This window comes from Pseudopipra pipra, chromosome 19 (assembly GCF_036250125.1).
Source record: "Pseudopipra pipra isolate bDixPip1 chromosome 19, bDixPip1.hap1, whole genome shotgun sequence".
Lineage (NCBI taxonomy): Eukaryota > Metazoa > Chordata > Aves > Passeriformes > Pipridae > Pseudopipra > Pseudopipra pipra.
The window spans coordinates 6,446,709-6,723,173 of record NC_087567.1 but is presented as its reverse complement, the minus strand read 5'-3'; the positions used below and the strand labels follow the sequence as shown (position 1 = coordinate 6,723,173).

The 276,465-nt window shown below is 52.9% G+C and overlaps 13 protein-coding genes and 1 long non-coding RNA gene across 47 annotated transcripts in view; 4 read left to right on the top strand and 10 right to left on the bottom strand.

The window, feature by feature from the left end:
* CACNA1G (calcium voltage-gated channel subunit alpha1 G) overlaps window positions 1–111,239 on the bottom strand; it is a 142,761-nt gene extending 31,522 nt beyond the window's left edge. For 10 of the 20 annotated variants that reach the window (XR_010435271.1, XM_064675950.1, XM_064675964.1 and 7 more), the window contains exons 1-26: window positions 110,998–111,239; window positions 66,523–66,634; window positions 65,886–66,019; window positions 56,480–56,577; window positions 54,298–54,457; window positions 52,186–52,477; window positions 51,602–51,694; window positions 49,183–49,993; window positions 49,050–49,094; window positions 47,150–47,514; window positions 32,598–32,749; window positions 31,876–32,061; window positions 30,621–30,735; window positions 29,757–29,912; window positions 25,481–25,549; window positions 24,557–24,583; window positions 22,599–22,692; window positions 21,822–22,006; window positions 21,242–21,688; window positions 15,541–15,641; window positions 14,265–14,388; window positions 11,296–11,364; window positions 10,233–10,417; window positions 3,902–4,028; window positions 1,066–1,191; window positions 364–453 (exon numbers count right to left, since the gene is read on the bottom strand). Coding sequence is in view for 19 of the 20 variants with exons in the window: in XM_064675950.1 (XP_064532020.1) it covers window positions 364–453; window positions 1,066–1,191; window positions 3,902–4,028; window positions 10,233–10,417; window positions 11,296–11,364; window positions 14,265–14,388; window positions 15,541–15,641; window positions 21,242–21,688; window positions 21,822–22,006; window positions 22,599–22,692; window positions 24,557–24,583; window positions 25,481–25,549; window positions 29,757–29,912; window positions 30,621–30,735; window positions 31,876–32,061; window positions 32,598–32,749; window positions 47,150–47,514; window positions 49,050–49,094; window positions 49,183–49,993; window positions 51,602–51,694; window positions 52,186–52,477; window positions 54,298–54,457; window positions 56,480–56,577; window positions 65,886–66,019; window positions 66,523–66,634; window positions 110,998–111,239 (4,605 nt within the window). In the remaining variant the exon portion in view is untranslated. The remainder of the gene's footprint in view (window positions 1–363; window positions 454–1,065; window positions 1,192–3,901; window positions 4,029–10,232; window positions 10,418–11,295; window positions 11,365–14,264; window positions 14,389–15,540; window positions 15,642–21,241; window positions 21,689–21,821; window positions 22,007–22,598; window positions 22,693–24,556; window positions 24,584–25,480; window positions 25,550–29,756; window positions 29,913–30,620; window positions 30,736–31,875; window positions 32,062–32,597; window positions 32,750–47,149; window positions 47,515–49,049; window positions 49,095–49,182; window positions 49,994–51,601; window positions 51,695–52,185; window positions 52,478–54,297; window positions 54,458–56,479; window positions 56,578–65,885; window positions 66,020–66,522; window positions 66,635–110,997) is intronic. The other 10 variants (XM_064675952.1, XM_064675958.1, XM_064675953.1 and 7 more) reach the window with 3 other exon arrangements.
* A 17,166-nt stretch (window positions 111,240–128,405) lies between these two features.
* On the bottom strand, window positions 128,406–140,266 carry SPATA20 (spermatogenesis associated 20). 4 transcript variants are annotated; one of them, XR_010435267.1, is made up of 17 exons: window positions 140,179–140,266; window positions 139,013–139,150; window positions 138,729–138,793; window positions 138,170–138,324; window positions 137,790–137,933; window positions 137,323–137,524; window positions 137,107–137,237; window positions 136,922–137,026; window positions 136,349–136,423; window positions 135,924–136,136; window positions 135,577–135,769; window positions 134,636–134,804; window positions 134,006–134,214; window positions 133,667–133,866; window positions 133,466–133,546; window positions 131,049–131,153; window positions 129,790–129,901 (listed from the first exon to the last, which is right to left on the bottom strand). XR_010435267.1 is itself a non-coding variant. In XM_064675937.1 (16 exons), the coding sequence occupies exons 1-16, from the start codon at window positions 140,208–140,210 to the stop codon at window positions 129,731–129,733; spliced, it is 2,283 nt and encodes a 760-aa protein (XP_064532007.1). In that variant the 5' UTR covers window positions 140,211–140,266; the 3' UTR covers window positions 128,406–129,730. The 4 variants fall into 4 exon arrangements, 3 of the variants coding, with proteins under 3 accessions (XP_064532007.1, XP_064532008.1, XP_064532009.1); XM_064675937.1 differs by lacking the exon at window positions 131,049–131,153 and having other exon boundaries at window positions 128,406–129,901; XM_064675938.1 differs by lacking the exons at window positions 131,049–131,153; window positions 140,179–140,266 and adding an exon at window positions 139,448–139,573 and having other exon boundaries at window positions 128,406–129,901.
* A 244-nt stretch (window positions 140,267–140,510) lies between these two features.
* EPN3 (epsin 3) lies at window positions 140,511–150,136 on the bottom strand. Of its 3 annotated transcripts, XM_064675940.1 has the most exons (10): window positions 149,649–150,130; window positions 146,390–147,045; window positions 145,906–146,024; window positions 144,266–144,346; window positions 143,873–143,980; window positions 143,680–143,764; window positions 143,135–143,446; window positions 142,172–142,273; window positions 141,598–141,819; window positions 140,511–141,470 (listed from the first exon to the last, which is right to left on the bottom strand). In XM_064675940.1, exons 2-10 carry the CDS (start codon window positions 146,958–146,960, stop codon window positions 141,151–141,153), a joined length of 1,920 nt encoding a protein of 639 aa, XP_064532010.1. In that variant the 5' UTR covers window positions 146,961–147,045; window positions 149,649–150,130; the 3' UTR covers window positions 140,511–141,150. The 3 variants fall into 3 exon arrangements, with proteins under 3 accessions (XP_064532010.1, XP_064532012.1, XP_064532011.1); XM_064675942.1 differs by lacking the exon at window positions 142,172–142,273 and having other exon boundaries at window positions 149,649–150,136; XM_064675941.1 differs by lacking the exon at window positions 144,266–144,346 and having other exon boundaries at window positions 149,649–150,122.
* Window positions 150,137–153,528: 3,392 nt separating this feature from the next.
* Window positions 153,529–165,062, bottom strand: MYCBPAP (MYCBP associated protein). Its single transcript, XM_064675936.1, has 19 exons — window positions 164,908–165,062; window positions 164,115–164,263; window positions 163,067–163,214; window positions 162,866–162,969; window positions 162,201–162,375; window positions 161,765–161,880; window positions 160,939–161,089; window positions 160,638–160,753; window positions 159,827–159,936; window positions 159,401–159,500; window positions 158,873–159,062; window positions 158,188–158,375; window positions 157,484–157,624; window positions 157,025–157,312; window positions 156,091–156,212; window positions 155,233–155,348; window positions 154,606–154,727; window positions 154,179–154,415; window positions 153,529–153,677 (listed from the first exon to the last, which is right to left on the bottom strand). The coding sequence occupies exons 1-19, from the start codon at window positions 164,951–164,953 to the stop codon at window positions 153,612–153,614; spliced, it is 2,685 nt and encodes an 894-aa protein (XP_064532006.1). The 5' UTR covers window positions 164,954–165,062; the 3' UTR covers window positions 153,529–153,611.
* A 432-nt stretch (window positions 165,063–165,494) lies between these two features.
* RSAD1 (radical S-adenosyl methionine domain containing 1) lies at window positions 165,495–168,474 on the bottom strand. 2 transcript variants are annotated; one of them, XM_064675944.1, is made up of 9 exons: window positions 168,276–168,474; window positions 167,542–167,675; window positions 167,259–167,463; window positions 166,824–167,189; window positions 166,667–166,730; window positions 166,436–166,583; window positions 166,312–166,366; window positions 165,769–165,872; window positions 165,495–165,693 (listed from the first exon to the last, which is right to left on the bottom strand). In XM_064675944.1, exons 1-9 carry the CDS (start codon window positions 168,444–168,446, stop codon window positions 165,513–165,515), a joined length of 1,428 nt encoding a protein of 475 aa, XP_064532014.1. In that variant the 5' UTR covers window positions 168,447–168,474; the 3' UTR covers window positions 165,495–165,512. The 2 variants fall into 2 exon arrangements, with proteins under 2 accessions (XP_064532014.1, XP_064532013.1); XM_064675943.1 differs by having other exon boundaries at window positions 167,259–167,675.
* Window positions 168,475–168,874: 400 nt separating this feature from the next.
* On the top strand, window positions 168,875–170,379 carry LOC135424580 (uncharacterized). The gene is made up of 2 exons (XR_010435270.1): window positions 168,875–169,182; window positions 169,917–170,379. It is a non-coding gene; the product is annotated as an uncharacterized LOC135424580 (long non-coding RNA).
* Window positions 170,380–170,792: 413 nt separating this feature from the next.
* ACSF2 (acyl-CoA synthetase family member 2) lies at window positions 170,793–221,251 on the bottom strand. Of its 4 annotated transcripts, XM_064675932.1 has the most exons (22): window positions 220,590–221,251; window positions 220,378–220,505; window positions 220,117–220,203; window positions 219,559–219,680; window positions 219,225–219,357; window positions 218,737–218,852; window positions 201,726–201,921; window positions 199,783–199,911; window positions 198,740–198,793; window positions 196,006–196,124; window positions 195,620–195,782; window positions 195,108–195,203; window positions 194,037–194,185; window positions 193,342–193,433; window positions 192,135–192,211; window positions 183,142–183,210; window positions 173,570–173,677; window positions 173,298–173,449; window positions 172,719–172,860; window positions 171,341–171,451; window positions 171,099–171,167; window positions 170,793–171,004 (listed from the first exon to the last, which is right to left on the bottom strand). In XM_064675932.1, exons 1-22 carry the CDS (start codon window positions 221,209–221,211, stop codon window positions 170,954–170,956), a joined length of 2,985 nt encoding a protein of 994 aa, XP_064532002.1. In that variant the 5' UTR covers window positions 221,212–221,251; the 3' UTR covers window positions 170,793–170,953. The 4 variants fall into 4 exon arrangements, with proteins under 4 accessions (XP_064532002.1, XP_064532004.1, XP_064532003.1 ...); XM_064675934.1 differs by lacking the exon at window positions 220,117–220,203; XM_064675933.1 differs by lacking the exon at window positions 183,142–183,210 and having other exon boundaries at window positions 220,590–221,250.
* LRRC59 (leucine rich repeat containing 59) lies at window positions 210,867–215,242 on the top strand. The gene is made up of 7 exons (XM_064675945.1): window positions 210,867–211,123; window positions 211,474–211,533; window positions 212,032–212,190; window positions 212,496–212,600; window positions 213,200–213,272; window positions 213,738–213,911; window positions 214,445–215,242. Exons 1-7 carry the CDS (start codon window positions 211,019–211,021, stop codon window positions 214,687–214,689), a joined length of 921 nt encoding a protein of 306 aa, XP_064532015.1. The 5' UTR covers window positions 210,867–211,018; the 3' UTR covers window positions 214,690–215,242.
* An 82-nt stretch (window positions 221,252–221,333) lies between the features above and the next one.
* Window positions 221,334–224,607, top strand: MRPL27 (mitochondrial ribosomal protein L27). Its single transcript, XM_064675949.1, has 4 exons — window positions 221,334–221,431; window positions 222,776–222,898; window positions 223,639–223,706; window positions 224,179–224,607. The coding sequence occupies exons 1-4, from the start codon at window positions 221,410–221,412 to the stop codon at window positions 224,383–224,385; spliced, it is 420 nt and encodes a 139-aa protein (XP_064532019.1). The 5' UTR covers window positions 221,334–221,409; the 3' UTR covers window positions 224,386–224,607.
* On the bottom strand, window positions 224,025–230,901 carry LOC135424578 (uncharacterized). 3 transcript variants are annotated; one of them, XM_064675947.1, is made up of 5 exons: window positions 230,744–230,901; window positions 230,003–230,124; window positions 228,080–228,178; window positions 227,482–227,646; window positions 224,025–226,093 (listed from the first exon to the last, which is right to left on the bottom strand). In XM_064675947.1, the coding sequence occupies exons 1-5, from the start codon at window positions 230,829–230,831 to the stop codon at window positions 225,947–225,949; spliced, it is 621 nt and encodes a 206-aa protein (XP_064532017.1). In that variant the 5' UTR covers window positions 230,832–230,901; the 3' UTR covers window positions 224,025–225,946. The 3 variants fall into 3 exon arrangements, 2 of the variants coding, with proteins under 2 accessions (XP_064532017.1, XP_064532016.1); XR_010435269.1 differs by lacking the exon at window positions 230,744–230,901 and adding an exon at window positions 226,561–226,672 and having other exon boundaries at window positions 225,984–226,093; window positions 230,007–230,737; XM_064675946.1 differs by lacking the exon at window positions 230,744–230,901 and having other exon boundaries at window positions 230,007–230,502.
* A 2,378-nt stretch (window positions 230,902–233,279) lies between these two features.
* XYLT2 (xylosyltransferase 2) lies at window positions 233,280–244,097 on the bottom strand. Its single transcript, XM_064675931.1, has 11 exons — window positions 243,928–244,097; window positions 238,787–239,258; window positions 238,155–238,330; window positions 237,656–237,858; window positions 237,202–237,282; window positions 236,836–237,052; window positions 236,268–236,444; window positions 235,132–235,394; window positions 234,824–235,019; window positions 234,064–234,397; window positions 233,280–233,726 (listed from the first exon to the last, which is right to left on the bottom strand). The coding sequence occupies exons 1-11, from the start codon at window positions 244,078–244,080 to the stop codon at window positions 233,404–233,406; spliced, it is 2,595 nt and encodes an 864-aa protein (XP_064532001.1). The 5' UTR covers window positions 244,081–244,097; the 3' UTR covers window positions 233,280–233,403.
* Window positions 244,098–245,548: 1,451 nt separating this feature from the next.
* On the bottom strand, window positions 245,549–251,107 carry LOC135424569 (CMRF35-like molecule 8). Its single transcript, XM_064675930.1, has 7 exons — window positions 250,469–251,107; window positions 250,018–250,356; window positions 249,187–249,313; window positions 248,075–248,181; window positions 247,463–247,515; window positions 246,757–246,894; window positions 245,549–246,475 (listed from the first exon to the last, which is right to left on the bottom strand). Exons 1-7 carry the CDS (start codon window positions 250,998–251,000, stop codon window positions 246,341–246,343), a joined length of 1,431 nt encoding a protein of 476 aa, XP_064532000.1. The 5' UTR covers window positions 251,001–251,107; the 3' UTR covers window positions 245,549–246,340.
* A 1,398-nt stretch (window positions 251,108–252,505) lies between these two features.
* LOC135424829 (uncharacterized) lies at window positions 252,506–254,382 on the bottom strand. The gene is given in 6 exon segments (XM_064676446.1): window positions 252,506–252,964; window positions 253,129–253,192; window positions 253,280–253,731; window positions 254,116–254,146; window positions 254,148–254,183; window positions 254,320–254,382. Coding segments are annotated over 6 exon segments (1,017 nt in total). The 3' UTR covers window positions 252,506–252,593.
* Window positions 254,383–259,356: 4,974 nt separating this feature from the next.
* RAB37 (RAB37, member RAS oncogene family) lies at window positions 259,357–275,277 on the top strand. 4 transcript variants are annotated; one of them, XM_064675924.1, is made up of 10 exons: window positions 259,357–259,779; window positions 265,024–265,134; window positions 269,326–269,436; window positions 271,483–271,524; window positions 271,681–271,747; window positions 271,833–271,885; window positions 272,399–272,464; window positions 273,230–273,286; window positions 273,542–273,618; window positions 273,732–275,277. In XM_064675924.1, exons 1-10 carry the CDS (start codon window positions 259,720–259,722, stop codon window positions 273,835–273,837), a joined length of 750 nt encoding a protein of 249 aa, XP_064531994.1. In that variant the 5' UTR covers window positions 259,357–259,719; the 3' UTR covers window positions 273,838–275,277. The 4 variants fall into 4 exon arrangements, with proteins under 4 accessions (XP_064531994.1, XP_064531996.1, XP_064531995.1 ...); XM_064675926.1 differs by lacking the exon at window positions 269,326–269,436 and having other exon boundaries at window positions 259,367–259,779; XM_064675925.1 differs by lacking the exons at window positions 259,357–259,779; window positions 265,024–265,134 and adding an exon at window positions 267,187–267,373.
* The last annotated feature ends 1,188 nt before the right edge of the window (window positions 275,278–276,465 follow it).

The following is a 276,465-nucleotide window of genomic DNA, read 5'->3' as shown; positions in this document are numbered from 1 at the left end:
GCACCACCTCTGTTCTGCAGCATCCTTTGCAGCTACTGTAAGTCCCTCACTGAAAGCCTGTACCTACACAAAGCATTTATTTTCTCCGGAAATGACGAAATTGCTTAAAAAGTCAAACCACTCTTTGATAAGTGCAGTTCTCCTAACCAGTTGTGTTGCAAAATCTGTAGGGGAAAGGTTGAGTACAAATCCAGACTTTTCACTGGACTCCTTGTCACGTCCCAGAACTTGGATTAAACACCTTCCTCGATCCTACCCCCATAACCCCACTTGACTGTGGAAGCCAACAGTACTTGGCAAAACAAGAGTTGAAATGTGTGACCTTTGACAACTCATTTCTTCCAGCTCTGCTAGAGCCCATACCTGCTGGTCGACTCCCACAGCATCCAAGCCATCGTACATGATATCCACCCACCCGTCCTTGGAGGCCAGAACAAAGAGAGACATCAGGGCCTAGAAACGCACAGAAAAAAAAGTTAGGGACAGTTGCAGTAAAGCTCTATTACTTGTAACATCTTACTTCTCTTTGCCCTTTCCTGCCTAAGATTGTCATTACCTGTCTGATAATGGGACACTTTGATGACCAAGATTTCTCTTGGCAGCAAAAACCTATCAATGCCAGCAGCTAGTTCAGCAACGAGCAGTAATTCGGAAACCACAGTGCTGAAGACAAAAGCAGCTTCATTTCCACCCTCCAGGTCTCTACTGATCCTGACTAATTAGTCCTTACCATGCTGCTAAAATAAGGCTGCGTTGCAGAGATGGTTGAAAATGTCCAGCTCTATTAGACAAGCCCTTCTGCAAGATATATTTGGTTTGTTATGTAGCAGTGAAGCAATTAAGTACTCCACGAAGCCACATGTGCTTGTTCTGTTCCGAAAAGAAGTGTATGCCTGCTTGGAAACACTGCCTTTGGGATTTACGGGGACAGAATGCTGTGTATGTGAACTGAATATTTACTGCGACTGGCAGTGCCCTGTAAGAAAATCCCATGGGATAATAATGCACAGGTTTAAAGTCAAGGAGGTAAAGGAGCAAAGAAGCAGATTACCGTTCTATTAATACCTGGCCGAGATTATCAAAATTATACTTGTGCCGGACCCATTTGTAGCTTGCTTCTGTACAATCCGATTTATTTGTGATGTTTCTGGTGTCCTCCCCCTGGCAGACAAAAAACTTGCCTTTGAAAAGCTGGAAAACACACAAAGAAGAGAGGAAATGTCAGGGTTCAGTCCACAGGATTTCTCCACAGATGATGGGCATTTCTCTGGGGTTCTCCACACAGCCCATGCCAACCAGAGCTGTTAAGGGAACTGGCCTCATTCATGCAGGTTATTAAGAATGAGCAGCCTGTATAATATGCACCTAATGAGCAAATGCATGATTTCACAGCGTTTAGGACACCCACCTCATGCATTAGGTTGTCTGGTTCAGTGATCTGAGACTGGCCTAAAGGCCTTTGCTTCTGGGTCGCCAGCTCAAGTGTAGCCCCAACTAATAGCCCAGAGCAGCTAATGGCTTGTTACCACCCGTGGAACAATTCCGGTGACGCTCAGCTCAGCTAATGACAAATGAAGTGTAACAGGGGCCCTGTGCCAGCAGAGCAAAAGTGGCACTGAAGAGGCCCAGCGAGGAACTAAGCTGTGCTCTTAGAGGTCACCAGGGAACACTTCAGAGAGAAGATGAGCCCCTGAGGGTGACGTCGGGCTCTTGTTGAATCAAGACTGCTGCCAGTCCTGCTCCACTCTCTGATCCTGGATGCTGTGCTCCAGCTGTCATAAGGCTCTGCCATCCATGCAGGGGTCCCTGAAAATATTCCTTGTGCAGAGCTTAAGGAGCCAAGCCCAACCCGTGCTGGGTACCTGATCCTGAGCTTATTTCCTTTGGTTTAAGCCAGGAAAGACACAACTCCTGGGGAGTCAGCTCCTGATTTATATCTGAACAAGGAACAGGAGCCTCCACATGCCTAGACCTGGTGCTTCCTGTGCTCAGAACAGAGAGTGGCAGGGGATGATTACTGCTTCAGACAGGGTGATTGATGCTAGCAGGATAGATGGTATCAAAGCCCAGGAGACAGCCAACAAATCTAGTTTTATTTGCTGACAGAAGCTATTGACATTACTGTTGGGGGGTGGAGGGGAAATGGCAACCTGCTCTCCAGGCTCCTTAAAACACCACCTGGGTATACAGAGAAGAGACACTGATGGGTTTTGATCTGTTTTTCTAGACAAATATCAGTAGAAATAATAGCGAACAAGATAAACCCACACATTACTCCATGGGTTTCCTTCTGAAATCAACAGCAGAAGGATGGTCTCTAGGCATGCAAAATTAATCACCGCTCAACGCAATCATAAAACCTCTGGATGCAAGAAGAGAAGTATTCCCTGATCTTTCCATGGAGAAACACTATCCGTGGTAAGGCAGACTGGGGAGATATAGTCTTCACAGAGAAAAGTTTTAATTAGGCAGAAAGGTAAACAACTGTTTTTAATATAGTATCTGTAAATGTAACTTCTCCAGGAGCTGGGCTGCAATGCCACTCAGATGGGAGCAGTAACAGGGCTACTGACAGGGTTTGAAAATACAAAGCACAGCATGAAAAAATGCTGATCCCCGTCAGTGCTTCACAATTAAGCACTTCCAAAAGGAAAAGACCCAGTGTTTCCTACTGGACTTGTTTTATTCACCTATTTCTTGTGTCTGATTAATGACTATTCACTTGTGGGCAGCTCTACAACCAAAACAGTCTTGCTAAGAGGACACACTGTTATAAACACTTATGTCTGTATTTTAATAGCATTAAAAACCTCTAGTTTGATTCCCCAGCTTATATATAAATGGAAAAACTATCTGTAACTTTGAGAGATCATCTTTTTATAGAAAACAGCTACGGCCTCATCTTACACCTAATTAGACATAAATATTAACTGCAAATTTTGCATCCTGAATACAGGATCAGTCTTGCTTGTATCTACCACCGAAGCACATCAATAGTCATGACAATTTAACGTAAGACTGCAAGTCACCAGGGAAAGCACTGCAATTAGCAGGGAGGAAATTCAAAGAGCATACTGCAAGTTTTGTTGTTTGGCATAAATTTTCCCATGTCTGAGTCTTATATTGTTTTACGGGATATGCTTAGTTTTATGAATCTGTTTAGTAAAATGGATGGATGCTGTTACACTGTGCCAAGCCAATCTAGCTGCTGAGGTGGTTATGGATGGCATGATTTTCTTCTCTGTTTATTTTCAATGCTGTATTTATTATTTAAACAGTATATTAGTGTAAAATATTATATAAGACACCTTTCCAAAACAAAGCCAAACAGAGTTGCTTTCCAAAGCTGGCTGTGACAGATCAGTCAGAAACTTCAGAAAGAAGTAAGTGTTATGTCAGAATATTTATATGAAGCAATCTCTTCTTCCCAGGTAATGAGAAACCAATTGCACTGGAAACTGCCACTTTTCCCCCGGGGTTCCTGCACTCCTGGGACTGAGGATATTGCCAGCAGAGCAGGCAGGAAACAGGTTCAGAAATCTCTATCTCTGCAAGCTTTCAGTTAGACAAACTGTCAGAATCTGAATGAATCTTCAAGTCAAGGTCTCTCTGGAGTTTCCAAGCCAATAGTTTCAGCTTTGAGTTTGTATTTCCCCATTGGTTCATAACTAGAAGAAAAGTGGAGGGGAAATTGTAGAATCATAGAATGGGTTGGGTTGGAAGGGGTCTATAAAGGTCATCTAGTCCAGCCCTCTGCAATGAGCAGCAACACTCAGTCCAACTGACCTCAGTTTCAGTTCAGAAAGGCTTATACTGTGCCCACTGGTACAGATATCCAGATGTGGGGGCATCTGGGGTTGTTATGCTTTCCCTTGGGTGCTGAGGCTTACAGGGGACTCACCTGGACTCCCAGGATCCCAAAGATTATGAAAAAGGCACAGCAGATGACCACAATGTTCCCAATGGGCTTCAAGGACGACATGAGAGTCTCCACCACCAGCTTCAGTCCTTGGGCTCGACTAATGACTCTGTAGGGGCAAGTAAGCACAAAAGCTGTTAGTCCTGTTCCTGCCCAGTTCTGCCTCCTATCAAGCTAGAATAGGGAGAACACAGCACTATGAATTTTTTTTTTTAGAATGACAAATAACTCAAAAATCATGATGGAAACGGCAGTTCTGGAAGACTGACCTGTGATATTATGGAAGTGTTGGAGGGAAAAGGTCTCTGCCTATACACACACAGTTTTGTATAAATGAAGAGCAGAAGGAGGAGAACACGTATAAGGAGTCAGGCCAGAAAATTCAGCTCTTTTGTTTGGGCCATCCACAGACACAGACTTTTATGCTTGTAGCCTGTCCAAGACTGCAAAGAGAGGGCCTCCTAGTGTCCCTTTCTGTATAGATTTAGGCAAGGCTCTTGATTTCCCTGTCTCAGTCTATGAAATGGAGCAGCCACTCTTATGCATCTGCTTGCACATCTGTAGTGATTACAGAATCATAGAATGGTTTGGGCTAAAAGTGACCTTTAAAGGCCATCTAGTCCAACCCCCTGCAATAAGCAGGGACACCTTCCACTACATCAGGTTGCTCAGAGCCCTGTCCAGCCTGACCTTGAGTATTTCCAGAAATGGGGCATCTACCACATCTCTGGGGGATGCTCTGCCAGTGTTCCACCACCCTCATCTTAAAAAAACCAACCTGTACATGTCCTTACAGTGCTGCTGTGTACAGAGACCTGAGCTATGCCCCAGACCATCACAGTCTCTGCCTTATACCAACTCTACAGCCTCAGCTATGAACCAGAGCTGTCCTCAAGGTGAAACTTCACTGACAGGACCACAAGCATCTAACCTAATTTCTGTAGCTCCTCTCTGTCTGGTGTCACACAGAATTTCATAACAGAAGATTAGATCATATTAGAAGGTTGGGGAAGAATAATGTGGACTTCATGACTGAAGCAGGTGGAGAAAGAAAAAAGCAGAAACTGTACTATACTCTCAAGGACAATGTTGCAATGAAAGGACAAGTCTTGTGTGATTTAGAGAAGCCATCTCACCATGCTGGGAAAGATGAATGAGGTATTCAGACTAACCAACCTGAAGGTGGGGACCGAGAAAGGCACCTGAAGAGGTTACATGCCTCCTTCCTCTTGATGCCAACTGGAATTAAGCATTTCAATAGCGCTGTAAATCAATTTGTACTGATGCCATAGAAACTGTGCTTTCCCGAGGCAGAAGTGGCTGTTTACTGTGGAAGTCAGGGGAGGGAAGTGGCTGTGTGCTTTTGGGTGCTGGCTGGTGACTCCTTTGAACACCTGGCACTCAAACGTGCCACAAACTCCCTCACCTTCTTGTTTCTGCCTGGGTCTCACTTGCCATGGGAATCCTCTCACCACTTCTCCCGTTTCTCCCCAAGTCTGGCTCCATCACCTGAAGCACAGTTGGAGTTTTGTTGCCTGGACAGGATTCAAGTGCTCCTTCTCTCCCCACTTCCTGGGCATAGTGCTCCCAGCAGAGGTCCCCATGGACACATCCACATGGCCAGCATGGGTGACCTCAGCTGGGACCACAGCCAACCTGCATCAGCCCTCTCTTGCCCCAGAGCCTGCAGGTTGAGCAAACTGCAACGCTCAGTGCACAGGCACCAGCTCTTACCAAAACTGTTGGCTTTAAATGGTATTCTGAAAAGCTAAAACTTATTTTTCTTTTTTTCTGGTTAAATATTTACTCAAAATGTCAAGGGTAACTCATCAGTTACCACTTTAAGAAAGAAACAGATGGTGGTATTTTTATCCACTTCCTCACCAGCAAAACACAAAGAGCAGATGCTGCTATTCCTCATGCTGGGCATCTCTGCCAGGTAAGTGCTGTGGCTCTCTATTTTGGACAACCTCAGCTTTCCTGATGCTCAGATCTGGATGTTTTAGAGAATGAGATGGAGGGTGGGGTGGTTGTTGCTGCCACATTGTACCTGCACCAGGGCTGAGAGCTGAGGTGAGAGCAACAAGCAGAGCAGCAGGTCAGTGTGCTCGACTCAATGAGCTGGTTAGTGCAGCCCAAGGGGCCGTGTCTGAGTGCACACAGCAAGCCTTGGGCTGCACAGACTGAGGCTGAACCTCAGATGGACTAAAGACCTCGCCACCCCTCACATAGTCCTGGGTGAAATACTACAATTGCCAAACTACAGATGGGAAAATGAGGGGGAGGACTGCAGGACTTGTTCTCAGGGGTACACAACCGAATTCCAATGATTTCAATGGGAATTAGGTACTTCAGAGCCTTCAGTGATGCTGGCTTATGTATTCTGTCCACTGTCACATAGGATGGAACAGAGGCTGAGTTCTCTAAACTGAAGGTCTATGTCTAAACTACCGCAGCATCCTTAAATTTTGGGGAACAAGGAAGAAATTTAGCCTCCGGAGTTTAAAGTTGATAATTTTCTCTACCACTTATTAAGAAATGCTGTTCTAGAAATAATAAAGTGATTTCCCCTGTGAGATACTATTTGGTATCCAGCTGAGAGAGAGAAAATAGCAGGTTACTTGTCTGACTTTGCAAAGTCGTGTGTGTTGAGAAAAAAAGGGCTGAAAAACTGCAGCTTTTGGCTTCTTTCAGTGTTTTGATCAACCAGGGAATTCCTCAAATGAGAATCCATTAGGGTAAAAGCTGCCACCAGTTTAGCTCCATGCCAGTGCTGTTTTCAGCCCTTCAGGGAGAGAACACTTTGAAAAGACTTTGAAAAATAATAGTTCTTACTAATGGAAACCTTCAGACCTTGGAGAGACTAAGAGCCTGATCCAACATCAGGGCAAGTCTGTGCAAAGACTCCTGCCACTCTCCTGAGAGTCTGATAACTCCCTAAGAGGTGCCAATGAAATTCTCAGTTTTTTCCAGATGATTGGCACCACATCCAATATGTCAGCACACAGCATCCCCACACCTCATCAGTTCTGCCCAAGGTCCTGCTGATATCAGGCCTGTAAACTCCTATTATCTGAACCCCACTCCTGCAATTGATCGCCGAAGGATGCGGCTGATTCGGAGCCCTCTGGTTGTGCCAGAGCCGTGGCCTGCTGAGGTTCCACCCAGCACAGTTCCAGTCTGCATCAGGCACATGACAAATGGGGAAATTAAAATGACACCTTTTTTTTTCCTTTTCGGTGTGAAGAAATGTTAATCCCCAGAGTTCCCCCTGGTTTTGCTGGCCTCAGCATTCCCAGTGCTGTTAAACCTCTGGTGTGAGACGCTCCAAACCCACCACCAGCCTCATCCCAGCTAGATCCATTACCAAAGTTAAGCCTGCTAGCCTGATCAGAGCACTCAGAAGAAGCAGTAGCACTTAAATGAAGTAACAGATCGATGTTAATGAAGACCTCCCTCCACAGATAAAAAAAATTAGCAAAGGTTATAATATGATGGATAGAAGAGAGTCTATGAAATGACTATTTGATACCATGATGGTATGAAAAGTGAATAATTTATCTCTGTGCTTTGGGAGTCAAAGCCCAGGCTCTGTAGAGAGTAAACCAGCACTGACATCCACCCACATTAAATCTGAATACATTTTCAATTTTGATTTCTCTTGTATCTTAAGCTACAACACTTGATCCCAACAACAGCAGGTTGAATGCATTAGGAAGGAATGTTATTGTATAAGCAATCCCTTTATTGGCTGAAACATCAGAGGGTCATGGAAACATCTTTAAATGTCACTCCTTTGTGAATTTATTTTTGGAATTCTGGTCATAAAGCTGAGCTTGAATCCTCATGGATTCAATTTGGAGGCTGATAATCAATCATGCAATCAAAACCCCGTGATTGGCACACAGGCCAGTTTTTTTAATGCCTGGGATTGTGTGCTGTGTAAAGCAATGGGTTTTTTTCCATGCGAAAAAATCAGAGACAGAATGAGAGAGGTCTTTTGGAAGAATCCCCCTTCCAGACCATGAAGTGGGAAAGCCAACGCAGAGACGACGAGGGCTGTCCCTGCTCTCCAGTTGAGTGTGACACACAGCTGTGGCTTAGCTTCTCACCAAAGGTGTCCTCACTGCAGCCCTGTCCCTGAGTGCCCCCAGAAAGGGAGGACAGAAGGAGCGGGGTTTGCTCCTCTGTGGTGAGAGTGGAGCACTGGCTTTGGTCTTTACCCTGCGTCTTCTCGGAAAAGAAAAACATTGGCTTGGCCTCCACCCAGACACGGGGACTGGAGCCACGGTGTGCAGAGACCTCAGGTCACCTGTCCCAGCTGTCATCCCGTGTTGATGCAGCTGCACATCCCAGGCAGTGATGGTGAGATCCCCGAGCCACTTGCTGCAGCCTGCGGCAAAGGCAGAGCGGGCAGCCGTGGGCAGAGGCGGGCTCAGGGCAGCCCAGATGTGCAGCACGCAGGCAGATGGGTTTCCACATGAGGAGATTTATGACTTACTGAAAAGCCCCCAGTTTGATGGCTGCTTTTTCATTTCCTACAAATCTAATTACAGGGAGACAGAACTGATTCTGAACATATTTAGGGAATGGGCTTGTTGCTGTCTTTTTTACGTTTCCTTTGTAGTAGAAAGCAGCGTGTTGGCTGAAAACATTCACATACTCTCTTGAGAAAACATATCAAATGCCAACAGGAATGGAATAGCAATGGGAGAGCCTAATCCTGAACACGCTCCAGATGGCAGGTCTTCCTCCTGCCTGCAGTTACTGAGTGGATTATTCACCATAACTGCAGATTTTTCACGCACATAGGTGCCTACAGAGAAAGGCTCCAGCTAAAAAAGGCCCAAGTCCTGGCCAGGCAGACCTATAGATCTATAAAGAAGCATACAAGGCTTTTACCAGGTCAGATAGGTCAGACTACAACAGGGCTCAGCACAACCCAAATGTCTTCCTCTAGATCCGATTTAACCAGGGAACATCAAGAGAGGCTTGCATTCCACAGTTCGGACATGGGAAATCAATCCTTCTTTTACCCAGAGCTAAACAGATTATTTTATAGGTTTTCTAAATGAAGGTCAAAAAGCAGCCAAAGCAGAAGAGTCAAACAGAGCACATCTACTCAACCATATCTACTCAACTGGGCAGAAACTACCCCAGAAACAGCAGCTGACTTGAGATACCGGGGGACACATGAAGAGAGAAAAGTCAGAATTGGAGTCACATAAGAAGACAGTCTACTCACATGGTGAGGGAGCTGAATCACCTCAATGGTGCTAGATAAAAATGATTAAAAACATCTCACGCCCTCAAACTCACCAAGCACAACACACACAGACCAACTGAACAGAATGTCTTTTATAGCTGTCGAGAACATTTGAAAGATATACATATAGGCAAGGCCATTGTTATTTAGACTTATTATTCACATGAGAATAGTAAAAACAACATCTTCTACCTGAAGCAGGCTCCTATTTTTCTGTCCTGAAAGAGGAAATCCTGACTGAAAGCGAACCTTTTATGAAGGAAGCAGCAGTAAGATATGACAGGCACACAAAGATGCTTTGAGCAGGAAGGTTTATTAGCTGCTGCATAACAAGAGCAGCAACAATGGTATTAAAGAGGGACTGCATTTAGCATGGAGAGAAACCTTCATGCCTTGGGGTACAGGTCACAAACAGATGCCTGTTTGGAAGAGGCTGGTCCTTGGGCAGATTCTTATCAGAGGGGAGCTTGCCCCTGGAGCGTGGAATACTGCCTGCTAGATGAGATGGGGGACCAACTTAGCAGGACAATGGCTTTCATCCTGTCTGGGCCATTTTCAAAATAAATGTCTCTGTAAAATTAATGGGGAGCTGGGGAAAAAAGCCTTCTTTGCATTCTAGGTTAAGCAACAGTTGAGTCTCTGCTTCCTTAAAAATGATCTGCCACCTGCTACTAATTTCCTTCTTTGTTACAAAAGGCATTGACTGCCTGAAGGAAAGGGGGAGAAGAAGCTGTTAAGCTGCACTTTACACAGAGCAAATGAGAACGCAAATAGCAGGGGATGTGTGTTTTAATGAGCAAAAGAGGCATTGATCAGTTTACTATTGCACTTGGGGCTGGTCCCAACACACAGCAAGACCCGGAGCTCCTTGAGGCTCCACAGGACCTGCGGGCGTTCATTGTCTGCGGAGCCGCAGGAGGCTGGAATAACACCAGTGACAGACGCAGTGCCCTTGTCTCTCCTGCCCCTTCCCTTGCACAAATGCTCAGCCCCTTATTTGGCACACACATCCTACACTCTCTGAGCTCTTCCTCAGCCTCTACTCACCTTAGGGGCCGCAGTGTCCTCAGCAGTCTCAGCACCCGCAGCATCCCCAGGATTTTCGTGCCGCTGTCTGACACCATCGAGACCAGGATGTCGATGACGGAGATGAGAACCAGCACCCCATCCAGCACGTTCCAGCTGCTCTTCAAGTAGGCTTTCTCCCCAAAACACAAGCCTAGTGCCACCACCTGCCCGGACACCAAGTTGCAACAAATTATGAGTATCACACGCAATATGTTTGTTCCACTTAGCAACCTGCTGAGAACGCGTTATTTACAGATACAAGTCTGTGAGTCCATTTGCTTCCCAGTACAGAAGCCTAATTAGCCAAACCAGCAAAGTGTTCTATTGAAAGAATTATGAAAATACCGCTGCAGAAACATCCCAGGTTGTCCCTTAGAGCTGATGTACTTTTAATGTAGATAAACGTACCTGCACAAAACTGTTCTTAAAACGTTCAGCTCTGGCACAAAAAAAATTTGATCTCATTTTATTCCTATAGACTGCAGGGGAGAAGGTTCAGAGTGGCTGACCCGAAGCAATCATGTACAAGCTTTGCAAATAAAGAAACTAGAGAAACTTTCCAAAGAAAGAGCAATTGTTCAGCGAGATGATTATGAATTACACAGGAGAGATTTACAGCAATGGGTTTCTGAGCCTCCTGCCTCAAATCCAGCAAAGTGTTTCAACGTGCTTAAGTCTCTCCCTCCTCAGGAAAGCACACAGAGGCTTAGGTTGTTGAGGACAACTGGTTGTTGAAGACAATGGGACTTACATGCATGGTTGAAGTTAAGTGTGTGCTCCAAGAGCTTTGCTGAATAGGGAAGGATTGCTGAATTGAAGGATCCCATTGCTCATATAATGGTGTAAATCAAGAGGAACTTCAGTGAAATTGTTCTGATGTAAAACGTGCTCAGAATAAGGCATGTGGTGGGTATTTGAATATGATTCAGATGAGGAAAATATACACCTCACTCACAGCTGGTAGACCTAGGGGTTTTGTGAGTCCACCGTAATAAAAGATCACTAATATAATGCAGGCACACTTATCTCCAAATTCATTTACCTTAACTGTCATCTCAGTCAGGAAGATGACTGTAAAGATGTAGTTGGAGAGTGTTAGGAAAATCCGTTCCTACAAAAAAGAAAATGAGAGACAGTATTTTATAGCCTGCTCTCTGCAGCTGTACATCTCCCCATGCATATTTAGGCAGTTGATAACTGTTCTCCAGCTTCTGTGCTGAAACAAGCCTTGGACTGTTTGCTCGCAAAGAGATAAAAATCCAAATATTTAGACAATAACACTTCTCATGGTTCAGCCCTGCCAATACCCAGCTCTGTGTCAGCACCATGGACAGGGGCAGCCGCCAGCATCTGCCTCCAAAATCCCCCTATTTGCCCCCAGTTCCAACCTCCCCTGCAGTAACAGGGAGATATTTCCCCCTTGAAACATGCTTGACAAATCTCTACCTGCCCCTCACCTGCAGACGTCACCGCACAGTGTAAATATCACTGAGCTCCCAATTCTCCCAGAAATTAAGTCAATATTAGAGTGGCTGAGCTGTGAGGCAGCAGGACCCGTGGGATGCTGAAGTGCAGCTGGCATGAGTTGTCACAGCTCCAGTGAAGCCAGAAAAGCTCTGGGGTTTTATGCCAGCTGAGATCTGCCCCCAAAAGGTTGATTCTCTTGCCCAAAGTCACGGGTTAGACCTGGCGTGAGGCCCAACAGCCACATCTCCCAGTCCCCTGTGCTATCCACCAGACCATGCCATCCTCACTGCCACTGCTCTGCAATTGCAGCTAGTGATTACAGATGAGACCATGGACTGGTTCCCTATCTGTAGTTAGCAGAAACCTATCTTTTTAATGATGATCATTAAATAAATTACACTTTTCCCTAATCCCTGAACCACCTCTGATTGCCTGTACTGAGAAATGGACAGCAGAAGATGGAGGCTGGAGGAAAGATGATGTGTGTGCATGTATGCATGTGTGCATACAACTCAACTGGCCCCAGTTCTGATAATAACAATTTTGGATTTATTTCTGCCGCTCCCTACAGAGCGGTCCCATAAGAGATGCAGATCTCTCGCTCAAAATGAGATGCAATTTAACCAAGACAAAACACCTTGGCAACTCTCTCTCTTGCCATATCATGATTTACTGAAAGTGACTCAGGAACCACACAGCAGCTTGTTTCCATAGCAGGTCCATAATTAATTAGGTCCTAGACCTGCACTGTGATTGTATGAGCTGTGATAGGAAACATCTCTGGCCGTTAGCTGACTGCCACACAAAAGACTGCTATGGAGGGGCAGGCAGTGGGCAGGAGGGAGAGAGGAGGGACCTGCTTGTGGAGCTGGAGATAAAACAGCAATAGCGTGGAGGAGAGACTGAGGATATTGCATCCCTCCCTGGCAAGCGCGTGGCTGTTTCGAAGGATAATCTCCCCGGCCCATGTCGTGCACTCTGCAGTGGGGAGCGCGTGCTGGGTAGCAACAGAATCCCCTGCTCTGATAAGCCAGCTGAAACTGGGACAGGGAAAGAGAACTCGCTTGAAGCAGTTAGAAAATCCACAGCTCAGGGAAGCAAAGAATAATTATTTTAAACAACTCAACCTAAACTAACTCTCTCGGTTTCCAGATGAGAGCTCCATCAGCACAGGCAGGGCCCGTGCACTCCTCCTGGCTCCTCTGCCCCACCGCTCAGCATCCCTCTTCTCCTCTGCTGCTCCCAGACCATGGTCCAGCTCGGTCCAGCCCTGGATCCATTCTGGTTCTCTTGGTTATAACCTGATGGTGATTAAGCTCACACCAGTCCCTGTCTCCTTTCCTCTCTGCACTCTCTCAATGCCAGGGGACGCCACAGCTCCTGCTCCTCTCCTGTATGAAGTATTGGGTTTGGGTGCTACAGCTCTTTGCTGTGGACTCCCCTGACTTACACGTGTCACCCCATTCCCTTCATCCTTGTGTAACTACAGCTCCTTTCAGAGCCAGCCTTGGTGACTTGTGACTCTCGGAGGTCACAGCAAGGGGCTCCAAAGAAACATTTGAGATTTAAAGGGACATTCTCAGGGTTGCCCATTTGAGGAGCAGCAGGGTGACTTCCCCTGCTAGATTGGCTGGCAGGGAGCCCTGCCCTCTTCCTGCAGCTGTGAGTTGATGCACCATGACTGCATGGTAACTGAAAGAAAAAATGGATTTAGGGGAGGGACTGCTGGGCAAACTGTTACAGTAAGGAGGACTACTAGGGAATGTTTAAAATAGGCACAGAGCAGCCAAGACTCCAGTTTTGAGGTCTTAGTTGAAGATCCACAAAAATGAACAGCCTGACACGCCTACATCAACAAACCAGGATTCTTTACAATTGTGATATGAGCAGTCTTGTGCGATACACCAGCAAGAGCCCAGCGCATCTCAGCCCCAATCTATGCTAAAATAAAAGAGCAATAGGATGATTCTGCCCCTCTGATTGATGGATGTTGGTGCTGTGAGGGTCTGGTTTCAGGGATCCTTACATAGCATACTAAAACAAAGCGGTTCAGGGAACTGGCATTACAGTGCCTGTATCAATTCAGTTTTTCTGGTGTCACAACAAAGCTGATACACAAAGGGGAGAGAGGAGTATGAAATGAACAGTTTCCCCCATTCCCTTCGCACCACACATACGTGCCCGTGGGGAACAGATGGAAGAAGCGAACATTGTGTTGAGAGAGGAAAAGTGTTTGAAGGTTTCTCAGAGAAGGAAACTGAGACAGATGTCATGCTATGTCATGTGTTAAAACCTTGATCATAATTCCAGAAATGGGATATTGGATACACTGCAGGCCATAAGCTCTGCTCTTGTGCTTTGAAATGAGGCTAGGTAGGCACCAGTACAGTTGCTGTAACTAATTCAAAGGATACACAGGAGGTGTTGGAAGCTTCCCATTTTAAAAAGAAGAAGAAAGTGAGACCGAGTGCACACCAGTGGGGTCCAAACCATGGGTGTTTGCTCCACAAGGAGCACAGGAAAACCTTAACCTCAGAAACTCACAGCACTGTGAGGCTCAATTTTGGGCCGTTCCATGGCAATGGTAATGCAGTTCAGGAAAATGATCACCAAGACGACATGATCAAACATCTTGTGAGTGATGATTTTATTGCACATCAGACGGAATCTGCCGAGAAAGAAAAGAAAAAAGAAGAGTAGACACAGAGTAGCTATTAATGCTCGACTGGCTGGGGAGACACGCAGCAGCTCGATGCACGGCAGGGGAATCGGGTGCTCCGTTTGCAAAGCAGATGAGCTCCAATCTCCCAATCCCCTCCCTGGCAGAGCCGCATGCTGCGGGCAGATAGGGGTGGGAACAGAAAAGGATCCGAGCTGCAGAACTGGGCCACAAGTTTCAAGCCCTGGTAATGTTCATAGAGGAGTCTGGCTCACTTGGAATGGAGCAGCTGCTTCCACAACTCGGACACACGGCCAGGTTTGGATTCGGCCCCCTACCTGGGCTCCTAGTGCTCAGGTTTAGCTTAAATAAAGGAAGAAATACTCCCAGTGAGCCCGTGAGGGTTGAGCGCACACAGAACAAAGGGACAGAAGCTATTTATTGTGACAGATGGCTGTACACTGACCCAGGATTTATAATACCGTATTACATTTCCCAAAGTCTGTTTCTGAAAATCTCTCTAATCTTTGTATGAATGAACCTGAACACCGTCCAGGGCCCTCTGGCTCGAGCATGGGGAACCCTCGCTGCGTGTGGGTGCGTGTCCGTGGGGGAGCACGGAGCACAGATGGCCCTGGCATGGCCAGGCTTTGGGAAAGGCAGAACCAGGAGCCTGCAGGCAAGGAGAGGGGCTTCTCTGGGAGAGGGAGGAAGGGAAGTGGGAGGACAGAGAATTCCAGCTGAGAAGCATGTTGGGGAGGTCAAGGACTGCCCCTTGCTGTGGTATGGGGTTGTGTGGCGGGGGCAAATTCAGATATTTCTGCTTAATGCAGCACCTCTCCCCTCTGCTGCAAACTCCCCGCGCTCTGTCAAGTGACAAACTTGCAGAATGCTGGCATCACTGCCAAAGCAAAGGATGAACCTGATGAAGCTGCAGCCATGCCCTGGGCTATGGGTTTCAACTGGATGCTCCTATGCCAAGGCTCTCTGCAGCCAGTAGCTGGTTGTTGTCTCACCCTAACCTCGTGCTGGGCCAGGGAAGGGCTGGAAGTTTTGTGGACTGACATATAGAGACCCATCTGGGATAGATGGGCAGATGAGCCACTGTAAAAAGAGCATCCGTGCCCAGCACACCACCACTGCCCAAGAGCCCTGCCTTACCTGGAGTGAGGGGCGAAGATGTAGATGGACCAGGAGTCTCTCTCTTTGCAGCAGGTGGGGAGCCGTGCCCGTATCCAGGCCTTCATACGGTCCCTTTTGCTCTAGGGGGAAAACATACATACCAGGAGGAAAACACAGAACTGTTAAAACAATAAACCTCCAAAACTTCCAAGTGAAGGACTCGGGGCAGTTTTTCACTAAACACATATCTCCAAGTGCTCAGTAAAGCTGAAATAAAATGATCCCCCCAGAAAAGGGGAAGGGGAAGGAGCTCTTGCAGCCGGGTGAGGGCTGTGCCAGCCCCGCGAGCTCACAGGGTTCGGTCTTGCTTCTTCCTTCACACACAGTAACTGTGTCTGGCACATGGTTATCCAAGAGGACAAACATGATAAATAAAACCCTTGCCCAAAGGACTGATAACCCGCTCTGATCAGCCTCAGTCCCTCCAGATACTCATCAGATGCTTGCCTAAATCTTCTAAAGTTTTTTTGTGGTATTTTTGTGTGGTTTTTTATTTGTTTGGGTTTTTTAAAAGAATATAGCCTGCTTAAGTCAGAGGTTATAAGAGGAGCAAGGGATGGATTCCTGCTGCTGGCTGGGGCAAGCCCTGTGTCCGTGCACTTCTGGAAAGCTAAAGAAATCATTTGAGACCCGAGTTTTGGTCCAGGAACACAATGGCAAGCATCTGCCTCTCATTCAGCATGAACAGATTAGATGGGAGATTATAAAGCCAGAAGGGAACATCGTGGCCAGCCTGACCTGCATGAACATGGGCCATCCAATTCCCACAAATTAATTCCTACTTGAAACCACGGCACATCCTCAGCCACGCATACTTATGCTATAGACTGTCCGCAAGGTCGTTTCAGGTCAGGAGGGCAGACTGCAAAAGCCTTAGCCAAAAAGTCAAATGAAAACATCAAAAAGTGGACGCTGAGGGAAGGACTCATCTCAGCTGCAACAGCCTCTGACTTGGGTTTATCACCTTCTCATTCACAGGTCTCTGAGGGAAAGTCAGGATCTTTAATCCCACTGACATTGCAGCATTAGCACCCTGTGCATGGACAACACCTAAAAGCCAAGCCAACATCCTTCCCACCACACCAGGGCTTTCCCAGCCCTTCCACATGGAAGCACCAGAAGACAAATGCACAGATTGGTGTGTGCAATGTCACCTCAGCGCTCTGCATTTGCAGATAAATAAAAACCAATCCTTGCTCTTTCATTACCCGCATTTCTCTGCTACCACCTGGGCTTGGATGGGCAGACCTGGCAATGTGCCTGCATGGGCTCTTTGAAGCTTCTTCTATGGATGTTCAGGGCCATGAGGATGTAGAGGGGTGTGAAGGACAGTGCAGGAATCACCACTTACACCCCAGGACCACCCACACTCCGGGACTGAGGCACTTTCATTTATTTCATCTTGGAAAAACAGGGAGGGGGGATTAGTTTGGAGTCAAACTGTTCACACTTGGAGGAGTCTGGATTGTAAAAATGGGATTTGTTAGGGTAATTGAGTGGAGTGGAGCAAGCACTTTCTGTTCCTATAGGCAACCAGCCAAGGGTCTCATTAGTGATGAGGAGTAACTATTGTGGTGTCTGTTTTAATGAAAGCCCTCAGTGACAACCTGAACCCTTCAAAAAACCAAAAATCATCTTGGGAAAATAAGAAGAAAAGTTTGAATAACAAACAAACAAAAAAAGCAAAATCTTTTTACCCTGTTCCTCCAGCCATCCATCCTTCCCTCCACTTCTACACACACACAGACCACACCACCACACACCAGTGGGGTTTTGGTTGTCTTGGATGTTCTCACATCCCTTTTCCAGCTGCAGGCAAGGAGTCAGAACTGCTCCCTTCTCTCTAAACTGTATTTAATAGAGCATGCATCCTTGGGGTTGTGTTATCCCTTCAAGCAGCCTAGTTAGTTTAATTATCCATAGATTTAACAAAGGTAAATAAATGGATAAAAATTGGGTGTCTGCTCAAAGTTGTGGTGAGAACAGTGACTGCTACTCCAGCCTCTGGACAGGGAGTAATAGATGCAACTTGGTCCAGTTCATTTTGTGAGCTGGAAGGTTTCCAGAAGTATCTCTTATTCAAAGCAGTTCTGGTATTTATCAAGGGGATTTGTAGTGAATGGTAATGCGTCAGCAGCACAGAATGCTTCTTTATATTCCTTTTGTCCAATTTTAATGCCAAAGATATTTTGGGGTTTGGCTAATTGTTGCAGCTCGCAGTTCATGGGCTAAATCAGATAACAAAGGCAAAAAGTGATCTTCCATCATGTCTCTCTATTCAGTGGGTTAGATTAAGGGCAAGCACTGGGGCTCGGCCGGGGCTGCAGCCCGGCTGCTCTGTGCGGGGCCAAGTACATCCCCAGAAATCTAAACTCCAAGGAATTACTCCAGATTTCCACTAGTGGAACAGCACAGTTCAGTTAATTTGAGCCAAATGTAAGATATTTGTGAAATAAACCCTGAGTGTTTCTAGCCTAAGCCCCATCCAATGCTTTCCCAGCAAGGTCCGGGCAGGCTCCGAGTGCTGACAATCGGGCTGATTGCTGTTTAAGCCTGCATTATGTTCAAAGTGATATATCAATTATGTGGCTCAAATCATATCTATTTGTTCATAAAACACACCTGGACGGGATGAATAAAGACGTGGGGGGAGAAGAAAACTACTCTTTAATTCAGTTGCCAGTGACATAGAAAAAAAATCTCCCTGGGTAAGGCCCCCCAAACCCCCCACCACGGGGGCCAGGACATGGGGAGGTTCTGGGTGCTAACAGGCAGCAGCGGGAATGGAGCCACTCAATCCTACAGCAACAAGAGCTGCTGATAAATAGCTGCTTTTTTTTTAAGGAATTTCAGATAGTAATGCACTTCTGAGGGCAGGATGAAAGGCAGTTGGCATTAAAAGATGACTGATGCGCTCCTCAGAGTAAGGGAGAGGCTTAGATTTATAAAAGATTTATTATAAGGATGGGGGAACTGCTGGAAAACGCTCTGTGAGCAGCAGTGGACCTCCAGGCAAGCTGGAAGCTGCACGGAGGCACTCGGGACCTGATTATTTAATTTTAATATGCAGCAGGGACAGGCTGAGAGAGTTTGGGAGTGGCTGGACCGCACACCACAGAGAAAAAGTGGAATAGGCAAAGGGAAAGGAGCTGCAATCACAAAATGTAATGAGGTTTTGGAGAGCAGGGGACACATTTGGTTGCATATTCAATATTTCCCTCACTTTCAGCTCTGAGCACACAGCAATTTGGGTGGAAAGCACCCAAAACCATCCAAAATCCAGCAGTCAGAAACAACAAAGACCTGGCAGCAGATCCCTGATCCTGGTCACAGCCACATGAACCCAAGCAGGCAGCGGATTGCTCTCTCTGTGACATTTCTCCTTGTCTGCAGTGATTCCATACTTCTGGGGAGCAGAGCTGTCAGGGGCCTGATTCTGGCCCCTCAGAGAGATGGAAATTCAGAATAAAGTCATTGAAGGCAGTGGAGCAGCACTAATATAGTGGGAGCCTGGGAAATCCAGACGAAGCATTTGCACTTCCTTTAATTTCTGCACAGAGGCAATCAAAACCAGGCAGCAAGGAGGGATGTGAAGCTTTGATGCAGAAGGGCATATTTAGGATTACTTTGATCTGAGTAACAGTTGAGCTCTTCTCTTCTTTTGTTGCTGGGGAGTTTTGTATCTCATTTTTTCCATTTATAACGCCATTTTTTTTCCCCTGACTTTGTCAAGGCTGATTTAGGGGCAAAGTATCCTCCCTAAATGTCAGGAGGGAATCCCAAAGGGAAGGTCCACAACCCAGGGGCTCATTTTGCTAATCTGAGCAATATTTTCTAATCCATCTGGTTTAGTGATTTGCAGTGAAGACATATTTTGTAGCGTGGGGAAAGGCACCAGCCAGCTGCTGGTGTCCCAGCTGTGGCCATACCATGGGCTGGGGCACAATTCACTTACCCTATTTTGTCTATTCTTTGCCTGGGCATTTCCTTCTGACCACTGCATGGGAGGGGACTGAGGGATCTTTGGTCTAACCCTCTGTGGCCAGACCTCGGTACACAGAGGATGACATTTGGTTTATACTAAAAGCAGTTGCTGTAATAAAGATTAAAAATCTTATTCAACAGATTATTGTCAGCAGTGGCTGGGGACTGGGTGGGATGGGAGAGGAGGGACAAGTCCCACCACACCACATTCACCACAAGGGGGGCTGCTGGCTCGTGATGCTGTGGGCAGAAAGGAAGGGACCAGTGGGATGTTTGGACCAGGTGAGCTGTAAAAAGCAGCAGATGTTGGAGCACGAAAAAAAAAAAATAAAATCCCTAGCTAGCAATAAAATGCATGGTCTCTTGATCACTTTTAATGGTGTTTTTTCCAAAAATAATTGCTGCTCCTTTTCTTAAAAATTTAATTTATTCTATGGAAGGTAAAAACCAGGTTAAGACAATCAGTAAAAATCCCAGGCTGAGGATCCATTCTGGAGATGTAATGGGATAATGGCTTTTTTTAAAGGGTGTTCATGGCTGAGTGACTCCATTCTGCCAGCGCTAACTCCCTTTCTCCTCCCATAAGGAATAGAAGGACTCTGGAGTAAATGCTGCTTTTGCATCCCTTCACATGATCCCAATTCCATTTTCATTCAATAAACTCAGTGAAATACAGTAAAATCATGTCCACAAGCTGCCGCTTTCCTGTTCTCAGAACAGCCCCTGTTACCATCACGTGGCTCTACCCAAAACCCACGTGCTCCACCAGCAGAAACAGTTACCCCCTGGCGATGACACATCAGACCATCACGTTTTTAAGCCTGAGAACAAGGTATAATCAAACAAAGAGGTAACCTTGGAAGAGCAGGGAACACTCCAAAACTGGCCCAGGGACATCCCTACACACACCTGACAGCCAGGACTGTGACACCCTGCTGCCCAACTCAAGCCCCATCATGCCAGACATGCAAACAACTTTGGAAAAGCAGCCAGATTCCTTTTATCTCCTTAAGACACAAACATTCGTGTGAAAAAAGAAAAAAAAATAACCAGGAACCCTCGTTCCTTCCCCGTGCTTACAGCCTTTTTAGCTAATATTTCCTAAATGGCTCTTTTCAGGCCCATGAAAGAGATGCTCACTGGCAAAATGCCTCTTCAGATGGAAATTAATGCAAAGCCTCTGAAATTACCACAATCTCCACAGGCCTAACACTGCCATGGGAATGGAGGGCCAAGCCCTGCCCTTTCCTTGCCTGTTGATGTCAATAGAAATTGTCTGCTGCTGCTGTGGGGGCAAAAAACTGAATAATAGTTGGAAAGCAGGGAAAGTTACTTGCTTTGTTTTGGGGCTTTTTTGAAAAACAGTGAAAAAATAAACCCAGAAAAGCATATATTTCCAATAGATAGCCTTCACTTTGTAATTTTTAGTGGAACCTAGGGAGTTTTGCCCTAATTTCTCCATCATGAGCTATCTGATACTACACTGAAATACTTGATATGATCCCAACCCCATTTCTGATGTCATCCACTGCCCAGAGACCTCCTGGGTGACTCTCAGTCTGGTCTGGTGGTGATGGCGAGACCTAATCCCTGCAACAGGCCATTGCTTTGCACCCACTTGTGCGCTCCCAAGAGAGGGATAAGGATTGTTTTGACAAGGAAAAAAGCCCGAAACGAACACGTGGCATTTCCTTACCATGTTGCCTTCATCATCACCGTCATCACCATCCTGGTGGGGGTCATCCAGGTGGAGCTGGTGCAGCAGCAGACCCGGAGAGGTCTTCCCATTGCAGTCCTGGTGCTCGGAGGCAGTGGTTCGTGTGCTGTGCATGCTGCTGGTCCGGTACAGGGAAGGCACCTGCAGGGTATCCTGGAGGTCGAAGGACCCTTTCGTTTCCAGCGACTCCATGCGCTGAGGCAAAGAGCCATTGACGCTGCCGGCCCGGCTGGAGTGCTCCTCATCCGAGCTCTCCCCTTCCTCCGAGCTCTCCTTGCCCTCCCCGGAGAGGAGGGACCTGCGCTCGCCGCTCTGCCCCCGGCGTTTGAGGCTGGGGGCCCGGCCGATGCTGTTCCAGCTGGAGCGGCGGCTGTTCCAGCTGCTGCTGGCACGCCAGGGACTGTGCGGGGAGCTGCGGGCGCTGGGCTGCGGGAAGGACAGGGACAGGGAAGAGCGTCAGCCCCGTGCCACCCGCCCCATGCCAGGCTGCTGGGGCGGATGGGTGAAGGACAGCCCCACGGACGCACTGAACATCCGCAGGAGGAGGTGACGCGAGTACCGAGGACTTGAGCTCGTAGAGGGCGGGGTCCACGGAGACGCCGCTGGCCCGGCGGGACTCGTAGCCCTGCGCCGCGTCCCCAAACACGGCACTCTTGGGCATGGGCATCGGCGTGGCAGCAGTGTGGATGATGAGCGGAGGGGTCAGGCTCTTCTTCAGCTCCGGGTGGTCGCTCAGGGCCATCACTGGAAGACACAAGAGGGTTTTAGGTGTCACACCTCAAGGGGCACATCTACAACCCGCTCTCGGGCAGGCAAAGAGGCTGAGTGGGGATGGCTCTGCTCCGAGCACCAGGGGGATGTGGGCCAGAAAGCCCGTCTGGAGAGCTGGGAGTCCGTCCTTCAGCCTGGCAGGGGAATGTCAAACAGTAATGGGATCGGGTACCAATGGGATCATGTGTCAATGACAGAGGAGAGCAGATGCAGAATGCCATCTGTGGCCCCTCAAACCTCAAACCAACACCCACCAGCTCCAGCTCTAGAAACCTTTCCCATGCCCACTCCCTCCATCCTCCTTCCCCATGTTCATCCTGCAATGACAGCCCAAAAGCCCAGACCTCAGGCTTGGTGGGGAAATTACAGCTCAAATGCAATCATGCCTCTCCCTGTCTGCATCCCAAAATCCCACCCCAACCCACAAGCCTGCTGCAATGTCAAGCAAACCACAACTGCTATTACAGCATTCCCTCTAGGAGAGCTTTTTCCTTTCGGACACATTGTTTTCACAGCAAAGTGAGGTTTCTGTGGAAGGGCCCATCCTCCTGGGATTATTACTCACAGGCTGGATTTGACAAGTTTTTCTTAAGTCCTCCCTCCTCTTCCAGGCTGCGGGGAAAGAGATCCCCCTCGGAATCGGACTTGGAAGCGTCACCCTGGAGCAAAACAAAGGGCTTCAGCAAAGAGGGTTATGGGCCACAGTGCATGGACACCCCTCTGCAAAAATGGATTCCCATCTCCAACACCACACCTACGGATCCACTGAACTTTGTACCACAATGCAACACCACCTTTCACAAAATGATGCATGCACAGGTTTATACCACAGACTAATTAACCTCCTACCAGGAAGATGGATTGCCTCTGGCTCCAAACACGGTCCCAGAAAGGGATCAGAAAAAACCAAACCATTGCTTAATTTTTGCTGCTGGAATTGCATATGGGGCAGATGTTAGGAAAGGACAGATATCCGATGAGCAATTTGTGGACAAAAGATGGCCCTATTAATCTCTCTTAATTTATACACCATGTCTTAAAACTCCCTGTGTGTGGCTCTTTCTAGTGATGGAGCAATCCAGGGTTCAGAAAGGGCACAACAGACCCCAAATTTCCTATGTGACTCATGTGCATGTGTCGATGGACGCCCCATCAGCACAGAGAGGATCCAGGTGGCAGAACCCAAGTGCTGTAAGCAGCCATTCCCCTCCCAGCTGCCACACACAACAGGAGCAGAAGTTTTGGGGATTTACACTGTATCGTTTGAGGAGTTTAAATTCTGCCTTATCATTTCAAACCTCGGGGGTTGAGCGAGAGCTGCCTGCTCTGACAGGTGCCCATCCTCGGGCAGAGAGAGATGATGTTTACCAGTGCTCACAGCGTGGTGCCCAGGCTCTCACTCGGTCTTGCTGCACAGACCCGATTAGGGATGTCCCTGTGTGTCACTCTGATTCTGTCCATTGGCACTGCAGAAAGGCACTTAGGGTGTGGTATAGTCAGGATACACCCAACGGGCAGTGGTGCTCGCCAGAACGATCGATACCCATCCAAAAAGAGGAGGATTCACAGCTGAAACCACTGCTCTGGCAAAGGGCACCAAGCCCTGTCACAATGGAGGAGAGGTGGGAAGAGAGGGAAGATGCTGGGATGGGAGAAGCCAAGCAGACCCTCACTTTAGCTGTGAGAGCCCAGGAGCCCCAGGAAACCCCACCAAGGCTAAGCTGCGTCCCCAGGAGCCCTGGCCAGCGCTGCTGAGGTTTGGTGCTCGGGTACCTGTTGACTGAAAAATCCCAGAAGGACCCCAGCGTGGGACAGGAGGAAGAGATGGATCCAACACAAGTCAGTGCCCTGCACCTCATTGTTAGGCAAAACCCCAGAAGGCTGAACCCCAGTACTGCCCCCCTATTTAGCAGGGCACTAAACTGTTAAAGATATTTTTTCCAGGCAGACTGGACACTCAGACACATTTTCAAGGCAAAAGAGAGTGTGACGTGAAGTGTTGGCTCAAAACTTCCCCTCCTACAATCCAGAACTTCTGTACTATTCAGGGAAGCTCATCCTGCAAGATGCAGTCTGAGAAGGTCAGGAATGCACCTTGCAAGGGGGAGCAGTAAAGCCAGGTTGGCCCGAGCTTTGCTGGAGTCAGACCCGTGTCTGTATGAACAGGGGCTCCAGTTGGCTCTAGGTATGTTCCCCCGGAGGCTCCCTGCTCAGCCTGTCAGCGGGCCTGCCAGGAATTACTCATTCTCCCTAATGGGTTATTAAAAAGAAATAAATAATGGGAAGAATTTTACGTGATTTGTATTCCTGGAGTGCTCTTTAAGAGCCTGAAGGAAAGTTTTAAGGGGGCACAATGAGATGTGTGCTGAGATGGAAAAGCAGAGCTACATGGGGACTTCCCACCCCCTTCCCCAGCACCAAACCCCATGTCTGGAGGACAGTGAACATCCCCTCCCAAACACCACGTGCCAGACTCAGTATGGTGCAGGCAAACATCTTGCAGCCGTGGCTGCTGCCCGTTACCTGTTCTTGCACTCCCAGTTTGCCTTTCTGGATAGAAAAGGGGTTAGGAGAGAACAGGGAGTTAAAATCCTTTTGGGAAACGAGGGAACGTCAAGGTGGACCAGGCGGTACCACAGCTAAAGCAGCCTGTACCGAAGGGATTGATACACTGGGATACAAGGGAAAAGGGCTTCTGGGCTGAGGGAAAAGTCAGGCTTCTTGGAAAGGACAGAAAGGGAAGGGAGTGGTTAAGAGAAAGAGGAGGGTGGCAGAAGGGTAAGGTTTGGGGTGTGTTGCACTTTGGAGATCCATAGCTTCCTCAGACCTGGACGGGACCATTTCACATCCTGGCTGGGCTGTAACGTGGCATCTCGTCGGCAATCCCAGCATTCCAACCAGCCTTTCTGGACACACCACGGCGCAGCTGCTGCCGTCCTACCCTGTCCTGCAGAGCACAGGGCTCCCACACACACGTGTCCACAAACAGGCTTGATTCCAGGTCCCTTCACACCTGGCCATCCTCCTCCACCTGCGTGAGGGAGCCTCGGCAGGCACACTCAGCAATCAGCATCACCATCCACACCCCTAGGGAGGTCCCCAGGATGTGACTGTGCCATGGAGAGGTTGTCACAGCCTCGTGGGGAGCCTTTCCCAGGGCAGGCATCTAGAAAGGGGTCAGCAAGAGCTGTGGCTGGAGCCACATCAGCCACTCCAAAGCACCCACCTTAATTTACCTGGGTCCCTCAGAGAAGGAAGGGACTTAAAATCAGGGCTGACTTGACAATGAGAGTGACAAAAAAAGGAAAGAAAAAGAAAAAACACTCCCAAAACACCCAAATAAACCCCAAAAGGATGACAGCTACTACAATGAGAACAGCACCACGGTGTGTGACCAGGCACCACGAGAGAGACAACCACAGTGGTGGTGGGATGTGCTGTACATACCCCCGACGAGTCGACAGGCAGCTGAATACAGCTTAACTGCCCACTCGCATCTTCTCGCTTGGAGATCTCCTGAAGGAGAAACGGGGGGAGGGAGGGGGAGGAAGGGGAAGGCGGGGTTCAATTTTCACAGTTTCAACAGCAGGACTGAATGGGGAATCAAAAAACACACAAGAAGAGGCAGGGAAGGAGAGGGGAAGGGGGAGAAGGGCAGTGTGTGGCCACGATGGAGTGCCAGGCTGGGACACCTGCCCCGTTCCACTCAGCACAGGGAAGGAGGGGAAGATCTAAGGTGAAGCAAAGCCCTTTGTAGGGACCAGCCTTACCTTTAAATTAAGTGTTTCGATCAGAGCTTGCTTCAGCTCCTAAGTGATAATTGTGCTAATGAAACACCAGCTAATTATTGAAAACATGATTATTTTTTTTTTGCAGCTCTATAATAGCATCTTTATTTATTACGCCTTCATTAAGCAGCAACGGAGGCTTTTAATGAATGTTTGATTAACACAATATCAGTGCTCTTGCAGCCAGGTGAAATACCTAATTTAAGGAGAGACACACAATCTGCTGTGAGTTCAGATCCCTCCTCAGCCCTGTTAGTGGAGACACCCATTTAAATCAGCAGTTTAAACCAGGGGTCTGCAGGCAGGGCGGCACAGCCCCGTCCTGGGGAGCTTTGCCACACCGGTGGCCCCAACATCATTTCACAGCGCCAAAAGTCAGCCTTTCCCTGCCCACTTGGAAAGCACACACCATTTTCCACATTGCTGTGTTTCCCCTTCCTCAGGGGCAGCTCTCCCACCATTCCTCACTTTCCAGCAGTTCATCTGTGCCTGGTCCCATCCTACAGGGCCAGAGGAGGTCACATTCTGCAGCAGGAGGGCACAGATTGTCCTACCAGCTTAATTTCTTGCCTCCATGGCAGTGGATCTTTCCTCTGGTTGCTAAATGGTTACAAAACTCATCCCAGCCTAGGTTGGGATGAAGATTTTAAGAAGGACTTGCCAGCAGAGCGATGGACACTTAAAGTCTTCGCTTGTAACAGAGAGAGACATGGAAAAGCCATTGAAAGAGAAAAGATGGAAACACTTTTCCTTTCACAAGGAAAATCCCACTAAAACCGATAGGAATGCAATAGGCAAGGGATGCAAGAAAAGCACCATCCAAAATCTCTACTGCAGGAGAAGGGACTGTTCCCTCTGGTGGAAGCCCAGAAGAAGTCAACATCCATATTTCTCCAAGGATGCTACCTCTAGAATGCAGGTAAATGTCCTGCAGGGAAAAGGAGAGGCTGGAGGACCTGGGGTGCCAGGGAGGGAGGGAGGCAAAAAGAAGGGGAAAGAACAAACCCATGAGTGAAAACAGACAGGGATATTGGGACACAAACTGGGAGGATTACCAATGGAAGAATACGCTTTGGAGATAATACTATTAGGAAGCCCCTTGGGAGAGGAGCTTATGCCCAACTAAGAGAAGTCACTCCTTGCCTCAGAGAGAAGTCTCTGAGAGGTGCCTGAGAGGTCAGGCAGCAATTTCCAGTTAGCAGCTTGATCAAACAGAGTCCCCTGCTCACCTTCCCTGCACCAACATCAGGTTCCAGTTAAATCAGGAAATGTGTGGTCAAAAACAGCGACGTGGCATAAAGTCCTGCATGTGCCTCTTGCAGGAGAGAAGCAGGTTACCAAATTAAAGGAAAAGAGGGGGGAGGGGGGAAAGGAACTCAACCCTGCAAAATATATTGTTCCATATTTAAAGTTTGGAACAGGTCCTTTTAGTTTCTCAACTGCTTATATACATCTGCTGCCTGGCAACTGGGGCTGCAAAGCCATGCACTAAAATTAACGAGGTGCTTGCGGATTGAGGAAAGGCACTCAAGGACCAGGGAGATAAAGGCAGCAGCCCTAGGATTGTGTTTCAGCCCAGAAATCTGAAGGAGAATGGAAAAATAAAAAAAAAAAAAACACCACCCAAACCCAACACAGAAGAAGAGTCAAGTACAATCACGGGAGGGAGACGCCAGGGTTTGTTTACAGCGAGAGATGATCTCTCTATTAATTCTGCTTAGGAGAGGATCCTGTGTGTGCTGGCTTGCAAAAACCAGAACGTGATCTGTTCGCAAAGCTACACACCAGCAAAGCTGAACAAACATAAACCAGCAAGGCCAGAGCTGGCTCCTGACCTCCAGAGACATTTGCTCCCCGCCTGCTGCAGGAAACTTGGGTTGAGCTGAGGGACCTCTTGGTCCCATCACATTCTACTGGAAGAATGTGGAGAACTCAGAATAACGAGGATGTGGAAGGAAGATTATTATTATTAAAAAGCCATCATCAAAGCCTGAGATTTAAAATAGCAATGTAATCAGAGTCACAAATTAGAGAAATAAGGTGCAAGTTAGTTAAAATTGCCATGGCTAGGCAGGACTGGCAGAGACAGTTGGGTCTTTGGAGGCTGTGCTGGATCCTGGTCCCTGTGGTCACCTCAATACTGGTGTAAGTGTCACCGCCTTCGGGCTGTCTCAGTGCCTTCCCAAATTAGAAGTTCCTCCCTGATTTACACAGCACTTAAAGCACATTTGCAGCTTACACAGATATTGGGGAGCTGGTTTGGACCAGCCCGGCACTGCGCTGGCAGAGGAGCCGCAGGGGCAGGTGATGGGGCAGCCCTGCTGCAGAAAACGGCCAAAAGCAAATCTGGGGAGTGCTGCAGGCGGTTCCCTGGCTCCAAGGTAGACACAGCCTCAAGGGCACGGTTAGTGGAATAAAACCACAGCACATTAAAGCCAGTCCCTGAATTTAGAGGGAGTTGCACTGTGGCACAGCTGGTCACAGAGCGAGCGCGGGATAAACTGCTGCCCAGGGAAGAGGCACGTGGCAGAGGCGGAGCACAGGAATGCTCTAGCGTGGAAAACCAGGCTGAGCCAAGGAGCAGAGGTCTCAGCCTCCCTGGAGGGCCAGGGGCTGGTAAAAGAGCTGCTGTGTTTAAAGGCTGAGTCCCTTCCTCTGCACAGCGGGTGCAGCAGGTGATGTCCAGCTTTGGTGACCTTCAGAGAATCAATTTGCCAGACAGAAATAAGGTTGGGTTTCAAAGCTGTCACCACGAGCAGACAAGGAGCTTTGTACCTCTTCTCACTCAGGCAAGGGAACATTTTGCCGTTTGGGAGACCCTGGCAGTGATCTTCCCTTTGGCTGAGTGGTGGTAGGGGATTTACAGACAGAAACAGCTACAACAATAACAGTTAAAAAAAGAAAAGCACCAACATGGAGAGACACGATACAAAAAAAAAAAAATATTTCTTCTTGCTATCTCCTGGGATGACTCCATTAATTTAACTTCAAACTCTGCTCCAAAAATAGTAATGATAATAAAAACAGTTCTGTTCATAGGGTAGTAGGATATTATAATATACATGCAACAAATCTTAAATAATATTTAGTCACCCCAGAATGCTAATAAAAATCAGAGTGTGTAGAAGGCACAGCCTATATGAGCAGAACCCAGTGAGGAGTCTTAGCTTATAATTTACCTCTCCAACCAACCCCCTGGGCAGGGTGTAAGGGTCCCCTTCCCTTAAGGATGTTCTTGAACAGTCAGACAATTTTTGCAGGGAGCAGGTGGGCACTGCAGGTCTCCCACTCTGAGGGGGACTAGGTGACATGCTCACTCACTCCATTGGACAGCTGGATCAGCAGTAGGGTGAAAAAGAGGTTGAGTTCAAACCTAAGTGTTCCCCAAAGCCTCCAGCAATCCAGGATGTCTCATGGAAGCTCCCAGCCCAAGGCAGCGGATGGCAGAGACAAGAAATCATGTACTTTAAAATATGCAGAGCATTGCAGGGCTGGAAACGGGAAGAGCTCCATGAATGCATACCATGAAAAAAGATAATCGTGTCACTAATCTCTTACCAGCCTGCGTAAGTTTTCAGGAGGGGCCTTTAATCTGGCTGACAAACGTGGTGAAAACTGTTTCAAAGAGACTGTCATAGCAGCGATCCCATCCGCAGTGCCTGACTCACTGCTCAATTCCCACTCCTGCATTAATGCTAACAATGCTTTTCATTTAAGCCCTTCATTTAGAGGGTTTGCTGTATTAAATTGCACCGTGGCTACAGAAAAGGAAAAGAATTTAAAAAAACAGAAAGAAGACCTAATATTTTACCCCACTTTTTTTCCCCCGTACCACTCTTTTCAAGGTATTGCTGTCCATCTCAGAAATCAAATTCCAGGATCTGGAGGCCCTGAAACTTTGGAAGAAAGCAAAGGCACGAGCATGAGGACATTACCTCTGTCTGGAACCCCTCTACCAGGATGGCCACCAGCAGATTAAAGAGAACATAATTCCCAAACGTCATGAGAGCGATGAAGTAGAGAGCAGCCCAGGACGAGGTGGATGCCATGCCATTGTAAAGGACTTTGTTCCAGTCTTCCTGGGTCAAAATCTGCAGAGGAAGTGTGTCAGAAATATGGAGATGCTGGAATTTGGCATGCTGGATATCCATGCTCTGGACAGGTCAGACAAGCACCCCATTTCTGGGGTATCCACTGTAGCTGTAATTAACCACAGGAATATAAATCCAGCCCAAGTCATCTTGTGAGCCAGAGAAGAAACAGGACCAAGAGACTGTGATTCCCAGGCTACTGGTTAGGACTCTGTGCAAACTGCCCCGACTCGTCCCCGCACCCAGGCACAGGCCCAGCCATGAGAGAGTGCAACATTGCATTGGTCAGACCTTTCCTTTGGTCAGCCAAAACAACTCAAAGTCCTTCACAGATCCCAGGGTTACAGAGCCCAGAGCTGCACATATCAACCAAAAAACTGCACATATCAACTACAGGCTTAAAAAAGATTCCATTATTTGTTAAAATATCACTGCAAATGGTCCTGATCTCCCCCTCTCCATCCTCACCCGCTACACTTACTTTCACCCACCCAGCCCACACCCTGCAAATGCAAGACCCTCCTGCCTCAGCAGCCCCTCCTCACCAACTTTCAGATTTAGTCAGAAAAACAGTCCGAAAGCCCCCCGTGTGTTTCTCTTGTGGCTTTGGGTCGCCCCCTTTCCATGGCAAGGAGCTTCACTAAGCTCTGCCCAGCCTCTTTGCAATCCCAAAAATGCCCATCAGCCGTGGGATTTCCCATTTTGTACCTGGAAAACAGTGACGATGGCCCAGAGCAAGGAGTCGAAGTTCTTCCTGTCGGGCAGTGTGTCACCATCCCGCTCCGACGCGAACTTACAGCCAAAGAGGTGCATCCCCAGGATGCTGCACAAGATGGGAAGCAGGGACTCAACAAAGGCTTGACACAAACCACTAAGGATACAGCAGGGCTGACTGTCTCCTGATTTCACCTGGGCAACTCTTTTTTTTTTTTGTTTTTGTTTTTAAAAAGATGAATCCTTTGTTCACTGAAAAACATGCCTTGAGATCACGCAAACCAGTTGTGAATTTAGGTCAAATCTGTCAAGGAGTTTCAACCAAAAAGTATGTCTGTTCCTTCTTCTTCTGCTTCGTTTTTTTTTTTTTAAGTCAAAACATTGCCTTTCAACATTTTCTAAACAAAATGTTTTGACTTTCTGTTTTGCAATGACACATTTTCAGCAAAATATGCTTCAATTGAATTAGGAAGACAAAAAGGGTTTCTGTGAAATGCCTGAATAAGACATATCAGGGGACTTGAAGCAGCTTTTTCGATTTTGACAAGAGAACAGAATACCCTTCATTATAGATAGATACTAAAAGAATAATCTGCTTTTCCCTGCTCTCTGCTAGTAACCTGAATAATCAAATTATTTACAGCTCCACTGAGCACCACAGCTGCAAATGGCAGCTTTGGAGTGAAAAGTCTCGCTGGAAGAAGGGACATTATTTCATGGAAGAGACTGGCGTTCTTCAGCCTTCCCAGGGCTGGGATTGCTGGAACACCATAGCTGGCTGTAGAAGGAGATGGGCTCTTCTCAAGATTTAGACCAAAATCCAAAAATACAAGGCTATGCCAAACCTATTTCTAACAATTCCACTTCTCAGAAGAAGAGGCCATGCAAGAGCACAAGCACCACCACATCTGACTTCTTTATAGGAACATCACCCTCACCTTGGCAATATTTTTAGCACCTGGTTAGTCAGAAAGTAAAGGGACAGCTGTCTTGGGATGATGTCAAGGAATGGTCCAGCCTGAAAGACTTTCCTCGTAAATCATCTTGCAAAGACAAATGTCTCATTTGGCCAACTATGATAATTTGGTCAGGGCAGCAAGCCACCGCCAGTGTTGGCCAGCAGTGCTGTTCCTGGGACTGCTCAGCTCAGCCCTGTCTGGGTACGGATTCTGTCATCTCCTCATCCCACCACGGGATCCCACCTAAAATTCCAAAGCAACCCTCATGACGGGGAATGGGAGGCGCTCACCTGAAGATGAAGATGAAGAGCATCAGCAACATGCAGAACGTGGCCACGTTGTCCATGGTCTTCATGAGGACGACGAGCTGGCGCTGCAGGGCTGGCATGAAGCGGACCAGCTTCAGCACGCGCATGAGCCGAAAGGTGCGCAGGACCGAGAGCCCTCCACCTTGCTGGCCCACTATCTCCCACACGCTGAGGAAGACAAAAAAGGGTCAATGCAGGATGGCAGGACAAAGCCCAGTGCAAAGGCACGGAGGGCAGGAAGCAAAGGGAGGGTGAAATTCAGAGAGAAGAGGGGTGGAAAGTGGGCAGAGATGTGCTGCCAGTACCCACGGCGATCTGGACTCTGTCCAGGCTTGCAAAGAGCAGAGCCGTACTTGAGTGTCAAAAATACGCCTGCAAATCAGTGGCTGCAGCTGCAGGGGCAATTACAGCCTTTGCACATGCCAAAAAACCAGAGAGATACTTAATTGGGCACTGGTTGTGCCATTTGGAGCTCAGACCTTCCCAGGACATCAGGACTGATAGCTTTCTGCCCGGGCCTCTTTCTAAAATGACCATAAAATAATCCCAAGGTGTGTATTAGGAACCGTGTCTAAGTGCATTAATTTACAGAGAGAAGTGTAAAGTGTCACAGGAAGGTATTTATGCCTAGTCTCCATTACTTTCTGTTTAATTAAACAGCCAAATGAGGAGAAACACACATAAAGAAAGCTCAAGGTTTGTACCTAATCACCACGATGATCCCATCAAAGATGTTGTATGGATTCTTAATGTAGCCAAAAGGACCATAAACAAGGACTTTCAATAGCATCTCCAGAGCAAAGAGGCTTGTGAAGACGATGTTGCTGATCTCCAGGGCATTGGTAAGTTCCTCCGGCTGGGGAAGGAAGAGGAGGAAAGGGAGAAAGTAAACAGCACAGCCTGATATCCAAAATCACATGTGGAAACACAACAAGCTGCAATACTGCAAGTGTGAGAATACTGATGCTAATGGTGTGGTGAGAGAATGGCAATAGCTCACTCAAAGCCCAGGAGACAGAAGAAAAATACTAGCAGAGTATTTAAGGTTTAGAAACCTGTTGTAAATTCAGCAGGTAAATCCAGACATGGACTTCACATTAATCAGAGCTTTAGTACCACCTCAGGAGGTTTATGCAGAAGTGGCATGTACTGAGGCTTAATGCTCTGACATCCCCCAAGCTGATTCTCCTTATGCAGAAGGGAAAAGTTGGACCGTTTTCTCACATAAATATCCCTTTAGGGCCTGTTTTTTTATTTAGTAGCTCATCAAAAGATTTAGGCTAGGATTTTTCAAAAGCAGAGATCTGAGGTGATATAGCTGGAATGGTTCAGAAAAATCTTGTTACCAGGAGGCCCCAAATCTGCTAGTGAGGAAGGGCCCGATACTGGCATTCCAGAGTGGTAATTTAAAAACAGAGGTATGAAAAAACCTTAACGAACAGACTCCCAGTAGTCTTAGACCTAAATTAATACCTTTCATGTTTTTGTAGCATGTTTCACAGAGGGTTCCCAACAATGCCTGCAGATGCCCAGCGCTGCGCTTTCCCCGATGGGTGGGCGGGCATTATCGGAAAACATACGGTAGAAGACAAAAACCGGTGGTGTAGTCTGTTTAGGATCAGTCAGTGGCAAAGACAGGAACAGAATCCTCAGTATCAGATCCCTTCTCCCCATATAACCCCGACACACGGCCGCAACTGCATGTTTCTACTTAAGGGCTTCATCAAAATCAGGAGCCGACGTCCCGCTGGCAGATGGCCGAGCGGTCACATCAGCAACACTGAGGTGGCACAGGGCAGTGGGCTGGCACAGCTCACAAAACACCTCACACACAGCGGGTGCTGGACTCCTCTTGGGTAGTTTGGCATTTAACTCACTCAGATACTGTTCTAAACCCCCACATGTAACCACCCGTGTGCCTTTAGATGCCTGCACACCATGGTGGGTTATGGCCAGATGTGCACATTCACAGCAGCCATGCCATGACAGAACACAATGTGCAGCAAATGCAATTGGCTGCACCCACCAGCTACATGAAACACCTTCATGACTGACCAAAAACTTCCTACGACAGAGCAGGAGCTGTCACACCACAGCACAAGCTGTAGGGTTTGACATGAAGTGACCCAACCCCAACACCACGGCAACCATGAGAGGGGAGGACTCAGGGGCAGGGTCAACACTTGTCAGCTGTGTTTCGGAGCCCCAAAAAACCACAGCAACCAAAGGCTTCACAGACACACACTGGCAAATAACAGATAAATTCATGCATTCAACTCTCTCTTTCCCAGGGTTAAAGTGTCCAGGCTCAGCCTTTGAAGCTCAAGTTCCTCCAACCCAGTGTGAGGTTAGATGGGGACCCAAATTGGCCTGATGTTATCTCAGCGTGGTAGTGTAACCCCTGCAGACTTGCACTGATATTGGTGGGAGTTTGTGATGACACAGTATAGTGAAGGGGGAAACAGCAGCACTTAGAAGAAAATGTAATAAAAAAGCAAAAACAGAGTGTTGAACACATCTTTTACCTCACACATCCTCGCTGAGGAACAGATCCCTTGGCTAGAGTTTGCCAAACACACCATACACGCAGCCCAAATCACCTGCTCACTGATCTACAGCTAAAATACAGCTCCAGCTCCCAATATTAATCGCAGCCCTGGTTTAAAGCCATGTACCTATGGGAACACTCAGACACAAAGTAATAAATAGGCCAAGAACTTATATGTCAAGCTGCACCTCAGGACAATTTCAAATAGCTGAAAGTCTACATTAGTCACAAAAAAATGCCAACTCATTTATGAGTGCCCCAGCGCCGAGGCAGGCTGTGATCAGTACCGCAGTGATCCTGCTGGAAAGAAGACGTGTTCCTGGAAGCTTTCCTTTTCATCCATCAGCACCACTATCCTGGGCCCTGAAGGCTGATTTTCACCCTCTGTTCCCTCTTTGTGGTGGCACTGCCAAGTCAAACTGGCCTTGCAGGCACAACCCAGTTAAACCCCTCAACGCGTGAGCGGCGCCCAACATCTCAGGCAGCCACAACAATCCCTTCCTCATGGAGGCTGACATGGAAAATCCAGCAGCCTTGGAAGGGAGGACATGTTAATAGCACAGAGTAATGAAACTTTGCACTTCACGAGCACCTTCTGGTTGGAGATGTTGTTGGGGTGTGAAAATCCAGATGGGAGGCACTGGTAGGGCACAGCTGGGTGATGTGGGGAGCCAGAGGGGGAGTAGCACCTACTCTGCAACTCTCCCAGGACCTTCAGCACCCACGGGAAGGGCTGTGGCTCCCCTAGCCCATGAAATATCCCTCCCAGACCACCCAGCTCAGGAGAGCCCCAAATACCCCTGGCACTGGCATGGGAGGGCTATGGATCAGCCTGTGCAGCAAGGTGATGTTAAGCACCCACAGCAGCACCAAATCCACCCATCTACCCCTGCTTCACCCTAAAAAAGCCACCTGGCCTCCCATTCCTCCTCTCCACACACTCTTTTCCACTTCCCTTACAGGAAACCCTTTTTAATATCTGAGATACTGGGCAGATATAATAAAAATGAAGAGTGGGATCTCATGAGCCAGAGGTGAGAATTAATATCCAAAAATCTAAGATTAATGGCCAAAATGGGTTGAAAGAGAAAGTGAAAACTTCCCTTTCACCCATCTAGGAACAGAGAATGGTCTCCAGAGCAGCCTGGAGCTCTGCTGGGGAGGGTGAGCTGATCCTCCACTGGAAGCACACCCCAACCAGACCCAGCTGAAATCGGCTGAGTTATTTTGCTCCTGGAAACAACACATCCCTAAACAGTTGAGATGGGACGATGCAAATTACTCAGAGGATTTCACAGCCAGCTGTGGAGCACTCTCCCCTAAGACCCTCAGTCCCTTTTGAGGATCCCCAGGGCAGCTCATGAGCCCCCTGCAACAGCTCAACATCCCTTTCAAGGGACACATTGGCACAGCCAGTCCATGGGGCACCCACATGGACCCCTGCCATGAGCACCACCGGGATTTATTTATATAAACAGAGGTGGGCTGTGATCATGAGCCTGCCCAGGGGGAACCCAGCCAGGCAGTGGGGACTCAGACCCTTCTGAGAATGCCATCTATGGGATTTTCATGAAGCCACAGATGTATACAGAAAATAAGACTGGTTATAAGATGCTTCTGCTCTAGAGAAATCACAAACATGTCTGAGACATTTTTCCTGAGACATCATTACAATACAAGCAGGAACGTGGCTTTTTCTGTCCTATTGAAATTGAAATTGTCATTCCGTCCCAAGCAGGAATGCAGAGTGTCAGACTTGGCAAAATTAAACACTGTGCACAAAATCTTGGAAGTACTTCTCTCCATTTCAGTCCCCATTCCTTTATCCCTTTGCTCTGTACTGTAAATCAACCAAAATTAAAAAACATAAATAAAAGTCAGCTTGAAGAAGAACATGGAACTTTTTGTTCCCCAACTGTTCAAATGGACATTTCAAATATCTCAGACAATATATTCCAATAAAGTTGGAATTTTTTTTTAGGCCAGTTCACTGAAAATGCTCCTCTCCCACGGACAGCTTCAAATGTGATAAACTGCCATTTTCTGACAATAACTGTCTAATCAAAACACTATCGACCAGCTCTAGACATGATGTACCTGAGAAGAGTCACTGACTCCTGGCACACAACCAGCTCTGTGTGTCCTCGCTGGGCTGGGAGGAAAAGAGACGGTAAAATCACTCAGCCTTCCCCTCTGAGGGCCAGAACACAGCAGCTGGGGGAGGTAACATCCTTCCTTTGACTAAATGATATATTGTGTGGAAAAAAACAACCCTCCAGGTCCACCCTAAAAAGGGTATTCTGCAGGAAGCAGAGCCTGAGGTGCACAGCCTGGGGTTTCTATGCAGCACAAAGCCTCTGCCCACCACTCCCATTACAGCACAGCTGCCACAGCCTCAGCTTCTCCATTAAAAGAAGAGTCTGCTAATTCTCTCATCAGTAGCAGCAGTGACTAATTAAAAGGAAAGCATCCTATGATTAAACAAGCAACACCCAGAAAGAGTGAGATCCAAGCACGATTTCAGCTGTGGCACGAAACACCAGCTCTTCCAATGAGTCCTCGGTAAACACTGAATTTTGTTTCCAGGACATCTCGCCTTGCTGGACACACAGACGTGTTGTCCTGGATAAATCATTCCCTGTTAGCTTTCCGTTTGTGTAGTGTCGATTTGTTGATGTACCAAACAGCACATTGACAAGCTCTGGCAGCACATGAAATACGAGCAGACAGGGCAGCATCGCTCAGAAACACCACACGGCATCGCAGGCGGCGGGAGGAGGTGAGCCCCGGGCACACACCCAGCCCTAACCCTGCCTGGCAGGGTGCAACTGGAGGCAGCGAGGAGGGAATGCTCTCTCTGCACCCTGCCTGGAGGATTCAGGCAGGGCTGTCTGGCACCAAGCAGGGCACTGCAGGGGTGAACAGGAGGAGGCAAGAGATGTCCCCAGGGTGCCTCGGGAGGTATCTCAAAGCTGCACCAGTACCTTGGCCTTTCTCAGCATTCAGAAATAGGCTGTAAGACATTTCTTTCCTTTTTTTCCTCTTTTTAAAACTGAGTAGAAGCTCATGAGTGAGTTTTCTGAAGGCAGAAGAGATGTGGTCCATTTCCATCTGGGGACATGCTATTCCTTCCCGTGCACAGGACTCCGAGGTGCCTGCTGAGCAAGTGAGGCTGCAGGCACAAAGTTGGGAAAAAGGTGAGGACGGGACTGGGGCCATGAAAAGTGCAAGCCCTGAGGGCTGTGTTCCCCAGTTCCTGAAAAACAAATCCTGCCGCAGGATGAAGTGCAACCAAGTGTCCTGAGAGACAGTGCACAGAGCTTACAAGGCTTCTAACTCCTGCCCTCCTCCAGCAGTGACCCATATAGGGCACAGGCTCTTCATCATCATCAGACCTGCACCCAGTGCCAAAGGCATGGCTGGCACAGATCCATCCATCCCACAGCCCCCCTGCCCACACAGTGAGCTCCAGGCTGCAGCCAAGCCTGGTCTTGCCCAGCCTCTGCCCCTGGGATGCCAGCACAAAAGAGCAAAAGCACCCCAGGGTCTTTCCTCTCTATCTTGCTAACAATAAAATGAAAGAGAAAAAACCACTCTGTCTCAACACAGAGGGAGGGATGGGGCGACCAGCCAGGAGGCAGATCCCTCCTGATCCCGAGGGATATCTTTATGATATCACTCTGCTTCTGTGAGTGGATCCAGAAGACCGTGAAAACTTCTAAACCATTCAAACGGCTGCAGAATAAAACCTTTCTGAAATCATTACCATGGCAACTAAGGAAAAATAACACAGAAAGAAAATAGCGACCTCAGCTATTTCACAGGAAACACCAACAACGTTTTACTGACTCATCACTTGCAGATTTTTAATATATATACATACGAAAAAAAATCAAATGGGTCACACAAAGATGGGGATTTTCAACCTGACACTGCTCTGTTAAGATCCCCTCCACCCTCCACGTGGGTGGAGGCATGCACTGGGTCCACCTCGAAACGGGAGCCAGACTACAAGTCCTGGGGCAAAATGCAAGAAACTGTGATGAACAGAAGCAGTTCTTAATTAACAAAATGAGGTGCCCTTTCTTTGCCCTTTCCCACGCTCGATTCCCCATCACTGATAGCTCATGGTTCTGTCCTCAGTCAACCCATGAGCCTTCTCCATGCACTGCCCTCATCACATCCATGTTATTCCCCCTGCCTCGGTGCACCCACCGAGCCACAGCCATCCAAAACACCACTTTGGTGCAGTAAATACAGCTCCTGTTGGCTCCAGAGCCGCTTGTGACTTTATAAATAGAAACTCAATCCACGCATATTTTCAGCAATGACATTCATTGTCTTTGGGGCTCCTTAAAAGGTATCAGGCTCTAACTATTGTCCTGGGTCTAGCAGTGTGAACCTGAGCCGTGCTTCATCAGAGCCCCACAAACTGATAGGCTTCCTCTACTCATCTTTTGCCAAATTGGTTAAAGAAAACAATTCAGCAAGTAGCAGTTTTTGCTCTGCTCCTCCTGGGGCTGGAGACACAGAAAGGGCAGCGTGCTCACTGCTCGGCGGGCGGGAGGAGGACTGCTGGGATGTTCAGGATTTATAAGCATTTATTAAAAGGAAATGACTTTGACAGACAAGCGAACAAGTCCAGTTTCATCCCTTCACCGCATGGGAAAGGAGGATTTTCTTACGGGCTGAATGAAGGCTGAATATTTCATGCCATGGCAAGTAATGCTTTAAGAAAGGGAGGAAAGCAGCTTTCATTTCGGAGAAATCAGAGCCATTTGCACAGGAGGGACTCCCCTTCCACCACTGCCACTAATCTCCTCGCCTTCCACCCAGTCTTCCCCATTCCAGCCAAATGTCCCTTCCCACCCCACATGTGCAGAGAGAAGGAGCTGAGTTTTGTGGGCATGGCACCTTCTGGTGCAAGGCCTTCCTATACAGCACATCCCTACTGAGAAGCTGTGGCCAACAACCAAATTCCCTGGCCCTGACTGCCCATATGTTCCTATGCACCTCCTGTCTAACTTGAGACTGGGGTGCAAATGAGGGGATGAGCCCCAAGCTTGACAGAGAACCACATCAACCCACCCTGAAGGGACTGCCATAAACCATCACTGCCCAGGACCATAAACAAGATGCACAGACCATGTTCTCCTCCACCAAGCTCTGGGGCTGGGCTCTCCTAACCACTCTCAGGAGGCACAGCAGATATTCTTCCCTGAACTCCTTATCTCTCTCAGCTTGAGATTTCTGGATGAATATTATCCCAGAAAATGCAAGAAAAACATGTACTAGCTCATCCCTCTGCCCAGGTTTCGAAGGAGCTTAAGCCGAACAAAAGCTGCATTTCCACTTGGTCACACCTTGTAAGTACTTGAGATTTAAAGCCCTCTATTTCTGGTTAATCTAAACCAAGTTTGAAACTTATCTCCCCATTAGTACTTGAGAAGGGACCAGGGGGAGGGAGGAAATAAAAAAAGAGAAAGTAAAAGGCTGTCACTGTAGGGCTCCTGCACAGTTCTGCTGAACCCAGGTTTCTGATGCTGGTAACACTATCTCTAATGCTGACAGACGTCCATGGGGGAAAAGCCGGTCGTTTCCTAACATCAGCAAAAAAACAATTGCAACAAAGTGCTGAAATCCAGCAGAGACAAGGGAAAAAGTGCTCAGCTCCTGTCCCTGCTCCCACTGGGGGCTGAGCAGGGTGGGCTCTGTGAGGACATGAGGGGCAGCAGCAGGGCAGAGTCATGGGTGGCAACAGGGACCAACCTCTGCCAGGAGAATTGGGGACAAAAATGGGCTGATCCCTGGGAAATCACCAACAATCAGCAACCAGAAGCGCTTATAGATAAAAGCATTTGCTGGTGCAAGCTGAGGGTGCTCCAGATGCTCTAGCTGAATTTCCTGGCTCCCACCCAAGGGGAACAACCACAATAATCAAAGGAGGAGCAGAGAGAAGCGCCTGGCTATCTGCAGAGAGCAGCGATTTTTCATCCATACAGGGATGAAGTGAGTTTTGAAAGCACACATCATTTTCCCATTTCACTGAGCTGGAGTCTCTTCTCAACGCTGCCTGGGCAGAGATAACACGAGGGTATGGATGGCAGCTGAAACAACAGCTGTAATGATAGGATCTAAGGCAGCCCGAGTATTTCCAGCCTCTGAAATAAATTAACAGGAAAGGATTGACACTTATGCCTTCCCAACCAGGGAGCTGAAGAAAACTTTAGCAGGTGTCAAGGAATCCACACAGTCTCATTGCTAAAGCATGCAGAGAACTGAATGATCTGATAAAAAAAATACCCTTTCCAGTTTCATGAAATCTCATTTAAATTTTCAAATCATTCAGTCTCCAGAACCAGAATAAAGTCTGCTTTATACGCACAGACCATTTTTTAATGACTAAGAGGGCCATGGCATCCCTGTATTTTTTTACCCCTTGGAGGAGATTCATGAGTGAGTCAATTAAAACACGCGAGTTCCTACAAGATCTTCAAATCCTTCAAATCCCCGAGAAGCAGGAGAACCCCCCCAAGGTCCATAAAAAGAATTACCCCCAATAACAAACAGAGAGCTGGTTTTGAAGTCAGCTATCCTAGTGATTAACAGCTCTGACTTCCATTAGTGTTGACTTGACTCCTCCAGTCTCCAACAACAACAACAAGCCGTTAATAAGAGTAATTTCTGCACAAGCGGGAGCTAATTGAATACAGCACGTGCGAATCTATAGGGCACCTCATTTTCCTGCCTTGGGAGTGCCCTGTGCAGTTGGAGTGCTGAGAAATTAAGTTGCAGGTAGCTCCAAGCCCTGCGCCGGGCAAAGCCAGCAGGCGCCGAGGGAGGGAAAGCCTCGCTGCGCTGCCAAGGCTTTGATCGCTTGGCTGAGACCAGCTGGCATGGGGCTGGAGAGATGTGTAATGGAGTTAAATAGAGACATGGGATGTGCACCCGAGTGGAAGTGCAGATTCCTCTAGGAAGAGAAGACAGTGCATGAACGCGAGACCTGGTGAGCTCCCGGGAAGAGCCCGGGGCAGAAGGAGGTTGTCCAGGGAAAGGCTGTCTCCTTGATTTAGGGATGCACACACCTGCCTAAGCGCCCTTCTGAAACAGAGCCCGATGAATCAGATTCATACAGGGAATTCATCAAATTAGAAATTACACCACAGAGAAAAGCTGGGCTGTACTATTAAGGCCCCAGTTGCAGTAAGGCAGCCAGGGTGCAGGGTTAAGGGATACAGCACTGGTTTGCACTGGTGTGTGATGCAGAGAGCCCCTAGTGCAGCACCAGGTGCTGTGTGGATGCAGGACAGATCTTTGAGTCCCCGCACTCTTGGGAAACAACTCAAAAGAGGTGCAAGAGATACAAAAAATATTTTAAAAAATAAAGGATTCCCTTTCATCCTGACCTGAAGACCTGACACAAATGCGGACCAAAGAAGCCAAAGTTCAGATATCCTGGATTGACCAGGCATGGAGGCTGGAGGGGACACAGTGTTTCCCATTAGTGCCCTATGCAGCCAGACAAGAGTGACCTGCAGCTGATCCCTGGATCCTTCACAGCCTTCTGGGGAGGTGAATGAGCACTTGGCAAGATCTCATTTTGGCACATAGATGTCACAGGAGCAGTCTCCATGTGCCTGACAAATCTACATCTGTCTTCCACCAGCAGCAAAACATTCAACTGGACTTGAAACTGGTGGAAATTGGGATGCTCTTGACCACCAAGTCCTAGAAGCTTCTGTTCCCAAAGATGCCTTTATCTTCTGAGGCAGTGCTCATACAGGTAATCCAGACCGCTGCCTTCCAGCCTGTCCAGAACTTTGGGCACTCAAGCACCCCAAGACGTGGGGCACCAGCCTGTCAAATTCCCACTGCCCAGCTCCCTTACACCACTCCTCCATGGAAAAATCCACTTTCCCTCCCACAAAGAGAAATCAATCAGTGGGTGTCATGACAGCTAATAATTTTCAGTTACCTTCTTTCCTGCACATTGAATTCAGGCAGAAGTACCTAAATACCATCTGGGTGACTATTATTAATGCTTGAACTTGCAGCCTAACGGTTGCTCCACACTGGCAAGTTTTCTAACCCTTCACCTCCCCTCTCCATCATCCTGGTTACCTGAAAATTTCATGTTCTCTGACACTGATTAAGATTACTCCCATTTTCTCCATCCTCGACTGTTTACACAAATAGACATTTTAATGCATTATGCCAGCAAGGTTTCCTTTGACTCCTTGGCACAGATGGTTGATATTTCCGTGTTGCAGCAGCTATTAGATCGTAATGTTACCAGTGACAACTCTATATCATCTGTACTCTGCACACTCCCCTGCAGCAGGATGCACCAGGAATTCAGCCTGAGATATTGCCACGGTCTTAAGCTGCTCCTGTCTCCTGTAGAAGGAGTTTACACACCTTGGCTTGGGGCACTGTGGCGTTGTAGATCCCTACAACACCTTGCTGTAGCTGGGGGTACTCCACCGGCTGTACTCATGCTGGGGGGATGTCAGGCATTGCCTCATCCCACTTCCTTGAAGAATTGTCTCCCATGGATGATGAGCGTTTCTCCTTGGGTGCTGTCCCACAGAGTCATTCACCCTTGTCACCTCTCCAATTTGCTCTTAAGAATTAACAAAAGGTTCCCCACAGGTCTGAACCAATTTCTTCTTCCTTCCTTCAGAGACACCAGGGTGTCGGATCAATCCAGATCCAACTCCACACAAGCTCCAGCCAGGGATTTGAACCAACTGCAGCTTTGGGGAGGCCGGTGCAGGACTCTCCAGTCTCTTTCTTGTTAACAATGGCAAAACACCGCAGAGACGGCGGCTGAAATTCAAGTGCTATTTAAACAAATGAATATGTAGGGTATAGTTCATACAATGCGAGTTCAGACAAGGAAACTCGGAACAGCCAGGCAGCTCAATATGAACCAGATTTTAAAAACAAAAACAAAACCCCAAAGCCCTTCCTCAAGGAAGCCCTTGCCGAATTCTTTCCCCTGCTGAGGAGTCCAACATCACGCCTTGTACTAAAGCCTTTGCATTTCACTCCAAGAAAGGACTTGGAGGAAAAAAAGGAAAATAAAAGCAGCACATTATGGAACAGAGCCTGGCTTACAGCCAGGGCTGGGGGGAAAGCAGCAAAGAAACCCTCTGGTTTAGCAGCACATTTTACTCCTGCTCTATGGCAGAACAGACTTTTGCAAAGCCCCAGCCGTTTGAACCTGCAGTGCTGCAGAGGCTCAGCTTCCCTAAGGCGAATCAGTCAATTGGTTCAACAGTGTATTTAAAATCCCCTGGAGTCTACCTTTAAATCACCTTTATATTCCTCTACCCAAAGCTAAGAGTTTCTACCTGCATTTTGCTTCATCTCTGTAGAAAAACAAGCTATTTAGCAGCCACATTAATAATCCGTGGCAATCTGGTTGTCATTCCCCTGATGGAAAATTTCACACTGCTGCCCAGCAGGCACAACGTGGCGAGTGCTGAGCACCTCACACCATTCTGCCTCCTTCCCACCAGCTCAGCCACCAGGAGAACAGCAGGAGCTGGAGCTGGATGGGTGGGGTGGGGAGGATGGGCAGGAAACGCAGAGTTATGCCCAGTCAGGTGTATCTGTGGCTCACACACGTGCAGGAACCACGTGGAAACAACCTGGTGGTGAGTGAGAAAGTGTCGCCAACGCACCACCACGGAAAGTCAGTGAGCTCATGTCAGAAAGAACTTAAGAGGAAACCCAGCTCCTGAAGCCTCAGCCATACGAGGGTAAAACATGTGTTGACAATGACTTTACTGTGGAAGGTGGTCTGTGGAGAGGAGCTCTGGGGTACATGAACTGCCTTTGGTATGAGCACCCAGCACCCCTGGCCATGGGTGCTCAGTCTGGCCAGGTTGACTGTCAGGTAAACACAAATAGACAGCAAGACGTGGGAGCCAGTCTTTTCAACACACTCACAGTTGCCACTCACTTTTATGTGCCTTCAGAGAACCACTCTTGTCCTACATATCCCAACCTGGCCTTCTCTGGTTGCTGAGTCTGTTAAGCAAGTGACTGAAAGACTGTTTCAGTCTTCCAGGTATCTTCCTTGGAGAAAAGTAGGTCCCTCCAAGCTGCTTGTCCCAAGGTGAGACGTCAAACCTCCAGAGGAGCCAACTTTTCTCCCAGGCTATAATGACAGTCTCAGCTCACCAGCTCCTGTCTTGAAGTTCAGGATGCTCTGGTGGTCCCAGAGCTGCTGAATCCCACTCAGTATTGCTGGGGACAGATGGGGAGGGCAGAAGCCTCTTCCTTCTTGAGCAACCTCCAGCCTATTCTTCCTCTCACAGAGTAGCTGCTAGTGTGTCCTCTCCCCTGTACCAAAGGACTGCTAAACAACACAAGGTTTTTGGCACCCTAAAACATGTCCTCAAAATATTTACCCTAATATAGCCTGGTGGGGCCACAGTGGCATGTGGAAAGCCCAAGAGGTAAATATTCTTTAAATAAGCAGAGAGCTTAATATAGAAAGTCATAGAGTCAAGTACTCTTCAAGACCCCTCACGTCTTTGCAAACATCAGCCAGTAAAGATAAATTTGACACGGTTGATCACTTGCACTTTTAGGAAAGGCTCTTCTAAAAGAAAAAAATTCACGTTTTGGTGTTTATAATCTCCACAGAAAGGCCTGGTTCAGCATTTCACCCCTCTAATTCCTGTTCTCGTAACTGTCAGATTATGAAATTGCCGACCATAAGCCTCCCGAGTTTACAAAAAAACACCTCTCTGTTCTCTGCCGCCACTTCAAGCAGATGAACTAATAAAAACAAGCTCCGCTATTCCCTCCAAATGCCTGGGAGAAAGGAATCTGGAACACTAGTAGCTTGAAAATACTGTTAAAGAAAGCAACCACCCACAGCGTCTGGAGTCCCCCCACGTTTATCAGCTCCCTTCACCCTTGTTACCCGAAAACCACCACAAAAAATCTTCATCTTCGCATCCAGCTGTTTTCTGGGACTCACCACTGGCCTGGGCAGAAGCCCACACCCCCCTGTCCTATTTCTCCCAAGCCAAAGAATTAAGGAGCTGTGTAGCCTTTAGGGTGTTTGATGATGGGAGCTTGCTCAGCCTCCCGTCCCCGGTGGGATGGTCCCCCTGGTACACGCACAGTGGGAGCCCACACCAGCATCTCCCAAAGGTGCTCCTGGTAAAGGGAAACAAGCCTTGACAATCCATCCCTTGGACAGCCACAGCAAACCTAAGGCAGATCTGCTTTCACCTTTCAGCCAAAGGAGCAATATAATTGTTTATTCATTTCTGCGAGCCACCTCCCCCCAGCGCCTTCAGAGATGATCTTCCTGAGATTATTAAATAAAGGTGGAATCACTCAAGCTTCCCCGCAGAGCTCCCACCAAGGGCAGCAGATGAAGGTGAAACCTGCAGGACTTTGGAGTGTGTTGCTGTTTAATGTGTACTGAAAACAACAGTTAGACAGCCAGACTGCATCAGGGCATCGGGGGAAGCTGCTGGCTCAAAGGAACACATTTAGCACAGCCACATCTCCCCAGTGTTCAGTCACTGAGGCATTAATGCCACAGGAGGACAGGGGAACTTGGAGCTGATCTGCAGTCACCACTGCTGTCACTGGGAGCTGTGGGAGCAACACCTCTGTGCACAACAAGTTTGCTGAGCAACTCAGCAAACGTGAAACATCCCAGGAAGGGACAAAAGTGAACAGCCACGACTTGAAATGCAATGACTTCCCAGCCAAGACTGGTGCTGGGACTGCAGGAGCTGTGTCTATCTAGGAGTGGAGAGCTCTGGTGCCCCAGGAGAAGCACCATGCTGGGAGCCCTCAAATATCAGAGGGGTCTGTAACAAGGTTTTGCAGCATTTCAGCATCTCCACTAATAAACTTTACCCCACACAAAGTGTGCACCTGCAGCCCCAAAACATGTCATGCCTGAGGCAGGACAAGGGCACCGTGCCAGGTGAGCCCCAGCAGCAGTCACAAAACCCACGTGAGGCCAGAGTATGCAAAGCCTCTCTCAAAGCAGAGCTCTTGTCATCCTTATGGAGCCATTTCAAGAGGTACGTGGCAACTCCTTTTTCTTAATGACTATATATAGGGAAAGCTCTTCTAGGTGACAAGCGTGCGAGAGGCTGGAGCAGAGGCAGCCTCTTGCCTGCAAAGACTCAGATAATCGAGCGGAGGAATAGCCAGTGATGAGTCTATTTTGGACTCGGCATGCTGCTGCTGGAGCGTTCACCGAGGAGGCAAAGCCATTTGTTACCTCCTCTCCAGGGAGTGCAAATTCAATAGACTTCCCTGCCTAGAGCTGCAGCAACCCCGGAGTCCACAGCCACTGGCAAAGCACTACTGGGCTGGCACTGACCCGGTGGCAAACGGCTGCTCCCTCTCCTTGCTCCCCTCACCACAGAACCCGGCTACACCTGGTGCTGCCCAGGTGATGGGTGCCCTTGGCCACAGTGCTGAGCATCCCTGGCAGGGTTGGGATGCAGGAGCTCACATAGCCAGGTACTGGTCAAGGTGATTGCTGCAAGCTGGAAGCAGGCTCAGAGGGGAAAAAGCCTGCTTTGCTCTATCCTGGGAGCCTTCCCAGGGCATTCCAATGCCTCTCACCCCAAAACATCCCACCAGCAGCCAGATTCTGATCTGTTAAACCGCCCACATCCCCACAGCACCAGGAGCTGCCCGGGCAGCACTCACCTGCTCGTGGTACTCGATCCCCATGCTGAGCGTGTTGATGAGAATGGCCACCATGATCCCACGGCCGAAATATTTGCTGTCCACGATCTTGCGGAAGGTCTCGCACACCACGTGCCAGAAGGCCAGCACCCGGCTGGCCCTCCTGGCCCGGGCCCTGCCCCGCTGTGGGTCCCGCTGGTCGCTGTAGTGGGCATCCTGCGTGAACTCATAGACCCCCTCGCTGTCCGAGTCGGCCGTCTCGTTGTCCGACAGCTCGGCCTCGCCTGCCAGCGCTGTGAGGCAGTAAGGGCAGCTCTCAGGGTTGCAGGAGCCACCATCCAGCTTGGTGCAGGGGCTGGAGATCTTGCAGGAGCTTTGGCAGGGACCTGAAGTGCCAACAGGGAAAGGGCAGCCCATCAGCCGGGACAGACGACTGTGGGTAGCCACAGGAGCAACCACCAGTCCCTGTTAGCACCAAGCTGTCGCCCTTGACATGACAGACATTTCCTAACAGGAAAAGGGCTCCTGCTGGGTTAAAACCTGGGCTCCACAATGCCTTTTCCCCAGTTATGAAGCCCTCTTTGTTGCCACCAGGCAGACACCACTCCAGCCCAGGACCCCTAGCCCACCTCATTATACCTCTGGCCATTATGGGTAGGAGGAAGCAATGGGCTTCCCTGGCCCTGGCAGGCTCCAGACTGGAATTACTGGCAGAGCTGCTGCCAGCAGATTCCTTTCCTGCTCCCACTCTTTGCTGATGCTCCGAAATCACCAGCTTCCCTCTCTACACCCTGTCCACAATGGCAGCTGCCAGGTGTCTCCTGGGTGAAAATACCAGCAGGATATTCCCCAAAATTTCCACCAGCTGGCTGTGAAGAGAGAGGCTATCTGCTGCACGGCAGCACACAGCAGTGCAAATGCAAATACAGTGCTAAACCAACTCAGAGCCCAGCTCTGTGTGTTTAGTCTCTGCACAGAGCTGGGCTGGGGGCAGAACTTGGTCTCTTCCCTGCACAGATCTGGGCTCGAAAGGTCAGTGCCACAGCAGTGGGGCTGCCTCAGAAACACTTCTTAGAGGCTGAAAGTGTTTGGACTACACTGGCTCAAACTCCCAAACCTCAGGATGTGGAGGGGGAAAGAACATCTTGTGGTGAAGGTATGAAATCCATGATCCAGGAAAGCTGCATTTGGTGTCTGATTCTTATGGGTTTCCTGAGCAGATTTTAATACTCTGTATCTGCAACTGCCCTTGAGCACTCATGCAAAGCAGACACTCGATCTCTCTGAGCCTTGTGTCCCACAGGAGCAGAGCTATGCAGTGCTCAGGGATGTGTTAGGGCTCAGATCTGGAAGGTGTCCATCCTCAACCTCTGGCTGATTTTGGAAGTGCAAAGATTTGGGGAGCATTCCCTGTAATTGCAGAATAAATTGGTTGGGGGGAGCATAGAGATTATAGAATCACAGAATGGTTTGGGTTGGAAGGGACCTTAAAGATCATCTCATTCCAACCCCTTGCCATGGGCAGGGACACCTTCCACTGGACCAGGTTGCTCCAAGCCCTGTTCAACTTGGCTGTGAACACTTCCAGGGACAGGGCAGCCACAGCTTCTCTGGGCAACCTGTGTCAGGGCCTCACCACCCTGACATGGAAGAATTTCATCCTAACATCTAATCCAAACCCACCCTCTGTCAGTTTAAAGCCATTCCCCTTTGTCCTATCACTACATGCCCTTGTCAGAAGTCCCTCTATAGCTCTCTTGTGAGTCCCCTACAAGATAGGGATTGGAATGAAAATGGATTCACTGAAAACATTCATTTCCCTTGGATTCTTGCAAGTTTGAAGTCTGGGAGGTTGAAACCTCTCTCCTGGATTTGATTATAAGAGGTATTAGGTAGCTCAGAGGACCCCTGTTTGCCTCACCTGGAAAGCCATCGCCTTTCTCCGTAACGTGGACTGAAAAGAACCCTGCAAAAATCCAGAGAGAGAAAGAAATTAGGTCACAGCTTGTATTTCTGCAAGGCAACCCCAGACTGACATCCAGCCCCCAGCTCACCCGTGCTCTGTGTCTCCAGCAGCTTGTGCATGGTGCTGTAGGGCCCAGGCGGGATGTTGAGGCTCGTCAAGGTGCTGCTCCCGGCACCCACCGCCGCCTCCCCCAGGTTCTTCTCTTTCAGCATCTCATGGGAGGTACTGGAGTGCACCGTGGGGTACACCTTGCTGCCCACGATGTTCTTGGGGATCCCCTCTGGGCTCGGCAATCCGAGGCTTGGCTGCGTGAGGGATGACCGGCAGCGCACCGGCTCGAAGTGGCAGTCGGCGTGGTAGATGCTGTGGACGGACTCGGTGTTGCTGGGAGAGGCACTGGGGGCCCCAAGGGAGTTTGGTGCGGAGGGGGGGAGCATGAGCCGGTTGGTGCCGTTGTGGAGCGAGCTGGTCTCCACATCGCTGATCTCGGGGCTGGCACGGGGTGCCCGCAGGTTCCCGTTGCCCAGGTGATAGTGGTGGTGGTGGTGGTGATGGTGGTGGATGAGGTGGTGCACGGAAGACCTCTTCCTGCTCCGGCGCTTCCTGGCATGCCGGTCGGCCCCCGCCTTGCTCTCGGGGCTGGTGAGGAAGCCCATCCTCACGCCTGCCGCCCGGTAGGCCTTCACGAGCTGCTTGCTGCCTTTTCGGGCAATGTAAACCAGGTACTTGAGGAGCTCGTCGTAGCAGCTGCCCGGCTCCGAAAAGCTGGCGAGGGTGCTGGCGTTGGACAGGTAGCGCACCCGCTGCTCCTTCATCAGCTGGCTCTCGCGCTGCTTCGTCTCGGAGAACTGCGTCGCTATCACCACCAGGCACAGGTTGATCATGAAGAAGGAGCCCACCTAAGGGGACAGGAGCCATCAGCCACTTTGGAGCAGCCACGCCTACCCTATAGCCCTGCAGGGCCTAAGGATCTGGGGGCAAACCCCAGCCAGCCCCAACCCCTATGTCACCCAGCGGGGACCACCAGGCCGTGGGGGGCTGACTCACCCCCCGAGCTCCCGCCCCAGGGACTCCCACGCCAGCCCTCCACAGAGGACGACAGAGATCAAAGACGGGAGAAGATTATTTTGACAAAAAGCTCTTGCTCTTTTAAGATGGTGTTTTTCTCTCTCCGCAGACAGCGGTTGTAATTATCACAATTAGTGGCATTACGATGAATGCACTGAGCCTTCCTGATAGGAGCTTTTTTTTTTTCTGGCAGTGTGTGGGCAGCTTGCGAGCAGATCCCTTTCCCCTGCTAACGGGATTTGCGGGTGACTGTTACGCAAGGGCATCAGCAGTCTGTACCCACAGCTTGGAGATTTTCTTTCCAACCAGGTTTTCATGAGGTTCTGCCTTCTGCAGAGCCCAGCCTGGATCACAGGGAATTACTGACGTGCTAACGGGCTATCACACTCTGCTAACATTACTCGCACGGCATCTGGAAAAGTACTGCTTGCTCTTCCTCCCCGTCATTTCAGGGATGCTGAGAGCAGGGGTTTGCTTCTCTTTTGGGGAAGCTAACAGATGAACTAGAAAAAGCATCATGGACTAAATGACCATTTACTTTGTCATCAGGGTTTGAGTCCTGGTTTGATGAGGAGCAGAAATCCCCACAATGACCTAATGGACAATGTGCAGCTATTTTGCTGGACTTAGTCCAATTACATGGCAAGAAAAGGACTCATCTCACTTATCTCAGCTACATCTGAGTGAGGCACCTAATGATCCTTTAGAGTCAAGAGAGAAATAGGCGCATCAAGTCTGCAATGCATCTAATTTATTCTGGATGTCTACCTTCGGAGGAGATGAATCACCCCCTTAAAGCACCTATTTTTCTCCCTTGACGATAAAGGGAGTCTAGACAACGAGCTCAACCAGTCACTGTAGACAATTCTGATTGCACAGATGAAGCCCAACATGGAGCCCACCCCACAGAAACTCTTTGTTGGCTCCTTTGTGGGTGGTCTCAGATGATGCTGAGAAGTGTGGGTGGGCTGTGGGCAGTAATCTCTTCCCTCTTTTCTTAATGTGCTCTCTGAAGTTTGGGACTGTTTCCCCATTGCATCAAGGACCCACCCAGACGGGTTCATCAATATGGGGGAATTTTCGGGCAGCCTCTTCCTCTTCCAGCACTCAAAAGCTGACCAGGTGAAATTCGCCTAATTTTAAACTTAAATTCAAGGTGGCAAGTAAGAGAGAAAACCTTGAAGCACAAGCAGAGAAATAGTAGAAGCATCAGCAATTGTATCTACCACAGCTTGAGCACATCCTTCTTTCCCTTCCTCATGTTTGCAGCAAAATGCAGCTGCAGCACAATGCCCCAGGGAAGCTGTGTGTCTCCCAGCAGGCTGGTTGCTATCTCAGCTTTTATATTCACTGTATTCTCTGCCCTGTTCCCGTGGGTCACTCCACTCTGCTCTCTCCAAACGCCAGGAGGACCCCACTGTTCCCCTGAGGCCACTCACAATGATCAGGAGGATGAAGTAGATGAAGTTGTAGAAGGAGTGTGCATCCATGACAAAGTACATGATGTCCACCCAGCCTTCCAGCGTGATGACCTGGTGGAAACAAGAAGGGAAAGCAAACCTGTCAAAGCACCAAGTGCACAAGCAATGTTTTCTTCTGGCTGGGTCATTTCTGTCAGCCCATAGTTGGTCTTGGTGCAGTACAAGACACCGAGGAGCCAAATCCTGCTCCTGCCAATGCCAGCAGCCACATTACCAGTTGCCCAGGCTGAATCCAGCCCCTTCCCAGCTGGACTTAAGGGCTACTACTGCATTTTGCAGAGAAGAGCAGTCTCTAGGCTCTGCCTCACATCAGCATAGTCTTATTGCATGCACAGAGGGTTTTGTCCACGCAGGCAAGGTGGAGACGCTTTCAAATCAGGCATCAAACTGTATCCGTAACACTTTGAGCACCTGGGCGCTACTATGTAAGTGCTCCCTGGAGCAAATAGCCCTCAGGAGTGCAATTACAAGCCCTTGGGAATGTGCTGGGGGGCAGGACCGCCTGTTTGCCCACCTTGTGACAGTCTGCAGACAGGGCTCACCTGAAATATCGCGATCCAGGCGTAGCCAATGTTATCGAAGTTGATGGCTCCCTTGAAGGGGTTGTGCTCCCCGGCAGAGCAGTTGGTGTAATACTGGTTCCAATTGACACAGGATGTGTTGGTGGTGTCGTTGTAGGAATAATAATCCAGGGTGCACTCCAGACCCTCTTCCCTCCGCGTTGGGATGCTCCGGCAGTAGCGCATCCCGTTCTCCCGGGGCTGGGAGCAGATGAAAGGGTTTTCATCTTCGTTCTCTGTCTGGTAGTACCGCTCCAAATCCACTGTGTAGGGGCTGAAAGAGTCCAGACAGGGCTGGGGTTTGCACACCAATCGTGGGCAATCTGGCAAGGAAACAACTGTAACAGCACAGCCTGATATTCTGGATCTTAAAGCTTTTTTTTAAAAAAAGGAATCCTCTTGGATTTTCTGCAGCCCCATAGGGTGAGTTGATGTCCCTAAATGGGTTTTAGGAAGCTGAGGCAGTGCACTTGACCATTCAGCAACCCCTCTGATAGCATTATGAAGAGTCACTCCATCTGGAAGCACTCTGGCTTTGACTTTAGGAGGCTAAGAACAGGATTCAGCCTGACAGGGCTTCTCTGAAATGTCTTTGCTGCAGTAAGATGGATATCAGTCAGTTTAAGCTCCTGTATCTCCTGTCCTCCTGGAGATGCTAAGAATTGTTTGGGGAGACTCTATGTACAAGGACCTCCCAGGACTCCTGAAAACCAGAGACGGGGCCTTCATGTGCATTTCACAGTGTCAGTTCAGCCCATAGATAAGCTCTAAATTCCCTCTGAGGGTGGCCTTACCACAGCACACCAGGCACAAATGCTCTTCAGGGAGATGAAACAACCCATGGCCAGCCAGAAACTGGCTTCTTGCTCTGCACACACTATCTCCTTAATGCTGCCAGGACTCCCACTAAAGCTTGCAAAGATATTTTTAAGCCTAGTTCAGCCCAGTTAATTCCTGTAGAATTGCCTGTAATACCCTTCAAAGCCTATCTAAACCCCTGGAATTCTGGCTCAATTAAACAGCACCCAAACCTGTGGCTCTATTGGATTTACTCGGTGGTGAAGTCCCCCTGTTCTGCTGCCATTTACTTAACATTGCCCTGGTAATGACTCTCCCAGCCGCCCCTCAAGGGCATGACCTACAAGAGGGGTGGAAGTTGAGTAGGGGATGCCTGGGAGAGGACAGAAGGTGCCTCATGCCAGCTCCAGACCCGAGCCAACCTGACTATAGCAGCAGCAGCATGACCCTGCTGTGCGGCAAGAAAGAGGCCGTGGGCTTGCAGGATTCCTCCATCCAGGTGTGAATCCAGCCAGATCGACTCTGGAGAGTCAACAATCCACTGAAAGGTGATGGAGGTGCCAGAGCTTGGCAGAGCCATCAAAGGTTTGCAGTCACCTGCCCTTTTCAAAGCATTAGAAGGGAGGAAGGTGCTGGGAAAAAAAAGCAGGAAGGTATGAGAACAGGTATGGAAATCCTGGTCTGAAAGAGGCTGTTGGCTACGAGATACTTCAACAACTGTTCAAACATTCCTACATCTGGCAAGTTGGCTGGCCAGGACACTGGGTGCCCATTTGATCACAACAGTCATTTTGGCCTTAACATCCAGGGATCTGTGAAAATTAACAGTTCAAACTGGGGACTATCTCTTGCTCTGTGACTGAAAAGCATGTAGCATCACAAAATGCATGGCAGCTCCATCCGCTTTCCCTGGGGTTCAGGTGGGACTACAAATACTGTGCCAATAAACTCAACAGCTGCCGAATGGGATTCAGACCTGAACGTCTCCACACAGAAAAGGTCACACATTAATGATATGCTGAATTTAGAAAGCCTGAACTCCCATTCTCAGGGGGTTATCTGGAGGCTTTTATCAATCAGGAGTAGCTGAGGGTTAAGGACAGCCTGCAAATGCAAATGGCAAATTGTCACAGCTCGCTCTGCTCCGGCTGTGTGTGCCCAAGCAGGAGCTGTGCTGGCATTTAGGAGCAGGGAGCATTTACAGAAGGGAAGGGCTTTCTACCGGAGATCCTTGTCTCCTGGAGGGACAGACTCACTCAGGCTGGGGAGACACTTGTGCTGCCCACCCGGACTCACATGCTGAAGTTTTCAGGGAGGAAGCAGCGGTTCCTGAGCAAACCTGCCCACAGCTGGACTCCCACGATACCAAAGATGAAGAAGACGAAGAAGCAGAGGAGGAGGACGTTCCCCAGCATGGGCAGCGTGTCCAAGAGAAGCGTCACCAGGATGCGCATACCTGAGGCAAAGGGGAAAAGTTCACACTGAATTTTCTTATTCCAGCCGTGTCCTCCTGACCTTTTCCTTTCCAGCGATACTTTTCCTTCCACTGAGAGCTGCTGCTTTGCCACCGCTGTCCTCAGCACTCGCAGATGGCTTGTGAACACCCACAGCTCCCCCCAGCCCCCTTTGGTTTCCCCACAAAGCCCCTGGGATACCACCCCTTAATCCATGCCCTGCTCCTGGTCACATGACCTACCTTCCCTGCTCAAGTCCTCTTCCCCTCCAAGGTTTTCTAGTAATTGTATGTCTCCTTTCTTCCTTGAAACCAAACTCTGACATTCTCCTTTTCTCAATTGAAGTTTCTTTCTCCACTCAGTATATATCAAAATTCCCTTCCCTTCCTAATTCCCCTCATCTACCCTAAATGCTCCCTCTTCTTTAAAATACAGGAACTCTGTATTAACTCTCTCTGGCAGTTAATTCTCACAAGTTCAGGAACAGCCAGTTCTGTAACAAAGGCAAATTGATGGTGACTGCAACTTGACATTTACACACAAAAAAACTGATTTCATCTGACATCTCTGTAATATTCTGCTCATCTCTCACTCTCCTTCTTTCCTCATGTTCTGCATTCTCTCACTTGCTTATATTGACTTTTATTTAAAGAAAGATTTACTGTTGCACCCTTTGCTTTGATACTTCATGAAGACTTTTTTTCTCTCATCCCCATGCTGTCATCTCCTCTATCAGGGTTTTTCTTCTACTCCTTTACTGGGGCACAACCACCTTGCATCAACTCCTAATTAACTGAAATTACTTTCTGTGGTTACTGCATTGATCATCATACAAAGCTCCTTTTTCATTTTTCCCACCTTACATTTCTGTCCCACTGTAACTACACTGCAGAGAAGCCAAGATAAATTACCTAGGATTTCAAAATACATTAAGTGAATTACATCCCCAGTTAGACAGTGGTAGATAAATTCAGCCATCCACCAGTTCAGCAGTGGGGATAAAAAAAAAAAAACATTGCAAACAGGATTCTGAAGCTTCTGTAATGATTGAAACAGCAGCAGCAAAGCCAGATTAAGTTCAAGAGTCAGCAGCAAAATAAATAGATCCCAGGCACTTCCACCATCAGCAGACAGAACTGAAGCTGATCAGTTCTCATCAAGGCATTGGGCTAGTTCAGATAGGGGAGTGCAGACTGGGATTTAACTTGGCTAAAACAATACTGGGTTTGATGACCAGAACTGTAAGACCAGGAAAGCAGTTGTAGTTACACTCAACATAGCTGGTCTGCACAGCACCCGAGAGGGAAGCAGCTCTGTGCCTCTCATGGCACACTGGGATTTGCCCAGCACAGGGCAGCGGGAATGGGGCAGTTGGGCTGGGACTGGTTTGTGATGGTCAGTGCCTCTCCGAGCATGGGGCTGGGCTGCCATGCAGGAGCAGGCAATGCCACCCACTGCTGTTTAAAAGGGGCTGAGATCCTCATTCATGAGCTGATAAACCAGGACTGAAGAGCCACTGCCCATCCCACCCAGGCTTGCTTTGTAGATGTTGGGAGTTTGGGCTGTATGGACCAGCTGTGGGGTCCCCAGCACCACCCAGGGGGCTTTGTCCAGGCACAACAAGAATTCTTCACCCCAATTTCTCCAGAAAATGATGGGGTAGCCCAGAGAGGGTGGGAGCAGCATGGCTCAGACCCCTCTGCCTGTACTGCCTGGCAAAGGCTGCTGGCTCAGTCAACCCCTATCACCTGCATCCCTTCACCTTACCAGCATCCTCAGACTCTCTTCAGACGAGAAAGGAAGGTGTCTGACGACAGTCCTGGATACCTCATTGAGTCATCTCCGATGCCATAGATGTCAAAAGCAGTATTATTTAAAGCAGGAGAGTGACAGGCACTGGAATTCAGGCACTGCCAGGCTTGGGTGAATGTTTGAGCTGAGATGCAAGATCAAAGCATCCGTGTTTGCCCTCCCGTCTCTGGGGCACAGATGCAGAGAAGGGAAGGAACGAGGATCTGACTTACTGGGGACCCTGTTGATGGCCCTGAGCGGCCGCAGGACGCGGACGGTGCGGACGGCGGAGAAGCTGACATTCTGCAGGTCCAGGGAATACTCCAGCATCCTGTAAAAGACACAGACACAAGGATCTTGTGGAGAAATGTTGGATTATCAAACATTATAAAGCAAACAGTAAATGCCAACCGCTCACAGAGGGACTTGTTACCGCATCTCTCCCATCAGGAAAGTTTGCCAGAGGAATTAATTAAGGGTTGTTTGCGTATCAGAATAAAGTCAAATGAGGGAGAATGTGATACACCAGCTCACACAGCCACAGATCTCTCTCTCATCTGGTTTGGTTACTGTTTTTTTGCACAGGGCCAGGCAGAAGCTTCTGAAAATCCCTGCATGCTCCAGAGGAGCAATTTCCAGACAGCCTTGTTTTTAACAACAATTTTACAGATACCTTAACAAATCTGAGTTTGTTGTGCTGACTCAGAAAAGAAGAGGTGCATCCCCTGCTGTGCTTGAGCAAAGGTGCCATGGGACATAGGAGATGAGCAGCACAGGACATTGAGCTCTGCTACCTCTGCCCAGCATTGGGCAGGTAGGACCAAAACTGATGACACTTGTAGATAACAAAGGGGGCAAACGTGGACCAAGGAACCTTCCAGTGCTCCTATATGGTGTCTGAGGGGATTATTTCACAGCTCAGGACATGGAGGTCCAACCTTCAAAGGACTTAGGATGCACCTGGACTGCTGCAAGTCCCTGGGGTGTCCCAGCACCATCTCACTTCTCATGGCACCTTTGCTCAAGCACAGCAGGGCCATCAGTCACTTTTGTTTCTGGCTGTGGGAAGACCCAAGAGCTCTGCCCAAAAGCATTCTTGAAGAGGCAGAGCCAGGCAAAGGCAAGGAAGAGGACCACAAGGCTCCCTGCACAGCCAGGCTCCTGCTGCCACAGACAACCACAGGATACTAATCTCTTCCAAAAATTATTAAGTTCCATCTCAAAACTAGCTGGGTCGGTCCCTCCCTTCGACTCCGATGGTTTAAAGACTAACTTGAAGCCTGAATTTATTCAGGACAAGCTCATATCCATTCATTTTTATGGCAGTGCTGTCTTTTAAGTAGCTTCTCTAGCTGTTATTTGTCCCTAATGTTTACCCACCCATGTATTTACAGAAGACAAATCACATCTCCTCTCAGCCTCGATTTTGAAAAGCCAAACAAACCAAGATCTTCCAGACCCATCTTGCAGACAGGCTCTCTGCTTCCCAGTCACAACCTTTCTCCACACTTGCCCTGGCCTGAATTAGTCTCACCTGATTACGCATCAAGCCTCTGGAGGAGGCTGTGCTGGCACCTTGCACAAAGGCATCAGTGCTGCCCCCTCCCTCCCTGCTGGGAATCCTGCAGGATCTGTCAGTGCTGTGGTGGGTTCAACAGTAACATCAACATGTTCCTCTCTATTCAGCTGACACCCACAGCCATTGGACAGTCCCAGAAGATGGATGTTGGACAGGCACATATGGATGGTAGGAATCTGTTCTCAGCCCCTGGCCAGAGAGGAAGGCAGCATGTCCACAAAATCCCACCTGGTCCAAGTGAACACAACCAGCCCCTTCCTTGCTGCACAGGACTCACCACTTCAGGCCAGCTTTGGCTAAGCTAAGGAGAAGGGCAGTGATTTTCCTGGCTTTAATGGCTCTCCAGTTTCCCTCACTGTTTGAAAGGAAGATTTCTGTATGGTCAGCAGTATTCAGGTAAAAAGCCCATATCAAACATACAGCTTTTCTTTCATCCATTATTAAAACAGATGCTGCCACAAAAATTCAGAGCAGCACATGGTTATTTCCACCAAGACAAATCATTTTCTGATTAATGACAGCTCCAGACTCACTTCTAGAGATACGTGTGCATGTAATCTGCAAAGGACGTACTGTAAAATGCATTTTGATTTAACATATTACAGAATTACTATAATGCCAAATTTAAAGAAACAAGCCAAACAACAACCAAGAGGCTTAAGCAAATGCTTGAACACCAAGACCAAGAGCAAGCAGGTGTTCTCCTGCTTCTGTCTCCAAACACTGCTGGTGTTATAGCACCACAAGTTCAGCCCCAGACACAGACTACAGGATCCACAACTTGCTGGTAACCAACAGCTCCAGTTCTCTGAGAGAACCCAGTATTGGAGAAAAAAATGTCAGTAGAACTCAGTCACCAAGAACTAAGTCCAGTGAGATCACCAGTCCCCAGCTCTAAGGTCATTTCCCAAGGCAACCGGATGCATGGGAGGAATCAATCCACATCCCTGGCAAGGGAAGATACCCAGGGAGAGCAAATGTCAGGATGTCACCAGCTGGTGAGGTGACAGGTACATTTAGCAGCATATATAGCATTGGAGATCTGCAGTGTAAAAGGCTCCTGATGAAGCTTCAATTCAAATGTCATCTCTGTTCAGAGGGGAAAGCGCGATGCCTGTCAGCGCCGCTGCCACCGGCTTGGTGCCCAGCCAAGTTAAAGGCTCAGAAAGATACTCAGCATTAAATAGGATGGATTCACAGCAAATGCTGAGGCTCGTCAGAGTGATCAGCAACCCCCGATCGCTGGAGTTATTCAGAAGGAAAGCGGAAATATTTAGGACTTTCTAAGAATAAAAGTGGAGCATCTGCAAAGCCAGACGTACAACGGGCTGGTGGTGGGATGCAGAGAGGGAGCTGATGCAAACCTTTGGCAAACGCTTCTCCAAGCAGGAAAACTCCCAGGACTCAGCAGACAGGTACAAGAGATGGCTCAGGATGGACCAGGCAGCTGAAATTCATTCCTGTTCTGCCTGGAGACAGAGAGACTAGGAGCACAATGGCGTTTCTTTCATATAAAACCCAAAGCATCAGGAAGGATCTACTGTGCACAGTGCCAGGCAGCACCCCTGTCCGAGGAGAAGGGCTCACAGAAGTGATGCTCAGGGCATCACAGGAGAGGCAAGGGGCTCTGCTTACCCAGAGAGCCTCTAACAGGGCACAGAAATTCCAGCAAGTCCTTCCCACACCTAGCCAGCATCACTTCTCCAACTCACCCTGCTCTCAGCCCTGACTCTGCCACCATCCCCCAGATCACTCCCGCTCAGGAATCCAAAGATGGTGTGAAGACCCAGCAGAGTCATGCAGGGAGCTTGTGCTGAGGGAGCTTTCTGAGGAAAACTTGAACTCTCCACGACTGGGTGCTGGGGATGCTGTACAGCCAGGGGATGTGACCAAGGTCACATGAGGAACCTGGGGCAAAGCAGCAATGGCTGCAGAGAGGGCCACCCCCAGAACTGCCCACCCTCTGCCCACACAGAGCTGCCACGCTGCCGGCCAGAGATAGGCTCAGATTTATTCGGCGTTAAAAAGCTTCCAAAACTGGGCATATAGACACCCTTTATCTACAAAGCGCAGCCACTGGTGGGTGATATTAAGCCATCGGTGCTGGAAAACACAAGGGGAAATTATTTAGGCAGCGTTGTACCTTCAGAAAGCTGGAATGAAACTTCCTCCTGGCTCTCGCCAGCTTGGCTGCGCTCTGCTTTCACTCAGGGGCTGCTTTTTGAGCCTCGCGAGTTTCATCGCGTTCGTGGGTGTTGCTTAACTTTAAAAATACTCATTTTAATCAAGCTGAACAGAAGAAAAAGAATAGCACTGGAGGGAGCACGAACCCCGTAGCCTGCTGGGTCTGGCCGCGCTGTGTGTCCCAACCAGGACACTTGACTAACGAGGCTTTTGGATTAGCAGCAAGTTCAGCCAAATAACTGAAAGAAACTAAAGAATACCTTTAAAAAAGTCCTGAAACTTAAAAAAAGCAAGGCTTTTCACAGGTGGGTTTGAGTCAGCTCAGCCGTGAGGGAGGCTGCTGAGGGGTTTCTTTTACCCAGCAGGTTCCTGTGAGTCAGGGACGCAGCTTGCTCGGGATGCTCTGCTCCGAAGGCTGCGGGAAGGCGGCACGGAGCTGGAAGAACCTGCAGCCGTGGGCTTCATCAGTCACCAGGTCTTGAACGCTCTTCATCCTCCCAAAAGCAACTTTAAGCATTAAATTGCAAAGCTCAACCCCAGATATTGACTTCCTGGAGGTTTGTGATTACAAGTATTGCCCTGATGTTTTTCTGGCACTTCAGAGCAAGAAAAAGCACCTAATTTGGGATTAGTCAGGACACAGTGGGGCCTGGAAAGAGGCTTCCAGCTTCCAGGACACTCGCATTCACCCTGGAAAGCCCAGGAGAGGGGCAGCAGGTTCGGTGCAGCTTTTCTTGTGGCTCAAAGGAGCTGTGGCTGTTGCTGCACATCGGGTAATTGCGTGTGCAAATCGGCTGCTTACACGGGCAATTACCCCCTGGTGCTCAGAGCGCCCGGGCAGAGCAGAGGGCACCCTGCTGCCACGTCCCGAGGTGCTGGTCCTCGTGTGACAGGGATCAATACAGGCAGAAGGGATGAAAAAGCAACATTTATCCTACCTCTCTGTTAGTTTTGTACGTTTTTAAGGGATGAAGGGACTAATACACAGGGAAAGAACAGCCTCTGCCTGCAGTGCAGCGGGAGGCTGCAGCAGGGGCTCCTGTAGGCACTCCCACACCAGCACTTTTTTTCCCACGTTTAACAGCCCCTTGATCAGCCTCATACAGCTGAAGTGCCCTTCAGAGGAGCCCTGCCTGCCTCTGGAGTGATCCAGTGCTGTGGGGTGAAGGCCACATGCTGGAAGCTTCACCCAGAGCACCCAGCAGGAATCTTGTTCTGGCTGCTGCAGCCATGGGATCACAGATCCCTGCAGAGACCCATCTGGCACCACAGACCTCATTCTGATTTCTGAGCTAAAGAGATTTTCAAACCCCACATCCAGGTTTAGATGGAGCAGGGATGGAGTGGGGGACTGCGGCATCCCCTTCTCTCCCGTCACCTGTGAACACAGCAGGCTTTCTGCAGCCTATTTCATCCTTGAAATTCAGCACTCAAAACCAAGAGGGAGCAAGATGTTCTTAAGGGTTGTTTATGAAAGATTCAGAGGAGCTCATTGTTTAATACAATCTTCAACAGAGGGAGAGAAATCACAACAAACATAAGAAGTGTTCAGGAAGCAAAAAGGAGTAGTGTCTGTTCCTGAGTAAAGCAGCCTGCCAACCACCTCCAACCCCAGCTCCTCTCCAATCGTAAGCAAAATATTCCAGAAGCCTTTAACTTTCCTACAAAGTCTTTGAAGAGGCTTGTTACTGTTACAATGAGCAAAGCATAAACAAGACTCTGCAGCCTTGGCCAAACAACTGACTGAGACAGGAATAACCACAGACCTGCACAGTCAAACAGGGGACGATGCACAGCCCTGCTCAGGGTGGGGGGGAGCAGGAACGTGGGCATGTTATCCCCTGGTGTAAAGCTCTCTCCAGGGAAAACAATTAACCACTGGAGATTTTTGTTATTTTGGGGTTAGAATCACAGAACAGAATCACAAAATCTCCTGAGCTGGAAGGGAACCACAAGGATCAGAGTCCAGCTACTGGCCCTGCACAGGATAACCCCAAAATCACACCATGGTTTTTTTTTTTTAATGAGAATGGCTTAAAGTCCAATTCAATCCACAGGGATGCAGAGGTTTGGGAAAGTCCTTATCTCACTAAAGCCAAAACAAGCTCATGTCCTGCTAGCTGGTGGGACTGCAGCAAAGTGTGGGGCTGGGGCTGGCTCCAGCTGAGCAGCAGGGAGATCCCAGTCTGTGGCTATCCTCTTCCATAGACCAAGCAGAGAAGAGGTCCCTGCACCCTGCCTGGAGGAGAGTGGATACTGGGTCCCATTGTGGCCAGGGAGATGCCAAATCAGGTTCACCAGCCCGAGCCTGTCAGCACTAAACTGAAAACACTTCTGCATCTTTCTGGATGTATTCAAGCATATTGAATCATCTTTAGAGGGCAAGAGCTGCTCGCAATGCCTGTTAACCTTCAAAGTGTTCTCTTGCAAGCAAACTTCCCCCCTGCCTCCAAATCCTCTCCTTTAAAAATAATGCAACACAATTATGCCATTCATCACTTTTTTTTCTCCCCTTTTCCCCACGCAACTCCATAACCTACAGCCAAAGGCGCGTTTCACTAAGCACAGTTTTGATAATACAGCACTATTCTCATCTCCAGCAAGTTCTACTGTAATTACAGAGATGTGTTGCAGACATTACACACTCTACAATTAGCACTAATTGCATTACATTGTCACAAAGAAGTCATTTACTCTCCATGAGCTCATGAGATTGGTCTGGACAGTTTAACAGAGCTGAGAAGTACTTAATGGCATCCCGTGGAAGTGGCCAACAGCAGGAGCGAGCACAGCACCCGAACCACTCTCCCAAGAGGCAGATTTGGGGCAAAGATGCACCAAAAAGCTTTATCCGCAATGATAGCCTCTGTCAGGTCTAGAAAGTTCTCAAAGAATGGGAAGGATGAAATACTAGAACTTTTTGGGGGATGTTTTGAAGCCTATCCTAGACTGGCGGTGGTTGGGAAGGATTTCTGTGGATGCTGTGCCCACGGGAATGTACAGCCCCAGCACGTAGCATGTCCCACGTGCCCCCTGGCACAACATGCTTTTCACACCTGATGCCCCACAGGCACGGTTTGCTGCTTCTCCTCTCCCCCTGACATCACTTTCTGCAGCCCATGGGTAGGGAAGTGGCAGGGAAAGCAAGAGAACAGGAACCCAGAGTCCTGCTGGGCACTGGGGAGCCCACGCTGTACTGCTGCTCCCCTTCTTGTGTGTCTAGCATGTAAAGGGCAGAGAAAAAATGTGAAGGCAGAAACAGAGTTGCTTCATTATCACCAGGACTACATTGAAACCTCAGCCTCTTCCCTTGGCATTTCACTGGGGAACCTGGTTGAAGCCCTTACGAAACCTACATAAAAACGTGACTCACTTTATCTGGTATCTAAGCAAACACAGATGGGTTTTGAGGATTGCCCTGGCACACACTCTCCAGGGCCCCAGGTTGGCTCTGGCCCCTTTCCTGACACCACACAATTGCTAAGAAGCAGGATGCCTACACATCAAGCTCGGCTTATCCCTTACTCCCATGCTCTGCTGTGAGCACTATGGGCTGGGTGCTCGTTAGGGCAATTTGCCCTGTACAGGAACCACAAAGCTGCATGAAGGGCTACCTGAGTAATTTCCCTCCATCTGGTTGGGATTTGACCCTGGAGCACTTTTATCTGTTATTCCTTGCAGTGTTTTTTACCTATGTCTTAAGCCTAGTAATGGGCTTGAGTCCCTTATTTTTTTCTCTGCTACAACAGTGGTCCACTCCTGCAGCCTCTTTGGCTTTTCCTGGCACTCAATGGACCCACTAGGACTGCAGCAGTTCCCTGAGCAGGAAGCATCGCTCCCAGATGTACAGGCTAAGATTGGAGGAGAGAGCCAGTGCACAAAAGGGAGCACAGAAAGCAAGGACTAGGGGAGGAGAGGCTCCGCTTCGTATTTAAATCCAGTTCGATCCTTTGCCAGCCGAATCGGTTTTGACAGGACCCAGATGGGAGCAGTTCATGCACATGAAGGAGAGAGCCATCACTCAGCGAGAGGCAAAGCCGACCTGGCAGGAGGCACGAGAGCAGTCAGGCTGCCCGGCTGCAAAACCTCTGCAGCAAACAAACGCCTCCAACGCGCCGGGGACGCGGGGGCGGCTGCTGCGGAGGCGAGGTCAGTGCCATTAACCGGCTCTGCCCGGGAATGACGTGCCTCTCACGCACCCAAACGCCCAGCCAGGTGCAGCAGATGGGCAGGAGGTTTGTTGCTTGCTTAGGCAAGGAGCAGTGATATTTCGGCATAGGAATTAGGATGGTCTCTGCTGATGTCACTCTAGAGTGAGGTCGCATCACAGTGGGGTCTCCACAGAAGCACATCAGGGATAACTATCTTCAGAGGTTTTGCAAGCTCAACAGGCAAAGCCAGGACCAGGCTGAGAGGGGAAGGCAGCAGCACCCCAGGGCAGTGGAGCTGGGAGCAGCCCAGCAACCATGACCATGCCTCCCCCAAGGCTCCCTAAGTGGGATGTCTGGCCTTGCTTAGGTCGGGCTCTTCACCACGCTTAATTCCACTATAAGACATAATAAACCAGGAGAAACAAAGAATACACAGGGTGTCTTAGCAGGCTCCAGCCCTTGGTTGTGCTGCTGGTGTCTACAGCCCTAACAGAGCCAGCTGGACCCGAGATCCCATCTTGTCCAACGTCCCATCACTGCAGTCCCTAATATTGCTGAGACACATCAGGAACAAACATTGAGCCTCCTCCTAAACTGAAGAGCCAGAGGCTGGTGGACCTGGAAAGCAGGAGCTTGTGACCTCCTGCAGAAGATGGGTTTACAGGGACACTTACAGCTCCTGGTCTTTCTGCCCTCCATCAGTCTGAGTCTGAGCCTTGCTGCATCTTTTGACCTCTTCGGCAATGAATTTTTCAGGCCAAGGATGTGCTGAGGGACCTGGCACCTCCTTGTAGGTTTTTCTGGACCACTGTTTTGCTTCTCCCAGCTGTCTGGCAGAGCATGTGCCATGTCCTCATGGGGCCAGTGATAGACCATAAGCAAAACTCACCAAGGTGTTTCCCCCTCTTGGGGCACACCAAACCCACGCCAGGCAAACAAGCTGGGAAGGGCCCCTGCTCCTTTCCAGGAAAATCCAGTAAATTCGATCTCTAGTTCTATCAAAAGAGGAAAAAAACCTCACTGTTTTCCCAAAAGTCTTGGGGCTCCTGAGGCAGGGAGAGGAGGTAAGGGCCAGCAAAAGATTCATATGTCAAAGAAACTCAGCTCTCTGGCCAGTGGCCAAGGACTTTTCATGTGGATTTCCAGCCTCCGCCAGGAGACTCTCGGGTGCTGGAAGAGCCTTTAATTCAAACCAGGTGCCTCTAAAAGGAAAACACTCCAAAAGGCAAACTTGGTCGCTTTCCCTCAAACTAAAAAAAAAAAAAAAAAAGGTATAAAATAATGAGGGCAATCATGCACGTTTCAGTGAACGATCCTTCCTGGCACAGCACTCCGTGCTTCCAACCGCCCACTCCAACGATGGAAACCAAAACCACGAGTGGGCTGGAGGGAGAAGAGCCAAGCACAGTGCCCAGCACCCAGTGAGGTGCCCGAGTGCATGGGCTGCCAAAATCCACCACAAACAGCTTTTGTCACCCTGCTCTGCTCCCTCCATGAGCTGACCATCAGCTCTACCTCAAGCCACAGAGAAGACCAGAGGGGTGGCTGCAGCCCAGGAGGTGATCCCTGCTGGGGAGCTGAGATGGACAACACCAGCAGCACCAACACCCAGACAGCCCCCAGCCTTCAAACCTGCTGCTCGCCCAAATCCAGTGCTTGCCAAGCTATGCCATAAACAGCAACAGAGAGGCACAGGAAGAGGGGGAGCTGCCATGCTGGACTTACCCTGCAATGACAATGAAGAAGTCCAGGCGGTTCCACGTGTCTCCCAGGTAGCACTTCTTCCCAAAAATGCCCAGTGCAATCATTTTGACGATCATTTCCACAGCAAAGAAGGCAAAGATGAAATCGTCGAAGCTCTGCAAAAGAAAGGAAGGGAGGAGATATGCTCCTGAATGCTTGCACCAGAGGGAAGGAATTAAGAGACCTGAGTCCAACAAGGTCTCCTTGTGCACCACCAAGAGCCAAATCCCTGGGCAGAGGCTGTGCTGAGAGCAGCTTTGTGTCCTCTCCCAACCCAAGCACCCCAACAGCACCCACAGTGCCAGGATAAAGGGGCAAGCATATTTTGGACTCTGCTTTCACTGTACACTACACACATGTACACTGTACACGTGGTTAACCCTTCCCAAGCACTCCAGTCAAGGCTTGGCTATGCTGGGGCTGGCACAGCCTCACAGGGGCTTTGCCTGATGACACCGTGTGTTCACATCCGAACACCAAAATCGGCATTTTTGAAGTGAAGTTGGGACAGCCAGCACAGGGCCATCCTGGGACACAAGTCCACCTCTTCAGCTTGGTCCTTCCCACCCCACATGAACCCAAGGCTGATGTTAAGCTCCCAGCGGTGTCGAGGCCATACCTGGAGGATCCTGCAGCGCGGCGAGTCGCAGGCGATGTCCTCGCAGGGGTGGAACATGCCCAGCGTCACACAGTTGAGCAGGATCACCAGCATGCTGACCCTCTCGAACCACCTGCACAGCATCCGTCAAGGAGGCAACAGACCCAGAGGAGCATCCACGAGCAGCCACCGCTGAATCAGAAAGCTTATCCTGATTTTTAAGGCCAGGAGCATGCCAGCTTCACTAGGCTAGGCTTTACCTGGTTCTGCACGTTTAGATACCTGCACGGCAAAGCAACAGTGTGTTCTCCCCACACTGACATCGGTGGCTACAGCTAATGGGAAAACCACTATAAAGTGCAAGTTGCACGGCAAGAGTGCCGAGTGCTGCCGTGATGGATTAAAAAATTAAATTAAATGAACGATATCAACTTTTAGAAGAAACTAAAAAACCCCACGCCGTTAATTTCCTCTCCTGGCATTTTACGAAAAAGCACTTTAACAACATTACAATTTCTATTAACCATGTCACAGCTTACCCCAGGGGCATTTCCCTAAAGCCACTGCTTGAACTTTCATTCCCAGTCCAAATTAAGACTGCCAAAACCATTAATGAACTGCCTAAAAGCCTTAAAGTCTGTGAGGGCCAGCAGAGCCCATTCCCTACCCTGTCTGCTGCCTCTTGGAGCAATTTTAAAGAGCTGAGCTGCTGGGACAGATGTTAGATGCTGTTACTTTTGGGGCAGAATAAGGTGCTGCGACACATCCCCATAGGGATGGTTCAAACCTGGTACCCAATTCCTGCATCCTTCTAGGGGGCATTTCCAGACGGCTCCCGGCTGCCTGGGACACAGAGATGGAAAATCCAGGAGCTGGTTCAACGTGGTGCTGGGGTTATCTTCCAGTCTAGCATGGAAAACACCCCATCAACTGCCAGAACCCACAGGCAGCAGGGCCATGTTCCTTCCTGGGTGCCAGCAGCAGCTTCCAGGCTTTAGGAAAATAAGCCTGGCCCTTGTCAGACAAGAGTTTTCACTGCAACACGGTAGCGGGTGGTGTTTGGGAGCCCGTGCTGTAGCGTTATCCCACTGGGGAAGAAGAAGGTGAGGATGAATCAGCAGGTGCCTCCTCACTGGGCACAGGGGGCTGGAGCTGGCAGCTCCTGCCACCACCCATCCTGGGCGGATTCCTGGGAAATCACATGGGTCTGAGTCACGGTTTGGTCCTTGGCAATCTGGATCTTTTAATCAGAAGGAATGTTTACAAGATATCAGGATAGACATTCCAACTGTCAGGTTGGGGCTATGGGCTGGAATACTTAGCCCAAATATAGTCCTGTGGGGGCAGGCATGGAGGGCAGTCTGAGAAGGGGGCAGCAGCTGTGGGGGATTCACGGGGTTCCCCAGCCTGGGGGACTGGGAAGAACCCCTCAGCAGGACCAGCCACCTCCAGGGCTCTGCCAGCAATGATCTGCAAAGCCCTTGAGAACATAAAGAATTAAAAATCACCCTGTCAGACCCCAAATGGGTGGCAAAAGGAGCATGTTCCTGCATGGGCTGTGTGATACACGCAGCAGGGAAGCAAGGAGGCTCAGGAGTAGCCAGGTTGGTTGGCTTAAAACCTGCAGAGATAGATAGATGCTTCCCCAGATAGGCAAAGCTTCATGTAAATTCTTTTGTGACAGTGGACAAGACCCTGAACTGGGCCTGGCTCTTCCCCATGTGCTCCACCCCTGCCCACCCACCAGCTGCTGGTGCTGCTTCTGGACTGCAAGCTCCTGAGTGAGCTGAGATAGGCAAACAACCATGATGGGCATCAGCTTGGAGTGATTCTGATCTCATCTCCTCACTCTCCAAGACCCAGCACAGCCCTAACACCCACCCAAGGCAGCCAAGCTCTCCACAGCCCCGTATCTGGTGCAGAGGGCTGGGCAGGGGCTGAAATGGTAGGAGGAGCACAGGATGGCAGCCTCCCTGTCCTACTCTGGCATGGCACAGTCTGCAAAGCCTTGGGTGCCCCTTGATGCTCATTAGCGTGCTGGCACTGGCACCATCACTGACTGCAAACAGAGGGGAGTCAGGAAAGCACAGGCCCCCGAGACACAACAACCTGAGACACAACTACCTGCCACACACAGGGCTCCAGGTGCAGCCAGGAGGGAGATGTGGGGACCAACGCCAGATCTGTACCCCAAGAGGGTCCCCATGGTGCAGGCAGGCGGCCAGCAGACCCCACCTGTACAAACACACACTGCCCCAGGCCAGCACCCCCACCCTGGCACAGGCATGGACCCCCCGACTGCTGCCAACCCTGGCAATGGTGAAGGTCACCCCAACCCAACCTATCCCATCCCATCTCCCCCCATCCAGCTCTGTCTGTGCCCCCATCTCAGGGCTGGTCCCTGCCCTCCCCACACCCCAACACCCCTTAAAGGAATAAACATCTCCAGGCAGGAAAACAGCCTGGGGAAGGAGGGGGACCGAGGGAGTGGGAGAGGGGCGGTTATTTGCTGATGGCAGGTTTTTTTCCCCAGCTTTAACCACAGACCCACTTATCAGCATATCACTCCCTCAAGCACATACATTTCAGTCCAATATAACACTTCACCCTGATTAAATATTCCCGGGACAAGGGACCCCGGCGGTGCCGAGGGCAGTATGTTAATGTGCAGCTGATAGATCAGAAGGTTGGGGAGTGTTATTTTATTTTTTTTTGCCCTCTCTTTTTTTTTTTTTCCAGCTGAATGAAACTTCAAGCTCTTTCTTCTGCTAATGGGATTTTCAGAGGCACACAAAGTGCTGCTGGCTATGGCTTTGTACCGACCCTCCTTTGAGCTGAGAGGCTGACAAAGGGAAACTCTTCAATTAGCAAAAGCAGAAGGTGCTTTTTTGAACGCCTCTCGCTGCTGCGGTGCGGGCAGGGAAGGGGCAAAGGCGCTTTGGGAAGCACCAGAGACAGTGCTGGTCCCTGGCCAGCAGCTCAGGTGAGCAGGAGGAGGCAAATGCTCGAGGAGAGGGGCAGTGGTGGCACTGCCACCACCCAGATGCTGAGCTGAGTCCACAGCCCTCGATGTATGAGATAAATATTTGCTAGGAGCTCTCTCCTCACACCAAGCAGGGCTGATGTCTAAAAGAAATTAATAATGGGGTTCATGCACATACATCAGGTGATCACCCCATCCACTCCATCCAGAGTGGATGGGCACCAAAGAGTCCCTGCTTTTCCAGGTCACCTGCTCACCCCGGCACATTCTTAAAAATCCACATTTTTTTACCATCAACTCGGTCAAGGCAGGCAGCCAAAATGCTCACAGATTCTTTTCAACTAAAAGAATCTGTTTCTGCCACACAGAAATACACAGTAACACTTCTGTTTTAACCTGACTCTTAAAATTCATAAGATAAAGAGCACACACACACACACAAAAGTTAAAATCTCCAGAAGTCACTCACTTATTACAAACAGGAGCCCTTGCACAGAGCAAGAGCCCTCAGCCCCTTCTGACCACCAGCAATCCCTGTGCCACCTGCCTGCACTCCTCAGCACCTGACCTTCCATAATTAAGAGGCAAGAGCTCCAAATTCAATTAGCCAGCACTACCCAGCCTAACATAATTAAAAGACAGAGCTATTGCATTACACTCACTATGATTTGGTTGCAGAAGTTTGGATCAAATTTACCAGCAAGTGAATTAAATCGAGAGCTGTTGCTCGAGGGCAGCGGTAACCAAGAGGGCAGCGGGTGTGATGCTCTGTCCATCCACACCCCAGAGTCTCTCTGACAAACACACACACTGCTCCTGGTGGGATGGGGAGAGCAGGCACTCATGCACTGCAGCATCACCTGACCCCAGAGATGGGGGTCCCTTCCCCTGGGGGGCTGGGCACCCACCCCAGTGACAGAGCCAGGTACGGAGGGGAGCGTTAGGTGATGTTCTACAGGGATACACACTCTTCCACAGGATTAATATTTACTTCTTCCCTTGGTGCTCTGCTAGTCCCAGGCAGCTCCCACCATTCCCCCTGTCCTCCTTCCCTGCATCCCTCCCTCTCCTTCCCTGACCTCTCTTCCCACTCTCTCTACACAGCTCCAGCACAGCAGTGCCTCCAAGGCAATGTGCCACCCTCCTGCCTGGGAGATTGGGTGGGGCTCCCCCAAAAGCAGAGCCAGCATGATGAGAGCAGGGCTCTGCAGGCAAGGGGGGACAGCCCTGCAGCACCAGGGGCCACAGCCAATGAAACTCAACCAAAGGAATGCATCAAACTGCCGGGATCTGGCCAGGTGACACTGGGCTCTGCTATGCTGCATGTTTTTTAGGGCAAGGAGTGGTTGTTCATACCCCAGGAATCATGGATGTAGCCAGGACCAAGTCCCCCATCACCACCCACAGCCATCACTTTTGTACCAGCGAAGCCTTCGCTCGCTGGGACAGCGGCTGGGATTTGACAAATGTGTGGAAAGCGCTGGCAAGGCCTGGAAATTTTTGTGCAAATGTGATGTGAAAATTGGGTTGAAATGACAGCCTTCCCCTGCAGTGTCACCAAGTCCCACCAGCTTAGGAGTGACACCGGGATAAGCTGCAGACGTTAATGAGAGCGGAGTTTTAGGCTTCATTCATATCATCAATTCCAGAAATAGCCCCTTTGACAGGAGCATAATGGCACTTCCAGGGTCTGGCCTTTGGGAGGGGTGGGAGGAGGCAGGGACTAAAATCCTAAAACATTAATTTAGGCCGTTTGCAAGGGAAGTTAAAAGTCCTTAGAATTAATCTGCCTCACAGATGGAAATAATAACCCCTTCCCAGCTTCATCTCTGACTCCACCAGGCCAACAGGAAAAGGCTCTTCATGTCATGCCCAGTTAAAGGTTATAGGATTCCCATCACAGTCCTGGACATTAAATTGGATTTTTATTTTTCCTACCATATTCCTTCAAAAGCTAGACCAGCCCCTGTTCTTTGCTTTTAGTATTTGCAGGAAGCATTTGCATCTCCGCGGATGCAGCATGCCCGAGGTGCTCTCAGAGCATCTCTACCAAGTAGAATCCACCACCCTCGCTTGCAGCTGAGTGCTGGCAGGGATCTGCCCCCACTGTCACTCTGACACGGCCTCTACCTCATGGCTTTGCCCTTCCAGATGCTTTTTCAAGCCTGGTACCTCCCCTCCCTCCAGGGAACACAAATGCAGGGAAGATGCGGCAGGTAAACAGCTTTTCCTGCAGCATCCCGGCGCCACACCAGCAGGAGAACTGCTTTTTCCTGGCAGGATGGATAACTGGCTCGCGGGCACGGCAACCCCGGCACGCTCATCCCACACGTGTGATGGAGCGCACGCCTCCTGCCCCGCGGTCCACAGGGATTTGTGCCAGGCGAGTCCCATCGCCAGGGCATTCCTGGAAAGCAAAGCCGGGAGAGGTTCCTCCAGTGGGGCTGCACAAAGGGGTTTAAAAATTCGAGCACTGCTCAGACAGCATTTCCACCGCGTGCCCAACGCCTGCCCCATCCCAGGTCACCGCAGCTGGCAGCCTGAGGACACGCTGCCAGGAGCTGGCATGACCCCACTGCACCTGGCACATCCCCATCCGCAGGCTCTGAGCCGGGAAAAAGCCAGGCAGGAGCATCCCTGGCTTGTCACTGCTCTGCAGCTCTTCAAAACCGCTTCCCTCCCTGCACAGACAGACCCAGGAGGTTATTTTAATTCATGCAGCTTCACAATTAAACCTGGGGAACCAAAACAGGGCGATTATTCATGGCAGTGTTTTTGGAAATGTCATCTCTAATTCATTTTGTCTTGCAGATGTTCAAGGGGATGCACGGGCGGCTGCTTCCCTCTGCCATGAAACGCAGCACTCTGCTCCCATCCCAGCGGGACTGCAGGGTCCCCAACGGGTCCTTAAAGCATAATGGTGACTGTAAAGCCCAGAATTCGAGGAAAAAGGGGATTTCAGGGTGTAATCATCTTATCATTCTTCTACCAAAGACTTAAAAACCGCACTGTCAGCTGCAGGCAGAGATGCTCTTCTCTGCCTCTGAGATGCAGTTGCCTCCGAGATGCAGTTGCCTCCTAAGGGAGAGGTAGGATTTGCTCGGCAGTGCAGAGGAGCCCTGCTCATCCACCCAGGTGATGAAGCAAAGAATGATGCCATAATTAGAGGGGATGAAGAATGATAAAAAAGTTTTTTTTGTCAAAAAAAACCCCAACCAAAACCCTACACCAAAACCTGACGAGGTTCTTATTTGCCTTACAGTTTTGGAATTGTTTCCTCGCAACCTTTTAGATTTCTACTTAAAGGGTTTTTTCCAGTAACCAAAAGGGTTTAAAATCTTATTGCTTAAGAGAGAAAAAAATGAAGATAAAAAAAAATCCTGCAAGCTGAGTGACTTGCATAATCTCCAAACTTCAGGAGCTGGAGCTTTTAAGAAAAGCCCTACATATCACTTGCAATTAACTCCTGAGCTGGGAGGGCTCAGCTGCTGGCAGCCCAGCCCTGGGACTAGCATCTGCAAGGATGGGTGCTTTAATAAAATAAAATAGAATGAAACATAAAAAAACCTCAAAATAAAATAATAAAATGTCAAAAAAGAGCACTTCAGGCTGAATTTATTCCAGCTTCTCATCCCAGTCCTTCCCTCTTCCTCACGCCTGTTGTGGCACCAAAAGAACAGCCCAAAATGGGCTGGTGAAAAGGATCAGTGCATGGCCTCAGTCCTGGGCCAGCAGGATGTGTCAGGTGGAAGCCCCAGGGGTCTGGAGCTCACCAGCTACGTAAGCAGCTGGTGAAATATGTCCACGTGCTGGGACCCCAACTCTCACTGCCCTGCATTTTTAGCAGGGAAGAGCAGAGGAGAAGCGGGTGAAGCCTCGCTCACCAAGCCCTGCAGAAGCTCCAACTCCCCTGAACTCCCTTTCCAACAGTTTAGCACCTTCTGCTGCCATTTGGATGCTCAGGGGTGGCCTCTCCTCCCGCTCACCCCACCAGAGAGGGGCTGCAGAGGCGGGAGCATGTCCCCATCCTCCTCCTGGACCTGTCCTTCCCAGCTCGACCTCTGCACCAGCCATCATCTCCCGTGACAGAGGCAGGGGATGGGCTCCCTCCTAGCAGCCCACACATGGCATTAACAAAGACATCATGAGCAGTAAAATCCTTCCTAATGGCCAACTCCTCCACAGGGGGACTAGGGTTACCAGTTAAAACACTCTCAGTACACCAAAGCTGTTGCTGGGGCTTGATAACTTATTTAAGACGTTTTATCCCACCATGCCTTACAAGTGCACAGTGGATAGACACTTAACCCCCAAATATATATATTTTTTAAAATCACTCACTGTAAATTGTCCCTTAATAGCACCTGCCCTTAAAGCTCAGCAGTGCCAGCTGCTCATCAGGACGTATCCAGAACGCCCAGCAGTGTCACCCTCTCATGCTGCACAATCCCAGCCATGCTCCACGACAGAGGAAGACCCACAGAAACCCAGGAAAATACTGCAACACAGGCAGATGCATCTTCCCCTGCTGCTCACACAGAACGGCACCTCGTGCAGAGCTGCCACAGACACCTCTCCCTCACTAAGACACTTGGGATACTATTAAGTTTCTACTGTACCTGACTTGCCTGCTGCAATACTCAAGACAAAAACTGTTATGCAAGGCTGCCTAAACAAGTTGCAGTGAAATCTTTGTAACATCCTACACCGACACATAGTTGGGATATGTCACATATTTGTCTTATTTTGTTCCTTCTTTGTCCTTTTTTTAGTCTCCTTCTACTTTTTCCCCCTTGGAAGTACGCTGGTTCCCATGGAAACAGTGATGTTATGGGTATGGACAGAGCTCCAGTGACGTCCACAAGTTCAGTATAAAAGCGGATTTATGTAACAGTTGGTGAAATGAAGGAATTGAAGGGATGGCTCTACATGGCCACACATGTGGCACTGGGGCTGCCGTGCCAAGGATGTTGTGCTGGTCAGGCGAGCTCACACTGGATTGGGAGAGAATGACAGGGCAGAGAGGAGGAGTTCCCAGACTTATAGGAAGATGGATCAGGATAAAATTTGCCCTAAGCATACATATATATATATATTTTAATCTATGTTTATTTATTTATATTTTTATAGTAATATATTTCCTTGGAGAACATCTCTTACCCTCTGCTGCTGGAGCAGAGGCTAGATGGGGTCCAGGGCACCAACCCTGGAAATAGAAACCCTTCTCCCTGAACTCACTGGGAGCTGCAGGAGCATGGCCTGGTCCTCACTGCTGCCCCAACCCCAGAAGACAGCCAGGATGGAGGCACTGGCAAGACAGTGCCTGGCTCCATGGCCAGGAAAGGAGATCCCCTTTGAGCCAAATCTCCCCAAAGGGGGAAGGGGAATATCTGCAGGAGGCTCCTGCAGGCTTCAAAGCCTGAGCAAAGCAGGCACATTTCCTCTTTTTTGCAAACCTGTGATTTAAATCCCTTCCTAGGGCAGCGCACAGATGGAGGGGATGTCTCTCCTCCTCCTCCTCCTCCTCCGCCATCAGTCCCCAAGGAAGAAACCCGAACAGCTTCCAAAATGAGGCACTGCCATGCCCAGAGACGTGCCACCTTGAATCCCCAAGCTTCCCACAGAGGCTTGGCTGGCAGGCACCACGCTGCATGGAGCCAAAACCCCCAAAAATCAATGTATTAATAAAGCTGGGAAGCGACAGGCTGATTACAGCCCCGCTGCATCCCAGGGACGTGCTGGGGAGAACAAGCCTGTGCTAATTATCCTGGCAGCTCCTCCGCTTCCCTTACGACGCCTGACAAGCTCACTCTTTGCTCCCACCGCTGCTGGGTTAACCCTCCTTGGCCAGGAAAACTCTATGCCCATCCCTGCAGAGCCAAAATATTCTTTGTGGAGCCAAAATATTCCCTGTGAGGATCAGCACCCTGCCTGGCACAGGTAAAATGGGCTCTTTGCCCCCCTCCAAAGCACTCTCCCCTGGGGACCACTCTCTCCCCTCAGCCACATCCCACTGGATGCAGCCCCTCAAGTCCCATAAACTCCTGCCTAAGCTCAAACCCAATCCCAGCCTATTAAAAATACATGAAGTGAGTGCATGAAAGATTCATCCAGGGCAGGGGATGTCAGCAGAGGTAGCAGGAGTGCAGGAGACAGGATAGCAGGGTCAACCATCACTGCTGATGACTAATCCAGTGCATCCCTAATCACCTGGATGAGCAGGTACAGGATGACACCAAGTGAGGACCACAAAACCTGGTGAACACGGGGAGAGATGACAATTACAGCCTGTCTGCATGTTCCCTACAGCAATCCCAGCTGGAGCTCAGGCAAAGGGAGAGGGAATTCCCTCTGCTGACTGAGGGCCAGGGGAAACCTCGGAGGAAGAGCTGTTGTTGAGGAGCTGGGCTGAGAGCAAGCTAAACAAACAGCTCCATCTCCATCCCAGGTGCACGACCTGTTTCTACCCCCCTGCCCTCCACTCAGCACGTTCCCATCCATCTGCAGACACTGGGCAAGGGATGATCACAGGAGGGATTTGACAGACAGGGAAATCAGGGCATGGAGAGATGCACTGGAGGGAACTCTGTGGCATGGCACAGCCCTCACCAGCAGACTCCACACTGCCAGACCCACAGAGTCATTACCAAGACCTCCCGAAAGGCAAGCAGGCGTGAGGGCATTCCAAAGCACCCTTTCATTCACCCTCTTCCACCAAGCAGGAAAATATCTACCACATCAAGGCAAACACCTTCCAAGGCCTCCAGAGAAGCTCAGACTCTGGGTTTTGCCCATGCTCACTCTCCAAATGGGCAGCATGGGGCTTGGGGGAGTCTCCACATGGGGGAGATGCCAGTGTAAGTCCTGGCTGCGCCGGCTCCAAGATGAGCTGAAAGCACTCGGCTTCCAGCCACATCTGCTGCAGCTGTGCCCTTCGTGTTCCCAGCCCAGTGTTTTGATTGCAGAAGGGTACAAGCTCAAAGTCCCTAAGGAAACCTGGCCAAGTCTTGCAAAAAAGCTCAGAGGACAAATCCAAGGACAAACCCTGCATCATTTTAACCCTATGGAACAAGCCAGGATAGAAGGGCTGGAGGAACTGGGATCGCTGCTTTGTAAGGGTCCAAATGGCTTAACACCAGTTAAAACAGAGCTGGGGGACAGACCCCATGTCCCCACACCTTCTCCCTTCCCTTCAGTGCTGCCTGACCTGGGGACAACAGCCAGGGGCATTCCCAGGACTTTCTCAGGATAATGTCTGTGCTGCTGTGATAGAGAGGGTAACTGAGGTGATAGTCTCCTTCAAGGAAACCCTTCCCCAGCATCCGTTCCTGATCACCAGAAAACTGAGCCCTTTCCACTTAATGGCTTGCATTAGCAAACACTGGGTATAATTTTCCATTCAAAGCTTTGCTGGAGAAATACATCTTTGGGGCAACTCAAACTACCCACCAATTTTTGCGTATGTTTTCTTACCTGGCTTCAAGCTGAGTGAAAAAAGTATTAAAGAAATTATGTTTACAAAGTCTGAATATGATGGTGATTTTCCACCTGGCCTGCTAAACCATTTCACTTAGAAACTGAGCCAATGTTTTTTCTTTCTTTAAAAAAAAAAAAAAAATCAATGTAAAATACAATATTTTGTTGCAGGTTAAGTACTAATTAGACTGGACCCATCTTACACACTTTGGATTTTGAAGTCTACGATCAATAAAAATAAGAAAAATAGTGGTTTTCAGTGAAGTCAACGCAGAGCCTTCACAGCGGGGATGAGTGGCAAGAAGGTCATTCTGCAGGTGGGGAAATGGGGGTCAAGATCACCTCAACCTGCTGCCTTTTTCCCTGTATGGAGGAGGCTGCAGCCAGTTCGTGACTGCATCGGGGAGATGCTGGTGAGCCTGACTCAGTTCTCGAGGTGTCTACAAGGAACGTTCGCCTGCATGAACAGAAACATCCTGACGCCACGTCAAAATACCGCAGTGACTAAAATCCATCCCAGGCACGGGGTTTATGCTGAATGACTGGGTGCAGCAAGCTGCTCTCCCCAGGGCTGAGCCGGCGTGGGCACAGGGAGATGGAGCAGGTTGGGGGGCTCAGCAGGGCTTGCTCCCAGTGCCTGCCTATGGCACTTGTATGGACGCAGTAGGAGATGCCACCAAAATACCTCCCAGTCTCACACACAGCTGCAGCCCAGCCCAAAACAAGGCAAGACTAGCTTAAAAGCAGGACTTGCCCCACGTGCCCCAGCCCAAACCCTGCTCTGCACTCAGACGTGATGCCCTACACAGACCACATCCCACTGTCTGCTGCCACTGCAAAGGCAGACATGGAGGTCAAGTGTACAGACCCAAGAAGCAGGCAAGAGCTCCACAGTGGGGTTTGCATGATGGAAGCTAGATGAAATATCTCAAGTCCTAAAAAAGATGACAGAAAAAAGGGCTTTCTTGTAAAACTTAAGGTGCATCCTACGGAATCTGTTTGCAGGGATGGCAAACACCCTGGTTTTCCTTCCCCAGATGAGTGCAAGAGGAAGTGAAGGTGAGGATGGTGGTGCCACCTCAGGAATGCCAGGGGACCTGCACCCCACTGTGCCAGCCACTCAACCAGAGAGGGACACAACCATATCCTCTACCCTTGTAATGCCCTTCTGCCTATCTGGGCACCCTGTTTGCTGCTGGAGGTAACCCAGGTTTGTGCTCCACGTGATCCTGGCATTCCCAGGGGAAACAGACCAGTCCAGCCTTCCCTCCAGGAGAGGAAAGCCAAAGAGAAAAGAAGGTATGGCTGGCAGCAAGGGCAGCTTCCCACACTCCCAGCAGGCAGGATGCAGGCAGTGATCCAGGGCTTCCCGGGGGTTTGGGGCATCACACCGGTTTGGTGCTTTCAGCTTCGTGACAGAGTGTTGACATCTCCTTGCAAAGATGGGAAGTGGGAGCAGACAGGGAGTGGGGTGAGCACAGGGCTGGCTGCCTGGGATGGCAGGAAAGGGGACAAGAGGGGACACGGCACTGGGGATGCTCATTCTGCTCCCAGCATTTGAAGATCCTTCTGTGTATCCCAAGGCGCAGCTAACCCAGCAAGAGGGCTTTTCTTCCCAAGGATCAGGTAGACAAGCTTGACAGGGTGCAGGGTATGAACTCACGTGGGGTAGCCTCTATAGGGCGGGAGACTCTCAGGGGGAACCACCCACAGTGCCACTGGCAGGGATTGGGCCAGTGCCCTCCCGCCGGCATGACTCAAGTGGGAATTTATTAAACACAAAACACCCCGTTTAACTGAAGCATCAGGCTTCAACAGCAGCTGACAATAGCCAGGAAGCTCAGAAAGCAGATGGCACATCATCCGTGATGCCTCGGAGAGACTCCGACAACAACAAGGGACTGACTCTGACCCCTGTGGCTCCTCCTGTGCTGGCAGCACCGACAGTGTGGTGTCACCAAGCCAAACCTCTGTGAAGGGAGACAGGGACTCAGCCACTGCTGTCTTCTAGAACCTGTCACCTGTGTCATAACCTGGCATTTAAAATGCATTTATTGCATTCATTCATTCAATCCTGCAGAATAAGCCCTGGAGGGTGCTGGGCACCCGCTGTCCCAGGAGTTGCTGGTCAGAGAGAAATAAGGCAAAGAGACCTCAGCAGCCGCAGAGGCTCCATTTCCCCATCCCTTTCTCATCTCCTCTTTGCTGAGATTGCTGGGGATGAGGTTGGTTTGAGCACAGTTGGGCAGAAATTGTCACTCTGGGGGCCTGTGTCCTGCTGCGAGCCCTGCCAAGGAATGGACACCTTTGGTGCAGATGATCTGACCCTCACCATCAGTGACTGCTGGGCTGGGACAGAGGTGGGAAACATTCTTGCCACTCAGCCCCCTATAAGAAGCAATCCATCCTTTCCTCTCCAAAATCTTTACTAGACTCTGCTCCTGCAGCTGGATCTGACCCCACACACCGCTGTGTCCTGGCACAGCCCCAGGCTGCTCTGGAAAAGCCTCACTCAGGGCATTTGGCCACTTCAGGAGCCTTAAACCAAATGATTTCTGACGCTTCTGATCTCCCCAAAAGCTTCATGAAAAATGCACCAAACTCCCCAGGTTCCCAACCTCCTGCACATCACCCAAGCCTCGCTCACTTCAGTTTAGGAAAAGCAACAAGGACAACCTTTGGTATTCCAAAACACCCTTGGAGCTGTTCAGTGCCAGCGCATTCAATTGCCTCCTCACTCAGAGCCCAAGGCCAGCACTGCTTGCTGTGGAGCTCAGTGGGGACCAACCCACAAACCAACTTAAAAGTCACAGACAGTCCTGATATTCAGCCACCCCCACCCCAGCATATAATTATGGGATAAAGGTGCAAAATTCCGCTCCAACCACCCTCAAGGCTTAGCAGGCAGGAGAGAGGGCACAGTACAAAGCCAGCCCTTTGGTTTGGCACGCCAGCAACACAATGGGCATTCCAAACTCCAGGTCTGGACTGAAATCTTGGATTTTTTATACCTTTTTTTTTTTTTTTTTAATTTTTGCCCCCTTCTCTGCATGTGACTCATCCTTAGGCGGCATCTTCAGCCAGCATGCTCCTGACGAGCTGCTATTGATTTACTCCATGTGCAGACAAGCTTTATTGGGGAATAAGGGTGCCTTGTTCCTGTTCCAGGACCCGCGTGTCTCCGCACATGGAGTTAATTAAGAAAGAGCTCCGGGTGTAGGCAAGCCCTCACCAAGCCCCAGCACCTACCAAAGGCACGCAGACCACCACAGCCCACCCCCAGCACCTTCCACGGCCCCCACCCCGACTCTGAGTGATGCTCAGTGGGTGCAACCCGAGTGTTGGGGTTGGGCTGCCAGCCCCAGGAAAAGACCCTGAACCCCTGCACTGCTCCCCCAGCCTGGACACAAACATGGGCCCTCCCAAAACCTTTCAAAGGGCAGCTCCTCCCAGCCAGCACCGCGCTCCAGCAGGAGGCTGTAATGGGAGCAAAGCGCTTTAAAATTTAATGTGGAACAAAAGAATTTCCACAAAATAAAAATTGCAGTTTCTTTTCCATTAATAAGATATTACAAGCCTCGCTAAAGAGGCTGCAGGCTCCAGCTCCTGCCCTTCACTGTCCTGTCTCCCTCTCCATCACAGCCTCACCATCCCCTCCTGCTCCCTGTGCACTTCTCACTCCTGCTCTCTGTGGTGAAAACTCTCCAAAATGGCTGAGAAAGCTCAAACTTCCCCATCTCAGCCCATCGCTGGTACCTCTCTCTGATCCCGTGTGATTTCATCATTTGCCCTCTAATGCAAAATGGATGTTCTAATTCTAACTAATAAAGTGAAAAGCAACAAGGAAGCCGAAAATAAAGCCATCAAGCACGGGACCGATGTGTGTTTGTCTCCTTTCTAATTCCATTATTGCTCTGAAACGAGCTCTAGATATTACTGCTCCCTCATTAACAGCTGCTCCGGTTTCCCTCTGAACCCCGGAGACTGGACCCTAATGAATTTTGCAGCTAGAAGAAGGGTTTTTTAACCACAACAACAGCAACACGGACAGAAACTTGGCTTAGAGCATCTCACGGTGCTAATATTTATCTTTTCTCTGAGCCTGCAGGGAGACAAGACATTTTGGCCGAGGAGAGGAGGTGCAGAGGCATGTGCATGCATGGAGCCGAGCGGGACATGGATGCTTTCAGGCACTCACCATCCATTTACACCTCATAAAATTCTCATTGCCTTCGCCTGGAACAAGAGCAGTGACCGCACCAACCCATACTAAAAATGCCAGAATATTCCACAGCGGGCGCCGGAGTGCCGCTGCCCCAGCACAGCACGGGTCCAGGGATGCTTGGGAGGGAAGCACGTCCTTGCAGCCAGGAGTATCAAATGCTTCATTTTATGGTGTAGGAGATTTGGGGGAGATTTTGATCTCCTCTGCAACACTGCAAGGTACAACCAAATCGATTCCCTCAGGACTCTGTCCTTCCTTGTGTCCCTGTACCGGGCAGCGCTCTCAGATGTCCCTACTCTTCTTACTGAGTGCTGAGCTGAAGAGAAACAGCCCTGGCTGTTCAGGGAATATTTTCAAGCAGGACAGCCTGGGGAAACCTCCCCAGCACCCAGTCCCTTTCCTCAGCAGAAACACCCTGTGGGCGCTGAGGGAAACACAGAGCCCTTGCAGTCAGGGGCTGCAAGGTTTCCCTGCTGCATCTCCATCTCTGCCAGCCAAGGAGGGGAACACAGCACTTCCTTTCTCCACAAGCACCCTGTACTGAGGGGCTGGGGGCTCCCATCACCCCCCCAGCTATTCCCAGTCCCGTGCCTGCTCCGACATTCCTGTCTTTGGCTGCGAACAGTTGCTCCAACCGCGCTCAAAATGCTTCGGGGACAGCGAGCGCTGCCAGCAAATACATTAGCGAGAGCAAAGCAGCTGGGGGGGAAGGAGATCGGCTTTGTGCATCTTGCCAGGCTGCTTTTCTCCTGCCTTCCCTCTCAGCAACTGTAAATAAGGAGAACTGAGCCGGATTAGAGGTTACTGTCCCGATCAAGGGTACTTCTGTGTGTCCTAATTCATTTTCCCCTGATCTGGTCTTTCCCAACCCATCTGTGCCACAGTCACAGTTCCTACTGCCCTTAGTGCCAGCGGGCCAGGAGGTGCACTTCAGACACTCTGAGGAGGAGACATCTCTAAATGATGAGAGAGCAAAAGCAGGTGGGTTTCCCATGAGAGCAGCCACCCATGAGCAATTCCCCACTGAGCATCAAGAGGGCCAGGCAGCCCAGCTGGCAATTCCCACTGTCCTGCAGCACGAAGGATCATGTCCAGACTGAACAAAATGGGGAGGAAACAAAAAATCAGGCACGGGGCCATTGGGCAGTAAGCGGAAAGCAAAATGCCAAAGCCTGGGTGCCTTGTCCCTGCTGGTGCTGCTGGGTACCCAGCACCCTGCTCCTGCTGGGGGCAAATATTGCCCCTGCCTCATGGGTCCCCTGGCTCTGCCAGTGCCAGGTGCAATCAGGAAGGAATCTGCGTGCTGCCAGCACCAGCAGCAACCAGAGGAGCTGGATTTGTGCTTCACCCATCCATCACCCTGTGAGCTCCATCCCAAAACAATGCAGATTTGGGATAGAGAAGTCTCAGGGGCACCTTCTGGAAACGCCCAACCCAGCCATCCCTCTTCAGAGGGAGGTGATTTTGCAGGAGGACAAGCCAGGCACAAAACCAAAATAAAGCAAGCAGTGGCATGCAAATGAGAAGATGGAAGTGCCAGGGCTAGGACCAGCCCTTGGTCACAGGAATTAATTGCAATTCTCACTCATCAGATAGACCCTGATCACAAAAGGTTGGTGTTACAGACATATAATTAAATTATAATTTGTTCTTGCACAGAGAGAGGTGCACAAGTGATCTCAGACCTTTTCAAGGATGCAAAACACAAAGACAGGTATTTTGTCCTCTCCTCACATGGTCACCTTGCCAGCATCTCCCCACAGATCCTCCCTGCCCCTGCAACACAAGCTGTGGGGCTCAGGGAAGCATCTTCCCAGCCTGGGCAGGCATTTTGGAAACAGGTCACACTTCCTGGCACAACCCACCAGCCCCCATATGTCCTCAGGTTCACCTTGTTCAGCTTTAGGATCCCAGCTAAGCCCACCTAATTCAAAGCTCCACTTCTGCAAGCATTTCACCGCTCATTCCTGGTGAGATTGACCCTGGAGACCCGGCAGACTGCTCGGCTGAGCAAGAGAGATAGCATTTTCCTTTCAAGGGATTTGGGTTTATATTTGGGCAGCAGGAGCAGCCTGGGGCAGCAGCAGGATGGGAGCTGAGGGGAGCAGCCTCAGCCTCACCATCACTGCAGAGGAGGGAGATGGTCCTGTGCGATTCCTCACCCGAGGAGCTGTACACAGGTGCTTCACTTAGCTCATTTTCCTCTTTTCCTTCACCACCTGCACTATTTATTACGAAACAAATTTCAGAGACTGAGGTGTGACAACAGAGCTGAAAAGCCTGGATCTGCTTTTGCTTCCCAGACTGAGAGGGATCCAGCCCCTGTCCTCCCCAGCACCACTGAGGGCACTGAACTCACCTGGCCACAACACGGCTGCCCCAAACAGAAACTCCTTATTTTTCCTCTTAAGTTCAAAGAAATTCAGACGAATTCCTTCTCATTAGCTTCATCAGGTCCTAGATCTGAGCAAGGTTCACAGAGGCAGTGCCAAATTAAGGGAAGAAGGCTCCCTCTCCAGACCCAGGCCACCTTTGCAGACCTACAGAGCCTGACTTGTTCCAGGTTTTACCCCCGAGACTTGACCAGCAGTCTATTAAAATCAGGTCATTTATTTAGGTACTTAGATCTGGACTTCAAATAGCTAAAATTAGCCAGGAAAGTTGCACTTTTCTGGCTTTCTCATCCCATGCCTCAGTTTCTAAAACCAGGGAAGAGAAGAACAATTATTTCTCTCCAACCCTTTTGAAAGCACTTGGAGATCTTCGGATGACAGTGCGATTTGGTGCAGACGTATTCATTATTCTTCCCCTCCATGGAGCAGTGTTAAATCTTTCTCCATATAAAGTCATTTTCTAAATTAGGTAAAGACGGTGAGTTTTGCGCTGGGCACATGTGGATATTTTTATAAAATGTTTAAAACTTCTTGTCTGACTTTTCCTTCCCTTGAAGGACAACGTACCAAATTAAACCCTTCTATGACCCCGTTTCATTTCACCCTCCAGGAGTTCTCAGCAAGACTTTGCCAAAAAGTAACATTAGCAAGTTCTCTTCATCACAGATCACGATGGCAAAGTTTGGGCTCACGTGTTGCTTGGGCTTAGTGGGAAGAGAGAGGCCAGGGATTCTCTGGGACAGCCCCCAGAAGGTTTAACACATCGCTTTTGCTACCAGAACCAGACAGGCGAGTCCACACGAATCCCACAGGAACCACTGTCACAGACAGAGCCTCCAGCTCATCTCCAATTTCCATCCCTGCCTCGTTTCACTCAGCTAGAAATGCTGCCACAGTGCCTGTGTGGCCACCAGCTCCACTCCCCAAAATGTGCAACCATGGTGGAATAACCGGTGGTAGGTCCCAGGCTGCTCCCCAGGTCAGAGGGAGGATACTCTCCTCCCTCAGGTGGGCAGGACTGGGTTCCCCCACACCTCCCCTGGGGCTCAGGCACCCTCCCACAGAGGATGTGATCCCAAGGTTAACCCTTGAAGTTCCCTCCTAAAGAGGGGATGTTTTTCCTGTGAAAAGGGGGTTATATTGCTGGTAGTGATGCAGAGATTGGATAGATCAGCCTTTCCCATCTAGTCCTCCACTGGGAAATGCAATCCCTGTGGGGAGCCTAGACTGGCTACATGCTTCCCAGCTCTGAGGCATATGTGCAAGGGGAGACTGGCTCCCTACACGGCTCTGCATCAGGAAAACAAGACCCAGTTGGGTTCAAGGAGATGGGCCAAAAGCCAGAGGGACAGAAATGAGAAGGGGGAAGCGGCACCGGACTGACCAGGGAGATATTCCTGCCAGGTGCTCACCACCACCCACTGGCTTCACCGGAGCTGCAGAGCCACAGCCCGACACACAGATGGGTCCCAAGCCCAGACAGCAAACACAGGAAAGGTCACCCCTGCTCAGCCCAGCAAGCTCAAGCAAAACAGCCACTGTGTCAACAGGGAAAAGGTTTGAGGAAGGTCTGGTGTTCCGGCTATAATGGGCTGGAAGGGGGGTCACAGGGGACACTGTGTCACCAAACAGCTCTGGGTTTTGGATGGCAAACTATCCCTTTGGCTCTCCTTGCACAAGGATGCTGTGCCAGGAACACGCAGGACAGAGCCCAGGGGAGCATCCAACTCCCACCCCCCATCCCGCCTGTGAGTCGGAGCAAGAGGAGCTGGGAACGGCACAGAAAACCCCCAGGGAGGTTTGAAGGAGCTCTGGCTGCTGGGAGCAGGGCAGCCATCGGCTCAAGATGTGCCTGGCTGGTAACACAGATGCCAAGGACCAAGGGGTGGGAATGCCTCTGACCCCTGGCAGGGGAACAAACAGCTGCAATAACAATAAAAGTGATCGGGTGCGATGCACAGGAGCTGTGACCACACACTCCCCCCGCCCTGCAGCCACCAGGACCCCTGAGCAGAGCTCCACTCTGCCTCGCTCCGCTCACCCCTGCACCACCACTTGGCACAGCACAGTTTTTAGGGCTTCCCACGGTGCCCCTACTCCCTCTGGGAATAGAGACAATTCCTGCAGACACAAAACAGAACTCAGCACACTGGGAGGAAGAGACTGCAGACCCCCAAGGGACACAGTATGGGACATAAGATGGCCAGCACTGGCCCTGGCATCCAAATACCAAAGTAAAAGTTTCTTATCCTCCAAAACAACTTCCTGAGCTTAAGTTTCTGCTATTTTTAACCTCACTGCTGCATTATAAATATCCATTGGGTCCGGTGATTGCCTCCCAAGCCAGACGCTGCGGGTTCCTGCTCCAGCTGGGGCAAACTTTATGGTTTTACTTTTCCAAGAGCTGATCCAGAAACTTGGAAGAGAGCTAGAGAAAGGCCTGACCTGCAGGGAGAGGCCGAGGGAACCAGAGCTGCCCTGTGGAGCTGTGGGGTCAGGAGGTGCTGAGACCATCCCTAGCAGGAGGGGAAGGGGTCACTGGGAATTGTCTGTGTGTGGGTGGGAGAGCGGGGATATTTCCCAGGAAAAAGCTGGGTTTCCCAAGTGGAGGGCATCCCAAAAAACATCCCAGTGTGCTCATGTGCACGACTTGGCTTTCCTCACCCAAATTTACCACCATTTCAGGTGCCAGGTTGCCAGCATCCCGTCAGCCACCCAGCTCCCTGGGGATAGAGCTGACACGCAGCAGAGCGGGTGCAGCCGGGCTCTGGACTTTTGTGGGTCTCCATGTCACTGTCACAGCCTCCAGCAGGGCTCCTCGGGGTCAGCACGGCACAGGGGGAAAACTCAGGGGCTGGGCACCAGTCCACTGAGCAGGGGGAATGTGGTGAACATGACCCACCCACTCCAGGGGACATGCAAAGAGACAGCATCTTCCCCGGCTCCTGCTAGCAGGGAGGCACAGGCAAGGGCTGCTCAGCCCTTTGCTACAGCCTCTCCCCCTCCAGTGCCCACAACTGGGGGCAAGTAGAGCACCCTAGGGGACAGGCAGGCCAGGCACTGCAGGGCACTGGCTCCCACTGCCATCTTCCTATTCCCTATTTGTGCAGCAAAGGTCCTTCCAGCATCCTGGGCAGTTGTTCTCACAGTCTGCAAGAAGGAGATTAAAACCTCCCTGTTTGGCAGACATGAGCAGCAAAGAAATAATAAAAAAAAAAAAAAGGAGAAAAAACAAAAACAAGGGAAAAAAAAAAATTCCAGCTGCTCCAAGGCATGAAGTCAGTCCAGCTCCCAGCACATCCCCACGGCACTGCAGTTGCATCCCTCCCAGTCCAGGGGGTCCCCACACAGGCAGGCTAGAGAGGCAGACTTTTTGTTAGCAGCTCAGAAACTTTTCTAGTGAAAGGTTCCCCGAAGTGCCGGGAATTTCAGCCCCAAGCTGTTTACTTTTTGTATTTTTGCAGATTTCACTTGTGGTTCAGAGGAATTCAGTCACAATTAGAACCACCACCACTCACTCGCCCGAGCCCAGCGTGGCAACCAGGACCCACTGCTCAGGGAAAACACCTGCCCTAAAACCCAGCAAGGATAAAGGGCTCCGCCCTGCACCTCTTCCTCACACAAGGTGATGGCCAAGTCCAAGAGCTGCCAAGGAAATGCTTGGGGGAAACAGATTCCCAACTGCCAATCCAGGATATGCATCTCTCAGATCCATCCTGGCAGAGGGAACAACCTCCACTCTTTCCAGACGCTTCCTTGCAGTGGGAAGATGTGGGTCAGAAAAGGTGCTGTTGAACAACCACCCCCCTCCACATCCCATCCTCCTCCAGCTCTTCCTTCTCTGACACAAGGTCATTGTCCCCCATGCCAGGGAAGCAGCTCAGCTGCTTCACTCCCTATTTTCATGGGATTTTCCCCTCTTCTGACACCTTTCCTTCCACACTCCCTGTCCCAGGGATGTCTTTGGAGGTGACAAGACAGCTTGCTCTTCCCACAGGACAGGGGAGGTTGCTTTTCCCTACAGAAACCTGTGCTTTCAGCAGGGATTTTTAAGGACAGACTCCTACCTGAGGACTGGGATGCAGCATCCTCCTGGGTTATTGCTTCTGCTGGACCCCCTGCTCAGCCTGCAGCCCCTACCTGCACACCCAGACCGTGATGTGACTGTGCCCTGCAATGCAGCCCAAAATAACTCAGGGGACAAGTTCCGAAACCCTGCACTGCCAAGGAATTACACCCAAACGGGGCCAGCGGAACAAAGCCCCAGCCGGCCATGGTTTTGCTCCAGGAAGTCTCATGTGCAAATCAATCCCACAGGCACTGGAGAGGATGGGTCCAAACCTAAGTCCTGAAAAAGGCATAAAGAGTGGGGAGCCTGGGGACGTTTGCACCCCAACATGGCACAGTCAGACTGAGGGGCAGGTTTAGAGAGCACTCGCTCTGGAGAAGAGAGGCTCCAGCCATTGCCTGCCCCATCCCACAGCACTGGGAATGGGAGAGCAGCAACCACTACCAAAACCAGTCAGGGAGAGCCAGAGAGAAGCATGCACTTCACTTTGTCCCCTCTGCCTGCTTTCCCCTTGCTTCCCACGGGATCCTCTTGGTTGCGGGGACAGCAGCGGTGAGAAAAATCAGTGATCGGCGGCGGAAAACAAATCATGAATTTGAAAAAAACGCAGCTGCTCGTGGCAAAGCCCCTGTTCTCAGAGCAGCATCCCACCCCCTCGGGGGTCAGCCACCCCCAGAGCAAGCTACGTGCCCAAATCAAAGGCAGGCGCAATCAGAGGGATCCAAGTAACACACGCAAAACAGGCGATTTGCAAATAAACAGAGCGAGCCAGCGGAAACGGCAGGGGAAGGAATGCTCTCCGCTTTCAGAAGGTTGGGATGTGCTGGTGGGCAGCCCGGGGAAGGAATGCAGTGACGTCCGTTCAGCTAATAAATTAGCGAGATGAATAATTCAGGGTGAATTATTCGCCCGGTTTTTCATGCCCGTGAGGAGGTGCTGAGCGTGCAGCCCAGTGAGACACGGACCGGGCGGGACACAGGGACCCCAGCGGGAGACAGGGACCCAGGTGAGGCGTTTGCTGACAATGCTTCCAGGCAGAGCTTATATTTGGGCACTTTTCACTCTGGTGATGGAGTGAATGGAGCAACAATGGATGGGGATGTCACGGCAGGAGATGTGCCGAGTGCCAGGGACCACACACGTGTTCTCATGATGGGTGACAGCTGAGGACACAGCTCGTTTGGGTCACTGATGGTGCAATGTCAGAGCAGGGATGGCCAGCGTGGGCAGAGCACTCTGCCTCTCCACTAGCCCCCTGGAGCCATACCTGCTCTCCCACTGCCTGGTTCTGCTTCCCCAAAAGTGAAGTCGATCACAATGGTGACACACAGGCACTTGGAATCAGATTCACTGTGCATCCTCCAAGGCACCCTGCAGACCTTAACTCCAGGCCTTGCATGTCCATGGGAGGGAGCAGGGAATCAGGGTCTCACACACCCCATCAGCTCACAGTCTGCCCTCTCCTAAGGCAACCTATCACCCTGCAGCTCATTGCTTTCTGTGCTCCCTCAAACCAGAGCCACCCCACCTGGGAACAAACAACAAAGCCCGAGACTGCAGATACAGAAGCAGGATTGTTGTGCTCCACGTGCAGTGAAATTCCCCTGAAACACCACGGTCCCACACCTGAATTGGGGAAGACCTCGAGCATGTGTTGAGAGCTGTGGGGAACATGCAGGAAGCACATCCACCACCAGCCTTCCCGCGCCCCCACTCCCGGTCCAGCGCCAGCCCGGCCCCCTCGCGTTTCTTTCCCTCTTTAACAAGCTGTCGCTCCCAGGGAGTGGTTTCCTAGGCAGTGACATGACCTTGGCTCCCCTGAGAGGCAGGGCCAGTGCTAGGATTCATTCTCAGGGTTATAAAACCTCACAGCTGCCCCCAGGCTGGGTTTTCCCTCCATGGGGCCATGCTGGGAATCCGGGAGTGAAGGGCAGGAGCTCCCTCCGTCAGGGCCCAGCATCCCCATGATCCTTTCACCCCAGTGCTGATGGAGAGGAAGAAGGAGAGGGGGATGTCCCATGCCTCCACTAAAGCTGCCAAGGGACAAGTGATCACGGCAGAGGCTGCCCCAGCTCCATGGGTGCTGGCAGGAGGAGGAGAGTCCCAAAGCCACTGCAAAATGCAGAGAGGGGATGGCATGGGGACAAGCTGCAAAGTCCCCAGCAAGGGTGCAAATGCCACACAATGCCTTTGCCTCACCATTACTGAAACCCAGAGTGGTGCCCTTGTCCAGTCATGGACAGACCACAAGTCCACTCTCTGGTTCTTTCTGTTAGAAGCCAGCAAGACATTAAAATCCAAACCCAAAGCAGCAGCTCCATGCTCAGGGACACGCTGGGTGGGGCAGGGATGCTCCAAGACTGAGCCAGGACCAGCTCTGGCCTCCACCTACAAACAACTCAACCACCACAAAGAGCCTGCAGCAAACCCTGCGTGGGGACCAGGGCAAGGTGACCCCTGAGGAGCCCGTCCCTCTGCAGCGGGATCCAGCCAGGAAGATGCTCAGAGGAGGAGAGTGGGGGGCCAGCAGGCAACGCTGCCACACAGTGCCGTAAACAACCCGGCTTTACGAGGCCCCAGGGAGGCTGTTACGTTACCAAAGCCCCATTCGTCCAGGGAAACAGCAGGTGCTGAGGAACGGTGGCTGCCAAGATACAGTATTTATATACGTATATTTGTATTTTAAGAAGCAAGATACAAAAATTGTCTGCGTGAGCAGGAGGGAGGTCGTGAGCGGTGGGAGAGAAGCCAGAGAGTTGCCATTTCCCAAATACTCATTTCACATCAGTGGTTCGGGGTGCCACTCTCCCTGCAATTCCACCATATTGCTGATGGGGACACTGAAGCAGGACAGACTTTGGGATTTCCCGAGCCCCCTGTGACCCCAAGTCCCCAGGAGCTGCCACTGCAAAGCTGGATCCTGTGAGATCCCAATCCCTGGCATGCAGGGAGGCATTCCGGCTGGACTGAAACAGAGGGACAAGCCAACAGAGCCAGCCCCCTCATCTGCTTTCATGGGGCTCCCCCAGCTGAGCTACAAGAACTTTGAAGGGACCATAGCAGCAGGACACAGAGCCAACACCCACACCATGGGAGCAGGATCACAGGGCTGCCTCAATCCCAAAGGAACCACCCCAGAGATGTCCCCCTCTCCCTGCCACCATCCCCCAGCCAGGAGCAAGCACCCCATGGGGCTCAGCACTGCCCCTCTGCACCCCCTGGGAGCTGCACAGAAGCAAAGTGGGACCAGCAGCCTCCCATTTGGGGGTTTCCATTGCACATCCTCCCCTCCCTGGGTGGGAAAGGGCTCGTGGGGCACATCCTCCCTGGGGCTGGCATCCAGGAGCAGCTTCCAGCGCCAGCTGCTCCCCTAGAGAGGAAGAGGAGAGCTGGGGCCAGGGAAAGAGAAGGGCATGCATGGAGGGAACAGCATGAGAAAGCCAACCCGCTGCCAATTGCGCCAAGTTGTGCAATACTTGAAATGTCACCGCAGGTTCCTCTTTTGTTCCCTCCACCCCAAGTGGGGAAGCAAGGCCAGACCCCCCCGCCGACGAGGCCCCCCTGCCCTCTCCTCATTTCATTTCCAGCAAAGCCAAAGCCTCTCGGGTTTCCCCACAGCATCCTCGGCTCAGCCGGCTGCTGCCAATGGTGCGTGTCAGCAAGGGCGAGCTCGGGCCAAGGGGACCGTGCCCGGCCCTCGGGGTCACCGCAGAAAGGAGCCAACCCCTCCGGCTGCTGCCGAGCGCCGGCACGCTGCAGTCCCTCCCTGCCCTCCCGTCCGGGTTCCCTCCTCTCTCCAAGAAAAATATTTCAGCTTTTTCCTCCTTCCAGGCAGCAGCGCTCAGTGACTCTGCGTATTTCCAGCGGGTGAGCAGCAGCTCGGGCCGGCAACGCTGGAGCAGCAGCCGCCTCATTCCGCACCCACCCAGGGCAGCGGCGACGCTCGTGGTGCCCCGGCGCACTCCCACATGCACAAGGCACTACCCTGTCCCTGATCTCAACCCCACCACTGACCCAGCACTGAAAAAACACTCAAAACCAGGGCAGGCGAGGCGGGGCACAGTAGCCCCTGTTACCCGCTCAGCAGCCCTCCTTGGAAAGCAAACTCAGTGGGAATCGTGAGCCAACTTAATTAGACGGGGGAGAGAGGCAAGTGGCTGTAAAACCGGAGAGGAGCCTCGTTAGAGGTTACGCAACAATTTTGTTAATCAATGGAGGCTGCTCCGCAGAGCCGCTCGGGTTTGGCCGGCGCCCGCCCGGACTCAGGTTGCCGGCAGGGTGGGTACAGGCAGCATCGCCAGCGCCTGTGTGACGGCGACGGGGGACGTAATGCAAAATGACAGTGTTTACTGGCCACAAACTCGCACGCGGCGGGTCCCCACAGCCCACCCAGCGCCAGCTGATCCGACCCCACACTGGAGCCCCTCTATCCGCGAGAGATGCTGTGCCATAAGCCTCTCTCCGGCAGCGCTGCCGAGGAAGCGGGGCACACAGCACCCTGTGAGCGATTTCGCCAGCAGGGAACCAGCCTCGGTAATTTTAGAACATGCCAGCTTGCTAAAGCACCCTCCGCACCTCCAGCACCAGCCTGCAAGCTCCGCGTTCTCCCCAGCTTTTATTTGGGCAGGCGTGGGCCAGCCGGGAGGAGCGAGGAGTGCCCGGCGCTGCCAGCTCGCCCAGCCAGCTGCTTCCCCGGCTGTCCCGGCAGCTGGAGTCGTGGGAACACACCAGAAATCACTAGAAAAGCATGAAAACATAAATCACACTTCTCATCCGCAGCTCAGGATGGGGCTGGAGGCAAAGGAAGTCGCCAGTTTTGCACCGATTCTAAACTTTGTTTGTGTCGGTGTTGGGTTCACTGAGTCTCTACCAGCTCCAAGGGAAGTGACAGCAAAGGACAGGGGCTGACACGCCGAGACCGCGGGCACCTCTGGGAGCTGTGCTTGACTCCCAGGGACGCAGCTGGAGCACAGTTAAACCGGCACTCAAGCCCTGACACCCATCCAGCACCCCAGCCTGCCCGTGCTGCTGCACCCAGAGTGGTGCAGGGGGACACATCCTTCACCTGCCCGGATACCCGATGGCCTCCCAACCTGCAGCATCCTCGGCCTCGTGCTGGTCACAAGGCACCACAGGTGGCGAGGGAGGAGGAGGAAGAGGGGAGGAAGCTCCCATTGACACTCTTGGCCAGCAAACAGCTTTTTTTCTACCTTTTCATAAGCAAAATAAAACCCACCTATTTAAGGTGATGCGGTATTTCAAGCCACGGTCGTCAGCGCCTGCTGCGAGCGTCTCCGAAAGCACCGCTCATTCATCCCGTCTGCCCACGCGTCCTCGGCAGCGACAGGGGAGGGGCTGGGGGCGGGGGGTCCCCAGGATCTGTGTCACCCTGCAGGGAGCTGGCACGGGGATACTGACACCAACCTCCTGGCCCTTATGCTCCTCCACCCAGGCCAGGTGAGATGCCACGTGAGACCTACTGGCTCAGCACCTGTAGAGACTTGACATACTCATCGCCCCCATTGCCCAAGCAGGGCAGGATCAGGCCCCGTGGGAGCTGCCAAAGGCATTTTCCCTTTCCCCCTCCTCCAGCCCAGCTGCAGTGAGGGGCCGTGGGAGGTGGGAACGAGGCAGCGAAAGGCATCAAACGTGGCACCAAACCCGGCCATAAATAATCTCCTCAGCACAGCCAGGTTTTACAGCCTTTCCCCCACCTTCCTCCGGCAAACCTGAGAGCGTCCTGGATTCCTAACCTGGAAACGGTGGAAATAGCAGCGACTTTCTCCCCTCCTCTGAAAGGATGGGGTTGAAAAAGCAGCACCATTGGGACAAACTGCAGCCTCACCCAGCTCCACAGTGCAGGGACAGCGTGACCCAAGAGGACCCAAACCACAGCCCCTCCACCCACTTCCCATCCCAGAAAAATTTCATCTCACGTTTAAGACACAGGATTGCCAAAAAGATCCTGCCTCGCATCGCTTTTCCTGTATGCCTGGAGGCAAATCATCTCATCTGCCATATGCATCAGTTCAGTGTATAAAATTCGTGGAATAATAACAACAAGGATTCTTTTTCCTCCTCCCTGCTGTGCTCTTGTGTCTGCTGGGAGTGCAGACTCACCAGGATGGCATCAACTGCCTGCACGCTGCAGTGCCCAGCGCGGCTGCACCCATGGGTGCCACATTACAGAAGCACGTGCTGCTGCTCTGGCCAGCTGTCCTTGGGAGATAGACTAGGAAAAACAACTCAGCTGCCCTCCCCACCTTCCCCCGGGGGTATTTAACACTAACGTGATAATCTCCTCTCCCCATGCACACACATGTTTTCTTGGAAGAGCAATAAAGGAGAATAAAAATGTGAGTCTGGGAATGCTGGACATTTGCTAAGCCACCTCCCTGGAAAGGCTTGGATGGCCAAAAGTCAAGCAGAGGGGTGTCTGCGGCTCAGGTCCATCCCGATGAGGACCTGGGGGGGAAGCACTGCTCAGCACTTTGGCTGCATCCCACTTCTGCACCACCAGTGCATCCCAGCTAGGGAACCTCCCCCCCCCCAGTTTACTCCACTTCGACCTGAAGAACTGGGTGGTGGAAATGCAGTGGGTAGGGACCACAGTTTGGGGGTGTAAGTGGATTTTCACAGGTTCCTGCAAGGCTGGAGGCAGGAGGAGCTGCCCACCAGTGCCCTCACCAACCAACCGTCAGTTTCAGCCCACAGTATCCTCCAGGGCTGCCAACAGTCAAACCTCTGCCAACACCAAAACCTCTGTCAACAGTGAAATCTCTGCCAAGACTGAAACCTCCGCTGCAGCAACGGCTCACCCCAGGCCAGCTCTCAGCCTGTACCAGCCCTCAGTGGGGATGTGTTAGTTCAGTCACGCAGACCTATTGATTCAGAAGCATTAATTGGTCTTTACTGTTCAAATACTGACCTCAATTAGAGTCACTTTTCCTTTTTTCCTCTTTTTTTCCCCCCCTCCTTTGCTGGCTCCTTCCCCTTGGCTCTGCTAGTTTAAATACCAAAATACCTACACTGGCCTTGGGGAGACACGGCGTTAACTGTACATTTGTATCTCATTTATAGTCAGGCTCCTTGCAGCCTTAATAAGCACATCCCTAAAAAAAGGGGGGGGGGGGGGGGGAGGCACCCACTGGAGGGGATGTTTGCTCGGAGCCGCTCAGTCATTACGGGGGATTTGGAGATGGCACTGCCAACTCCGAGCTCTGGGTCTGAACAAATCCCCGATTTGGATGATGCTCAGCTGGAGCGATGGCACAGTCTTTCCCCAGGAGTGATCTCAAAGGAGTAGCACAGCTCTGTCCCACTGCAGCCCACCCAGCCTCTAGCCCCCTGCTCGCTGAGAATGCAACAGCCCTTGAAGTTGCTCTAATTCTCATTATTTCCTTCCACTGATTCCCTACCCGTGGCATCCCAAAGCCAAAGCCCAGGAGAAAACAGCCAGGATTTCAGATTTAATTAAACCTCGTTGAGCAGGCTGCAGCCTTCCTCAGAGCTGTTCTCCCTGAGCCTCCTGCACGCAGTGGGATAAGCCCAGGTCAGCACCAGGGAGCCAGAGAGGGCAACTCCTGCCCAATGCTGGCAAGGGGGGGTACCTGCTGAACCCAGGGCTTGAGGCTAACTCCCATTTCAGAAGCACAACACACTTGCTGGGGTAAGAAGCCCAGTAGTTGGAAATTGTATCCCAATTCCCTATCTATTTATTTATTTAACCACCTTGCTGCTGGTTGAATGGAGCCCCAAGATCATCAACACATCACAACCACAGAGGTGGGTCTTTGCTGCCAGCCCTGACAGACAGAAAAGCTTCAGCACAGATTTTCCACAGTTTTAATGGAAAATTTTCCACAGTTTATCCAGCATGGCACTGATTTTATGTCTCACCAGGATGGACCCACAACCCAAAACTGTCCCACAGGAAATACCTTTCCCACAGCACCAGCCCCGCTCTTGACCCACATTCATTTTCCCACAACAAATAAAAGACAGGTAAAACTCCAAAAGTTTCCAAGTCGCCCAGTCCCACCTAAAAAGCACTTGAGCAAAGTCAGAGCTCCAGTCCCCCAAAAAGCCAGTGGGATTTGGGCACTGCTGAAGGAGTCACCTAATGGTGTCCCCCAGTCCCCTGCAGACCAAGCACCAGCTGTGAGGAGAAAAACAAGCAATAAAAGGTTGGCCTGAATGTTCACCAAGAAAAAACAAACAAAAAAATTTACTAGCTCATATTAACTAGCTCAGCTCACAACCTCTAAAAAACCCAAACCTGTAAACCTTCCCAAAGCCACCTCATTTATTTGCAGGGGTGTTTACAGAAACCAGGGATACTCCTAAGTGTCCATGCAGCCTTCCCATTAAAAACACATTGCGACAACGGGGGAAGAAAGGGCTGAAACGCATTTGCAAGAAACGCTTCAACAGCTCCAAATAAATGAGTTCCTAAAAATTTTCAGCCTCTTAGTGGATAAATTCGAGGAAGGGCTGTGTTTGCTGAAGCGACTCAGAGCGAACGCTGCACCCAGCACGTGTGTGCATCTTGACATCCGCAGTGTTTTACATGAGCTGGGGCTGCTCTGAACCTCCCATGGTGTGACCCCAGCAGACGCCTCACACTCACCAGCTACAAATCCTAATTAACCTGTAGCACCTCAGGCTGGTTAATGAGGTGCTGAGCAAGCCATGGTACAGGCTGCACGGAGAGATGGTGCGTGTCCTGCTGCCTCCCCCTTTCCCGGATACTGCCCATCAAGGAGCAGCATTCTCGGCCTCTAAACCCATTTTGGTGGCTGGGAAAACCCCAGCTTGAGGATGAGGTGACCCCAGCCACCACAAAGAAAACTCGCCTACAAACGCCTTACTGTGGCTCTGTTCTGCCTGTGGCGAGGTGGTTTCCAGCCCTCCAGCTCTGAGCATCTCTTATTTTTCTCTCCCTTCAGCAACCCAAAACCCATCAGATGATTAAATCATTTTGCTCCCCTCCAAGGCCTGTTGCCGTCATGAGGAAGACAAAAACTGGACAGCAAGCACCTTTCTTCTACATCTTCATCAGCCTGGGAACATCCCACTGGACTGTGCCCCTGGGACACTTTACAAAGCCAATTCCTCCAAAGCCCCTGAGCCCTTCCCCAGTTTCACTCAAGCCCCCACTCCCCACAGCGGTGGGTTCACCCTGGGATAAACCCCACCACCACCTCCCAGAGCAGAGATTTAACAGAGGATGCTAAAAAGCTACCGGCCCGTTTCCATGGGTACATGAGGCACATGTTGCTATGTGATGCTCGGTCCGTTTCCATGGAGACAGCAGGGCTGTCACCACGCAGGGCTTATTAGTTGCCATGGCTATTAAAAGGCGCTTGTCCTCTAGGGACCTGGAAGGACCAAGGCCACCACCTTCCCCTGCTTCTCTCTGGGATGGTACCAGCTACCTGGGAGCCCGGTGGGGACCTGGCCATGCAGGTCCCTGAAGCCACAGTGATGGGCACCTCCAAGCTAAGGTGAAGAGGAACCTCTGTCCCACATTTTCCCACAGAGAGTCACATGTACCCCAGCCCTTGGGGTGCTGCATCTCAGCAACGGGGATTTACAGCTGACGCAGACCCCGCCCTAACCCCCACAAAGCAGGGTGAGCACACAGAAGGGCCCAGTTGCCATCTCCCCACTGGACTCTGTCACACCTCCCCATCAGCCCAGCGCAGAGAATACATCTTTGCCTCACGTTGAACACGATGGTATGGCCAAATCCACGTGTCACCAGGCAACGCCACAACGGAACTCAGCCCTTACAGACAAGGCAGTGCTGCAAAATACATGCAAGAGCATCGTCCACCCTGCAGTGGACCACCCTCCTGCCCTCCTCAGCCTGCTGCAAACAGCCACATTGCATGCTACACCCCCTGCCTGCTATTTCCAGAGGCCATTTCTCTGAGCAAGGAGAGCTCCTTGCTCCCTTCTCCAGTCCCTGCAGACACCTGGGCTACCAGCCCCCAGCACAGGATTTGGCCCCCAGCCTCACCCCACTCCAGCAGCTCATACCACAGCCCTGCACCCACCACTCCATCTTCTCTCCAACCACATTCCAGGAGGGGAAATAGAGATGCAAGAAAGTCCTGGCTTTTATTTATTTTTAATTTTTCCCCATTTAGACACTCCCAGGCCCCCACTTCAGAGCCCCCACACTGCTGGGCCAGGACAGCATCTGAACTCATCTCCATCCTATCTCAAATCACCTCCCCAACAGGCCCTAACTGGGTTTTTATGCAGCCACATAAACCCCTATGGAAAATACTTACATGCTCTATTAAATAAATTAAGGGTATTGTTTTCTCATCATTTTGTTAGATTTTCTAGGAAGGATATAATTTTTCATTTAACACTATTGGATGAAAAAAAAAAAACCCACAACCAAAAACCTATAGAAAGGTATATTACCCTGTACTGGAAAATTAGATTCCTCCTACACAATACTATAGGATGATTTAAATATAACATATAGGAATATAACATGTTATTAAATTGTATAGTATCTTTCTAGAAAGACCTACAGTATAGAATTCTAAAAATTACTCCCAAAACTTATTATGCTTCAATCTAGCCCAGCTGGTTTCCTTTCTATTACATGCTGCAACTTTTCCTAAAAGGTTCAGGTTTTAATTGTGTCTTGAAATGCTGCTGCAATCACACTCCAAGAATGGCTCCAAACTCCTCTGGAAATGACAAACCCAAGTGGGAAACTCCTGGCCTTGGGGTGGGATGGATGCAGGGATGGATGGGACGCTGCACTCTCCCACAGTCAAAAAATACTTTAATTGGCAGAGGGGAGAGGGGTCCAGCCCCTTGGCCTCATAGGCACAAAGCAATTCTGTATTTCAGTTCCAACAGTCCCAGCCCTCTCCCAGCACTCACTACCCCAAATATTCAGGGGATTCAAATGGATTCAAACAGTTACTGATGCCCCAGCATCAGCACCCATCCTCTTCCCCCCTCTGCCAAAAAAAAAAAAAAAAAAAAAAAAAAGGGTTAGGGATAAAAGTTGCCTTTAGCTGTTGCCATAGAGACTCTCCAGCTCGGCACAGAAACCCCAAATCTTGTAAAAAAATGGAAGAATTTAGGATTTTAATCAGTGAGAACACACGGGAGGCCAGGAGCATCAACACACATCCTTGCCTTAACAGGGAGATGTGTTCACCCCTTGTTTAACAGCCTAAGAGCCAGCTGAGAGCGGGGACACAGAGAGCGAGAGGAATGAAAGCAATGAAAACCCCGTCCGCTTTCGAGTATTTTCTGTCCCCAGCGCAGCAGCCGCTCGCTGCCCAGGCTGATTCTGGACCAACACCCCACCGGCCAAGCTGTTTGTGTTCCTTTTTCCTTCATCTGCTGCCAGAAAAAGAGAAAATAAAATTCAACAACACAAGCTAGGCAAAATATTTCCCAGAACCGCGCTATTCCTCCCATAAACTTCACCTCGCAGCCAGCGCGGCCAGCAGCGGGGGAGGAAAAACAAAGGAGAAAACCCCGACTTCTGACACCACGAGATGTTTTCGCGACTGTCTCGAAATCGCTCTTTTTCTGCCGCATCCTCCACATTCGCTCCTGACCCGACTTCCACCGTGACCACAAATCAAACACCGTGGGATAAAACTCACTGCTCTGGCATTTTCACTGCTTGGCAGAGCCGCTGGCTTCAGCCGTGGCCCCTGGCTAAGACAAACACTGCCGGGAGCACGCTCCGGTGGCTGCCTCTCCGCCAGAGGCACGCTGCGGCGTGCCGAGGTGGCCAAAGGATCCTATTTTACCACCATTTAAGACTTGTGGTGAGTTTGGGAGGGCATGGCACCCACCAACAGCTCAGGGATGGGACAGCGGTTTCACCTGGCAGCAGGATGCTAGGGGTAACCAAAGCCACAGCATCAGGGAAAAGCCTCCAGCGCCAAGGGGTGTCGTGTTTCGTGCCTGAGGATACGAAAGTTTGAGGAATACCAAAACAAGGAACTTCAAAAAGGAGCGGTGTTGGCCCAGGGAATATTGTTGTATGAGCTCAGCCGCTTTGGAGCGATGGAAAAAATCACGCGCTGACCCGAAGGGGTGGTGGGAGGACTCGGTGTGCAGGGACTGAGCTACAGACATGCCACCAGCAACCACCCAAGAGGCCCAGGGGGAGCTGGGAGGGGGTGCAGGTACCTGTGGCAACACCCCAGCACCCCAAGCCGCTCCACAGCCCCAGACCTGGGGAAGGACCCAGATTCGGGGCTTCAGGCAAGTGACTCCACATTGCCCCTGGCACGCTGACATAGAGGCAAAGCTTACTGTCTGCTCACGGCCCAGGGAGGCTGAGGGGTCTTTCCAAAACCTTCCACCACCACCAAGTTCCTACTTGCTCAGCTTGTCATCCAGCCCCTCACCTTTACCCACTGCTGCACATCCAGATGCCCACTGGGATGGAGGTTCATTTGCTTTCCACTAACCCCATCCCTGACAACACAGGGAGATGCAGGATGCATCCACCCCATCACCAGCTCCTCCAGAAACCAAGAACTGGAGTCAGGGCCCAGCTGGCAAGGAAGGTACTAGAGGGAGACAGTGTGGATGGGGAGTTACAGGCTAAAGAAGCCACTATCTCATCTTTGGAAAAAAGATTATTTGGGCCTGAAGGCCACAGGGAGAAGAGTTTTGTGACTCCTTTCTGTGCCTTTGCTCTTCTTCCATTGCAAAAGCAGATCCCACCACACACTGCCATGCCCTGACATTGCTCAGCCTGTGGTGGGGACGTGTGTGTACACACACACTGTGCAACCCCAAAACTGCCCTGGAGTCCCCTGGATGCTCTTGGAGTCACTGCCAGGCTCAGCACAAGGGCTCTCCTCAAGGACTCTCATTCCTCCCCTCCTCTCTTTGCTCTGGACTAAAGCAGCCAGGTACCCACGGGTGCAGCCAAGCACTTGCATGGCCTTGAGACACAGGGTTGAGGCAGAGGCACCTCCTGCCCTCAGATAAAGGCAACGGACCACTCCAAATCAGCTTTGCCAAAGGCCCCCAGCCCTCCCCGTGCAGCCCCATCCCCCTTGAGCAGCTCCCTCCCCTGCGCTCTCTCTTGCTGTGCCTGTGTGTGGGTGTATTTGGAAACGAGATCTTTCCAGCTGAACTGCAAAATGAAATGCAGAGATCACAACTCCTCGAATAGCTTCATCGCACACACATCCCCCCCAACCTCCATCCTGCCCCCGATGAAAAACCCAGGCAATAGTAAAAAAAAAAAAAAAAAAAAAAAAAAAAAAAAAAAAAAATCAAGGTGTTCAGCAGATGAAAGGGGGAGATTCAGAGGAGGGGGAGGCACAGCAAAGCACTTTCAGTGCATCCTTTTGTCCCCCAGTTCACCACCAGATTTGTAGCTTGACCCCCACTTGCCCAACCCTCTGAGCTCCCAGAGCTGAGACAATCCAGCTTCATGGGGCTACAAGAAAAGAGAAAACAAAACCCAGCAAAAAGCCAAGCCCAAAACCCAGCTGAGATGTGAACATCCGCTGCTGGAGGAGCCAGAGCCCATTTACTGAGATGAAGGCAGAAGCGTCTCCACCCTCGCTGCGGGTACCCCATGCTGGCCATGGGCTGCTCTGCTGTTTCCCAGCCTGGAAAAAGGCAGGATTCCCCTGTGCTGCTGCCATGAGCAGTTTCTGAAGAAGAAGGGGCTGTGATTTGCCCACAGTGGGGGAAATTGCTCCCACAGGAACAGCATGTTGGTGTCTGGAGGGGAGAGGCAGGGCCTGGGAAAGGGGCTGCTGGGGGGACAGGATGTGTTCCATCCCAGGGGAAGCCTCCTAACAAATACCCTCACCAAAGCAATGCCTCACCCAGGATGCAGCAGGGCCTGAAGAGATGGAGCATGGGAGGGTTGGGGGTAAGAGCACTGCTCACCTGGCCCAGGGACTTTTCCAACTAACATGAGCTGTGCCAGAGACCAGGCTCAACACACACTTCCATAAGGAGAGTCACGGAGGCAGTAAGATATCCCCTACACAAAACACAGCCCAAGGGGTGGGAAGAGAATGTCCACCTTAGCTAAAGAAAGACTGGCATAGCTCAGGTCCTCTCCCCTGGCTCATGGATACCCAAACCCCTCGGGCAGGGTTGTTCAGGGGCACACTGAGAACTCCCAGCTTATTGCACCAAGCCATCCTCAACCTCCAAACTGCCCTTTAAGGGGCACAAAATTCCAGGCACAGGGAAAAAGGGAGTGGACAAGAGTACGAGGCTCCAGCTATGATCCATTCCAACTCCAGAGCCAAGAAGCTTCACCTGGACCCCTCCCCCAAGTCAAATTGGGCTCTACACCCTCCAGCACTGAGCCAGCCACAGATCACAAACAGTAAAGCAATTTATACAAGGCAGAGACCTTTAAGATTTATGCTGTATGCTTGCCATGAAGTGCAAACACATTCCCCTCCACACGTGGCTGAATCCTTTGTCAGAGGAATTTTGGGTTTTGACCCTAGAAGTCAGAATGAGTCTCTGAAGGAACATCAGAGACAGACCTGCACTGTGACCCGGAGCAGATTACAGACTCAGGGGTATATCCTGAGACATATTTATGGCCCTCCAAAGCAAGATAAGTCAATAACCACATACAGTAGCAGTTACAAGTCAGATATTAATTTAATTCCTTTCCTCCCTATCTGCCCAAATAAGCATTAATTCAATGGAGCATCAGAGGGCTCCATTATTTATAATTCTTACTGGAGTTTCTGTTTTCTCCCATTAAGGTAGAATTGCTATAGCCAGGCTATCTAGACATGATGGTTCCCAAATCAAAGACATTTTGCATCCAACACAGGCATGGGGACCGCCAGCCCAGACCTGGGATTCACCGCTATTAGCAGCTAACGCCGATGCGGAGGAGGCTGGTTAAAGTGCAGCCCATCAAACGTACTTAAAAGCCTTATTCAACCCACAGCAGAAGGAACATTTTATTTCTACAGACCCTGGGGCTGAGCAGGAGCCGAGACGTTTGTTCCCTTCCGCGGGATCCGGCCAACCTGGCCCTGGGGGTTGCGAACCCACCGCGGCAGAGCTCCCACCACCTTCCCCCCTCCCCGGAGCCGGGTTCTTCCCAAGTCTAGTCTCAACCCAGAGCTAAAAATGAACCTTATTCATGATTAACATCTCTATTTGCATAGCGTGGCTGGCAGCTTAACACCAAATAAATGTTTTGGCAGCAGGAGTCGCAGGCATGGGGGCGAGCCCTGCCCTCCAGAAGGGAGCTTCAGCCTCGCCACGGGTTAACGAGCACTTTCTAATTGAATTAGCAAATCATTAACAAGCCCTGTTCGCCATCTGGGCAGGGGAAGGCTCTGCCTTGGGCTGCTCTGGCCACCAGCATCTCAGGAGAGAACACAGAGGCGGTCAATAACATCAGAGGAGGAGGGAGTGCTAAACCTGACCTGATTAAGTTATGAATCACAGGAAATCCTGGAGGCATAAACCTCCCCAGGGCGGTTGGGCGGCCAAGGTGGGTGAATCCCTGTGAATCCCCTAGCCCAGCTCCCTCCCCTGCCACCAGCTGTGGGTTTGCCTTCAGCCCCTAGGGTTAGGGAGATCTCAAAGCCGGTTTGGTGGATGCACTGGGGGAAACCTCTTGGAAGAGAAACAAATTAGAGATAAATGTAAGGATGCTTTGCACCAGGAACCCTCTAAGTGTGGGGCTAGCACCTGGATTACAGTAAATAAATCCCCTTTTCTTTATAAGCTCATCTGTGCCAAGCTCCCAGCTCTCACTCATCACCTGCTTTAGCATTTTGTTCCCATTTTCAGCGCTCTCCTGCCCTCACCCCTGGATTTCCCATCCCAGCAGAGGGAGAGAAAAAGCCAGGAGGACATGGGTGACAAAAAAAAACAACAAAAAAAAAGCCCCAACACCAAACAGCCACCAGTCCCTTTTGCCTAGGAAACACGCTGAAAATCCCAACCAAAACAACATTTCAGGCACAGAAGCCAAACCAATAGACAATTTCCATCTACTTGTGACTAACCAGTGAACTTCTGAGGGCTGAGTCACGGGCACGTCCTGGTCCCACGCACGTGTGCGCGGCCGCGGCTCGTGCCAGGACCTGCCCGGCCGTGCCACGCCTCGGGCACATGGTGCTGCTCCTGGCACCCCCACAGCCCCTTTCCCGTAAGGCAGTAACCAGCACCACCGCAGCCAGCGCGGAGAGCGAGCCTCAGAGCTTCCCTCAGCAAATATTCGGGCTGAAAAATGTGTTTTTTCCATCTGCTCGAAGCTTCTTTGCCGGGGCTTTGGTAGGAAGCAGATGTGAGAGCATCCCAAAGCACGGCCGGTCGTTACTCACTCTGTTATATAAAACCATGAGAATTTCCTCCCCCTTTTTTTTTTTTTTGTTTTATTTCTTAGCACCAAGCCAGATTCCTGGGTGAGAGGCCAAGGCTGGCGAAAGCCGAAGCCAGACGAACCCAGGTTGGGGGAAACCTCCATGTGCATCACCATCCAAAGGGAACATTTCACTTCTAGGTCGCTCAGCGGAGAGCCAAGGCGCCGGGGAAGGGAAAGCCACGGTCTGGCCTTATAACAAACCCAGAAACACTTAGGCCTCCTAATTAAATAGGAAATTCAACCCCCTCCAAACCACAATGAAGCTTCAAAGCCCTCCCAACCTGACTCCGGATGCTCCTTCCCCTGCTCCCCAAGGACAGCCCCGCTCCCTCAGACCCTTCTTCCAGCCAGCAAAGCTGCCAGGGGCAAAGGCTCCCCACGGGTCCTCTGCCAAGGGAAAATGATTTCATGATCCAAGTGAAAAAGCCATCAGGGAGGTTCATTTTAGCCAAAGGTTTTGCTCCCTTCCAGCAAAACAGTAGGAAATAAAAAGGAGAACTGAGAGAGACCTGGGCAGGGAACTTGAGGCAATCCAAAACTTGGGGCTATCCAAAACTTGGTCTTTTCTGCATGGGGAAAAAAAAAAAGTGAAACAGAGTTTAAAGTAAAAATGAGAAAGCAGCATTTTTCAGCATGACGCCAAAACTTCTGCAGGGGGTGCTGGGGGAGAAGAAAGCAGAAAATTTTCTATGCATCATAAAATCGTGGACATTTCCAGACTGGCTCCAACACCCCGTGCTACTGAACAGGGGAGAGAATACAAAAGCCAATCAAGTCGAGAGCAGGGAGTCTGATGGGAGACACACTGGCCCCAGGGATGAGTGGTGGTGGCTGGGGTAGTTCAGCCTCATCCCAAATCACCACCCACCTGAGCCTCCCAGTCTTGGGCATGAGGGGCTGGGGGAGAGTCGAGATCCCCTCCCAGCCACCCTGCCCCAGCTCCTGGCCCCAGATGAAAAACGGCCCCGTAGGGGCCATTCACTTAAGAGCTGGACTCGCTGATCCTTGAGGGTCCCTTCCAGCTCTGTGATATTCTGTGAACTGATACCAAGCAGGTCTCCAGAGACAGCCCCCCCCACCCAGCATGGGAGCCCTTGTTCCGGATTTCCTACAAGGAGCCAAAGCAGAGCTGTCCCCGAGCAGCGCGGGGTCCCCGGGCAGGACGGGGCCACCCCTCCCGGCCGGGGCTCCCCGCGCCGGGATGACATAACCACGAGCTGCATGAGGCCGAGCCTTTTGTCTGCGCGCCGGGAGAGAGGGAGGGAAAGCAAGAAAGGAAGAAAGAAAGAAAACTTCTGGAAGTCATTACAATTCCTCTGCTCCAGTCTCCTTTTTGGCAGACAGCTTCCCTCCCTCCCCCCCCCCCACTTCAAAATGCCAGCCTATGATTTTTAAATGAGAAAAAGCTGCGCTGTACTCCAGTGCTTGGATAAACTCCTACACAAACTTCCAGATGTGACACAACAGCCTGGAAGAGGGAATTCGCAGAAGAATCTCCTTAAAAAACACACACACACACACGCAGGGAGCAAAGGAAGCGCCTGGCTGCCAGCAGAGACAGGCAACGGATGGGTCCAGAGGTCCCTGGTGAGGTGTGATGTGTTACCTAGGTTAGGATCGAGCGGCTCCTGGCTCTGCTGGCGACGCAGGGATGAGAGGGATGCTGGCCACTGTGCCCAGCTCTGGGAGGTGGGCACCACCCGCTGCTCCTGCTAAGTCCCAAAGGCTTTGCAAACCACAGGGAAGAGGATTTGCAGTTATTTGTCCCCTGGGAGGAGGGAAATAACCACTGCACCCCTGTGCAGCCTTTGCTAAAAGGTGACGGGCCCTGTTTCTCCCCGAGGTCCTCACACAGGAGCTGGTGTGAGCCCAGGGATGTATCAGCAGCAGGATGCTCTGTCCCAGACAGGAGGGCCAGGGGCTGCAGGAGTCCCCTCCACCAGGGATCAGCCAGACAAGTCGTGTTTCATTTCTCCCCAGAAGCCAAGGAAGGGGCACAGAGGCTCAGCTGGAGCAGGAGCGTTTCCATCTGTCTGGGGAGGGGCGGGAGGCACCGGACGTCGAACTGGGTCACAGGAGAGAAACAAGCTCAGGTGCCCTGGGATGGATCAGACACAGGTGAAGCAAATGGATTCTGGCTCTTTTGTGGGGTTTTTAAATCGAAACAAGATCCATTTCAGGTCTGACCTGTCAAATCAAAGCTTTTTGCTTTGTTAAACTCCAAAGTGAGGCTGGAACAAATGTACCGAAGTGTAAAGGACACCACGCACACTCTCCCCTCACAACACACCCTTTTGATAACAAAAAAGTGTTATTTTTAACCCTGCACTACATTGAACCCTACAAACAGCAGCACAAGAAGTGCTGGGCTACCCCCATGAGTTGGCAGAGCCAAAAAGGGAGTGAGGACCCCGAGTTCCCATGAGGTGATGGGGGTTTTGCTCACCCCCTGCCCTCATCACATCTCCACAGGAGGGAGAGCTGCAGGGGACACCACCAGGGCTGGGGAGCCCAAACCACAACACAACTCAGCAGGTTCAGTTCTAATCCCCACCAGGCAGGAGGGTCCTGGTTCCAGTGCAGTTGGACACACAGACGTGCCCCTCCAGAAGAGCTGGATCCAGCCAGGCCAATGTAGAGTGGGGCTGACACACAGACCACCAGTGCTCAGGGTGATCTCAGCAGGCAAGGTCTGACCATCCCCTCAGCAGGGCCAGCGCTGCCTTCCGGGATGCACCAAGCTCCGACACAGAGGCTCCAGCCACCCCATGAGCCACCCTGGCACAGACCTCATATAAACCTTGGCATGAGGCCATAAGAGCTCTGGACCCACTCCTGGAGGTGACTGGGTATCTGCAGCTCTGCTGACTTCACGAGAGCTGGGGGCACTCAGCACCTCCCCAGGACTGAGCTTTGACCTCTCCCTGCTGGGGAGTGAATGGGGCCATGTGAGGTAGCTGCTGGAAGAGTTCTCTGCATTTTATTGCAGACAGAAAGCAGGGCTGGCTTCCATGACCAGATCAAGATATGTTTCTTTGCTAAAGCCATTCTCAAACCCCAAATCCCAGGGACTGTGCTGCAGAGCAGCCAGGCAGGATGGGAGCACTCCTCCCAGAGCCACCCAAACCTCCCCTCCCCAGCGAGGGAATTTACAGAGTTGCCCTTCACCCTCCAAACCAGGAGGAAAAGATGGGATTTCAACCAGTTTGGGGGCGTCTCCCCAGAAGAGCACCTTCCAGAAGGTTTTGCAGCCCCCCATTGCCGTGTGCTGCTCTCCAGGCAGCAGCGCTCTGCAGGCAAGCACAGCGCGGGGGACGAGGCAGTTCTCAGTACTACAATAGATATCACAGGCCCTTTCAGTTGCACTGTTATTTTTCTATTCAGAGCTCTTAACGCCAAGCAGTAGCATCCTCCCCACTTTCTCCATCCCCGCTCTTCAATCACTCCTCAACTCTCAAGAAATAGCCTCGTTTCTTGTCTCTGATCAGAGCAGTAGCCTGGCACAGACCCTGCTACAGCCTTTCATCCTCCCAGCCTTCATGGTGCTTTTATTTTAGAACTGAAAGTCAAGTAACCAGCTTGCCTCCTCTTTTCTCCCCCCCCAGAGACTCTTGCTTCTCCTCTCACAGCCTCTCCAGCACGCACATTAGGACACCCTGCATGTGCCACAGTCCTTCCCATCTTGCTGAGCCTGTAAGTCCAGCACTGTGATCATTAAACATGTCCCTGCTCCTTCCCTTTTGACTCAGGCAGTTCTCACTCAGCGCAGAACCTTCCATCCCAGAGCCATTGGGAATATGCAGGTGGGCAACCAGGCTCATCCTCCCAGTTCCTCACAGCACCCAAAGAGGTTTTTGCTCAAAGACCAGGATGGAGTGGAGAGGGAGAACAGCTTGACAGGATGATACATGTTTAGAGTTAAAAACCCCAAGATTTCAGGCTCTGGAGAATTCCTGGATTAGGACAAACTTCATGACCTCTTTCTAGCCCTAAGGGAGAGGAGGAGCAGGAGAGCAGCACAGTACCCCCCCCATCTCCACACCAGATAGCAAGAGAAGAAGCTCCCTGATCCAGGTAGAGGATACTCTGAACTGAAACATGGCAGAAGAGCTCAACAAACCACTTTGACAGAACTTTGCATCCTTGCTGGATACTCAGCACCTCAACCATCACCCTTCCCTAACCCCACCTCAGCCTCAACTGCCGCACCTACACAAACAACCTGGACAGGGATGGAGAGCAGCATCCCAGGTGCTCCAGATGCACCCTGGGGGCACAAGCTGTTCTTCCCGGGGCAAGAGTGAGTCCTGCACCTCCTCCCAATGCCCCATCAACAGTGAAGTTGGTTTATCAGCCAGATCAGAGCAGCACAAACCCACCTGGCCAAGCCCCAAGCTGCGCATCGCCACAGGCACAGCTCAAACCAGAGCCCTCCCATCCAGTTTCTGCATGAGCAGGTGCAGAAAGGTAAAAACCACCCATGAGAGTGGCAGAAGCCAGTGAAAGCTCCAAACCCCCCAGAGCTGGGGCAGGATTCACCAGCCATGTGAGCCAAAGCGCTGCCACTCCTCTCCAGGGCAGCTGGTGGCAACAAAGACTTTCCAGCAACGTGATTTTAGCACTGGGGCTCAATTCCTAGAAGATTACAGCCTGAGAAGGGCCACTCTGTTGCCCCACCACACTAAAGGAAAACAATAAAAGTAACAAATATAAACAAAGAACAGGCTCAGCTCCAGCCCTGGGGCTGCAGAGAGCCGAAGGGATGAGAGAGATGATGCTCTGCCGAACAGCCCAGTGAGTGACAGGACACAGTGTGGGTGCCAAGCCAACCACTGCCTCTCTCTCATCTGTAGGCTGAAGTGACTTTTTCTGGTGTTGTTTTTAAATAAAACTCCCCCAATTCTGGGTCAGTGACCCTGAAAACAAACAGCTGCATGCAGCCACACGACTCGGAGACCCACAGCACCATCCCCGCTGGCCCCAGGGCTCCTGGCAAGCGCCTTTCTCTGTCGGTAACAAGCAAGGAACTGGTGACTAGAAAAATCCCAGCTTGCAGGGCTGCACCTAATGCTCATCCCCTGCTTGCGGTGGTGCTTGCAGGTGCCCACAATACCACTAATTTTCCAAGGACAAAAGTTAATCAGCTTGTATTTGCAACCACAGAGGAGAAAACACATCTCAAGCCGTTATTGGAGTGGGAAATTTTACCAAAAACACTAAAACCATGCAGGTGTTAACACCAGATTCAAAACCTCATTACAAAGATTAAAAATGAAAGAAAAAAAAAAAAGAACAGAGAGACTTGGAAACATATTTAAACCAGCATTCATAAATAATATTAGTCATAGTAGGCAACAAGAACACACTGACTTGCAGCCTGTCGTCTGTCGTTAATATTTCTTTCCAAAACAGAAGGCTTCACAAAGTTGCAAGATTTCTAAGATGTTTAAATAAACGCAGCTTTGAAGTGCTTAGCTAGTGTGAAAGAGATTTGGGGGGAAACTGCTGGGAGTATTCATGACTGGGAAGAGAAATCTTAGGTTTTTTCCCTCCTGGGGGACATTTTAGGAAAGAAGGCAGCCTGTTTACCAGTGAAATCATTGCTGAAGCTCAAATAAAACAATATCCACAACTCCAGCAGACCCTCGCTGCTCTTCCCAGGCACACCAACCTCAGCGGAGATGTAATTCCTAACAGTTCCCGAACACCAGGAGTGGGGGAGGACTCGCACAGGCTATTCTGGCCCTCCATACCATGTAACATGTCCTCCCCGCTACTGCACAGCCTCTCCCCCTCCAGATGTGGGGTTGCTGCCCAGACCTGCTCGCCTGCCTTTCGCGCCGGCAGCGCAGCACGGACCCGGTAACTTCCTGGGCAGCGCTGCCTCTCCCGCACCAGCCCCTGCTGGAAGCCACAGCGCTGCGCTTTATTTCATTCCGTTCCATAATGGAACTGGAGTTTGGGGATGGTAGAATACTTGGAATGCTACAAACTGTGTGCTGGTTGCAACTCAACTCCAAGGGAGGCTTTCAAGAGTGTGGCAAGAAGAAATTTTTCTATTGTCTCCTCTGTTTCTTTTAATTTTTATCCCCCTTCTTTTGAAAGCTTCAACTTGACTAAAGCGGCTCAGACTCAGAGCCTGTGCTGGAGCAGATAGGGAGTTTAGAAGGAGACCAGAAGCTTTTGGGGAGGCACAGCTCACCCCAGGACCTGACAAACAGTTGCCCTTGGCCCACACACACCCAGGGACCGTGATCCCCAGCTTGCCCCGACCCCTTCAAGCAAGGAGCATCCCCCGGGGGACTGCAGAGCCCCTTCGAGCAGCCTTGAACACCCTGAATTATTTAGGGACCCTGGAGCTGGGCAGCAACCCAATGCCACACACATCTCCACCTCTCTTCAGATTGCACCCCCCCTCCCCTCCAAACCCTCGAGGAAGGGACCGGAGACTGGAGAGAAACGGGGTCAGGGAGGAAGGACGGGTCTGCAAGGGGGGGTGCTCGATGTTAGGGTCGCTCGGTGTGTCAGGGGAGCAGGACCAGAGGCTGCCGATCCCCGGGGAAGGATGGGCCGCCCGCAGCTCCTGCTCCGACTCCCCGTGGAGCGGAGCGACGGAGCCAGCGGGAACGGCGGCATCGCGGCGGGGCGGCCAGGGGAGGGGAGCTCTGCAAGAGGGGAGCCGTGCACAGCCCCCTCTTCAGCTCCGCACCCAGACAGGGACCGCCGAGCCACTGCAACAGCCCGGAAAAACTTCCCGGGAGAGCACGGGGGAGGGGACGAGCGCCGCCGGGTGCCCCCCGCTCTCCCGGGGACGGCGGGTGACGGGTCCTCCTAAACCCCCGTTCCTTCCCCATCACCCGGCGGGCTCCAGACTGGAGGTGCCCCCCGCCCTGCCCGGCGCTCCGAGGGTGGGGGGGCCCCGCGGGGCTTACCTCGCCGCCGAACACCTGCAAAGGATACGGGTTACAGACCAGCCGGAGGCACCAGCTCCGCGGCCGGCTCTCCTGGCTCAGGTAGAAGAAGACGACGGGGGCCAGCGCCGGGTAGGGCAGCGCCTCCGCCTCTGAGTCGCCGCTGCCCGCCTCCCTGTCCCCCGGCCCCGGGCGGCCCCCGGCCCCGGACAGGTCATTAAGGCGGATGAAAGTCTTGGCTCTGCCCGGCTCCGGATCCTCCTCGGCCGCTCGCGGTCCATCCTCGTCCATCCTCCGGCCGGCGGCCCCGGGGGAGCCGGGGCGACGCGGGGCGAGCCGGTGGGACGCCTAGAGGGGCGCGGCCATGGCGGGGCCGGGGGGCTGGGGGCTGCGGCGGGGCGGCTTCAGCGCCGGGGTGGCATGGCCGGGCGAGCCGCTGCCTCGCCCCCCGCCGGGGCCGGGGCCGGGCCGCCCCCCTCGCCCTGCTCTGCCGTCTGCGGGCTCCGTAGCTCCTCCTCGCCGTGCCTCCGGGGGCCCGAGCCGGGCGAGCCGCGGGCAGGGAGGCGGCGGCGGGGCGGCCCCCGCTGCCGGCTGCTGGCCCCCACCCGCGGGGCGGGCCGCCTTAGCGGCTCTGCCTGCCCCCTCCGCGCCCCAGCATCTGCCCGGGAGCGGGGGATGCTGCCCGGCGCCGCGGGGACGGGCGGAGGATGCTCCCGCGGCAGCCGCGCCGATCCGAGCGCTCCCGCACAGCTGGATCCCTCACTCCAACTTCAAGTCCCGGCTCCTCCTCCCCCCGCCGCCAATGGGGGCTCCCCCCCGGCCCCTCCGCTCCTCCCCATTGGCTGCCGGGGGTGTCCGTCCCGGCGGCACAGCTGGACGGGCAGGACGGTCCCCGGCGGGGATGGACGGGGCGCACCCGGCGGGGGTCGGGCCCGGGCACCCCCTGCCCTGGGGGGAAATCCGGGGGGAGAACGGGGACCTGCAGCGCCGGGGGCGGGGAGGAGGGGGAAAGCCCCGCGCCGCGTTAGGCGGAGGCAGCCCCCGGTGGGACACTGCAGCACCGGGAGAGGGGGAAGCCGGTGAGACGCAAGGAAGAAGAGATGGGGCGGGAGACGAAGAGATGGGGAAGAAAAAGCCGCAGGCGAGCGAGGCCCGCCAGGGCCAAGGTGCCGAGGGCAGCAGAAGCCGGTACAGAGCCCTCCCGTGTGCCGCCCAAACACTGCCTAAGACCCTCTCCCTGCTGCCCCCCGCCCCGTCCCCCACCGCTCGCGAGCGGAGACCTTGCTGTTGGGCTCGGCGCATGTGGGTCACCTCTCCGTGCCACCCAACCCCCAGCCCCTTGCGAGGGGCCACCCCGTCTGGAGCCGGTCGTCCCTACGCTGCGTGGGGACACGATCCTGGCCAGCAGCTCGCAGGGGGACCCGGCCCCGAGCAGGCGAGGGGAACCCGCCATCCCCCAACCGCGGGAGCAGCGGGTCCCCCCGGTTCCCCCTGCTCGGAGGACGCGGCCGGAGCTCCCTCTGCCGGTGCGAGTCCCGGCCGCGGCGGGAGCCGGCCCCGACGGCGGGGACCGTGCCGCCAGCATCCCCGGGGAGGGGGGGGACACACGGCCCGAGCAGGGGGAACGGCACGCCGAGCCAGAGACCTTCCTCCAGCGGGACCAGAGTAACAGATTTTCTGCCGGCGATCCTCATTTTGAGTGCAGACGTCCCCAGGCTGAGCCAGAACCCTGCTTCTAAATGCTTAAGATTTTTTGCCACCTTAGAAACAGCTTTCTCACCCTTCCCCGGTAGCTCCCTGCATCATATTTACATCTGTTATGCCAAGAGCTCCAGCTAGTCCAAACCACCTGCAAGAACAACAGGCAGATGCTCCTGTCTGACCCAAAAGGCCTTCTCTTGGCCAAATGCTGCTGGCCTGGGAGCACACTCGATCTTGGATTCACAGCTTGTGCTGTCCAGCCCGAGACAAATCACATGGCTATTGGCAAAACTTCAAGGCCAGCCGAGCTCTGCTGCAGAGCTGACAGATGGTGTCCAGGCAGACGAGACGCAATCCCCACAGCCCCCCCAGGGCCAGGAGACCCTCCTGCAAGCCCAGGGGGACACAAGTGTGACAGCACATGGCACGTGTGACACCAAGCAAGTGGAGGGCCCGTGACACGGGTGCTAAGAACAGGGACTCCCATTTCTTTCACAGGTTTCTGAGCAATCCCCCCCCCCGGATGCATTGTGTGCACCCATGGAAAGGGCAGGCTCAGCTGGTCCTTGGCCTCTCTCTGCTCCAGCCAAAGCAAGCGGACACACCAAGACACCCAGAGCTCCCTCATTCCCCAGCCAACCCTCCTGTGGTGGGGCACACACCAGCCTTTGCCCCCTGGCACAGCACAGCCCGACAGCTCAGCTGTAGTACAAATACAATTCCCAGGAAGGTCCACAAACACATTTGCATGTACAAGGTGCAGTCTTAGATCAAGCAATTTCCTCGCTACATATGTACAGCCTGGTCACAGCTGCTTTTGATCCGATTCTCTTTGTATCCTGATAATGTACAGAGAGCCTTTGTGTGCTGGTCTGTTTATTTAAATGGATTTGGAGCAAACATTTTTTTAAAAGCTGAAGCTTTGAGCCTCTAAGTGGGTTACCAGATTATATGCTGTCTCCATTTTAATTACATTTGGCTCGTTTTGTTTATTGCATACATTTTCAAGAATTATGCTCGTTGTGAGAATTGAAAGCATTTTGCTTTAGAAGATACCTGCCCTATAAAGGGATCCAACATCACACAGGAGAGACAATGCAAACCTTCCCATCTCCAACAGCATTCTCCCTCCAACTAGGACAGAAAAAGAAGAAAGGCTTGACAGAGCCATATATCCTCTAAGTTTCAAGTGAAGCACCCAGACATCAGGAGGATCAAGCCAGTACCACCAGTCTAACAGGATTTTGGCATCAGCAAACACTGAACTAAAAAGATACTCTTGCTAGGGAAGAGTGATCTTGGTTGTGGATCTCAGAGGGGTGAGAGTCCAGAGCCCATCACAGCCCAGCTAGGGTGTTTGTCATCCCCCATCTCACTTGGGTGGGCAGAGGAGATAAACCAGAAGCCCCCTCCCAGCACTGCCTCAGACCAGGGCATCTCCCCAGGGAGCCCTTCCCACCTGCCCAGGTTAGACCAGGAATTTGTCTTCCTCAAACAAGGGAGCTTGTTTGAGGGGGGTTCGTTCAGCTTCCAGACAGAAGTGGAGCAATCTGTTGAGAAGAGGGAACACAGCTCCAGCCTGGAGCCTTGGTGAGAAGGATGGAAAGCAGCTAAAAGTGACCCTGGAGACCAGGGCTGCACATTTAGGGATTTGGGATGCAAATGAGTAGAAATTTCAATACAGCATAAGAAACTAATGAGGTCACAGTCACCTCACATGCACAGTCCTGGCCTCCTAATTATACCAAAGATAGCACAGGAGAGAGGAATGGGGGTGAGCCAGGGACAGGTTGGGTGGTAGCAGGAATTTTAGGGCTGTGGTGGTTTTGGAGGGGCAAGAGGAAAGGGACTCATGCACTGCATCATCAGTTATGCCCTCAACAGCAGATGCAACGCACAGCAAATTACTCAGCAGACTCCTGGCAGGGACACCTGAGGAGGAGGAGGAGGAGGCAGCCCTGCTTTCATCCCAGCATAGCCCTCTTGATCTCCTCTCCCCACCCCGTTCAGGGCATCTTTTGGGGTAGCACAGCCCTGCACTCTCCTCCTTAGCAGTACTTCTAGGAAAAGCACTGTGAGCAATATTTCACATCAGGGGGAGCTTTAGCGGAGCTGATGCTCAACAAAGACGGCTCCGGCGTGGTAATGGGATTTGGAATCGGCCGTACAGGAGCTGCTCGGAGCTGCAACGGGAAAAGCCTACATCTGTAACCACTTTGGCAGGAGGAGGATGGAAGACAGCCTCAGCAGAGAGGCTCCAACCCGATGGGAACCAGTTGCTATTTGTTTTGCTGTTGACATACAGCTGCAGTAGCTGTGGGTGATTTTAATAAGGCAGGATAATATTTCTATCAGTTCTGGGAGCCGTAGATGGAACCCATATAGGCATCTGGCTCGGGGCTGAGTGATAAATCGCAACAAGATCCAAAGCTCTTCTCATGCCTTGGAACCAGAGAGAAAAACGCACATTTCGTTTCGGATGTCACAGTTTGGGGGCAGAACAGGCCTCCCACGACCAATTCACAGACTCAAGTGCTGTTGATGAGCATTTTGACAGCAGCGAGTCCTCTCTGTCCCTGCTCCCCCACCCCACCAGTGACAGTGAGTGCTGTGGGATCAGAGCCCTTACTGTGCATGGGGGCTCCTGGCTGCCCTATCAGTGAATTAACACCCTGAGAAACACCATCTATGCTATTTCAGCTGACACAGCTACAGCAGAGACACCCACCAAACCCAGGCCCATGCAGCCCCTGCTCCCCTGGTGCCCTGGCTGCTTCTCACGACCCCAGCCCTGACACAGTCCTGCTGGGACGCTCCCATCCTCAGTGCTCACAGCTGAAAGAACACTTTCCCCTCTTTGAACAGCAGTGGAGGATCTGGGAGGAGCAGGAGACCAGCCTGACGTTCCACACAGCACAAAATAGTATCTTAACCCTGCATAACCCCATCCAAACAGCTGCTTTTCCCCCCAAGAGCTCATTTTGCTAATTCCCTTTTTCATCACCCAGACACTTTCTTGCCCTTCCTAGTTACCCCATTGATTCTGTGGCCTTCAGCCAAGCATCCCAGGGCTTCCCAGCCCTGTGCTGCATCCCCAAAACCCAGGGCTGGGTACCAGCACCAGGAACCACCCAGGGAGGGTTTGGGAGAAGCAATTGCTTAATGAAACCAACTGCTAGAGGCTACAAGCAGGGCTTCATCTTTTATTTTTTTCCTCTTTAATGAATGTTTTTATTGTCTCTCTCAATCTTTATTAAGCGAAGAGCCAGACAAGTTGTTGGAGGGAAAATATACTACGGCACGAAGCGCAACCGCTGCGCAAGGGGACGTACACGACCAGCGCGATCCGCTTGGCGTGCATAAAGGAATTAATAATTTAGGCTGGGGAATGCTTATTGTTGGCTGATGACCAGCACTTTTCTGCATGATCAATGTTTGCACCTTGACTTTTTGGTACACAATCAATCCATGCCTGAGCACGGCCCGAGTTTTGGGAACTGCTACGTCTGCAAGGGCTGAGTCGCTCGCGGCTGTAGCACCGGTGCGGCTCATTCTCCTGACGTTGCAAGAGCTGAGCTGAACCCAGGGTTTCAGCTCTGGGGCTCAGAATGTAATTTGTAGTAAAAACATAATTTATAATAAAAATCTGACTGCCCCACCGTCTTTAAAAAATTTGCATTTTCCTTTACAACCTCTATTACCTCCAGAGAACACGGGGAGAGGAGGGGAGCGTCCTTTCAAGAATATCCTGGTTGGGCAGTTTGGGTGTTTTAGTGTCCACATCCTGTCTCTGACCCTCAAAAGGCACAAAGATCCATCAGCCCCACAAAGGCAGCCCCCACCCCCAGACAGCACACAAGGACCCAGCACCATCCTGTTCCATACCCTCTTGCATTTATCACAGCTCCCTTCCTCAGAGGAAATAAATCCAACTGAAATCCAGCCAAGGTCAAGGCAAGTCCCTGTCCAATGCACTGGGGAGGCTCTGCCTTGTTCTCCCATTGGACATCAAGCCTCAACCCAGCTCTCAGCTTGCTCTTGTTGCTGGTCTGGAGACCCAGCTCTGCAGGATGAGGTTTTGGGTGAGCAAGTCCTGCCCTGACACCCAGACTCACTCCACCGAGCAGGTCTCCCTCATCTCAGCCTGGTGCCGCCCTCAGACCCCTCTCCTGAGCAGGCACCACTCTTGCAGCACAGGGGGCTGGAGCATATCCCTGAGCCTCCAACCACAGAATCGTAGGACAGTTTAAGTTGAAAAAAATCTCCAAGATCATCGAGTCCAGCTGTTAACCCAGCACTGCCAAGGCCACTGCTAAACCATGTCCCTAAGCATCACATCCACACATCTATTAAATCCCTCCAGGGATGGTGACTCCACCACTTCTCTGAGTAGCCTGTTCCAATGCTTGACTACTCTTTCAGTGAAGAAATTTTTCCTAATATCCAATCTAATCTTCCCCTGGCAGAACTCAAGGCTGTTTCCTCTTGTCCTGTTGCTTTTTACTTAGGAGAAGAGACCAACCCCCACCTGGCTACAACCTCCTTTCAGTCGTAGCAAGTGATGAACCTTCCCTGAACCTCCTGCCTGAACCTCCTTTTTTTCCAGGATAAAACACCCCCAAGCTCTCTCAGCTGCTCCTCATAAAACTTATGCTCTAAACCATCCCTCGACTCCCTCAAATCTGCATTTCTTGCCTTTTTTTTTTTTCCCTCCCAGGCTCTTTGCCATCCCTTTTCAATACCCTCCTTTCCCCCCCACCCCCCTCTCCTTGCATTGCTTTTGGCTTTCATCGGGTTCCCAAGCAGCCCGAGCGCGGGGCGCGAGCAGCACGCCAGCCCCGCCGCTATCAGCGCTCCCACTCTAATTGAATCTTCAAATCTTGTCTGACAGGAAGAGACAAGAGGGAAATGAGATGCTTGTTGCCGGGCCCCGAGTCCCCGAGCGCTGCTGCCGCCAGCTCCGCCGAGCATCGGGATGCCGGCGAGCACCACGTGCTGCTCCCGAGCGCGCCCATCTCGGCCCCAGCACCGCAAAAAGCACTTCCAGCACCCCAGGAAGGCATTGTCAGAGATCAGGGTAGTCTCAAGAAAGGTACAAGGTGCCAAAAAGGCGTCAGAGACGAGACTCAAGCAAGGGGAAGGGCAGAGCCAGGGGAATGCCTGAGGACGGGCTGTGGAGTTCAGTCCTGAGCTCGGCAGGGATCAGGACTCCAAGATCTCCCTCAGCACCTTCAGGTTTGCCAGAAAAAACCTTCCAAACAAAAGCAGCACACCCACAAATCGCCCCTCTGCCCTCACAGTGACTCCAGGCTCGGGAAAAGCAGCCCCCTTTTCTCCATCCAGGATCCCACTACAGCCAGAGGCACTCGAACGGATCACCACCCCCTCCCCGGCACAAAAGCACAACACCAAGAGGTCTCATCACGACAATTCCGCCCAGGGCCTTACCTGAGTCTTCTGGAGCTCCAGCCAAAGGACACCTTCACCCCAGAGCTGTACCAGCACCTCCAAACACCCTCCTCCCCCGGGGCTGGTGAGGGGAAGGCAGGAACTCGAGCTCTGATTGGCACCTGCTGAGCAATTGAGCAAATTGCTAATTGAGAAAAGGTGGACATGGGAGGGGGAGAGGTCAGGGAGAGGTCAGCAGCTCCTGGTGTTGGTGGCCAGGCATGAGCAAAACAGATCTTGGCCTGTATTTTAAAAAATAAACCACAATTTGCCCTAGTAAAGTTTTTTTCCAGAGAGCTCTCCCAGCACACATCAGCTGAGCCCATGTCGTGAAGGTCAAACTCATTAAACCCCCCTGCAAGGGCTGTGCTGCTGTGGGGAGGGGGTTCACAGTCCCACCCCAAAGAGGCCAACGCTGTCCCCAAATTCCCAGCCCTGGATGGGAGGTCAGGAGAGCACCACACCATCCACACCCCTGCTCCTGTCCTAAAACAGCAGCTTCCCCATCCAGCTGGGGAGAAAATGACCCAAATGGCTTTAAAATAAATGAATATTAAACGAGCACATGGCACTGATAGCAGGGACCGACTGACATGGCACAAATGTCTCCTGTTCTCCAAGGAACAGTGAATAGCAGCAAGGGCAGGGGGATGGAGAAACATGTCCCTCAGGGGACTGGGAGGAGAGGGGTCAGGACAGGAGGGAGAGTGGGGCTTTAACCCGGGGTCTGCAGAGGCCAAGGGCCAAGTATCCCGGGGCCAAGATAGCAGGATGCTGCGTCATGAGCAAGAGCTTGTGCCCTGCATCCCACCGAGCATCCCACCCCAGTGAGTGAGGCCCTGAGCTGGCACCTGCAGGCTGGGACAAATGGGACATCTGGGATGGCTGAGGTGGCTGGGATAGCTGCCCTTGCTCCAGGGAGGGAGCTCTGCACTCACAAACGATCTCAGCCATGACCTGGGAGCACAGCTGAGCGCCGCTGGCCCTTCTGCACGCCACACTTTGCTCCTTTGCTGCTTAACCCTTTTGAATATTATTCATATTCCAGCTCACCCATAACAACCCTTGGTGTGGAAACGGTTTTCTTTTTTTACCCCTTTCCTTCTTATTTTTTTTTCATATAAGGCCTCTGCTGGGAAATCTTTGTAATTAATAGCCCTTTAAAGTAAAATATAATTAAAAATAATGTGGAGCACGCTGAAGCCCGCTGGCAGCTTGTGATGAGGGTGGCTGATGGGGAGCAGGGCAGTCGGGCGGCTGCAGGTGCTGCAGACAGGGGGGTGGGTACAACCCTGCAGGCTGGGGGGTGGGTACCCACTGCAGTATCCTGGGGTGGGCTCATCCTGGCCTCCTTTCATCCTAAAGCAATTTCTAAATCACCAAGAGCACCTGGACTTCTTTGTCCCAGCTGTGGGGACACTGAGGTGCATCTCATCATCCTCCCATGGGAGATGGGACATGGGTGGCTCTGCTGGGATGAGATGCTGAAAAAAGCACTGGGGCAAGGGGAGATCCAATCCCACCTGGCTGCTCTTGGGGCCATGATGTGTCCATACACACCCAGGGAGCCTCGTTGGATAGAGAAGTCCAATTTTGACCCTTTTAGAAAGGTAGGGAGGGAGAAGGGCTTGTCGAGCCCCCGTCAAAGCCTATGCTCCCCAGTCACCCTCTTGCAGAAGCCGAGCACTGCAGAAGTGTGGAAATGAGGACTGGCTCATTTAAATTTAATGCTGATGAGGAGATCTTCCTCCTCTTTCCAGCAGAGAGCAGATGTTCTCGTTTCACATAAGCAAGGCGTCTCTAAATCACTTCCCCAGCAGCGAGGTGGACGGTGATGTCATTGTTTATAGGTTATTAGTTATTATTTCATGGGCAAACCTGACATTTTTCCCTTTTAAACATACACTGAGAGGGATTCTGGGTTTCTGCCGTTGAAAATATCCTGGCGGTCCCTCCGTTAGCCTCCTTCCAAGATCGAGGCTGCTCTCCTCATGGCACATAATTAAAACAGCACTTTGAATTTTCAGCAGCTCACAACATCTCCGTGATGCGAGGGAACCCAGGCAACAGCTCCCTGCCGAGCCCGGCCCCTCCCGAGGCAGCGCCCAGCAGCTGTGCCTGCACGGGCTGTGCGTCTGTGGGTGTGCAAGGAGCCAGCGAGGAGAGGTGGCAGAGCAGCGCGGTGACCCTGGGTGGTAGGTGACCCTGGGTGGAAGGTGACCCTGGGTGTGAGCCACGGGCCAGCCGCTCCGTGTGGTCCCCTCCCCTGCGCCGGCTCCTGCCGCTCCTCGCTGTGCCGCTGTGGAGGTGGTGGTGGCACCCGGGATGCTTTTAGCCAGTTCAACACGTTTTAGCTGGATCACGCAGCCTTGTCTGTGGCCTTCGTCTGGCATGAATTGTAATTACCTTAACGAATCTACGGGCAACGTGAGCAGCTTGCTGCTGGGGTTTTAACCCGCCCCGTGGCACTGTGGGCTGTCAGGGTCACCGCTTGGCTGGGGGCTGCCCAGCCCTTCATGAGCACACACAGCCAGAGCCAACAGGGCCAAGAAAAGATTCAGGAGGTGCCAGATCTGGCAGGTCAGGGCTGTCAGCACGGGATAAGGGCAGAGCCCTCAGGGATCTGCCCTATGGGGTGCAGGGAGCCAGGGGATGAGTGAGTGTGGTACTGCAAAGCCCCATAACACCAGGGCAGCCCAGTGCTAGCCCCATGCCACTTCTCATGCTCTGCGCACTGGCACCAGCCCAGTATGTCCCCCTGACCCCCCTTTTCTCGGGATACTGAGTTTGATGGTTGCAAAGCAGCCTTTAAACAGTTTGTGACTCCAGCCTTCCCCATGGGAGCTCTCTGAGCAGCAGCCCAAGTCCTCAGATCACAGGAGGATGAGGCAAAGGACTGGCAGGTGCTCCACACCAGCCTCCCAGCAGCCCCACAGCAAGGCATAAGGCACCAACAGGATCAAGGCCTGTTCCTGCCTCCACTTTGCCCCTATGCCAGAGCTCAAGAAGCCTGGATCTACCTTAAAAAATGGTACAAAAGGCAGCATGGGAGTTGTTGCATGGGAAAGCCTGAACCTGGCTGTGTCCCAAATGGCTTCATCTCCCCCAGAACAGGCCTGGGCAAGCCCCAGCACACCAGACCTGGACATGGCACTTGGTCACCCTCAGCACAGTGAGTCCTGAGTCCTGCCCCTAAAGCCACTCTCCCACAGTGCCCAGGTCCTTCTAATGTGGGACTGACCCAGCTCATCCTCATGGGTACCAGCCACCACCCAAAAATCACCCAGGGCTTCCTCCCACCATGACCCTGTCCCATTTCACCACCTGAGTGCCTGGCTGTGACTGCCCTGACCTGGCCCTGGCATGGGCCAGTCATGCTTTAGTCTGTGTCCAACACCACATGTATTCCCACTCGAGCAGCAACACAGCAAGGGCACAATCCCAGCTTTACTTCAGCCCAAACCAGGCTCCATTCAGTCTTTGCCCTCCAAGAGTCGAGTCTCAGATGCTTCCCATCCTGGATCTACCCCTGCCCTTCTCCTGCCCCGATTCCTGCCCATACTGGTGTGACTGGGGCAGCTCCCACCCACAGTTCAGAGCGGGCACAAGGCACTTGCACGCACAGAGGAGCCAGCAATGAAACAGAATATATTAGTGCCCCCCTAACCAACAGAGGGGAGTTAATGGCATCAAACTGGTTTGTTGTTGTTGGTTTTGATTATAATTTTTTTTAAGCTCTGGCTTCTATCTGTCATTACTGTTATATTGCATAACCAGGGAGAAATCTGAATGAAGTTAATACCTGTGGAGCGTGGTGCGGAATATTCATGTACTGGGAACCAGAACGAGGCAAATGTGAATCTTTATTACCAGTGGAGGTTGTTAAATATTTTATTTTCTGTTTGAGACGTGCTGTGACACATGAAACTCAATTAGAGTATAACTAACCCCCACTCTAAATTATACATAAATGACAACAAATGAAGGGGAGCAGCCTGAGCTCCCCTGTGCACAGCCTTGGGGAACAAGGGGGATAACTTTGAGAGAAGAGGGCAGCCCCACCAAGACACCTCTATCCCAGCCAGCGAGCACTGGCACAGCACTGCATTTCCTTTGCAGGGCTGCTTTTTGCCCTGAGACATCCCAGAGGAGACCCTCAGGGAAGCAGGATGGATCCCGTTCCCCTGCAAACCAGCCCATGCCTTCACCCCAATCAGCCCCAGACATCCCATCCCACCCCGTTGGTCTCAATGCACCACGGGGACCTCCCAGCCCTCTACTCCTGAGCTGTGTTTACTTAAATCTGAACGTGTCTGGTAATAAAAACCGCAGTGAAAAGGAAAGACAGATGTTAAAGAGAAATATATATCAAGGGCCAAATGCTGCACTGGTGCCGTGCTATGGAAATGCTGGAGTTCTCTATCCCTTGGCACACCAAAGCCAAGCTAAGAACACAGTCAGGGATGGAAAATTAGGGGCTGAAAGGACTGTGGAGTTAATTCTGTAATTGTTTGCTCTGGAAGATGCTCATCATCACCAGTGAGGCCACACGGATGTGGGCCATAAGTGGCTGCTGCTGGGGCCAAGATTAAGCAGCACCACTGCACAATATCCACAGGGATATTGCTGTGGGTGGACAGACAGACAGACAGTCAAGCAGACAGACAGTCAGGCAGACAGCCGTGCTCCCAGCCCAGACAGGCGTTTTCTCCCTGACCCTGCTCAATGCAAAGTTCCCAGGTTGCCAGAATTCCCCTCGATGGCCTTGCAAGAACACCCAGCAGGAGCACCCAGCAGGAGCATCCTGCAGTGTTGCCATGGACAAGTGGTTCAGAGGGAGCCTGGGTGCTGTACCCCTCTGGGGGTGCTGTAGGACCCCCACTCCACTGCAGCCCTTGTGAGATAAAAGGGATTTGGGGACTTCAATCGTGCCACAAGGATCTCAGCCAGAGACAAGTGTAGGATCTGTGCTGATGATCAGAGCTGCGGTCCTTCATTAGTGTTGGACCATCATTAGCCCGTGATGAGGAGACCAGAGCAGCAGGGCAGACAGGCAGGCAGATGGGGAAGTGGTGTGGACACTGAACAGCACCTTCCTGGAGGGGTTTTTTCCTGTACTTCTCAGCCTTGCAAGCCTCAAAGGATCCAAGTCCCCGCTGTCCCCGCCATCTCTCTCCCTTTTGGGAGCTCTATCAAAGCACTGCAGTCACAGGGACTGGGGCACTGAACCTCTGCCCTGCCCTGGCCTGGGTTAACCCAGCCATGCTCAGTGCTTTCCCTCCCTGGGGCATGTTTCCAGCCTGATTACCTCTTGATTTTGTCTCCTACCTCCTTTTGCTCTGCGTCACTGCCCCTGCCTGCCCCCAGCACAGGATCCTCCTCGTCCCTGTCCCTCCTCACAGGCTGTGCCCTCCCTGAGCCCTAACCAGCACTGGCCACAAAAAGCAAAGCCAGAGACCTTTCCCTGCCAGAGTTTAGTCCCTTGCCCAGCCTCCCCATGGGCTGAAGGGTTCCCAAACACCATGGGGACACCCACTCTTGCCTCCACCTCAGGCCAAGCTGCCAGGGCACAGGCAGCCTCCGTGGATTTGCTCCATCAACACTCAGGCTGCAGCTTCACACTACAACCAGGACCCCTCCAGCACTTCTGTCTTTGTAGACTCTTTCTAAATGAGATTCTTCTCTTTACTCTGTTATCCCTGCCAACCCCTTAGGACCTGGGAAATAGCTTTGTCTCTGTCTTCTCCCTCTTTAATTTCCAGTTTTTCACTAAAACACGGATTCCCTTTCTTGTCTGCTTTTCTGGGAGATAAACACATCTGTGCTGGCTGTGCTCTGCACATCCCAGAGGCAGCGGGCATCCCCAGCACGTGGCAGGGATAGCAGCTCCCACAACCCTTAGCAGCTGATGGAGACTCCAGTCACAGCCACAGAAACATGAGTTCTAAAGCATGAGATGGTGAGGAAGATGAGCCAAGAGGTCTAGAAAGCTGGGAACTGCCTGCACCCTGAGCAGGCTCCTAGAAGGGGCGAGGGGGTCGTATGTGTGAGCAGGGGCTGGTCCAAAGGCAGGACCTGAGAGCTGCTCATGCAGCCCCAGACGGATGGGGACCACCTGCTCCATCACATCCCAGCTGTGGGGCCACACCAGCACGATCCCACCACAAAGCCAGGGGTGATATCAGTGCCACCATACCCAGTGCCCTGGCTCTGTCCAGGGCTCTGTGACTAATTTGGTATGCAGTGGACAGTTTTAATATGCTGCTATAAATATTCATGGGCTGTCAGCTATGAAAAAGGACCCTGCCTCCCTCCCTGCTGCCCTGCCAGGAGGCAGCACTAGGGAGACAGACCAAGCCCTTGCTGGCGGCCACAGGGGCGCAGAAACCCTGGGGGCCACTGGGACATCCCCAGTTTACACCACTGTGAGAGTGCTTGGTTGATGTACACCTTGAGGACGGCCGGAGCCAGCTTGTACCCAAATTGTGGTTGAACATCAGAGCAGTTTCCTCACAGCCATGACGTCCCCGGCAAAGCGCGGGGGCGAACGCACCGGCACGGGCGGGGGCCGGCTGTCAAACCCGTGCCTCCGATCCCGCAGAGCCGCAGCTCGCGCCTGTCACGGCAGCCTCCAGTCTGCTGAGCTGCAAAAACCCGATGAAAGCCTTGTGCTGAGTTGCAGTTCTGCCGTGCATCGCCCGGGGGATCGCCTGCCACCCGGCTCCCACGTCCCCACCTCTCCCTGCCAGCCCCGCATCGCTCAGGCATCGCCACTGCCCCGGCCCCAAAAGCATCATCCCTTAGGGACGTGCAGCCCGATTTCTGCATTTCTGAATACCTATTGATTCCTCTTTTACACTCCTCACCCCAACATATCGATCCAATTTAGCCTCTGTGACTCAAACTAAATTAGCTGCCGTTAATCCATGGATAATTGCAGTGAGCCTGGCTCTGCCTGTCCCAGATTCATGGGTGTCAGGGACGGGGAGGAGAGTTCTGGGTCACTCAGGGACATTCAGGTTCCTCCTCTGTGGGTAAAGCCCCCACACATACATCAGCCCAAAGGCAATGGGGAAGTTGCCTCAGGACATCCATCCTGCAGCCAGAAATCCAGCTCCTATAGATCAGGACACATCCTGCAGGAGATTTGGCCCCAAAGCCTGGGCACTGCCTCTCAATTCCAACTTTCCTCAAGCCCTGGGGTTCCTGATGTGGGTTTCTGCCTCAGCTTATACCATAAAGTATTGCTAGATGCTTCTTCCAGGCTGCAGCACAAAAGGGGTTAACCCCAAAATCCCCCCCCCAGCCACAGAGAGAGCAGCAGCCTCAACCCTCGCTGGAGCCTTGGATGAAACCCCAGATGGAAAGCAGAGACTGTTCCCCTTTGATTAGCAGCCCAGGCTCCCTGGGAGCCCTCAGCATCTCTCGCCTCTAATTTAGCAGCTCACAAAGTGCCAAAGGCAGTGGAGATGCCACACTGTCACCTCACCTGGACTGACAGCCTGGCACAGCACCTGGGGACATCCCCACACTGATGACAGGGCCATCCCTCCACTGGGGTCCTGATTGCTGTGTGCACCCCAAAACTCTCCTCCCACCCAGGCACCCACAAACGTGCACCCTCCTCCCCAGACATGCAAAGCCTCCACAATAAAAACATTTAATTTTGATTTAATGCAATAGTCACTGCAGTCAGTAAACACTGAAACTATATTAAAGGAGGATTAGTGGCTGTGTAATGGCCAAGTGTCTATTGCATAACCCTTAATCGCTGTGGATGGCTTCCCTCCATGCCATGGGGCCTCTGGCCATCCCTCCCCATCCCTCCCCGCCTTCCCAGTCGTGGCAGAGGTTGACACTCCCCTGAGAAATTGATGGGATTCCTGAGGCTGCCAGGCAGGAGTGGGAGACCTCCAAGTATTAAACTGGTTAAAAGCATCTGTCCACAAGTGCAAAGCCTGTTTGGGGCAGCTGAGCGTTGTGTGGGGATGATGGTCCCCAAAACACCTTGGCCCGTGCATCTGGCAATGGCAGCCAGCCTGGGGAGAGCTGCAAATTCCCCTGCACAGCCTCTGGGAGAGGCCAGGCAGGGCAAACACTCCAGGACCATGCCGGGGTGGTGGATGTTTTGGACAGGAATGACCTGGACACGCTTTCGTGGGAGGGGAAACTGAGACAGCAGCTGAGCCAAGTGGGACACACCCACAGAGTCCCCACACCACAGTCTGGCTCTGCCTCCCCCCTCAGGTCCCTGGCACCCATCTGCATGGAAAGTCAGTTTAAAAATCAAAAAGCACATTTTGAGAAAATGTTGGCTGGATTCAGCTGCAAATTCACTTGTCAGGAATATTGGAATTACTGGAGCTGGATGGCGTGAACGTCTGTGCAAGGCAAACATTGGGGCAGGGAGGAGGTAGCAGAGCTGCTGAGCCCCCCCAACCCCCCTGCTGCCTGCAGATGCTCCATGGGATGCTGGAAGAGGGTTGCTGCAACACAACACATGCCCCCACCCACCTCCTGGTGCAAGGGGACCCCAGCAAGTGCCCCGAATTACCCCAGAAAGGAGGTTAGAATTCAGGGGACTCACCATGGCAGCTTGCTGGCTGCAAATTCCCCCTGGGTGAATACTGCAGTAACTGGGCTTGACAGTTTAGGATTGGCACAGAGAGACTCTTCATACCAGCCCATACCTCTTGCCCCCCTGCACTTGCCTGTCATAGGGTCCCCTAATGTTTCAGGGCATTATGGGGCTTCTCCATCACTTTCAGAACAACCACTGAGCAGCACCTCCCAACCTCCTCCTGCAGCAGCCCCCAGCTACCAAAACCTGCCTGTTTATGCACAAAATAACCCTCAGGCAGGAGCTAATCAGCCACTCAGGCATGAGCAGATCAGTGCTCAGGTGTTGACTATTTGGCCACCCAAGCATGGCAGGACGGGGTGCTCAGCCGTGCCCTAACGGGGCGTTCACGCGTGAATTAACCGTGTGCCCGGGTGTGAACGGGGCACCCACGCTCGGGCACCCACGTGGGAAACAACCGGGTGGGAAAACCTCATTATTTTGCCCAATGCACCTTCTCAAAGGCTGGGATGCCCAAATTGCACCCACCCCCCCCCCCCCATGTGCTTCAGATGGGGAGTACTGACACTGGAGCAGGGCTGGATCCAGGCTTGGGGACACCCCCTCTTCATCCCCCCACTCCCACAGATGCAACATCCCAAACAACAAACAGCTTTCAAAGCCTGTCTCCCATTGATGTCACATCAATGCCAGCAAAGATAAAAGCCAAGAGACCCAGAACCAGTGCTGGCTTTGCTGGGGAATAATAATTAGAGGGAAAGCCTCATTAGTGCAGCAAGGGTGGCTGCCTGCCCGTGCATCCTGGACCCCCCAAAGGGGCACGGTGGGTGTCAGCCCTCCCAGCTGCCTTGGTGGGCTGAGCAATGGGGTGCACTGCACTTCCCTCAGTGTGTTAGATGTTAAAGGGGGGTTTTATATTAAAAAGAAATGGCTGCTTAGGGCTTCCAGGTGAGCCCAGAGCCCCAGGCAGGGTGATGAAGTCCTGCTGTGCCCTCCAGAGCAGCCTGATGGCAAACCCAAGTGTTGGTGGGGGAAAAGCAGCACATCAGTTATTTGATGTGGTTTTAGAGGGGTTTTTTGACAACTCTGCAGCTGGAGAGGAGCAGGGGGAGTTCCTCCAGCTACCCTCCATGCTGGTGGGGAAAGGGGGTCTTGTGGTGCCCCAGGGAGAGTCCCTGGTAGTCCCTGCATCTGCCACTGAAGGGAACACAGGAAAAGGTCGAGGAAATGGGTATTGTGAAGTGGCATAGGACCCTAGAACCCTGAGACCACACTCCATCACCCTCTTGAGAGGGTGGGCTGGCTGGGCAGCACCCACTAGCCCTGTCTCCTGGTAAGTGCCCCAGAAAACAACACTTGCAGCAAATCAACAGCATTTGATGAGAAATCAGTGGCTTGGTGACAGGAAAGGGATGACAAAGGAAGTGTCACTGGGAGGGTTTAACCACTGTGACCACCACCGAGGAGCAGCAGCCATGGGTGCCCTGGCACCCAGCCTGGCTGGGGGATACTGAGGGGACCAGCAAGGGGGTGCTGCAACCAAACTCTAGCAAAACCCCCCCTTGCCAAGGCCAAAACGCTGAAGAGCTGAAGCAGATGGGTGGCTCTGGGGATGGGCAGAGAGTGGGGCCACACAGGACAGGGTCACCAGCACCCGGGGATGGGAGCAAGGCAGAGGTGCCAGGTGAAGAGAGGTGCCACAACAGCAGTTATTCATCACAGAGAACTTTTCATTCTTTTTTGTTTTGGTTTATTTTATTGAGAGGTGAGCCCAATTCATCCTGACAGAGGTTCACAGCACAGCTCTGCCCGGCGGCTGCTTACAGAGATGCGCCGACAAGCAAGACGGTGTGGGGGAAAGGCACCCTGTGTCTGTGCCACAGGGGGCTGGTGGGCACTGAAATGGGCTCAGCATATCGCCCCCAGCCCTGTGCCACCTCGGGGACAGCTGCCATTGTGGCATCTGAGATGTCTGGGCTTCCCTGCGGGCACTCAGCACCAGCCCTGCTCTCAGAGGATGCTCTCCCGGCAGACACAGACCAACTCGCTCCGAGCACTCCTGAGGACGGGTGTCAAATCAATCCCCACAGCAGAGATGCCAAGTTAAAAAAAAAAGAAAAAAAAAAAAAGAGAAAAAAAACCCAGAGGAAAGCAGCCAGCCATCTGCCAAACCAGCAACTTTCAGCTGGATTTCCAGAAACACTTCAGCTTTTAAAACCAAGAGAGGAGAGAAAATAAAACCCCTCCTCTTCCACAAGCATAGAAAGCATTCAGATGAAGTGCAAAATTCCAATTTTACTTCAAAGGCATTTCTCCTGGCTGGTTACCCCCAAATTCTGGCACAACCCACTGGAAAGCTGGTGGGCAGTGCTGTTTTGCTGCCAGATGACAGCACCCGGCCAGCCTGGGCACGGGGTGCCATGCCAGGGGAGCTCAGGGTGTCAGAGGGATGCTGAAAACCTGGTACTCACCTGTTTGGAAGCAGGGAGGGTGAGGAAGGATGGAGGGGAGGACAGAGTGAGAATAAAGTTTTCATCAGTTGTAATCAGCAAGTTTTTTCATGCACTATATATTAACTTAATGTATGTTACAATCTCCTCTGTAATGGAAAAATACCACAGCTGTTGTAACCAGTAACACGTTCAAGAGCACTTGACTCCCAAGTCATCCAGGTGCTTTTGACAGTGTTACCTTCGGTTGCTATAGGAACCCTAATAGTTTTCCCATCTGACTTCTCCATTAACGCTGGGATTTATATTTAATTTGTTTTCCTTTTCCTCGGCAAGAGGCAGCGAGCAGCAAGTGTGCGTGCACACGCTCCTCCGTGGGTGTCTCCTGGACGTGCCAAAATCAGCACCGGGGACCAGAATGGGTTGTGCCGAGACGGTGCTGGAGTGACAGACCCCGACCTGCTGCAGGTGGGGAAGGGCACAGCTCCAATGCACTGCCAGGAACCATCTGGGATGGTGCTCAGGGTGGCTTTATTACAGGGCTCTCCCATGGTCCCGTGCCGGTCTGTCCCCCCTCTTGCCTTCCTGCAGGGCTGAGGGGCTCATGGGCTGAGCATCCCGCGCAGCTCCTGGGCAGAGGTGACAGGCAGGGAGCAGGTGAAGTTGCTGCAGAGGTAGGCGGTCGCTTTCCCATCCTTCCTCTCCAGGGATGCAAGGAAAGGCAACTGGCGGTAGAGGAACCCAGCACTGTCTCCATCTGCGAGCATCAACACCTGTGGAAAAGGAGCTGTGAGAGCCGGAGAGCACAGCCAGACAGTGACAGACAGCTGGTCATTCCCTCCCCGCTGACATGCCAAGGGTTGGCAGTGTCCCCCCCATGTGCTTGCCCAAAATGGGGAGGGACAGAGAGCTGAGGGCACCCATGCCTGTGTCCCACGGTGGTCACATCCCTGTAACAGCTGTAGTGGAGGGAGCGCAATGGAGATGTGGCAGCTTTGCCTCCATTGTCTGCTCCAGACACTCGGCAGCCAGGATGGAGCACAGGGACCAGCACATCCCAGCCTGGAGGGGGCTGCCCGAGCCAGCTGGCTCCCTGGGAACACCTGCCCAGCCCAGGGGTAGCCCCAGAACCAGCTGCAGCATCACCCCATCCCATCTATAGCCCAGCTCCTCCTGCCCCCCTCCACGCTTCCCAAAAAACTCAGCCACTGGCTGTGGGTCAGGGGCTCTCCCAGCTGACACAGCAGCACCAGCCAGGGGTGATGGCCGGGCTTCCAGGATAATTAGCTTTTCTGAAAGGGAAAATGTTTGTTAAAGCCTCAGGGCTTGCAGGCTAATCAGGAGGAAGGCCAGGAGCTGGCTGCAAGCCTCGTGTGACAGCAATGCACAGGGTGAGCAAAACGCTGGCCCTTCCCAAGACATGGCAGGAGCATCCTGCTGCCAGAACACACACCCTTGCCCACCCCAGCCCCAGCCCAGCAACATGCACCTGCTGCAGTGCCTGCCAGGCATGGACAGGCTCGCCACATGCCACTACACTCATACCAACGCCAACAAGGGATGCCAACACCAAACTCTGCTCCCACAGCACACACATCTCCCACCCCGGCACCGCTTGCACCAGCCCTGGGGCCAGCAGCAAACCCAGCACTGATACCCAAGGATGTGCACACAGCCTCACCTGTACCTGGCAGGGGCTGCCCACACTCCTGTGTCCCCAGGGGGCCACTGTGTCCCCAAGTCCCTGCCCTGGATAACGGTTGCTGCAGTCCTGTCCTGTCCCCCATCACTCCCACATCTGTTTGGCCACTGCCCTGACCCAGCTCTGGCTCAGCCCGTCTCCCTGCCTGCCTCCTGCTCCCCCCCAACTTCCTCCCCCCTCGCCTTTGTCTGGAATTAATTCCAGGAGTGATTAATTACCAATTCATGTCCAATCTGAAATTCATTATTCATTTTTCTCACAAGCTCCCCAAGGTCCTCTCACGGGGCCAGGATGAAGGCGAGCGGCAGGCGAGCGCTCTGCAGCTGAGGAGATAATGGGATCCTTCATAATTACCCTAAAGACCATTAACAGGGCAGGGATCTATACCAGGAGCTGAGATTCAGCCCTGGAGCAGGGATCCAACTCTCTGTTGGACAGGACACTCTGAGCAATAGCCATCAGCATCACCCCAGAGCACTTGCCCCACAGCAGCTGCCTGTGGCAAAGGCCTCCTCCTGGCCCAGGGTCCACTTAAAACCATGAACTCAATGCCATTTTATCACTGGCATCTCGTTACAGCAAAGATTCCAATGTGAGGTTTGTAAGGAATTAATTACTGGAACGACCTAATTAATTGTGTTCCTGTAGACGAGCCTGGCCCCCAGTGCCCTGCCAGCACTGAGGGAATGGGGGCGCAGGGGACACAGCAATGATGTTTCCCCAACTCCTTGGCAAAGCAAATTCCCAGAGCTGCCATGTCCCTGGAGCAGGTGACCTGGGACTGCTCTGCTTCAGTCAGCTTCCCAGGATGGGGAAGGAGAGCTCAGGAGCAGCTGGAGGGTGCAGGAGGCGGGTGGGAAAAGGAGCACCCGCATGTCCATGTGATGCAGCACGGAAAGATGGACGGCAGTCAGGAGGCAGCAGGCTGCTCCCAAAGGCAGTGAGACCCTCTGAGCAGTGGGATTCTCCCTCACCTTCCCTCCATCACCTCTGCAAGGTGAGGAGTCATTGCTACTCCCAGACATGCTGCTCAGCTCCTACTGCTCCTGCACACTCGTGCTTGGGGAAGCAGAGACACGTGCCCATTGGGCTCTGCTCCTCTTGGAGCCACAATCCTTCTTCCAGGAAACAAACCCAAGATACTGAATGAAACAGCTTCAGTTCCATCCCACCATTGCAACACGAAGAAGATGCAAGGGCAGGCAAGGGGCAAACAGGGCCAGACCCCCACCCTGCCTGCTACCAGGGTCCAGCTTCAGCCCCCCACAAGCCCCACCAAGCACAGCCCCCCTGCATGCAGCCCAGACAGGCACCACTGTGCTGAGGCAGCCCCTGAGCACCCTATGACATCATTCCCCCATGGAAATATCCATCCAGAGCACCCAGCCCTCACTTTCTTCCCTACCCCAAGGAAGGCAACAGCTTGAAGGAGAAAGACCTGCCCCTGGGGAGGGAGCATCCCCACCAGCCAGGCTTGTTACCAGCTTAGCAGGAGGGAGCTGAATTGCAGGGAAGGAGAGGACATGGCTGTGCTGTTCGTTCTGCTCAAGACCCTGAAGCTGCCCCTGACGTGGGCTTGAGGGACCAACAGCTGAACCAGCTGTGGGCAGAGAGAGTGGGTTATCAGCAGCAGTGCCGGGCTGCCCACTGCCACCACAGCACTTCCTGTCCCTGCAAACTGGGTCATCCACTGTAATCCTTCAAAGGGAGATAGGAAGAGTGCAGGAGCAGAGGCCCTGAAGATGGCACAGGGACCAGCATGGCTGAGGGTGCTGCTGGCTGGGTAATGGTGGGAGGAAGGAGAGCTGTGTGCCCCACTCACACTCCTGGGAGTTGTGTCCCTCCTCCAACATCAGCATTAAACACAGCTGGGCACACAGACAGAAGGTCAAGGGTGACAGCCCTGTGGGCTGAGCTAATGTGAGGACAGAGCAGGGGATCCTGTGCTGACAGCTCAGCCCTCCACAGTTCATGCCAGCTGAGGCTACAGAAGGAAACTGGTGCTTTGGCCTCAGCACCAGCTTGTCACATGCTGAGGTTGAACATGCCAGTCCCTGGCACCAGGACCCAACAGGCAGGGATGAATCTGGTCCAAACGTTGAGCCCCCTCACCCACAGCCCAGTCCTACTTCCCTCAGCTCCACAGCTTTGCTGAGGTCAGAGCCATCATGCCCAGGGCAGGGACACTGCCTACCACACCTGATGAGCACCAGCTTTGGGAAATGCCAGCCCCTCCTGGCTGGGGGTACCCAGAGCTGGAGCAAACCTTGCTACTTCCAAGGATGCCAGGGTGGCTACAGGCAACAGGTGACCCACACACTGGCTGGATCTGCATGGGGCATGACACATCCCCACTGGGCATGACACATTGGCACCAGAATGAAAGGTTTTCCCTTGGGAAAGCACTGGGCTCAGGCTGAGAGCAATGTAAACAGCCAGCAGCAAAAGCAGCTGCTGCTGCAGCTACTGATGGGCTGGGCTGCCTGTGCTCTGGAAAAGACAGGATGCTTCCTGGAAGGGAGGAAGGACAAAGGAGGAGAATGAATGTTAAAGCAACACCAGGAAAAGGATTGAAGCACCACCAATGCAGGCAGCAAGGGCCAAGGGAGGCCTGGTAAGTGGGAGGCACCTCTACCTTGTTCGGGCTGAAGACAGAGCGGACGCAGTGCAGCATCTCTTTGGTGTCTTCTCCTTGGGGGTCCCCACAGATAACGACCTGTCCAGGGGGAATGTGAGTGGCAGGAGGGAGAAAACAGAGCTGAGACTGCACCCACACCACCGCCAGGCCCGCTCCCTGCAGCAGGTCCCAGAGGGGACACTGAGTCCCAGCCCATACCTGTTTGAGGGTCTGATGGAAGATGGCAGTGGCCCGGGCCATCTCTGGCAGGGCTATCGGGATCTTCTTCAGCCTCTCTGAGAAAGCAGCCAAGATCTGCCCAGCTTTCTCCACCCAGTCCATATGGCCAGAGTAACAAGCTGCTCGGAGCAGGTTTGTGACAGTGACAGAGTTGGCGGTGGGCTCTGCTCCATCTTGGTCTGCAGGGGACAACAGCTCCCATCAGCCCAGTGCCTCACCACCCCATAGCCTGATCCTCCTGCCTAGCATTGCCCCTGTCCTCCTGAAGCTGCCCCACACCATCACCCATGGAGATCATGGCCACGGCCCCAAGCTCACCACCCTTGAGGCGCAGGAGCACGGAGGGATCACCAGCCTCGCTGGAAAAATACGCAAAGCCTTTGGGGTCCCAGAAGAGCTTGTCTTGCATGTGCTGGAGATGCAGGGCCCACTCCAGCCAGTCCTGTTCCAGTGAGGCTTCATACAGGTCAAAGAGTGCTTGGATGACGAAGACATAATCCTCCAGGAAGCCCTGGATGGGCACAGCACTGCGGGGGCATATGGGGAAGGAGCATCAGGATCTCTACACTGACCAGGTTGTAAATGTTCTCCAAGCCAACAAAGCCCTGCCTAGTGGTCTCTGCTACCCAAGGAGATGCCACCAAGATAAGCAGTGGATGTGCTAATTCAGCACACAGCTCAGCCCCAGGGTTCTGTACAGGAGATGAGGGCAGGGGAAGACTCCTGCCATCATGGATGAGGAATGGGAAAGGATTTGACCTTAATCCCTCCTCACTGGGTGGGGGGCACTAACACATCCTTAACTGCACTGGAAGCGGTTCTATACAAAGTAAAAAGCCTCACTCCCTCCCACTTCAGTCCTGCCTGGAAGACAGGAGGATGGGCTGTGCTGGGAGCCTGGGCAGCACCTGCAGAGTGGCCAGTTGACCTACAGACACTGACACTCACCTCTTCTCCACTGAGTTGTCCTTGCCCCGGTAGCAGCTCCGCAGCAGCCTCCCGCTGTCGGGGTCGAAAAGGTGTGTCCTCAGGAATGCAGCTGCCTGTGCAGCCCTTTGCACATACCCCTGCTCGGCCAGGGCTGCCCCAGCCTGGGCAAAGCCCGAGATCATCAGCCCTGCATAGGCACAGACACAGGGATGGGCTCAGAGGGGCACACGGGACCAGCGGGGAGTCTGTGTCTGTCACTGGAAGGATGCTCAGTGTGAAGCTCATCCTCCCTGATGCCAGCAGGTCAGGGCTCAGTCACCAGTTCTTCTGCTCAGTTCAAATCACTAAGGAAGTCACTTACTGTCACCAAAAAGAAAGGCAGAGCGCTGCAAGGCAAGCAGCAGCTGAGCTTTCGCTTGTGGGCAGAAACAGGGCTTAAGAGTATGTCTGTTTGCAGGAGGTGGTATAACTCCAGCCCACACCAGCTCCAGATCCAGACACCCAGGGATTTACTGCTGGGAACAGTGCCTGGGGTCCTGAAGTATTACCTGCAGCAGGATGCCCAGACAGACAGACACAGAGCTGTGGTTCCCCCTGTGCATGCAGCAGTGGGGATGGGCTCTGTGCCAGCCTGGATTCTGGGTCCCCAACTCAGTACCCTTCCCCACAGCCCAGTCAGGGTAGCTGGGCTGAGCCAGGAAAAGAGTTTTGCTGCTCTCTGCTGGCAGCTGGGGAGGGAAATAAAGCCAGAACAATATTCCAATGCTCCACAGCCTCACAGCTTGCAGGTGTGGGGCTGCTTCCCCACAGTCCCTGATCCCAGCCCATCTGTGCCTCTCTGGGCATTCTCCAGGCCCAGCAGGACTCGTTGCTACCAGCCCCCCAAAACGTGCTGGCCCCAGGGAGCCGCAGAGGGGTCCAGCCAAGGAACATGCCCCTGGAGCTGAGCTGCCTCTCACCATTCCATGCTGCCAGCATCTTGGAGTCCAGGTGTGGCCGTGGCCGCTGTGCCCGTGCTGTGCACAGCCTGTGCCGGCATTCCTGCAGCAGGGCATCCAGCTGGCCTGGCTCCAGCCCAAACCGGGCTGCCGTCAGCTCCGGGGAGCTCCGGGCAATGAGGACGTTCTTGCCCTTCAGCTCCTCATGGGGGTCCTGAAGGGAGAGAAATGAGTTCTGTGAAGACCATCTGACTGGGGAGGGGTCAGACCCCGTGTGCTTTGGGGCTGCTCTGCCATCCCTCCATGGCCAGGGATGCGGGTCCCCCACCAATGCTCCTGGTACCAGGCAAGTCTTTGCTCTCCCTCACCTGCCTGGGGTCCACGTTGCCATTCTCCTTCACTCCATAGTGGTGCATGAAGACATCCCCCAAGGTTGTGCCCTCTGTGGCCCCCTCGACAGGGTCAGGGAGGAGAGCCTGGAGCTCCTTGGCCTCCCACACACAGAAAGCTCCTTCTCGCTTCTCTTTGGATGTGGTGGTTGGGTAGGAATCTGCATCCTCTGCACTATAGAAACCTCCTGCCTGGGAAAAGAGCAGCAGAGAGACCCTCCAGCTACCGGGACAGCACCTTCAAAGAGCTCCCCATCACTGCTTGGCCAGCAGTCCAGCCACCGAGCCTCAGCAGCACCCCAGACTGAGCTCAGCTGGGGAGGGAGAGAGGGAAAAGAAGGCCCAAGCCACATTCCAGGGCAGGGTAAGTGGATCCCTTTGGCTCAGCTCAGGGAACAACCTACCTGGTCACTCAGGTCCCGTGAGACATAGAGCAGAATGTCACGGGCAACATCGGCAAAGAATTTATCACCAGAGATCTGAGGGAGGCACAGGGTGGACATCAGTGTTACAAGGAGCAAGGGGGAGGCAGGAGACACAGCAAGATAAAGTAAGAGACTCCAATCTAAAGAGTTGGCAGAGGTGAGTCACACTTGAAAGTCCAGGGATTTGAAATGTGGGATGAATTCAGAGTGAGATCTCCAATAGAAATCTACTATCAGTGTATACTGATCATCTACTAACCCTGGGGTTACACCAAGGTCAGAGGCAGCAGCATTTGTTTGCTGACTTGCAAAGACCAGCCCAAAGGCTGTTCCCTCCCCTGTTATGCTCAAAACCCTGGGGCTACACTGTCATGGGTTTGTGCAGTGTTTCTGTTTGAACAACAGCAGATGAAGGGGAGCATGGGATTGCTCCATGCCCATGGGATGGGCAATATTTTGGGGAACAGGCTTTGAAGCTGCTCCCCAAATCAAACCAGCCCTCCCCAGCCAGCATGAGTAGGCTCACCCCTCAGAGGGATGCCACAGCTGTACCTGAAATGCTCTGCTGTACACAGCTGCCAGCTGCCCCTGGTCATACAGCATCTTCTCAAAGTGAGGGACGTGCCAGTGCTGGTCGGTGGAGTAGCGGTGAAACCCCTGCAAAGACCACATGGACACGTCTCCACCCCACATCTCCAGGGCATGCCAGGGGTTTACCCCCAAGAATTTCCTCCTACCTGACCAATGTGGTCATGGATGCCCCCATGAGCCATCATCTTGAGGGTATGCAGAGCCATCTGCAGTGCCCGGGCACCCTCTGGAGTTGTTTGGTGCAGGGCCCAGTACGTGAACATGAAATTCAAATTCACTGAAATACAGGGAGAAAGTGGGAGGCTGTGGGGTGGGCTGTGCCCCCTGCCACGACAGGGCTCAGCAGCAGAGGCCACACTGACCTGGAGTGGGGAACTTGGGGGCTTGGGAAAAGCCACCGTAGTCCTCATCATAGGATCTGGAGAGCTGCTGGAAACAGGTGTCCATCACCTCTTTGGATGGTGGGGGTGACTCCTGGCCCTGTGCACGGATTTCAGATGTCTGTCTCAATGCTTCCAGAATCCTGTGGCTGCTCTCCAACAGGGCATCTTTGTTCTCCTTCCACTAAGATGCAAAGGAGAAAGACAGTTCTTCCATGTTTTTATTCTCTGTTTCCTGCCTTGCGTCAGTCCAAACCCATCTCTGGCATGGATCACCCTCCCCAGATCAGCTCAAATCCACCTCCAACCCAGCCAAAGCTCTGGCATGTTCTCTAGGATACTCTTCCTCACAACTGTATCGCCTAAGTCAGTCACCCTTCAAGCCCAGACCAACTTCCCTGGGTCCCTTTTGGCTGAGCACTGGCTGCTACACCGTTCCTGCCCCGCACCTGCTCTGCGATCCGGAGCAGCACAGTCCGAAAACCAACGCGATGAAATCGATCCTCAGGAGGGAAGTACGTCCCCCCAGCAAAGGGCTTGAGATCTGGGGTCAGCCAGACGCTCATGGGCCAACCACCTCCACCGCTGGTGGCCTGAAAGACACATCACGGGCGCACCAAGGTCACGCAAGAGGCACCTTCTGCTCTGTGCCCCTCCAGCACATCCAAGAGCCTCACTCGAGGACAGAGGTGTGTTTCTCTCCACCCCCAAGATGGCCCCATCCATACCACCCCACAAACTGGTTCCTCTTGCCTGAGGAAGGTGACCATGAACCTCAACTTGAGGGAGCCAGTCAAAGCCTCCTGGGCACTGTCCGTGCCTCCCTCACCTGCACGAAGGTCATGTACACTCTGTCCACGTCTGGCCGCTCCTCACGATCCACTTTGATGCACACAAAGTGCTTGTTCATGATCTCCCCAATCTCCTTGCTCTTGAAGGACTCCTCCTCCATCACATGGCACCAGTGGCAGGTGGAGTAGCCCACTGAAAACAAGCTCAGGTGAGTGAGGAATGGCCCTCTGCAGGGAGCAGGACACATTTGAGTGATGGGGAGATCACTCAGAGATGGGGAGCCCTGTTATGGGCAACAGCTACTGCCCCCCTAGAGAAGAAAGGGAGGGGAAAGGAGAGGAGGGGAAAGGAGGGCTCCTTTGGGCCTCCCCAGAAGGAGGGGAAAGGCCCCCTGGGCTTTCCAGCTCTTCCTCTTAAAATCTGGTCAAATCTTGCTCCCAAGTGAGCCCACTTTTGGAGAGAGCTTTTCCAGCACGTGGCCCTCTCTTGTTTGGTGTCCATCAGTACCTACATGGCTACTTGGGATGCAGCCCAGCTTATCTGATCATCTACTGAACCACCCACAGGGACACGAAACATGTCTTGTTTCTGGTTACCTGACAGGAATATCACCTTGTTTTCTTTCTTTGCTTTATCAAAGGCTTCCTGACCCCAAGGGTACCTGTGGGGGGGAAGACGAGAAAGGAACTTCAGGGTTTCCAGCTGCCAGGACCAGGCTCCTCCAGAACTGCTGCCTGGTCAGAGGAGTCAGGACAGCCAGAGCTGGCTCAGGAGGGTGGACCCCGAGCCGGGGGGGGCTTCCATATGGCAGCGAGTCCCTAAGCCCCACAGACACCAGGAGAGGAGGAGGACGAGGGGGAAAGCTTCCCATTGCTCTTACCAATCCACGGGGTTGTGGGCGTGCTGCAGCAGGTACGGGGACTTCTCGTTAATGAGGCGGTTGGTGTGACGAGGGACGCCGGGGGGGCTGGGTGACCCCCCCGTGGCCATGGCTGCCAGCCCTGTCAGGAACGTGCACCTGTGACACCAAACAGGGTCCTGGGCTCCCTGCTCAGCACAGGGCAGCTCAGCCTTCACAGAGAGCCACGATGGCCCAGGGCACAACCACCATCACCCTAGTCCCTGCTGGTGCCCCCACTCCCAGCCCCAGTTCTGGGTGGCACTTAGTTCACCTCCTTCCCCCTCCCCGGACCCTACAAGTCCTCTCCACTCACTGGAGGCTCAGGGGAGGTTGTTCTCCTCCAGTCTGGCACAGCCATGGCAGAGGACTGCCCTCCCCAGGGCTGCTCCCCCCCAGCACCCTTTGGGGACACACCTGACAGCTGTGGGTGCAGGAACAGCATCTGTGGGACTTGACCTGCATGTCCTCAGAGAGGAACATCCCCTCAGAGAGGAAAACGCCCTTCCGGGGGTGCAGGGGTGGGTGGAGGGTGTGGGTGTGGGCAGGGTGGTTACAGGCTCTTCATGGTGAAGGGCAGGAGGGGACCAGAGAGACTCCCCTGCTGCTGGGCAGGATGCAGGGCTGGGGCGTGAGGATGCAGGAAGACTGCAGGGATGCAAGGATGGTGTGCAGGGATGCAGGGCTGGGATGCAGGTCTCAGGCGCAGGGATGCAGGGCTGCAGAAGGGGTGCGGGGATGAAGGGCTGCGATGCAGGGATGTAAGGCTAGGATACAGGGATGCAGAAGGGGGGCAGCGATGAAGGGCCGGGATACAGGGATGCAGAAGGAAGTGTGAGATGGGGCGCAGATCGGGGGTGCGGAGAGTACGTAAAGCCATGCAGGGGGTGGAAGAATGCGGGGAGGATTTAGGGAGGATACGGGGGTGTGCAGAGGGATGCAGGGAGGATGCTGGGGAATGAAGGAGAGGCTTTAGCAGGGATTCAGGAGGAGATGCAGGGCGGGGTACAAGGCGCTGCAAAACAACTTAGGGAATGCAGGGGGGCACAGAAGGGGTGCGGGGAGGCAGCGATGGCGCAGCGGGGCTGCCGGGTCACACATCCACCGCCCCCGGGGCCGGACCCGCCACCCCCGGGCCCCTCCCGTACCTGCGGGCGCTGCGCAGCGGCCCCGCCAACATGGCGGCGGATCGGCCCGGCCCCGCGCCCCGGCCTCCAACGGCCCCGCCCCCGAGACACTATTGCTCCAATCATCGGCCCCGCCGCTCCCACGGCCACGCCCCCGAGCCACCGCCCCTTCTGGCTCCGCCCGCTGAGACGCTGTAGCTCCAATCACTGGCCCCGTCGTGCCTCTGGCTCCGCCCCCTGAGCCGCGGCCCCGCCCCCTGATCTGCCACCGTGCCCGCCCCCGCCCGGCCCCGATCCCGATCCGTATCCCGGCCCCGATCCCAGCGCCAGCCCCGTCCCGCAGCTGCACACCGTGTCGCTCAGCGCAGTTTATTGTCGCACGGGCACCCGCAGCCAGCCGCCGCCGCCGCGCCCAAGCCCAGGCGCTCCCCGGACACGGAGCGGCGCCCAGCAGTGGGCGAGGGGCGGCGAGACGGAGGCGAGGGGCAGCAGCCAAGGGAGCGCGAACCACGCGGGGTGGGAGAACCCCCCCAGCTCCCTCCTCCCGGTCCCGCGCTGCCCCAGCTCCCCACAAAGCCCCCCCACACCGGGGGTCCACATCCAGCAGCCGGACCCCCGCGCACCCGCCCGGTCCCGCTGCAGCGGAGCCCCTACACCACAGCCCTTCACAGGGGCTCTGCCGTGGCCCCCTCGCAGGGCAAGGGGTCCCTTCCTGCCCGTCAAGCACCGGGGCTCATGCTGGCTGCCCCCCAGCCAGCCCCACCGCGGCCCCCCGCACTGGCCCTCGCAGGGGAAGGGGGTCCCCTGCTGCCCGTCAAGCACGGGGGTCTCATGCTGGCTGCCCCGCACAGCGGGCACGGGGTCGGGGCTGGGTGGGGGGCACACTCCAGTGCAGCTTTAGCGAACCGCTGCCCCCTCAAGTCTTGGCGGGAGGAAAGATGGGGGGGGCTGTAACAGCCAGGGAAGGGGCGAGAGTCCACATGTCCAGAGGGTTCAGAGGAAGGGGTTGAGCCCCCCGGGCGCGGACGGCGGAGCCGGGGGGCCGCTCAGCGGCAGTAGAGGCTGCGGCAAGGCGCCGGGGAGTTCGGGGAACGTGCCAGCCTGCGGGAAGGCACTGGCGGAGGCGGGGAGGGCGGCGGTGGCGGAGGGGACGCTGCTGAGGGGCATCGGCAGGGACGCGCTGTAGGTCATGGAGTTGGCGGGGTGGCCGGCGGGCAGCCCGGGCACCGGCGAGCTGGTCCGCATCTGGTTCAGCGTCGGCTTGGGCTGCTCGGACAGGCTGAAGGGGTTGGTTGGGGACGGCGTGCTCAGACCTGGCAAGGATAGGATGGGACACATCAGGGCGGCCAGGTCATCCCCAACACTTCTCCTCCTCTTCCTCCCCAAAACACCCCCTGTCCAGCCCAGGGGAGCCCCTGGCCAGCAGCCCTCAGTACCTACCGGAGAGGAAGGGGTTGCGGGTCTTGGAAGCCGGTGTAGGTGCGACCAGGGAGTCCAGGTTGACCAGGGAGGAGGCGGCGGGGCCGAGGAAAGCCTCGGGGGTTTTACAGTCCTTCCGCTCCTTGCCGGATTCGGGCAGGGAGTCAGCCAGGTTGGTGAGGTCAAAGCTCTTCGCCCCATCCTGCCTGGTGCTGGGGAACAGGTCGCCAAAGGGGTCCGGCTCTGGGATGGAGGGAGGGGAGATGAGCCGCGTGAGCCACTGGGAGACACCAAGGATGATGGCGTCCCCTGTCACCGCAGGTGGCTGAGGCTCAGTGTGGTGGGCTGAGCCTGCAGCATGGCCTGCCCTGGAGCCACCATGGGAGCTGGCAGGGCTGGGGACATGGGTACACGCAGGGACCAGAGTGGCTCTCTCGCCTACAGGAGAGCCCAAGCCCATGACAAGTTTACAGATGGGGACAAGCTTTGGCCACGCCAGCAAGCAGCCACACGCAGCCCTGGCCAGCCCCGGAGCTGCCTCCCTGCCACGGGCAGGGACAGGTCACCGTCCCCACCGCCCGCTCCCGGCTCTTACCCACGGGGCTGCTGGACTTGGCCGAGGAGGGCGGCTGCGAGGGCTCCTGCTCCGGCGGCTCGGGCGGCTTTGCAAACGGGTCGAAAGCGTTCCCCCCTGGAGCTGGGGGGAAGAGGGGACACTCAAGGAGGGGAGCAAGCGGGGAGGTGGGAGGCAGGAGATGTGTGGGCAGGAGAGAGGCAGGGGTGGCTGCCTGCAAGGACAGAGAAGAGGGGGTGCAGTGGGGGGCTGGAGTGGGGTTGGGGGTCAGGAATGTGCACTGGAGAAGGCTCAGAGAAAAACCATGGGGTCATTGTAGAACAAGACACCCCCACTGCTCACGGCCATCCCCCTGCAGCGGGCTGGTCCCTTTCCCAGGGCAGGGGACAGGTCTGCATAAATGCTTTAGAAACCAGCACTGGCCCTCAGAGCAGGTTCTGTGCCCCTCACCAGGGACCAAAACTGGGGACAGGACACACAGGACCTGCACGGGGCTGGAGGAAGCACCAAGGAGGAACTGAGAGTGGCACTGAGCTCCGAAACACAGGCTGCTCCTACAGTTGCCTCCCCATCTGCAACGTGGCACCTGCGACCAGCAACCGTCCCGTCTGGTCCTGGCGTGGTGTGCAGGGGTTGTTTGGGGTGAACAAACAGGTATCACCGACGGGACACACCATCAACCTGCTGCTGGAGTAGTGTGGTGGCTGCCATCCGCTCCCACGGGAGGGCTCCGTTAACTGCCGTGTTAATTAAAACAGCCTATTCTGTGCAGAGATAGAGCCTAAAAGTTCCTTGAAGTCTTCAGGATGCTGAGGGGTGAGCAGAGGTCCTGCTGCGGGGCAGGAGAGCGGGCAGGGGGTGTTTGGGGAGCTGGCTGCAGGAGGATGGGGGCAGAGCGCCGAGATGCCCACTCGCAGGAGGGTAGCGATGCTCAGGGCTGTCCAGAATCCCCAGCAAAGCCAAAAGGTCCATCAAGCCTCTTACCAGCGTTCGGAGGTTGCTCGGGCACAGCAGCCCAAGGGTCAGGAGCTGGAGTGGAACCGGAGCCCTGAGGGGCTGGGGGTGATGCTGTCCCCCAGGGGTCAGCAGGAGGGAAGCCAGAAGAAACGGGTGCCTTCCCCCAGGGGTCGGAGGCTGCAGTGGTGCTGGGCGGAAAATCCCAGGGCCCAGCAGATGTTTGCTGGGCTGAGGCGCTTGCCTGGGAGAGGGGCTCCCCACTGGTGTCTGGGACTGGCACCCAGGGATCTGCTGCACCGGCCCAGGCAGAGGCCACCGGCTCCGCTTTGGCTTTCATATCTGCAAGAAGAAGGGAAGCTGTGGGACAGGGGAACAGTGCAGGGCACAGAGGGATACTGAGTGGCAGGGATGTGCCCTGAGGGCCATGACTTCCAGCAGCAACACCCATGCGTACAATGGAGGAGAACCCGGAGGTCTTCACTGTTGAGCTACTGGGGACTGGGGAGGAACAGAGGCAAGGGACAGGTTTCTGATACTGTCCCAAATTTTGGCAGTCTGCGAGTTGCCCTCACCTGGCACATCCCACGGGTCAGCAGGCGCGTGGCTGGAGGGTGCTGGCGCCGGTCCGAATATATCTGCCAGCTCCAGGATAGAGGACTGCAAACAGAAAGGGAATAAAGAGGTGAGGGAAGCCTGAGGCAGACCTGTAGGATTGCCCTGGAGCCGACAGCGGGCTCTGTGGCCATCCAGCCCCCAGTGCTGTACCTGGCTTTTCTTCATCTTATCTTCTTCTTGCTCTTCCTCCCTGCCCTGGGCAGTCTCCTCCACGGCTCTCTGCTGCAGGGAGTTCTCCCCTTGCCAAGTCCTCACCTCCTGCGGGGAGAAGGGATGGGGTCTGTGAGCTCAGCAACCCTTCAGCCAGCACCTTCTCCAGAAGACAGACCAGCACAGGAGCTGCCACCACATCCCCGAAAAGTCCCAGCATCCGAGCAGACAGCTCCCTCAGGGCTGAGCCCACCAGGAGAGCACTCAGCAGACAGCCCAGAGCAGGGAAAGCAAAGCGGGCACTGGAGCAAGGTGGTGTTTTGGGCTCCAGCACCCCAGAGAGAAGCCCAAGTGCAAGGAGAGCGGAGCGCCAGGACTGCAGGACACAGGTACCTTCTCGTGCTCCTCTTTGCTCAGCGCGAGCGCGAGCTGCAATTGCCTTTCTTCGTCTGTACTGGAAATTGGAAGTGGCTTCTGCCAACAGAGGAAATTGGGTGACATTTCAGCTTGCCCTCAGCTCGTAGGACTGCTCGGAGGTCCCTGACCTTGCCACCGCCTCTCCTGCAGCCCCTCGCCTGCCTGCACAACATCTGTGCCCATCCAGCTGGCCTTGCCTGCGGACCCCCAGCCCAGTGTCCCTGTGCTCTCTAACCAGCTCCTGCTCAGGCTCCCTGTGGCCCCTGACCAGCTCTTTCCCTGACCCCATTACCTACCTCTGCATTGAGGCTGGGATGACCCTAAATTAGGCAGCCAGCATCTTCCCTGAGAGGTTTTCAGGGACCCTGATGAAGTCAGTGAAGGGATGAACTAGGCACCCCTTTGCCCCAGCAGTCTGCTGGGGAGAAGAGTTTGTGACACTGACTGGCTTCACTTTGGGAATCCTGCAGCCTCGCACCCAGACCTGAGGCAGACTTTGGGGAGAGGCTGTCCCTGTACCACCATGGTGGCCCTGATCACCCCCCCTGTGACACTTGTCCAGCAGTGTGGGACCCACTGGGGCTGGGAATGGGGACCCCAGTAAGGGTGACTGTGTGTGTACATCTGTACACGTGTGCACATGCGTGTGCAGCCCAGATGGACTCCAACAGGCAGCGCTTTCCAGAGCGTGTTCCTACAGTGCTCATCGCAGCAGTGTGAGGAAGCTATAAATACTCCAATTCCAGGACAAAAATAGGGATACACGCCCTGCTCTGTCTCCAAAAGAGCCTCCATTGGGCAGGGAAGACGGGCAGCAGCAAGCACTGTCTCCAGAGCATGTCCCCAGCCCGGCAAGACTGAGCTCGTGGTGCTGGGTGCCAGCTCCAGGGGATGTCCCTCGGTCCCATGTCCCTCTGACTGTGTGTGCTGGCTGTACCCACAGGCTCTGTGTGGGCCGTGCCAGCCGGTGTGCAAATAATCCTGTCCCTGGTGGAAAAGGGGCTGTGGCCACCAGATAGGAGAGGGGACAGCCTGGGGTGGTTTCACTCTGGGGCAGCAGCTCACTTGTTGCCTGCATACCTCCTGGGCTCCTCCTGGGGCTGTTTCCCAGTGCTCTTTCTATCCCAGTTTGAAAGGACCAGATAGTAGGACCAAGTTTCCAGCCCAGTGAGGGTGCTGCTGGCCCCACATCCACCACATAAACTGCAGGGCAAGGCTTTGCCCCCTAAAACCTCCATGGGAAGGCAAGAGAAATGGGGGAGCTTAGAGCAAAAACCCTCAGCGAAAGAGGGCAGCCAGGTGGAGGGCAGTTGTGGCAAACCCAGTAGAGTCCCCAAGTTCACTCTGGGGTTTGGGAGGCTGGACAGATCCCCACCTGGTGCTGTCCTCTCTGGTATGAGGACAGGGAGCAGGAGCAGCCCATGCCTCCATCTGCCTGCTGGTGATTTTGGATGCCAGGCACAACGCGAGCAGCCCGGTGTGGTTGCAGGTGCATGCACCAGCCTCGGGCAGCCCCAAATTCCTCCCTCCTCCCAGGGAACTGAGCCATTGTGCCCATATATAAGGCAAAGTGCAGGGAGATGCCTTGTGCCCCAGGACAGGCAGGGCCACCCTACCTTCTCTGCCTCCTCCCGACTCATGGCCAGCGCCAGCTGCAGCTGCAGCTCCTCCTCGCCCGTCGTCTGGGGCCGTGCTTGCTCCAGGTCAGAGGCGAACCGTGGGGATGAGGATGATGCTGGGAGATAAAAGATGAAAAGGGGGTGGTGTCAGTACTGGAATATTCGGGGGAGCACAACACCAGCCTCTCCTCCAGGCCCACATCCCAGCACCCGGCCTCCCCAGGGCACATAGCCCCATGTTAGAGCTCCTGACCATGAACAAGCCAGGGGTTTAAGGCTGGAGGCACCGCCAGCTGCCTCTGCTGCTGGGGTTCACCACAGAGTCAAATCTCTGCTCCATGGTGCAGGATGGAGATGGGCTTCACCACCACCCCCACCACCCCCACCCTGAGAGGAGAGCAATGGGCACCAAGCAGGTGCAAACCTAATGCAACACCTGCCCCCACTAAGTGAGCCTGAGCGAGCCACCAGCAACACTCACAGTTGAAGGAGGAGGGCGAGCCCCGTGCCCGGCCGTAGTCCTCGCCGTAGGGTGACGCACGGCGGCCGTAGGTGACCTGGTGGCTGCCACTGCCCATGCCCTCCAGGGCCATGCGCTCCTTGGTCTGCAGCGCGTGCGCCCGCTCCTGCTTCAGCCGCTCCTCGTCCTTCAGCAGCGCCATCACCTGCTTCACCTTCTCCCGGATGTTGATGCCCTGGTCCTTGCCATCGCGGTCCACGTACTGGAAGTCCTTCAGCGTCTGGATGGTGTAGAGGTTCTCCCGGCACTGGTGGGTCACCTTTTCGGAGCCGGTTTTGATGAGGTAGTCCAGGAGGGTGAGGGCTTTGTAGACGTGACGCCAGTTCTTGCCGCTGTCGTTCAGCCGCCGCCAGATCATGCCCATGACCTCGGCGAAGGCCACCGTGTTGAAGGTGAGGTCGGCGATCTCTGACATCAGGGAGCTGGGGGGTCCCCAGGGGTCATTGGAGGTGGCCTCCCGCACCTTGATCTCTGCCTCCGAGTAGTTGTGCACGATGTTCTTCACCTGCCGGCGCAGCGCCGAGGTCGTCATGGCTGCGTGGTGCCGGAAACCTGCCAGTGGCAGGCAGCAACGGTGCAGAAGGAATGAGTGATCACAGCCACAGCCTCACCAGCGCCTGCAGCAGGGGAACAGTGACACAGAGACCTCAGCATTGCCCCAGCCACTGAGACCCACCCCCAGAGCCCTCGGTCGGCACCAGGAACACTTCTCAGTGTGGACGCACCCATCATCGGGGTATCAGGTGCACCCTGGGGGGCTGCCACTGCTCTCTAACCTAAAGACACACACAGTGGTCACAAGAGAAAACACCTCATAGCAAGTGATACCCAGCACTGCAGAGCCGGCACAAGGTTTGACTCCAGATTCAGCAACATTTGGAGAAGAATTTACCCTGCACTTCTGCTTCTAAAAGTAACCATTTGAAAATGGCAGCTCCCTCCTCCAGATCCCAGCTGCCTCAGCCCCACCATCCCAGCAAAGCTGGTTTCAGACCCCTCCCAGACCTTGCACTAGCCAGGGGCTCCCCTGTGCCCCCAGATGCACTACCTGCAGCTGCACACAGCCCTGCTTGTCCCAGTCATCACCCCAAGGCTCTCAGTGCCGCCGAGGATGCGTCGTGCAAACACAAAACCCCGCCGTGAGTCAGAGCCTGTCGCAACTCACTCAGCTGGCAGCTGATCAGATGGGTTTTCCCAGCAAATTCGATAATTTTGCTCCAGCAAGAGGCTGGCAAAGTCAGGGTGCTAACAGCCAGTGCCAGATCAGTGAGCAGGACGGATAATACAATGCCCCTCTCCCCAAAATCTCAAGCTGTTTGAACCTCCTCTGTATCCAGACACAGGGCTGGGGCTGCAGGTGCTGGTGTGGCCAGGAGCTGCCCTGGTACCTCCCCATGGGCAATGCCCATCCTTGGGATGCCCTGCACTGACACGGATGCAGTGACATGGGGCAGTCTGGACCTGTCTTCACGTGAGCCCATCACACTCCTGTCCCCTGCTCCATGCTGGTCCTAAATCTTCACCTCCTCCCTGCACAGTGGGAAGACACTGTTTACCCTCATTTTGTCTGAGGGCCAAGTCAAGGCAGAGGCAGAGGCTGCCGGGAGCTGCCTTTCCCTCGGCAGGGCTGCACCGCAGGGCCCGGGAGCCGGGCTGCTCCCAGAGCCCCCACTGCGGCTGCGACAGAACTCACTGGCAACTCTTCCCCCATCCAAGATAACGCCTACAGGCAGAGGAGTATCTCCCCCACACAGCAGTGTCTGCAGGCGGATTACCGGTGTCCACCCACCACCCACCTCGGATGCCGGTACCTCCCTGGACCTGTCACACCGTGTCCAGCCCTCCACTGGCTCTGGACAGTGCTCCGTCCTGCCGGAGCTGGGCCGTGCTGACATGCCCAGGAGCCACGCAGGGCACCCACCACGCTACCATACAACCCGTGTGACCAGTCCGGCACCTCCTGCTCCCGTGGGCCAGCGGCCAGGCGCCCCACGGCTCCACCAGCAACGTCTCCCGTGAGTCAGAGAGGAGCCTGGCACCGCCACGCTCGCGGGCGGGCAAAGTTTCTCTGGAGACGCTTCCCTGCATCGATTCCCTTTCGCAATGCAGCCCGTCGGCGCGGCCTTTGGATCCTGCCGGGAGAGCCCACGGCACAGACGGCCGTGCCACTGCCTGCCTGGCACGGAAACACCTGCAGGACAAGGGCAGCAAAGCAGCAAAGTCCTCCAGGACTTGGCTGTGCGCTCTGCTTTCCACCAACACCCAGGTGGAGATAAAGTCACGTTTTCCAAAGGTGCCACCGGCCCGGAAAGCACCAGCAACCACCAGCACTCCAAGGAGGAGAAGGCAGGATGGTTCCTCCTGCCACCAACAGGTCTCCTGGCAGGACAAGCCCCAGGTCCAGTGTGACTGGCTCCCGACATTGCTTATCCAGGCCAGAGACCTGATCCCAGCTGGACTTTGCCCACCATGAGATGGCCTGGGAAGTCTGAATGGGAAGAGATGGGAAGCATGGGCTGGGGCAGGGATAAGAGGAATGTAATCAGGGCTGGAGCTGCCAGCAGGGTTAAGAGCTGCGGGTTTATCAAACACAATATCCCCCCACAGCCCCCCCTGGAATATAAAGGGAGTGAAACAGAAGCTGTGCGGGAGATAAGGCAGCAGCACCCAGCAGCTCATATGGAATTACTGCAGTGACCTTGAGCAAGAGGCGGCCAGGTGGGAGAAGGACACACGGCTGCGGGGCCAGGTCCCCATCGCCCGCGGCCCGGTGCGGGGGACTGCGGGGGCGACGCGGGGGTGGCGGGGGGGGCGAGGAGGAACGGCGTGGAGGGAGAGCTGGAGGGATGGGGGGACTGCAGCGGGGGCAGAAGGGTCCGGCGAGAGAAGGGGGGGCCCGGAGAGGGGATTACAGCTCCATCCCTGATCAGGTGCAGGGCTAGGAGGAGCAGCGCCCGCCATGGAGGGGGGAGCGGCGGGGAACGGCTCCTGCAGAGCCCTCGGCCGAGCCGCCGGCTCCCGCACCCGCCCGGATCCCGCTCCCGCTCCCGCAGGCGCCGCGGGGCCCCGAGCCCGGCCCGGGAGGCATCACGGCACCGAGCTGCCCGCCGGGGCCCGGCATCCCCCGCAGCCCGCGATGCTCCGGTGTCCAGAACCTTCCTCCTCCTCCTCCTCCTTTCCCCCCCGCATCCCGGCTGCCGGGGCGCACGGCCCCGCTTACCTGCGCGGTGCCGCCGCCGGTGCCGCCGGGGAGCGCGGGTGGAGGCGGCCGCAGCCGCCCGCTCCTGCTGCGCGCCGCCGAGTTGCCGGGCTGGCTGGGCAGGTCCCGACGGCAGGTCCCGGCTTAACCCCTTCGGGGCCGCCCGGGCACCGGCCGAGGCGCTCAGCAGCCCCCCCGGCCCCCCCGGTGCGGTGCGGCGCAGCGCGGTGCGGTACCGGCCGCGGGGGATGCGGCGCCGAGCCCCTGCCCCGCCGCATGCGGGAGGCGGGGATGCTGTAAATGCTCAGTCACTGCCCCTCGCTGGCAGCCAGCCAGGCGCTGCTCGCTGCTGCTGCCTTGCTCGCCTGTATTTTTTTTTTCCCTCCTCCCCCCATTATTTTTAGACAGAAATCCACGTCCACGGGCGCGGAAGCGGCTGCGAGGGATGCCGACCCTCCCCACCACGCAGCTCCTTCTCTGCTACCCCAGGCCACGCTAGCAATTTGGGTTCTTTAAATTATTATTCTTTTTTTTTTGCTAGGATCTAAATTTGGAGCAGATTCTTCCCCTGCTCTGAACAGCTCCCAGAGCCTGGCTGGGGGGAGAGAGGGAGGCATCAGATGACATGACAAAATAAGTCATGTCTCTCGATCATTTCAATGCCACCCCCTCTCTCTCCCAGCCTCTGCCTTCCATTTTAATCACTGACAGCCCTTCAAGTATTATGGATATATATAATCTTTTTAATATCACTGACATTTTCCATGATGGAAAGCATCTTGGGGGTGCTGAGACATTCGGGAGGGGGATTGTGCCTTCCTGCTGATGCTCCTGCCACACAGAGGAGAGCTGAGGTCTGTCTTGCCCGAGGGTCCTGCCTTGGGTCCCAGGGGGAGGCCACGTGCCTCCCAGGGCTTTGCAGATCTGAGCAACCTGACGTTCCCAACAAGCTCTGGCCATGCAGGCTGAATAAGCATCTAGTCCCTCTTCCAGCTGCAGCCTGGGAGAAGAGCACATCCAGCATCCAAACCATCCCCAGATTAGCCCAGAGAACATCCCAGCTCAGGCAGTGGGAAGCATTCTCCACAGCAGCCTAAGATCCAGGCTTTCCTTTTCCTCCATTCCCAATGCTCCTGATTCACTGTGTCATATGGTGAGGTAGACAGCTTGCTCTCCTTCAGGCACTGATTTTTTACAAGCAAAGTGAACCTCTCTGTGCAGAAAACACCCTACAAGGTGTTTTTGGAGCCGTACAAACGTGAGGTTTCTTTGCTGGGGCCCACAACCCCAACAGGGGAAGTGGAACCCAGCAAGGCACTGATTGCCCTCAGCACAGCCTGGCTGCTCACCCAGACCCCCTCAGCCATTGAGAAATGCACTGTCACCTTCTGCTTGCAGCATTTTCCTAGAACTCCCCTTCTTCCCAGGCTCTCTGGTGGAGTGATGATGTCTTCAGGCCCCACTCACGTGCTGGGTTTGGTATGCAACTCCCAAGGCCAGGAAGGTCGCTCACCTCACCTCAGTTATTTAGCAAACACAACACAAATTATTAACACTAATACAAATAATGCCCACGTCTGGGAGAGGAGAAGGAATACTCTCCTTGCCTGGCTGCAAGGGCTTGGCCTTACAGGGTCCTTCAGAGCACAGGGCTGACAGCCCTGAGGGTCCCTGCACTGGTGACAGAGCCCACGTCTCACACTGGGCCTGTAATGAGGGTACATATTTCTAAAGCTGTTCTGTGGAAGGCAGCTCTAATTCGACTGCAGTTCCTGTCATGTAACTTCCACAAATCAATGCAAAAGGAAAAAAAAAAAAAACCAAACCAGCTGGCTTAGAGAGAGCTGCAGCAGCCAGACAGCAGAATATCACAGTTGTTGGCCCACACATCCCTTCCTGCATGCTGCTTGTACCTTGTCCCCTGAGGACACTCTTGTCCAAGGCTGAAAGAGGCACTGACAATATTTATGACAAAAATTATGACAAAAAATTAGACTGTTCACAGGTTTGTTCTCCTTTGCAGAGCTCTTACACCACCCCCCTGCCCTGTGCCACCAGGCTCCTCCCATGGAAGGGAAGGAGACGGCAGCACAGGACATTCTTCCATCGTATGTGACTGATGTAAAACTCCCATCTATCTGGTGTCATATTAACAGATTTTCCTGTGGGTAGAATAATACATGGAGCCTGGTTTCCATAGGCTGGACCAGAGATATGGATCCATGGAGACACGGATCCATGGCGACATGGATGGGTTTTGCCATCCCTTAATGTAAAGCTACCACATGAAAGGATTCCTGCCTCCGAGACAATCACGTTGCCTCTAGAACGTGCAGACTCCCTCTCATCTAGAAACAGATGGCTTGAGCAGTTTGAGTTGGGCAGATTCACAAGCTGATAATCATCTCCAGGGAGGCAGGAGCTATTGTCAGAGCCTGTGAGACACACCCCAACTTCAGGCCTTTTTCCTCCTAATTCTCAAAATGTTGCTGAAATTCTCACTCCAGGAATGCTGAGCAGAGACATTCCCTTTGTGGGTCTGTGCCCACTAAGCCAGAGGAGACTCCCGCTGCCACAGAAGCCAAAATGCTTCCCCACACTCCAATAAGAGAAAACATCTCAAAACATGAGGGGCTTCACCTGGCCAGCGAAAAAAATAAGCTGTGCTTTGCCATGGTACTGCCAAGAGGAAGAATATGTTCTCTCCTCAGACAGCACAGGAGTTAAAATGAGAAAGCAAAAGACACCAATTCTGCAGAAGGCACAGTTATTTCACGCTCTGTGCAGCTCCAGACTGTGTCAGTGTGGCTGCCAAAGGACAGGAGCACGTGCCCGAGGCACACACGCCCGGTGCCACCGCGCAGTGACGCGCACAATTCGTAACAGCAGTGCTCAGCACGGATATGCATCTGCTGCCTAAGAACTCCAGAGGTATCACAAACCTCAATTAATGATCTGCACTGATGTCATTGCTCTACAGGGCCAAAGCCTTTCCCGGGAATGCTGTCCAGCCGCTTTGGCAGGAAGGTGGCACTTTTACCAGCATGACACAGGTCTCTCAATGCCAGGTCATGACAGACCCCACAACCAGCTCACTCTGCCTTGAGAACCTGCTCCCACTGAAGCCCAGCATCCCACACTCAGGCCTGGGATGCCTCCATGAAAACCTCTATTCCAGCTGTGATGCATAAGGAAACCCAGACATAAAGCAGTGATGAGCCCAGACACACAGGCAGATGGACAGACAGGAGGGGTGGCTCTAACACGAGGCCTTACCATGCTCACAATATTTATAGCACAAATTTCACTCATTTAATTCAAGAGTGATTAGACTTGGAAGGAAACAAGTAAGATCTGGCTCACAATGGGTCATGGGTACCTTGAGCTGGATGGAAAGAAATGGCAAGATCAGCACAAGATGGAAATTCATGGATACAAAACCAGGCAGGTTGGCACATCCCTTGGGATAGTGCTTTTACTGGGATCCAGAATGCCTCAGAGAAGCCTGCTGTCAGCCATTCCCAGGGGAGACTGGACAAGCAGCCAAGAACATGATCAAAAATGGGATGGATTTGTCTAAGTTACTTTTCTTGTACTGGTGCTCTTGAGTACAAAGGGACACCCTGCTCGCTCACCTGCATCCAAGCGCAATCGACAAACAAAGAATGCATCTCATGTTGACTGGCACTTTTAAATTCTTCTTCCTTAGCAGAAATGCCAGTATTTTCTAGTCCTAACGTTTTCTGAGGCAGTGATATTTCTTGCCTTGTCTCTTCTTGGCAAGCGATCATCTGTAGCAGTAACAGATGATCCAGCAACAGTCCCACATCACAGCATGTCAGAAAAGAGGCAGCCCAGTATTTGTAATCACTGAATCACTTCAGAAAGAATTGCCACTCAATCTGTGTAAATATGGTTATTTATTTATTTTTTTAAAGCTATTTCTACATGCAAAGGGTTTCAGCTCTCCCACTGCAGAGCATGTTATTGCTTTAGATCCTCAAATAAAGACACCATTTCACTCACCATTGAATCCAGCAGCTTGTAAACCTGCAGCAGAAATCAAGAGAAGACAGTTGCAGTGAAAACACACAAAGAAACCCTGAGGATGAGACTGACAGAGATGGTTTCTCACACTGGAGTACATTATCATATGGGCACACACACAACCACACAGAAGTGGCAGCCTGCTAACAGAGCTCTAGTAATAACTTCTCTGGCTATGAAGTGTGTTTAACATTATCTGAGGTACAATTAATTCAGCTGATCCCTCAAGAGTCCACAAGCATGCTGAAGACATCCCAGATAGAAGTCCCGCATGTGGCTATGTGATGGCTGGATTTCTTCTAACAGATTCCAGGCTGGAATAAAGGGCATCTTAATCTGGATTTCACACTTACCTTGCTGCAGCATGAGGGACATATGTCTGTCAGTTTTCTGAGTTTAAAAAAATGTTTACCTCTCCTCCTGAGCCTCAGTGTAACTTACAAGCAAAGAACAACCCCAAGAAAAGGACAAAACCCAACAAATACAAGCTTTGGTCAGACTCACTTCAATATAGAGTTTTTCCTGGTATATTCCAAATGAAACAGAGTCCACCTGCTCCTGAGGAGGTTCTACTCCCTCTGTAGTTACAGCTCCCTCTTTCTCCTTCAGTGATGAAGCAGCAGATACCCGCTTCTCATCTTTTACTTTTTGGGGCTCTGCGTCCTCTTTCACCTTCACTGATGCAATGGAAGGTGTCCGCTTCTCATCCTTCGCTTTCAGCTTTTTGCTGCCTTGATGTTCCTAATCAGGGACAGACCAAGAAAAAAAGGGATATGGGTCAGAACACTGCTCAGATTGCTGCAAGATGCACCTCCCAGGAACAGCACCTCTTCCACTGGGTTAGAAATCGGCTCGAACTCAGGATACACAACCTCAGAATTGTTCACACTGTCCCCTGCACTCAGGGCTCACCAGGCATCCCAACACATACCACTTTCTCTTTCCCTGGTGTCGCTCTACTTTTTTTGCGTTCTTTATCCTTTTTCTCTTCTTTCTTAGTGGCTATTTTGTCTTCCTTTCCTCCTTTTTTTTCTCCTCCTTGCTTTACTTCCTCTACCAAAGAAAGAATTTCAGTTACCCAAAAGCATCCACACATCCAGCAAGACCAGCCCACTGCACTAACACAGTGGGAGTGTATTACTTTTGCAATGTACTTCCCTCTTTTTATTAATCTGAGCTGTACTGCACTGAAAAACAATACCTTGAAGAGTACTTTGTTTAAATAAGGAATGAAGAGGTCTCAGATGTGTATCAGAACAAGCCTGTAAGACAGCTAATAGTAAGGTAGTGTTTGCTGGGTCAGTCTGTGTGAAAACCACAGCTACACGTAGCTGAATTAAAAGGCTTTTTTGTGAGGTGGTTTTTTACTGATGCCAAACCACAGATCACAATTAGTACTGTGACTGTCACACAATCTGCCTTTTTTTTTCTGATGCATTTTCTTATAAAAGCTTTGAGGGGGACCTGCTGAAATTGAAATTTCGGTCGAAATTCATCACGTTTTCTGGATTTCCAACAGTCCACAGAAAGCAGTTGCTGTGCTAAAACTACCATTTACCTGTTTCCTCTGGAACAGCATCTGCATAGGTGTCCTTCTTAAGCAAGCCATACAGGGATCTCAGCCTCAGAGCGTGACTCACCATATCATCAACTGCTCCCCGCCACAGCTGGAGGCTGAGAAAAGGACCAGGATCAGAAGGGAGACAGTGCAGCAATTGCCACCTTGTTTTAACCCTGTGCCCAGAAGTAAAGGCACCTTACAGCTGAGAGCTGCTCTATACAACTAAACCAACAAAACAACACCCACAGTCTAAATATCTGTGCAGAGAGATGCTAAACTGCCTTCCTTATGTTAGATCCCTCCAAGGTCTCAAAGGTTTGCAAATCAACAGGCTCACAGGGACCCATAAATATTACTGTGAAACTAGGTCTGCTCCTCAACATGACACACATTGATAAATCAACATCAACCTGCTCTGTGTTTACCAAGAGGAACCTGCATCCTTCTAATTTAGAAGCAACGAGAAGCTGTTGATATGTTTACAGTCTGAAAGCCTGAGCAAAGAACAGAGAGACTGTATGAGGGAGGAGACAGTTATCTGAGTAAAAGGGTACAGAAAATACCCAAAGGTTTCCTAAATACAGACTAGAATAACCTTGCCAGAAATAATCTTGTACACTCTCCAAAATTACATGCATTTAATATTCTAAACTTATCTCCAGAAGGAAAAAAAAAAAAGGCATTTGGGTCCTAGACAGCTGCTACAATTAAGCTATAAAAAAACCAGAGTGTAAAGATGACTTCTAGACCTCATATAATTATCTGCACTCTGAATCACAACACTTGCAACAGAGCTCGCTGAGGCTGTTGATCACACAGTGCTTTCACAAGCTTTTTCCTTGCAAAGGAACACACCAGAGTGGATACAGAAGGTCTGACTGAACTGGCCTCTGTTCAACACACAGCTCCAGAGCTGCCTTATTGAGCTGGGTCAGTGCTTCTTCCCGCTGCTCTTCCCCAGGGATTGACATTATGGCCTGTGAGAGAAAAGACAGAGGGTGTGTGGAGCACTTCTCAGGGTTCATTCCCAGTCCATGGGCCCTGAGCTCGATGGAACCACCATGGCTCTCTCCCTGGACACCAGCCTGAAACCAGGTGCACTGGGCACTTACACTCACACATGTGGCTTCCTACACGGCTGGGATTTGGCCAAGGTCCCCAAGATCCAGGGAACAATCCCAGATTCCCCATCAGACTGACAGTAAGCCCCTTTGCAACTTCACAGGTGTGCTGGGGAACAGGGATTCTAGCGAGCTGCAAGGCTCCCAAGTAAAGCTTAGTTATAAAAGAAGCAGAGAGATTTCCAAGAGAGCACTACAGAAAAACCGCTGACAGAATCCAAACCACTCTTGCTTTAATCTAGGGAGGTCTGTACTTTATCCACAGCCTGTCATGAGTGCCCCCTTAGTTCTCTGATGAATAGGAAGGACTCTCCAAGGCAAGGAGCCCTTAGGGGAGCCACGGGAGGCTGTAAGACTAGCCTGCCCCCCGCATTCAGTCCTGGGATGACAGAAAGCTAACGGGGGAAGAGCTTAAAATATCTATTATGTTGTCTGGTTCTCTTTTCTTCTTCACACAACAGCCCACAAAGTCTCTCTTGGGAATCTCTTTACAAGAGCACTGAGGGTGTGGTCAGCAGAGCCAATACACATCATAAATCATCTCTAACTCCCAGCACATAGGCAGCAGACCTTTGGGTGGGCTCCACACTGGGGCAGACTGGGCTGTTTGAAGGGAAATGAAAACACCATCAGCTTGTCACAGCATCAGTGGGAACAGAGGTGACTACCTGTTTAAAGTCCTCAAGGGAAAGGTTCCATCCTGACGGGCCTTCTTCTTCCTCCTCAATGCTCATCTTTTGCCTCGGAGCCTCCTCTAGTGATTTCTTCCCACCTGGGAGCTCTGTGGTGCTGCTCTGAGCAGGGAGAGGCTCCACAGTGCTCTCCTGGTACTCCGTGTCCTCCTCTGCAGTGCTCCTCTGGTCTGAGGGCACTTTCTCCTCGAAGGCTGAAGGCACAGTCATGTACTGTCTCCATAGTTTGTGCAGCTGCTTTACCACTTGATACTGATAATAAAACTGTGATAACAGGGAAAAAGTAAACAGACATGAGTTTTGCCTTTCCTCTTCAAACCCAACTGTTAAAGCCTCCATGGCAGATTCTGCCAGCTCCAGAGACCCAGGGATGCACCAGCCCCATGGATCTGCCCTCCCTGTTACTTCAGTTACCCATCAAATAGCAAACATCACCCCGGGATTCTTCCTGTGGAACAACTCTTCCTCGGTGGCATAGGCAGGAGATGGGGTGCGCTCTGGGGTCCGAACTTGGTCAAGAAGTTCACTGAGACTGTCTTTGACTATAGCAGCACCTTCTCGAGCAGCCAGGTCACTCTGAGGCCCCACAACGAGAACAGCATGTGTGAGTCCCCGTTCCACATACAAACACACAAACAAATTCACTCCCATGCCAGTAACCACACGCATACATTACACAGGGTTACAAGGACAAGAATAACTGCAAACCCCGCTGAGCGCAGCAGTACTGCCAACAGCTTTTCAAACAAACCCTACAAATCCTCCCTCAAACTACGCTTTTCAAAGCGTAGTGTAATTTTCATTTTATACCTTAAATTATCATAGCGTACAACACACAATCCCATCTCCACTAAGTAACTAATGAAATTAATTACCAACAGAAAATTCATTTTTAAAGGGCCAGCGTGAACACTTTAGGAGACACAGTCATGTCTTTAGTAACAACATTACAAAAGACTGCAAAGTTCCCCCATGTTATTTAGCAAACCTGCTCAAGTATGTACAGACGTTCTGTAAATCATCTCACTCCCAGCCCTAATTACACAGCAATAAAAATACCAGTTGTTCACTCCCACCCTTATCCTCTATTTGCATATAAAGTTCAAAGCTCACAGTTACCCAGTCACATGCTTGGTTACCTCCAGATTCTCTCTGAAGTCAGCCAATTTATCCTCATACACAGCAATTCCCCAAAGGGTCACCTGCAGCAGAGCTCCTCCTAATAACAGAGGATGTGTCCTAAATTCCCAGGGCTCACTGAAAATGCCTGCTCTCCTTGACTTGAAAAGAAAGGAAAACCTCCGAGTTTCTCCAGGCAAAATTACACCTGAAATAAGAGAGAAAATGCATCGGTCTGCAAGAAGCCACCTGGTTAACTTGACCCTTTTCCAACCCCACCCCAAGTGTCCCTGTCTCTGTAGGAGACTCTTTCACCGTAGTTTAGCTGGTTATCACACTTCATCCAGCTATTCTTCTCCTTCCAGATTTACTCCCAGTCCCCATGCTACTGAACTGGTGTTATTTCCACTACATGCTCCTTCTACAGCAAGCTCAGTTCTCCAGCAGATGATGGTCCATTTGCCATCAGAAAATGATTCACTTCTCAGTATTCTGCCCATTTGCACTCAGAGTAGGAGCAACCTCCTTTCCTTTAGGTTTCATGAGAGGGATCTGCCTTGCACAGCTCTTTTGGGGTGAGTCAGCTCTGACACCCAGGAGCTTCCTCAGGAGAATCACCCAGCAGTGCTGTGCCATTAGTCAGACTCCACATCTCAGGAAACTCTCGAATACCTGCTCTCTGGCTGAGGTACAAAGGTCTCGTACCTGGTCTGGTATCAAAGTAAAAACATGGCATCCTCCTCCCCTTGGTTTCTCTGGAGGGAATCTGCTGGGGCAGCCTCATCCAGTTGTACCAGATGGCAGCTGTGCCATCATTGCTCACCGTCAGGAAGCTTTCGGCCTCCTCACCAGCCAGAGTCTCGAAGGTGAGCCGGGCAGCAACACCAATTTCATTCTGCAACAAAGAGGAAAAAGATAACAATTTCTGCTCTATCTGGCAGGATTTATCCTGCATGAAGTCATAGCTCAAATAAGGGGTTGAACCTCAGCAGAACTTGTAAGGCAGGTCCAGTGATGTGGTCATTATACAGAGAGCCTGGGAATCTAAGCTCACACCACAGCCAGAGCAACCCCTTCTGTCCCTACATCTCTCAAGAGCAAACAGAGGGATACTCTATTATGTTCAGAATAAATTCCCCATTCTGTGGCCTGGGAGTGACACCCATTGTACAGCCGTGACTTGGGAACTCACACAGGCTTAGCTTGACTAAACAATTAAAATCTCACAATTACCCTACAAGAAGTGATGCCCTTGATCCAACGAGCAGGCTTGCCACAGAAAACTAAAGATAGATGCTTTTCTTCTTCTGGAGCCACGTTGCAGGAGTCACTGCTACAGAAAACAAGAGTCAGCATTTTCATGGAGTAAAATTCACTTTCAGAGAGGAGAGAACCAGGGATAATTTACAAGACCCTGTAAGAAATAATCCCAACCAATGCTTTTCCACACACTCCTCTCCTTAAGGACAGAGCCTTGCTCCTTAGACACAAGGCCTCAAGGCAAAAAGATTTCTAAATCTGGTGATTATATTAAAATATGCCTTTTGCTGTGCCCACTGGAGGTTCCTCTCCGTTCTGGCTAAAAACAGCTAAGGGTACCTTTATAGGCTGGTGGTACATATCCAAAACTCTTTACTTCTGCCAAGAAGTAAAGCTTACTCAATCTCTTCAGGAGGAGTGGAACATGGAGAAGTGGAACATGGAGAAGCCTCTGCTGAGACAGACGTGAATGGCTGCCCTTTACCAATCAGCTCCAGTCCTTCTAGATCCTGGACATACACAAAAATGATCAACTCAGGGTTTCTTTTTTCATATAGAAAGGAAATTATAATACCAGCCAAATGCACCAAGCCAGTCAAGGAAAGTGAAGTTGAAGTATCTTGCTCCTACAATGGTTTTTAGAGGTATACAAAGAATGCTCAAGAGACTCAGGAAGGAACCAATTCTGAGTTTCCCAAGAATCCTAGATGACTGCATTCCCCACTACAAATGATCCGTGAATGGGAAAAGTCATCCTCACACACATTTCTCATCCCCAGAGACAGGTTTCAAAGACAAAAAAAGTGAGGTTTATTCTGTTTTTAGGAGGAGGGACTACCTGCCTTCAGATTATTTTAGATATGTGTTTTCCACATGGGTAACGTGTCTTCCCTCTGTCCCAGGGCACTAAATCAAAGTCCTACACCACTATTTGGCAGTTTTTTTCATGGCCTAGGTCCTGGCAGCTTCATGTTGCTGGTTTGGGGTCCTATTCTGAGGCTCCTAGACCACCCCACGCAACACTTTGGGAGGCCAGACAACTCCTTCATGGGTGTGGCCCTCTGGAAATGTCAGAACTTCCAAGAAAAGTACTGTGGGGCTAAGTTTTAGACTCCTAATGCTTTTTCAGACCCAGTTCTTGGCAATTTTATGTTACTCTACTGACAAGAAACAAGAGACACAAAGAATGTCCCTGCTCCTCTGGTCTTACCGGCTTATAAAAACCCAGCTCCTCCAGGACAGATTTCAGCTCCTGCCGCCGATGTTTCAAGAAAAGACTCTTATCCCAGGTTAGATGGCAAGGAACCTTCATTGGGGGCTTCAGAGCTGTGGAAATACCCACACAAGAGCTCACTCTCTACATATCACGTGCCTATTAAATTTCACTCTCTGCCAAATTTAGGCCTCACGGAGTTTTAAAGAGGAGGCTCAACAGATGACTGGTAAGCAGCTGCTCCCTCCACACCTGTGGCCCATTTCTGTGGAAACACCTCTCTGCAGTGCTCCCTTACCCGTTTCCTTCTGGACAGTGCGGGGTTTGCCCACATGAGTGATTGGCTCTCGGTCCCCACGTTCTGTCCGAGTCAGTGTCAGCGTCAGGCCCGTGAGTTCATCTCCAATACGGTCGGGCTGGCTCCAGAACTCGCTTCCTACTCGGAATCCCTGCGGTGGAAAACAAGGCTCCCACTGATACAGAGTTGCACAGCTACCTGCTATTTTCATAGGGTCTAGAAAGGATCTGATCCTGCCTATATGAACATTTTAGTAGTCTATGAATTATCCCTTTCTGCAGAGCAAGCCAAAATTTCTATCAGGCTGCTGTCAGAGACAAAAGAACTTTCTTCTACCTAGTGCTACGTGAAGGTTGAACGACATTAAAATAAAGCTTCACACAAATGCAAATTCTTTGACAGTGCTATAAATGTAAAAAAATTATTTTAACACAGGATCCTCCCATAATCCTCCTTCCTTGCCCATACCCTTTTCTCCGTGGCAATCACTAAAATCCAAGCCTGAATCAATCAGATCTCTCTGCCCCCTGGAACAGCAATTGTGACATGTTCCCATGTCACTTCCCTGGGCAGGACAGTCTTTGTTGAGAGTCCAGAAATGGCACTTGCTCATCCCCACTTTCCTCTGAGTAGTATGGATAGCACAGTTCCTGGTTTTATTTTTAAAATCCCTGAAAGCTCTGCTCACACACCAGGCTGAAGGACTCAAGAGTGGCTTTGATAAATACCTACTGACAGCTCTTCAGGGATGTTACTCATCACACCAGTGTCTGTGCTGTTTCACAAGAGCAGCACATTCAGGACAGACAGGATGTGGGGCTCTCACCTTTCCAGGATGGAGGTAGGGGAGACTCCGGTCAATGAGGTCCCTTTCTTCCACGACTTGCCTGTAATTCTCCGCGATGTTCATCGTCAATTCATTCTCTGGCTTCTGAAGAATTTCTGTAAAGAGGAAATGTCGCATCATCGGTGCTGCACCTCTGGGCACACCCTTTGACACTATTGTTGTTCACCTGTAACCCATTTACACTGGCCCCTGCCAAATCCACTGTCCTTGCCCCAGCCAGAGCCACCAGCTCACCCTCCCACCACATCCACAGCCACTAGCACGTGTGGGAGCTCTGAGAACATGGAATTAGACTGCAATGGCAATAGGATTAACCCTGGTAGGTGATAACCACTGCAGTTTGGTGTGGGGACATCAAACTCCCTCACCTACACACAGAATTTTACAGAAGGAGGCCTCTGCAGCTTTGTCTCACCTCCTAGGTGTTTCTCCTGCTTTTTCCTGATTGCCATATGATGGCTCCAGTTCTGGAGAGCTCTGTGCCCTGCTAGTTGGGCCTGAGGAGCCTTTTGCTTCTTCTCTCCTCCATGTTTCTCTTTCAAAGCTGCTGCAGTAACATCCGGACGAGGAACCTCAATAACATCTGCTGTCTGATGAGAAAGGAAGCACTGAATGAACCTCTTCATGCACACCAAAACAAGAATGGGAGAGGGCAGGAGAAAGGAGTTATTCTGATTGACTGTACTTTTACATTAGCACTCTGAGAGGAACAAAAGCAGGGCAGTAGGAACACACTCAAGAGACAACGGAAGGATTTATCTGAGTAATTAGACTCCAGTAATGCCATTGCTGCAACACTAGCTCTTCCCTGATGCCAACACAAGAGCACAGAGGGAAGAGGAAGCCTGTGTAATTGTTCCCTCCATGACCTGGTCCTGCACACAGCACTCCAAAACCTGCTGGTGCAGTTTCTCTGATGGCAAACCCTCCCTGCAGAGTGTGACGAGGCTGGGAAAACCACACCTCAGCCCTGACCTGCTCCTGATAGGTGCTGGAAAGCATCGAAAGGTACTGCTGGCACCACGCTCCACCTCTGGAAAAGTGCCACATAGCAGCATTTTCCTAACTTTACAAACTAACCCGAGTGCTTCTTCTGGCCCAGACTTCCATCTTAAACTCCTGGACACTTCCCAAAATGTGATGAGGGAGAATCTCTTCGCAGCCATCAGCAAACTCTTTTGGTCCTACAACACACACACACAAAAATACCCAGAGCCAGGTCACTGAAGTTTGGCTTAGCAAAACCAAAACCTAGAGATAAGATGTGAAGTTGAACCCTACCAGGAAAAGTCAGTGGTTGCCTGGGTGCCTTGGGGGAAGCGGGATGTGCTACAAGATGTGTCACCTCCTTGGGTAGGTATTTTCGAACGAGGTAATTCTTCCTAACTGGAATTCTCCCAGCATCATGGGGAAGGCGTGGAGCATGAACCTGCAGGAAATAAACAGTAACAGTGCAGTTAGGTACACACTGACTCACCTTTAATCCATCTGATGCTTTTATAGGATATGCAAAGGTCATATCAGTACAGTTACTGTAAGAGACCTAGAAAGGGACTTTTCACAAGAGCCTGGAGTGACATGACAAGGTGGAATGGATTCAAACTAAAAGTGTAGGTTTAGATTAGATATCAGGAAGAAATCCTTCCCTGTGAGGGTGGTGAGGCCCTGGCACAGGTTGCTCAGAGAAGCTGTGGCTGCCCCATCCCTGGAAGTGTGCAAGACCAGGTTGGACGGGGCTTGGAGCAAACTGGGATAGCGGGAAGGTGTCCCTGCCCATGGCAGGTGGGTAGAATGAGATGATCTTTAAGGTCCCTGCCAACTCAAACCATTCTATGATTCTCTGATTCCTCCCCTATGAGGCACATTATGCAGCTGCAGAGACACCAACTCAGTTGCTGTCTCATTCCTCTGAACTCCGGTTTATAACAGGGGCAGGGAAAGGAGAGTTTTAAATCACTTTCCCAAGAGACTTCTGCTGCTGTGTCATTCGATGTCAAATGCTTCCACTCACACACTGTGACTCAAGTTTTGGAAGGAAAGCCATGAAAGCTACTAAACAACTTACAGGTCTTATGAGACCATGAAGCTGGAGAGGCAGATGATTTATCCTTCCAGTTGAAAGTACTGTGTAAAGACTGATAATTCTTTATTTTTTGCCATTGCACCAAACGATGTGACATTTTATCATGATAAAGAGCACGACAGACAAAATGGAGTAAGAACTCAAATGCAAGAGTTTTGGCTTAAGTAAATGGGCTGCACCCTCTGTTAAACACATAAAAAGAGTGTGTCAGTTAAGGCAGCTTTTTCGCCCAGTGGAAATACATACTTTCTCCAGGTCCTCCACCTTAATTGCAAGTGCCTGGATATCCTCTCCTTGCAGAACATTCGGATCAGGCTTGGGCTCAGGCTCAGGCTCGGGCTCAGGCTCTTCTGAAATTGCTGAACTGGGCCGTTCAGAGGTCTTTTCCTTCTTGCCTGGAAAATACATGAAGAGACTTCCTCTTCAGTCTCCCAAGGAAACACCACCTTCCTCTTTCAGCCTGGTTAATCATTTCCAGCTGACCACGTTACGTTTTGGTTTTGTGTTTGCTTTTTTTTAAAGCTTTCACAGAACAACTGAAGTCAGCATCTTTTGTAATTGGAAAAATCAAACTCTCAGAAGCAGAAAGGACCAAAGTGGGTCAAGCAGGATTCAACTGTCTCACCCTTTATTCCAGATGAGATAAATACAGATAAATAGAGCTCCCTGCAGGAGGAACAACAAATTCCTGGGAAGCTTCCTGCTCCAGCTGCTAGCACAAGGATACAGCCTCCCTGCAGTCACCCAGCACAACAAACCACTGGATTTCCAGAAGCTCCTGAATAGCAAAACAGCTCTGAAATAGCCAAACCCGGGCAGAGCCGGGCCGGGCCAAGCCGAGGGGGCTGTTCCTCCACTTTAACCTGCGTGTCCCTCCCGCTGGGACCGGCTCATTTAAAAAAAACCAAGCTATAAGAATAACGACACGGGGGTCCCTGGGTGGGAAGGGGCTGTTTGTGGCGGCTCCACCCCCGGCCTCGCTGAGGCCGCAGGCCCGGCCCGGCCGCCGCTGCCCAGGCGCGCTCCGCGCCGGCCGTACCCGGGGGGCTCCGGTTCTGGGGCCGACTGCCTCGCTGCGACGCCATGTCCCGCAGACCCCCCGGCACCGACCCCGGCCCCGACCCCGGCCCCGACAGAGTCGCGACAGGCCCCGACAGCGCCCCCGCGAGGCACCGCCCCCTGCCGGGGCACCGCGGCACCGCCCCGCGCGCCCCCTGCCGGCACGCATGCGCCGTGCGGCCGCGGCACGGCCGGGACACACCGGGACACACCGAGATACACTGGGACACCAGGATACTGGGACTGTGGGATAGTGGGACACCAGGATACACCAGGAAATACCAGGATACTGGGACACCCAGACACACCGGGAGATGCCAGGATACCTGGACACCGGGTCTCCAGGATAGTGGGGCACCGGGACTCAGGGACACGGAGACACTGGGGCTCTGGGATGCTAGGAGACTGGGGACACCAGGACATCAGGCACCGAGACACCAGGGAGACCAGGGCTCCGGGACACCGGGCACTGGGACACCGGGGTGCCAGGCCACCGAGGACACTGGGACCTGCCCTGTGGGAAACCCCCCTGGATGATGCCGCTGCCCCAAGACCCCTCAGCCAGCACACAGCTCTTATGTTTTATTATCCGTTGTGGCCACTCACAGACCCCACATTCTGGCCACCGTGTCCGTCTGTGTCCGTCCCCCGCCGGGTTCCCCCTCGGTGGGCACTGGGCAGTGCCCAGCGCCGCTGGAGCTGGCACAGCAGGTTGGGCAGCAGCGAGTCCAGCACGGCCAGGCCGGCCCAGGTGCACCGCAGGCCACTGGGGGAGAGGGGTGGTGAGCTCCAGGGCACCAGGGGAGACCCCCCTGCTCCCCACATGGTTCCCGGGGCTCACCTGCCATCCAGGAGCAGCCAGCCCTGCTCCTGCAGCACCCGAGCCTCCCCCGGCACCCCGAACACGGCCTGCAGGCTGAGCTGGGGGGAGAAGTGCCCCCAGCGCTGTATGCCCAGGGCGAGAGAGGGGCGTTAGTGATAGGGCATCAGTGATGGGTCACTAGTGATGGGGCATCAGCATCCCAGTGCCCAGAGGGGTCTCCAGTAGAGCTGGAGAGGGACTTTGGACAAGGGCCTGGAGTGACAGGACAAGGTGGAATGGATTCAAACTGGAGGATAGTTTTACTTTAGATATTAGGAAGAAATTCTTCCCTGTGAGGCCCTGGCACAGGTTGCCCAGAGAAGCTGTGGCTGCCCCATCCCTGGAAGTGCTCAAAGCCAGGATGGATGGGTCTTGGAGCAACTTGGTGTTGTGGAAGGTGTCTCTTCCCATGGCAGGGGGTGGAATAAGATGGTCTTTAAGGTCCCTCCCAACCCAAACCATTCCATGATTCTATGATTAGTGGTAGGTTGATGTGGGGGACCTCCATGGGTGGCTCCTCACCTCATGTGTGACACCCTCATCTGTGCGTAGTCCCAGGGTGAGCACCTCCTCCAGCCTGTGGGGACACAGAAAGCTGTAGGGCAGCACAGATGGGGAGGGAGCATGGGGGGACCCTGGTACTCACTGCTCCAGCGGGCTCAGCACCACCCGACTCCTGGTGCCATGTCCCTGGCTCTGCACTTCCTGCATCCAGGCAACAGGCTCCGGCGTCTGGACACGGGCTTCCCGGCTGCAGCTGCCCTCACCCCGTGGCATGAAGCGCCCGTGAGCTCCTGCAGCAGTGAGGGAGGGGGACAACAGAGTTCAGGGCACATGGCCACACACACATGCCCCTGGCTCCCCCTCACCCCCTTACCTGGCCCCACACCGATGTACTGGTCAGCCTGCCAGTATGAGAGGTTGTGGTTGCTGAGGGCACCCTGGAGAGAGAGAGTGGCATGGGGTGAGATGGGGCCGAGCCTGCTTGGGGAGCAGCATGGCATGGTGGGGGCATGGCATGGGGGGTACCCGACCTTGCGTGCAAAATTGGAGACCTCGTAGTGGCGGAAGCCGGCAGCCACCAGCACAGTGCGGGCTGTCTGGTACATGTCGGCCAGCAGGTCCTGGGGGGGCAAGGGCAGGGTCCCCCCTCGGACCTGTGCCGCCAGTGCCGTGCCTCGCTCCAGCGTCAGCTGGTACAGGGAGATGTGGTGGTCGCAGAGCCCCAGCGCCGCCTCCAGCCCCTGGGCCCAGGCGTCCCGGCTCTGCCCCGGCAGCCCGAACATGAGGTCGATGGAGGTGCGGCCGGGGAAGAGCCCCCGCGCTGCTTCCACGGCCTTCCGCGCATCCGCCGCCGTGTGCTCCCGGCCCAGCAGCCGCAGCTCGGCGTCGTCCAGTGACTGTGGAAAGAGTGTGGTGACAGCAGGGTCACGGGGGGCTGCAGGGCCACAAGGGAGAGCCCCTCTCACCTGGACGCCAATGGAGAGGCGGTTGACGCCGGCTGCCCTGAAGCCGGTGAGCCGTGATGTGTCCATGGAGCTGGGGTTGGCCTCCAGAGTGACCTCAGCACTGCCGGGCAGATGGGCAGCCCCCGCCACGGCCTCCAGCACCGCCGCGATGGTGTGAGGGCTGGCCAGGCTGGGGGTGCCGCCACCGAAGAACACAGAGGTGATGCTGTAGGGCAGAGGTGGGGAGTTGCAGGTGGGCACTGAAGGCCCCCGTACCCTGCCATGAGCCCCTCTGTGCACCCACCTGTGCACCTGGCTGAGGCGCAGCAGGGTGTGTGCCTCCCGCACCAGGCAGGCACGCACGGCCGCTTCATCCACCGCCGGCACCACGTAGGCATTGAAGTTGCAGTAGGAGCAGCGCTTGCGGCAGTAGGGCCACTATGGGCACAGGGGGTGTGGGGGACGGCCATGCCCCCACCCCCAGGCACCCCATTTTGAGGGGGGACAGCCCTAGCCCAGTGCCCCTGACAAGGCACATGACCCACAGGTGTGACCCTTCATGTGCACGGCTCAGGGACCCCCGCAGCAACCTGCACCAGCGCATGGCTGGGGAGCCCCACCTGTGCCCCATGACATTTCCAGGCCACGCTGCCCCACCACGCGTGCAAGCCCCGGGGTCCCCAGGGTCCCATATGCACAACGTGTATGCAAGCCCCAAGCGCTCACATCCACCAGTGCAAGCCCCGGGGTCCCATGTGTCCCCCCACGCGTGCAAGCCCCAGGACCCGCGTGCACCCCCACGTGTACAAACCCGGGGTCCCTCGGTATCCCCTTGTGTGTGAACTCGCGGTCCCCGTACAGCCCGCGTGTGGAAGCCCCTGGGTCCCTGTACACCGTCCTGTGTGTGAACACAGGGGTCCCTCTCCCCACGCGTACAAGCCCCAGGACCCACATGCACCCCCACGAGTGTAAGCCCGGGGTCCCCGCACACACAGCGAGCCCCGGTGTCCCCGTGTCCCACCCCGGGTCCCCGCTCACGTGCACGTAGAGCGCGGCTGTGGCGGGGGCGGCCGGTTCTGGGACCGGCTGCGGGGCCGGTTCCGCGGCAGGACCCGGTCCTGGTCCCGGTCCCCGTCCCGGGCCGCCCCCGCCAGGCCGCGCCGCAGCCACCGCCACGGCCGCCCTTCTGTACCCCCGCACCGCCGCCATGGGGCCCGCGGGCCGCGGCACCGCCCGCCCCGGGGCGGGGCGAGGGGGAAGGGGAGGGAGCGGGAGTGAACCCCTGCGCTCCTAACGGGGCCGTGCCGGGGATGCTCGCTGTGAGTGACGGGGATGCCGGGGTCGGTGTCCTCCCCCGATGCCGGGGTCAGTGTCCTCTCCCGGTACCGGGGATGCCGGGACGGTGTTCTCCCCCGGCACCGGGAGTGTCGGGGGATGCCGAGGCCGGCGTCTTCTCCCGGTGCCGGGGGTGCCGGGGTCAGTGTCCTCTCGCGGTGTCCTCCCCGGACACACGGTCCCGACGAGGCTGGGGCATTCCGCAACCTGCCCCCGCATCCTCCCCCGACTCCACGGGGCCGGGAAGGGTTTTCCAGCGTTTCGGCGAAGGGAGCCGTTGCTTGTCCCCACGCAAGGTTGTGCAAACCCGCTGCTGACGAATCCCAACGTTATTAGTTCTTAATTTGCTCTATTAATAGCCACGGGGAAGTCCAGAATGTCCATGGCAAAGGGTGTGACCGTAGATTCCCGTTTCGCGGCCAGGAACGATAGTTTTGTGTAACCAACCCCTGATGAAACCTTTCCGGCTGCCCGGAGTTCCCCAGAAGGCAGTGAGGGCTATAAGAGCAGAACCCAGGCATGGTAAGGGCAGAAAGCCATGGTGCCTGGAGCGAGCCCTGCACACACCGAGCCCATACCGCCAGTCATGATGGACAGCTCTTCCTCTACCGTGAGTACTTACAGCCGGGGCTGCATCATCCCAGAGGCTGGAATGGCCATGGGACATCTCAGCAGGTGTCCTGGCTGGCGAGGGCTAGATGGGCCCCAGGGAAGGGATGGGGATGGTAGGGAAAGCTTCCCCAGCACCAGGCTCTGCTGGGGCTCAGACCTCTGGATGATGTTGCACCACTCCTGGGACACAAAGGGAACTGTGGGGTGCGGGGATGGGGTGGCAGGGGCTGTACCCGCTGTGCTGGCTGTGACTGGGGCTCGCTGTGTTTCTCAGCAGTGTGCCCACCCTCGCCAGCCAGGGCTGAGCCACCTTCATTTCTTACGCACTGCCCCCAAACTACAGTGAGCACGGGGGGCACCTCTGGGCAGCTCGGGGGTTGTGCCAAGGGGGGAGTTACCAAACAGGGATGGGAGGAGGCCTGTCCTGCACCTGGGTTAGTGCTGTGGGAAGCAAAGGAAAGTAAAAAGTCCTTCCCTAGACACCAATCACAGGGGTCCACTGCATCCCCAAGGTCGCTGGCTGCAGTTGCTGTCATAGAGGTAACAGTTCCTCCCTCAGGAAGGAATGTTACAAGAGTCCTAAAACCAGGGGAGGGAGGAGACCTGAGTGAAATGTGGATGATCAGTGCTGACACCAGCCCCACGAGCAGTTTGGGATCAGGGGAGGAACTTGCTGGAAAGACACTGAATAGAAAGGGTCTGACACAAACCATCCATGCTTTTTTCTTTCAGGTAGCAGATACGAGCAGTGGACTTGTCTACTCGGTCTGCTTCCATGGGTAGAGCCCACAGCCCAGCTGGGAGATCAAGGACTGAGACCTCGCTGAGGCTTCCCCCTCTCTCCCTGTTGCATCATTTCCCTCCACCCACTAGAAGAAGCTGCAGCACGGAGGAGGCCCAACCTTAGCCCTGCTTGGGGAGGAAGCAGGAGGGAGACAGCCTTGGCGAGAGTTGTCAGCAACACTATCTGCTTTCCAGTTGGAGTGTGACACTTCTGCTGGCAAGGAAGAGGAGCTCTGCTCTTCCCCTTCCCGCAGGAGTGTTTCATGGTTGGGAGGTACCAAATAACTCCCGTAAAATGCTGTCCCAGGTGTGCTGTGCTTCGCACTGCCAACAGGACAGGAATTTTGGTATTTCTGCAAAAACCTTACTGTCTGTCTTGCCCAAAACAACAAAATAAACCATGCCAAGTCTACTTCGGAGAATTTTTTTGGGGGGAAACACCTGGGGGAGGTGTGGGAACAGGATAAGCTTTTCCAGCCAGCTTTAGGGAGCCCCTTCCCATGCAAAGCTTCATTCTCTGAACCCCCTGCCCCTCATTTCAAGTTCAGTAGCTGTTATATGACCCAGGAGTCTCACAACACCCAAGCAGAGAAGGCATCACCTACCCTGGGAAGCCAGACCAGGGTGTTAGGACTTAAAAAATGTCAGTGAAATAACTGCTAGCATATGTTCAACTCCTCTGAAATGGCTGCAGCCAAACTGCTCAGAGATACACAAGATTTTTAAATCTTCATAAGGTCTTTCAGTAACCGGACAGAATTCCAGAAATAAGCATCCCTTCCTCACACCACAGTATTTGTCCTGGCAAAGAAACAAACCCAACTGGGAAAAAAAAGGCGCTCTGTTTTATTGACTAAAAGTGCCATCAGCCTGATGTCAGGGAGGGAAGGTCTCCACTGCATAGCCCAAGGCACAGGTGAAAAGCAGACTGAGAGTTGCTGGTCCTCCAGTTGATTTATCCCTGTTTTTGCTCTGCCTTCCCAATCTCAGAGCTGAAGGAGCTTCTCCATCTGCTCCCTCAACTTGTATTTCTGAATCTGGAATAAAGTGCAGAGAGGAGGAGGAAGAGAGACTCGGGCAGCAGCTGGGACAGGAGGCCAGAGCTCCTCCCCTGGCCCCGTCCCCTCTTACCTTGCCTGAGACAGTGAGTGGGTACTGGTTCACAAACACAAAATAACGTGGGATCTTGAAATGGGAAATCTAGGAAGAGAAAAACAATGGCTACACAACTCCCCAGGAACAGCACAGCCAGCCCAGTTGGCACTGCCAGGGCTGGGTCCCCCAATGCTCTAAATCCATGGGTTTTCATCCGCCAGTCCCCAGCAGCCACTGGGTGTACTGGTCTGTCAGGGAACTGGGAATGGGAGACCCACCTTCCCTTTGCAGAAAGCCTTCATCTCTTCCTCAGTGCAGTTCTGCCCAGCCCTCAGTCGGATGCAGGCACATACCTCTTCTCCCATCCTCGAATCCTTCACACCAACCACCTGGTTGGGACAGATGGACAGTGTGACCCCTGGGGACAGCCCTGTCCTCTGGCAGGGTCTGTGTGCTGGCCCACAGCACTGGATGCTGGAATCATGGTGTGGGGCTGTGTAAAGGCAGTTTGAGCTGCTTGACCATCCCACTGGGGCTTTCTACACAACATCGAGCCCTCCTGGAAGGAGTTCCCAACCATTTGCCAGAGGAAAGGTGGCAGAGCAAGCTGAGCACCTGGGTGCCAGCACCTTCCTCCTCTGGTTTTGCAAAGTGACTGGAGCGAGGGCTGAGTCAGACCAGACCAGCTCATCGTGCCTGCGACACGGACCTGTTGTCACTCTGCTTCCCGAAAAATGGGGCAAGAGGTTTCACAACCAATGGAGAGACTTGGCAGACTGCCATGAGTGCTTTGGGATCTCCAGATGGAGTGGCAGGGGAGGGATGAAGTTGAATTAAAGGATTATTTGAAACCTTTATAATTGCAGATCTTAGTGGACCCCCGCCCGTGGTACCAGGAGATGGGCTTCCCAAGCCTGAGCTCTCTCCAAAGCTTGCTCACACTATTCCACAACAATCCTACTGTCATTCCCCGCCTTGAACCAGTATCTCAAAATCCTAGAGACACGTCGATCCTTTTGAGTCCAGAGCAGTAACAGAAAGCCCTAGAAACCACATAAACAGGGCTGGTTTGCAACCCATCTGCACTGGGACTGTTCCAAGGAGAGATGCTTGCCTGGCACAGGCACAACACTGACTAAATAACCAGTTTATTTATGGGGAAACTTGTCTGGCACAAAACCTGGAGGAGAACAATCCCAGCAGACTGGGAGCAGCTGCTCAGTGCTGCAAATCATTGCTGTCTTGAGAAGGGGTGAAACAAAGTCTCACTCCTCATCTCCAGGGACTCATTGGAGCAGTCTTTTTGGATGTCAGAGTTGAGTAATTACTAGTAAAAACTGTCCTTCCAGACTGCTTTCCAAGTAAGAATTTCAGAGGGAGCTAAGTGGACAAGTAGTTTAAAAGTGAAGAATGACAGGCTTGCAGATGTGCAGCTGATGGACGAGGGGATTGCCCAAATCCATGTGCCCCACTTCAGGAGCTCTACCTGCCCCTCCCATGCCATGAGCCTCTCCCTCCTCCTTGCCAACCAATATTACACGGCAGCTGATGCTGAAAACGGGAAGACAACCAGGTCCCAAGCAGCAATCCGAGAATCTCTGTGTACAGGTTTCCCAAAAAACAGCTGCTCACCTACATCACCTCCCTCCCGCTCACCTGGACCTCCTCAACCTTGGGATGGGTGTGGAGAAACTGCTCAAGTTCTGCTGGGTAGATGTTCTCTCCACCACGAATAATCATGTCCTTGCAGCGGCCTATAATTTTGCAGTAGCCGTGCTCATCCAGGCTCCCGAGGTCCCTGCAATGACACCACTCTCCAAATTCTGTCCCAGCTAGATGGAAGAATGGCTGATGCTCCCACCCAGTCAGGCTATCCAGAGGATAAAGGCTGAGGAGCCACCTGAACACACGAAAGAGATCAAAGACTCCTGCTTCAGCCACTGGCAGCATCCACACTGCATCAGGGTTTAGGGGGGAGGCAATTCTTGCCCCTGCACTGTAGCCCCACAGTCCCTCCATCCACCAGTGGCCAAGTGATGATCCCCTTCTCCAGGGACACTCAGCACCAAGGGCTCTGTGCTAAAAGCTGTTCTGAAGTGTCACAGATAGACCAGAGGGTTAAATTAGGTCAGTTTTCTTTGCTTTGGAAATCCCAGCCAAGCACTCCGATACACACCCATGCATCCCTTTCCAGTGTGGACAGTCTGGGAGGAGTGGGGCTGTTCCCAGACTCACCCTGTCTTGTACCACCTCTCAGCAGTGATAACTTCACTTGTCTTGGCAGGGTCATTCCAGTAGCCCAACATGACGCAGTAGCCACGGATAAGAAGCTCCCCTGGCGTGTTCAGAGGCATAGACTTCCCTGTTTCTGGATCCTCAATTTTTGCCTGAAAGAGAAGAAGGGCTTAGTCAGAGCCCAGTGTGGTGGCATGTCCCAACTCCAGCACCAGACAGGGAGGTCTGCTGCAGGCAGAGGACCTGGAGTGGGTGGAGAGGGTCATGGTCACCTCTGTGTGGGGGAAGATGTATCCCACTGTCTCGGTTCTCCGGTCCATGCTGTCATTGGGGAACCCCATGAAGGTGACAGGGCTGTTTTCCGTGGTCCCATAAGCAACCTGCAATCACAGGAGAGGAAATGTGTCTCAAGGGGAAAGGGGACCACACAGCTCCAGGCACAGGGAGGAAAAAGCCAGTGATGACTGCAGGGGAGAGTGGGGTGGGAGGAGTCACAAGTCATTCAGGTCACAGGCAAGCCCTGCTCTCCTGGCTGTGGATGGGACTCTCCAGTCACTCCTGCCAAAGAGTCTTGGAGAAATAGGAGCTAAAGCAGCACGGCACCTGCCCACTGCACCTCCATGGCAGTGCTCCAGACCCAACCACACTTGGAGTGTCATGTACTTTTGACACCCCAACTACTATTCCTGGAGGAGTTCTCCCTCCTCTTTTTTACCCCTTGTTTCTTCAAGCCCATCCTGTTGACTCCACACCATCTCTGCCAGCCCCTGACTTTGTCTTGGTGCCCTTGCAGCCATGGTGCTGAGTTCACCTTGCATCTTCTACAGCTCAGGGCACATAGGACATAATTTTGGAAAAACCCTGGAGCCAGCAGCAGGCTCCTGTGGGAGACGGCTCATCCCACAGCTCAGCTGCTTGCTCCAGATCCTTTTGTGCAGACATCAGCCCCTCTAACCCTCGTAAGGGCATCACGAGGCTGCACAGTGCTCAGCACAGCTGCCCTTACAGACCAAAAGCCTCACAGCAGGACAAAAGCTTCTCGCTGCTAAACCTCCCTCACCGCTAATCCCAACGGCAGGCTCAGAGTCACCTCAGATGAAGGTCACTTCTCCTCGGAGGAAAATTCCAGCACTTTATGCCCAGCTCAGTGGCCCACTGAGACAGCAGGAGCCATGCAGGAGGTGCTCTGGGCAGCTCTGAGCTGCACCAGCAGCACCATCGCTGGGATTGCTGCTTCATCTCCAGCTCTCAGGAGCTGCATTTCTGCAGTGGGACATCCTGGAGCACTGCTCTGGTGTCTCTAACCTGCTCACTGGGTTGTGTGCCTTCAGGCAGGGTGACACCACTGATGTCACCCCACTAATGTCACCGGTGGCTGCTTTGCTGGGAGAGCATGGCTGGGAAAGGGCTGATGCAGGAAGCATTTGCTCCTTTCTCCTCCACATCTCCAGACTGACATGTGAGCAGCTCTGACCTGCTGAATCACAAGGCCCGACCATATTCCTACAGCCTTGGCACCCAGATCTTGTCAGTTCCCTCCAAGTAAATGCCTGGGCATGCCAGCATGGTTATGCTTTCTGCATGGTGCTCACCAAGCTCCAGGCACTGAGCCCCAAATTAACAAGGGGCTTTGCAAAGGACTACAATGAAGCATTTGAACAAGCATGGAAATATCCTGAACGAGCTGAACATAACACTGGTATAATGTACAGCCCTGTGTAACAACACTGGAGCACTTGGCACTTTCCATGGCTCAGGGCTGCTGAAGGATCTCACGGTGGGCACAGTTTGTCACAATGGTTGATGCTCTTATTGACTGCACCAAGGTCAGCGTGAATTCGAGCTGCAGCCTGCTCTTAGCCAGGAATCTGGGGGAGAACATCCCCAGGATGCTGTAGGGACCATCTGGTGCAAACTGCTCTGCTAGGAGCCTGGCAGCCCCCAGGGAGCGACTGTGAATAGGCTTCTCCTACCAGACACAAGGATATCTTCCCAGTCGGGTGGAAACCCACAGCGTCTCATGCTCAGACAGGATTTCTCTCCCACCCACTAATACGAGTCCTGTGGCTGGATCAAATGACTGACGAGACACAAATCCAAGACCTTAAACACTTATTAAAAATCCCAGTGCCTTTGTTTTTTTGTTTTACTCTGTTGGATGAATTGCAGTGTTGGTACCAGGATCCCAGCCAAGCCCTGAGTCAACCCTTGCTGCCTCTCTGGGTCGCTCCAGCAGTTTAATTGGACACAGGAGCAGGCAGCTCCCTGGCAGGATGATGCTGCGAGTGCCGTGGCTCACCAGGTTCCTCCAGATGCCTGACACTGTGCCATGCACGCCAAGCACCGGCTGTCACTGCCTTGGCTTGTGGCTTGTCCCCATAAACACCCTCATGCCCTCAGGAATGGGATTCCTGACCGGCCCAGAGGGCAACGTGGGTCTGAACCTCCAACCCCAATCTGCTGCCCCATCCCTGCCTTCCCCTGCCTGCATCAGCACCCTATTCTGCAGCCAGATGTTGCTACAGATCTTTCCAAGATGTTATTTCTGTCCTGAGATGGTTTTCCCCAGCTGTATTCCCAAGATGAAGGCTGGAGCAAACCCCTGTGCCAGCACTGCTGTCCTTCCCAACCCTTATCTGACACGTGGAGCATCCTCCATCATCTCCGTTGTCAGCAGCAGATGGAACAGCACTTCCACAGAACCCCACATACCAATTTAAACTTGGAGATATCCATGAAGATTCCTAGGTTTCATGACCCAAAGGGACACTTAGCATCATCTAGCCTTGTCATCGGTGCAATTCAGTCCAGAAAACCTCACCCAATAATTTCAGCATCAGCTCCATAATTTCCACTGGAGCTGTATCTAGTGTCAAAGCAAAGCTTCCCAGAGGCAAGGGTCCAGCTCAGACCCTTGGCTTCCAGAGGAGCTACAAGACTATAGAATATAATTAACTGTAAAGACTTTTTTTACTGTAGGACCACAAGTGACCTCCCACTACCCAGATCAGTCCTGCCTTCAGTCATGACAAGGACAGCTCCAAAACAAACGGCTGCCTAACTTGCTCCTACCAACAAGAGATTCATTCTTTGTGAATCCTAAGCCTCTGTCTAAACCAGGAATAAAAAGAACATCTTAGCAGGACTGTGTTTTTTGAGGCACATTTCACAAACATTTCCTGCCGGTGCTGTTTAAACACTGGCCACTGCGGAACAGGCAAAACAGCCTGAAGAGGGAAGCGTCTGAAAATTAAAAATAAAGTGAAAACAATCAGACTCCAGTCTCTTTAGTAAACATTTGGGAGGCAGGCTGATCTGGTGGGGACAGTGGGGACTCTGAAGATCCTGGGTTTTTCCCAACTGTGCCGCTTATTTACTGCATAATTTGGAACAAGCCACATTAGCCCTCTGCTCCTTGGTTTTCCCCTGCATTCAACAGCAATAAAAACACCCACTTCCCTCTGTGTTCTGCTGCTGCTGAAAGGCTGTGATGAAAAGGCTGGATCTGGTACTACCAGTACCCAGAGTGGGTTTATACCAGCAGAAGGTCAGGGGTGCAGGAGGGCATGAGGTCCTTGGAGGACACTCACCCCTGGACCTGAGAGATGCTCAGGGAGGATCTTCATGTCCCTCGTCACCACCCTCTGGTTGTGCCACGCTGGAGGATGGTGATGGCAGGGCTTGAACTGCCAAACTAAAACCTACAGAAACTGAGTTTTGCTGGAGACAATATTGGCCTTGGAAAAAAGCAGCAAATTGACCGTGAAATAATAGGGATTTTCAGACTTCAAAGAGGGTGTAATGAACAACAGAAAGCAGGCTGGCAACCCAAGAGATGTGCTCAGGGACCTTGAAGAGGCCCTTTGAACCCCTCTCAGTGTGGATGGATCTAATTATCCCTAAACCCGTGCTGAGTGCGTGTCTGTCTCGGATATCTCCACCAAAGTCAGCCCCAGCCCTTCCCATCACAGCCAGCTCCAAATTGTTCTTAACTGAGCCATGACCTTTCCTCACTCAGCTGCTCACTACCAAGATCACCCTAAACTCTGCTGTCCTCTGTGCACACGTCGCCTTGCTTTGGAGATATCCCACCATCCCAAATCGTATTGGAATATTCCTGAACCTTCAGGTCAACTTTGCTGCTGCACAAAACAAAGTCTGATCACATCCAGCCTGTGTCACACCGAGATTTCATTTCCTTCCCCAGCAACAGTACCATCTTTGTGTCAAAAACGTCAGGACACAAACAAGTAGGTCTTGTAGGACAAACCTCCAACGGTGGCCACCCTGTTGGCATCTCTCCCCATGCAGAGAACTGCCAGACAGTCCCAGTTTGGACGGGGCTTAAAAGAGTTCCCAAAAATACCAGGTGCCCAAAGCACCCTCTTTGTGCTGTGGCACGCAATGGCTTTGCCCCAGGAGGAGACCACTGCAAAAGGGACGACTCAGCTCGCCCAGGCTGAGACTTGCCACTGGGAGTGAACCTCCTGTTATTGCCCAGTGAGGACAAGCTGCTCCTCATGGTCTGGAGTTAAAGCTGCCTGTCTTGTGAAGGGAGAAACCCACCATTCTGGGGGTACCTGAATGCTCAAAGCTGTCAGAGAAGGAAACTTAGCAAAAATCTAGGGTCAAAGGTAGCATCCCTATGGATGTGGAGAGCTCACCTCCCACCAGACATGGCTTGAAGCCCAGGATCTTGTTGCCTCCATGCTGCATTTTCAATGTCCTCACAACCTGTTCTCACAGCTTCTGCACCTACTGAAGCCACCTACTCACCAGGTCCTCCCCAAAATCAAGGTGGGGTGGGATGGGGAGGCCATGGACAAGTGGGGAAATTGTCACCATGTGGAGCCCCTTTTCCATTTTGTGAATAGGTGGGACTCATGGCTCAGGATCATTTGGGAAAGCCAGAAATCTTTGATGGATGTTCCACAAGAGAAGAAGGCTCTGCTCTCCTTCAGAGCTTGCAAGATCTGCAGAGAGGACAAGAGCCCTGGCCAGAGCAGTGGGATGCTAGGGAATGCCTGGTGCCTTGCAGGGTGAACACAGCAGGGCTGGGAGAGCTTCACAGGAGAGGCCAAGAGCATCACTCAGCAGCTGCTGGGATCAGCAGAAGGGAAGGCTGGGTGGACATTACAGGGAGCCAAACTGGCAACAGATTGATGGGTGGAGGCCATGCTACAGTGGAAGAAAACCATCAGAAGGAAGGAGGTGGACCCACCACCACCTCGTCCAGCTCAACAAGCAGCCTGGGCCCCCACACTGCAGTGACAGAGACCCTTCAAGCACACAAAATAGAAATGGTATCTTGGGTCTGAACTCAGAGCCCCAGATGCCACTGTCACTGACGGGACCTTCAAGTACTGCCAGGAAGAGGGGGAAACACGGAGACCCTCTGGGGCTCCCCACTGCCCACCCACCACTGCTCCTCAAACACTGCCTGGAATGTGCTCCATGCTTGGGACAAACCCCTGGGACACCGTGGAGCTTGTGCCTTCTCCCACCCCACTCCCTCCCCAGCAACCAGTGCCAGGTAGAGGCTCCACAAGGGCTGGGGCACCCCATGACACCCTCCAAAGCTGCCTGAGCCCTCACCTCCAGCCAAAACTGAGAAAGGCTGCAACCCAAGGCCAGCTACACTGGTGTCACTTCAGGAAGGTGATTGACAGTGTGCACTGACACACAAAACCAGACATGGAACCCCTAAAAGCTACGGAATCAGGCTGAAAACAGAATGGAATATTTTAACGTGGAGCTATCTTGATATGCCAGAACTGTTAGAACTAACAAAAATAAAGATTAGACATGGAAAAGACCATCTCCAATGCTGCGTCAAAACAGCTCAGACCAGCACCACCAAAGAAACATCCCAAACCTGTATTTATACTGTTTCAAAAACTGTATTTATTTGCTTATCCCACAATGCCTTCGAGAAGGAGAGGAGGGGAGTCCGGCATCTGCAAATCACCAGGAATGTTTGCAGAACTGTTAATCAATTAAGAAAGAGAGGACGGCAGGATAATCCTGCCTCTTCTGCGATGTCCTCACAGTGCCAGTCCCGGGGGACGTGCGAGGTCGGGGCTGGCCAGGACCCAGCTCCCTGTGGTCTCCCACCGCAGCCCAGGAACACGGACACTGCTCCATTGTCACCTCCAGACTGTGAGCCACCCATGAGTGGGACCCAGGCAGGCTTTTGAGGATCACTGGATGTTTGCTGGCCAGTCGAGGGCTGCAAAACCCGGTGTGGGAAGACCAGAGCCGTCCAGAGAGCAGCTCAAAACACAAACAGCCGGGAGGGAGCCCAGGGGCGAGGTGCCAGCGCTGCGGCAGATGCCAGCCAGCTCCCACCACAGGAATGTGCTCACCAAGGCTTGGAAATAAAATATCAGGGGAAAGAACTTCCTTTTATTCGCCATTTGTGCCTGGAGAAACGGAGCTGAGGAACAGATGCCTTTTCCCTGCTGCCACCCCACCGTGGCACCAAAAATAACCCAGCATCCACATAACCTCTGCTGCAGGCATGGGGCTGGGGGGAGTCCTGGGGCAGGGACAGCTTCCCACCTCACACCAGCATGGTGGCAGCTAATTCCCAGATTTTCATGAGGAAGCTACAGGTCTCACTGGTGTTCACAGCACACGCATCCCCGCAGGGAGAGGAGAGTGTCCCTGTTCCCCAGAATTTGCAGCCTCAGCCAGTAAACAGATAAGGGTTGAAGAAAGGGAATTTTATCCTCAGAGGAAGAAAGAAGAGAAGGAGGCTTGAGCAGTTAAACTTCTGAAAAAGGTCTTGTTCCAGAAATACACGTGGGTAAGGATGTATTTATGGATGGGGTTTTCAAGGCCCTCACCAGCTTTTTGCTCCAATCTGACACACACTGGTCAGATTTCTGGCCAAAATCTCTGGAGAAGTAGTAAGCTGTTAGCTGGCGTTTTTTGCAAGGGGATGGGAAAACCAAGTACCAGACACTCAGGGAAGTAGCACAGATGCACTTCCCAGATTCAGTGCTCAGCAGAAACAGGGTGGGGTTTAAATTTCACCCCTCAGTTGCTCTTGCACAGAATCGCTGGTATGTAACCACGGGAATTGTTCATCAAATGATTACAGGTAAGACTAGGGGGTTGAACCCGCTCAGAGAAAAAAAATAAAATCAATCAGTGGATAGAAGATGATTCTTTAAAGGTGAATTTTTTCCTTTTCCAATCATTCACCCAGCTCCCTGCCTGAGCTTTACGAGCAGCACACACTCAGGGGCACTCTTAGTCATAGGATCATGGAACAGCAAACTGGAGAGGCAAAGAAGGAAAACACAGAGGGCTCTGTCTACCTCCTCTTTCTCTTTCTCAAGGGTCCTGACCAAGACACTCAAAGAGCTCCTCCAGAGACCAAAGCATGTGTGTGATCATTGTGGTGCCTATTGAATCAGGCACAAGACAAAATACTGCTGGTTTTACCACAGAGGTTTAAGTCCTACAGTAACCAGGAGGTCCCCCCAGCAGGAACCTGGAGCTCCTATGGTCAGACCATCTCTCTGGAGATGACAAGCTCTTGGTGCTGAGGTTTGCTGCTCAATATTGCACCCCAGGGCTGACAGACACTGGAAGCCTGACGTGGCCTGGTTTGCACCAAGGTTCCACATTACATCATCATTTGGCCAACACCATCTGACCCACAGGCTCACCAGAACCACAATCACGCCCCAGAAGCCCATTTTCTCCCCCAAATTAGTCCTGCAATGAAAACACAGCTCAGACTGACAGCTGCTGACCAGAGCAGGGCTGCCAGGCAGTTTGCATAACACGGTCCGGAGCATGCTCGGCGGGGCTGGCTAATTCCTCACTGCAACAATGGAAAAACCCAGAAATCTTGGTGAATAAGCCAGTCTGTGTCCTAAGTCAGCCCTTGGATTTCCTCCCTTTCTTGAGCCTGTCTCGCCTCTGCACAGGCTCCGCTGGGGCTCTGCAGCCAGCCTCAGGAGCAGAAATCTCAACAAGCTCACAGTTATGTGCTCGGCTCTCAGCTGCCTGCTGCAGCCAGCAACTGGCTGGAAATCAGTTCAAAATGTTCCAGTTCCAAACCCCACCCCACAGCCCCTGGATCTCTCTCTTCACACTCATAGCAGCAGGCGCTAGGGCTTTTAACCACTTTGCTTTAGCCTTCTCTACTGGGAGAGCAGAGGACATCCCCTGCGTTGTTAATTCATCTTTGCCACTGCTACCCCAAGACAGAAGCCAAGGCAAATCCCAGTCCCAGCTCCAGCAGTGATTTCTTTGCTCTCCATCCTTTTACCAATGCTCACACCTTTCCCTGTCCACAGCTCTGTCTTGAGAGCCACAGGCATTACCACCCACCTCATCCAAGCCAGGCACGCAGCAGGACACCACTGCCTGGCATTTCATACCCACCAGCCATTGTCACACCACTTCCCTGCTGCTCTGCTGCTGCCCCATCCCTTGTTGGAAGGCATCAGCCACTCCCACAGGTGTCCTGATTGTGACCATGGTTGTGTCACGCTCAACTGCTCACAAGACACAATAGAAATTAAGACTGTCTCTGTGGTCCCTTTCTTGGCCAACTCCTCAGTGCAGTCTTCAACCAAAATTTTGCATTACAAGAGCAACTGCAGCACTGTTGGCCTTTGGCATGACCCCATATCACTCCCATCTTCTCCCACCCCTGGAAAACTCCTTTTGAATCACTGAGACAAGACTCCCCCACACCAAAACCCTTCCTCTGTGAGAACAGGCCAAGGTGCTTCTCCCCAAACCAGCTGAGGCTAAACAGAACTCAGGAGCCTGCTGAAAGCTCCGGCACGAGGTGGCTGTGGAACACAGCAGTGCTCCCTGCTATGCTGTTCAACCAAAACAGGTTGTTTCCACCCACTGGTGAAACTGGACCCCGCTTGGCCCAGCAGGGACCAGGGAAGTTCCCCACTGATCAGGTCTGCATTGGTTCTTCCTGACTATTTGCCTCCCATTTTCCTCTAGAGAGGAAAACTACCTCTGCACATCGCTCAGCAGCAGGGCCAGGCAGGGCCGTGGACACTCCTTTGCCTGGTGCCAAGGGGTTAAGCTCACAGTAAGTTCCCAAAGCCAGTTGCTTCCAACTGGCTGCTGCCTGCGGTTTGTGGGAAGGGATTTTGCTTTTTAATAACATTATAAATAGGGCTGTGTTCAGTATGCTGCAAACCCAGTTACTCTCTCTCTCTCTCTCTCCCACCCATCTCCCTCCTCCTCCTCCTGCTCCTCTTCCCACCACACTTAATTCCAGATCTGACCATGAATGGGTCAGGCTTCTTCCTCGGTGTCCTCAGCCTACTGGCATGTCTTGCCCCCACCACACAGGCATGTCCCCCGAGCTGCCACTGCCACGGGGGAGACCTGCAGCACGTCATCTGCGACAACGTGGGGCTGAAGAAGATCCCCAAAGTGCCTGAGCAAACACGTCTTCTCAACCTGCAGAAGAACAACTTCCCCGTCCTGCCGACCAATGGCTTCCGTGACATGAAGAAGCTGGTGTCCCTGCACCTCCAGAGCTCACGGATCAAGGAGATCTCAACCGGAGCCTTCCGGGGGCTCAAGAGCCTGGTCTACCTCTATCTCACCGACAACCAGATCAGTGTCATAAAGCCAGGAGCCTTCGATGACCTCTCTGATCTCACCTACCTGTACCTGGACAAGAACAAGATCCCAGACCTACCCAAAGGGCTCCTCTCCCCTCTTGTCAACCTCTTCATCCTGCACTTAGGTAGCAATAAAATCCGGGAGCTGAAACCAGGGGTCTTCAATGGGGCTAAAGACCTGCGCTGGCTCTTCCTCTCTGACAACTCCCTCACCAACCTCCTACCTGGGGCCATGGAGGATGTAGAAAACCTTGCTGTCCTCCACCTGGACAAGAACCAGCTGAGCAGCTACCCTGTGAATGCAATGAGTAAGCTGAGAGTGCTGGAGGAACTGAAACTTTCTCATAACCCAATTGAGGTCATCCCTGACAACGCCTTCCAGTCCTTTGGGCGATACCTGCAGACACTCAACCTGGACAACATGAAACTGAAGAAGGTGAGTCCCTTCTCTTTCCATTTGCTCCAGATAAGAAACATGGGGCTTGGTTTTCTTCCCCTTTGCAAAGCCCTCTATTTGCTGTCCCTCCATTGCAGAGGAGAGAGGAGATGCAGGTCTGCAGGCTCTGCAGGCAGTGAGGCTCTGGCCAGCTGACAACACCCTGACATGGCTCTAGCAAGGGATGAGAGTACTCCACCCTTCTGTTGAGTTATTTTATGTAAAACCAAATTATCTGGAGCTGATTAAACCCCTTGGAAAGGCAGTGCATTCCCTCCCAGGCTGGAGGTGACACAAGACATTGACAAAGGTATTTGGGATGCTCCAGGACAATGAGCAACATTCCATCCTCCCAGAAACAAGGTGTGAGATGAGAGGTGAACATCTGCCTTGTACTGGAGGGACTGAAGGGCACTGCCTCCTTGCAGAGCTGAACTGCTCTGCCTCCTTTGCTCAGCCCCAGTCCCTGCTGTAGGCTGGGAGGGGGAGACTCCTCAGATGGGCCATGAATAGCCATGGCTTCTTACCCACACTGCAGGCAGGTAGACATAGGGACCTTCACCTTCACCTCCCGCCTGCCTCCCAACCTGACACGTTATAAAGAAAGGTTTGTTTATTGATGCTCTCTCTAAAGAAACTCTCGCAGCATCTTACAAAGGGGCCCTGTTCCCACTGGAGAGGAGGAGGGATGTTCAGGTATCCCGAATGGCAAAACAACCCCCTTCTTTTTCTGTGAGAACGCGGGATCCATAGGCAGGAACATCACACTCACGGAATCACTGGTGTTAGGACTCTGAAATGCCAGGCAGTGCAGGAACAGAACCCAACACCAGTGCAAGAGCAGCAGCACCTTGATGCAGCCTGATGTCCCAGGTGAATCCTCCACAGCTGGAAAGGGAGGGCGGAGCAGAACAATTCTCCCTGGGATGATGCTTTGCCAGGAAGCCCAAAGACAAAGAGCATCCAGGCAGGCTGGGACTTCGTGGCAAAGCAACACCCACCACATGCAGGGAGGTGTGATGAAAAAGAGAATTTCTTAGCAACAAAGAGCAACTCAGAACATCTCACAGAGACAAGCAGATCACAGGAAAGGTACCAGGAATGCAGCACACCACAATTTTCAAGGGGATCTAACATCCCAAAAACCTCAGAATTGTGCCTCAAAAACTGGCATTACAGCTTGCCCAGGTGAAGAAGAACACTACCTAACCAGCTTGGTAGCACTCAGTACTTAAGCCCTTGTCCACTCTCAGCATTAACCTCTACAGGATGGGACTGAGCAAACACTTGAAAACAACCTACTGACCTCACTAGGCAAGATCTTAGATGTGCCATCACAGCACTTTTGTAGACTCAGTTCTAAGGCACTTTCAGTCAAATTTTATAGCTTAAATGTTGTACCAGATGTAGAGACATCAGAATCCCAAGTTACACGTTGAAGAAATTAGACTAACCCACGATGCTGGGATGCTCCCATGTCCTCAGAGTGACCAAAAAGCAAAGGTTAAAAATTCTAGCCAGAAAAAAAGACTTTGTTTTTTACAGTGACCACCTGTGGAGAGGATCTTTAAAGACTCTTCTGCAGCCAATGGCTCCTTTCCTCCCACACAGCCCAACAGGACACCAGTTTACGGGATCAGCACTGACAGGGGTGGCTTCTGCAGCTTTAGGGCTTGCAAAAACAAAGCTCCCAGTTCAGCATTGTCTCTTCAAATCCTCAAAGGCCTCATACCCAAATGGCCCACACATGAACTTTGCACTGCTAAGAAACATCTAATCACACAGGCCGTGTGATCTAGGAAATCACCACTGAATACTCTGAGTGCTGCTGGCACTTGACTGCAGCTCTTTCTCCTTCACAAATATACTGTCCTCAGCTGCTCCCTGCATGGCTGCAAGATTTTTGAGCTGATCAAGTGCAAAACCCTTCCACACAAATCTATCCCGGCCTAAATGGCACTTGAGCAGAAGGAAGGGGGGGCCCTCAGGCTGCAGCACAGAGCTCCCCCCTCCCCACTGGCATCAAGGACACACACCAGTCCCCCACAGGGCTGCACCACGCAGGCCAGGACCCACCATGTACCTCAACATGAGACCAGGCAATGCAATTCCTGGAAGCTTTACATACACTCATCTTTGCATATTTAGTGTAAAATAAATTAACAGCAGCAATCCTCCGTGTAAATAAGGGGAAAATCACCCATTTCTTCACAAAGACACGCTCTGGCAGGCAGCAAGGCAGCTGTTAGCAGCAGATGCAAACTCTTCTCAGGGGGCTGGGAGAGGCATGAGCAGCTGAGACAGTAACACCACTGTCCAAACCTACCGTCCCACTGCACAGCGTGCCAGCATCCCTCTGAGCAGCTCCACTATCAGCACAGTAAAACCTCCCAAGGTCAGCTCAGCTCTGGACTGCACAGGCCAGCACCACTGACTGTCCAACAGCTACAGGGATCTGGGAGTCTCTTAGCTAAGCTCTAATCCCATCCAGCATTGCTTAATTTGGAAGATGACAAAAGTTCACAGCTTAAAATAGTGCATTTCCTCTGTCAAGTTTTTCAGCTCAGAGAGCATGAACACGCTCTGATGGTCCATCTGAAGTGCAAGCTTCTGGTCAGAAATGGGAGCACAGATCCTTGGCTGGGGGGCTTTAGGTAGACCTAGTGAGTCTCCTCTCCAACCTTCAGAGAAAGCTTTCCCCTCACTTTGAGAAGGGGGAGAAATGTTTTGTCATACCTAACAAGACCTTTGTGCTTTGTCAGTGATCCCCTCTCCAATCCATCACCGCCAAGGAAGTTTGTGTTGAGGGGTTTGCTTTCAAGAACTTTCCAACCTGAGTAACCATGGGCTGAAAGATGCCAGAGATGAGGCCTCAGGGAAAAAAGGACAGGGCTGCAGAGCCAGGTCCACAGCCTCCCTCTGCTTTTTGGCAGCTTTTTAAAAGGAGGCTCTACCTTAAAGCCTCTCCAGTAATCAAAAAAAAAAAAAAAAAGACAAATCTTGCAGCAGCCCCTGCAAAAAAACAACTGGAAATGGGAAAAAATGGAGGAGGCTGAGGTGCTGGAAATGTGCCTGTATATCTACACTGCTCAGATGCCAAGTGTAACTTTCCACTCCGAGCCCCTGGGCACTGCCAAAGTCTACAGCCCCTTCAGACGCCACAAACACTCCCTCCTTAAGTCGCTCCAGGACAGGCAAGGCAACAGGCATTGGGAGAACTTCCAGCCTTGGAAAGGAATTCACCCAGAAAATATCTTCATTTAGCATGGCTCAAAAATAAAAAGGGCTGCCAGACTTCACTTTATTTAGTGATGTGGCTGCACAGACAATCCCACATGGATTTGGGATGTAGCTCTCTTTGTAGGAGACTCCATCCTCCTTGAGCCCACCAGCCTGTTGCCTCTCTTAGGTGGACAGGGCTTCCAGCAAGCCAGAACCTTCTCTTGCTCTCTCCATGCTTCATAATATCACAGAATGGCCTGAGTTGGAAAGGACCTTAAAGATCATCTCTTTCCAACCCCCTGTCATGGGCAGGGACACCTTCTACTAGAGCAGGTTGCTCCAAGCCCTGTCCAACCTGGTCTTGAACACTTCCAGAGATGGGGCATTCACAACTCCTCTGGGCAACCTGTGCCAGGGCCTGATGTTCATGCCACTAAAAGCCTTGAAGGGAGGCGCTCAGGTTTGAAGTCCCCACCCCCAGCTCCTCGTTCCTCTCCAGAAAACCTCTGTGCTTCAGTTTGCAGACAACGCGTTCTCCGGCGTGACCGTGCTGAAGGCAGCCCACCTGGAGAACAACCGGCTCACCCAGCTGCCCCGAAACTTCCCCTTCGACAAAATGGAGACGCTGACCCTCTCCAGGAACTCCTGGCACTGCAACTGCCAGCTGGCAAATCTGCGCAAGTATGGCACCGCGCGCCCCGTCTCTCCCTGGGCTCCCCTTGGGGGTGGGCACCCCCCTGGGCGGTGCCAGGCAAAAAGAGGCTGCTCTCATGCTCGGCAGCTCTCTCCTCAGCTTACCCTCTTGATGTTCATGGTTTGTGCCTCTTGTAAGCTCCGGGTTTTCCCCCTCCCCGTGTCCCAGGTGGCTGAAGGGGAATCGCACCCGCACCGAGGATACCTGCTCCACGCCCTCGCAGTACCGGGGACAGTCCATCCGGGACACCCCCGCCCTCCGCACCTGCAAGCTGCCCACCAAGAGGTCCAGGAAGGGAAGCCGCCATTGAACACGTAAGATGGTTCCCTTTTAAGATGATTCCCTTTTAATCACACCTGCAGCAAACCACAAAAGGCGCTGGGTGTTCTGTCTCTGACTTAAATGACACCAGGTTACGTTCGTGACAGCTCATCCATTCCCCCACTGATGCCTCCATCTCCTGGCAATGCTGAGCTCCATGAGCTCCCAGAGCAGAGAACCTGCCTGGAGCATCAGGGATGGAGTCAACTCCGTAAAGCAAACACAGGGATAAAGACAGGCCTGGGGTGGAAAGTAAGGGCAAAGCATGTAAACAAATGTAAAACAGAGAAGCAAGGACTCTGAAAATATACACAGAACAGCAATCAGCTTTGAAATCTTCAGAGCTCCTATGGCAACATGTGAAAAATCCAATCTCTTTTTGCAGGAATTATTGTACTTTAGAAAAACAAACAAAAGCCCTGCTTAACAAGGTTTAAGCATCAATCATGCCTCAGGAACCATGGTGATATGCACCCTGTACAATGCAATGAAGCCCCATACCAAGTCAAGATGTAATTGTTGGGCAACAGGGATAAGCATGATATATCAAAACAAGGGTGGACTCAGCCCACCCTTGCCCTGAGCTGGGATCACACAGGCTTTGGTTTTCCAACCAACTGGAAATGCTCAGCCCTTTGCCCTAGTAAAGGTCCTCCAGGTCTGGTGTGAAATCCAGGGCAGGACATTGCTGGGAAATCTGGCCCTAGGCTGCCCAGCCCAAAGGAAAATAGATACCTTCCACAAGGAGCAGCTCTTGATCCAGCTCTTGCCTTTCAGCAAATACAATTCCCATCCAAGACAGTCAGGTATTTAAAAACAAGGGCTGATGCCTTCAAATGAGTATCCCAGCAGAGGGAGGTTTGAGACAGCAAATATTCTTTGGTAAGGTGTCCTGGGCCAGAAGGTGAGTCAGAGACAGGGCTGCCTTTCCCTCCAGCAATGAGCTTGCTGACGGTCACCAATCCAAACACCGATCCCACAAACACCTTCCACAGCTGGAAACTACCAAGAGTATTAAATTCAGCCCACAGAGGAGCAAAAAAGCCACAACTGTCATCACTCCATTCCAAGTATTTTAATTTTTCCCATCCTGGGAGTAGGACTGAAGCTTCTACGGATTCCAAAGGACCTTGAATGAGCCTGGAAGTTTGTAAGCTCCTAGGAAAGGGAACTTTGCTCATTTGTTAAGTGACCCTGCACTGTGCCCTTTCAGATCAGAAAAGAAAAGGCAGAAGCCCTAAGCCCAGTTGTGGCCATTTGGTCCCCAGTTCACTAAGGATATGCACAACAGGATGGAGAAAGGAAATTTATGACCAAAATGTCAGGGATTATGCCAGCTGCTCTGTGCCTTTCTAAACTGGTTATTTCTCTTGTAGTGCCAGAGGTTTTATGGATTAGAGATGGAAATACCAGTCATTCCACACAGGGCGGGTAAAGTTTCGCTCTAAGGATGGAAAAACTTCAGTTTTCTAAACCACAATACTTAAATATTTTTTATTTACAGGTCTGACCCTTCTTAACCTTCTTTTCTCCCTGCCTGAGCTCAATCCCAGTTCACTCTTCCATAATGAGAGTAAGAAAGCCATGAAACAACAAAAAAACACCAATAATGCCTGTTTTTTTTCTGTAGTACCTTTCATCCAGCTCCCTCAAACAGGTTTACAAGTGTTAATGAAATAGAAAACTACTTATTCCAGCCTTGCAGAAGACAAAGCTCAGTGCCTTTGGGTGTCAGTGCCAAAATGCAGGTATACAAACCCACTCCAGCATGGTGAGCATGAAGTTTAAGGAATATGAAGTACCTCTGACTTCATCTTGCACCTCTTGAGAGCCAGGCAGCTTTCTGTCAGCTACAAGGAGTCTGTATTTCAGGGATGAGCAGTGACTGGGGTCACTGACCACATCTGAGATGAAAAGCTGTTTGGTAGTTTCTAAAATTCTACCTGCCCTGGATTTTCAGAACTGGGGCACCAAAATAATTCACTACTCTTGAAAATTTTGCTCTGGGTTTTACTTTACCAAGAAACTCCTCCTTGACCATCAACACTTTGGGTAAGATACTTAGGAGTCACACAGCAAGCTGGCAGAAGAGCTCAGAGACAGGACCAACCCATCTTCTCTACTGTGGAAACCTGCAACAGCTCCTTGACTCCCAGCTCCTCACTTTCAAGGATGGGCTTCATTTGCTGATTTAAAAATAAACACACAAATGCCACAAGTTTATTGCTGTGCTTGATAAATCTCCTTAAAGATGTGGCTTTCTCTCTTTTTTCACCCCAGCAGGCCCCAGTATGGCCCGTCCTGGTGACCGGTCACTTCAACCATCAGAAAACTACTGACTTCCGAGTCCTTCCTTGAGCTTCTCCTACCTGTCAGGAAACATTTCTGACATATCCAAACACCTCCAGCCTCCTCCGACTCCCCGCTTCTCTGCTGATCGCAGGATGGAATCCACCTTTTCAATCTTTTCCGACATCTTATGTATTTTAAAAGAGGCGTTTTTAAAAACTAAACTATGCATGACCGTACTAAGACAAGCTAACCTAGATCCTGCCGGTAAAACACAGTCATCTCTCCCAGAGGAAACACATCCCACGTCCCCCATCAACCAGTTGGTCGCTGTCTCTCCCATTCCAGCGGAGTGGAAGCAAGTGGGAAGGTAGGAGCATCCCTCCCCCAGCTGCTTGATCAGGAAAATCGGTCTCAACCCACGCAAAGAGACTCCTCTGCCTTCCCACGGAGGGGATCCCTGCAGGCCAGGGCTGAGGGGACAGTGAAGCAGTGACCAAGAACCAGAGGCCCTGAGGCCGAGCTGCCTTCCACACCAAAAGGTAAAAATCTCCCTAAGTCGGCCAGAAATCCTTTAAGGGAAGCAGTACTGGGAATCCCCAAAACTGGAGCCATCTGAAGACTGGATTCCCTCCCACTCTGTGGGGTCTACCAAGATGTACATCCAAGAGGAGAAGGTATGCACCGTGCAGCTGGCTCAGGCACCCCTCCTCTCCTCCCTGCCCATACCCCAGAGGATCTAGCAGGACACCAGGATGACTGTGGTTTATTGTCATGGCTATTACAACACCACAGTTTCAATTTAACTACGTTTTTTAATCCTAAAGAGTTATATAAATATATGTATATTTATTCCTCTGTAACTGAGTGTAAATGACCTTCAAGAGGGTGAAAACTCCTCTGTCTCCTATATAGAAATCAAATTGTATATTTTCTTATGTACATCTTCTGTATAAAGCTCTTGCTGCAAATATGAAGTCAACAAGTCTCTCTGTGTCTGTCTGAGGGCTGGAGGGATCAGAAGTAACATGAGACCAGTGGCACAAATATAGACTTAATCCTCTTTATCCCATGGGCAGAACAACTGTTTGGGAGGGTTTTATTATTTTTCCCTCTACAAAACAGGAACATGTGACACCTAATGAGTCCTGGGCATTTGCAGTAATGCCTGAAAATATTTTGTGAGGCCAAACTCAAGCTTATTATAAAAATAGGTAGCATCACCTGACAGAGTTCAAACAACAGCACCAGGGTTGCCCCTGGTGTTATCAGATTGGCATTAAGAGCATCATATCCAGGAAAAAACCCTGGCTGCCTCCGAGGTGGCTCCAGGACAGATGCCCTGGATTCCCCTGGTCCATGGCAGGACACACAGTTGTCCCTGTAAAACCCTGGTGCAGTTGGGGTCTGCCAAGAACAACATGCCTAATCTGACTCCCAGCCCCACGTGTTTGTCCATCACATCAGCCTGCTTCCTCAGCCTTCAGAAGCAGTGTGGTACTGAACTAACTTCCTTTAGAGTAAAACAAAAACAAAGAAAATCCTTTTTTTGGCTCAGCCATTCACCTGCAGATGGCAGGACTTGCCTAGGAAATGTGTCACCTGGAATGCCCCCAGCCCCCTCGCTGGTGGCCCGTTCCCCTCCACGTGCAGGATGTGCTGATGCTCTTGCACAGGCCCAGGGTGTCAGGACATGCAGTGGAGCAGCAGAACACGTGGCCCAACACGTGCTGCCCTTCTGGCAACACACCACTTGGTGCTGTGCATGTGGATGGCACCATTCCCACGATCCAGTGACAAAAAACACGCAACAAGGTTTTGCATCCACTTGCAACCCAGGATGGTGAAACCAACTCAACAGCCCTCACAGCAAGAGGGACATGTGCACCCACCCACACCAACACAAACCAGCAATGCCTCTTCCATCACCATCCTTGCAGTGTGGACAACAGAATATTTATAAAAGTTTTGAAATGCACCAGCAGAATTTCAGTTCATGGCCCTGAATGCAATGCCTCCTCCTCTTACAAAGCTTTCTCCCCAGATCCCCAAGAGCAACCAAGCAGAACCCCCCTTCTGCCTCACAGCCCCTCTGCACCTTCTCTCCTCAGCCTGGCCCGCATCCAGGGTCCCATCATGCTGATCCCAGAAACTTTGGCACCACCAGGTACAACTGTGGTCCAGATACACCCAAAATTGGGGTCTCACCATGACAAACACCCGTTGTAGGTCTGGTTACAGCAGCCACAACTCACCACGAGCTTTGGTATGTGCATCTTGGTCATAATTGTCTTCATGATCTCAGGGGGAACAGGAGAACCTGCAATGATTCCTGGAAGAAAGAGGAAAAGACCTTGGAAACCATCTATTTATTCCCAGGAGCAGTCCCTCAAATGGTTCTGCACTCCCAGAGTTCAATGCTGGCAAGATCTCTGGGGTACAATGGCTCATGTCAAAATACTGTCTATATTTATAGTTACTTTGTTTCGTTGTTATTTATAGTTATTCTAGAAGCAAAGGCTGCAGCAAGGCCAGTTTGCCTGAATGAACTAAGGGTTGGCAGAGTTCACTCGTTCGGAAGATAAACTCTATAGCACAAACCTAGTCCAACCTGCAGTTCCCAAAAAAAGGAAAGATTCAGAGGAGAAAGAGGTGCAGATTTTTGGCAGGACAAACACTCCCATCAATCCTCACCATAAACCCCAAAACCTTTCCTCCTGCCTTGCACAGAGCAGCCCTTTTGGGAGAGGGCAGATCCCACTGCCACCTGTTTCATCCTAGGATGACAGAGCAGAAGAGTGGAGTAATATATGGGCTTTTCTGGGGAACAGGATCAGACAGGATCATTTTTCACATAGCAGAGATGATTAGGTAACTGCTTAAATATTTCTTTATGCTCCAGCATCATCTTCTCTCTGTGCTGTTACTGCCTCAAAAAGGGCTGTGGTCTCCCTGTTTCAGCTCAGCTATTTTCAAGGTTGGCTGCAACAAGAGAGGAACCTCCAGCACAGGGTATCACACCCTCTCCAGTACTTGGATCAATGACTTCAGAAACTGGCAGGAAACTTTAGGTCAGAGAGAGAAATCCCAGCGTGGCTCTGCTTTAGGGACTGCACCACCTTGAAGCACAGAAAGCATCTGCTGCCACACGGTGGTGGCTGGTGAGATGGGAGCTGAGGAAAATCAGGCTATTCCTGATACCTCCCCTTGCAGCTAAAACAGAAAGGTCCTTTCCTAGGACTGCCTTAAGATGAGAGAAGAGTCCTAAAATACATAATGATCTAAGGATTCCCCAGGGAAAGGAAATGTAGCATCAAATTAACAGGGGAAACACAAGGCTCGCACAACTAAACTCTTCCCACCAGAAGAGCCATTTGCTCACAAAACTTAATGCAGCCTCCCAGCAGGGAACCAGAAATATCCTGTTTCTCAAGATTTTTCCATTTGGGTTCTGAGCCTTACCTCCCTGGAGAGATGACAGGTCGTAGGAGTCAAAGTCTGGCTGGGAGAGCATGTCTATGAACATGGTCGGTGTGCCAAGGAGGAAGGTGCATCTTGAGGAAGAGGGGAGGGAAAAAAGGCAAAGCTGCAGAGCCAGAACTGGGGGCAGCCCCAGCTCAGCACCACAGCTCAGCACCCATCCCATCCCACCCTTCACACGGGGGAGCAGAGCAGCAGAATAGAGGCAGGCACAGCAGATGTGCTACCCATCAGCACACAGATATATATATATATATAGATAGATATAAATATATAAACATAGACATATATGCATGTATGATGCAGACACAGCAACGGCTCTTTTGTTTCACAAGTTACACTTGAGGAACAACCTGGAAACACAACTGAGCTGGACTTAGAGAAGAAGGGCAGGTGTGTGAAAACACACCAACCACAGCAAACCAGGACACCACTACGCTTTCCAGGCAAAGCCATGTGGATCCTTTAATTCTGGGAGAAGTGTGACACACTCCCAAGCACAGCTGGAAAGGCAGATTTTGGCTCCTGAAGTGCCTGCACAAGTATGTGCACCAGCAAACCCGACTCGCCCACCTTTGGAAGGAAGGGTGTGAGCAATGTCCTGGCAGGTGAGGTGAGGGAAGAAGCACAGCCACAGCCATGAACTGCTCTGTAACAAGACACAAACGAGCTCTCACTTCTCTCGAGACACGGCCTCCAGCGCAGCCTTCCCCTCGAAGCTGGGAGATGAGAAGATGCAGCAGGACCCGTGCAGGGCCATCACCATGCAGCCTCCCACCGACGCCAGGCAGTGATAGAGGGGTGCAGGGACGCAGAAGCGATGGTCCTGGGATCAGCCAGAGACAACAGTGAGGAGAAGAGACCCCTCCCCAGCCCATGTCCAGCCCATCTCACTGCTGAAGAGCAAAGATCAGAGCAGAGAGACTTTTTATCCTGATCCGCTTGTTGGAAATCTGACATTCAGCTGTGTTCCTGTTAGGTGGGAACACGACTCTCACACCTCCTGCCTTTAATAAAAATCACCTTGGGAAGTTTTTTAATGTCAAAATTTCATTCTGTAATTTTGCAATTTTTTTTTTTTTGCTGGACTCTTTAGTCTGTTATTACTTACACATTATATGCCAAAAGAGAAGAGTGGGAGTGCTGTGACAGGCATGAAATATTCAGGACTTGGCACATGCTATTAATTTTATTTTGTTTTTTTTTTTAAACACCAAAGACTCTGAAGACTGATTGAAACAATTCATCTATTTTCTGGATCAAAGCTGATATGTTAGAAATAAATAATTCAGAACTTCAAAAGAAAATATTTGCCTTTAACAATTTTTAAAAGAAACTACAAATAGAGAGGTCATACCCTGATAAGAGTTATGAGACTGTAAACATGACATTAAATGAAGTCATGTAAACCAAATTAAAACCTCATTCAACAGAATTCAAAGCTAACACTTAGTCTTGTAATTATTTGAAATAAGTATTCACCAAAATGAAACGTGAATAATTTCATGATTTTTCCCCCACAAAATGATAGCTCTTTTTTTTCCCCCCAAAAAAAACCTTCACATGAAACTGAAATGAATCATCAATGAACTCCACTGAAATGCAAAATGCTGTGCATTACTATCCCTCAATGTCATTTGCAGCAAAACATCCTGCCCTGTCTCTGAGCAAGCACCAACACTCTCCACACACGTGGTCTCTCTGTGGCAGTGGAGACCACCCCAAACTGTGTTCCCACCAAAACCCACCTGCTGTGTGATCCCCAGCCTCAGACCGATCAGATGGGCATTATTCACAATGTTCCTGTGGGAGAGGGTGGCTCCTTTGGGGCTTCCCGTTGTGCCCTGGAAGACAGAGCATTATGCAGTGATGCCACCTTTTCTGAGGATGAGCTACGTGTGCTCTGCAGAGACTTCCCAGGAAGACCCTGGGGTGATCTTGCACTTCATTCTCCAATCAGACATGGAAGACTGTTTTTTGGAATCTGAATCCCAAACCACACCAAAAAACAACCAAACTTCAGCTGGACAGAATTCACCTGACACCCTCTCATTTCCATCAGCCCTTGATAGAGTACTAAGCAGCAAGAATGGAAGAAGTAAGGGGAAATGCTAGAACACTTCTTCCATCCTACAGCAGAAGCTGGAAGCTTGTTTTCAGACAGCAGAAGGCAAAGGAAATGGGATGCTTGGCACCACACACATCTTTCCCCATGTCCCCAGTAAGAAACTCAACCACATGGAGCAGGCAGGGCACCTACTGAAGTGAACTGGATGTTGATGGGCTCATTGCAGGACAGGGTCTGCTCCACTGCTCTTAGCTGCTTCACCTGGCTGCTGTCCCCAGCCTGCATCACTTCATCCATGTGGAAGGTGCCAGGCAGCTTGGAGTCCAACATGATAACAATGGATAAGTCAGGTAGCCTGGCAGAGAGAAAAACAGCATCAGCAATAACAGAACAAGGAGAAAACTGCCCACACAGGTGCACACTGCTCAGGGCAAACCTCCAGGCCAGCCTAACTTCTCTTCAGATGAGACCAATTACAGGTCCTCCTTCCACCAAAGCCTGTGTTGTGCAGCTGAGGGGACACAAGGCAGGCCACGGCTGTGGGGTCAGTGCAAAAACACCGGGTGTTCCTAACTCACCTTTTGCTCTTTATTCCCCCTGGACTGGATTTTTCTATCTCAGGACATGACTGCTTCAGAATATCATAGTATTTCTGTGTTTTAAATTGAGTGGGGAACACCAGTGCCTTACAGCCAACCTGTGGAGGGAGACAGAAACTCATGAGAAGTCACGTTGGGTTGATGGTCAGGACACGATAAAGAGCAGCCACCACCAACACAGGAACCACAGGGAGGTTCACTGAGGACAAAAGCATTCATAGGTCTGTGCATTCATAAACCCCACCAAGGGCAGGGCAGGGTGCTGTCACGGCACATCCAGCACTCCAAGCCTGGATCCAGGCATGCAGCCAGTGCTTTGCTCCTCCTCAGTGCTGGGATCAGGATGGGCTGGATGATTTTTGCTGGGCAAGAGAGCAGAGCTGCAGCCTGAGGTTCCCCCTTCGCCCAGCATCAACACTACTTGTTGTGAGCACAAGGCAAGCAACCGATTTTTCAGATTATGAGTCTCAACACTTAACAAAAAAAAAAAAAAACAGTCCCAAAATATGAAGAAATAAATAAAGTTAAAACAAATTAATTTGTGTAGGTCTGAAATGAGGAATTTTGAGGAACTCTGGAAAAACAAGGAAACCTAAAGCCTGCCTCTAAGGCCAAGCCAAGATTTTACTGTGGGAGTTTTTTCATAAGGTGTTCCTTTTCCTAAGATTTTTTCCACATCTTTTTAAAGCGTTAGCTATTTGGAAAATTAAAACATTTTTCATTCAACCCTTACATTTACATAATCCCAAAACAAAGTGCCTTAATTACTCCAAGAATTTTCATTTCTTTTTCAGCAGAGGAGATTTGCTGAATTTGACCCAGATTTGCAAACTGCTTTCATCTTCCAAAAAATGCATTCTTGAGAAATAAACTATTTACAGAAATGATTTACTTGGCTGTTTTCATTATTTTCCCAAAGTCTGGGAAATGAGGAGACAAAGGCTATGCCAATAAACAATTTGTTAGTACCCTCTAGGCTTTGTCAGAAAGGAAGATAAACATTTGCTCTATTTTCTGGAACAGGCTGCCCAGAACCCAGGGGACTGAGTCTGTTTTGGGCCTTTGTAACTTTTTACTATTAATTCCTTCAAACTACAGTTCTGGTTGAACCAGCTCTGAAAAACAGATACTATGTGAGGAGAGGAGCTTGCAGGGCTGATGCTGTACGAGATAAGGGCACTTCCCACTTGGTTTCAACCTGAACGGCAGCAGACCTGTCTTCCAAGAACCTAGAACATGAAACCTGTCACCAGTTTGCTTTTGCAAAGCCCTGGAAATACAGTAGGAGTGCAAGGAATGGTTATTCTGTATTCATTTCCATATGCATCAAAGGGAGGGAACCTGATGGAGCAACAATGGGACCACACAGACGGACAGGATCCAACAGGCAAAGCCCCAAAGCCTTCAGGAATTTTGTTGTGCAAATTAACAAACACAAACAAATCATTAGGGGGCTGAGGAAAATGAGAGATCCCAGCTGCCAAAGGTGCATAAAAAAGCTGGGAATGCCGGCAAACCTGGGAAGGCAAGACAGGATCAATCCCCAGTGGAGTTGAAGCACATTTCTGCTCTTACCCCATCGACACTCCAGATTTACACCAGAAGAAAAATCAGAGCAGACTCTGACACAGGGAGATGGAAAGGAAAACAAAAGCCAAGTTTTGCTGAGGAAAAAGGGAAGTACTGAGCTGCACATTCCAGAGGGTGAGAGAAGCAGGAGGACATCCACCCTGGAAGAGACGTGCTTCACTGCAGCACTGGTTTCAACACCTACACACGAAAACAGGAGTGACACCAGCGAGAGCTGTGAGAGGCTTAAATGAAGGATGAAATGAGAATTCAAATTGCAGCCCCATGACCCAATTAGAGAGTTACTGATACAAGAGAAAAGTCTCCCTCAATTGCTAGAAATTATCCACTTTCTAGGTAAAACAATGAACTTGGATGGTGCTGGGAACACCCAGAAGTGTTCCCTCCCCTTTGATTTAAAGCTGAACAAACAACAGATGAACAAATTAGCTTCTTAATCTTAATTTTTAGCTATCAAACATTTAATAACCTGAATTCCTCATTATTTAAGCTAAGGAGCCTGAGCAGTTTAAATTGATTGGTGCTCTGCAAATTGCAGGCTCAAATTCAGGCAGGTGTATGAGGGTAGCTGAGGTGGCCAGGATCAGACAGCAGAAAGATGGTAAGCAGTGGCAATACCTAGGACTTAAACCAGTTTAAACCCAGGGCCAGCCAGACATCAGACAAACCTGGGAAGGGGAAATCAAGCTACCAAGTAGGCTGGTCCTTTCTGAGGTTCTACTTTCAAGGTGATTTTTGCCCCAAGCAGGAGGGGCAAAGAGGAGAGATCTCGTCTTGCCTTTTTTATCTCATTCCCTAGTAAATGACTGCTGACAGATAGGTTGGGTTGGGGTAATATAGGCAATACTGGCTGTTAGCAGGGAGGGAGGGGGATGAGAAGGAGGCAGAAGTGTCCATCAAACAGACAGGGTGGCAGCCACGGGGAACAGCAACATCTGTGACCACTGAACTGCAGCTTGGTCCCCTTGGTCACTGTCCCCTCTACACCCACCACTAGCCCTGATTTCCAGCCAGTTATCCCTGATATGCTCAAGCAGAAGCTCATCTGTACCATGTCCCCACTCTCCCAGATGCTGCTTGTAGGTGTTTTCACAGCAAATCAATTAGTGAGTGCCATACAAACCTTCTTGAGGATAAACTCCAGCTCAGAGGCCTGGTAGGCTGGATTCACAGATACCTGAGGAGGGAGAAACAAGAAAGTTGATCAGAGTTACCCTTGCCTTGAAAATCCTCCCCTCAGCATATATTCCAACAGAAAAGTTCTCCCAGGGATAAGCCACACTCAGAGCCTCTCCTCCAACACACAAAACTAAGAGCTCACCACCAGAGGGATTCCACATCCACGGAAAAAAAAATCCAAATTCTGTGATTGCACAAAAGAAAACAGTCCCAAAAGAGATTTATGTGAGGGAGGTCACACAGTCAAAACAGAGTTTCAGAAACAGAAACCAGACCTCCTGTCCCACTGGCAGATAGTCAATCCACTAAACTAGATCAAAACTCGAGTGCAAGTCAGGATTCTTGATGGACAACCACGAAATACTTTCTCAGTCCAGCTCTCCACAGAAGCAGTATTGGCTGCTGCAATTGAGTTCACCTCCAGGTTCATACTGAGCCACACTCCTCCACCCTGTTCCTGCAGACACTGGGCTAAACCAGGATGAAGAGAACAGACCACAAGGCAAGGTTTAGACCTTACTGCCCAAATAAGGTGTATTTTGGTGAATATGCCAGGTCATATTATCAAATTAAAATTGTCTTTGGGGTTATGCAGCTTGGACTAGATTTTTAAATGAGCATTTGTGCCTTGGAGCAATACATTTGGAAGGGACCTAACCAGCTGGTAACGGGTTAGGACAGCAGCATCCCACAAAAAATGGTCCTGTAGGCAAAAGCACATCTCCTTCTGTCATCAGCTGCTGTAAGTTAGTTCACAGTAGTTTCTTGCTGCTCCATCCTCTGCAGTGTGTTTCCCTACAGAGTGGAGGACAAAGATGCAGAGAGCTGCACAGATCTTGTTTAAATACTGCATTCAGTTATAGACAGCATGCCAGGTAAGAGCATGAAAAAAAGAGACAACAAACTTTATTCTCCAGTGTCTCCTATCGTTTCTTTGTCTCCTTTCCCAACAGACTGCTAAAACCCCAGACACAGCACACTCCTTACCAGGATGATTCCTGCCTGGGCCGTTGCAAACTGCATGAGAACCCACTCGTATTTATTGGGTCCCCACATCCCCAGCCGGTCTCCTTTCTTTAGGCCAAGAGCCAGAAGCCCAGCTGCTGCTTGGTCCACCTGTAAAACACAGGACAAGAGCCTGAGGATCACACATGGGATGCAGTGGGGCATATTTGTCTCCAGGCACTGCTTTCTGGGGAAAAAGCATCGTTTTTGCAACTGAAATGGGACAGAATGTACCTCCCCTGCGCAGCCCATCAGCCTATGGCTGCAGCAGCTGCTGAGCCCCAGAGCACAGACCTGCTCAGCAGGTTAACTGAAAGCACAGAAATAACAAGCCTGGAACAATACCATAAAGCAGGAAGGAAACCAAAATGGGCAATTAGGTACAAATTGTTGTAAGTTAATTCTTGCTCTAGGACTACTTAGTGCCTGGCTCCTCATCAGCTACACTGAGGACTAAGCCTTACCCACATGCTGGGCCCATCCACACTGTTGGATCTGCCTCCCTTTTGGGATATCACTTACCTTGAAAAGGACTTGAGTAAAGAAAATTGTATAGTGTGATTTTTGACCAGTTTGGGGTTCCTATCTTCATAAGTCCTATGAGGAGCAGCTGAAGTTGCTGGGGGGGCTCAGCCCGGAGAAAAGGAGGCTCAGTGGGGACCTTCTCACTGTCTGCAAATCCCTGACAGGAGAGAGGAGCTGGGGGGGGGTCGGGCACTGCTCCCTAGAAACAAGGAACAGAAGAAGAGGAAAACTGTACCAGGGAGAGGTCAGGTTGGACATTAGGAGGAATTTCTTCACTGAAAGGGTTGTTAAATATTGGAAAGGACTTCCCAGGGAAGTGTTCAAGAAATGACTGGACGTGGAACTCAGTGCTCTCTGGTCTAGTTAACAAGGTGGGGATCAGTCAAAGATTGAACTCAATGATCTTGGAGATCTTTTCCAGTCTTAATGATTCTGTGATTCAGTGATTCATTAACTTGTATTCAGCCACTGTATTAACAACTACTTTATTTTTTGAGATGGTAAGTGTGTGTCAGGTGTGCAGATGTATGAATAAATATTCTGAGATATTCAGGAAAGTTTTTATAGTTTTGTTGTGTTCTCAAATGAATTTATGAAATTTACCTTGTAGGAGATATGAATTTGAAGAACAGCTGCTCTCTGATTTAGTTCAGAATTACAGTCTACTTCTTAAAATCAGGGTGAACACAGCTAATCTTGTTTATCCGAATGGATGTGACCCAAACCATACTAAGCCTAAAAAAAAACTTCAGAAAAAAACAACTCCTATCCAAGATCATATCATACATTTAATAGAAAATGTCCAGGTAGTTAGCCTTGAAATATTGTCCCTCGATTTCAAAAACAGCTAAACATATATTTGTAAGCAATATGTACACACACACACACATAGATACACCCCCACACATCTGTGCATATAATATTGAGCCCTAGTCCTTGACTTTGCTCCATTGCTTTTGGGCTTAGATAAAAACCTTCCACACACCCAGGATCTCTGATAGTCAGAATGACTAATACGGAAGGTGGAGTCTACTCCAGTAGAGAAAACACTGACTCAGCCCACAACCCATCAGATAGAGATGATAATTTTAAGGCATGAAAGTTCATTCTGGGATATTCAACAAGTGTTTCGTATGCACTGCCTCCTCCCTTTCATCTCCAGATTCCAAGGAGGACAAAGGCAGCACATGCCCGTCGGTGCATGCTGGGGACACGATGCTGGGGACACGATGCTGGGGACACGATGCTGGGGACACGATGCTGGGGACACGATGCTCCCTCTCCATACACAACACACCTCAGTCCTGAGCTGAGCAATGAAACCATTTTCCATTTATCCATCATGTCTGCTGAGGTTACCCACCCACGTGTGCTCCCTGGGGGGTGAACCAGGCACTCACCTCCTCTTTGAACCGGGCAAACGTCCTCCGAACCCCATCCCGGCAGAACACCAAGGCCTCGCGGTCGGGGAACCGCTCGACCGTCTCCTCCAGGCACTGGCCCACAGTTTTGTCGAGAAGGGGAACGTCTAAGGGCCCCTGGACATAGCTGTTGGTCACTCCAGGGGAGACAGGGGGCACCTTTGTATGCAGGGCACTGTGAAAGCAAAGGAGAAGAGTCTATTTAATACAACCTGTGCACGCAATTCTCTCCACCTGGAGGGATTATCTGCCTGCCGATGGCATCAGGAGTACACGAAGTACATTCCTGCAGAGCCTCCAGCCCTCTGTGGGAAACCAGGACCCTGCTCTCTAGCGGGGAAGGAGCCTCCACCAGCCCTGCAGACTGGGCACAGCCTGGTCCTACCATCATCCACCTGCGGTGAAAACTACATGGACAAGTCAGGACATCTGGACAGACTATGGACTCTGCAGTTTACTGAGAGATGGCAACTGGGCTAGGTCATTCTGCAACATAAATAACTGGGAAGGAACACTATGAAACCAGTTCATAGATAAATTCCCTCAACTGGCTGAAATGAGCAGATAACTGAGAAAGGGAAAATTAAAATTAGAGATCAGTCTTCAAAACGGTCAGCAGGGAAGAGTGTAATCCTGCAGAATAAAGACTGTTTAAAAGAGTTCAGAGAAGTTGAGCCGTAACTGAGGCGTCTGCAAAGGAATGGTCTGTGTAAACAACAGCAAACACTCTGTCTCTGCCAGCTGGAACACAAGGAGTTTATAGAACTGCAGACAGCATCTGTAAAATGAGGAGAAGTGCAGAGGCAATAACACAGCAGGGAGGAGATGGTCCCTACAGCAAACACTGGAGGAGGACTGGAGGGGTGTGAGCAGAGTAAGGTCCCGGGCAGGAAAGGAGCACTGAAGTATGGTGTATAGCTCAGAGGCTGTGTTTGCAGATTCAATGGATAATGGGGGAGATCCCTGCATTAGACAACAAAACCAGCTCAGCCTAAACTCAGTTTTCCTCCATTCATTATAGGATCAATATTCTGCAAAGACTCGGTGCCATTTGCCACAAAAGATTTGTTTTCCTGCCCACAAGAAACAAGCCCCAGCATGGAGTTACCTCCTCTGTGAGGTGAAGTTCAGTCTCGATACCCTCAGGGCTCCAAGAGCCAAGCAAATACCCTGACCCTCTTCCCCCCACTGCTTTTCAGCAGATGGAGGATTGTGCAACTCCCACTGGGCTCTGTTCAGACATCTCTCTTCTCAGAGCTCTTGGGCAACTCACATCAAGGCTGTAGAGCTGCCCGGGGAGGAGGAGGGAGGACAAGTGCTAATCTGAACTACCATCTATTGTTTGAAAGCTCTTGGGCAAGGCACATAGATAAACTAGGAGATTAAAAGAAAGCTCTGCAGAAGAAAAGCCTTTATAAATACAGGTTCTATAAAATAAAGGCTGAAAAAGCTCTCCCTAAGCCCAAGAGGACATATGCTCCTGGGAAAGCAGTAAAAGCCACAGCAGCCACTGACACTTGTTGGTTGAAACAGCAGGAAGCCCCTGTCCCCTGTCACAGGGTGGTCTCAGAGAAGCAGGTGGACAAGGAACCCTCAGGTTGTTTGCTAAAACATTTACTGGAGACAACCACACTCACATCTCCCTCAAGCCAAGTTGTTTCCAGTTTCGGCAGAGCCTGTTCCTAAATCCCCTGCTGTCCTCTGCCAGCTGAGGCACAGGGACGTTTCTGGGCAGGGCCGGAGCAGGCGGGGAGCAGCTCCTGACCTGGTTGCGCAAGAGCACTTCCCAGAGCACTGTCCAGGGGTCACGGGGAGCCAAGAAGGCTCAGCACTGGCCTGCAGTGGGAGCAAGCAAACACAAGCCTTTCATGAACTGAGGGACACCACCCAAGGAACCAGCTGGTAAAAAAACTGGTGCAACGCATTCTTCTACCGCACGATTAAAAAGCTGAACAACAAAATACCATCACGAAAAGAGACTGGAGAGGGGAGGAAATATTATTAGAAAATTCAGGTTGAGAAAATTTAATCAAAATTCAAAGTGTCCAGCTGAAAGTCTCCTGCTCTCCGCAGTCAACCTTCCAAGAGACACTTGCACAGTACTTCATTGCCAGTGAAAAGGGTAATATCTCACACTGTTACATCTTGGCAAAACATTACATAGATCAGGCTTTCTGGGATTACTATCCCAGTATTTTTCCAGGCCTGAAGAGACAAAGGGTTTCACTGACTTTGCAGAAACAGACTTTTACACTAAATGCAAGAAGGCACAAAGGCAGAACTAAATGAAAAAGGTCCAGGCTTCATGGCTTGGCTTCCTCCCTACTCCTGAATAGGGGGATGGAAGAGCATCAAAGAACAGTAAAAGATGTCATTATAAATCCCCGTGCTCCAAAACACTGTGAAAACACTGCTGTTTTCCCCCACATGTGTGAACACATGCCCAGCTTGCTCTCAGAGGTCTCAAGCATCCACATTTTCAAATGAAAGCATCAGCAGCACTGAAATTAGTGGCTAAAATATCTCAAGCTCATAACCCAGAGTCACAGACTCCTCTCAAAGCAATAATTCACATCGTTTCTTCAAATCCATTTAAGCAAAATTCACAACTGTCACTGAGTCTGAGCTCCCCAAATTCTGGTCTGATGTTCGCATGTGCTTCAACATTTCTGCATCATTTCTCAGTTGGCAGTGGCAGAAGTGAAAGGCATGAGACAAAACACAGCAGGCTGTTGGAAGCACTGGGGGTCAGGAATGGAAGGAATGAGGCAGATACAAGATATGTTCATAATCAGCAGCATCGTGCTGGAAATCACGTGGGGTTGGTCTCCCTCCTGCCTACAGCCTGCAGAAGTGTATATATCTGATCTGAAATAATGTATCAAGAGATCTCTACAAAGAAAGGATCCAAAGGATTCAGAAATAATCTTTGTGTTCATCTTTGTTACAGAAAACAAGTAATTCACCCTTCACCTCTTCGTACAAAGCATCTGGTGCTGCTGGAGATAAAACAAGACCAATGGTCCAATATTACAGCAGCTCTCATTTCCCTGACTCAGCTGGAGGAGAGCAAATAAAACTCTACTTGCTCTTGGGTGTCAGCACAGACTGTAAGACACGACTTTTAGAGAGCACATGTCTTCTGTTAGCAACACGTTTCAGCAGCAAGACAGCCTGCAGTGCCTGCAAACGAGCCAGCCTCATCTCCAGGCTGTTCCCGCAAGATTCCATGACCCTGAAGTTCAGCAGCACAACTGAACAGAGAGACATCAGAGATCCAGGAAAAATGCATCCCCTTCCTGTTCCACGCAAAAGGCAGGAGAGCAGCCAAGTCCCAGCAATCCCAGAGAGCTCTCCTGCCTGACACAAGGATCAGAAGGAAGCAAGCACTCTGGACTAATCCTAGGAGCTATTTGTATTTACCTCTGAACAGCCCCAATAAACAGTATAGAGTTGTTGATATAAGATAACCAGCTCTGTTTTCACCTTTAACTCTTCATCAGTCTCTACAGAAATTATCAAAGGGGATGAGACAGGAACACAAGGCAGAGGCGTCACCTCCTGTCCCCTGTACAGTGTGACCTGACCAGTCCCTCTGCCCTCCCAGGGCTTAGGAACTGTCCTCATTACAGAGGTCACACTCAGAAAGGTTCATGAACTCTCCTGCCAGTTCCTTTGCTCATGGACATCTACCAGGAGCTTCTCCCCACAAAGCAAGAGCCTTTGTGTCTTTTGTGTCATATGACTGCAAAAAAAGGGTGGTGAAAGTTAGCCCAGCTCTGACCTCCCCTCTTCTTTGCTCTGTTGACTAAAGAGTTAACTAGGTTCTCATTTTTTTTTGTTTGTTTTGGTTTGAGGAAGGACCAAGTTCCCAGGGTTTTCAGACTCCTTCTGCAGCAACTTTCTGGACTTTCTAGTTATGTTCTTTACAGTGTTTCTCTGCCCTCAGCACTCTTCCTTTCAAAAGGATAAATACACCTAGGAGGAGAATTTAATAATTTTTTTTTTTTATAATGTTACTAGAAAGACTTTACTGTCTAAATTTGTCATCTTTTTCTCCAAGGGCTTTGTGTTCCTGTCCTACAGTTTCACTTCTGGGCTGGAGTGAACTGTAGTGAACTCTCTGTCATGCTTCCCTTCTGATCCAATCTCCTAAGATTTTGAGAAGGAAGCTTGGAGCATCCACGATGAGGTGGCTTCAGCCACCTCACTCCTAATGTCAACCTAGCTGAAAAAAAAACACCTTGTCTGTGGAAAAACAAGGAACCCCCATGGTTCCTGGGGAATTGCTCACTGGAAGTCATTCCTCCCAGTGAGTATTAGGCTCTGAATATCAGCTAATCCTTCAGAGCCTTTCCCAAAGCCAGTTGCCTTCCCATCGCTGCTCTTTCACACAAATTTGCTCCAAGAGGCAGCACTGAAGGAAAGCAAAATAAAGAACTGGGCTGACCCCCCCGCCCCGAGCTCCTTGGTGCCCTGGACCTGCTGTGTCCCCCACCGCCCTGCCCACCTGGGGTTCTGCAGGACCACAGGGGGACAGGGACACTGCCTGCAAGTCAGAGCGCCCAAGGAGGGTGAAGAAGCCATTTGATATGTTTCATGTTACTGAAATCAGGATGGAGCTGCTGCACAAAGAAAGTTCAGCCCTGGGCTGAACATCCCTCCATAAACTGCGCAGGGCTCCTCACTTCCCCCGGTCCCCTCCCAGGCTGTGGGGGCAGACCCAGGGGGTGCAGCCTGCCGTCTCCCATTTTGGAGGGGCTTTAGGGGAGCCAAGGCACAGTGACACACATCGAGATGAACCTGCCCTTCCCGCAGGGGGCAACTCGCCTGGCTGGACACCCACATCAACCGGCAGCTGCCCTATAGCCCCTGTCCCCCATCACACATGGCCTGCAGCCTCTATGCCCCACAGTCCCCCATCTCCAGCCCCCACCGCCCTCCACCCTCTATAATCCCCATTCCTTCTCATCCACAACCCCCTGTTCCCTATAGCCACCCATCCCCTATAGCCCGCACGCCCGTTCCCCCGCACTCTCTCCCGGTTCCCAGCCCATCCCTACCTTCCCGGAGGGGGTCCCCGCCTCCCGCCCGCCCGGCGCAGGACCCGCAGCCCATGCCGGGGCAGCGCTGCCAGCCGGGCCGCGGCCATTCCTCCGGCGGCGGCAGGACCGGGACAACCGACGGGGCCCGACCCGTCCCGTCCCAACGCTCGGAGCGCGGGGGCGGTGCCCGGCCCGCCCCGGCCCCGCTCCGCCCCATCCTCGGGGGTTGCAGGGGCCCAGGACCCTCCGCCGGCCGCGAGCAAGTGCCCGGTGGGATGGGGAGCAGGGAAAGCGCCCACCCGAGTGCGGGGATGGGGGCTCAGAGGGAGCCCCCAGCACACGGCTGGCAGCGCAGGGTCCTGCCGAGCATCTACCCCGTCCTCGGCCAGTCCACTGCCCAAGCCCTGCACCGCACCTCCTCCCCTGTACATTCCCACTCCATTCTTCTTCCCAGCTTGCCCCATCAGTCTGTTTCTGCCTGACTCCAACCACCCCGAATGAGCCCCTCCACCCAAATGAGCGGAGGTGGACTTCGGTGCGAGACAACCAACATCACTTTTCTTCACCTGTATCCCTTGGTGCCTGAGCCCCAGAGACAGCAACTGACCTCCAGCACTATCCACTCAAGGAGTTATCACCACCCCGCTAACAGCTTCAGGCCCTCCGTGGCTCGTGCGCCCTCCCATGGGAGGAGGAGAGACCAGCTGGGAACTGCAGAGCTGCTCCAGGGATGAGGCCCCTCACCAAGAGCAGAGGTGCGGGCAGGCACCAGGCGAGGAGCACGGTGGTGCTGCGTTCTGCAGCAGCACTGATGCTGAGCAGGTGACACATCATCCTTCCCCACGTGAAACGACTGACAGCCTGTCTGGCCACAGCCTGCAGCAATGGCCAAAAGCTAATTAATCCTAATGAAAGGGCTGGAGTATAACTCTGAGCCCAAAAATGCTCTGTGTCTTTTGAATACCACATGGGCATTAACCAAACCGTGCTGTCAGTGCTGGCCTGAGACATGGGCTGCTTCTGTAGGTGTTTTGCAGCTCTGCCTGGGTGGAAGCTGGAATTAGTGTGCCTGGACACGGTGTCTGTACCATGCCAAGCATAACGGTGCTGATGAACAAGGGCATCAATATTGGCCTCAGAACGGTGAATCTCAGACACCAAAGCCATAAATGTGTTCGTAACAGAGTGAAATACCAACTGTCACCAGACCTCTGATTTTAGAAACAGGAAGGATTTTCCCCAATGTGCATCTTGTTCGCAAGGAGTTTGTTCAGTGGCAGCAGTGACAGTGTTTTCTTTGGTAGGGAAAGGGAGATTTTTGTCCTTCAAATGTGAAAAATCGGCCGTGGCTGCAGAGGGGCCTCATAGATCTGCAGAGGGGACACGAGGATCCACAAAGGATCTGGGAATGATCTCCATCCCCAGGCTGGCATGGCCAGCTTAGGCCCCCAGAGGGGGAAGGATTGCTAGATCAGGATTAGATTGACATCCCACTTCCCTGAGCAGTTCCTGCTCCATTCTCCTTGCTGATGTTCTTGCAGCTTTCCTCCAGCAGAGAGTACAGATGTACCCTTTGTTATGGTTTGTCTTGTGGATGTTCGAAATCTTTCTAGTCTACATGCACAGGTACCTCTTCAAGTCAGTCCCACTGCAATCAGCAGCAAGGTGAGTTTCTGGATTCCCACAGGTGATGTAAGGCTGTGTGACATTCATGGCCAGAAGTCGTCCTTTCACTGCTTCAGCACAGGACAGAGCAATTATCTTTGTCTGTGCTGATGGAGCATCTGAGGGCTCAGTGTTGTATAACCACTGGGGGAAAAAAAAAAATGTCTGGGATTCAAACACCTCACCTTTAATAAATAAAGATAAAGCTGACTTTTGGCTTGATCTTCCCATGTAACAATCATTAGCCCACAGGGTGAATCCTGGTTAAAGAAATAATTAAATCAAGAATTATGCAGAGGTTAAGGCAACCTTGACATTTGGCTATGTTTGTTAAAAATTGTCAAAGCAAAGGCCGCCTGAAGTAGTACCACTTCATACACCATTGCAGAAGGTATCATTCCTTTCTAATGGAGATTTAAAAATCTGCCTTCAAGTTAATCACAAATAAGCAGGTAGGTTTTGTAACCCATCTACACCCCTGCTTGTCTTTGCTAAGAGCCAAAAGCTCCTTGGATTTGTGCAAACCCAGATTTCAGTCCCTGCAGCACTGCACAGACAAGGACTTCTCCCAGAGATGCAGAGGGTCTTGCTCAGGTCCCTCCAAAGCCCCTGTGGTTTTGCCCTCTGTAGCAGAACTGTGTGTGGTGCCCCCCAGCCACAGATGGGAACTGCACAACATTTCATGTGAGTCCTTTGTTGCCTCAGGGTAATGCAGGGCTCAGCAATCACCTGCCTTCCTCAGAGATCTGTCAATGAGAGGTTTCCCCACCATTCCCTGGGGCAGGTCTTCTCTGGCCCTTCCTTGTCTCCAAACATTGTTGTGAAAAGCTGAGGGATGGGAGATGCTCTTCAAGGGATGACTAGACCTTGCCCTTCTCAGATGTGGGCTCTTTAGTTTCTGGTCACCTTTGGAGGAACAATACCATGCTTTGAGAAACTTCTATAATCTCCTAGATGAGAGCGCCTTAAAGTCAGGCAGATATTATTGTACTTTCTATGAGGCAAATCCTCGTGTGCTGGTTTGGGGTGCCTTTGCTTAGAGACCCCTGTGGTCACAGTTCCCTCTGTGCTGAGCTAATGCTGGTTTCTGGGTATTGGAAAAGACTTACTGCCAGCTTAAAAACTAACTAAAGCATCCACGGGGTAGATGTGCTGCAGTAGTGAAAACATCTTTGCAAGGTCCTGTACGCCATGAATCACACAGGGATCAGGGAATTCAAGGTTAGTCCTCACTGTAATCCCATTACCGGGTAGCACTAATTTGGCCCTGCTCCAGGCTCCTTTCCCTTTCACTGACTTTCTCCACAGCAGGTCAGGAGAGTGCTCTGCTCCTGTGGCAACGGAGCAAAAGCAGGAACATCCATTGAGTGTTCCCCCTCTGAAGAGACATTGTGGGTAACAGTCCAACCAAGAGAGAATTCACCCCTCGCATTAGGGAGACTGTGGAGAGATTGAAGCAGCTGTATCAGCTGTTGTAAAACAAGGTATTGATCACTGGGTTTCTGGGTTGTTACTGAGATTATTGGCTGTTAACTGGTTGGTTTTCCATGAGGTGGTGTTTGATGCGGTGATGTGACCGAATGTGAATCTCACCCACCCATGGGGTTAGGCTGGGAATTCTCCTTTCCTTCACAGAGCCATTTCACGTGTCCAGATGCAAACTCCTGCCAGCCTGGCCAGAGGCCTGGGGCCAGTGGGATGGTGGGCGGGGTGCCCCAACGCAACTCTCAAAAGTTTTCACTATTTATATGTTTTAGCAAACAAAGGCATTAATGTACATTGGCTACAAGTTACCTAGTTCTTGTATTCTGTCTTGTGTTGGTTAATGATTCTCTCACTTCCCATGCTAATTAGTCTGTATGCTCAGTCTTTCTTGTCTTTTAGGGTGGTGGGTCTCTTGAGTCCGTGGCTGCGAGTCAGTGGTCACAATTTCCCCTGCCAGAATTACCTTTTACCCAGTTGGAGCTGATTCAGTGCAGTTGTTGAGTTGGCTTTATTAGTTTCTTCCTTATCTTGGGGGTTCTGCCAAATGTCCTTGTGGCCCACAAATTCTGCATTCTTTGTGCCCACTATCAGCGGCACATCCTTCTTCCCAAGCTTTGTTGACCTCCCCCTAGGTCTGAGATCACTGCCCCAAACCTTAACAAGGCAATTCTACCGACGAGTAGTTTGTCTTCCGAACACCTGGACATCCCTCAGAGCCTGTTATCTGCTGTCACGCGGATTAAATCCCCTTTCTTGCTGATCGGGCTTGAAAGCGCACAGAGAGCAGACATCAAAGGACACCCTGACTTTAAGGAGATCGTTACCAGCCCACGCTCCCCGGCGGCGGCGGTGCCGTGCGGGCGGTGCGGCCCCGCTCCGGGCCGGCAGCGGGCGCGCTCGGCCCCGCGGCGGGGGCTGGCGGGGCCGGCGCGGACGTGGCCGCGGAAGTGGGTGGCGGGGCCGGGCCGTGCCACGCCGGGCTGGGCTGGGCTGGGCTGAGCCGTGCCGGGCCGAACCGAGCCGTGCCGCACCCCCGTTCCCACCCGCATCCCCTGTTGGCGGCTGCCCGGCGGAGCCATGTCGCGGGGCGGCGGGAAGGGGCTGAGCCTAAAGGACAAGCTGGACGGGAACGAGCTGGACCTGAGCCTCTGCGACCTGAACGAGGTGCCGGTCCGGGAGCTGGTGAGTCCCCGGCCCGGCGGGGATGGGGGCGGGCGCGGTCCCCGGGGAAGGGGAGGCGCGGGGGAGACAGATGTGTTGCTGGGGTTGTGACCTGGCCTGCGGGTATTTAAAGCGACGGGGAAGGGGGTTCCGTGTCCCGCCGGCCCGGCAGCCGCTGTTCAGTGCTTATCCCGGGATAAAAACCGCCTTTGGACCCAGAAACCGATCCGGAGATGACGCGACCTCGGAGCAGCCGCGGGGGATGGACAAACTGATGCGGGAGAAACCGCAGAGGCCGAGGCAGAACTAGTGGGTGTCAGAGGGGCTCGGGCGAACCTCCGTGTTCATTTAGCGCTTTATTTCTCTTTCAGGCTGCTCTTCCAAAAGCTACTATCTTGGATTTGTCCTGTAACAACCTCATTTCCTTGCCGGTAAGGTGCTAGAGAGCCTTCGTGGGGATGAGTCTGCTGGGAAATATTTGGAAAAGATAACTAGTGCTTCTTCAGAGGCTCTCCAGGAGGTTTGGAACTGGTGCTTCTTCCCCCATCCTGAGGTGGCTGAATGACTCCATTGTCAGTGATGGGTCAGTGCTGGTGGTGGGTTTGGCTGAGGCAGAAGAGAGGAAAGGGTTGCACTGAGTGAAGATTGCAGTATCTTCTTGCCAGAGCATCCCCGGGTGAATACAGACCAGTTCCATCAGCAGTGGAGACTCGGGTTTGTTCCTGTCATATTGCCGTACATCACCTTGTCGGTCTGTCATACGTGTCCCACCTCCATCTTCTGAGGAGAGTGGTTTTCCTCCATCACAGTCCTGTAGGTAGTTAGGAATTTGAGACTGATGCGAGGTGCAGGTTGTGTCCACGTACTCGCCGCAGAGGTTCCTCCATAGAGGTGCTGACCAGCTTTCTCTGGGTTTGTTTGGGTTTCAGTCAGACTTCTGCAGTTTGATGCATCTGGTGAAACTGGATTTGAGTAAAAACCGGCTTCAACAGCTGCCCTTGGACTTTGGCCGCCTGGTCAATCTGCAGCACCTGGACCTTCTCAACAACCGTTTAGTCACCCTGCCAGTCAGCTTTGCACAGCTCAAGGTAAAACTGTTTGCTGGGCAGTTACGTAAAGCTTTGGGATGCAGCCCAGGGTCTTGTGATCCTGCTCAAGTTGATTTCTCTGGTAAAGCATCCATCCTGCTGACTACCCATTCCAAAATTCAGCTGGCTCTGCACCGCAGCTCGGTGAAAATTCTCTCAGTCTATTGAAAACGTCTCTGCTCGTCTTCTGTACTTGTTTCATTCATCTGAAAACTAAGCGGTCCTTTGCTTCTGTTTTGGATCTCTTAAATAATTGCAAGACTGCTGTGCTCTTACAGCCTCCCCTTTGTCATGCCTTTTTGCAGAACCTGAAGTGGTTGGATCTGAAGGACAATCCCCTGGATCCTGTCCTGGCTAAAGTGGCAGGAGACTGTCTGGATGAGAAGCAGTGTAAGCAGGCTGCTGTCAAGGTAAGGAATCTGCTTTTATTCTCTTTTTTATTTTTTTTTTTTACTTTCATGGCTTTGTCAGTGGTGTTTCTTCCTCTTTTTGCTTAGCAAGCTGGGCAGCTGCTGCAGCAGTCTGAAGTTTCTTCAGGCAGTGAGGTGCAGGTTCACTGCACTGACTCTGGTGCTGCTGTGCCTGTGGAAAGCAAACACCTGGCTGAGGGGGATTCTCCTCCACTAGTGGAGTTAAGAGAGGATTAAATTCTGCTTGCCAAGAAAGTAGAGGCATAATCAGACATAATAATCCATGCCTAGGCTTATTGTACAAAAATCTCTGGAGAAGTTCTGGCAAACTATAGACTCGCATAAATAGAAATGTTCTGTATCAGTGAGCACCAGTTTGCCATGTTTGTTTTTAATGGGAAAATCTGTTTCTTAATGGCAAAGACTCACACAGGAAGGTCCGAGCTCTTTCTCCTCAGAGTTGTGCCTGTAGGGGTAGGTCAGGGTTGGGTGTCAGCCCCAGCTGACTGTCCTCAGCCACAATCCAGCTGTTCTGTTCTGAACTGACTGTGCCATGAGCCCCCTGCACAGCCCTCAGGTTGTTTTCTTGGACCTTGAAGGTACTGCAGCACATGAAAGCGATCCAGTCCGAGCAGGATCGACAACGGCAACGGAAACTCCAAGCAGAGCGAGGTAGGCACAAAGAGCCCCCACGTGCTGTCTGCTGAGGACTGCTCTTGGTCTCTCTAACACACCCAAACACACTGGAATCCACCTAACAAATTGCCATCTAACAAGTACTTGTAGCCATCCAAATCCTGAAGATTCAGGGAGTAGAAGGGTAGGAGGGCTGGAGGGAGAAACATAGCAGGGGGTAACTATGTGATTTCTTGCCTGAATAATATTTAGATTTCTAGATGGAAAGTGGTATAGGTTACCTATAAAAATATGAAAGAAAAGCATGGGATTTACTTTAAGGGAAGTCTAATTCTGAGGGAGCAAAATGCAAGGTTTGTAATACTAAATAAAATGATAAAATAAGAGGATAGTTATTTAATTGGTTTCTTCATTCCAATCGGGATCAGATAAGCAGGTAATAAGGAAGATGGCAATGACAACCCTTTAGATAAAAGGGAAAAACTTCCTGTTAATCCCCAGAAATGGAGAAGAAGCGTGAAGCAGAACAGCGAGCAAAGGAGGCTCAAGAGAGGGAACTGCGGAAGCGAGAGAAGGCAGAGGAGAAGGAACGCAGAAGGCGGGAATATGACGCTCAGAAAGCTGCAAAACAGGAGATGGAGAAGAAAACTAAAAAAGAAACGGTGCAGACCCGAAGTAAGTGGTATCAATTTTGGGTGGGATTGCATCAGATTCCATCTTAATCAGACTTTGATGCTGCCAGAATTGCTTTCATGCGGCCCAGGTACTGAGGATGTTGGGAGTGGGCAGGGGGAACCTGTAGGAGTTCTGATAGACTCTTGCTGCTGTGCCCTTTTCCTCTTTGCCTGTGCTCTCATGAACTGTGGAGCTACAAGATTCAAATTCTCCAGCTGTTCCCAATGAGAACTTCCCTCCACTTATTTCAAGTGTACTGAACTACACGTGCAAAACCAGATCTTGTGCAACACAGAGGTGCTTTACACCCTCTTCACTGCTGCCCATGAAACTAAATCTGAAACTTTTCATGATAAACAGTTAAATCCTGCACATCTACCTATTCATCAGAGCTAAGTAATGAAAATTCATGACAAAAGCCAACTGCAGCAGAGGCTGAAGTATCTTGCCTGAGCAGTTTGTTTCCGAATGCAGACTGTTAAAGATATTAGATGAATTCCTCACGTTCTGTCCTGTCCATGTTCTCATTACAGAGCCTGCCTCCAGCTCCCGTCCCCCTCAGCCCCCCCGGCACAAGCCCTCGTGGTCACGGTCGGTGCTGAGGGTCCTGCTCTTCGTGCTGTTCTGCATCCTGTGTGCTCTGGCCGCCTGCAAGCTGACAGAGCTGCAGCGTCAGCCCCTGTGCGTCAGCGTGAACACCCTCTACGAGGACGTGGTGGCTGCCCTGCAGAACCACAAGACCCTGCAAAACATGCTACAGCACAACTCGCAGCAGTGATTGTCCTGGACGGGCATTTGCTTCGTCAGCATCTCCTTCCACCATCTACGCAGCCAGAATTCCTATGGAATTGTGTTCTGATGAAACTGCTTTGAACCAGTCAGTGTTGGTTTGCTGGTCCACTCCACAGAGCAGAGTTATTGTTCAGATCATCTTTGCTGTGCATGTTTTGCAGTTGGCCTGTAACTCCCATTTTTTGCGCACGTTAAACCTAAACTTGTTACCACTTCTCACCTCCAAGTGGTGTTCACCAGGATTGTGAGGTACAGGAAGCTGCCAGTCTATAGGAGTGGGAAAAACCAGCCCTCACCTTGCCTGGGTAGCTGTAGCTCTGAGCTGGAGGTGGAAGGTTTTTAATACATATCCATTCCTTGCTCTCATTTCTGTTTGTGCTAAAATTGGTGATATGGCTGTATGGGAATAACACACTAAGGCCCACTCCAGGACCAATTACAGGCATGTAGGATGGCTGTGCATCCGTATGTTGGAGCGAAGAGGCTGATGTGCTATTGAAAGGAGCTGATAATTTTCAATACAACAGTTTTCACAGCAATTTGTCTGAACTGGATGTTTGTGTTGTTAACGCGGTTTTAGTTTTAATTAGGTCCTTTAGGAACAGCCACAAATGATTTCAGAGTACACAGGGGAATGATTCCTGCCTGCTGTATCCATGGTGGCAGCACTGGGTGGCACTGTGGGAGCACTGCTGGCAGGAAAGGGATTAGCCTTGGGGCTGGGGGAAGGCCAGGAAGTTTAGTGGCTTGCACCTGGAGAAGAAAACTCTCCTCTGCAAAGTCCTATTAATCATTTGTAATTTCCCTAGAAAATATTTAAAATTAACTAATTTTAAATTTTCCTTATTAAAAAATTGGAACAGAAGTTTGTTGTATCCTTAAGGGCTTTGTGAGTACTAAAATGAAGTTAGGTTTCAGAGAGTATCCGTGCTACTGACTCCACTGAGACACCCTACACTTGTCCCCAGAGTCGCTCTCTCTTCTCATACCTGGGATAATCACTGCCAAGAGCAGTGCTGTGAGGAAATCATCCATAGCAGTTCACACCAAGGTCACCATCGAAACCTTCACCTTTTTGTAACCTGATGGTAAGGCTGTGGTTCCCTGAGTGTCACACAGGATGGAGCAGCAGCATGAGTATCAGATAAAGGCAGGAAGGGCTGCCTCTGCCCTAGCAGGGTGTATGTGTCCAAAGCTTCCTTCAAACGACTTTAAGCTTCACTTTTGGTGTGTAACTCATCCTGTTCTTTAAAAGATCCTTGCTCCCTATCCAGAAACGTTCAGGAAAATGACAAACAACATCCAAAGCAACATTTTCCTCCCTGCACCAATTCCTGCCAGCGGCTGGGCGGGCTCACCTGTGCCATCCAGGCAAGTGCTGCATAGGTTGGCAAATGCTGGGCTAATACAATTTATTGATTCAAGTCAGCAGGCCAGGGCTCCTGCTGGATGCCAGGAGTGAGCATGGCAGGTGAGGTTTTTCCACTGGAGGCAGCGCAGTTCCAAAGATTAACTTCCACGCGTCGGATGCAGTTTAATTCTCTCAGCACTCATCTCGGTAAGTGCTGCTGTCACAAGAGCCCTCAACTGTCCTTGTGTGCACACAAGTGCTAATGGCTGCATGGACAGGCCGTGCTCCCCAATCTAATTAAAAGGAAGCCTTTTCTGCCAACTGTTTAGACCTCATAATTCCAACGCATATAATCAGATTTTGAGACCCTCTGTAGATTAAGCTGTCTGGAGACTGAATCAGGGCAGTCTAAATTTATATCTCAAAATTAGTCTTACTCATTCCCATCTGCTACAGCAGAACACAGAGTCTGTTTTGTGAGGTAAAGTTCTTCCACCTCACTAGAGCAGGTGCTGGGGGGGCAGCACTGTGTTGCTTTAGCATCGGGATTTGTCCCAGAGGAGATAGAAGGTAACTCCTTGCAGTTCAGGAGAGCAGTAGGAAGCATTCCTTTCAACAGAGGACATACCTGTCTATATGCAAGACAACTCATTAAGAAGTAAAGATTATTCAAAATTATTTATTTTATAGAAAGACAAAGAATGCTGACATGCTATGAACTGTGTGCAACTCATACTCTTGGGGACGGTGTTCACCATCTTTCTTGTATAAACTCCAGCCATTCAGCAACTTTATCCAACTTTTTTCCTGCTATGATAAAGTCTAAATGTGCTTCCAAGTCTTTAAACGAGGATCAACGACTTATCTAAGCACTTCTTCACAGAAGAAAACTGAACAGTTCAACCAGTCAAACAGTAAAACCCTTATTCCCTGGAGCTACCCAGTGAAATCCAAAAGTGAACCCTTCAACCAGACAAAGAGTAAAACCCTTATTCCCTGGAGCTACCCAGTGAGATCCAGACAGAGGTCAGGATTGTGGGAAGTCATCTGCAGATAGATGCGTCGGGACAGCTCCGGCCCGATCCGCCGGGAGGTGGCTGTCACACCCTCGCCACGGTGCACTGGGATATTGGCTAGCATGTTCTCACGCTCCTGGTCTGAGGAGCATTTTCCATAGGCCTAAAAGCAACACAAAGGAACAGCACTATCATCCACTGCTCAAAAAAACCAATCAAAGCCATGCACCTGTGACTGCTCTACCCTTCCACAATGTCCGCTCGGTTTTCACCTGGTCCCTCCCCAGTCCCATCCGTGAGCTTGGAGAGAAGAACCAATGCTTCTCCCTCAGTGGTCTGCTCTGGGAATCCAAAGCAGTGGATGCCAAGGAATCAGTTCCTTCACTACCTTAGTGGACTGCTCATACAGAATCGCTGTATCTAATTTAATACAGATTAAATGATTTCTTCCACCCCTTACATCAGCTGGCCACCTGCGCACGGTGCCAGGTATTCCTGAGGCATCCTCACCTGGATCAGAAGCTGAGGAGAAGGGTAGGCAGACACAATAGCCTCAGCCATCGCAGGGCTGACCCGGTTAAATTGCTGTATCTGCCTGTTCCAAACTTTCAAGAGACCCTTTCCAGAATGATCCACCTTTACCCCTCCACACCAACGCTTCTCCAAGTAGAAAGAGAACCCCGTATCCTCTCGTTCTCGCCTAGGGAGAACAAGGAATGAGGAAGGGAATAAGACAATGAAGAAAAAAACTGTCCCTGTGCCTGTAGTCACAGAGCCAGAACACTGTCCCTCACTCGTGCTGTTAGAGACACTGCTGGCATCAAAAGAAATGTTGACAATTTGACCCTATTTGCTTTATATTCGTTACCAATTTCTTTTAAGACCCAGATTGATATGGAAAAAAAAGCAATCCTGACACAAGCCAACACACAGAAAAAGTGGTAAACAAGAATTCACCTTCTGGCTGTCAACCATAACACTTTTACATGTAATTTTTAACATCTCGTCTCCTCTCATAGCTGACATGGAAAATCCAGCAGCTACTGTGAAAGGAATGCCAGGATTGTGTGAGACTGCACAAGATGGCTTTCTGAGCTATCACTGTGTAGCACACTGCTATTCTTCCTTAACAGAAACAGCAAAGTGGTTCATTCTCAGGCATGTCTCTCTTGGTTATGCACTGTAGAAGAAAAGCTGGTGCTGTAAGAGCACCAAAAATCTGCCTGAGAACAATAGCTTTACTTGGTGTCAAGACTCCAGGGTGAAACCTGAGGGTGCTGAGGCACTGGAACAAGTAGCCCAGAGAAGCTGCGGCTGCCCCATCCCTGGAAGTGTTCAAGGCCAGGTTGGATGGAGCTCTGAGAAACCTGGTATAGTGGGAGGTGTCCCTGCCCATGGCAGGGAGTTAGACTAGATGATCTGTAAGGTTCCTTCCAACCCAAACCAGTCTGTGGTTCTGTGAAATCAGGGTCTGTCCTCACCTCTCCAAGGGCAGGACATCAGTTTCAAGAACAAGTCCTGTGTTGAGGGAGCTGCATTAGCAGCTGCTGTGTGTCGCCTGCTCCTTTAAAAACCATTATACACTGTGTTGTACCTTCTATTCCCTCCCAGTAACTGAAAGTGCAGCCTCTCCAAATGAAGGACCAAACCTCCTCTGCTTACTCACTTGAATGGTGCCTCAGCCACAGCTTTTGTGAACATAGTGGCATATTCCCCGAGCTCCTCACAGCTGTCAAAAAAGCTGACCTGGACTTGTGTGCACAGCTGCAGATCCACCAGGGCCTGTATCACCATTGGAAACAACAAATGGGACAATCAGTCTTCTCGCATCAAACCCTACTTTCGTCTGAAACAGAAAAGGGTTACAAAGATCTCGCTGTAGAACAGGACCATCTGCTCTCTCCCCATTTTGGGAACAGTTAATTTACGGCACTGAAGTATTCAGGGGCAGTCTGTCTCTGCCAGGTAGTATCAGTTCAGTGTCCTCTGAGCTGCCACAGCTCCTCCATGGCACACTCTTGTTACACACAGGGCACTACGGATGGGCTCTGCCAACTGCATCCTCCCATCCAAGAAATGGTGTGACTAGGTCAAATGTTCAAACACTGGCAGACAACAGATGATGGCTGCATATCTGTTTTAAAAGGTACTCACTTCTTCCATGTCCATTCTGGTTAACTCCAGGCCAGAATCCTTAATTTTCCTTTTTCTCCCTTTTCTCTGCTCCTCTTGGTTCCCAGGCGCTGCTGCCTGTTGCAGTCTCTGTTTTGACTGAACTCCGAGGGACCTAAAAGGAGTAAAAGTAAGACCAGGGTGAGAGGCTGGATAGGCCTTTGCTTCTGTTTTTGTATAACAAACAGTGGAGCAGATCTGGGTGGGAATACCACTCATACTCCAGTCTTTGCTAGTAGGAGTTAATATAAACACCTATGGCATTTTTCAAGGCCAGAGAAAAACATAGAAGTGTTTGGAGGGAAAGAAGTTTGACCTGAAATAATTTTCTACTCCAACTACTGCCAGAGCCAGAATTTTCCCAGGTAGCTTCTCCATCACGTGAGCTACATAGCTCTGCAGGGTCATCTTCTGCCCTTCTGTGCAGCTGTCAACATTCTGCAAAGATGGGAAAAAAAGGGGTTAAACCATTCTGAGGTACACAGGGAAGCACAGCAAACTATGGCTCTGGTTTTGCAGATGAGTCTGTTCACACTTGCTCTTCAGGGAAAGCAGGCAATACTTGACCCTGTGTACAGTTATAGCAGAAAGAAATAAAAAATAATTCCCACTTGATGGAGCAATGTTACCCCTTCAGGGATGTGTGAACATTTTTAACTAGGAAAGTTTGTCAGAACTTTACATTATACAACCCAGCAGTTTTGATCCATTAATAGCTCAACCTCCCAGATTTCTGTTTTACTGAAAGCCTGCATTCATCCCCCACATAAGATTTTGTCCCACACCGAAACATTCCTGCCACAAAGAGGGATGACAAAACACCAGTTTTGCATCAAGGCATGTACAGGAGCACAAAAGTCATAAGCGCTCTCACTTGTTTGTAACTCTGAGCCATGGACAGAAACTCCCCCAAGCCAAGCAGAACCAGGACATTTAGTTCTTCTGTCCGTTCATCTCCCATCTGTTCAGATATGAAAACAAATAGTCAGCCTAACAGTCTGCTCAGAATTCACTCAGACTCCCACTCAGAGCAGGGAGTTTAGGGGGTGTTTACTTGTGTTGCTAAATACAATTATGAGTGAGTCCAAACAACAGACGAAAAAAAGGCAAAACCATCAAGATTTTAATTACGCACCTGAGACGACACAGTCTTTCTCCTCCAGGTGATGCTGCAGGGAACAGCCTGGTTCTCAACCACACAGGAATAATTGGCAGCCTCCAAAGCCTTAAGGATCTGCTCACCACCTTCTACCTGTAAGAGGGCTGAAATGGGCACATGGGTCAGGCCTCCACAGAGAGGAGACAAACAGCCAGCGCAAAGCAGGTGCAGGCTGTGAGGACAACTACCTGGATCCAGCACCACTGTTATGTATTTCTGGCACTCTCCCGGCCGCTGAGCTTTCAGCATCTTGGCAAGGGCTCTCTTCCTCTCTTTCTCCTCCTCCTGCAGCCTCCTCTTCGCTTCTCGTTCTTTCCTCCTCTCCCATGCAGCCTGGCAGACTGCCGCCCTTTCCCTCTGACTATACTGTCGCTTCTTGGGAGGGGGGGACGCTTCTGTGCTTGCTCCGCTTACCAGGGGGCTGCTGGGCTCGTCTTGGCCGACCGGCAGCGCAGGTCCCTCAGCACCGCATGTGCTGTTTTCACCGCCCCAACAACCTCCTCCAGACGGCGCTGGGTCTCCCCACGGCCCTTCGCCGCCCGGAGCCACCAGGTCACCGCTAGCGCAAAGCCCGTCCGGCTGCCAGCAGGGCTCAGAACCCGCTCCCCCTCTCGCCGCGACCCTGCTACGCAAAGCGGCGACCTCCTCCACCACCACCTCCTCCTCCGCCTCCTCGCCCCCGCTGCTCACCACCACAACTTCGGGGTCGGGAGACGGGGGCCGCGGGGGCCTCGGCTTGTGGAGCTCCAGCAGGGAGGACAGGCTGGGCAGCTCCTCCTCGCTGCCGCTCTCAGACTGCAGCTCCGCCATCGCGACCCTTCCCCTCAGAAACCCCCCCCCCGCAGCCGCCCCTGGGGGGGGGTGGGAAGCCCGCGCTGGGCGCTGATTGGCCGGAGGCGCGAGCGGCTGGCGGCGATTGGCCCGAACGCGCGCGTTCGGGCCAATCGCCGCCAGGTGCGCGCGCACGCCGCCATCCCAGCGGGGGGCGGGGAAGAGGAAGGGAACAAGATGGCGGCGCTGGGGAGGCTCTGTGAGTGAGGGGGCGGTTTCGCCCTCTGAGGGGAGTGGGGAGCGGGAGGGTGAGCTTGAGGGGGAGTGGGGCCGTGCGCCCCCACGCCCTCCTCACCACCACAATGGGAGGTCGCTCCGCGGGATGTTGCGTCCCCCCCACCCCGGGGAGCTCGGGGGGTCAGGGGTTTCGCGTTTCGCCCTGCGAGCTGAGGCGGAGCCGCGGTGGAGTGGGCGGGTTTGTGTAAGTGAAAGTGTGACTGTGGTTCGCTCCGTGACAGATTGCCTGTAGTTTGTCACGTGCCGGAGGCTTTCGTTTACTTAGTGGGTCGTCTCCTGAAATTAGGGGGGTTTTGTAGGGCAATTACCTGTTTCTCGACATGGAATCATGGGCAGGTTTTGGTTGGAAGGGGCCTTAAAGATCACCTTGTTCTAGCCCCCTGTCGTGGGCAGGAACACCTTCCAGTAACCCAGGTTGCTCCAAGCCCGATCCAACCTGGCCTTGAACACTTCCAGGGATGGGGCAGCCACAGCTTCTCTGGGCAACTAGAGGCCTCACCGCCCTCACAGGGAAGAATTTATTCCCAATATTTAACCTAACCCTTCCCTCTGTCAGTTTGAAGCCATTCTCCCTTGTCCTGTCACTCCATCCGTTGTCCAAAGTCCCTCTCCAGCTGTCCTGGAGCCCCTTTAGGCACTGGAAGGGGCTCTAAGGTCTCCCTGGAGCCTTCTCTTCTCCAGGCTGAACACCCCCAGCTCTGTGCTTCAGAGTCCCTTACTGCCACTCCCAGGGCTCTGTAATCCTTCTTAAAGTCATTAATCATAAAATCACAGAACCATTAAGGTTGGAAAAGACCTCCAAGATCATAAAGTCCAACCCTTCTACTCCTTTCTGTATCGCTGATTATATGCCTATATATTGTACTGAATTGGAGTCTGCTTATTTGTAAGATTTCAGAATATAACTATGTGAGTAAGTGCCATTTGGTCAAGGGGGAAACTGAAGCAGAGATCACAACTGGTCTACTTGCCCTTTGTCAAAGCAATGTAAGAGGAGTATAAGCAATTAAGGGACATCTGTACTGCATTTTACAAGAATAAAACAGGAATTTGTGCATGTCCTTAAACATCGTTGCTGCGAGTTTTATTCCTCCCTGGGCAGCAGCAGCACTTGAGATGTGTCCTCTTTGCAGGGGACTTAGGCCATGGTGGTCTAATTTATCTTGGAAGCACTTTTTTTTTCCCAAAGGGCTTTCACTTGCCTTTAGTTTTAAAGCCTGTCTTAACTGATACCCTTTACACCTGACAAATGAAAGTATGTGTAATAGTTTTTCAGCTGATGTTGTGGTTCTTTCTCCAAACCTAGTTCTAACCACTCCCCAGACAAGCCTGGTTGCTGTCAGATGGGCTTCTAAGAAAACGGGGGGCAGCTCCAAAAACTTGGGTGGCCGCAGCCCTGGGAAACGCTACGGATTCAAAAAAGTAGAAGGTAGGTCTGAGCACCTGCTGGGTCTTATTTGCATTTCACTGGGTTCTTCACAGCTTCTCCCCTGGTACTTGTCACTTGTTGAGTGTTTCAGGAGGAGGTGGGCAGGGCATTTTCCAGGAGAAGGGAAAGGGGAGGATCAGTGAAGCCTCGTGATCAAGGGTTGCCGGTGGGAGGGTGGGGTGAGTCAGCCTCCCACCCCAGGAGCCCTGCCGGCCACCAGCCAAAATTGCCTACAGAAAATGTACTTTGGTTTATCCTTTTCCTCTCTGGAGCACCCGGAGGGAGGGAACGCTGCGGGACACCTCATAACTGCACTGCACTTTCCCCCCACGCTGGGTGGAAAAACTGAGCATTTCCAGTGTTTACAAAGGAGAGAATTACGAGGCTTAGCAGAAGCCAAAGTGCAGATTCTTGCAGCTGAGTGCTCAGTAATTATTAGCTTTGCTGATGGAAACATATCGATGTAAAGGTAATAAAACAAATGCCTTCAGCAACCAGAAAATGCCTTGTACCCCAGAAGCAATCTTTTCACATCTGACTTTTTGCCATGCTCTCTCTGTCAGTTGTCCCTTATTTCCTGCTAATAGCATATTTGTTAAGATGCTTTTAGCATTTAAAGTAATTTTTCCTAGGAAAATGCCCACAGAAAGCTGTGATTTGTAATTCCTGGAACAACTTGTGTTCTGCCAGGGCTTTGGGGAGCTGCTTCTCTGGAGTCTGACCCTGTCACTCTCTTGCAGGTGCCTTTGTCCATGCAGGCAACATTTTGGCTACGCAGCGGTTGATCCGCTGGCATCCCGGCGCTCAGGTAAGGCCTTTTCTCTCTATTCCCTGGTTCTCAGAGAACAGCAGCCCACCCAGAGTCCCACACCCACTGCCTCCTCTCCTTCAGTCTCATTCTTAATGCTCATCCCTGTGTTCTATATGTCCTGACATCGGGGTTTCATCACCTGGTATCTGTTGGTCACAGAGCCTGCTCAGAGCCACCCCTGTGTCCGTGGGACTCAGGGGAGAACTGCAAGTTATGGATATCCCAAAACACTTCTGTGGCCTGCCTGGGCACTTGTCCTTCAGGGTGAAATGGGTGTCTCCTCCCTCATACTGAGCACCATTGCACACTGATTGCTTGGAAGCAAGTTGTGTGGCTTTCTTTTATTTTAAAATACAAAGCAACAGATGCTGTTGAAGCCGGGATATCAAACGAGGCAGACCAGCGATCAGATCTGCTTTAGCTGGGGGCCTCCAGCCCCTCCTTTCTAATGCTCCTCATCCTCTCCCAGGTGGGGATGGGCCGTAACAACACACTCTACGCGCTGGAGGACGGGATTGTGAGATACACCAAGGAGGTCTATGTGCCCCGGCCCCGCAAGAGCGAGAGCAGGGATGTGATCTGCCGCCTGCCCAAAGGAGCAATCCTTTATAAAACCTTTATCAGTGTCATCCCCAACACAGAGGTAGGAAGCTTCAAACTGGTCACCATGCTGTGAGCCTCCTGCGTCACGCAGGCACAGATGGGAAGGACAGACCACTACGGCTGGACTGGCATCTGAGGATGAGAGTGTTCTAGCTCTGGAGTTACCGGTTTAGGACTTGGTTTTGCTCCTAAAGCACAGGTGGTCAGTGTTCAGGCACTGGGATCACCTGCTGGAATTTGAAAGAGTGTTTAATAAATGCAGTGGGGCAGCTGAAGGTCTTGGCTGATCACAGAATGTGTTATCGTGTTCATTTAGTATCTGGACAACCTGTTCCATTGTGCCACTGGATGACTTCCCTCTACAATCACTCTTATGTCCCACTAATAATTCCCTCTTATTTTTACTCATTTTTAGTCATTACCATTCTATTTGTACCTTAATTCACAATACTGCAGAACAGATCCTTTTCCACGTGCATCTAACGCTGTGTTCCAGGAAGCTGGATTTTTCCCTCTGTCTAACTCACCTCAATGATTAACTCAAATACCTAAATGTTCCATTCACTGGCCACATGAGGCAAATTCACAGGCATAACTCTTAACTCATGACTAAGTTCTGGGGCCTGGGAAGATACTGAAGTCTGGGCTGGCATTTGAAGCTCAGCAGCTGGAGGTGTGTCATAAAGCCATAATCCAGGAGACTTATCGTTTTATCTTTGAGTCATTACATGATATTTTTGAGCTTATATTGCTCGAAATGAAGGAGCCCAAATGACTTGTGGCCAAACTGATCTCATTTTATCTACAGGTTGGTAAACAATTTGAAACATTGACTCTGCAGTAGAAAACAGGTTATCAAAATTGGTGGTGTAAGGACACCGGTGTTGACATTATTAGACAGTTCTTCTGCTCTGCAGAAGACCAGGTGAACTGGGTCAGCCACACGTGTCCACCTGTGCTTCACATTCTTCATGGAGACCACCAGCTGTTGTGTCCACACGTCTGTCCTTCCCCCAACTGCAACTCCAGTCCCATGATTCATCTCAGTGGTCGGTGTTTGCACACAGCAGGTAACACAACCCCCAGAGCCTCTCCAAATCCGTGTCTGAGGTCTGTACAGACCTGCTGTTGGTCTCAGGTCCATTGCTCCAGAGCACACAGCGATGCTCCAGTGCAGATCCACTCACAGTGGGGATCCCCACCTGGCAGCCAGTACAGGGATACAGTAAAACACCTGGTAACCTATGAAACGAGTGAAGTAGCATGACACCAGGAGTGTCTGAGGTCTGATCCTTGGTATAGCCGGCAGTGCTGCCTCACTGAGGTACAATGTGCTGCTCCTGAGGAGCTGTGGCCGAGCAGACCTTCCCCTTGGCTTTGCCCTGTGCAGCTCCAGCAGCTGGTCCGTCTCCTTTGGTAACAGTGTTTGCCAGAGAAGAGCAAGCAGATGTCCCTGGTTGCTCTGCTGGCTCCGTGGTTGTCCTTGTGCTGCAGGAGGGATGGCAATGCTGGCTGGGTCTCTTCTGATTGTGGATCTGGGTGAAGGTTTGGCCATTCCCTGTGGAGGGGAACAGTGTCCCAGGCACTTCTGTCGCTGACAGCACAGGAAGCAGCAGCAGGCTGAGGCTGAGGCCTTACACTGCTGTGTTTCGCTGAGTTTGGTAGCTGAGAGGGGCATGGAAAGGGTCTGGAACACCACATCTGTCCAAGGTCTCTGAGCTTATTCCTGATCCTGAGAAAGCTGGAGGATGCCTCAGAGCGTGCTCATAGGGAGGTGGCATCTATTGAGGAAAGAGGAAGAGCATTACAACAGATCAGAAATAACGAGGGGATTATCCCACCTCTTCTTACAGAGCGGATGACAAGGCTCACAACCACCACCAGCCTGAAATTAAGCCCCCGCAGCCCCCAGCACAGCCGGCTGTTGGCGGGGGAACACATGGAGACAATCTTAGCATCAGTCTGCAACACAGCACAGCAGAAACCTGCCCCCCTCACACTGTGTGCCACATTCCTGCTCTTCCCTGTTCCCCTTCAAGGACTTGGCACAAGGCCAGAAAAGACTTGACTTTTGTTAAGAGAGGACTATTATTTGCTTTCCTTTAACCAGGGAAAAAAATCACTGGGATTTACACAAGCACCTACAAACCAGGCTTTCTACCCAGGTTTCAGCAGTGAGTCTCACTGTGTAGCAGCAGAGAAGAACCTCCAGGCCTTGTCACGTTTATTCTGGCAGAGCCGGACTAACCTTCACCCCACAGCACGTGATGGGAGTGGCCCGGGGATGTTATGGAAGAGCTTCCACTGCAGTTCCTCAGCTACTTGTCCTTGGGGATTTGCTCTCCTGTTCTCTCAGTGCTCTGGTTTCACAGAATCACAGAACGGTTTGGGTTAGACGGGACCTTAAAGATCATCCAGTTCCAACCCCCTGGCATGGGCAGGGACACCTTCCACTAGGTCAGGTTGGTAGTTTTAGGGCAGGTACCGTTAGTTACAGCTCCAGACACTGAGTGGTAAGTGCTGACTATCCCAGACTTCATGGTACAGCTTTAAGAGCTCGAAATCCAGGTAAATCAGTGAACTTACAGTGCTCTGCTCAGAGTTTCAAAGGTTTTTGTTCTGCTTTAGGCAATGAGGTCTCTGTTAACAGGAGCCTCTCAGGATGCTGTTGCAGGACCTACTTGGTAGGTGCACTTGCTTTTCCCTATTCTATTGTGGGAGTACAAAGTATCATAACAGGCAAAGCATCCTGCTCATAAATAAGCCATAAACACTTAAAGGTAATAGCAAGGGACCTCCCAGGAGCGTCCTGCAGGGAGAAGGGAGCAAGAACCCATGGAAGCCATAAAGATCCAAAAATAACATTCCCAGCTTGGACTTGTATAGAGCAGGTGATCTGAAGGGCCTGTTCTTTCTCCCTGGGGCTCTGCCCTGCCTCCCAGCACAGGCATTTCTGCAAACACACCAGGGGGGAGATGTATCATTAACTAGCACAGATGTACACCAAAGGAGCCTCCCGATACACTTTGTGCTTTCCCAGAGATAAAAGCTATCAGGGAAAGGCAATCACAGAGAACAGAGTCCTCAGCTACCAACCGCTGAAGGAAGACACAGACATGGGCCAGAGCAGGGACTCTGCCAGCCCCCTGGGCAGGGAGGGGGAGCTCACCTCCTGGGATGGTTCTGCCCACAGCCCAAACCTCTCGGCGATCATCTGGTGGATTTCCCGCTGGCGATCTTTCTTCCGCACGCTCTCGTAGCTTGGCAGGCGGGGCTGCTCCCAGGAAGGGAGCCGGTAGGTGCTGGGGGGTCCAACGCAGAAGAGCTCATCTCCCTAGAAATGCCCATCCCAGGAAAGAAGGGTCAGCGTGACAGTGGCTCTCTTCACTGGTGCCGCTTTGAGTTACTTCAGGGTTCAGAGTTGCAGGTGCCCTGCCATCAACTCCTAGAGAGGAAATCCCTCCCAGGAGGCAATTACACCTTGACATGCTTTGCAGGATCCGAAGCCATCAGGGATCTACCTGGCACTTCATGCTCCAACACCTCAGGGCACCGTGGTGTCCTCGGTAGTATCCCTGCCCCTTACACCCCACCTCCCCCTAGGGTTTTACATACAGGCAGCACTTCCCAAAGCTGTGGGACAGCACCAGAAGATGCTGTCCAGCACCTTCTCCATAGGTGAACCCAATAACTACAGTCTCGTCCCAACCTCATGAGCATCTTTGCCCCCATTCCCGCCCAGCTCCCATCAGGGATCCTGCCATCACCTGCATGCCGGGGTTCTCGGCAGCGCTCTCCAGCCGGGAGGCTCCACGCTGGGGTCCCACCAGCCGTTGGCTGCTGCTGAAGTAGGGTGGGGGGCGGTCCTGCAATGAGGAGACATGAGCAAAGTCAAAACCCCTCACATCCTGCCTGGCAGCTCACATAGGACAGCATGGGAAGTGGGACTCTGGCAGAGGAAAAGCTGCTCCCTCTGCCCATCTGGCTCGTGCGGCTCTCGCTGCTGGCAGTCTCTGCCTGTTCCACAACACCGATGGCTCAGGCACATCCTCTCCAGCAGCACAGGGCCCGCACCAAGGGGCACAGCACAGCCTGGGCCTGGGGCAGGGTTTCACTGAGATTCAGCAGAACCATTTCTCTTTGGGGAACAATAAACCCCAACCCAATTATTCCGCTGGTGTGGATAAGAGCTCTGTTGTGCGCTCAGGGTTACAGAACTTGTAAACTCTTCCCTACCGAGGTTGTCATTTCAGGATAACGCAGCAGGCAGATCTGCAGGGCAATAGCTGTGCCACTCCTGAGCAGTCTTGCTCCAGTTAAACTGGATTCCCTGTCAAGGTGTTGAGCAACAGTGAGCAGAAATCCTACTCACAGAGAACGGCCCCTCGAGCCAGAGCCAGGACTTGAACCTTGGCCATTCCTTGCTCTCAGAAAACCCCATCTCTGTCAGCAGGAAACAGCCGAGAAACTCCCAGGGAGGCACGTGAATGACATTTACTTTTGCTCTTAACAACCAAGGAACTGTTTGTCTTGGCCCTACAGCACAACTATGGAGACTGCAGGAACACAGGGCCCAACTTGCGTATCAATAACCGATGAGCAAAACCAGCACAACTACACCTGCCCAAAAGCTGCCTCACGTGCTACAACTGCTTTACTTTATCTGATGGAAACACATCCTATACACATTCCCTTTCCGTATATAGTTCTTTGCATCCATCTTTCCCACACAGCCCTGCTTGAACCTCCCACCCCAGAGCCAGGCCCCAGCACGGCACAGGCTCAGCAGCTCAGGGTGCATCCTCACTGCCTCAGGGAGCAGCTCCACAGGGCAGGGATCACGGCAGCAGGGCCTGCTTCCAATGTGTGCCATGGGCAGGCAGCAGGGAGGAAGGGGGGGAAAGGAGCAATTAATCATGGCTGCACTATCAATGCAGCCCATTCCCACTGTGATTTTTGCTGGGGACTTCCTAGCCTGCACTGGACTATTAGATTTGCCTTTCCCAGCACAAGTTTCTCTATCCCTTGCTAGCGAGGCTGAACATCCCCTCCTCTCCCATAGAGGAGCCGTACCTGCAGCCCTCCCCTCAAGAGCCATCCAGCCCTGGAAGCTGAGCTTTCCCCAGGCAGTCACCACCACAAAAGCAGTGCTGGCTGCACACACTGCTCTTTTTTCATCAGCTTCCCCAGTTGAAAGCCAGCCCCAGGAAATTAGAGATGCGAGCGAAAGGGCTTTGTGTCTCACTGCTCCTTCCCTGGGAGCTGCGCACAAGAGAGCCAGCAGTCAGGGATGTGAGTGGCTTTGTCTGCCTTTGCCCTCAGCTTCCATCCCCCTTCCCTGCTGGGTCCCTTCCCGGTAAAGCAGAACCCAATCCCACACATGACTGTGCGGGGGGAGGAGGACACCCCCCTGAGCTGCGTGGGGAGCAGGGGCACCTGTTAGTGTTGGGTCTTGGAGATACAACCCCAGTGGCACAGCCAGGCAGGACTGGGTGGGTGGACGGATCTCTGGGATAGAGTGGGAGCAAGGAGGCAGCAGAGCCCAGCTCATTCATCAGCAACCAGCCAGGCTGCAGGAGGGCAACCCGGCAGTGCAGCCCCACAGACCCAGCACAAGGGAACAGGAGCTCGGCGGGCAGTGGGGGACTCATGGGCAGGAGGAAGAGAGGAAGGACTCAGAGGGCACTTACATACTGGCTGGGGGTCTGGAACAAGCGGCAGGAGCAGAGGAACTGGCAGCACATGGGGTCCCGGTGGTACAGGAGCAGCAACAGGATGAGGATCGCCACGATGAAGACGGAGGTGGACACCGCTGCCGGGGGAAAGGAGCGGCGAGTGATCCGGTGGCCCGACGGGCCCGCAGGCCTCCTGCCGCTCGCCCTCGGCCCCTCGGCTGTCGCGGCACAGAGCAGCTTGGAGAAGCCCCGGAGAAGCCGGTTCCACCTGCTGCCCGTCCCAACGGCGCCAAAGCCCCTTTGTGCCCAACATCTCTCTACGAGACCGGGAAGAACCTGAAGAGCCGGGGCGGGGGCTCACCCCATCACGGACCGCGGCAGCGGGGACCGGCCCCGGGGGACCCACCCCGCATCACCCTCCCGGGGCTCTCGGCTCTCTCAGCACCACGGTGCCGGCTCCCCAGCGCTCCTGTCTCCGGGAACCCACGGCTCCCACCCGGCCCACGCGCTGCTCCGCGGAGCCCACCGGCACCGCCAGCCCCCACGGGCACCGCCACCCCGCCACCCACCCCGCTCGGCCCCCAGCCCCGGGAGCCAGCGAGACCCCGCATTAGGACCGGACGCTGCAGCGATACCCCCAGACCGGGGGTATCCCCTCACCGGCACAGCCCGGGAGGCACCGGCAAAGGCCGATCCCGCCCGGCGGCCGCCCCCGCTCCGCTCCCGGCCCCGGCGGAGCCCGCTCCCGGCACTCACTGGCGGCGATGACGATGGCCAGGACGTTGCTGTCCATGCCCGCGCTGGCGGCCGCCGTGTTGCCCGAGGCCTCCCCGGGCTGCGCCATCCCGACCCCGCCGCCGGCAGCCCCTGCCCGCCGCCCGCGCCCCACTGGCCGCGAGGGCCGGGGCGGGGCCGGGGCGGGGCCGGGGCGGGGCCGGGGCGGGGCCGGGGCGGGGCCGGGGCGGGGCCGGGGCGGGGCCGGGGCGGGGCCGGGGCGGGGCCGGGGCGGGGCCGGGGCGGGGCCGGGGCGGGGCCGGGGCGGGCGGGCTCAGCGCTCCGGGGGCTCCCGGGCCGCTCCCCTCCGCACACGCGCCCGGGCCAGCCCGGCTCGTCCGCGGGTGCCCCGGCCCCGTGCCGGGGTTACTGGAGCCCCGCGGGGCTCCCGGGATCACCAACATGCGACAGCCCCAGCGCTGCCCCGCTCCTGCTGGGCTGGGCTGCGGGAGGCTTGTGGCCCCGCAGGCACCAGGAGGTGCCCGCTCATTAGCTAATTAACACCTTAGTTAAGTGCCATGTCAAGGCTAAGTAGTCCGGTACCTGCAGGGCACACGCTGCCAGGGTGTAACCGGGCTCAGCCCCCGGCTCCGCGCCGCCGAGCTCTCACCCTCTGGGCACATGCTATGAAAATCCCAAGCTTGGTTTTGGGTCATACATTATCCACACGAGCAAGGTCACTGCCCCAACACCGCCACACCACCTGCCCCGGTGCCCAGGAAGGATTTACACCCTCACTGGGGTGAGCCCAAGCTCCCCCCACCCTTCAGGCCTTCCAGACCACCACAAAAACCGGACACAGAACTGTAGAGATATAGATATATTTGTGATGATGTTGCATATTTAAGACAACTTTACATAATGCTTCTGACACAGAGTTTTGGCATCCTCCCCTGTGTGGCACCTCTCCCCTCCCACATCCCTCCACAGCTCCCAGAATACCCCAGGCAGGAGTGGGCACAGGAGGGATGGGCCAGGTGCCAGCAGGTACCTGCCCTCACATACCAAGGTCTCCATCCCCTCCATTTTACAACACACGTCTTGCAGCACCAGCATCCTTAAATCTGGAGACTGGGAGGGTGAGACCTGCCAGGCAGGGGGAGATGGGACACAGGAGGAAATTGAGGATGGCACAGATCCATGGAGACAGCAAAACCCCACTGGCTCCTGAGACCCTGCCTTGAGCAGAGGGTTGGGCCAGACAGGCTTCAGATAATCCCCAGCTGTGATGTGTCTTCCCAGGGTGAAACCAAACCCAGACTTCTCCAGGCAGCATCAGTCTTGGAGAAAAGAATGTTGGAGGCAGACCGCCAAGGACATCCTGTGAGGACAGCAGGGAAAGGGGATGCTCCATTGCAACCCTTCCCAGGAGGAGGTGGTGTCTCTTCCCTCCGGAGCAGAGGGAAGCAGGAACAGCAGAGAGCGGATGGAGCTGGCTGGACCTTGTCTCGCCTCTTTGCTTTTTGTCCAGGGAAGCACAGCAGGTCCCAAGAGCTTCTGCTGACGCAGCAGAAAAGAAAAGGTCGGGCCAAGGAGCTGTGGCATGGGGCAGCCCTCCAGGCACGGCAAGCTGCTGTCTCATCCGCAGCAGGATGTTGGCCCCAGGGACGATGTTTTGGCAGGGGATGGGGGCATCCCTTTGCTGGAGCAGAGATGAAAGTGGCTGAGTCTACAGCGGCTTGTTGGCCTGGAACCACGCACTGAGCGCTCCCCGTTCGCTGTCACACAACACACCAGGGCTCCAGACATTTGGCACAGTTGGGCAGCTGCCCCATGGGACAGGCAGCACCCCACAACCTGGGGCAACCCTGCCCCAGGGCAGCAGGCTGCGGGTCCCCAGCAGCACCCAGCAGGAAATGGGCAAACAGCAAAACAATAATAATAATTAATAATAATAAAAAAATACGTAAACAACCCAGCACCCTGTCCTGTAGCACCAGGACACCTAAGAGAACAAGGTACGTTACAGTCTGAGGGGAGATGGAGACACAAGGATTTCCCGGCCAACGCGGGCCCTCGTCTCTATTGCACTTTGCATCATATATATTTCTATATATATATATTTATAAAAATACAAACTAAAGGGCTGGGGTGGAGGGGATGAGATGCAAGCCCTGGGCCAGCAGCAGTTCTGTGCACATAGCAGGCTTTGACTTGTTCTGCTTCTGCCTGTCCCCAGTCCCTCGCCAGCCTCCTGGGGGGGCAGCCAGCAGCAACGGCCTGGTCCTGCTGAGTTCCAGCCCAGGGCTGGACAGGGTGCTGAGCTGGTCCAGAGCCTGCCCACACACCAGCTGTCCCTCCCTCCCTCCCACATCACTCTTTCCTGAGGCTCCAAGGCCTGGAGTAACAAACACATAGCTCTTCCCAGGCACCAGACATGCCCTCACAGGGATGGGCACCCCAGCACGCTCTCCCTGGCCAGCAAGGGCCCGTTCCTGGGGAGGTGGGCAGACCCACCTCATGCCTCTCCCTCTGCCCAAAACACCCCAACAGGAGAAGGTTTTCCCCTGCCTGAAGGTTCCCATTCTCTCTTCCTCGAGTGACTACAGTGTAAATGGCACAGGGTGATGTGGTCCAGAGACACCCCATGCCAGAGATGGAGGATGCTCCTCGCTCCCAAGGCCGCCCCCCGGCTGCTCCTGCTACCTCAGCCGCCCGTCGGGTTTGACGGGCCCCAGTTCCGATTTGGGGTCCGGGGAGAGAGAGCTCCAGGACATTTTGCTGCAGGTCTCCAGGGAGGTGCAGGCAGAGGGGCTGCTGACACAGACATCTGCCACAGCCCAGAAGGTGCCGATGGCAGTGTCCGCCCAGTCCTCCAGTGCCTTGCCTGTCAGCTGCGCCTTCCGCGCCGCGTCCTCCTCCGCCGCCTCGGAGCGCGGCAGGTTCAGGATCCCCCCCAGGCCCTGGAAGTTCTGATCCATGTACTCGTTGCGGGGGGGCCCACCGTGCAGCCAGTTGCTGTCGTCTGGGCAGGACAGGGAGAGAAGAGAGAGGGGATCAGCAGCGCAGCAACATCCCTGCAGGTTCTACCTCCCACTATGGTGGGGCACACCACCTCATCCCTTTCCAATCCCAGCTCCCTTCCAGCCCAAGGACTGGGATGCTGACGCAGGAAGGATCTGACTGACCTGCCAATGGGCCCTCCACAGCTGCCCAAAGGCCCAGTTTAAGGATTCAAGTGGGCAAGGGGACACCAGCAGAAATGGCTCCTGCCTTGTCACCAGTCGCAGCCCAGAGGCCAGCACAGGGGGATGCACCTTGGACCGCCCACAGGGTCCTGTCCAGCCCCAAAGCATCCTCACCTTTCCTGAGAGGCTGTTTGCGGTTGAAGGTCTGGGGCACCACCAGGAACTGGTTCTCCCCCAAAGGCTCCCAGAACTGGAGGAGGCGGATGGTCCAGATGCCGGGGCGCAGGGGGTGGTTGAGGGGGGGCTTGTACTGGGTGAACTCTGCCTCGGCATCCACCGTGATGTCGTAGGAGGCGGCAATGACGTAGGTGGGGTCAATCCACACCACCGTGGCTGTCAGGTTGGGGCCCCGTGACCACTTCTGCATGGCCACCGGCTCATCAAAAGGCCCCATCAAGCCTCCAAAATTGCGGAACAGTCTTTCCTTGGGGTCCCACTCCGTGCCCACCTGGAGGGACAGGAGGTACAAACAGTGGGATGCTGGGCAGAGAGAGGTTTTTTTATCAGCTGAGGTTTTGTGTTTCACCTCTCCGAACCAGGGAAGGCATAAACTTTGGAGCCCAAAGCAATGGACAACCCACCCGCCATGGCTCATGTGCCTGAACCCTGTCAGCGCTAATCCAGCCCTGGGAGGCCTCCTGCAGCTGCAGGCGCTGGGCACCATGGCCTCAGCTCCCCCCTGAAAGATCCTCTGTAGGCCTGTTCCCCACCAATCAGCTCCACATGCCACACAGAAACCAAACTCCCAGACAAAGGTTTGTTCTCAGACACAGTGGCAGCACTGTGTCCCTCTGTCCCCACAACGTGGTGCAGGTGGGGGAGAGGAGGAAGGGCTGCAGAGTGGGAGAGCCAGGCAGGAAAGTGCCCCATTTACCTCAAGGTTTTGCAAGCGGTTTGCCTGCCCTCCGTGACCTGACAGCTTCAGAGCTCCTTGGGGCATCATCCACACCTCCAGGGACTCTGCCTGCCCAGTTGCCAAATTCTGCACTTCCTGCATCACCAGGTAACCCTGGAAACGGTCGTCATAGAAATATAAGTGCACACTGGAGGGGAAGCCCCGGGGTTCAAATCTGGATAAAGAGACAGAGAGAGAGGTTGCACGCCTTAGCATTGGCATCCTCCCAGCACGACGTGAAGGCTGCCACTTGGAGCCTGGAAAGAGCCCTACAGCAAACACCCCACCTGCAGAGCTTGTCAGCCTTCACTGCCGGCGTGGACGCAGCTTTGTGGAGCCCCAGCCTGGAGAAGGCTGTGTAGAAGGTGAGGGTGACATCGCTGAGCCCGCTGAGCCCGTCCATGCGGTCATAGACGTTCTCCCAGTACGCCTTGAGGGCCGGTGTGTTGGGGGGGTAGCTGCCGTAGAGGTGTGTGTCCAAGATCTCCAGCACCTCCTGATTCACTGTTGACTCGAACTTGCGGGCGAAGAAGGTGGGTCTGGAGAGTTGCTGGAAGAGCACAGGCATTTCTAACAGTGTTGGCTTCGCTCGCTCTGCCCTCCCACCCCAGTAGGAAGAAACGCTGGGACCCATCCTGTCCCCTTTGAGGGCACAGGCTAAGGAGCAGCCCAGCCCAGCCAGTCTGTACGTGGGATCTTCTATGACAGGATCAGTGGGAGCACATCGAACGCTTACTGGTAATGCAGATGGGTTCCCATGTCTCCCACTGCCGCCTCCTTTCTGTGCTCAGAAGCAGCCATGTGTCATCCAGCTCCTTTGCTGCAATCTCTATTCTGATGGGCTCCCACCCCGCAGAGCTGCTGCAGAGCCCTGCACAAGCCCTGGCCATGTGGCACAGCCTGCAGGATCAGGGCTCTGCTCTGGGCTCTGCAAGCCCAAGACTCCTGGAAAATCCTGCCAACTGCTCTTTTCAGAGCTGGGTCTACCTCCCCCAAGCCTCCCGTGTTCAGTCTACATCCCCATGCACTGAAAGCATGGCATTTTGTCCTGCCAAAAGTGGCAGCACTCCAAAGGGGTTTTACCGAAAAGGTATTTGCCCCAAGTGATAGGTCTGCAGGGAAAGAGAAGGAAAACAGGAGAGAAAGTCTGGGAAGAGGAACAGCACTGCAAGCAGAAGCCTGGCTGCATGGCAGGACAACCAGCACAACCCTGCTGCCCGAGTGTTTACAGACATGTCAACACTGAGCCCCACAGCGGCTGGGGAGCCAACCCTGCTCTGGTCCCTTGCAGGGCTGGGGTGCAGCTCATGGGGGCATGCACAGCAGCTGGCACCGCAGTCCAGGGTGCCTGCGGGGCAGCTCAGAGAGGAGAGAGACAGGGAGCAGGGGAGAGAGCAGGAGGAGAAAGGAGGATGTTTTTCACCTGTAGCCGGAGGAAGTCCTGGGGTTTGAAGTCATTTGGGGAGCACCCGCACCAGTCGACTATGTGTTTATATTGGCACTTACAGCCCAGCTTCCGGTTCCAGTTGGTCACTCGGAGGTTGTTATCGACCAGCGTCTCACAGGCATGGCTGTTCTCCAGGACAGTGTGGAAGAAGGACTGTGCATGGCACAGAAGGGACAAGACACCCAGTGGGGATGGAGGATGGGTGGTTAATGGAGACCCCCACCCACAGAGGAACAGGACAGACCTCAACTGCTCCTGAACAGCTTATCCCTGTTCCCAGCACAAGGTAACACGTAAGGGACCAGGCTGTGCGCCCACACCAGTCCTTATCTGGCCCAGAGGGGTGTCTGGACCTAAAGCAGGGCTGGATGTAAACATGACCCTTGGCCTGTCTGATCCTCTCTCATCTCTGTCGCGTCTGGACAAGGGGAGGCACAAAGCAGAACCAGCAATACCCTTTGCAGCTACCCAGGGATGAAGTGGGACAGAGATGTTAAATACAGTGGTAAGCAAACCCAGCTCGTGCCCTGCAGGCAGCACCCACCTCGGCTGGCAGGAGTGTGTAGGTGTAGAACTGGCGCAGCTGGGACACGAGCTGGTCGTCGGTATAGACCACGTACTCCACGAAGCTGCGCGTCAGCGAGAACCAGTCGGAGCCCCCGTCCACCACGATGCCCTCGGGAATGTGGCGCTCGCCCAGCCGCCACATGTGGGAGTCACACTCGTGGAACAAGCGGTCCAGGCCCTGCTTCTTGATAAACCTGCCAATGTGGATGAGAATGAGGAGTTAGAATTGTCAACCACTTTGCTAAGTGCAGCTTCATGCAGAACAGCCCCCCTTGCCCAGCTGTTTCTGAAATCCCTCCTTTATCTGTTCCTTCAGCTCAGCTCTGCCCTGAGCTGGGATTACCTGGCATTGTCTCGGCCATGAGACTTCAGGAAGTTCTTATCTCGGTATTTGGACAGGAACATCACCAGCTCCTCATTGGTCCTGAGGTGCAAATTAGGAATCATTAATGCCTCTGGGGTGAAGCAGCCAAGTAAACACTCATAATGCAAGAGCTATCAGACACAAGGAGCCTAAAGCTGTTTGGTGGGTGCTGACTCAAAGCCTTGTCCTGTCACTGGGGAGACACAGACACAGCCTCTCTGCCGTCTGGCGCCTCACACGTGTGTTCCCCTGCAACACCCAGACCGCAGGAATAAACAGCCTCCGGCTGGGCTCCTCTGCAGAGATGGGACCAGCCTGGCCCTGGAACATCATCACCAGCACATGGGTGCAATCTCCAACCCCATCTTCCTCAGATCCCTGCTCCTCCCTGCCCCTCCCAAGGCTGCTGCCCGAACACCTCCATTGTCCTCACCTCGTGGGGTAGTCGGTGGCACTCAGATTGATGAAGAAGTCCCAGGGCCACTCAGACAGTTCCAGCAGGTCCTTCATGCTACGCAGGTACATTTTCAGCAGGCTGGCACCTCCCCAGATGGTCACCATGCGCCAGGGTGTCACACGGATGTTGGGGTAGTGCTGGGCCAGCTCCACGGCCTCGCGATGGAGGTAGTTGGAGCGCTGCCAGGGAACAGGGCTCACCCTCAGCAGGGAGCTCATCCTTCTGGAGCCCTGCCCTCCTTGCCACTAGCCCAGGATCAGCCCTCGCAGGAGCCTCCACATGGAGGGGAATAAGACTATTCTGGGCAGGGGGGATAGATCCTGCTTCTGTGGGGTTGCAGAAGCAGAGGCAGGAGGGTCACAGCTCCACAGCAGTGAGGACAAACCCTATCCAACCACTTCCACCCAGCTCTGCTCCCTGTCCCAGTGACCAATGCAGCACCGTTAGCACCCCCTCCCCTCACCCCAGCACACACCTTGTCGACGTGGATGTAGAAGAAGTGCTGCTGGTGGTACACGGCCTTGATGAGCCGCTTCAGCTGGCGGATGGCCCTGCCGTGCACGACCAGCATGTAGGCGATGCGCACGGGCTGGCTGGGGGGCACCTGCTGCAGCCGGCTCTCGTCCCACTGGATGACAGGGCTCACCTTGCCTGCACGTGGAGGGAGAGGGCTGTCAGCCACCCCCAGCCTTGGCATCCACCACTCAGACCTCCTGAGCAAGGCAGGGGACAGCAGAGAAGCACAAGGCCTCAGACAAACCCCAAACTGGCTGCAGTGGCAGTGAACGGTGGCACACCCCCCACGTTGTCTTACACTGACAGGGGCACTTTGAGGGAGGGGCTGTCCTTCTCTGCCCCCTCAAAACAGGAGGTGCAGCTGGGCGGCTCTGACCCCTGCAGCACTGCGGGCTGGGATGAACAGCCCAGTTTAAAGCAGGCTGGCACAGCTTTGATTGGATTACAGAGGCAGCGGTAATCTGGGAATCAGTGACAGATTGAGGCCGCTTGCTGCCAGGTGGGTCAGTGTGGTGACATAAGGAAGGTGGCCCACGCGCCTGGGATATTCCCGATGCCCAGGGTGAGCAGGAGCACCTCAGCGGGACTCACCAGAGAGCTGGCAGTGGCGAGGCACGGACTGGGGCATGAGGCTGCCGGCCCGGTGCAGACACACCACGTTGGCGATCTCCTGTTGGCACTGCTTGGTGCTGGCGCGGGCCAGCGCCGACAGGGCATCTTTGCCCGTGATTTCGCACTTGGGGGTGAAGCTGTTCTCGGTGGGCTGGGGAGCCCCCTCCACGCTGCCCGTGTCACCCTGCTGGAAGACGGCCAGCTGGGCCTCCCCGCGCAGCTCCGTCAGGTTCCTGCGGCTGGAGGAGTCCGGCGCGGCCGGCAGCCTCCATCCCGGCCTGTGTCTGGCAGTGACGGCTCTCACCACCTTGGACACCAGTGCCCCGGGGCTGTCCAGCCGGCCCCGCCACCGCCCGTGCTTCCGGCCGGCGCTGCCCCGGCGACCAGCAGAGCTGTCCGAGTCCTTGGAGCCATCGCTGCTCTCGGGAAACCCAGCTTTTTTCTGCCGCTCCTGTTGTGGTTCCACGTGGATGCAGAAGAGAGGACAGACAGCATTAACTCGGGCCTGCTTCCCCCCGGCTCTGCAAACGTGCTCCTTGGAGCACCTCTGCTCCCAGTCCCCACAGAGCTCAGCGCTGCAGCATAGCAAGTGCTCCAGGAGCAACCACTGTGCAGCAAAGGGCATTACACAGCCTCCTAAAACCCCAGGCTAAGACCCCACAGCACCCCCCTGCATGGTTCTATGCCCCAGTCACAGGGACAGGCCCCTATATGCCAGCAAGGGAGACTTCAATTTGCACACCCCATCATCACAGCACCTGACACACACAGAGGGTCTTGCTCTCTGTGGCTGGGCTTGCTGCAGACTAAACTGCCACAGTGGGTTGTGCCTGCACCAGCCACCCTCCAGAGTCCTGCCCACATAGAGGCATCCCTAACAGTGGAGACAAGCACCAGGCTGCACTGGCAGCCAGTGGTTATTTTACTAGGAGGCAAATGTACCAGCTCTTCCCTGCCATGACCACGCTGTGAGCCCAAGCCCAGCACAGCCAGAGTCCCAGGCAGTCACAGCTGTGCTCTCTGGGCTGAAAGCACCAGAAGGGCATCAACCGAGGTCCTGCCCACACTCCCTTCCCTGGGCCCCAGCTCCCTGCACTGGGCTGGGGCAGGCACTGCCATCATCACTTCCCTAGAAATCCAGTTACAAACCCTCCTATGGAGCCAAGCGGATGTGTAATTAATTATGCTTCGTTACCTCTGCCAGGCTGGCTGGTGAGCCAGCCTTGGGGAAAGCAGGGAGTTGGGAAGTTTGGATTCGATGCTCGTGGGAAAGAACTTTTCCAGTAAGTGGTACCCGTGGGGCTGTGGCTGTGTGCTCCCACTGCAGGGGCTCCCAGATGACAGGCAGGCAGCTGCCTGCTCCAGCCAGGCCTCCCATGGCTCTCTCACAGCACCCCCAAACCTTGACTGCCCAGTCACTGTGTCAGGCACCACAGGGGGCTGAGAGGCACACCCAGGGGTATTCCTGGGCAGCAGCATCTCACGAGGATGGGCAGATGTCTCACAAGAACAGCAGGACTAAACTAGCCCCCAGCACAAGGAACCCTATGGGTGTAGCTCCTGGGAAGGTCACAGCCAGGAGAATGCACACAGTGGAAAGGCTGGAAAGCATCTGGCACGATCTGCCTGCTCCACAGTCCCTGAACTACCCTTATTGTGGTGGCACAGCCTGCAAACCATGGCCAAACCACTGCTTAAATCCCAAGGGGTTGGTTCAGCGGGGATGAGCCGAGTCCACCTCCACCCAGACAGGCGTCACGGGCTGGCCGAGACAGGCAGCAAACCCTTCATTGGTCACCAGGCAGGACCATCAGTTCCACAGCTACAAACCTGTTTTCCCCACCAAGCACCACAGGAGCAGGCAGTCAGGAGCTACAATCAAGGAGCGACTCTCTTCCGTGGGCTCAGCACCGTTCCTACAGGAAGAGACTCACTGATCCCGCTCGTACCCTCCACTCCCCAACACACCTGACTCCAGGGATTCCCCCCATTTGATGCTCACCCCTGGTTACAGTCCTGCTCATCCCCCTGGAAGGAGCCCTGTTCCCAGCTCACAAGCATGCCTGGCTGCCTTTCCCAGTAGGGAAGTTGTTAGAAGCATCGCCAGCTTTTCCGGAGCTGACAGCTAACGAACTCAAGGGTTTCTAATTACTGCACCACAGCAGAGTAATCCCTCCACCCCAGCCTGGCAGGGAACAGCTCTGGCCACATTGCGCTGCTGTATTTAAGACTAATGTGTTGGGCATTTGGTGAGGCTCCCCATCCCCATCTCCTCCTCCTGACACACACAGATGACTCCAGGCACCAGCCAGAGGTCACTTAGAATCACAGAATCATTTAGGTTGAAAAAGCCCTCTAAGATCATTCAACTGTTAAAGCACTGCCAAAGCCACCGCTAAAACATGTCCCCCAGTGCCACATCTACACATCTTTTAGATACCTCCAGAGACTGTGACTCCACCACTTCCTCACCCAGCCTGCTCCAGGGCTTGACAACCTTTTTGTTGAAGAAATTTTTCCTAATATCCAACTTAAACCTCCCCTGGCACAACTTGAGGCTGTTTCCTCTTGTCCTGTTCGCTTGTTTCTTGAGAGACTTACCCTGTCCTGCCTCCCCTAGTGTGACATTGCCACTCCACAGTGCCACAGAGCTGTGGGTCAGGTATTTACCTGCACCCAATCCCCAGCACAGGTCCAAGCTCTGCCATTGTGAGGAGCAGAGTTAACAGCACCTGGTGTCCTGCAGGATTCCCTCTCTGGTTGTCTGACTCCAGTGTCTGCCACATATGACCACCCATCAGACAAAATCAGCACCAAAACTTTCCAAAGTCACCAGAGGAATCCAGAACTAAAATGGCTGGACTCAGCCCCCTAAAAACAAAAGAAAAAGTCGAGGAATCTCTTCTCTAGAAGAGAAGACGTTTCACAGGAAGCTTCTCTGGCAGCCACAGCACACAGTGGACACCAACACACAGGCCCCAGAGAGATGTCACCTCCTGCCTGGAAAGATGATGGAGACAGATCCAGCTACTCCTGCCCTGCACACCATAAAGCATCTGCTTGGTGAATACAGGGAGCCTGCAGGACCCCACAATCAGGCTTGGGAAGAGAAGGGATAGATCCAAGCAGCACAGCCGGCTCCACAGTGCTTCCAGGACTCAAGTCTCCCTTTCTCTCTCCACAGCCAGTCACAGCCCATTCGTGGTGGGGATGAGCTGTGTCCATTAGTGGGAAGGAGCCATTTACTCTGGCAATTAAGAGATCCCAAACTTCCCCAAATCCTTCTAGGCCCACAAGGTCAGGCTCTCCTGGGAGTGTTCCTCTGGCTTTACCAGAAATGCCCTTAGGGGAATGATGACTCCTCCAGGTCTGGCCAAAATCAGAAGCTGCAGGAGGGCACAGAAACCTGCCATTTTACAAGAAATAAAGGTTAATTGGACTTTTCCCAGCTTGCTAATGGGTTTGGGCTGTCTGTAAAATTCACCATCATTCTTGCCTTCTCCAAAGAGGCTCATCAATTCCCAAGCCCTGGAGTCAGGGCTGCTGGTGGTGAACCATCCCATTTCCAGACATGGGGACCCATGGCCAAACCTGTCAACTGCCCAGCTCAGTTTTGGGATGAGACATGGGGAATTCAGGCAAGGACCAAGGCAGAACAAGCCAACAGCTTGTTGCAGGAGGCTGCACAAGGCAGGAGCAGAGAAAAGCAGTACAGGATGGTGCAGAGGAAAAGGGAAGACAGGACAGGTGAAGTAATTTGATCAAGGTCACAGAAAAAGGAAAGGAGCAGTTGGGCACTCCTTGGTGCCAGATCAGTCTGCTCTCATGCTTGCAGTGCCTCTGGATCATGGGCAACTCCATGTCCTCTCTGTTGCCACATCTATTCCCTGGTTCTGTGTCAGTGATGGGTGTATGGCAGCACACAAAGGTGCTCATGGCCGTTCCCCATGGCCCAAGACTTCCTGGGGCTGGGAATTAACCTGCTGAGTGCGTGGTGTCACCTTAGAGACCCTCCCTATTGCAACGGGCTTCCCAGTTCACCTTCTCACCTCTTTGCTCTTGAGGAAAACTTTCTAGACCTGCTGACCATGGGATCACTCTCCACACCAGGAGGCTTCAGCCACTGGTCCATCCAGACACACTGGACCTGGATACAGTCTGGGCAGTACCCAATAAATAAATAAATCCAAATAAGCAACCCAGAGACCAGGAGCTTTGTTTGAAGGTGGCAGCAACATCCTTCAGCAGCCTGAGCCTCCTTGATACCTGCTCTGTGCCTGACCTTGGGCAAACTCCTTCAGCAGCCTGTGCCTCGGTTTCCCCACAGTCACAAGAAAGCAGTGACACATTTCGCCCCAGCAGAGTGTTCTGGTACAAAGACAACAGGGACTCCAAAAGGCCCTTGTTCCCTCGAACTTCACAGGGATGCCCCTGACCGGGCCAGGTACACAGGAGCTGACACAAACTTCCCGAGCTGCTGTGTGTGCCATCCCAGCTCTCTGAATTCCGTGTTTTATATTTGGGTGCAGCCGACCTCCTCACAGCATCCTCCAGATCACAGAGAAGTGCAAGACCCCCATAAAGCCCCCCACACTCCCTGCCCCATGCCAGACTCCAACCCCTCTGGGCTGCAAGCTACAAGCTCCCTTTCTCAGGTGCTGTGACCCTGCACTGCTGCAGTTGGAGACCCCTCACAGGCGACATCCCACTGCCCACCCCAGTGCCCCTGTCCCCATCAGCCTGGGGCTGTGGCCCCCCCTCCCCAAGCCAGCGACCCCATCCTGGGTCCGGGCCTCACCAAGCCCACAGAGACACCCTGAGCGTGGGGGGGAGCACGCCCTTTGTGCCCCCCTCCCAGCTCCAGAGCAAGAGGTCACTCCGGTCCCCCCAGGACACTGTCCCCCAAGGGTCTCCCCACAAAAAACACCCCCTTCCAGCACGCACCGCCCCCCATGACTCCTCAGGCCCTCAGCCCACCTCAGTCCCCTCAGGCCTCCCCTGTCCCCCGCGTCGCCCTCAGCCCTCTCACAGCCCCTCCATCCCCTTCGCCGCCCCCCCGACCCTTCACCGACCCCCCGGCAGGCCCCGGGCGGCCCCCCCCGCTCCCTCCCGCGGCGCACCTCGGCCGGCCCCTCCTCGTCGAGGCCGGCGGAGCTCCAGAGGACGAGCCCCTGGAGCAGGAGGATGGCGAGGGCCGTGGCGGCCGCCAGCCGGTACCGCCGCACCAGCTTCCTCGCCCGCCCGCCGGCCACCATCGCCCCGCCGGCCACCATCGCCCGCCGCGCCGACAGCGCCGCTGCGCGTGCGCGGGCAGGGGCGGGGCGGGGCTTGGGGAGGGGGCGGGGACAAGGGCGGGGCCGAGGAATGGGGCGGGGCCGGAGTGAGAGCGTAAGAGTTTGTGAATGTGAGTGTGTAAATGTGTGTGTGACTGGGTAAATGTGTGTGTGTAAATGTGTGTGTGACTGTGTAAATGTGCGTGTGTGTGTGAGTGTGTAAATGTGTGTGTGTGACTGTGTAAATGTGTGTGTGACTGTGTAAATGTGTGTGTGTGTGTAAATGTGTGTGTGTGTGACTGTGTAAATGTGTGTATGTGACTGTGTAAATGTGTGTGTGTGACTGTGTAAATGTGTGAGCACTGAGATGTGTGTTTGTGTGCAATTGAATGTGTGTGTGTGCAGTGGGATGTGTGTGAGCACTGGGATGTGTGTTTGTGTGCAGCTGGATGTGTGTGTGTGCAGTGGGATGTGTGCGTGCACTGGTGTATGTGTGGGATGTGTGTGCACACTGGGGTGCACATGTGTTTGTGTGTGCTGGGGGGTGTGTGGCCACACGTGCACTGGCAGTGTGTGCCTGTGACCACTGGTGCCAACCTCCCTCTCATGGGCAGGGACACCTTCCACTAGCCCAGGTTGCTCCAAGCCCCATCCAACCTGGCCTTGGACCCTTCCAGGGATGGGGCAGCCACAGCTTCTCTGGGCAACCTGTGCCAGGGCCTCACCACCCTCACAGGTGAATTTATTCCTAATATTTAACCTAACCCTTCCCTCTGTCAGTTTGAAGCCATTCTCCCTTGTCCTGTCACTCCACCCCTTGTCCAAAGTCCCTTTCCAGCTCTCTTGGAGCCCCTTTAGGGGAAGTATTTCAGCAGGGGAAATAGGAAGCAGTGTCTGCATGGCGATAGCAGCTCCGGGGAGTTCCGTGACCCTCTGTGAGCTGCCCAGGGAGATTATGCCAATACAGCAGAGGGAACACTGCAGCCTCAATGGCCCTGAGGGATTAAGAGGAAGAGGCTCTGATAAGAGGGGCTCCCCGGGCTGCAGAAGGGAAAAATCATCTCTCCATGCAAAACCACTTGCATGGGACAGCGTGTGTGGAAGAGCTCAGGTATTCTGCTCCCAACCCACCACAAATAGGTGCCCAAATCCATTTTTTGTGGGAGTGGGTTGCCCTGACGGGTGAATTGCCTGGTGCTGAGCAAGAGTTCATGCACTGAGAAGGGCACTGGCATGCAGGGGCAAGACCCTGTAGGATGTCCCAGCGAGGAGGAATGTTGCAGCATGGGTGGGAGCTGCAGGTTTGTACTGGAGCCCCAAGAGTCCTCACCTCAAAGATCTGAGTTCTCACACTGCTGGAGCCCATCTGAGCACCAGCCAGGGGCTGGACCTGCTTTCAGGGTGACACTCTGCAATAAACCCTTTAGCAGGTGGAAACCTGCTGTACAAACACAGCCACACACCATGGTCAATGCCATCAGATTCTCACTTGCTGTCGCTGATAAAGCAGCAACATTTCACACAGAAGAAGGTATTCAGTGGGTGCCAGAAAAAAAAAGCTATCAGCAAAGCAGAGATGAGCAGGGTGATAGTTACAGCCCCTGTGTGTGCTCCCAGGTCAGAGGTGGTGGGAGAGAGCAGGAGGAAACCTCCCTGGGGGCTGTGCAAGTGTGGTGTTTGGGGAGAGGCCATTTCTTCACCAAGACCTTAATGCCCCACATCCTCCACCCAAGCACCCTGTGCAAATGCACTTAGATATAACATTTCCCACTGTCCTGCTTCCCAGGAGCTGCCAGCTGCCATCAGCATGAAAAAAGTCACTCTGAGGAGATCCGTGGGTTTGGAAGCTTCACCCCCCAAGAACAATGCAGAAGGGCAAGTGGGACAGGTGGTGAGTTCAGGGAGCCAGCCCACCCACAACCCTCAGCCTTGCCTCCCCTTCCCAGCTCCCCCACACCCTGCCTGGCAGGTCACTGGCCTGGACTGCCTCACTTCAGGGGGAAAGTTTTATTCCCAGCACCACTAATGTACGGATGAGGACTCCAAATGCAAAGGGATGATTTTATCCTCATCCCGCTCCGTGTCTCCTCTCAACCTCATCCTCTCCAGTGTTGCTCCAAGGAAACATCCGAGCCTCAGAGAGCAGCAGCTCCACTGTCCAGCCAGCTCCTGCCTGAGTGCAATGCCAATGCAATCCCCTCCATGAAGGTCCCAGTGGCACTCCTGGCAGCAGAAGCAGCCCATGGGGCTGGGTGCTGGCTCATACCCTCCCAGCTCTGCTCTCAGGCTCCTCACTGGGCCGTGGAGCTGGTGGCATGTTGCTGTAGATCTGCTCCTGCTGTGGCACACGCTTCTGCACCCTAGCGTATATCGCCTCTGATTCCTCTTCCACAGGCTGGGAAAGGAGGGGGATAAACAAAAAACATCCTTTGTGGGGCTGCTCCAGGGAAACACTGTCTGCTGGAACCTCTCTTGGCTGCTTTAAACACCCAGGAGCAGCCACGGGGACTGGAGAGGGAACCCACATTATCCAGGGTCACTTGCTCTCCAGTTTGGTGAGCCCCTTTGCAGCCCCCTCCCTCCCCGCCCATCCCATCCCACTGCCCACGCCATCACCCACCCGCCCCAGCTTTCCCCCCACCACCTCCAGCCCGGCACTGCTCGGCATTCTCCTACCTTAGCACTGTGCCTGACTTCCATGTACTCGATTGTGGAGTTTTCCAGGCTCCGGAAAGCCTTGGTGTTGCTGTACAGCTGGCTCTCGGCTGTGCCCATGTGGTGGTTAATGTCTGCATAATTCAAGGCATCTGCTCCCTGATGGAGAGGGATGAGCTCTTAACCTGCTGCCACCTGCATCCACAGGGGTGGGAGCACCTCCCGCCCTGCTGCCTGTCCTGATGGGTGCTGAGACTGATGGCTGCAGGAGCACTGGGTGGAAATAAAACCTGAAGCAAGGGCTGGTTCAACATTCCCCAGGGGAATTCTAGTTAGTGACACCAGCCTCTCCTCAAAATCTGGCAGATAAAATCAGAAAACGCTCTCCAAGCAGTGAGCAAAGAGCAGCTGCTCCACTGCTGCCTCAGGTGTGCTTTGCCTGTTTCCCAAGCCTGTTTTACTCAGAGGAGCAGCTCCCATGCTTGGAGGGGCCTGGGGGCAAACCTTTTATCCCAATCCTAAATTCTCTTCCCGGGAATACTCTGTGATAGTCACATAAAAGCCCTGTGTCTTTCTGTTGGTGAGCAGTGCCCAAAGGATCCCTCCCAGCCTAAAGCACCATGAGCCAGGCTGACAGCAGAGGCTCTGGCAGCTCAGGGTGTAACGCTTCCCCTTTCCATGAGAACTTGGGGCATGGCATCCCAAGACCTCATGAAGTTTTCCTTACTGTATGCGAAACACTGCGAGTCCTGTCCATCTCTATGGCTGCTCTGGAGAGGGCTGGATGGAGCACGGATGCGGTTAGACATGAGTGAAAACAGAGGAAAAGAAATTAATTAAGAAACTGCACTGCCACTGCAAATCTCACCGTAAAGCAGGAAAGGAACCTGTTATCCCGTGAGCCATCCAAACTGGAGCAGTTCTTCAAATAAAGCCAGACCCCACCTGCCAGCTGGCAACGTCCTCTCCTGTCCCCCCCACATCCTTCACTCTGGCCTTAAACTTTGTGTCAAGCTTAGTGCAAGCCTGGCCCAAACAAGTGAGCCCATCTGGGGAAGCTGATGGTGCCCAGACAAACACAAGTAGGTGCTGTGCCAAGCAGCACCCACCCCAAGGGCTGCCATTCCCTGCTCCCATGGGGATGAGACCTGTGGGATGGTCCCACCATTCCCTCAGGGGAAGGAGTCCTCCTTGGTGGAGGTCTCAGTGATGGACCAAGGAATTGGATGGATCAGGGAGGGAATGGAGGAGAAAAAAAATATAGAGGAAAAAATAAATAAAGCAGAGGCAGGTTCTGGAGCAGAAATAGGGTGTGTGTGGTAGCGGCAGCTTTTCTCACCCTTTTTCCTCTTCCTGGACAGTATTACCAGAACAGCAGCAGCCACAGCAAGCAAAAGAAGAACTACTACGATGCCTGGAGTGAGGATGTGCTCAACCACGTTCAATCTGCAAGAAAAAAAGAGTTTCTGTTCCCACACTTCTCAGGAGGAACCAGCATGGAGCAGGGTTGTGGGAAGTGGCTGTGGGTGATGGGGCTTTCCCTGGGAGGAAGGACAGCAGGTGTGGGGTGGTCAGGCTGCCAGCTGGGCACGGAGCAAAGCAAACCAAAAACTGCAGAAGCAAACTGACACTGAGGTCTGAGAGCTGCTGAGTCTTCACTGGTTTAAGGATGGGTTCCTGGACCTAGTGTTGCTCTGGTTTAGCTCCACTATTTGTTGACCTTGTTTTTAACGGGCAAGCAGGCAAAGTTGGTGTGCAAGCTATCCCTGGAGCATGCTAATGGGGAGCCTCAGCTTTGCCTGCTGAGGCATCACCTCCCAGAGGCAGGAGAGAAGGAGGGAAGCTCTACAACTCCTGTTTAATGCTTTGTCCACTATCTCTGCTGGGCTGTGTGTGACTACAAAGCAGAACAGGACACTGGCCTGCATTTGGTTTCCCAATAGCAAACACTGCCTCTGAGTTTTGGGGAAGGAAATGGGGTCAGGCAGAAACCACTTCTCCTGTGGCAACAGCTCATGGCTTGCTTAAGCTGCAAGATGGACGGGAGAGAAGCAGGGCTTTTCTGGGGCCATGTGACCAGAGACACTGGAATTATTGTCATAGAATCATAGAATGCTTTGGGTTGGAAGGGACATGTAAGATTACCTAGTTCCAATCCCCTGCCATGGGCAGGGACACCTTCCACCAGACCAGGTTGTTCTGAGCCCCATCCAGCCCGGCCTGGAACACTTCCAGGGGTGGAGCACCCACAACTTCTCTGTGCAATCTGTGCAAGTGTCTCACCACCCTCATAGGGAAGAATTTTTCCGGGTGGAGTGGTCTCTAAAGGTACAAGCAGGATGTCTGGATCCTTAAGGGAGGTGTGAAGAGTCTGAGGGTTGCAGGGCTCCAGCTGCACCAAACAAATCTCGTTGAGGGAAGTGGCTGCTGTAGGTAGGAGCTGCTACTCACCTTTGGTTGCTGGATGGATTTGACGTCATGTGCACAGTTCCCCCTTGGGAAGTTGTCTGTGTGGGGCCTGTTACAGAGCTAGTGAGATCGGTGTGCTTGTTTGTGGTGGAGGCTGATGGTGGGGTGGCTGTAATGAAAAGAGGAAAGGATTGTTTGATCTGTTTCTGGGGGGGAAAATGCTGTGGGTCTTTCAGCGAGTCAGAAGTGACCCACTTACTGTCACACAAGGAGTAGCTGAAGGACACCCCTTGAGGTGGGAAGGCTGTAAGACCCTACCACTGCCCAGGAGGCTTTTCACAGTCCTGGTCCCCCTCAAAACATGCACAAAACAGAGTTCACCCTGCAGGAAGGGGGCCTGGGTACCCCATGACTCGTTCAGTACTAACACAACAAACCCATATATGTGTCCTGCCATGGGGGCTGATCCCTAGCAAGGCAATGGAGAGGGATGTTCCCAAAGCCCAGGGCCTGGTGCCCAGAGGCTCTGCTTGTCCCAAGTGGGAAACAAGGCAGCACGGGGGGTGAGAAATTCCCCAGTGTGATGCAATAAGGCAAGGACAGCACAGACAGGGACAGCAAGATCTGATGAGAGGGAAAATGAGACACAGAGAGCAGGGCAGTGCATTCCACCAATGGAGGTGGCTGATCCTGGAGCACTGAGAAGGGGCTGTGGGGAGATCTGGGCAGGGGGAATGGGTGATACTGGCACCTGCTGCACTGTGGTGACATTGGGCACCTACCACCTGCAGGCTGCCCCTACTGCAGCCCTTGCTCCCAGTACTTGGAGGGGGACACATCAGGGCTGGGCCTGGGGGACCAAAAAGTACTGACCTGGCAACACGATCACCTCCACTTCATCAGTCTGATCAAACTGGAGCCCTCGCGTTCGCACCCCACAGAAGAAGATTCCCGCATCCTCCTCTGTCAGATCCTCCACAGTCACTGTGAACACCAGGCGTGTGCGGTCATCCCGGATGGAGAATCGGCCCTTCCGCACCACAGGCTGTGACTCCGAAGTGATGACGATGTCCTCAGCACAGGTATAAAATGTTCCTGGGTTGCACCAGAACTTCGGGTTCGTCTCCTGGCCGGGCCGGTACTTGCAGGTGACCGAGAGGGACTTCCCCACGAGTCCCCACACGGTTCTGTGCAAGCCCATCGCCCCACAGCCTGTGGAGACAAACGGAGCCGTGGAAGTGCTGCCACCGCACCGACACCTCCCGCCCGTCGCGGCAGCCCCCACGGGCCACTCCGGGAGTGGGGGCCTCCGGCGAGACCTTACCTGGCAGCAGAGCCCAGGCGAGCAGAAGCAGGAGCTGCATGGCTGCTACGGGACGGCGGAGCTTGGCACCCTGGTTCCTCGGCAGGGAGCCCCGCCCGCCCCCGGGGCCGCCCTGTCGGGGCGGAGCGCGGGGACCCTCGGGGCTGCCTGACCGTCGGGGCTGCCGGAGAGACAAGTCGGGGGCGCAGGGCGGTGGCGGGGAAGCTTTATTGGAGTTGGCGGCAGCAGGAAGGGCGCGGCGGGGCCCCGGTGCTGCCCTCCCTGCCCACGCCGTCGGGGCCGGGGCGGCCCGGGGCCGGGAGGCATCGGCCGCGGCCGTGGGGTCCCGGCGGGGGCTCAGCCCCGCAGGCTGACCCAGAGCACGGCCGCGCTCATGGCCAGCAGCGCCAGCAGCTGCAGCCCGGCCAGCACCGGGAAGTAGCGGAAGGAGCCACGGGTTCCCTGCGGAGCATCCGGCTGGAGCGTCGGGGTTGCAGGTGTGAAGGAGCGACGGATGCAGCGGGTGCCAGGAGGGCACTTTGTCCCTCTCCATCCCCCCTCGCTCAGGGTGACACCTCCTCCCGCAGTCTGTCCCCGGCCCCCCAGCGCTGTGGTCACTGTTGCTGGGGTGGAATTGTGCAGGGACTGACCTGGCAACACGATCACCTCCACTTTATCAATCTGATCAAACTGGAGCCCTCGCGTTCGCACCCCACAGAAGTAGATTCCCGCATCCTCCTCTGTCAGATTCTCCACAGTCACTGTGAACACCAGGAGTGTGCGGTTATCCCGGATGGAGAATCGGCCCTTCTGCACCACGGGCTGTGACTCCGAAGTGATGATGATGTCCTCAGCACAGATATAAAATGTTCCTGGGTTGCACCAGAACTTCGGGTTCGTCTCCTGGCCAGGCCGGTACTTGCAGGTGACCGAGAGGGACTCCCCCACGGATCTCCGCACGGTTCTGCGCCAGCCCACCGCCCCACAGCCTGTGGAGACAAACGGAGCTGTGGCAGTGCTGCCACCGCACCGACACCTCCCACCCCATCCCCATCGGATGATCCAGTGTGAGTCTCTGACCCCAGGGATCCCCTCAGCCCTACCTGGCAGTAGCAGCCAGACAAGCCACAGCAGGAGCCACATGGACAGGGTAGCCTGGGCCACAGTTGAGGCAGCCCTACTGCTCCTTCTATGTTGTGTCTCTAGCGCTTCGCTTCCTCTTCTGCCTGGGATACCAACTCAGTTACTGCTGGGCGTTCAGCAAGTGTGGGGTTTCCCGTTTCCTGTCAGCTGCCTTCCTGCCTTGCCTGGTCACTGAGAGCACTTGTTGTGCCCCCATGGCAGGACACAGTTCTGCCTCTTACCACCACACTGCCCAGCCTCTCTCACCAGGCACAGCACCTGGTGGGGGACCTGCCTCTCAAGGGATGGCTCAGCACTGCACAGGGACCCCCTGAGCACCATATAAGTCTCCAGGCTGGGGCAGTGCTCCTGCATGGCCACCCTGTCCTTCCTGTGGGAATGCATACGAGGAGCCCCCACCTCCTGCCCCAGTACAGCTGGAGATGGGCGCTTGTCCCCGCTGCCCCTGCCAGCACATCCCCCCAGACTGTTCCCAGCACAGCCCCTCTGTGGCTCAGGATCCTATGCCCTGATTAGGTCCTCTCAGGCCTCCCCCTGTGTCCCCGTTCCCTGTAGGTGCTGTAGTGGTGGGGACAGTTGTGGAAGGACACTCGTCCCCAGCTCTTGCTCAGCTGGAGATGGGCATTTGGTGGCATCAGACAGAGTTGGCAAGGCTGAGGCTCCGGGGGCTGAGGGCTCCTCTCCTTGTGCCAGGGCTTAGCTGAGTGATGGGGGATCAGGTGCCAGCATTGCCCCTGTGATCCTGTATCTCCCCCAGCCACAAGGCAGTGTGTCCCCACACAGTGTGTGCATCAGCACTGACAGCCACAGGCACCCCAGGCCGCACTGGCAGCTGAAGGAGGGAGCAGGTGGACAGACAGAGAGGCAGACAGACACCTGCAGGATACCAAGGCTTTATTGCAAAATTGTCTTTGTTTGGCAGCTGCAGCCCAGCAGACACAGGCTCTCTGCACTCCAAACCCCCCTCTCTCCAGCTCTGGGGCTGCCAGGAGGGGCCAGGGCTTCACAGGGGGGAAGAATCACTGGGAGCCAAGCACCTCCTGGCACAGGGCGGCTGTGGTGGGCGGCACGGCCCCAGCAGGGTGGGAGGAGAGGGGACAGGAGGGCGTCCCTGGGGCTCCAAGGTAGCTGGAAGAGGAGGTGGGCAGCCTGGTGTCCTGGTGCTGCTGGAGGCCTCAAAGAGCTGTTGGTTTTCCTGGTTGCAGCTCCTATGCCGGCTCCTCATCCAGGCTGCCCCACACACCAGGGCCAGGGCTATGAGAAATTTCAAGCTGAGGAGCAGCAGCAGGTGGGTGACACTGAGCTGGTACCTGTATGGAGAAAGGAGATTATGTGTAGAGAGCCTGTGTAGGGTCTGTGCAATGAGGATGAGGACTGGGGTGCTGGCATGTCAGCCAGCTGCCCTGCTTGCCCCTGGGATGCTCCTTGGAGCTGCTGCAATGGAGGGACACACAGCTGGGAGATGCATGCAGGGAAAAATATGGTTTTGGCCAGGGGATGCTGCTGGGGGCTTGCCCAGATCCCAAGCTCTTACTCACAGCACTGGAGGCTCTCCACGGCCACTGGAGCCCACATCGCTGCCTTCGGTTGTGGTTGAAGCAGCTGCGAAGGAAACAGAGTCAGAGCAAAGTGGAGACCCACCCCACACATCCCCTGTCCTGCCCCCTGCACAGGGGTCTCTGCCCTGACACTTCGGCCACGGAGGTGCAGGAGGTGGAGATGGGGGTATCCAGCAATGCCATGGGCACTGTGGGGGAGGAAAAAGAAGGAGGTTATTGCTGGCTTTGCTTCCAGCCCAGTTTTACCTGCAGAGACCATCACCCTGGTGGTGTGGGATGTGCTGAACCACAGTTTCCTCTTCACCCCGCAGGAGTACCGGCCTGCATCCCCCAGCATGACTCCACTCTGTGTCACTGTGAACGAGTGTGCTGTGTGGTTGTCCCTGATGGACACCCTGCCCTGTGTCACCGTCACCTCTGAGCCACTGGTTTGGATGATGTTGGTGCAGCAAAACCAGAGGAAGCTCTGGCGGCACCAGTACTTGGAATTGAGCTCATAGCCTGGCTCATAGCTGCAGGACACTGCCAGCAAACTGCCTTGGTCAGCTGTCACCTGCTTGGGGCCTTTCACTGCCCAGACACCTGTGGGGGACACAAAGAGGTGCTGCAAACACATCCTGGCATTGCCTTGGGGAACCAAGAAGGATCTGAGCCCAGGATTCTTGGGGGCACCCAGCCCCGAGGGAGGCTGTGTCTGTACACCCACTGTGCCAGGGAGCAGCGCTGAGAGGAGATGTCCCCAGTCAGGAAAAAAAGAGCCCCCATCTGTGTGTTATTAAAAGAGCAAAAAGCCTTATTCCCAGGGTTCACATGACAGCAGTAGAAGCACATCTCAGAGATCACCCCCCGTAACTGCCACAAGAAAAGGTCGGGATCAGCTGGGCTCTTGTGACTGTGGTGAGTTTCCTGGTCTGGCTTGGCCCCAACCTCTCCACAGCTCTGCCAGAACCCCTGAGATGGAATTGCCTGACCTGTGTTCCGGGCTCTCACCAGGGAAAAGGATCCAAACCAAGAAAATCCTCATTTTCCAGCTTCTTGTTCCCAGAGTGGATTTTTCCCCATGGTTAGTCATGAAGAACCTTGCAGGATGGAGCCAGGTCCACATTCACTTGGGTGTCCCGGGAGTTTTCCAAGCCTTATGCTCCTGTCCCTTCTTTGGGCAGTGCTTACCCACAGATGACCCTGGATGTCTTTTTTTAAGTTACTTGTTTCCTCCCCTTCACCCGGGCCCATGACTCACCCTGGGGTGTTTCGTGAGAGAGACTCTGCTTTTCCTCTGAAATAGTCACTGGGTTCCCAGTAAAATGCCAAAATGCAGCAGCTTCCTCTGCTGCAATGCCCATCCCAGTGGGGAGCACAGCCTCTTCCCCTACGCAGAGCCCAAAGGACTTTGGGGAGCTTTGCAGGGGGGCCAGGCCAGAACAGGGATGCAGGGACTGGGGTAGAGTGAAGGCAGGTCTGCCCCTGTGGATGGACTGGCTGGGACTGACAGAATGCTCTCCCAGTTGTGATGGACTGGGATAACAGACCGAGATGATGGACAACCATCCCCCTGCACTGCTACTCCCCGGCTCCTGAGCCAGTGTGAGCTGGGCTGCTTTTGTTTGTTTTCTCAAGCAGAAATGTCTCATTCCCTCCCCAAACCACCTTCTTCGGCACAGCCTGGGGGTTTTGAGTGACAACAGTGTTTTAAATGCTTCCACTAAAAGTTTCAGAAACCCAAACACAAAAAGCAAGGCCTCTTCCCTGGCAGCTGCCTTGCTGATGGCTTTCTTCCGATATTCCCCTTGGAAAGAGCAGAAAGCACAAACCTCTGGCATCCCCTTCCCTCTCTGTCCCTCATCATGGCAAGAGCAAGCTCTGAGTTTTCCTTTTGATCATGAAATAACCCCTTCATTTCCATCTAACTGGCTGTGAGCCAAGACTCTGCAAGTAACAGCCAAGATCTAAATTCAAAAAAGTAGCTGGAGGTGGCAAACCTGCTTTCTACTGAGAAACTTCCCACAAAGGCTGAGCAGCTGGGGCTCCAGACACTTTGTCTCCCTTGGGCATGCATCCCTGTCACTGCTTGGCAAAGCACAGTGAGTCCTTCCCACCCTTCCCTCAGAGCAGGAGGATTGGGAGAAGCAGCTCAGAGGTAGAGGCTCCAGATGGAATGTGCACAGAGAAGGTGCCTACATTCTTTACTGCATGAGGATTTCGAGGACAGCTCAGTTACCTGAAAGCAGCTGGAAGCACTTTTTCAAAGAACCACTTTGGTAGAGTTCCTGGGAAACTTTTCAAGTCACATCCCTGCTGCGTCATCTCCATCATTTCACTGTCACTTCACCATCAGATGTGAGGTGTCATTTCCCCTTCCCGTTCTCTGTTCCATGTTTGGTTCTGGGCAGGATGAGCAGCTGCCCAGCCCAGTGCAGGGGCTGGACCCTCAGCACAGACCAGGGCCACTTCCTCCCCATCACAGCAGTTCCCAGGACTGTGTTACCCCACTGACTCCATTTCAGTGACTGAAGGCAGGTCTCCTTCTTGCCTCTGAGGATACTGCAGTGATTACAGCCCCCCAGTGTCAACACTGCAACTCCCATGTGGAGTTTTACTCTGATATTTCTCCTCTCAGCTGCTGGGTGAAGGGGCCCTGGCTGAGCAGGACACTGGCCGGGGGCTGTTGATGGGGGTTTGCAAAGGAGATGGCTCCAGCTCTGCACCTCAGCCCCAACCAACTCAGCAGCGTGGGAACATGCTCGTGGAGGGGAAGAGCAAGATGGGAGTAGGCAGGAGTGAGAAACCCCAGAGTGCTGACACAGGAGTGTCTGTCACATGAAGGGCTGCGATATTTATTCCAATTAAAATGATACCAGAGAGGGAGTAGAGCAATCCAGGCAGAAAACAGTGCAGCAGAGCATGATGAGGAGTCATGTTGCCTAAAATGGGGAGAGCCTTGCAGAGAGCCCTCCCAACACCCTCCAGCGAGGGCATGGGTGCTGGGGTGCTCCACATAGCCCGGGGGGAATGAATTAACACAACCACCTGCAGAGGACAGGGAAAGGCACCCTACTCTGCACCAGCATCTCTGGGGGGCTGTGTCAGGGTCCTGCCAGCCAAGACCTCTCCCTTTTGGCAGCAAGTGGCCCGGGAAGCACAAGGCGAGGCTATTCTGTGGGAGAGGAAGCATTGCTGAAGCACTTCTCAGGAATCCCACTGATGCATCCTGACAGGAGCACATCAGTTTGTCTTTTCGTCTCGGCCACACGCGGGGCGGGATTGAGCACTCGGGCGCGGCTCAGTGGCCGTGCCAGCGAGCAAAGCGTGTCACTCAAAGAGCTCCTGGGACAGGCAGTAATCGAGTCAATCAGTGAGGGCCCAGTACCTACTTGTGGGTCCCTTCCAATCCAGAATATTCTGTGATTCTGTAAGGTCTTCCTCAGCTCCCATCCCACCGTATTACCCACCACCACGACTGAGCCTTTCCAGAGTCCTCTCTGCTCTGTTCTTCAATGACATTTACAAATCCTGATTCTGTTATTTAATCCAGGGCCCTTGAAAAATAATCAAGTAGTGTCAGTCCGTTCTTTCGTGGGCAGATTCAGCAAGTTTGGTGAAATTGTCCTTAGGAGATAAGGCTGAGGATGATAATTGCTAATGTAGCTCCTTTAGTGCTGGCTGATCGAGCAGGCACTGTCTGATCTCTCTCTTCCGCTGCCATCTCAGATAACCAAGATAAGTTCAGATCACTCCCAGATCTCTTGATTTAGCAAAGCCAGTAAAAGTGGCAAAAAATACTTACAGACTTTGTGGTCGTGGAGGATTTACTCTGGACTGTGTCTGAGGCTGGACCCAACCAGTAACAGCTAAAGCAGAGGTTACTTATTGCAAGGAAATTAAGAATTCATACTGTATGGATTCAGAGGGTGAAATTCTGATTTTTCCTTAGCTCATGGGGAAGGAATGACTTCAGCAGGGCTGATCCTTCTCAAAAAGTGTTGTACAGGGAGTCCAGGGAGATACTACAGCAGGTTAATGGGATTGGGCAGCAGAGAACAGCAGGAGCAAGCAAGTACAGTGAAGCAGAAACTCCTGAGCTGGATTTAAATCTTCCTCTGTTAGACCTGTATTTCTCAAAGCAAATACACAAGTAATTAAGCTATCAGAGATACAGTCTACCAGCAAACAGAACAAACAATGGAGCTAAATTGCAGGTTCATTTGGAATCACTCCTGCCGTTTGCAGGTCATTTCCTCTCATTTGGTTGCTCTGCATTGATTTCAGCTAGTCAGAGCTTGCTCAGGGCTGCAAACTGCTCACTGGCTCCCAGGGTCTGGGATAAGCTGGGAGAGTAAATGGTTTGCTCTGCATGGTGGGGGAAACGCATTCTTCGGTGTGTGAGGGGAGGCGGTGATGCAGGTGTCGGGCTGCTGGGCTCTGATAAAGCTGCTGATAGCACTTATCTGCCATGGGTCAGGTCCTCCAGCGCCATAAAGTGGGATAAAGCCCTTGGAGCAGCGCCAGGCTGTGCTGCTGCCTGTCTTTGCCAGCAATCTATGTTGTCTCATTAGGCTGTATTACACTTGATGATATCATGATAGATAGGAGAACTGTCTTCCTCCTGAGTGCGATTAAACCTGCAGGGCCAAGTGTGTCTCTGGTGCAATGCCAGTGCCTGCAGAGGGACTGGACAGCTTGGCTCTGTGAGGCTCTTCTCGCCCGGCAGCAGCTTCTCCCCGCTCTCCTTTGTGACTCAGAAAAGGAAACAAATGTTGCTGGAGCTGAGAAGGGTCAGAGGATGCTCTCTGAGCCCCAGAACCTCTCCTGCAGCAGGGACCTGCCAGAAATTTCCATCCAGGGATAAGCAGGTCTGGAGCCTCAGACCCAATGGGCCTTTGGGGGTGTTACTCTCCTCTTCCCTGGGGGTTAAGTTCATCCCAGCTTCTGGGAGAGATTTGTCTGAGTACCAGCACAGCCTGGGTGCCCTGGTCAGAGCTGCACAGTACATGCAGCAGACCTGGGTCTCTGGGGTCTGTGTGACCCATGGAAAGGATTGTGCTGACATCCATGAGAGTTTTAGCATGGTCTTGATGTGTTTAAGAGAACAGAGTTGCCCTGGCTTTGTTGAAGCCACCCTGAGGTTTGCTGCTCTCATCTTCCTGGACCTACTTGTTGTGGAGTGTGTGCATTATGTTGAACTACAGTATTGGCTGCACCACTTGTCAGTTATCTGATCCAGACACCAGGGCTCATGATATAATTTATTTTTATGCTATTGATTGTCTTCCAGTGCATGAGGCCAATGGGTGGTCTGGTTACACGATGGTCTATGTCAGGTTGGGTTGGTTATCTCAGCTTCAGGTGAGTCTAAAACACCCCATCCCTCTGGGTTGTTTTTCACTTTTTCTGGCTGTTGTTTGCCAAGTCTGATCATCTGACCCAGCAGAACCATCTCTGCAGTCAGAGGAAATAATGGGCAGATATAATTAGCAATGTCAGGCCCAGGCAGTCAAACAGCAATCGGACAGGTGCAGATGGCTCTTGGAAGCATGGTCTGTTCCTCTGGCTTAGGGCCATCTGCTGATCTGGAAGGAGGGAACAGGAGACTGAATTTCTCTTAATAAACTTCTCAGTAAAGATTAGTTTATTTCCAGTGCAATCAACAACATCAGATTGCTCTAAAGGGAGTTGTAAAGAAGAGATCTCAATGAGATATCAGCTGTCACCTCCAGGTTTAGGCACAGATTCTTCCTGTTTCTAAATACTATTTGTTTTTCACTCCAAGCAGGGTCCTAACCAGGCTCTGTAAATGCAATGGGATTCCAAAGGGGACCTGCCGGGGTAATCAGGCTCAACACCAGTTTGGCAAAGAAGCTGCAATCACCTGGCTAGCACGATCTGCTGCCCCTCCTTGGGGTGACACCCCAGTGACCAGGCAGCTCTGTGCTTCACCCCTGCCCGCGGACACCCAACATCTGTGTGGGCTGGCAGCTGGAGGGGTGTCAGCCGGCACAGCCCCGGTGCGGGCATAGGGCTCCCTAACGTGAGTGCCAACGAGCACTGGAGCAGTGCAGAGGACTTGGCCCCGCTCTCTCAGCTCGGCGGCTGATCGGAGCCGGTGCAGGGCTGACCGTGCCCCGTGGGCGCCTCCTGGAGCAGAGGGAGGAAAGGTGGCGATTCCCAGTGGCGAGGACGGAGCCCCGGGCTCTGCAGAGGGAGCCGGAAGGTCTCCATCGCGGCGGTCGGAGATGGGGAGGGGGAGAGGGACCGGCGGGCTCTGCCGGAGTGGGGGGAGCTCCCTCCGCCTCCCCGCCCCCGGGCGGGACCGGCCTCCCCCCGCACCCCCCGCCGCCTCCTCCGGGCGGGGGAACCCTGCGAGCGGCGGCGAGGAGCACCGGGCACCGCTGCGCTGTCCTGCGGGCACCGAGCGGGGCCGGGCTGTGCCGAACCGGGCCGGGACTGCGGGGCCGAGCCGGGCCGGTCGGTCCCGAGCGGGGCGGGCGCTGCCCGCGGTGCTGAGCGGGGCCGGGCGCTGTCCGCGGTGCTGCAGGGGCGGCCCTGCCCGGTGCCCCCCGATCCCCCCCGGCCATGGGGTCCTACACCGCCGGCCCGGGGGGGGACGGATACAACGAGGCGCTGCTGCACAAGGTACGGCTGCGGATGGGGATGGGGGGGACCGGGGATGGGGTTACAGAGCGTACGGGATTGGGGGCATACAGGGCAGGGAGACTAATTGCACTTGCGGACAAATTGCATCTCTCTCCCCTTCTCGCTCCTCGTCCCCCGATGAGGTCCGTCCGACACCCCCCATCCCGGCGCGGCCGTGGGGGGATGCGGTTGCAGCTCTCTCCCCTTCCCGGGGCTGGACAGCCTGCAGGGGTTGGCCCCGGTCCCAGCCACCTCCCGGGTGACGGCGGGAAGGGGGGTGGCAGGATTCGGAGTGTTGGGGAAGCCAGGAGCGCTGGAATGGGGCCAGCCCCGCGGCACAGCCCGCAGCCGCCCTTCAGCCGCTCCCGCTGTCCTGTGCGCGCTCAGGGCGGGTCGGGGGGGAGCGGAACCCCGGGGCTCTGTTTGCCAGAGGCAGCCTAGGGAGTCGAGACTTCCCTGCTATGAAATAGCTGTGTTCCAAAAGACATCCATTCCTGCCCTCCTTCCTTTGAAATCCTCTTCCGCGGGGTTCCTGGGACTGTGTTTTGTAACTCCACTTGCACGGAGGGTGATCGGGGTCCCTGCAAGACCTGGGGAGCTCAGGCTCTGCTGCGGGGACAGCAGGCTTTTGCTCCCTGCAGTCGGACGCTGCCCTGCAACTCCTGGAGTCATGGAAGAGACACTGATCTCTGTCAGATCCACCCATCCGTTCTGCTTGCTGTCCTCACGGTGCTTTGCTGCAGTCCCCAGTGACTGTGCAGGGACAGGCACCCCCCGGGGAGCAGGAGAAAAACAGGGATGGGGCAAGGCAGAGGAAAGGGCTGGGGCTGTGTGGATCAGTCTTTACAAACACCAGTCTGTTCTGTATCCTGCTGTACTCAGGGCAATGTGCCCAACCCTTGATTAGCAGAAAAATATCAATTACTATCAGCTCTCATTTCTGTTGTACATGGAGTACGTAGGACATGCCTCCAGGGATGACTGGAGAAACTTGGATTCTTTGCAGAGCCTTAACTCTCTCTTCTCCAGCAACGAGCTGCTGTTAAGGAATGACATTGGTGGAAACGAGTCTCTGGGCAGAAGAGCTGCCCAGGCAAATAACCATCCCAGTCCCTTGTTCCCTGCTGTTTCCCTTGGTATTTTTCCTGGCTGGGTTGCTAATCTTGCAAAATCAAGCCTGCTCTCACTCCAGGGGTGTGAGGCAGCAAATACCTCACTGGATCTTGTGTCTGCACAAGGAATCACATTTCAGATGTGCTGAGAAACCCCAGAGAGCTTTGCAGTCTGAACACAAAGGTTAAGTGGTTTCTGGTTGGTGGCTAGACCCAGGCCTGGGGAGGAAACGGGCCAGGAGCAAACCAAAGCAGGAACAGGAGAGGTTTGTTCTGGGCTGTTCCAGAAGAGTTTCACCTGACACAAAATGCTGAGTTCTGCTTGCAGGTGGTTTGACCCATTGCCAAATCATTCTTCCTTTTGTGGAATTCCTGGACCTATTTACCTGGAACAAGCCTCAGTGGCAGAGGATGTGTTCCTTGGCTGTTGTTGATCCAAGGTGCTAGCAGGGGGTTTGCAAACAGGGATCTCCTGTGTGATCTGAGCCAGCTTTTGTTTGATACACAGCTCTAGAGCTCATGTCTGCAGGGCTGAAATACAGCCTCTGCCAGGGCAAGGGCCCAGCTGAGCTGGCAGAGGGCCCTGGGCTCTGTCTCAAGTCAGTGTAAGGGTCTTGGCCATGGTGAAATAGTGCCTGGGCAGGTGGGAACAGCCCTGGAGTATTCCTGTGGCACAGAACAGCTTCAAGCAGCACCCAGCAGCAACCAAGTTACCCTGGAGCATTGCTTGGAGAAGGGAAGAGACAGCACAATTTTGTTATATAGAGGAGGTAAAAATAAGTCACAGAAATGCACCTCTGAGAGTCCCTGAGAGTGAGGGGCTGAAAGCAGCCACAGATTTGCTGTCAGACCTCTCCCAGGGCCATGTCCCAGCTGAGCTCTGCAGGCAGCTGTGCTGGGGTGCACGTACACCTTTGCCACAATTCATTGTGATAAATCCTGCTTACCTGAGCACAAACCTTTGTGTTTGGGCCTTCAGCTGCTCTCTGAGAGCAACAGCAGAGCCTGTGGAGGGCAATTCCACCCTCCCAGCATCCCCCTGACTGGGGCTTTATTCTGTCAGGCCTCCACTAGCTACATTTAGCTCAGGTCCAGGTACCACATGCTAAAGCTCAGAAATGAACTGGGAAGACAACCTCAACCCACACGCTCTGTCCCAGATTTCCTCCTGCCTGGCTGGCACTGGAAACGCAGCAGTCACCTCCCTGTGCTGCCCTGACAGCCGTGTAAACCCATCTTCCCTCAACAGGTTAGGCCAAAATACCACCTTTGCTTGCTGGCTGCCAGCACAGGTAGGGGAAGTTTGAATAGGTTTGCCCTCACCACTCCATTGCTTTGCCTTGTCCCTACAGACTATGCTGAGCCAGCAATGATTTTGACTGGATGTGATTCATCCAGGTCTGATTTAGCCACAAAACTACTAATTTAAGGTGTGGGGAGAGATATTTTCTCTTTCCTTAAGGCAGAGCAGGCAGACAGGTCTTTTCAGGCAGGTTTCCCTCTGTGCCTTGCCCAACCCTGGCAAAGCACTGCTCCATCCCCACATCCCCATGCAGAGAGGAATGACAGAACCAAAAGGAATCTTGCAACATTTTGCCAAAGTTTTCTAGACAGAGAAAAAAACTGGGAAAACCTGGGGGGCTGAGGGGGTGCAGAGGAGGCCAGGCTGTGGCTGAGGATGAGGGCAAGAGGTAGGACAGGTACAGAACTTTGTCAGTGGGAGACTTTTTGCTGTCATGACTCAGGGATATCCAGCCTGAGGTTTCAAGAGCTGGCCACATCCTCTCCACAGTGGGGTTTCTATTCTTATGTTATGTTTATTTTGTAGCCAGGAGGGTCACAGTGATTTCCACTGTGCAGTCCCTCCACGGAGCCCATGAGGTTTTCCTAAAGTTGTTAGGAACATCTCTTGGCTAATCCAGGCCAACTTTTACTATTATGATTAAGTCATGAAGCAATTCATGAGTTGTCTCTATTATAAATCCCATTTAAATTATTAATAGGGGAATCTGCCTTTTATACATGTTCTCTGTAAACCTTGGGCTCTGGAGGCTTTCTGGTGCTCATTGCAGCCAGCTCTCCTCCCTCCATAATTAATGCTGTTCTCTGCATTAACTGCTCCCAAAGACAGCGCTGCAGGGTGCATCAGTCTTGTTGCACCTCCCAGGACCAGTATTTTGCCTGGAAATAGTGTGTAGCACAAAAAAAATGCAGGACTGGAGTGCAGGAGCCACATGGTAATGAATTTTTGGGGTGTTTTCCTGTGAGGCTGCTCCCATCCATATTATGATCTCTGCACAGGGAAAGGTTCTGGGCCCCAGGGCAAAGCCAAAGGGGACCTGGGCAGGGAAATTTTCCTCAGGGAAAGGGATGACCCAGCTCCTCTGGCCCACGTGCCAGGGCTTCACCCAGACATTTCTGCCTCTGAACATCCCCCCAGCTCCTGTGCAGGCTCCCAGCTCACGAGGCTGCTCTGAATGTACAAGTGACCTGCAAACAGCCTAGTTAGGGAGGAGGGAGAAATCTCTGGCTGCGGATCTGGACGCAGGTTGCTGCCTCTCAGCACTCAGGTCTGTGCAGCAGCGTGCGTCTGGCAGAGGTGCAAGGCTCCCTCCTGCCAACAGCTCCACCCGTCAGGTCAGGCTTTTCCCAGGAGATGTTTGGTGTTTGGGATGTTTTTTCCATGGTAAAGCACTGATTCACCACAGTGAGCGTTCATTGAAGCGTGTCGTGGTGAACAGGCTCCAGGCAGGTTGTGGGGCAGCGCTTTATGCAAGGCAGGATGATGGTCTCCTGCCAGACCACGCTCCTGCATTGCTTGTGCTCCTCAAGCTCCTTGGATTTTGGCTTCAGGTCACTTCCTTGGGGTCTGTGGGATGGCAGGAAGCACAGTGCTGGGTACTGTGGTATGTGCCTGGTGTCTGGAACCTGCATGGCCTCCCAGGGCATGGAATCAGGCCTTGATCTGCCGGGGCTGTTTGTGCACCTGATTAAACACATTCTTTCATGCTCATCCTGCACTTCACAAGGGGGACACACAGTGTCTGAAGTGGTGCCAGGGTAGGTTACACCCCGGGGTGCCTCAGGGCAGGGGAGGTGATGCAGGAACGGGATCAGTCATGTGCACAGACTCCTCTGGATATTGGGAAGATGCTGAAGCACCTTCCAGGGTGGGGACAAAGGGCTGAGGTGTCCGAGGATGGAGAAGGGCTGCTGGAGCTGCATTGAACTAAACACAGATCAAGGGGGGAAACAACATATACAGCCAAGTGCATCAGAGGTGGATGCAGAGAGTGGGGAGGTTCCACCCCAGCACCTCGTGGGCTCAGCCCTGCAGCCTCAGGGGTGACAGCAGCCCTGTGACAGAGGGCTGTCTGTTTTCCAGAACTGCATCTACAGGAACACCCATGTCCTGAAAGACACAGCCAAATCCACTTCTGAGCAAGAAGCCTGTTAGCAGAGTGTTTATTTTAACTTATGTCCCTGTGAAAGGGTTGAAAGTGCCTCGGTTTCCTGAAAGGATGGGAGTGTTTGCTCCAGTGGCTCTGCGAACAAAACCCAGACACCAACAGAGGAGAGGGAGGGTGTTACATTTGCACTGCAGGTCTCGCTTAGGTCAAGGATTTGGAGCAGAAGGGAAGATTGGCTCCTCAGGGGTGCAATGTGGGTACCAGGACTATGGGCTGGCAGCTCTCAGGAGGTGACAGCACCACCTCAGCTCTGACACCCACACAGCTCCCTCATCCCTCCTGCTCAGGGACAAGCAAGTCTTGCTCCCCGTGGGAGAGCCCTGGGACTTCCCATGGAGGGCTGGAGAGGCGGAGGGGTGCCATGAGTTTAAACCCAGCAGCCTTCTGGGGGGAGTGCTGTGGGCTCACAGCACTAAAGTAGCACAAAGGCTGCCCAGTGACCCAGCAAGGCTGCGTGGCTGTGACTACAGCTGTGTGCAGCAGCTGCAGGAGATGCTCACTTTACTAAACAGTTTTGGACCTAATCCAGTGACCCCAGAGTCCTCCCAAAGAGGTTTTCCAACAGGCCCTCCCCAAATATCTGGCCCCCGGCTGCTCACTGTGCCTGCAGGCTCCAGCATTGCCTGCACCCCTGCTGACACATCTTTACATGGTCCTTGCAGACAATCCTGGTTGGAGACAGCGGCGTGGGGAAGACGTCTCTGCTGGTCCAGTTTGACCAGGGCAAGTTCATTCCTGGCTCCTTCTCTGCCACCGTGGGCATTGGGTTTACGGTAAGAGACCAATCCCTGGTCCCTGGGTTGTGTACCAATCATGAGCAGCAGCTTTACTTGGGAATCAGAATCTATGAATCTGTGATTCTGATCATTTTAAGCACAAAGAATTGGACAATTTGCTTTGGTGCTGCTGGATCAGGGGCCCAGTTTGGCTATGTGCTTGTTGGCGTGCTTTGGACTGCTTAGAGGGATGGGTGGACAAAGTTCCACATCCCAAAAGACTTGGTGGGGCCGTGTTTGAGTGCAGCCTCTTGCATCACACATGGAAAGCTGATTTTTGAGTAGCCCTGCTCTGCCAGGGAGATGCCAGCCTGTGTCCTGCCTGTGTCCAGCCCAGGGCCCTCACAAAAAGTCAGGCAGATGGTGACAGTGCCTGGGAAAAGCACTCGGCTGCCATCCAGAGCTATTTGCAGAGCTGCTGCAGGGTCTCCAGTGGCTCTGATGTGTATGTCGCCTCTCCTAAGGGAGGTCAAGACAGGGACAGTGCTTGGGATGGAGAAATTGTCATCCCTTCAGCATCGTGGTGAGGCTGGGGCTCAGCAAGGGGCTGTTACCCATGGGGATGCTATTACCCACAGGGATTTTCTCTCTTGTCCAGGCCAAGGAAGCAGGGAAACATGTGGTACCGGTGTGGGGAGTCTGGGGCCAAGCATCCCAGGGGCTGTCAGCCAAGGGCACCCCTGTGGGCAGACAGAGGAAGCTCAGCCACACTACTGATCTCTGCCGGCTCCTGGCTGCCTCCTGCAGCAAATGCCAGCAGTGTGGAAGTGATGCTCGACCAGGTGTCTTTCCTGCCTAGGCAACTCCATGAGCTCCAGCATGGTTTGCCGTATCCTTCCAGCCCCTTCCCCAGCGAGCTGCAGGAAAGCTCAGCCACTTCCAGGAGCTCCGAGTGCCTCCAGCCTCCAGCTCTGGGCACTTTCCTGGCCAAAGAGCATATATAAACTATAAATCCCCCAGCTGGGTCTTAGCGCAGTTACAGGACTGGAAATACAGGTTCTGTTTCCTGAGGGGCAGAGGAAGGCTTGGCTGGAGCAGGGGCCGGTGTCCCGGAGAGGTGCAGAGGTGGGTGCCATCACAGAGGGCATCTCTGCCATCAGCCCTCCCACAGCCACCCGTGGCCTTCACCCACAGAGCAGTGAGGGGCACGGCTCTGCACTGGAGCCCTGCACCCCTGGATCCCAGTGCCATGAGCAGGGATGGGGGTTGCCCTGAGATTAGCCCTGGCGTGGGAGAGATGGGCTGGGTATCCCAGGGAAAATAGATGAGAGGGAGCTCAAGGCTCCTGTCCGTGGAGTGGTGCCTGTAAGGCTGAAGACCTTGGGCAGCTGCAGTGTGTGGACATGGATGGGGTTTTACAGAGTTAGTTTTTGGATAACGCGACATCCCTGTCTCTCTCCAGGGGCTTCTCCTGCATTCCCGTGCTTGGGCTTTTCCCAAACGAAGCGTGCTATGAGCCGAGCCCCAGCGGCTGGTGTAGGATGCGGGGGGCTGTGAGCAGCCGGGGGAGCGGGAGGTCTGGCAGCCGTCCCGGCCGAGATGCAGGAACCGGCTCGGCACAGAGCGCGGCTTCCGGGTAACGGCGGCTGCTCCCGCTTCCCCCCGGCTCTGCTGCACCCTGGTGCTCACCCAGCTCGGCACCGCTGGGGCTGCAGCGGATGGGACAAACCCCCTGCCCTGGGGTGGGAGTGGGAGCTGCCATCCCCACTGTCCCGGCGTGGCAGGGTGGGATTTGGCAGCACCGTGGTCTCCATCCCTACACCCCGTGTGGGACAGGGGGCTGTTCATTTGTGGGGTGAGCTGTTCCTCCTCTCCCCATCCATGTGCCGGGAGGGATGTGCCAGTGCTCTGCCCGCCGGCCGGTGCAGCCCAGCCTCTGGCAAACCCAAGCACCCCGGGGGTCCCCGGTGTGGGAGTGCAGCGGGGCAGGTTACCACCCTTCAGCTTCATCTTTCTCATCCCGTGGCCAGACTGGGCACGGAGGCCGCCGGGGCACAGCCTCGGGGGTGGCATTGGCCTGGGAGGAGGAGGAGGAGGAAGAGGAGGAGGAAGGCGGGTGGGGCCGCGGCTCCCGCTGGTCCCGCGGCGTCGGGACTCGGCGGCTCCGCTCGGACGCACCATGAGCGGCCCCGACGGGGCGGCGGAGACCGGGACCCGCCCAGCGGGGAGCGGGGAAGCCCCGAAAGGCAGTGGGGACCCTCCGGCGTCGCCCCGGGACTACGAGCTGGCCGGCAAGGTGGGAGGCAGCGCGGGATGAGAAGGGATGGACCCACCAATCCCTGCCAGGGCTGGAGGTTTGGGTTCGTCCACTGACCCGAGGGAGACCGAGAGGGGTCCGAGGGCGTGCCGGGGGCCGCCCGCTTCCTCCGCTGCTGCTATCGCGCCCAGGAAGCGGCCGCGAGGCGGGGAAGGAGAAGAAGGCAGCAGCCCCGGCTGAACCCCCCCAGCCCTTCCCGCCCCTGCCCCGGGAGTGCCCAGATCTTGCAGGTGTGGGGATGGGGGTCCTCCCTCCCCGGGAGGTGGAGATAGGGGGCTCCTGCCGGGGGCGGGGGGAGGTCTGTGCCCCAGGGGTGTCCCTGCCCGGCAGTGGCAATGGGAGGGACCAGCTGCAGGAACAGGGCTTTGGGAGGACTCCCCGGGGGGGTCAGGGCCGAACTCTGCCTTCTGAAAGCCTGACCTGACCTGCTTCAGGCAAGGGGCTCCTGCCGGCCCGGCAGTGGTGCCCCCCATGGCCCAGGACAGGGGAGGCAGGACCCCATCCAGCCCATCACAGCACTCCAAGGGCTCCAAGGAGGCAGCAGTGTGTGTGCCCCGGTGCCAGTCCAGGACCTCCCCCCTCTCCCGCCCCGCAGCCCCCTGCCTTGCAAATGCCTCTGCACCCCTGCCAAGCCTTGGGGTGGGAACCCTCCTCCCTGAGTGCTCCCCTCTTCCCCATCCCGGATCGGGCGAGGGCTGCCCCAGGAAGCACCTTCCTCTTCCCGGCAGCTCAGGGGAGGCACAGGACCAATGAACCTTTTACCTGAAAGATTTAATATGCAGCCCCAGGCCGAGCTCAGCACTGATGGTGTCAGCCCAAACACCTCCTGCTGCCTTGCTTAGCCGGCTCTCAAAGTGGTTCTGCACGCTGCCACTTTCCCTAAACCATTTTCATTCCTTTGCCTTTATCCTCTCTGCTCTGACTCATCTCAGTGGAGGGCAATTTTTATGTTTGAGGGAGTGAGGTGGAGGCAGAAAGGAGGGGTGTTCCCAGCTGCCCTCCAGGGTCAGGGAAGGACTTGACCAGCAAAGTGAGTTGGCAGGAGGCAAAGCACTTCCAGCCCCCAGCTCTGGCATTTGCTGTGCCACCCCTGTGGAAGGTGGCTCACTGTGTTTGCCTGTCACAGAGGCAATGGGGCTGCAGAGGTTTGCTTTGCAGGCTCCAACGTCCCGGCAGGGTGGGAGTGTGGGGATGGACCTTTTTGCTGGAGTCCTCCTTGCTGCCATTTTTCGTCAGGGGATAGATGTAGGCAGAGTTAGGTTAATGATTGCTGGGCAGAAACAGGCTGCTGCAGGTGAGCAGGAAGAGCACAGCATCGGGAAAGGCTGTGATTATGGAGCCCAGCATCCGTCCTGGCTGCTGCCTGCCTGGGTCCGGTGGTGCTGGAGTGGCCAGGGAGCCCGGGGGTTGAGCCTGTTTGCTTAGCAGGAGGGGAAAAAGCACCGTGTTTGCTTTGGTGTCTGCAGCAGGCCGGGCCCTGGGCACAGAGTCCCGGACACGCGGGGTTTGCCCAAGCCATGCATCAGCAGCTCTCGGGCTGGGCACACCCGGGCCAGGGGCAACGTGTGGGCGGAGGTGGCTCCATGAATGTGGGAGCTACTGCCAGTTTTCCAGGAGCCTCCTGAGCTGGGAGATGGTGAGGGGCTGGCTAGGAAACATCTCTTCTTGCTGTGGTACCTGCCTTCCCACCAGGTCTCATCTTCTGCTCTCCCCCTCTTCCGTGGCTGTGGGTGCTTTGCTGCCCTGGGGCACCACTTGGCTACATCTCTGGGTGTCCCATCCTACCTCCAGCTCCCACGGGGCTCCCTAAACCTGGCAGGACTAGCCCTGGAGAAAGAAACAAAGGGACAGAGGGGTCTGGGGGGGAGCTCAGCACCGCTCAGTGATGCTGCTCCCTCCCGCTGACACCTCTCCCTGCACACATCTTGCAGGTGATGTTACTTGGAGACTCGGGCGTGGGGAAAACCTGCTTCCTGCTCCAGTTCAAAGACGGGGCCTTTCTCTCCGGGACGTTCATAGCCACCGTGGGCATAGATTTCCGGGTGAGACCACCACAGCTGCCAGCCCCTTGCCTTCCCCGACCCCCACCTCGACCAGGATGGGGTGCTGGGAAGGGGGAACAGCCTCTGCACCCCAAATAAACTCCCAACCAGCAGCAGTCACTTGCTGAAACCCTCCTACCTCTCCCTGGGAGAGCAGCAACAGACAGAAGAGCCCACTGGTGTTGTCAACTCTTGTCTTTAAATCAGCAAACAGCCTGGGTTTAGCTCATCCTGGCTGGGTGTGTGGGCTGGGGGTGTAGTGGGCAGCCAGCATGCTCCACCAGCTGGGCTGAGGCCAAGGGCTGGCGGGGTCAGCTCTGGCTGTTGTAACCTTGTGCTTTGAAAGGGCTGAAATGGGCTGCTGAGCAGTTGTTAAGATCACCAAATCCTGCTCAAACCCCCGTGCTGCTCTCTGCTCACCAAATTTCAGTGGCAGGGTCTCTCTGGAGGTGTTCAGGGAGGCAGAGCTGTTTGCAGCACAGGGCAGAGCAGCATTTCAGCAGGCTGGAAGTCATGGGGGTGTCCCCAGGCAGGGCTCTGCCTGCAACATCCGACACGTGTGGAGCGCGGTCGCTGCTTCCTCTGCCCCCACAGCTGCAGCTGCTCTGGTTTCCTGCCTTGTGGTGGAACTGGGGGCTTGGTGAGCAGGGCCTGGGGGACAGAGAGGGCTATGGGTTTGCTTTGGAGGGGTTATGAGGCCTGTCCTTCTGATAAAGTCATGAAAGAGGTAAAATCTCCTGTGTTCCTCTGCTGGGCTCCGCACTGATCTCCCTGAGGGTGTTGCCAGCCCTCAGGTACCTGCCCTGCCTCGTGCAAGCATCTCCTCCAGCAGTTCACGGCTCACTGCTGGTAGAAAATCTCCAGAGTCTCCTAGGGCACGTTTTTGTTTTATCCAGCCCATTTGCTCAAGTTTTGTCATCTCCACAGGGGCTGAATTTCCACTTCAAACAATTCCAGGCAACCAAATTATTTATAGGGGTCTTCTCTTTTCAGACTCATCCCTCCAAGTATGATTCTTTAAGAGTCTTAAAAATAGCTTTTCAGTAACTTCTGCGTTTCTTTCTTCTGGCCTCTGGAGAGAAGTCCCTGCGCTTCCGAGTTGAGTAGAGCTGTTGCTTAAGCCCTGATAGCTGCCTTTCCTGCTCACATGGAAGTGCCTCTTCCCCTTCCTAGTACCAGCCCAGTTGCCTGACTGCAAACCGTCGTGACCCAGGAGATTTCCTCCTGCCACACTGGATAAAGTTGCGTGCTACATGCAACCCCCTAACTCAGTGTTTGCAACCACATTTAAGGACCAAGCAAGGCTCCCACCATCAAGGATACCTGAGCAGGACATCCAAATCATCCACTGGGTGTCCCCAGGAAGCTTGTAGCACCCAAAGCCCTTAAATTACTGTAAATAACCCAAATTTTTAGCACAGAGCTGGCTCCTCCAGGACACGGAGCAGAGGAATCCTGACAGAAAGGTCAGGGCTTTTTGATGGGCAAACTTTATAAAAGCACACCAAGGTATTATTAATAAATGCACATTTGTATGTGGTTCATACAGACCTCCCCACTTCCCCAGCTCTGCCCAAATTCCCTGGCCAGGCAGACAGGAACTGCTGCAATCCTGGAGCTTCCCGGCAGGAGTCAGAGTGGGTCGGTGTCCCTAGGATTTGCAGGACAACTGGCATCATTAGCTGGCTTGTTAGGGGACCCAGAAGCCACAGGACAGGGTGCTGGCTGTAGGAGATGAGTGACACACCGGACCCAAAGCAGGCTGGGATCTTGCTGTCCTGTCTCCACTGGTTCTGCTCTTTTCCATCCTGGAGAGAGGGACTGCTGCTCTGGGATGTCCCTGTAGCTGCCAAGCAAGCAGGATCAGGGTTTGTAGCAATGAGGCTGCAACATCCAGCCCCACGGGCAGCCTGGCTTCATCCCACCGGCTGTGGGAGAGCAGCTGAGGGGCTGGGGAGTGCCAGCTCTGCACCAGGGCTGGCTGGCACATGTGCCAAGACATTTATCAGGGCTGGCTGATAAATGTGCTCTCCTTCTCTTCTGCAGAACAAAGTGGTGGCCGTGGATGGTGTGAAGGTGAAGTTGCAGGTGAGTTCTGGGCAGGGGGAAGCAATTCCCAGCCACATTGCTGGAAACCTCCCCCAGGCTGAGCGTCGTGGGCCGTTGGGGCACGGAGCCACAGAGGTATCCTCAGCTGGGAGGGTGTTTCCCCTCCCTGATCTCACCAGGGTGGCTTCTTGGCAGATCTGGGACACGGCAGGACAGGAGCGGTTCCGCAGCGTCACCCACGCTTACTACAGGGATGCCCAAGGTGGGTTTGGGGTCTGGCAGGGATGGGGGAACTGCCTGGAATGCATCCCTGCAGCGTGACAATGCCTCTGCCTCTTCCCCTCCAGCCCTGCTCCTGCTCTACGATATCACCAGCAAGATGTCCTTTGACAACATCCGCGTGAGTCCCCCCGTGGGTCAGGAGTGTGTTCCTCCCCAGGGACTGGGGTCGTGGGTGCCCTGCTTGGCTGGATGGGTGTTTAGGGCAGTTGGAAACCTGTTTTACAAATAAGTGCTGGCTGGTTTGGCCAGACTCAGCCAGTCTGGAGCTCGTCCCAGGGCACCTGGCTGGGTCCTGCATGGCTGGATGAGTTTTGTCCAGGGACATGGAGAATGCCTGGAGGGAGAAAACGCTGTTTGGGAAGGATGTGAACTACTCGTAGGCTTGGGCTGTAGCCAGGAGACGGGGCGTTTTCAAGGCTGTTCGGCTTTGATGCTGGAATAGTTCCCGTGCCAACAAAACAGTCATTATCCCTGTCCTCGTGGGGTGGTGTGAGGGTTGAGGGGAGGGGCAGGATTACCAAGAGGATGTGAGGGCTGAGGAGGGAGGAACAGGGGTACCATGGGGATGTAAGGGCTGAGACAGGAGGGACGGGGGTACCACTCATCCTGACACAGCCCCACTTCCCTGCAGGCCTGGCTGACGGAGATCCACGAGTACGCACAGAAGGATGTGGTCATCATGCTGCTGGGCAACAAGGTGCATGCAGGGTCCCCTGGCCCTGTGCTTTGCCATGTGGTGCTGTGCCATGCCCTGACCATCCCTATGGCTGTGCAGGGATGGGCTCAGTGGGCTCTGCCTGCCAGCTGTGTGCACCCTGCCTGCACCCTCCGCTGGGTTCTGCTCCTTTCTGGGCTCAGCCAGGCCCAGAGGTGACCCCAGAGGTTTGGAGGGGGCCGGGGGGTGGGCAGGGTTCCCGACAGCCAGTGGGGGGCAGCACGAGGCTGAGGCTCCCAGTACGGGATGCTCCCTGCATGGGATGCTGCTGGGTATGGGATGCCCACTCTGGCCTGAATGCACCCCTGAATCCCAAGTTACTCCAAGCCCCAGATGCCCAACCAGGCCCCAGATCCTCTCCAGGGGTCCTAGGTGCTATCGGGTGCCCAGTGCCCAACTGGGTACTGGATTTTCCTCTGAAACTGGATGCCTCTGGATCCTGGATGATGCTGGGTATTTGATGCCCAGAAGGGTACCAGAGCCTCCCTGGGTCCTGGATGCCTGCAGATACTGGATGCTGCCCCACATCCCCCATGTCCCCAAGGTCCTGGATGCCCCCTGATATCCTCGATGCCACCAGGTCCCAGATGTTCCACAGATCCCAGATTCTCTGGGCACTGGTTGCTCCTGGATCCCCCATGGCCCTCATTCCTGTCAGTCCCGTGAGCACCCCACACTGCCTGCTTGCCAGATGCCCCAGGGTGCCAGCTGGCCTGGTGTGTGGTGACATTTTCCTTCCCTTGGCAGGCTGATGTGAGCAGCGAGAGGGCTGTGAGGACAGAGGATGGAGCATCGCTGGCCAGGGTGAGCTGTGCCAGGGTCTAACCCAACTTCATCTCCCCCAGTCAGTTGCCTGTCACTCAGGGTCCCCATACAGCTGTGCCATCCCCTCTGATGGGTGCCCAGACCCACCTGGCTCTTGGGCAGTCACTTAGACAAAAAACCTGCGGCAAGGCAGGGAGGGGATGGCCCCCAAGCCTTGGCCAGGCAACGGGTGATTCAGAGGGGCAGGAGAGCATTCTGGGGATAGCCACTGATGGGGTCATGCTGCTCTTGCAGGAATATGGGGTGCCTTTCATGGAGACGAGCGCCAAGACAGGCATGAACGTGGAGCTGGCCTTCCTGGCCATTGCCAAGTGAGTACCTGGGGCCAGGGGACTGAGCAAGGGAGGTGTCCCCTGCAGCCCCACCACCTCCCACACTGATGCTGGAGTGTGTGTGTGTGGGTAACACGGCCCCACCACTGCAGGGAGCTGAAGCAGCGTGCGATGCAGCCGCTGGACGAGCCCCGGTTCCAGATCCACGATTATATCGAGTCACAGAAGAAGAAATCCAGCTGCTGTGTCTTCTCCTGAGGGCAGCCGGGAGGAGCCAGCAGCCCTGAGGGCACAGGCAGGAGACAGAGAGGGGCCTGATCCTGCCCTCGAGTGCCCGAGGGAACCAGGCTCTGACAAGCCAAGGTGGACGGGACAATACAGCGGAGCAGAGAGTGCACGAGGAGGGCCCTCACCCCAGTTCCAGGATCCAGGGGCCAGATCCTTCTGCCCCGTGAAACAACGCCTGGAGCTTGCTGTGTGCCACTGTGGGAATCACTGCGGTGTGGTGACTGCCAGCCTGGCCAGTGAGCCACAGCGATGCCTCCATCACCCAGGACACAGCCACACACCTCACTGAGGGACACCTGGAGCGGCTGGAGGGGCAGTGCGTGTGCCATGGATGAGCCCCCCCACAGCCCCCAGCCCTCTCCTCCCTTGCAGCCATCCCTGCTCTCAGTTCTGCTCTTGTCCAGCTGGAAGGGCCTGATCCAGCCCCTGTGTCCCTGGTGCTGCCAGGCTCTGGCTTCCCTCCAGGGATCCTTAGCTCTGCCCCCCGGGCTGCCCCACGCCCCAACGCTCACATTGGGCTGTGGCTCCTCTCTGCTGCAGTTGCTGCCATTGGCTTTTATCTTCATGCCACCATGAGGGCAGTGATATCCTCATAGTATCCTGGCTCTGCTTGAGGGAAGGGCTGGGATGGGGAAGGGTCCAGCCAAACCTGCTCCCTGCCCATACAACTGTGATAAGAAATAAAACTCCCCTGGGAGCACCCAAGCGATGTTTGGGGCATTTCTAGTACACACAGCAATGTGGAAACAACTTTATTTTTCCCCATCTTGTAGTCACGGAAATTAGAGGAATTCTTTTTTTTTTTAAGAAAAACCTTTTTATTTTCAATCCCTCCAGACTAAACCATCTCCAGCCTCATGCAGGAGATGCTCACTGTGGCCTGGAGTGATGCTCCAGCCCTGCTGGCTCCCAGGCCAGGCTGGGTTTCTCTCCCATCGCTGCCCATGGAACACAACTATTCCTTCCTGCTGCTGGCAAACAGCGGCTGGAACCCACTCACTGGAGACCAGATGCCTGAGATCCTCCAGCCAGCAAATGCTGCTCTGTTGGGCATCAGCAGGGCACAGGGGCAAGGCTTGACCTCCGTGTTGCTGCACATCCCTGGTGCTCAGCCCAGCACTGCTGACCCCTCCAGCACTCTGCCTGCTCCCCTGAGCACTACCCAGGGCAGTCAGATGGTGAATATTTGGTTCTGCAGCTGAAGCACTCATGTGAAGAGCAGCTGTGGAGGGCATGGCACTGCTGCACGTAGGAGTTGGGGACTGTCCTGCACATCTGTCCCCGTCAGCATCTTCCCTGGCCCTGCGCCCGAGCTGCTCGTCTCTCACCTGCCCCAGTGCCTCCTTTGCCTCTGCACTGCTCCTGGGTCTGTCTTTGCAAGTTTACAGATTAAAGCTGGATATTTTTGAAGCTTTGCATCTGTCTGGTTGTTTATTGCATGAGAAATCCCTGCCCTGGGTCTGCAACGTGGGAGGCTGCTGCACACAGGCGCTGAGGAGCCACGGGGCCGGGGGGCCGTGGGAGCAGCCATGGGGAGGGGGAAGCACCCACAGCCCCTTCCTCCCCACTGGGGCTTTCGTTGCACATTTCAGACAGTCCAAAGGTGAGAGGGGAAGAGTAAACATGGCCTGTTAAATTAAAACCAACCTCCTCCCCTGCTGTTCTCATGGTGCGGAGTCCAGCATTCCCCAAATAACTCCATCTTCCCACCAATGGCATTGCTGCTGCTGCTTGGCTGATGTCTGCAAAAAATGCTGGATGGCTTGAACACAAACAGACGTTGGCTCTTTTCTCTTTCCCCCCTCCAGCTTGAGCTCCTTTAACGTCACGCCAAGATGCAAAGGGCAGGAGGCAGCTGGGGCGCAACGGTGCTGCCTGTGCCCTGCCATCCTGCGGGCACTGCCGGACCCAAAAGCAACCCCAGCTGTTTCCTCTGCTGCTGCCTTTCCTCCTTATCACGGTCCTATGCTCAAACCAGCCCTGCTGGAGCTGGGTTTTGTTTCCTGACTTAGGGTAGTGTACCTCCATCTCCCCCCGAACGTGCACACTCGGGGCTGTGCTGCTCACAACCCCCTTGCCAAGGGGAGGGCTGTGACACGGGTGATAGATCCCCCCATCCTGGGGCTGTACCACAACACGCTTGCCCTGGTTTTCCTCTCTGCAGGCATCTGCCTCTGGCCGCCGTGGGATTCCTCTCTGCCGCGTTTCTCAGGGCCGAGCGGCCGCGGGCGAATGCTCAGCCGAGTGGAGGAAACAAATGAGCCCACCCTCGGCTCCCAGCTGGGTCCCACGGAGCTGGAGCATGGCCACCCTGAGCACATGAGGGGTTCCTCAGCCACTGAGGTCCCTTCAGCAGGAGATTCGAGTGGAATCTCCTATGAGGGACGTGTCCCATGGCACGCAGCCGTCCCCTCTTTGCTTGCCTGGCTGCAGCTCGGTGAAACACGATCCCAGCTGCCCTGAGGACCTTTGGCCAGGTGGAACTTCAGCCAGCCCTGGCAGTGGGAGACACTGACTTACCTCTGTGCCACCCTCCCTGGGACAATTCCAGGAGCCAGCTCTGCCTGGCACCAGCACTCCTGCTGCAGTGCTGGAGCA

What these genes read in the sequence shown, in the direction of transcription:
- RSAD1 (XM_064675943.1), bottom strand. Translation starts at nt 168,446, where the DNA reads ATGGCGGCGGTGCGGGGGTACAGAAGGGCGGCCGTGGCGGTGGCTGCG. An exon ending in CAGCCGCGCTCTACGTGCAC is followed by an intron (nt 167,676 to 168,275) that starts GTGAGCGGGGAC and finishes CTGTGCCCATAG; the next exon opens with TGGCCCTACTGCCGCAAGCG. An exon ending in GTACATCGGTGTGGGGCCAG is followed by an intron (nt 166,584 to 166,666) that starts GTAAGGGGGTGA and finishes TCACTGCTGCAG; the next exon opens with GAGCTCACGGGCGCTTCATG.
- SPATA20 (XM_064675937.1), bottom strand. Translation starts at nt 140,210, where the DNA reads ATGTTGGCGGGGCCGCTGCGCAGCGCCCGCAG. An exon ending in CCCCAAGTTCCCCACTCCAG is followed by an intron (nt 137,238 to 137,322) that starts GTCAGTGTGGCC and finishes CCTGTATTTCAG; the next exon opens with TGAATTTGAATTTCATGTTC. An exon ending in CACGGGACCTGAGTGACCAG is followed by an intron (nt 136,137 to 136,348) that starts GTAGGTTGTTCC and finishes CTCTTTTCCCAG; the next exon opens with GCAGGAGGTTTCTATAGTGC.
- MRPL27 (XM_064675949.1), top strand. Translation starts at nt 221,410, where the DNA reads ATGGCGGCGCTGGGGAGGCTCT. An exon ending in CGGATTCAAAAAAGTAGAAG is followed by an intron (nt 222,899 to 223,638) that starts GTAGGTCTGAGC and finishes ACTCTCTTGCAG; the next exon opens with GTGCCTTTGTCCATGCAGGC. An exon ending in GCTGGCATCCCGGCGCTCAG is followed by an intron (nt 223,707 to 224,178) that starts GTAAGGCCTTTT and finishes ATCCTCTCCCAG; the next exon opens with GTGGGGATGGGCCGTAACAA.
- LOC135424569 (XM_064675930.1), bottom strand. Translation starts at nt 251,000, where the DNA reads ATGGAGAGGGACAAAGTGCCCTCCTGGCACCCGCTGCATCCGTCGCTC. An exon ending in GTCCAGGAAGAGGAAAAAGG is followed by an intron (nt 247,516 to 248,074) that starts GTGAGAAAAGCT and finishes TGCTCCATCCAG; the next exon opens with CCCTCTCCAGAGCAGCCATA. An exon ending in AAGTCAGGCACAGTGCTAAG is followed by an intron (nt 246,476 to 246,756) that starts GTAGGAGAATGC and finishes CTCCTTTCCCAG; the next exon opens with CCTGTGGAAGAGGAATCAGA.
- LOC135424578 (XM_064675946.1), bottom strand. Translation starts at nt 230,300, where the DNA reads ATGTTGGGCACAAAGGGGCTTTGGCGCCGTTGGGACGGGCAGCAGGTG. An exon ending in TTGTTCCAGACCCCCAGCCA is followed by an intron (nt 228,179 to 230,006) that starts GTATGTAAGTGC and finishes TCCTCATTGCAG; the next exon opens with GACCGCCCCCCACCCTACTT. An exon ending in GGGCAGAACCATCCCAGGAG is followed by an intron (nt 226,094 to 227,481) that starts GTGAGCTCCCCC and finishes TTTCCTCAATAG; the next exon opens with ATGCCACCTCCCTATGAGCA.
- RAB37 (XM_064675924.1), top strand. Translation starts at nt 259,720, where the DNA reads ATGGGGTCCTACACCGCCGGCCCGGGGGGGGACGGATACAACGAGGCG. An exon ending in ACGAGGCGCTGCTGCACAAG is followed by an intron (nt 259,780 to 265,023) that starts GTACGGCTGCGG and finishes TGGTCCTTGCAG; the next exon opens with ACAATCCTGGTTGGAGACAG. An exon ending in CCGTGGGCATTGGGTTTACG is followed by an intron (nt 265,135 to 269,325) that starts GTAAGAGACCAA and finishes CACATCTTGCAG; the next exon opens with GTGATGTTACTTGGAGACTC.
- ACSF2 (XM_064675932.1), bottom strand. Translation starts at nt 221,211, where the DNA reads ATGGCGGAGCTGCAGTCTGAGAGCGGCAGCGAGGAGGAGCTGCCCAGC. An exon ending in GTGGCTGAGGCACCATTCAA is followed by an intron (nt 201,922 to 218,736) that starts GTGAGTAAGCAG and finishes TTGCTTTCACAG; the next exon opens with TGCCCTGCATACAAAGGTGC. An exon ending in GAGAGGTGGTACAAGACAGG is followed by an intron (nt 172,861 to 173,297) that starts GTGAGTCTGGGA and finishes GTGTCATTGCAG; the next exon opens with GGACCTCGGGAGCCTGGATG.
- LRRC59 (XM_064675945.1), top strand. Translation starts at nt 211,019, where the DNA reads ATGTCGCGGGGCGGCGGGAAGGGGCTGAGCCTAAAGGACAAGCTGGAC. An exon ending in AGGTGCCGGTCCGGGAGCTG is followed by an intron (nt 211,124 to 211,473) that starts GTGAGTCCCCGG and finishes TTTCTCTTTCAG; the next exon opens with GCTGCTCTTCCAAAAGCTAC. An exon ending in AGAAACGGTGCAGACCCGAA is followed by an intron (nt 213,912 to 214,444) that starts GTAAGTGGTATC and finishes TTCTCATTACAG; the next exon opens with AGCCTGCCTCCAGCTCCCGT.
- MYCBPAP (XM_064675936.1), bottom strand. Translation starts at nt 164,953, where the DNA reads ATGGCGTCGCAGCGAGGCAGTCGGCCCCAGAACCGGAGCCCCCCGG. An exon ending in GGGCCAGAAGAAGCACTCGG is followed by an intron (nt 162,376 to 162,865) that starts GTTAGTTTGTAA and finishes CTTTCTCATCAG; the next exon opens with ACAGCAGATGTTATTGAGGT. An exon ending in CACTGTCCAGAAGGAAACGG is followed by an intron (nt 160,754 to 160,938) that starts GTAAGGGAGCAC and finishes GTATTTCCACAG; the next exon opens with CTCTGAAGCCCCCAATGAAG.
- XYLT2 (XM_064675931.1), bottom strand. Translation starts at nt 244,080, where the DNA reads ATGGTGGCCGGCGGGGCGATGGTGGCCGGCGGGCGGGCGAGGAAGCTG. An exon ending in TCGCCACTGCCAGCTCTCTG is followed by an intron (nt 238,331 to 238,786) that starts GTGAGTCCCGCT and finishes CTCCACGTGCAG; the next exon opens with GCAAGGTGAGCCCTGTCATC. An exon ending in AGGACTTCCTCCGGCTACAG is followed by an intron (nt 235,395 to 236,267) that starts GTGAAAAACATC and finishes GTGCTCTTCCAG; the next exon opens with CAACTCTCCAGACCCACCTT.
- EPN3 (XM_064675940.1), bottom strand. Translation starts at nt 146,960, where the DNA reads ATGACGACCTCGGCGCTGCGCCGGCAGGTGAAGAACATCGTGCACAAC. An exon ending in GCAAAGAGGAGCACGAGAAG is followed by an intron (nt 143,981 to 144,265) that starts GTACCTGTGTCC and finishes TTCTCCCCGCAG; the next exon opens with GAGGTGAGGACTTGGCAAGG. An exon ending in CAAGTCCAGCAGCCCCGTGG is followed by an intron (nt 141,820 to 142,171) that starts GTAAGAGCCGGG and finishes CCTCCATCCCAG; the next exon opens with AGCCGGACCCCTTTGGCGAC.